The sequence below is a fragment of the Rhinolophus ferrumequinum genome, chromosome 15, assembly GCF_004115265.2.
Source record: "Rhinolophus ferrumequinum isolate MPI-CBG mRhiFer1 chromosome 15, mRhiFer1_v1.p, whole genome shotgun sequence".
Lineage (NCBI taxonomy): Eukaryota > Metazoa > Chordata > Mammalia > Chiroptera > Rhinolophidae > Rhinolophus > Rhinolophus ferrumequinum.
Window position 1 is genome coordinate 43,502,378 of NC_046298.1, and position 236,175 is coordinate 43,738,552.

At 47.9% G+C, this 236,175-nt stretch overlaps 9 protein-coding genes, 1 long non-coding RNA gene and 1 other non-coding gene across 22 annotated transcripts; 6 read left to right on the top strand and 5 right to left on the bottom strand.

Moving 5' to 3' along the window:
• Positions 1-11,809: 11,809 nt before the first annotated feature.
• BICRA (BRD4 interacting chromatin remodeling complex associated protein) lies at positions 11,810-85,264 on the top strand. Of its 8 annotated transcripts, XM_033128175.1 has the most exons (16): positions 12,858-13,031; positions 46,510-46,586; positions 61,234-61,334; positions 63,376-63,421; positions 63,512-63,554; positions 65,538-65,603; positions 67,334-69,289; positions 69,945-70,121; positions 78,602-79,234; positions 79,399-79,579; positions 79,866-79,975; positions 80,950-81,011; positions 82,088-82,236; positions 82,358-82,452; positions 82,620-82,722; positions 83,282-85,264. In XM_033128175.1, the coding sequence occupies exons 4-16, from the start codon at positions 63,381-63,383 to the stop codon at positions 84,385-84,387; spliced, it is 4,722 nt and encodes a 1,573-aa protein (XP_032984066.1). In that variant the 5' UTR covers positions 12,858-13,031; positions 46,510-46,586; positions 61,234-61,334; positions 63,376-63,380; the 3' UTR covers positions 84,388-85,264. The 8 variants fall into 8 exon arrangements, with proteins under 8 accessions (XP_032984067.1, XP_032984066.1, XP_032984065.1 ...); XM_033128176.1 differs by lacking the exons at positions 12,858-13,031; positions 46,510-46,586 and adding an exon at positions 11,810-12,202; XM_033128174.1 differs by lacking the exon at positions 46,510-46,586.
• On the bottom strand, positions 81,090-84,845 carry LOC117034827 (uncharacterized). 2 transcript variants are annotated; one of them, XR_004425142.1, is made up of 3 exons: positions 84,763-84,845; positions 82,300-82,437; positions 81,090-81,874 (listed from the first exon to the last, which is right to left on the bottom strand). It is a non-coding gene; the product is annotated as an uncharacterized LOC117034827 (long non-coding RNA). The 2 variants fall into 2 exon arrangements; XR_004425141.1 differs by having other exon boundaries at positions 82,271-82,437.
• A 4,569-nt stretch (positions 85,265-89,833) lies between the features above and the next one.
• EHD2 (EH domain containing 2) lies at positions 89,834-107,724 on the top strand. 2 transcript variants are annotated; one of them, XM_033128868.1, is made up of 6 exons: positions 89,834-89,966; positions 91,977-92,439; positions 92,953-93,050; positions 97,320-97,732; positions 103,030-103,194; positions 105,870-107,724. In XM_033128868.1, exons 2-6 carry the CDS (start codon positions 92,036-92,038, stop codon positions 106,419-106,421), a joined length of 1,632 nt encoding a protein of 543 aa, XP_032984759.1. In that variant the 5' UTR covers positions 89,834-89,966; positions 91,977-92,035; the 3' UTR covers positions 106,422-107,724. The 2 variants fall into 2 exon arrangements, with proteins under 2 accessions (XP_032984759.1, XP_032984760.1); XM_033128869.1 differs by having other exon boundaries at positions 89,845-89,966; positions 91,981-92,439.
• Positions 107,725-109,246: 1,522 nt separating this feature from the next.
• On the top strand, positions 109,247-117,688 carry NOP53 (NOP53 ribosome biogenesis factor). Of its 2 annotated transcripts, XM_033129166.1 has the most exons (13): positions 109,247-109,500; positions 109,951-110,015; positions 111,356-111,464; positions 112,131-112,330; positions 112,734-112,804; positions 113,827-113,922; positions 115,214-115,318; positions 115,396-115,599; positions 115,994-116,169; positions 116,391-116,457; positions 117,181-117,257; positions 117,339-117,395; positions 117,627-117,688. In XM_033129166.1, the coding sequence occupies exons 1-13, from the start codon at positions 109,277-109,279 to the stop codon at positions 117,631-117,633; spliced, it is 1,458 nt and encodes a 485-aa protein (XP_032985057.1). In that variant the 5' UTR covers positions 109,247-109,276; the 3' UTR covers positions 117,634-117,688. The 2 variants fall into 2 exon arrangements, with proteins under 2 accessions (XP_032985057.1, XP_032985058.1); XM_033129167.1 differs by lacking the exon at positions 117,627-117,688 and having other exon boundaries at positions 117,339-117,399.
• On the top strand, positions 116,503-116,613 carry LOC117035683 (small nucleolar RNA SNORD23). Its single transcript, XR_004425252.1, has one exon. It is a non-coding gene; the product is annotated as a small nucleolar RNA SNORD23 (small nucleolar RNA).
• An 11,054-nt stretch (positions 117,689-128,742) lies between the features above and the next one.
• On the top strand, positions 128,743-133,148 carry SELENOW (selenoprotein W). The gene is made up of 6 exons (XM_033129351.1): positions 128,743-128,895; positions 130,271-130,295; positions 130,402-130,455; positions 130,640-130,714; positions 130,821-130,919; positions 132,764-133,148. The coding sequence occupies exons 1-5, from the start codon at positions 128,849-128,851 to the stop codon at positions 130,899-130,901; spliced, it is 282 nt and encodes a 93-aa protein (XP_032985242.1). The 5' UTR covers positions 128,743-128,848; the 3' UTR covers positions 130,902-130,919; positions 132,764-133,148.
• A 2,367-nt stretch (positions 133,149-135,515) lies between these two features.
• On the top strand, positions 135,516-136,231 carry LOC117035038 (39S ribosomal protein L13, mitochondrial-like). The gene is given in 1 exon segment (XM_033128640.1): positions 135,516-136,231. A coding segment is annotated over 1 exon segment (537 nt). The 5' UTR covers positions 135,516-135,539; the 3' UTR covers positions 136,077-136,231.
• Positions 136,232-146,332: 10,101 nt separating this feature from the next.
• LOC117035393 (tetra-peptide repeat homeobox protein 1-like) lies at positions 146,333-147,926 on the bottom strand. Its single transcript, XM_033129267.1, has 3 exons — positions 147,890-147,926; positions 147,431-147,600; positions 146,333-146,863 (listed from the first exon to the last, which is right to left on the bottom strand). Exons 1-3 carry the CDS (start codon positions 147,924-147,926, stop codon positions 146,333-146,335), a joined length of 738 nt encoding a protein of 245 aa, XP_032985158.1.
• Positions 147,927-159,998: 12,072 nt separating this feature from the next.
• On the bottom strand, positions 159,999-162,846 carry CRX (cone-rod homeobox). The gene is made up of 3 exons (XM_033128220.1): positions 162,747-162,846; positions 161,678-161,829; positions 159,999-160,625 (listed from the first exon to the last, which is right to left on the bottom strand). The coding sequence occupies exons 1-3, from the start codon at positions 162,844-162,846 to the stop codon at positions 159,999-160,001; spliced, it is 879 nt and encodes a 292-aa protein (XP_032984111.1).
• Positions 162,847-189,460: 26,614 nt separating this feature from the next.
• SULT2A1 (sulfotransferase family 2A member 1) lies at positions 189,461-205,175 on the bottom strand. Of its 2 annotated transcripts, none has more exons than XM_033127103.1 (6): positions 204,994-205,175; positions 203,494-203,702; positions 201,363-201,489; positions 195,165-195,259; positions 193,520-193,700; positions 189,461-190,357 (listed from the first exon to the last, which is right to left on the bottom strand). In XM_033127103.1, the coding sequence occupies exons 1-6, from the start codon at positions 205,127-205,129 to the stop codon at positions 190,245-190,247; spliced, it is 861 nt and encodes a 286-aa protein (XP_032982994.1). In that variant the 5' UTR covers positions 205,130-205,175; the 3' UTR covers positions 189,461-190,244. The 2 variants fall into 2 exon arrangements, with proteins under 2 accessions (XP_032982994.1, XP_032982993.1); XM_033127102.1 differs by having other exon boundaries at positions 195,165-195,400.
• A 10,538-nt stretch (positions 205,176-215,713) lies between these two features.
• On the bottom strand, positions 215,714-221,162 carry LOC117035394 (binder of sperm protein homolog 2-like). The gene is made up of 4 exons (XM_033129269.1): positions 221,153-221,162; positions 220,870-220,929; positions 216,106-216,246; positions 215,714-215,865 (listed from the first exon to the last, which is right to left on the bottom strand). The coding sequence occupies exons 1-4, from the start codon at positions 221,160-221,162 to the stop codon at positions 215,714-215,716; spliced, it is 363 nt and encodes a 120-aa protein (XP_032985160.1).
• Between the last annotated feature and the right edge of the window lie 15,013 nt (positions 221,163-236,175).

Sequence of the window (236,175 nt, forward strand, 5' to 3'; positions counted from 1 at the left end):
GCCTCAATAAATATCTATTGAATGAGATAATGTTGTAGGGTGGGGGAGGTATGATGTGTTCCAGGTCATTTCAGTTCCCTCTACTTAAAATCCTTTGGCAGGGGGCGGAACTTTGTTTTCTGTTCTGTTCCGTGATGGTGAATGTTCAGCCCTCGCGCCGTGGGTTTTTTGAGCACGAGCAGCATCAGCCTGGCCTGGCAGATGGGCCCGTGCTCTGAGCCGTCCTGTCTGTGTAGGGCACAAGGCTCAGATTCCAAAATACCAGTTCTTCCCTTGAAATCCAAGTGTGTCCTGTGTCTGAGGACACCCAGGACATTCATTTCCCTAACGGAAGCATCTAGCTTCACAGATCCCCTACCTTCCTTAACCAGGGTCTCGTGGTTTCCCTACGTGCGGTCCAGAAGAGAAATGGCACAATGAAAGTAATGTGGGTCAAAGCCATCTCGGTGCAGGTGACATGGGTGGTTGAGGTTGACATTTCTCTCACTTCCACCAGTACCTAATCACCCCGTTTCCTGCAATTCAGCAAGATCATCATTCCCTCTGAAATGACGACACTTGTTCCTTTGCTTAAATGATAAAAATAGCTCTCAGCTAATATATGGCAAAAGAAACAGCTCCAAAGCTGTTATTCTTCGACTGTACCATCCTCTCTTTTGTCATTTGTCATTGTATTATTAGCAGCAACCTGAGATTTGGATATTGGAATCAGAGTTCAAGGGGAAGTTGGTGAAAGAAAGGTAAGAGAGAATTTTGGATTTCCTTTGTCATTCGGTAAGCATTAGGTGGTGGGGGATGCCCACATGTTTATATTAGCTCTTAATCTCTCCTTTGTATCAGTTAGCTACAGCTGCGTAACAAACCATCTTGAAATGTAGTGGCTTAAAACAATAACTGTGTACTTTTTCTCATTTGTATTTGGGTCATCTGCACAGCTCTGCTGATCTGGGTAAGGCTCAGCTGACTTTGGCTGGGCTCATTCATGAATCTGGCATCCTCTGGTGGGTTAGTGAACTGCAGCTGGGATGACTCAATTCTTCTCTACCTTTCACTCACATCACTCCAGAAAGCTAGCCCAGGCATGTTCTCATGACAAGGGCAGAGGAGCAAGAGAGAGAAGAGAGATACCCAGAACCTTTCAAGGCCTAGTCTTAGAAGGTATACATTGTCACTTCTGCTGTATCCTACTGACCAAAGCAAGCTGTGAGTTCCAATTTAGGGGATGGGGAAATAGACTCCATCTCTTGATGGGAGGAGCTGCAAAGTCACAAGCCAAGGGTCTGCATACAGCGAGAGGTGGAGAATGGCGGGCTTGAGGCAGGTAAGTCACGTGCACTCCATCTGCTGTCTTCCCCATGAGCTGGTGAAAGCATGGGTCCCACTGGCCACCGTTGCCCCATTTGCTCCACGTCCTTGTTTTCTGACTTCAACCTGTTCTTTATTTCTTTCTGTAGGTCCCTTTGGTATATTTTGGGGCTCCCTATCCCATTCCTCACTGCCCAAGCCCCCAGTCCCACATCCACCCATCATCAGAGGCTAACGGCCTCCACCTACTTCGGGATCAGGACTATCCCACTTCCTCTGCCTTTTCTTTATTCCTTCTCTGTCCTGCAATAAAGTGTCTTTTCTCAAGTGCATGTGAGGGGTTCAACCTGGACGTCTCGCACTTTCTCAGCCCCCTTCCCAGTCAGTCACCATTTCATCTCTCTGGGGGTCAGTCCTCTTATTTCCATCCCCATGTCTCCACCGTGGTCCAGGCCCCCCCTAGACATGAATCTCATGCCTAGACTAACAATAACAATAATACATAAGGGTAGGGGGATGGAGACCTAGGTTTTAATCCTGGTTCTGCTCTTGACTAGCTGGGTGGCCTCAGGAGAGTGGATTTACCTCTCTGTGCCTCAGTTTCCTCCTGCTAGCGACTAAATGTTTGTGTCCTCCCCATTCCATGTATTGAAACATAATCTCCAATGTGATAGTATTAGAAGGTGGGGCCTTTGGGAGGTGGTTAGGTCCTTAAGGTGGAGCCTTTGTGAATGGCATTAGTACGCTTATAAAAGAGACGCCAGAGGGTTCCCTCACCCCTCCCATCACATGAGGACACAGCAAGACAGTCATCTAATGAACCTGGGAGCGGGCTCTCACCAGACCCTGAATCTGCCAGCCACTTGATCTTAGACTTCCAATCTCCAGAACTGTGAGAAATAAAGTTTCTGTTGTTTCTAAGCCACCCAGTCTATGGGATCATATTATAGCAGGCTGTATGGACTAAGACAACACCTCTATAAAAGGGGGGTGATAATAATACCTTATAAGGTTGCTTATAAGGTTGTTTGTGCCAGGTCTGTGCTTAGCATGCGACCTTAAGAGTTAGTCCCATTTTTCTGATGAAACAACTGAGGCTCAGAGAAGTTCAATCACTTGCCCAAGGCCACAGTTACTGAATAATTGGGCCACAATTTGAATCAAGATCCATGTGATTCCCAAATTTCTCTTTCTGACTGTGAGCACCAGCTTCTCACTGGTCTCCCTGCTTCCTCTCTTCCCTGCTCCAATCTTTCCTCCCTACATCAGCCAAAGGGATGCAAGGAAGGGGGAAAGCTGATCAAACCTCCCCTTCCTAAGCTCCTTCTGGGACATGACTCAGTACAACACGTGATCCAGGATGGGACCATGGCCTGGGGACAACACTGCTATAAAAAACGTTATTTGGTCGGCCTGGTAGCTCAGGCGGTTGGAGCTCCATGTTCCTAACGCTGAAGGCTGCCGGTTGGATTCCCACATGGGCCAGGGGGCTCTCAACCACAAGGTTGCCAGTTCAATTCCTCAAGTCCCGCAAGGGATGGTGGGCTCCGCCCCCTGCAACTAAGATTGAACACAGCACCTTGAGCTGAGCTGCCGCTGAGCTCCCGGATGGCTCAGTTGGTTGGAGCTCGTCCTCTCAACCACGAGGTTGCAGCAACTGGACCTGGAACTGAGCTGCACCCTCCACAACTAAGATTGTCAGGACAACAACTTGACTTGGAAAAGTCCTGGAAGTGCACACTGTTCCCCAATAAAATCCTGTTCCCCTTCCCCAATAAAAATCTTAAAAAAAAAAACCCAAAACATTATTGAGGCAAATTGAGAGATTTCAATTTGTGGATTAAACAATAGTGTTATTGTATCGGTGTTACATTTCTTGATTTTGATAACTGTTCTGAGGTTTTTGAGAATGTCATTGTTCTGTAGCTTCATGCTAAAGTATTAATAGGGATCAAAGGATACAATGTCTGCAACTTCCCTCTGGAATGTTCAGAAAAGAGTGACATAAAACAAATGTGGGCAAATGTTACATTTTTGACCAGTGAATCTAGGAAAGGGAAATTCTTTTTACCCTTCTTGCTGGTTTGCTATAGATTTGGACTTAGTTCAGGTTTAACAAAACAAAAACACAAAAAGCCCTTCATTCCACTCCTAGATACCTATCCAAGAGAAATGAAAACCTATGTCCACACAAAAACTTGTACACGAACATTCAAAGCAGCGTTATTCATTATAGACAGAGTTGAAGTAACCCCACTGTCCATCACCTCATGAATAGATAAACCAAATACGGTCGATCAAGACAGTAGAATACTATTCAGCCATGAAAAGGATTGAAGCACTCATCCATACTATAACATGGGTGAACTTTGAAACATTAGGCGGAATAAAAGAAGGCAGACACAAGAGGCCATATGTTTCATGAGTCCACTTATATGAAATGTCCAGAATAGGCAAATCCACAGAGATAGAAAGGAGATTTGTGGTTGCCTAGAGTTGGTGAGAAGGGGAAATTGGGTAGTGACTGCTAATGGACACAGAGTTTCTTGTTGGGATCATGAAAATGTTCTAGAATTAGTGGTGATGGTTGCACGGCATTGAGAATATACCGAAAACCATTGAATTGTAAACTTTAAATGCGTTTTACAGTATATGATTTGTATAGCAATTAAAAGTTAAGGATGATGCTGACGACAAACATTTCAATGACAGTATATTGCCTTTGGGATACCCCCAAATCCCTGGTGTACCTGCAAGGCTGCCTCAGCCTCTCTCAGCCAAGCTCCCAACGCTCCAGCAGCCTGGAGTGTTCCCTGCTTCTTTCCCTGCTGACTCCGGACCTTTGCACCTGCTCTTCAGCTCCACCCTTGTCTGACAAACTCTATGCATCTTGCAAGTCTTAGCTTACAAGATAAGATGACTTCCCTCCAGAAGGTTTCCCTGAATTCCCAGTCAGCATTTGAGATAATTTCCAGAGGATTTCTTTTAATGGTCATGCATGTATTTTTTTAAAACAATTTTTTAAAAAAATTTTTATTGCGGAATATTGAGGAACAGTGTGTTTTTCCAGGACCCATCAGCTCCATGTCAAGTCGTTGTTTTCAATATAGTTGTGAAGAACGCAGCTCACTGGCCCATATGGGAATGGAAACGGTGACCTTGGTGTTATGAGCTCTGCACCCTAACCACTGAACCAACCATCCACCCCGTTCATGCATGTATTTTAATGCTTGTTAGGAGAAAAAAAGTAACCTGCCTATCACACACATGTAACTTCATGACTATTGTTACTTAGGGTGAGCCTAAGGGAGCCCATTTAAGGAAAGAGAAAAAAAAGTTGATCGGAAGAACAATTTACAGGTACAAACAATAGAGGAGCAAACATTGTGAAATAATCCTTTAGGAACCACAAAAGTTGGGAAGCCCTCCCCCGCACCCCCACCCCCGCCCCTGGAGCTGGGTTAACTCCGCCTGACCTCCCACAGCTGCCACCAGGCTAATATCTATCACACCACAGGAAATGCTTTGTTTTACATCTGTCTCCACCACTGGGGCGTGAGCCCCATGAGGGCAGGGCTGGGCCAGTCTCGTCACCCTTGTGTCCCCAGCGTTGCCGGCACAGGGTGAGGCACAGAGCAGGTGCTCAGGGAGTGTGTGTAGAAGGAACTGCCAAGCTATGGAATGTGGACTTTCCCCTAAGGGCACTAGGGAGCCACAGGAGGGTTTCAATCTGGGGAGTGTCAAGGTTGATCTGTGTTTTAGAAACTCCAGGCTGCCTCTCTAGGCCCAGAAAAATCAACCCTGCTTTCCACAAGCTTTTCCTAACAAACTCTTTTTTATCCTTCTCTTCCTCCTCCAGGAAACCTTCCTGAACCCCAGGCTGGGTCAGGAGCCTGCTCTGGGCTCCCACAGCCCCCTGCCTCCCCCATCCCAGCCCTGTCTACCCTGGGGAGTAGGCTGGGTCTGTATCCCCTACAGATCTCAGTAACGCGTCCAGAGCAGGGGCCTTGACTGGACCTCACTCAACTGCCATCGCCCCAGACCTCCACGTTCTTTTTCTCCATCAGCTCCTCCCCAGCTGTCTTTGGCTCCTCTCCTTGTGTACACTGCCATATGTATTATTTTCGGAAGTTGTGTGTAATCGACACCTCTACTTTCTTACCACCTCTTTTAAAATTAAAAAAAATTTTAAATTAAAAAACTTTTATATCACAAAATTTACCATTTTAACTATTTAAAAGTGTATGACTCAGTGGCATTAAGCACATTCACAATGTTACACCACTATCTAATTCCAGAACTTTTCCATCACTCTAAAAAGAAATCCTGTGCCCGTTTAGCAGCCACTCCCCATTCTTTCTTCCTACCCCGGCCCTAGGCAACCACTAATCTGCTTTGTCTTTATGGATTTGCCTATTCTGTATGTTTCATGTAAATGGACTCCTGCAATATGTGACCTTTTGTATCTGTTTCTTACACTTAGCATGATGTTTTCAAGGTTCGTGTAGCATGGATCAGGACTTCTTTTTATGACTGAATAATATCCCATTGTATGGATGGACCACATTTTGTTTATTCATCCGTTGATGGATATTTTAGCTATTGTAAATACTGCTGCTATGAACCCTCATGTACAAGTTATTGTTTGAATACCTATTTTCAATTCTTTTGGGTATATACCTAGCGGTGGTCATATAGTAATTCTACGTGCAACTCATTGAGGAAACACAAAACTGTTTTCTATATTGGCTGCACCTATTTACCAACCAGCAGTGTATGAGGGTTCTGAGTTTTCTACATCCTCCCAACACTTTTTATTTCCCCCTTTTTTGATTATGGTCTTTCTGGTGAGTGAGAAGTAGTTAGTCATTGTGGTTTTGATTTGCATTTCCCTAATGACTAATGAGCTGACCTCAGCTCCCCGCCTTTGCCCTCTCCCCCACTAAAATCATTTTCTCACGTTCACCAGCCCAATGGTTTAATTCCCATCCTTTTTTCTCTCTCTCACAACTTTGGACACTTTCCTCCCTCTCCCGCTATGACCTGTCCATTCCTAGTCTTCCTCTTCTTTTTGGAGAGAGATGTGGGAACTTGGGCTAGTTATTTAACTTCTATGTGCCTCAGTTTCTTCACCTGTGAATGAGAATGATAACAATTCTGACTTCAGGGTTGTTGTAAGGATTGCATATAAATGCATATAAAAGGCTGAGACGTGTGCCTGGCACACAGTAAGTATCAGATAAGTGTTTAATGGTGAGAAGGGTAGGAGGGCCAAGGGCAAAACTTTTCCTCTGCAAAAGGTACTTCAAAAAATAAAAATTGCCCTGGTATAGAATTTTAGGAAAACCATCAGAAATTCTTTTATTGGGGGAAAAAAAAAAACACTCGGCTGCAGAAAGTAGATATTAAATTGTTCACCATCAAGAATTTGCATTAAGCTTTATATAGATTTTTAAAACAATGCAACAAAAGACAAACTTTTTAGGGGCAAGTGTAATAAGTGGTTAAAAGTGTGACCCTTGGAGCAGGGCTGCTTGGATTGAAATCCCTGTGGCCCTGAGTTTTGCAATTCTGTGACCTCTCTGTGACTCAGTTTCCACATCTGTAAACTGGGGATGATACTAGAACCTCCTACCTGCTAGGATAATTGGGGCATTCATTGAGTTGATCTATGTACCTTGGTGGGCAGCGCCAGTTCAGTTAAGTGTTACTTATAACTCCATCATCTTGTAGCCTGGCAAATTTTCATTCTAGGCGGGGGTGACTTTCACAGTCATCTAAACAAGGTTTCACAAACCCTGTAGTGCACTTATACAGAGGAAGTCTTCACAAATAAGATCCGTTAACAGGACAAAACTCATTAGCTGTAGGAAGTCCCGTTCTCCAGCTCTCCCTGAACAGAGAGTAATAATAAAGGTCAAAACCAGACAGCGCTCCACTCTGCCCATCAACTCCTCCAGCCTCCTGTGGTTTTCCCTGAGGAGGCCAGCTTCCGTTCTTAAAGGGGCCTCTCCTAAGTTTTAACTTTTCCTTCTTTTTCCCAAGAGGATCTGGCTGGGTCTCTTCCTCCTGCTCCCCCAAGCATAGCCCAGGATTTGGCCCCTCCCTCGTAGCTGGGATGTTAAATCCACAGGTGATTATTACATCGCTTAAAGCAATAAATAAATAAAACCACTCTCTGGCTCTGGATCTGTATATCTGGTGGTGGTACAAGAACAGGTGAAGGAATTCATTCCCAGCGTGTTCCCACCCCCCAATGCCATTGCAGGGTGCAGGGGGTGCAGGTCAGTGACCTCCATAACCAAGTCAAGAGTTTTCCTAGGGGCAGTAGTGAGGAGGTAGGTGGATGCAAAGGGAGAGTTCAGAACTTCATATTTTTACTTACATTATCATGTATTTCTTCGAATGGGTGATACAACGTTCAAACTTTATAAAAGTACAAAAAGAGCTATCTTCCACCCACCCCGTCTCCCTCCCAGAGAGCTGCTGTTACTAGTTTTGTTCTGCTTTACGAAGATACTCTGGGCATTTAATAAGCAAAAGCTTGTATTTTTCAACAACTCCTCCCCCGGACCTTTTAAATTTTTATACACGCTGCTCCTATCTTTGCTGTTTTTCCCCTTTACTGAATACATAGCTCATTCCGTGTCGGTTCAAATATTACTTCCTCATATTACGGTTACTTCGTGTCCCATTGTGGGCCGGACAACAGCTTATTTAATGAGTCCCCCAACGATGGACAACTACGTTTTTTCCGGGTTTGTTTTTCCTTATGCATCTTTATGGGGGAAAAAAAAAAGTTCCCCACCCCTTGGTTAGCGTTTATCAAGAAACGGGAGGAAGCCTCAGCCTGTCGGCCCCAACTGCCCTCATCCGCCGAGGGTACCCCATCTCCAGGGTCCCAGAGCTCCGGCCGCTCGTCCCTCGCGGGCCAGGCCTCCCTGAAGCTGTCAGGCGCGAGCCGCAGCCTCCTGAAGTCCCGCCCATCAGCCGGCCCGCAGTCGGGCCAATTCAAATCCAGCCAATGACAGAGTGTAAACAAACCCACGCCCCACCCCCCGATGAATAATACCTCCGGCCGGCGCGAGGCGTATTTAACTCTGTAGTGGTTGGGGGCGGGTCGGAGCAGTGGATCCACCCCCAAGCTTGGGCCAATGGGCTATCAGACCCCGCCCCCAGCACTTGCTGCGCGGAGGACCCGAGGCCGGGCTGGGCTCGCAGCTGCCTGATTTGGTCGCAGCTCACGGTCTCAGCTCTCCTGGTAGGTCCGCAGGGCTGGGAGCTGGGCAGCGCACTACTGCTGTACGAACCATATTTATTGGGGCGGAGGGGTGTCAGAGGGCGGAGGTCGCCCAGGAATCAGTGCCCTCTGATTCTCCGTTCCTTCCCCCGCCTGGCGCTAAAACCTGGATCCTCTAAAAGTCTTTGATGGAAACTTTCTCTCCGTACACCCCATTGAAAAAAATCTGGAGAGGTGGCAGGAGTGTTTTAGGACTTCTTGTTTTGTTCTCCCTTGTTATTGAAATGTTACATACATAAAAAAAGCAAAAAACAAAAACGCACAGATCTCAAGTGTGCTGCTGGATAAAAAGCTAAAAACACCCGTGGCGCCAGCATCCTCCCACATCAAAAAACAGAACTTGGGTTGGCAAAGTTTTCAAGAACTTGGTAGCTGCCAGTGCGAGGGAGGAGCCACGATGGGCGTTGTTTAGACTTTCAGAGGCACAAACTATTTTAAAGAAAAACCACTCCTCTGTACAGAGGGAGATCAGGCTGGACATTGATCAGGGTCCTGCAGTGTAGGAGTTGTTTTGCTGGGCGGGGAAGAGGTGCAAGTCTCCGTTAGAAGTAAAAGGGATCTTGTTGGGACAGCTGGAAATGGGGTGCAGGACTAGAAATGAGAGATGATGGGACAGAAAATGCTGTGGTCTTGCGGGGAGGGAAGCGTTCCTGGCTGAAGCATTAGGAAGGGAAGGGGGACTTGAAGCCAGTGCCCAGGATTTGGAAAAAGGCCTTAGGCCCCTGGGAAAGAGCAGGTTAGTTCTCCAATGTACTGGTGCCTTCCACAGCAAATAGGGGTTTTCCTGACATAACTTTTTAGCTGCACAGTTATAGTTAAAACAATTCATTAGAGGTTGAGATGAGGGGCCCAGAAAAAGGTGATGCTGAGATCATAAGCCCAGGTCCAATGTCTAGGACCATGCTAGTTAAGTGGCTGCAAGGGCCTGTAGAAGAAGCCATTAGCTTCACAGCAAACTTTTTTCAAATCTTTTATTCTATCAGCAAACGTGTGAGGTGTCCATCACCTGCCCAGCCCTATGTTAGGAAATATTGTGACTCATATGGGGTTAAGTCCCAAATCGGCAGGCAAGGACCCTGTACTAGGAATCTAGCTGAACCCAGGGGGCAGCGTAATTGCTGGTTAATATATCACCTCTGTATGCTGCTTTGTCCTTGTCCCAAGAGCTTCCATGTCCATTGTCCCATTTCATCCTCTCTGTGGTCCTCAAAGCCTGGACTCTGAGGGCTGACAGAGCTGGGTCTGGATCCCCAGCTATGTGATCTTGATATGGTTTCTTACCATTTCTGAACCTCTTTCTCTTTCACAAAAAAAGGATAGAATTAAGATTTATAATAAATAAGAGTCAGCACCTGGCCCAGGGGGTTATTACAGTCCTCAAGTGTTTATCCGAGTTGGAGGTTAGTAACCTGGTTATTAATATGTTCAGGGGGAGGTAAACAGTTGTCTATAACATACTTTGAAAGGCATCAAAAAATAAGATGGTTTTGATGGGTGAATAGATGCACAGAAATAAAACAAGCAGAGTAACATGCAAACTAGATGGTGGGTATTTGTTCACTATATTTCCTCCACTTTTTCATGTTTAAAACTGTTCATAATAAAATGTTCGCGGGGGTGGTTTTGATGTCTGACTGTATAGTCCCACTGTAGAGATGAGGAAATGGGGGAGTTAAAGTGACCTGCCCCAGATGAAGGAGATAAAGTGACCTTCATCTGGTGACTCAGACACAAAGTTGGTGTGAGAACACCTAGGTGTACTTGATTAGTCCCTACCCTGGCTGGGCAGCCCTGGGGCAAGTTGCTTAACCTGTGAGTCTCACTGCCAACTCAGTTAACCCACAACTTGCATCTGATTCTCAAAGGAAAGGAGCGTCACCTCAAAAGGACAGCAAGTCTCTACTTGGGCCCCTACTGACCTTACACTGGCCTTGAACATTTAATCTCCCAGGGCTTTGCCAGCCAAGGTTTGGGGCTGGCTATTTTATTGGCTTCAGGCCCGTTCCAAGTGGTATGGCCTCAAGATAAATCTCCCCGAGACCAGCTGTGCTTGTGGGAGGGTGGCTATTGTTTATCTCTTTGTTCAGTGGACCTGACCTTTCTTGAGCACAAAGTGCTAGGCACCATTCTAGGGGTGAGGGATACCATAACGCACCAAGAAACCTGGGACCTGCTGTGGAAGGTGGGGAGAAACCAAGGCTAAGTGACTTATTTGCTCACTAGCTTATTGTTGGTGTCCCCTAACAGACTGTGTATGTGATGGGGACAGGGGGGCGGGGACAGGAACCAGGCTGCTCTTGGTCACTACTATATCTTTGACACACACTAGATACTCAAACAATATTTCCTGTATGAATGAATAAACTTGGACAGTCACCCTCTCCCCAATGCTTCAAGTTTGCCAACTTTAAGCCAGCCAGTCCTCAACTTCTGAGTACCCCAGGGGCTGGCAGCTATGACAGAGACACAAGTGCCACCCAGCTCAGATCAGGTCCCACTTCCTGGCTGGGTGACCTTGGGCAAAACACTTCCCCTCTCAGAGCCAATTTAGTTTTGCACATTGTAAGATGTAAATAACTAAAGGTCTCCAGATAGGGGATTATCAGAGGTCTCTTCCGGGTGGGCGGTATTGAGGATTGGAAACTGTTTCGCACTAGTTAATGAATACTCAAGGTGTAGTTCAATCATAACCAATGGAAGGGCAAGCTACACAAAAAGTCTAAGTGTGTCTATTGCTGTTCCCCCAAGGGTCACATACCACCAGTGCATGACCACTGTTACAGATTTACCACTGTCTTATATTTGGGGCGACCCTTCATGTGCTCACTTCTGGAAAGGATAAAGTTTCCTTTTTATGTAATAATAATAACAGCCAGAACTTATCTGGCACTTCCTGACAGATGCTGCTCTCTCCATAGTTCATTTCCTTCTAACGACCGAACGAAGTGAGGACTATTATTTAGAGATGAGGAAATGGAGGCACAGAGAGGTGAAGTAATTTGCTCAAGGTCACACTGTAAGGAAGTGGCAGAGGCAGGATGTGAAACGGACTCACTGGTTTGAGTCAGGGCCCTTAACCACTGTGGTCTAACAAATTAAAAAAAAGGAAAAAATGTTTAAATAATATTAGTACCACCAAAATACTAGGATAAATGCTAAAGCTTAAAAAATACAGATGTTTCAATCACTCATCTATTCAACACACATTTATTGGGCAGCTTCTGTGTGCATGGAGCTTTTCTCAGCACTGCGGAGAAAGAAGTACTAAGAGACCAGAATATGGGTTCCCCCGGCCTGTGCGCCCCAGGAGGTCAGGCCTCGACTGTCCTGAGCCCCCGCTGGGCCCTCAGCATGGCAAGGGCACACAGTAGGCGCTCACCACGCGTTTCCTGAATGAACGCGTGAATCTCTGTCCCGCCCGCGAGGCTTTCACGGCCAGGTGGGGCGGAAACAGACCCAGCACCGCCGCGGCGTCCTGGGACTTCTGGGAATCCACCAGCGGCGCCGGAGAGGCCTCTAGGAGGCTCTGCGGCAGGACGGACCCGCGTCCCCGGCACCTTCCGCGGGGCTGGCGCAGCTCGGCAAAGACCGACTGGGGTGAGTGATCAAGCCAAACCGGGGAGTCCCGGCCGGTCGCCCCAAAGCACCACCGCCTTCCACCCTTTTGGTTCTGACTCCCGGCTCCTTCACGGTTCCACCTGCGGGGCCTCCCCTCTTTCTCCAGCCTCATCTCCCGCTACCTTTTCGAACCATCGCGTCCTCCCGCTGGGCAACCGTCCCCCGAATCGGGGGCACGTCCAAGGCGCACGACGACCCCTCCCCAGCCTGGCCAGGAGTCTGGGAGCGGGAATTCCTTTTAACCTTCCCCCCAACCCGGAGCGTCGTTCGAGGCAATCGCAGGACTCCACCGGAGCCTGGCAAGGCGCACCCCCAAAACCCCCGCGACTGGGGCTGGGGAGGGGGCGGTGCTGGAACGGAGGGTCCCCTCCCCGGCTGTCCGCAGCCTCCTATTTGCTGACCTGCCCGCCACTCTGCGCCGGGAGCCGGGGCTGGTTTGCCCAGCGCGGGGCGTGGCTCCCCCAAGCCCCTCCCCCGGCGAGGGCGGAGGGAGGAGGAGGAAGAGGAGGAGGAGAAGGGGGGGCGGAACACAAAACCTGCAAAGGTTTTTTTTTTTTTCTTTTGCATTTAATTAAAAAATTTTTTTTTTTTGCAAACCCGAGGGGTCCTTCCCGGAGCGGGCGTAGGGCCGGGGTGCCCGGGCCGCACGGGGCGGCGGCGGGAGCCCGGCGGAGGCTGCCGGGCGGCCGCCATGCGATCAGGCAGTGCGCTGACCGGCCCGGCCGGTCGGCCCCTTCTGGGTCCTCCCTGTGCAGCCCGTGCGGGGCCGTCTCGGAGACCCCGCGCCGACGGCTGCTCAAACATCAGGGTGAGTTTCTCACAATGTAGCAATTTCTCTTTAAATCTCTTAACTCTCTCTACCTGCGAGTCGGGGCTGTGACAGGGCGCAAAAGCGAGGGGGGAGTGGGGGTTGGCGGCGAGGGTGTGTGTGGGGGGAGCCGGAGCCGGGGCCGAACCCACCCCCCCGACACTCACACACTCAGCCCCCCAACTGGGGCGCAGCGCCCGCTACCTCTTTTTTTGCTCGGCGCCCACCGCCCCCGGCAGCTCCCCCACCCCCCGCGTCTCTCCCACCATCACCGCCGCCCCGATCCTACGGGGACCCCCCCCCACCCCCGGCTCCCCTGACCAAACCCAGCTCCCGGTGCTTCCCCGGCCCTCCCGCCGGCTGCCGGGGATACAATGGAGCGGCGGAAAAACGAGACCTAACGTTCCACTGGGGGAGGGGCGGGGAGACCCCCCTCTCCCGGCCCCTGGACCCCCTCCCCTCGCCCTGCTCCCCGCCTTTCGGGGAAGAAGAGGGCAGTGGGGCAGCGGATGGTGATTTCCCGGCCGGAGGTGGCGAGCCTTCATCTCCCCCTCTCGCTCGTGCCCTGCGCCCCCTCCCCAAATGCCTCTTGGGGATGCCGGGGAGAAACGGGGCCTCTGGCAAGCTGGGGAGGGATGGATGCGGAAGGAGGCCACCCGGTCTCCCCCTCCCCACCGCCCCTAAACAATGAAAAGAGTTGACTTGGTCCCCCACCCCCTAGCAGTGAAAGGAGTTGACCCCCTCCTCCGTGTGCTGGCTGGTCCCGGAGGGGGTCCGTTACGGGGGGGGGGGTTGAGGATGGAGGTGAGCCTTACCCCTGTCACCTCCCGGGGTTTGGGGCGGCCCCCCCATCTCCACCCCCTCGGCATGGGAATGGGAGGCACCAGGCCCAGCCCGGGCACCGCGCTCGGGTGGTGACCTTTAGACAAAGGCAACCCTTTCCCTGGGGTGAGCCCGGGCGAGTCGGGCCCCTGCGGAGGGCGGCCAGGCCCCGGGCACCCGGAGGGAGGGATGGAGGAGGAGGGAGGAGGAATGGAGCCATCTGGTTTTCCCATCCCTGGCTGCCCCTTGGGCTGCCTCCCCGGCTGCTGTCACAGGCGGCCGCGGGGAGACAAGGGACCAGGGGCTGCCCAGGCCTTGGTCCGCGGCCAGAGGAGAAGCGGGCGAGGAGCCGTGGGAGGGCTCTGGTTGGGGCGAGGGCGCCAGCGGTGATTGGAAGGCACCGTGGTGGCTCCTTCCTCTCCGCGCCCCTTTGTTTTGCTTTGTGGTTCTGAGCAGCTGAACTTCCCGGGAGGTGGGGTCAGAGGCCGCCTTGTCAGCTCTCCCGGGGAGGCCGGGGTGACAGGTCCCAGCTCTATGGCGTTCCCAGACGGGGGTGGGGGGCTGCAGTCTTTGCTCAGCCTCCAGTCGGGGCAGTCAGCCCCTTTTGTCACACAGCCCTCCAATAGTCTAACAAGGATGTACTGAGCGTCTGCACTTCCTTCACACCTCCTTTTCCAGGGCGCTTGTCCGGGGAAACAATTTGTAGAAACACCCAAAACCCCAAGGCCTGAGATTTATGATAAGTTCTGGGTGCTTTCACCTGGGATGGGGGGTAGGGATGGGGGCTGATTCAACTCTGACCTCAGGGGTGGTGGGAGAACCCGGGAGGTGACAGCTCAGGAACTATCCTCTTGTGCTGATGTCAGGTGGGACTTAAGGGTCTGTGAACCTCCCCCACCCTCCTGCAGAGCTCCCCCACTCCTAGGAGCCGGAAATAGCATCTCCCTACCCAGGAAGCCTTATGGATTGGCTGATGCTAAGTGCATTACACACTGGCCACAACTGGAGTAGGAAGTTGGGACTATTATTAGTCCCATTTTACAGACAGGCTAATGGAGGCTCAGAGAGGTTAAATGGCTTGCCCAGGGTCACACCGTCCCAATTTGTAACCCTCTCAGTTTTCTCCAACTCAGCTCAAAACTGTTACCTAGATTCTCCTGTATCCCTCTTTGGCATTTGGTCCCTTTTATTTCGGTTGACCTGGGTCTCAAATATAGTTAATACCTGGACAGAGCTGTCAGAACACCACTACCCCCCATCCCGGCCCGCCCCTGCCTCCCCTCCCTTCCCCACACCTGGAAGCTGGGGAAAGTAAGGAGCACCTGGAAGCTGGGCTGAGGGCAGGATCATTTCACCTGTGACTGAAGCAGAGCTTTTGCCTGCCAGAGCTGAGAGTTGGAAGTGTGTGAGTCAGGGAATGGGGGGCCCCAGACCTGGCTAGGAGGCACCAGGGAGCTGGCCCCACTGTCATCTTTCTTCTTCACCTGAGCTGGGATTTGCCTTGGCTTGCTCAGCCCCTGTGGGAAGGGAAGCTGAGCTATTGGGGACCTTCCTTGTACTCTCCCCCTGTGACCTCCGTGAGACCCTGATGCAGCTGGCAGAGAAGTTTCTTGCCCATTTCTCTGCTTGGCCTGGGTGTCAGACTCCCGGTTCTAGTCTGTGACCTCAGGCAGCTTATTTAACTTCCTCGTCCTCGGTTTCCTCATCTGTAAATGTGGATAATCACAGTTCCCTTAGCTGACCTTGAGGTGGGTGAAAGTATTATCCAAACATGTTCTTTTTCTTTATTATTCAGCAGACAGGATGTCTGCAGGAGGACCATCAGGTGCTGGGCATTTCAGGGTGATGGCAAAAAGGCGTCCACCCTGGGCGATTTCCCTGTGGTGGGAGAGGGAATTATACATAATTCCACTTCGTTGACACTTGCCCTTCCCACTCTCTGACCTCGGACCCTACTCCTTCAGCCCTCACTGGTGCTGAGTAAACCTTTGGGGCTTGGGCTGAGGCAGACTTGCTGGGGAGGGCCCAGCTCAGTCAGTGAGGGAGGTGACACAGGTGGTCTTGCAATTTTACAGATGAAGAAACTGAGTCTATGGGGAAACCTGTGTTGTGGCTGGGGGTAGATGGGAGAGGGGCTCCATACTTGTCAGCAGAGCTGGGGAGACAACGTTTTTGAGGGAGCCCCTGCCCCCAACTGCTGTCCTTTCCTTAATGTGCAAATATCTTCCTTCGTGAGATGATAGGCATAAGTAATAATAATTCCTGGGTGGGTAAGAGAAGAGGGAGGCTGTAGGTCTCTCTAGGCTGAATGTTTCCTGAAGTAGGAACTCTTTTTTTTTTTTTAAGGGGGGGAAGCATGAGTAAGGCCCAAGAGGGACAGGCCTGTGCACCGCCCCCCTCCCTGCGGACTTCCTTCCCAGAGGCCTCTGGGACCTTCCTCAGCCTTCCCTCAGGATGTGGGGTCTTCTTCTCCCCTTCTTGAGTCTGTGGCAGGGCCAGAGGTTCAGTGCCAAGCCCTGGGGCCTGGTGGGAGGGGTCCTGGGGTGTGGGGAGGGTTCCCCAGGTCCAGCCACCAGCTGAGTTCCCGCCAGCCATCCCAGCTCTCCCCTGTGGCTGTCTTGACTCCTGGTCTCAAGAATGCAGAGGGCTGCTGGTGGGGGAAGTTAATTGGAAACAGGAAAACATGGCATTCCTTTCCAGCCGGCCTGGGCTTGGAAAGCAATCGAGGGGCTGCCTTTTTCCCTCTCCCGCCCCACAGGGGAAAGGGGTGGGGGCATGATTATCTTGCCCTGCTCTCTTTTGGGTCTTCCCCCCACCAGGCACCCTCACTCTTAGTAGCAACAGTAGGATACCTGAACTACATAACTGCTGCCGCCATCAGAATGCGTTGCTCCCCGCTGATTTACTGTTTATATCTGAGTTTGTCCCCTCTCTTTGAGGGCAGAGGGCCTGCTTGAAAGTTGGCTCCCCAGTGTAGGGTGGGGCACACTAGAGACACACGGGAAATGTTTCGTTGAATTCTCCCTAAGGAATCCCTCCTCATTCCTTCTCTAGAATTCTCCCCAGCCTGGAGTATCACCATTAGAGTTCCGTCCCCATTGACTGAAGCCTTTGTGTCGGTGACATGCAAGTTCCCCCAGCTGGGAGAGAGAGAATGTTTTCTGAGACATTTCTAGTTTGGTGACAATTAGTTTTGTGTAGAGTTTGTGTATTTTTGGTGGCAGGGGAATGTGCTGGCAGGAGAAGCAGGAGAGAGTGCCTTTGTTTCTTTAATTGTTCCCAGTGAGGGCCTACTGTGTGTCAGGGCCCTGGGGCTCAGTTATGAAATTGGGGCCCAGTCCAGGAGGAGGTTAGAGGTAAGTGTTGTTTCCAAGGCTGGACTAGCTGCTGTGGGATTTGATGAACTCTGTCTGGGTGGTCTGAAGGCTCTAAGGAAGAAGCATCTCTCTCTCTCTCTCTCTCTCTCTCTCTCTCTCTCTCTCTCTCTCTCTCTCTCTCTCTCTCTCTCTCTCTCTCTCTCAGTCATATGTGTACATGGGACAAATTCAGAATAGTAAGTCTCCCTCTCCACCCTCCCTGGCATTGGTGGGCCCCCATCTTGCCTCTCCGAGGCAACTCCTCAACCCTGATGTTCTGTACACACACATTTATACCTGTGTTTATAGCATTCGAAGTATTTATTGTGCACAGAGGGTAGTCTGCTCTTCCCGTTGTTCTGCACGTGCCTTTTTTCACTTCGTCTTCCTGGAAGGCCCTACTGCACAGTACATGGAGTGTTTCCTCTTGGCTGCATGGTATTCCACGGTGTGGGTGAATCCTTGCTGGCATACGCAGACGTGGAGGGGTTCGCAAAAGTTTCTGTGCACAGAGCTGGAAGGCACACGTCCACATGTCTTATTGGGGAATGAGTATGCTTGGGATAAACCGGAAGTGGGGTTGCTGGGTCCAGAGCCCGTGCTTTCTCATTTGGTCACTCTGAGGAGGTTCCTTTGCAGTCGCATCTTGAGAGAAATCATCTCCCTTTTTGTTCAGTTCATCCTACCTGTCTGCTCTGGGGTCTTTGCCTCTTGTGACCTCCTTGCCTCTTCCTCCTGCCCGTGGCCTGCATCATGTTCTTGCCTTCATCGTGGAGAAGAGTGAAGCTCAGGAAGCCAGCTGTCTGTTGGTTTGAATCCGGGCTCTGCCACTTGCTGGCTGAATGGCTGCAGGCAAGAGGCTTGCTCGCCCTGGGCCTCCATTTTCCCCTCTACTAAATGGGTTCATTTCAGTACTTACTTTTGAAAGGTTGTTGGGAGGATTAGCTAATACCCGTAGCCTGCCAGTCTATGGTGGTGTTGTCTGTCATTCTTTGTAGTTCTTTTTTCCTGGGGCTGTGAACCCCCTAAAATGGCAGGCATGGAGGGAATGCTGGCTCTTCTACTTAATTGCAGCATGACCCTGAGCAAGTAATCCCTTTTCTGGGTCTCAGTTTTCTTGTCTGTAAAATGGGCCCATGCTGGCTCCCTCACAGGGTCTGCTGGGAGGGCCCAAGGAGGCAGTGCTCTTCCAAGCCAGGCATGCGGTGGGCTTTCAGGAACTAGCAGCTGGTGTCGCTGTTTAAATCTACACTGTGATTACTGTTCTCCCATGGGACCCAGGCTGACTTCTCCACTCTGAAAGGTCCCCATTGTCTTCCCGAAAGGCACATAGGAACAGTGTCGGCATTCTAAACAGGAAGGCACATAGCCTGCTCTGGCATCAGGCACGGCAGTGTGACCCTGGAAACAGACAGGGCTTCCCTGCCCTGTGCCTCAGTTTCCTCAACTGTAAGAATGAGAATGACAGGAGACCCACTTCAGGTGTGTTCCCAGATGTTCAATGCCTGGCAGGTACTCGAAAAATGTTAGTGACTGTGATGATGATGATGAAGAAGAGAATTAGCAAAGTCTCCCATGAGATCAGATAGCCAAGTCCTTACTGCCTTCTCCCAAACCCTAGGCAATCAATGTTGGCATTTTAAATGGAGGGCAAGGACCCAGGCAATCAAATACCATTTGGATCTCAGTTTCCTTATCTGTAACAGAACTTACCTCCTGGGGTCGTTATGAGGCTTAAATGAGTGAATATGCGGAAAGGTTTTTTAAGACAGGGCCTGGCTTGAAGGGGTGGGTGCATGGCAAACATTCACTTTGCTTATTTGTTATGTATTCTTTATTAATATGTATAAAATTATTATGATTTTAACTTTTTATCGTGGAATTTTTAAAGTAACCACCGAGAGTTGAGAGAATAGCATAATCAACCCACACATGCCTATTGCCAAGTTCAGTAATTTTCTGGTCCATTACGCCACCCCCAAGCCCTCCGACCCAGCACCTTTTTTTTTTTTTTTTTTTTTTTTGCTGAAATACTTTTAAGCAGATTCCATCTTATCATTTCAACTGTATTTTTAGTCTTACTAAGGATATTATTACTTCTAGGGTCCAGAATCTGTTTTACCACCTCCAGGATCTGTCCTGTTCAGTAAAGGAGGAGACAGTAAGCCCATTTCACAGATTAGGGAAACTGAGGCAGCAGGGAGTTGACTTTGGCCAGGTTTTCCTATCTCTGTGTTCCCTTCGTTGGGACCTCAGTGAGGTCCCTGTCTTGGCCACCACAGGCCTCACACCCTGGGGGCTGTTGCTGATTACACGGGTTTAGGGATTCATACCTCAATGAACTGGAAGTACAGGAGTGATAATAGATGTTTCGTTTGAGAGCCTTTGCACCAATTAAATAAGGTCCTGTGTGGAAAAGTGTTTCGCAAGTGCCTGGCTCAGAGTATGCCCTCAGCAGAAGGTAGCCAACAGCGAAGGTATTGTCATTGTTGTTACTACTTCTGTGTATGCTCCGAGGAGGGCGTCACCAAATGCTCTTTCTGGGATTAAGAGGATCAGAGGAAGGGTTGATGCTCCTGGAACCCACAGCCAGGCTTGGCTTCCTTCATCCACTCCTCTTGCTCACGCCATACTTTAGTAGTTCCCCTGCAAAGTGCTTCTCGAGCTTGGAGGGACTGGAGGGGGCTGCTGACTTGTAGGTGACCCTCCTCCCAGCCTCCGAAGTCCCCTGTGTCCTAGGCTGGCACCTTGGGAGGGCGGAATGTCTTTGGCTATGGGACCCTTATTAATTACCCCGGGGGCCCTGGAGGGAGCCCCTGGTGATCTCAGCAGCTTGGAGGCAAAGAGTGGCCCATTCCCCCAGGACGTCCACAAGTAGAAGCTCCCCAGAGCCCCTTTTCCAGGGGGTGGGTATTACCTGTTGTCCACTGTGCAGTGCTGTCAGGCAGAGGCCCACGGCTTCTGCCTCACGGGGCGGTTGTGACAGTTTGCTAGACTGTCACCTGCCTCCTGCTCTTCATGACACCTCACCCATCCTCGAACACTGAGCCCTGCAGGCTAGGTGAGGGGGGAACCTCCTGGAAGAGCTCTTAGCTCTTTACCCTCTCATGCCAGGCTCCCTTCGGCTTAGCGAGCTCTTGCCACAGATGCCTTGACTTCTATCCCCAGATTGTGCCAATGACTTCCCCCTTTTGTGTATACACTCGCCCTTTCACAGAAAGTTTTCTAGGGATTCCCCCCCGCCCCATCCTCTCATGGAAGTACAATTTACACACAGTAAAACGTGCAGAGTTTAAGCGTGCATCTCTATGAGTCTAGACAAACATGACCATCTCTGTAACCCATACGTCAAGATCCAGAATGTTCACATATATACTTGTATATATTTCTGTGTGTATAAAATTCCCTTATATTTCCGTTCCCTTCCCTTGCCTCTCCAGGTAACCTCCTCACATTTTTAAGGTGTATCTCCTTATTCTCCTGTGCCCCGACGAATTGTTTGCTTTGTGTGGTGGATTTTGACTTTAGGGGATCCTGCTTTATTTCTCCTTCTGGGTCTCTATCGGCCGTCTCCTGGCTTTTAGGTTCCATGTTGCTAGTTGTCTGTCGTGTCTGTTGCTTCACCCACCTGTGTTGCTCCATGGGGCAGGGTCATCATGGTTTGCTTAAAATTCTTCCCAGGGTCAGATCCCCAGGTTGCCACCATCTCTCTGTTTTAGAGGCAGTGAGAGGAGAAGTGACTTGTCCAACGTCACACAGCTAGCTGCTCGCAGAGCGGGGGATTTAAATACAGACACGTCCTACTGATTAAATTCAGACCCACATAGCAGGCCTCCTGTGCGCCTGTCGTCAGAGCTCTGCCCTCAGGGACAGGGGAGGGAGGTAAGCCAAGAACACACCCATCCTCCTGCGAGGGGAGATCAGTATCTTAGTCTGCTGGGCTGGTGGAGGCTGGTGGAGGCTGGGAGGAGACAAGACTTCTGGGGTATGTTGGGGCATCAGGGCAAGCTTCCTGGAGGAGGGGGCTTCTCGGGACAGGCTTTGGGCTCCAGGCCATTCCCAGTAGAGAGAAGCTTGAGATTCTTTGTACAAAGGCCAGTTGAAGCTTCATGGGGGACGGAGGGCCCGGGACATTGGGGCTGGGGTCTGGGGTGCTGTGGTTTTGTTGATGGGAGGTAAGAGAAAGAGAACTCCAGGATGATTCAAGGTCACTGGCCTGAGCAACTGGGTGGTTGTAGCTGCTTTTCTTGAGAAGTGGTAGAGGTGCCTGTGCTTTGGGGAACACAGATCCCGGGGAGTGGAGCTCTAACACCCTCTTGGCTGGTGGAAGGATGCAGAGAGGGAGAAATGGAGAATGAATGAATGAACTGTAGGGGTCACAAGTGAGAGTTGGCGACACCAAGTGATGACTGAAGCCCCAGGGATGGAGCGATCTCCCAGGGAGAGGACAGGAGAGGGTTGAGAACCAACCTGGGTGGCTGCCCACATGTAGGGCAGAAGCTTCTTTGGCCGAAACAGAGGAAGTGGGGGAGGAAGGGCAGGAACACGGTCAGCGTCTCGGGAACAAAGTGGGGGAGTTTCTAGAAAGGTCTTAGCTTATATGGACTTGAGGTCGCACTTCTTGGGTTGGATGCAGCTGTTTTGGAAGCAGAGATGTCCTGGGTTTAATGGGTAGGTAGGGGCGGGAGCCAGACGGGAATGGATGTGGTGAAGAGCCACGAGAAGCGAAAGAATGGTTTCATGGACGGATGGATGGAAGGCAGGAAGGAGGGAAGACAGATTAAAAAATATGTGTCTTGCTACCCTCCAAGGCTCCCTGGTTCGCTCAGGTACAAGTCTAACCCTCACCTGCCCTGACAGAGCCCCTCTAATCTGGCCTGGGCTTATCTCCTTGACCTCACCTCCTACTTTTCACCTTGCCTTCTTCACAGCACCCAGCTTGCTCCTCCCTCCTCACCTTTGTACTTGCTGTGCCCTCTGCTACAGTGATCTCCCCCACCTCCTCCCTGTGGTGCAGGCCTCTGCTTAAATACCTCCTCCTCAGGGAAGCCTTCCGGGCTGAAGCTGTGCTACTTCCTTCACGTTACTCAGTTGATTCCCGTGTTAGGATTCATCCCTAGGACCTGACTTGGAATAAGCCCATCATCCGTGTTTATTGCACAAATGAGGGGCCGGGTGACCTTTACTCAGGTTGGGAGGAGAGGAGCACAGGGATTGGTGTTTTAGGATCTAAGTAGGCTTAGAGGCGCGGGAAAGAAAAAGAAAGGAGCAAAGGGAAGTTCTAGAAGAGGTAGGAGGGGGAGGTACCAGGTTAGCCCCAAGAGTGTTTACTCACAGGTCAGGAGGCAAGGAGGAGAGGGGTGTGGAGGCAGAAGAAAGGCGTTTGTGCAGTTGGGAAGGAGTTCTGGAGATCAGCATGGACCTGCATGGGGACGAGGAAGGGGAGGCCTGTGGGGGCCTGTGGGGTGCCACGGTATTGCCAGCCGGTGGGGGAGGAGGAGCTTTGGCAGTCCTGGCCCACCTGGCCCACGCTCTTTCTGGGGGGCTGAGGTCTGAAGAGCATGGTGGTTCTTAATTTGGGGGAAAGAGGTCTCAGGTCCTTTTGGAGATCTGCTCAGAGGCCACAGACCTTTGCCCCAGAGAAATGCACACTTGGTTCTCCCAAAATTTGGTGAAGGATTTCAGGGTTGTTGTGGATCTGGTTAAGAGCTTTACCCGGATTGTGACCAGAGCAACAGCCGACACTGCCCCGGCCCCTGGCCTGGGCCCTTCACAGGCACTGACTCTTACTCACAGAAGGACCCTAGGAGGTAGGTGTGGTGAGCATCCCCATTTTACAGATGATAAAAGGGAGGCACAGAGTAGTTAAGTGACTTGCCCAGCGTCACATAGCTGCTAAATGATGGTCTGGCCCCAGAGCCCAGGCTTTTAGCCTTAAAGCCTCGATGCTTCCTTGGTACTGGGGTCAAAATGAAAATGCTCCCAGTCCAGGAAGCTGCCCTCATCCCCTACCCGCCACCTTTGCCCCCGGATCCTGCTTGGGGCTCAGCGAGGTGCTGTCCCTTCCCCCTCTCCCTGTTTACTCTCCCTCGTTGTCTTCATTACCATAACCGTGGCTGCCCCAGCTTCCTCCAGACAGCCGATATGTTTGGGAGTTTGTGAGCAAGCCCAGGTGGGTGACAAGCCGGTCTGAGTCAGGGAGACCTGCCAGTAGTGGAGGAGTCAGATTGTGAAGGCACTTCTGGTTTGGGGCCAGCTGCGGGACTTGGAGCACGGGCCCCCACCTCTCTCAGCCTCAGTTTCCTCATCAGTTAGAGGGGTCTCATGTCTTCCTCTTGGAGGTTAAACAGATGGCGTCACATGTCTACAGATGTGCTGCATTTACGGCACTCGCTGGCATCGTAGGTGTTTGAAAATTTAGAATATTTTGGACCGGAGCACACACTGGATGGCGGGGGACACCCCAGCAAGGCGGGCCGCTTCCCGTCGCCAAATGGACTTAAGATTTCTGCAGCCGATAATATTTCTGCTGCTGGTAGATTTGTGGCTGTTGACGCTAAGGGCAATACATGAGAATAGTCATTGCAGGCCAGGTTTGCCCCCGGTAAGTCAGGAAAGAAAAGAAAAAGATGGATATTAGAGATTTTTGGAGGCTGGGATGGCAGATATGGGTCATAGATCTAAAGTATCTACCGGTGGGATTGTCTTGGCGTTTCATTGAGCCAATGTGTGGTCACCTTGTAAATGCTCGTTGATTACTCTCACGGTTGTGGCTGTTAGTCTCATGAGCCAGCCTTGAGTCTCCTACTGGTGCAGATGTGTTGGGCTGGCCTGTCGATCAACGATCAACGGTTTCTCAAACTTGAATGTGCCCAGGGATTCCTTGGGGCACTTGTTAAAAATGCGGGTTCTGATTCAGTAAGTCTGAGGCTCTGCATTTTTGCAGGTGAGGCCACACATTTGAGTTGCAAATGTGCTAGAGAGTAGGGTGGTTTCCCCATGGTTTCTCAGACTTGCTTCAAGCGTTCTGGGAATCTAACAGACATGGGATGCTCAGGCTAAAATAAAATTCCTTGCCGCTTAGCTTTTGGGTTTGCCAATTTGAGGGTAGGTCTGTAGTAATTATTACACACGGGAAAAAAGCCACATACACTGTGAAAGTCTTCACTTCTCTCTCCCCTTCCTCTGGAGAGGAGACCTCAGTGGGGAGTTTGGGGTATATTCTTTCAGCCCTCCTTGTCTATGCATGCATTTTTTCCTTTGATCATATATACTGTATGAATTCTTCTACCCCTTTCTTTTTAACTTGAACAAATGTCTTAGAATTGTTTCCATGTCAGCAATCTAGAACCCCGCCCATTCTTTTAGCAGTTTAGGAGTAGTCCATTATTTATTTAACCTCGGCCTTATGAGTGGGGTTTTTTTCCGTTTTGTTTTTAGTTTAGTTCTGATTTTTGCTGTGAGCCGGTATGTGTCTTTATATTTAAAGTGTCTCTTGCAGACAGCATATATATAGTCTGACAATCTCCATCTGACGATTAGATATTAAGATCAGGGCTGTCTGATAGAAATAAATGCAAACCATTTATATATTATTTTAAATTTTCTAGTAGCCACAGTAGAAACAGGGAAAATTAATGCGGATATATTTTATGTAATCTAATATATCCAAAACACTGTTATTTTGACCTGTGAGCAATATAAAAATCATTCATGAGATATTTTTAGTCTTTTTTTGTGGTTAAATACACATAACATAAAATTTACCAGTTTAACCGTTTTTAAGTGTACAATTCAGTGACAAGTATATTTGCAACGTTGTGTAATCAGCACCACTATCCATTTCCAGAACTTCTTCGTCATTCCAAACAGAAACTACCCTTTATATACACTCTCTCCCTCCCCTGCCTGTAACCTCTATTCTGCTTTCTGACTCTATGAATTTGCCTACTCTAGGTACCTCATATAAGTGGAATCATACAGTATTCATCCTTCTGTGTCTGGCTTATTTCACTAAGCATAATGTCTTTAAGGTTCATCCATGTTGTAGCGTGGATCCGTGCTTCATGCCTTTTCACAGCCAAATAACACTCCGTTGTATGTGTAGACCACAGTTTGTTTCTCCATTCATCCATTGATGGACACTTGGGTTGTTTCCACCTTTTGACTGTCGTGACTAGTGCTGCTGTGAACACTGGCCCACACGGATCTGTCTGAATCCCTGCTTTCAGTTCTTATGGATGTAACCTAAGCGTGGAATTCCTGGGTCATATGGTAATTCTGTGTTTAACTCTTTGAAGAACCACTGTTTTTCCCAGTGTTGTACGATTTCACATTCCCACCAGCAGTGCACAAGGGTTCCCATTTCTTTACACCCTCGCCAACGCTTAATGTATAGTCTGTACTTTGTTTCTTCCTACGTCAAGTTTTCGAAATCCGGTGTGTATTTGATACTCAAAGTACATCTCAGTTGGGGCCAGCTGTATAGACAGACAGGTTTAGACTATTTTCGGTTCAAGGTCAGTATTGATGCTGCTGGATTTCGATCTTCCATCTTGCCATTTGTTTGCTGTTTATCGCCTATGTTCTTTGTTCCTTTTTTCTTGTTTCCTGCCTCCTTTAGATGAATTGAGTAATTTCGTGTTCCCTCTTATCTCCACTGTTAGCTGATTCATACTACCTCTTTGTTGCTCTAGAGTTTCCATTCTGTGTCTTGGACTAAAACTTGGGCTTCGAGTCTCAGTGAGATGGGAGCCACAAGGGGCTTTTGAGCCAGGGAGTGACCCGACCTGACATTCTTGTATCCACACCTTCAGTCGCTTGTGCAAGAGTGTTTCTACCAGCCAGATTCCTGGAAGAGGACTTGCTAAGGCAAAGGGCAGCATGCATTTAGATGTGGGTAGGCCCTGCCAAATTGCATTCCACAAAGACTTAGCCATTCTCACCCCTTGCAAACAGCAGCCAGGATCTAGTGAGTGACGGCTCTGTGCCAGGCCTGTGCCGGACTCTGGGGACACGGGAGAGAATCATCCCAGGCCCCGCTGCTTAAAAAAACTCCATCTTCGAGGCCCAGCGCAGCCTCAGGAACTGCCTCTGAGCTCAAAGGAAGGCGAAGGTTGCAGAGGAACTGAAAAAGGAGAGGCGAGAGGATATTCTTGGTGGTGGAAGGAGGCTTGGTACATCCCGGGTGGCGTGAGAGCTGGCAGGTAGACTGTATTGGTCCAGAGACCATCAGTGCAGGACGTGTCAGGGTACAGTGGAGTAAAATAACTACCTTCCTCTGGGGCGTGTTTGGGGTTAGTTCCACAAGAAGGAAGACAGTTCACGGGTTGTTGTGTGACTAAATTATCACCGTGTGTGTGGGAGGCTCAGTGACAGGGATGGGTCCACCTGACCTAGGGGCAGGCTTGACTCAAGTTTTGGACCTGTGTCGGATAAACTTGGGCTTGGAGCCCCAGCTCGCTCCTTCCCAGGCAAGCTACTCCAGGCCGCTGGTGAAAGAGGACAAGTAGCAGCAGAAGCTGCCTCCCAGGGGTGTGATAAGGCTTCAGCCAATGACACGATGGCAGCACGGAGCTAACTGGCCTCCTGAACTATATAGTAAGGCTCAATAAAGGTTAGCTGCTACTACTATGATGGCCCCTGTTGCATTGTCATTATTATTCATTTCAGACGGATAGGCAACAGCCAGATACTTCCTTATGCCCAGAACTGACACCCCAGAGAAATGAAGTCAATAGCTCAGGGTCAGAACAGCGCAGAGCTGGGATCGGAAGCTGCGTTTGTCTGATCAGAGCTCATGGACATCGTCCTTCCACGCCTTCACACACAAAAACTCTTCCCCTCTTAGAACAGCCAGCAAGACACACTATCAAAATAACACCACCAACATCAGTAATGGTACCCGCAGTGACTTGGGCAACAAGACCTGACCTGAAGCCAGGTTATTTATAGTCTGTCTTTGTCACGCTCCAAGTGACTATTCATATGTTTGGCTGCAGAAATACTAGCGTTTGATTACGGGGTGCCCCCTTGGAGCCTGCCGTGGGTGTTCTGTAGTAGACACGTGTAGTAGACACCCCATCACCTTGCAAAGTCTAGAAAAAAATCTGCATTTCAGCCCATCTCAGCGTGAGGGATTTGAATAAAGGATCGGGGACCCACACGCATATAAGTTCTGTGTCCCCCTTCCCCACACACCAAGTTGCATATTACACATCTCTTGGCATCTTCTAGCACTCTCTTGAATTGTGTGTACTACTCAGATTCTCCACTCCCTCCCTGCTAGACGGTTCCAAATGAGCAGTGGTGTCAAGCCTTGATGGGATTGGCGGCCAGGGAGGAGGGTGGGCGGTAGGAGTGGGCAGTGAGGCTTCTGGAAAGCTGTTCTCCGAAGCTGGAACCTGGAGTCTGTGCTGGGCCATAGCTGGCGATGAGGGAAGAAGGGGGATGTGATGCTGGGCCAGGCGCAGTGTCATGGGAACTGAGAGGGAGGCCAGGCCCTGTGAACGGTCAGGTAGAGGAATTCAGGTCGAGTGGGCTTGGAGATTTTACGCACTTTGCCCCCTGGTTACTGGCATGTTGTCTCCAGCCTGGATCACTTTGCCGAACGCTGCACTGGGTTGTCAGGCACCCCAAACTTCACGTGTCCAACACAGAGCTCCCCCAAAGCCAAACCAAAGTAAAGACAAGTCTGCTCCTCCCCAGTTTGTCACTATCTCTGTTAACGGCAGCTCCATCCTTCTAGGACCAGGGCTGGAGAGATACTTTGACATCATCCTTGACTTCTCTCTCTTTCTCTCTTAATTTAACTTAAAATTGTTCTTGTTGTGGTAAACAGCACGTAACATAAAATTAGCCATCTTAACCCCTTTGAAGCGTGCAGTTCAGTAGTGCACGGTAGACTCAGGTTCTTCTGCTGGCTGCCTCTTTTTCTCTCCCGTGTACCTATCAGCTCTGCCTGGTCTCCAGAACCTGGCCTCGTGTCCCCGCCTGCACTGCCCCCACCCTGGGTCAACTTTGTCACCCCCCACCTGCACCACTGCAGTCTCCTCCTCCTGGTACACAGCCTGTTCCCCTCACGAAGCCAGAGGGACCCTGCTGTCCTTGGAGTCCGCTCGCCTCCCTCCTCTGCCCAGAGCTCTCCCACAGCCCCTGTCACTCAGAGCACAGAGTCCTTACAGTGGCCCAGAACTCCGCTGTCCAGTGCGGTAGCCGCTGGCCACATGTGGCCCTTGAGCACGTGAGTGTACACCACACACTGGGTTTCAAAGACTTAGAATGAAGGGGGAAGGAAAATAAATTAATCTCTAATATTTTTATATTGATTGCGTGTTGAAATGATTGTGTATACCAGGTTCCATAAATTATGTTATCAAAATTAATATATATGTAATGCCGCCTATTGTCTCCACTAGAAGAGTTAAAATAACATACGGGGCTTACACCGTATTTCTGTTGGGCAGCACTGGTTTAGAAGGCACCTCCCTCGTAGCGCCAATGAAGGAGCAAATGAATTCATGTAGGGAAAGCTTGGAGAACGGTGCCTGATACATCACACGCAACATAACTGTTAGCTGATTTTTTTAAATTGTGGTAAAATATGCATAACATAAAATTGACCATTCTCACCATGTTTCAGTGTACAATTCAGTGGCACTAAGTATGTGCACAGTGTTGTGTAACCATCACCTCTGTCCATTGCCAGAAGTTTTTCAAAACTCCAAGCAGAAACTCAGTATTAAATAATAAGTCCCCTCTCTCTCCTGCCAGTCCCTGGTAGCCTCTAATCTACTTTTTTTTTTTTAATCTACTTTCTGTTTCTATGAATTTGCCTATTGTAGGTACCTCGTATAAGTGGAGTCATACAATATTTGTTCTTTTGTGTCTGGATTTTCTCACTGAACATAATGTTTTTCAAGGTTCATCAATACTGTAGCGTGTGTCAGAATTTCATTCCTGTCTAAGGCGGGATGATACTCTATTGTATGGGTGGACCACATTTTGTTTATCCATTCATCAGCTGATGGACAGTTGGGTTGTTTCTATAATACTTTTGAGCTGTTGTTATTAATTTACTTTTTTTTATTTTGGTGGGGGGGAAGGGGAACAGGACTTTTTTTATTGGGGAACAGTGTGTACTTCCAGGACTTTTTCCAAGTCAAGTTGTTGTCCTTTCAGTCTCAGTTGTGGAGGGCGCAGCTCAGCTCCAGGTCCAGTTGCTGTTGCTAGTTGCAGGGGGCGGAGCCCACCATCCCTTGCGGGAGTCGAACCGGCAACTTTGTGGTTGAGAGGACAGGCTCCAACCATCTAAGCCATCCGGGAGGCAGCTAAGCTCAAGGTGCCGTGTTCAATCTTAGTTGCAGGGGGCAGAGCCCACCATCCCTTATGGGAGTCGAGGAATCGAACTGGCAACCTTGTGGTTGAGAGCCCAGTGGCCCATGTGGGAATCGAACCGGCAGCCTTCGGCGTTAGGACCACGGAGCTCCAACCGCCTGAGCCACTGGGCCGGCCCGCTGTTGTTCTTTTTAACTCACAATCTGGACCCTGACTTTTTCACTGTCCTTATCTCCCACTAACTACTCTCCCCCTTATTCACTCTGCTTCAGCCACGTTGGCCTCCTTCCTCAACTCAGACAGACACGCACCCAGGGCCTTTGCACTTGCTGTTCCCCTGCCCCATGACACCCTCCCTACCTTCCTCCCTCCCCTCTTCAACCAGGCCTGCCCTATATCACTCTATTTAAAATTGCAGAGCCCATCCCTTTCTCTTTCATGCTTTGCCTTCATAGCATTTAACATCTTCCAACATACCATTTACATTGATTATATATATATATATCAACATTTTATAATATTGTATATATTGTAAATATTTTTAATATTAATAAATTTTATACATAGAATGGCATTCCTGTTTCAACATTTATAAATATAATTTATAATGCATATTAAAATTTTATTCAATAGCTATAAATCAAGTACATGTAAATTAAATATTTGTAAATACTTAGTATAATATATTGTTATTCTATTTTGTCTCCAGCCTCACCTTCCTCAAAAATACAAGCTCAAAGTGAACAGGGATCTTTGTTTTGTTCACAGCCGTCCCCCCAGCTTCTAGAACAGAGCCACATGTCTCAGTCCTTACCTGCTGAATGGGTGACTAGTGAATAAGGGACGGAAGAATGCGAATGGGCCAAAAGAAAGTGTATTGGGGGTGGAATGGAGAGGAAGTTAGGAAGAATAGAAAAAAGGCCCCAAGTTGTAAAAGCTGGTGTGATCACGCCCTGGGGGGGGGGGTGTGAGGGACACTAGGAACAGACTGGCCGAGTAGGCAGGGTGGTGCTTGAGGGTCCGATCTTGACTTGAAACCTGGTTTCCTCACTCATTTGCTGGGTGACCTTGAGTCAGTGACCTAGAGAGTCAATGCCCTTTCTAAGCCTCATTGCCTCATCTGTGAAAAAGGGAAAAAAGGGCGGCCGGATGGCTCGGTTGGTTAGAGCGCGCTCTCAACAACAAGGTCGCTGGTTCAATTCCCGCATGGGATGGTGGGCTGTGCCCCCTGCAACTAAAGATTGAAAACGGCAACTGGGCTTGGAGCTGAGCTGCGCCCTCCACAACTAGATTGAAGGACAACGACTTGAAGCTGATGGACCCTGGAGAAACACACTGTCCCCCAATATTCCCCTATAAAATTTGCTAAAATGAAAAGGAGGGGGGAAGAGCAGCTGTTCATTTATTCAGCAAATATGTCCTGCATTTCTCTCACGTGCCAGGCACTGTGGTAGGTGAGGTAGACAATGCCCGTGCCCTCATTGGGCTTCTCTTCTCGGTCCCCACCTTCGGGGCCGATGTGTGAATTAAGCACTTAAACACCTGGCAGGCCTGTGGTGAACCACAGTTCCTGTTGTCAGCTTAGGTGTAGATTTCAGCTTTCCCCATCTGTCAGGTGGGGATAAAGGTACCTACTGGGCAGGGTTGTCATGAAAGCCCAGTACCTTGTTTATGGTGACGGTGATTTATAAATGGGGGCTCTTGTCATTGATGTGGTGTTGGGCTGGAGGTGCAGGTGGCCCCTGATTGTGGAGCTTAAGTTTCTTTTCAAAACACAGACTTGATATGGCTTAGAACATTTTGTGGACACTAAATCTCTAGTCTTGGACGTGGCCCTGATGCTTTGCGGTAGGCGCTTGTGAGTTGGGCACACCTCTTGTACCCTGAGGCTTACAGAGACTCAGTTCCTATCCTCTCTTCTCTTTCCGAAACTTCTGCAAAAGCTTCTTCTTTCATCAGGCTACTGAGTTGACCAGCCTTCATTTGGTGGGGATGTGAGTTAGCATGGGTCATACTAGCCACTGTAACAAATAAGCCCTTTATTGTCATTGGCTTACCACGATAAAAGAGTTTTTCTTGCACATGTCATAGACCAGCGAGGGTGTTCCTGACTGGGCGGCCTCATGTGAACTCACTGAGGAAACCAGACTCCTTCCCTCTTGTGGCTCTGCCCTCCCCTGAGTCTGGAATCCGCTGTAGAAATGGAAGAGCAGAGGAATGTTTTATGTGCCAGGCCTGGAAAGTGAGTGTGAGTTCCACCTACATTCGGTCATGTGGCTACACCCGGCTACAAGGGATGCTGGGAAATGTAGTCCAGCAGTGTGTCTAAGAGGAAAAGAAAATTGGGGAGCCATACACAACAGTTTCTGGCATAGTAGATGTGCATTTTTAGATCTGACGTGGCTGGTGGAGTGGGTGGGAAGGACTTGGTTCTGGGAGGAGGGGTCATCTGGGTTCGCTGTTTTCTTGACTTTTGACTTGCAATCCCCGATAAGACATACACGAGCATTTTACACCATGGTCCAGGATGGACGGACACATGCACACATCTGAAACAAAAGTTTTGTGGGACACTTAGCTTGACCACCTTTGAGTCATTCAGCAACATGCTTTAATTATTTTATGCTCTTTTTTTTTGTTGTTGTTGTTAAATTTTTATTCTCCTCTGTTTGCTTCATTTGTTTAAGGGATCTTGAGACACGACATTGATTTCATTCCTGTTCAAATATTGCAACCCACAATTTGAAAAACACTGAAAATGACAATGGAAATGTGAGAAAATTTGAACTGTAATGGACAACTTCTGGACTCCTGACAGTACTACCTCGGTTTTTCATGTGTCCAAACCCATTTTCAGAAGCATGATAGAGGCATGGAAGGTTAGAACACTTAGAACAAAATCTGCTCGACTCGCATGCCCTCCACAGCTACCCCTCTGATGTCATTCCCCAAGTTCTCCACCCACCTCACGACAATCTAGTTCTTGGGGCTAACCAAACACATTCCTGCCTCAGGGCCTTTGCACTTACTATTCCCACACCCTGGGATGCTTTACCCCCCACATATTTGCTTGGCCCTCTCCTCGTTTCATCTCGGTCTCTGCTTCAATATCACCTCTATTGACCACCCTATTTTAAAATTGAAACCTTCCCTTCCCCATCATTCCTTATCCTGCATTATGATCTCCTTGCCACTTAGAACTATCCAGTAGGTTAATTTATTTACCAGTCATGGTATGCTCATTCTGTGAGAATTTAGCTCCATGAGGGGTGTCCCAAGGCCTGGGGCAGAGTAGGTACGCACTAAATATGTTGAGTGAATGAATTAAAGTTTTTCAGTTTGATTTTTTCCCCCCTCCCCAGCGGGAAAATGGCTTCCTCAGATCAAGGACAGAATGTTTTATTGGAGGGCAAGGTGGGGGTCAGGTAGGAGGGAGAGAAACTAGAGCCTGGAAAGCCATTCCCAGGAATTCTATGGAATCAGTAACTTGGTTGCTTGAAGCGAGACCATATGTCTGTAGATTATTTTTACCAAAAATTTGCTTAAAACAGTGTGGGTTTTCCCTCCTTTCTGCTTCATACCAGTCCTAAATGTCACCTCTTAATCAACTGAACCTTCTGAGGCACCACAAGGCATGGGGCGTTCCCCTCCGGTCTTTTCCCTCAAGTCCCTCAGGTCTGGTTTTCTTTTTTAATTTTTATTGAAGTATAAAAGTTTCTATGTTTTTTGTTTTATTAAATTTATTGGGCTGGGTAACATTGGTTAATAACATTATATAAATTTCAGGTGTACAACTTTTGCGACATCTGTCTACTCCATTGTGTGCTTACCACCAGAAGTCTAGTCTCCTTCCGTCACCATATATTTGACCCCTTTGACCCTCTTCGTTTCCCCCCGCCCAAAGATTTCTAGGTTTTGTTTTGCTTTGTTTTGTTTGAAGTCTTAAAGTATTGATGCTTCTGAAATCAGCACCGCACACACTTAGGAAATTTGACAGACCCGGCACATTTCACATTCCTTTGTGGTTTCTGTGTCTTGCCTATTTTGGGGAGGGTGAATGGTAGATGGAAGGTGAAGCCAAAGCCTCGTGCCCACCCTCATGGCACCCCTGCCCCTGGCCAGTGGTGGGTACAGAAGGGAGGCAACCTGGGATGACCTGGGAACCCACTCAGAAGTACGTGTAGGGGACCCAGAAAGTATTGTACGGCCACGACTGGAGGCGGGGACCCTGGTTTTGCTAGTCTTGATCAGGCCTCTGTGTGTTCGGGGCATGGGGGCCGTGCTGAGGGGAGATGCTGTGAGAATGTGCAGCCTGGGAAGTGAAGCTGGGTTAAGAGTCAGGGCGGGGGTGCTGGGGTGGGCTGCATGACCAGTTTCTTTCCTTTTATTCCTCTTAAAATTTTAAACAGCTTTGAGATACAATTCACATATCATCAAATTCACCCATTTAAAGTGTACGATTCAGTGGGTTTTAGTAGATTCAAGAGAGTTATGCAACCATCAACTCTATCTAGTTCTAGAACATTTTCATCATCTCAAATGGAAACCCCATACCTGCTAAGCTGTCACACACACACACACCCGCCCTCCAGCCCCTGGCAACCACTGATCTGCTTTCCTGTCTTTGACGGAGTTGACTATTCTGGACATTTCATATAAAAGACACCTTTTGTGTCTGTCTCCTTTCACTCAGCATCACATTTTCAAGGTTTATCGATGTGGTAGCATCTATCACTACTTTATTCTTTTTTTTCCTTCTTTTTTCATTTTCTTTTTAAAAATTAAGATAATTTACATACCATAAATTTATCCCTTTTAAAGTGTACAATTCAGTGGTTTTTAATATATTCACAAGATTGTGCAGCCGTCACTTCAATCTAATTCTAGAGCATTTTCATCACCCCAAAAGAAACCCTGTACCTATTTTCCCCCAGCCCTGGGCAACTATTAATATACCTTCTTTATCTGTGGATTTGCCTATTCTGTACATTTTATATAAATGGACTCACATGATATGTGGTCTTTTGTGCCTGGCTTCTTTCACTTATTATAATGTTTTCAAGCTTTATGCACGTCGTAGCATAAACCAGAGCTTCATTCCTTTTATTGGCTGAATAATATTCCTTTGTATGTGTACATCACATTTTGTTCATCCATTCTTCAGTTGATGGACATTTGGGTTCTTTACACGTTTTGTTAATGACGAATAAAGCTATTTGGCCATTTCTTAAGCCAAGGGGGCATTTTCTGCCACTCCGTGCCCAGGCCCATTCTTCCTTTCTTCCTACAGACACACACGCCTCCTCCCTTCCTCCTCCTCCTCCTCCTCCTCCCCTTTCTTTTCTGCTTTCTCTTCCTCCTTCCAGTTCTTTCTGTGGTGTTTCTCCCCCTCCCCCAGCCTCAGCCAAGGAGGAAGAGTCTGGAAATCATTTCCAGGGAACCCTGGGCAGGCCCACTGGGCACTTCTGTTCTCCCTGCAGGGCCTGGGAAGGGAGCAGAAGGGACAACCTGATCCTTCTAACCCAGCCCCAGGGGAGATGTGTGGGGACAGGGCCTTGCTTAGGAAACAGCTTTTCTTTGAGGCTTTACAATTTTTCTGTATTTTATTTCTTATTTTTTGGAATAGAGAACACGTGCCCAAAATTTCGAGTGAAAAATCTGCGTCCTTCTCCTGACTCCCAGCCATCCAAACCCATCTACTCTTCCTAGAGATTAAATGGTTAGTTTTGGAGCCTCTTTCCAAAGAGGTGTTCTGTGCCTATGTAAGCATCTCTCTCTCTCTCTCTCTCTCACACACACACAAAGTTTATAAGGCACTAATGACAGGATAGTCTAACATGCCATTCTGCCCTTTGCCTTTCTTTTCCTTTTAATAATATATCCAGGAGGTTCTACTTATCAAGTTCAGTGTGTTTCACAGCTGCATGGTATTCCACTGGAGGGCCCTGACTTATTGAACCCGTCCCCTTTTGCTGGACACTTAGGTTAGCTCCAGGCTATTACAAACGAGGTACAACGAGTAATCATGTACAACTGCTGATTTGCATGAATGTGAGTAGAGCTGTAACTTAAAATCCCGGAGATGGAAATGCTGGGACAAAGGGTGTGTGTGTTAAAAAAAAAAAATTATGAAAATTCCGAAATGTACACAAAAGTAGAACAGCCAAATGACCCCTGTTATCCCCAGGTTCCACATAGACGAAGACTTGGCCACACTTGTCTTACTGATCTCTTTTTTGTTGTCATTGAAATATTTTAAAGCAAATCCCAGATCTCCTGTCATTTTAATTCTGCATACCATGTTTCCCCAAAAACAAGACCTAGCCGGACAATCAGCTCTAATGCATCTTTTGGAGCAAAAATTAATATAAGACCGGGTCTCATATTATATGAGACCCGGTCTTATATTATATGAGACCCGGTCTTACATTAATTTTTGCTCCAAAAGACGCATTAGAGCTGATTGTCCGGCTAGGTCTTGTTTTTGGAGAAACATGGTACTTACAGGTGTACTTAAAAACAAAAATAAGCATTTTCTTATACGAGTATAAAAGCAATGACATTATCAAACCTAATAAAAAGTTACAGCTGTTTGGTATCATCTACAGATGTGCTTTTTTATTACTTTTTTTTTTTTAATTTTATTGGGGAGTATTGGAGGACAGTGTGTTTCTCCAGGGCCCATCAGCTCCAAGTCATTGTCCTTCAATCTAGTTGTGGAGGGCGCAGCTCAGCTCCAAGTCCAGTTGCCGTTTTTTTACAATCTTTAGTTGCAGGGGGCACAGCCCACCATCCCATGCGGGAATTGAACTGGCAACCTTGTTGAGAGCTCATGCTCTAACTAACTGAGCCATCTGGCTGCCCTGTATTACATTTTTGTATTGATGTAATTCACATACTGTAAAATTTGCCCTCTTCACAGCGGTGGTTTTTAGTATATTCACAGGGTTGTGCAACCATCACCACAGTCTGGTTCCAGATGCTTGTCATCACCCCACAAAGAACTCCCATACCCTTTAGCAGTCCCGTCATTTCTCCCAGCCCTCCTTCCCCACTACAAACCCCTGGCAGCCGCTGTATTTTTATCTCTATGCATTTGCCTGCTCTGGACATTTCATATAAATGGAATGATACCATAGGTGGTCCTTTGTGTCTGGCTTCTTTCTCGCAGCATTATGTTCTCAGGGGTCACACAGGTTGTAGCAGGGTTCAGAACTTCATGCCTTTTTATGGCTGAATAATATTCCATTGTCTGAATATAGCACATTTTATTTATCCAGTCATCAGCTATTGGACATTTGGGTTGTTTCCACCTTTTGACAGTGGGGGATAATGCTGCTATGAACATTCATATACGGGTATTTGTGAGAGCATGTTTTTGATTCTTTTGGCTATATGCCTGAGTGGAAACGCTGGGTCCCATGGTACCATGATGTTACCCACCAGAAATGCATGAGGACTCCAGTTTCTCTTTTTCATTGTAACCATCCTAGTGGGTGTAAAGTGGTACTCATTATGGTTTTGATTTGCATTTTCCTGATGGCTAATGATACTGAACATCTCCTGGGGGAGGTGCGTTTGAAATTCAGATCCATCTTTCCACATGGGGGCCAGGACCACTGTGTTTGACCACCTTGTCTTTAATTTGTCCCCCAACACTCCTTCCCTGATTGTTTTCTCTGGCCCTGGTTTGTGAGTCTCATGGTTCTCAGTCTCTACCTCGTCATGTTCCTATACAGAGACCTCTAGTCCCTCTTCCCTTCTATTCAAGGGATAAAATCTAGGTTTCCTGGTGGTCCATGGCCCATGCCCTTCCCTGGGGCAGTGTGGCTGATGATATCAGACTATCTGGTGGAACGCCAGCTCTGCTCCTGACCTGCTGTGTGAACGGGGCCAACACCTTCATGTCTCTGTGCCTTGGTTTCTTCACAGGGTGGTCGTGAAGCCCATTTCATTCCATCTTCCCTTGGGCTTTCTCCTGTTCTTTATTAGACACTTAGTGAGGGTCTTTGTAATCCACATCCCCAAATGGGAGTGACGTGTATCCCTTTGTTCACTTATTCAGTAGTTATTTACTGTCTATTATGTGTCAGGAGGGGGAATATGGCATGAACAAGACAAAAATCTCTGCCCTTGGGAAGCTGATCGGTTAGTGGGGGGAGACCCAGGATAGGACTGAGTGCTGCATGCCGTGAAGAAAAGAAAGAGGGAAAGTGGGTGCTGAGCCCTCTTGGTGCGAGTGGGAATTTTAACTAGCCCTCGCTAAAAAGATGACATTTGAGCAAAGGCCTGAAGAAGGTGAGGGGCAAGCCCGGTTGCCATTGTAGAAGGATGTTCCTGGAAGAAAGACCAGCAAATGCAAAGGCCCTGAGGCAGGAAAGCAGAGATACTTGCCCCAAGGCGTAGCCAGTAAGCCCTGGAACCACCATTGGAACTGGGCAGTCTGGAGTCAGAGTCTGGTTTTGTTTTGTTGTTGTTTTTCATAATGAATTTTATTGAGGTATAATTTATGTACAGTGCAATCTACTTTAAGAGTACTGTTTGGGTGCATTTTGACAAATGTATATTTACCATTGTGTAACCACCACCCCATGCAAGATACATTTCCATCACCCAAAAAAGGGTCCCTCCGTGCCCTTTTGCAGTTAGTCCTCCCTCCGTCCTGGCCTCAGGCAATGACATCTGCTTTCTATAACTATAAGTTCGATGAGTGTTTTCTAGAGTTGGATATAAATAGAGTCGCACAGCATGTTGTAGTCTTTTTGTGTCTGGCTTCGGCCACTCAGCGTAACGATTTTGAGATTCATCTACATTTTGAGATTCATCACCGTTGCATGTATCAGTGGTTCGTTTCTTTTTGTTGCTGGGCTGTATTCCACTGGGTGGATATATTACAACTTGCTTATCCAGTTACCTGCTGGTGGACCTTTGGGTTGTCCCAGTGTTTCCTTTACAAATGGAGCTGCTGTGAACATTCTTTGCATGGACATACATGATCGTTTCTCTTGGAGTGGAATGGCAGGGTCTGGCAAGGACATGTTTAATGTTACCAGAAACTGCCTAACCATTTTTCAAAGTGGCTGTAACGTTTTGCATTACCGCCAGCAATATGTAAGAGTTCCAGTTGCTCCACGTCCTCACCACCACTTGCTGTTGTCAGGCTTTTTAATTTTAGCCCTTCGAATGCGTCTGTATGGGTATGTCATTCTGGTCTTAAATTTCCCTGATGACGAAAGGTGTTGAACATCTCATTGGCTTATGGGCCATTTGTAGATCTGCTTTTACTTGTTTTTAAATTGGGTTGTTTGTCTTATTGCTGAGTTGTAGGATTTCTTTATATATTCTGGACCCCTGTCCTTTGTCTGATACGTGTATGTACTGTGAACATTATCTCCCAATCGGTGATTTGCCAATTTAAGTGAATTCTTGTTATTCACAGAAGGTATGTTCTAGAAAGTTGGTGAAGGCCCCACGCGAGGGACTTTGCAGAGCTCCTGCTGACTTCCCAAGTGGCGGGCAGCAGTAAGTCCCCAGCCAAGGTGACGTGGTGACACTCCTTCCGCCAGCCTGCATCCCAGCCCAGACATCTCTTCTGGAAGCACCCTGAATTCCCTGTTCGCACTTTTTCTTCCATGCATTTCCTAAAATGATATATGATGTATGAGATCATTCACAAACCATACAATTCACCCATTTAAAGAGTGCGACTCAGTGGTACATTCAGAGTTGTACAATATCACCACAGACCATTGTAGAACATTTTTCATCTCCCCAAAAAGAAACCCTACACTTCTTAGTCATCACACCTCAATCCTCACCTCCAGCCCCCCAGTCACTGACAACTTCTAGTCTACTTTCTGTCTCTATGGATTTGCCTGTTCTGGGTATTTCATATCAATGGAATCCTACAATATGCGGCCTCTCGTGTTTGGCTTCTTTCCCTCAGTGTAATATTTTCAAGGTTCATCCATGTAGCGGCATGAATCAGGACTTCATTCCTCTTTATTGCCGAATAATATTTTGTTGCATGAATAGACCACATTTGGTTTATCCATTCATTTGGTTGGGCTGCAATCTCATACAGCGATGTAAGAGCCTTGGCCCCTTTTGTCTTTCTAGAAATAACTAGACTTCATCACAGTAGGTGGGGACTAGGGTTGACAGGAGCCACCTCCTTACCAACTGTTTCCCATGATGGTCTGGTTTTATCCTCACATCAACCCTGCATGTGTTCAGGTGCAACTGGCCCATTTCCCAGATGAGGAAACTGAGGCTCTCAGATGGAAAACCATTGGCTCCAGGTCCGACAACTGAGCAGAAAGTCGAGGCTGCTGACCCAGATGTCTCCAGAGACCTGGACCCAAATTCTAGGTGTAGTGTGAGCACTTAGGCTCCGGGGCAGGGGCGTGCGGGGAGGGGGGGGGGATGGAGATGTGCCAAGGGCAGCTGAGGAGCCCCCCCGACCCCCCGTCAAAAGGGGTCTGTTGCTGCTCAATTCTTATTGTAGGTCAGATAGTCCAGTGTTTCAAGAAAAGCTGGAAATCTAGATTCTTTTTAAAAAACAGTTTTTCCAGTTTCTAAAATTTGGCCCACAGAGTAACTATGTAAACCAATCTAAATGTATCTGGAGCTTCGGTTTGCTGCCTCTAACTGTTAAAGGGACAGATTTGAATGTGGCTCTTGCTGTACCACAGGGGCTCAGTGCAGGCCCTGGTCAGGCACCTGCTTCCTGGGACGTCAAACCCTGTCTCAGTGTTGTCTCATTGTCCTCGGGCCACTCACTGCTGTCACCAAGGTCCCTGGCACCAGACAGGCTGTGACAAAGGACTAGGGACCAGCCCCCTACTAAGTGGCCCTGGACAGACAGGCTTTGCGCAGTCTGTACATTAGCTGGGAAAACGGGGCACAAATTTTCATGGTTTTGGTTTCCTCATGTTGATAGTAACAGTTAACATTGATTGAGCATTTGATGTGTTAGGCATGTGGACTCAACAAATCTTGATACAGCCCTGCAAGCAGGAATGAAGTGAAGAATATTTAAGCCCCATCAGAACCCAGGTCCGCTGTGAAACACCCGCATGCAGGCAGAACACTACTGGCCTGCAAAGTGGTTATTCCAATGTCTGTTTTGTAGACACAGAAACTGAGGCACAGAGAGGGGAAGTAACTTGTTCCAGGTTGCACAGCCAGGAGGGGACTGAGCTAGGTTCAAATCCAGGCAATGTGGCCCCAGAACCGGCCGAACTTGATATTTTGAAAAATTTTCAAGTTTCTAAAAAAGTGGCAAAAGTAATATAGACAACCCTACATCTAGATTCACCAACTTTTAGCATTTTACCATGTTTCCCTTTTTTGTTCTCATTTTCTCTTTTTAAGGGCCGGCAGAGCAAAAAGTTTTCTGTGTGGGAGCCTCAGTTTCCTCACCTGGAAAATGGGCCAGTTACAGAACATGGTCCAGTTACATCTGAACTCTACACTATTTATTTTTTCTGCACCATTTGAGAGTAGGAACCATATACCACTCGCTTTTTTTGGCCTTTGACACTTTGGTGTGTATTTCTGAAGAACAAGGCTAATGTTATGAAATCCCAGGATCGTTATCAAACGCACCTCGTTGAACATTGCTGCAATACTTTTATCTGGTGTATTCTTCATATTCCGATTTTGTCAGTTCTAATAAGGTTCTTTATAGCTAGATCTCCCCACCCCAATATAGGAACTGGTTTGGGATTATGCGTGACATTTATTTGTCGTGTCTCTCGTTTCCTTCAGTCTGGAGTGTTTTTACTCAGCTTTTCTTTTGTGTTTTGTGACATTGGCCTTTTGGAAGGGTCCAGACCAGTTATTCTGTTAGAGCACCCCTCCATTTGGGTTTGACTGCTGTTTCCTCTCAGTAAGAGTCAGATATTCAGGTGACACATCCCTGCGGGAATTTTCAGAACCCTCGCTCTTGACCTGGCCAAGGTTCTTCCTTTCAAAGGTGCACTCCAGTGGGCTGGTCGTCTTCTTGTTTCTGTTCCGGCAGCTGCCGTATTGTTTGTGACAGTCCATTGTACTTGTAATATGTGCATTTGGGGGGCATGCGATTTTAATACAAAGTTAAAGAAAAACACAGTCTCTTAACTGGAGGGAACAAAAGAGAAGCGTGGGGATGAAAGTGTGGACTATACAAAGGTCCAGAAATGCTGTGAACACACAAGTGACTCATAATTCTGTCATCCTGGATAGTCAGCCTTATTCGCATCTGGGCACATGCTCTCCCAGTCGATTTGCTTTTCCCCTTGCCCACGGCGGGTGCATCATGAGTGGGGAATGCCCCCTGAGGGCTTGTGCCCTGGAGCTGGGGTTTCTGCCCCACTGTGTGTGTGAATACCAGTGTCCCCCACGGCCCCTAAGAGGGACTCGGAGTTTCGGTCCTCAGGGTGACCAGGGCTGGGTCTAGATCTGCAGAGCTCCAAACCCAAAGCCGGGGGTCGGCTCAGCCCAACACGCGAGGCTGAAGTGCATTGTGCTAAAAAACAGTTTTCTCTGGTGGTGGATTTTTTTGAAGCCTGAGCCTGGGGATTTGGGAACAGTAGCTACTCCTGATAATGGTGCACCCTTTTCTAGCATATCCCGTGAGCCGCAGCTCTTGTACTTTACATGTATTCATTCATTTAATCCTCGCACCAACACCGTGCAGGTGTTGGGGCTCCTGTCAGAAGTGGAAACTGAGGCACAGAGAGGCGTGACTTGCCCAGGTTCAGACAACGGCTTAGTGTCAGAGCAGGATCTGAACCCAGGACGTCTGGGTGTATGTGGCAGACTTTCTGGCTGCATCTGATGAAACACTTTGCCTGTTTATTTAACCGTGGCGTCCACGATCTGTTTTTTGTTGTGGAACAAAAAACAGATGTCCCTTTCTCAGGACCCTTTACTTCCATCTGCCAGAAAATTGTGATCATGTGTATACACAAATCTACAGTGTCGTAAGATGGGAATGGCGTCCCCCTAGGGCGGTGCAGTGTACAACCTGCACAGCTGTACTCGGTTACCCAATGTTTAGTAAATATTTCTCAAGCATCTACTTCAGAGGCAGATAATAAACAAGATAAGTCAGTAAAATATTTACTGTGTCAGATGATGGTAAGTGTTCCTAACAAAGATAAAGCAGGATAAAGGGGAATCAGGTGCAGGAAGCTGGGGCTGCCCTTTTGGAGGTGACGTTTGAATAGAGACCTGAAGGAGGTGAGGGATTAGGCCATGTGGGTATTTAGGGAGGAGCGGTCCAGACAGCGGGAACAGCCAGTGCAAAAGCCCTGAGGCAGGACCATGCCTGGTGGGTTTGAAGACTGTTTAGGAGACCTGTGTAGCTAGAGCTGAATGAGCAAAGCGGAGAGGGTGCAGGCTGAGCGTCAGATTTTGTGGGGCCTTGTGGGTCACAGTAAGGACTTGACTTTCACTCTGAGTGAGACGGGAACCTGGCTAGGGTTCTGAGCAGAGGGCGACATGAACTGACTCAGGTTCTAACCAGATCCATGTGAAGACTAGGCCGGGGTGGGGACAGGAAGACCCTGAGGAGGCTGCTGAAGAGATTCAGGCATAATGTGGGTTCAGGTAATGTTTCTTAATTTTGAGGCATGAACGAATGATTGCAGCGAAGCCGAAGGAAGCATTTGCTGAAAGAGAGTGCAGGGTAAGGGCTGGAAGGTCTGCTCCAGCCACCCCCCAGCCCGGTCCCTCCCAGAACAAAGCAGGCTCTTGGGAGGACCCAGCCACAGAACAGCTGAGAGCCGGGCTGCGGAGCACACCTGCTCAGTGACGCAGGGTGTGCTCAGGGGGTGTTGCCTCCGTTTTGACTCTGTAAAATGGGGATAATCACATGTCTTGGTGTGGTCAGTACCTATTTGCTACTTTTCCTTTTTTATAATTCTGAAATAGAAGATTCGTACAGAAAACTATAAAACATGTATGTTCCATCTGGCAATTACAAAGTAACACTCTTTTGCATAGTTAGTCTTTTTAAAACAGCTTTATTGAGATACAATTCACATATCATACAATCTACCCGTTTAAAGTGTACAATTTCATGATTTATAGGACATTCTCAGAGATGTGGAACCATCATCATCGTCAGTTTTAGAACATTTTCATCACCCCGAGAAGAAACCCTGTGCTCCTTAGCCATCACTCCCCATTCGTCCCATTCATCGCAGCCCTGGCAACCAGTGCTCTACTTTCTTTGTCTATAGATTTGTCTGTTCTGGATGTTTCGTAGAAACGAAATCATATAATAGGTGGTCTTTCACTCACCGTGTTTTCAAGGTTCATCCATGTCATAGCATGGATCAGAGCTTCATTCCTTTTCACAGCTGACTAATATTCCATTATGTGGATGGAACACATTTTGTTTCTGCATTCGTCAGTTGATGGGCATTTGGACAGTTTGTACCTTTTGGCTAGTGTGAATAATGCTGCTGGAACATTCGTGTACAAGTTTTTAATGTGGACACGCGTTTTCGTTTCTCTTGGGTATCATAGAGTAACTCTGTTTTACCTTTTGATGAACTACCAGTCTGCTTCCCACACGGTTACACCATTTTCCATTCTAGGAACAATAGATGAGAGGGACAGTTATTGTTTTTTTTCTTCCCCTTGTTGATAACTTATCGTTGAATGACAACACACAGAAAAGTGCACACATCATAAGCGTCCAGCGGGATGAATTTTCATACCCTGGACACACCCATCTAATCAGCTCCTGAAACAGAATATTACCGCCCTCCCAAGAGATGCCTCGCGCCCTTTCCTATTCCCCAATCTCTTGCCCTCCCCCAGGGAGCCACCATCCTGATTCTAACTCCATAGGTTAGCGTTGCCTGGGTTTGTACTTTACGTGTGAAATCCTGCAGCATTGTTTTCTTTCCATCGACGTCATGTTTTTGAGGCTCTTCTATGCTGTGTATACCCACACTTGGTTTGTTCCTTTTTCATTGCTGTGTAGTATTTCATTGTGTGGATGTACCTTGACGTATTCATGCATTCTCCTGTTGGTGGGCATTTGGATTGTTTCCAATTCAAGGTTACAATGAACTTTCTAGAAGGTGTCCTTTGGTTCACATCTGCCCTGTTATTCATAAGGGTAGGATTATAGAGAAAGCAACCCCAGGCTCTGTATGATGCCAGATAGAAATTGACAGAAATATGCCCCACATCACATATTCTAGAATCTTTCTTCCTGGGTGAAGATTCAAAGGCATTGCTGCAGCCCTACTGCATGTTTCAGCTCTTTAACTCTTGCTCTGGGGTCTTGGCGAAATGTTCTTTTGCGCTGCGCCTGTGAACCAGAAATCCACGTTGTCAGTGCCGGTGTGGAGGCAGCTGCCTTGGGATCCTGTCCCGTGTCGGGGTGTCACGGGGTGCTGTCACCCCCCCTAGAGGGCATTCTGCTCTTTTGCCTAGAGATTTTGTTGTCTTATTATTGGAGTGGCTCCTGGCATTGAGTGGGCAGGGACCACAGGTGTAGACTGACTGGATTAATTTGCCTCCTGGGTTTATGTGCAAGGCGGGAGAGGGAGGCGAAGTCCTGTGAAGATGCACTCACTTTCTCTCTGTCCCTCTTCCTCTTGCTCTCTCCCTGTCTCTCTGTGAACTGCTCTTTCCCACATGGCATCTGCCCCGTCAGCACTTCTCAGCTTCCCCTTCTCTGACCAGCTTTCTGTGCCGAGGCCCAGTTTCACTCCCCACCTCTGTGACCTCCCACCTCCTGTCCCACCTCCCACCGACAGGTTCCCTCTGGTCTCTGGGCCTCACTCCCATTCTAGCATCTGGTCCCCCATTTTGAGCCCAGCCCCATGGATCTCTGGTCAGCCTGTGGAGGTGTCCCCCCCACGCAAGCCCTCCCCCAACTCGCTTCGGTCTTGGGACAGGCATGTACACTGTTCAGCATTAGCTGTGGGTCACAGAGAACTGTCCCCCTCAGTCATTCAGTCAATGTTTGCACAAAGTGAACCAAATAGACAGAAGCCTGGGATCACCCCCTCCTGGCGGACACAGGCAGCAGATAAGATTAATCACTTTTACAGCATGTCAGATGGTAATCAGCACTTTGAAGAAAAGTAAAACAAGAGAAGGAGGTGGAAGTGCTGGGGCGGGGATAGGGATTGCAATTGTAGAAAGAATTGGTTGAGTCTCACTGACCTGGTGACAATGGAGAATGGGTGGTAAAAGGCAAAAGCTTGCCAGACAGAGGGAGTGGCTTATGCAAAGGTCCTGAGGCAGGTGTCTGCCTGGTATGTTAGAGGAATATTGAGGAGGCTGGAGGGGTTGAATGAGGGAGAGAGGGTGGGAGATGAGAACAAAAAAGGAATGGGGACAGATGGTGTGGGGCCTGGTGGCCTGTGGTGAGGACTTGAGCTTTCACTCCTGAGTGAGGCGGAAATCAAGGGAAGGCTCCAAGCAGAGGAGGGACGTGAGCTGACTTGAATTCTAACAGGATCCCTTTGGCTGCCATGAGGGGATGAGATTGTAAGAGAACAAGGGCAGAATGGGGACATGTTTTGGAGCTGTGAGGGACACACAGGCAGGTCCTTGAGATGCGTCTGCTCCATCAGGCTGAGCCCTAGAGGGCCAGCGGGGCCTCTTGGGAAGCAGGTCAGAGCTGCAGTTCCAACATTTTTTTTTTTTTTTTTAAAGTTCATTGAAGACTGTTGAGGTTTTTTTATATATGTTTAAACTTTTTCTTTTGGAATAATTTTAGATTTACAGAAAAATTGCAAAAAATAGCCCAAAGTTCTTTCATACCCCGCACCCAGTTTTCCCTAATGTTAACATTTTACATTACTGTGGTCTATTGTTCACACCAAGAAACCAACATGCTGCGTTTACTATTAGCGCTCCCATTATTCTGATTTCCTTAGTTTTTCCCTGTTTCTCCAGGATCCCATCTAGGGTACCACCTTTCAGTTAATGTTATGTCTCCTTAGGCTCCTCTTGGCTGTAACAATTTCCCAGACTTCCTTTATTTTCAATGACCTTGACCGTTCTGCGGAGTCCTGCTCAGGTATTTTGGAGAATTACCCTCACTTGGGATCTGGCTGGGGTTGTTCTCGTGACTAGACAGAGGTTAGGGGTTTGGCAGGAAGACCACAGAGGTAAAGTGCCCTTCTCATCATGTCACATCAAAGGTCCATACTGTCAACATGACTTGTTACCAGTGGTGTTAGCCTTGATCACCTGGCCGAGGGCACAATTCTTATATCTCCTTCACCCTCTTTTTAAGCAGATGGTAATGTTTTGTACACACTGTTCTGCATTTCACTTGTTCATGGAGCAAATAGTTTGGGAGATCTTTCCCTATCAGTATATAGAAAACATCCTCATTTAAAAAAAATAATATCTGTATTGATACACAGTTTTGTGCCGCTTAATGGCACAACACTGGATACATTCTGAGAAACGTGTCGTTAGGCGATTCCGTCACTGTGCAAACATCATAGAGTGTATGAACAGTAAGTCCTTTAACGCCATCAATAGGTTCAGGAACTTGAAGCAAAACAACGTATAGCGAAACTAGTTTTACCGTAGACTAATTGATACAAACAAGAATTGAGTTCCTATGGCGTCTCATCCATGTAATAACAGAACAGCGTTAGTTGAGGACCTGCAAGCAAACCTAAATGGTACACATAGCCTGCTATACTGTAATTGTATGCTGTACTTTTGTATGACTGGCAGTGCAGTGGGTGTGTTTACACCAGCGTCACCACACACACATGAGCAATGCATTGTGCTATGACCTTACGATGTCTTTGTCTCTAGGCAATAGGAGTTTTTCAGCTCTGTTATAATCTATGGGACCCCCGTCATATATGTGGTCTGTAGTTGATCGAAACATCGTTACGCAGCCCATAAGTGTAATTCACATACCATAAAACTCATCCCTCTGAAGTGTACGCTCCAGTGGTATTTAGCATATTCACAGAGTTGTGCAATCATTACCATACTTAGTTATAGAACATTTCCATCATCCCGACAAGAAACTGTACCCACGAACAGCCACTTCAAATTCCTCCCTCCCCACCAATGCTAGGCACCACGAATCTGCTCTCTGTCTCTATGGATTGGTCTATTCTGGACATTTCATATGAATGGAATCCTACAATAGATGGCCCTTCGTGTCTGGCTTCTTTCACTCGGCATGATGTTTTCAAGGCTTGTCCAGGTTGTACCATGAAGCCTTCGTACTTCATTCCTGTTCACGACTGAAGGATACCTCACTGTGGCTGTACCACATTTGAGTATCCATTCTCCCGCTGAATTGGGGTACTTTGAATAGTGCTGTTGCCGTGGACATTTGTGTCCAAGTTTTTGTGTGAACGAATGTTTTCATTTCTCTTGGGTGTATATGTAACAGTGAAATTGTTGGGTGACGTGGTAACTCTATTTTTAACTGTTTGAGGAACTGCCCAGGCTGTTGCCCACAGCAACCACACCCTTTTACATTCCTACCTACAATGTCTGAGGGATGATTTCTCCTCATCCTCACCAACACTTGTCATTGTCTGTCTTTTTGATTAATAACCATGCTAGTGGCTGTGAAGTGGTATCTCACTGTGGTTTGCATGCATTTCCCTGTAACTAACGTTGTATAGCATCTCTTCGCGTACTTATTGGCTATTTGTGTACCTCATTCTTTGTTTACAGCTGCATAGAATTCCCCTCGTTTAGGTGGACCGTAGTTTATGTAACCCGGTTTCTACTGATATCCAGTGGATTGATTCCCATATGTTGCTGTTACACGCGATGCCATAAAACCTAAACATGTAATCCTGGCTGTGTCACGTTGTCCCTATAGGATTCATTCCCCTTAGTGAAATCACTTAGGTTAAAGGTAAAGGGTAAAGGTAAGCACTTACCTTGATAGGGATAGCTCTATGCAGTCGATTCTCGTTATCGGCACTGGCCGCTTTTCCCAGCCATTTGCAGGTGAAAAGTTTGAGTGGCCCTCTGGGCCCGTCTCCAGCCGAGCTCAGACGCAAATGCTCTGCCGTCCCATTTCAGCGCTCAGGCTGTCAGTGAGTATCATTTTCTTGGGCTATTTAGCGCCATGTTTTTCACAGTTTTGTGATTTTCTTTGGTGAGTTAGATGTTTGAAATGCCCCCAAGCGTAGCGCTGAAGTGCTGGCTGGCCTTCCTAAACTCAAGAAGGCTGGGCTGTGCCTCACAGCGAAAACACGGACGTTCGAGAAGCTTTCTTCAGGCATGAATTTTTGTGCTGTTGGCCGTGTTCTCAGTGTGAACAAATCAGCAACATATATTAAATAAGATGTCTTTCAACAGAAACACACATAAAACAAGGTGACGTATTGATCAGTTGACCACCAGAGGCTCCCAGGACCCTGTATTTCCCCGGGGAGCAGTATAGTTCATTAGTGCCTAATTCAGCGTCCGTGGCCACTTTGTAGAACACAACTGTCACAAATAACAAGAATTGATTGTGTAGGCTTTTTGAAAATCACACTAGCTGTGTTTTACTGAGATAAAATGCACAGGTCTTAAGTGCATAGCTTGATGAATTTTGACACATGTTGTCTATGTAACCATCATCCAGATCTAGACACAGAGCATTTCCATCGTCCCAGAAGATTCTTCATGGACCTTCCTAGGCAGTACTTACCCCTCTCTTTTGTCCCCCCTCCCGACCCCTTGAGGCAACCTCCCTGTGATTTTTTTGCCCCCATCCGATTCGCTGGAACTTTACATAAAGGGGACCACAGAGTGCGTAGTCTTTTGTGTCTGGCTGCCTTTGCTCAGCATGATTCATTTGAAATTCATCCATGTCTTTGCATGTGTTGGTTTATTCCCTTTTATTGTTAAGCTGTATTCCACTGTATGGACAGAACACCATTTCTTTATCCATTTACCCATCGATGGACACCTGTGCTGTTTCCAGTCTAAGGCTTTTGTGAATAAGGCTGCTATGGAAATTTTTGTACAAATGATTTTGTGGACATACTTTTCACTTCTATTAAGTGAAATGGAATTGCTGGGTCACACAGTTAGGTGTATGTTTAATCTTAGTTAATCCAGGCTTTTAATTCTCTCCTGAACAAGATGTCTACTAGAAGCCATTCCGGGAATATTTGTGTTGCCAGGCCACTAGGTCTGTCTCATATTGTCTTGACCTGACCCTCAGAAGTGCAAAATGGCTGCTGTAGCACCAGCCATTGTCATCAGGCTTCCCATCAGTCTTTCAAGCAGGAAGAAGGAGCAAGAAGCACTAGACACTGGCTGGGAACTGGTGGCTTGTGTTCAATATGAGAGCAAGAGTCCCAGAAGGAAAACTAAAGCGACAGAAACTTCTAGAGCAGCAGTTCTCCAAGTGTGGTTCCTGGACCAGCTGCATCTGCACCACTTGGGAACTTGTTAGAAATGCATGTTCTCAGGCCCCACCCCAGACCTGCTGCTTCTGAAACCCAGTCTTTATTTTAAAAGCCTTCTGGCTCAAATTTAGGAACAAGTGGTTGGAGGCACGTGTGGGATGCTGTCTGGGCTTTTGTTTCCTCTGCTTCTCATAGCTCCATTTTTTCCTGCACTTGAAGCTTTCTCTTGCCTGATGCCGTGGAGGCCCTGTGTCCAGTCAATGTAATCGCTCCTTTTGTTCCCTTCATCTTACCCCATTGCCTGTTTCAGTCCTTCTCAGAGTTTCCCGTTCTTTCAAATTTAATTTTAATTAATTTATTTTTTAACTAGTACTAAGAAAAAAGTCTAAAGTCTTTTGAGATACCTGATTTTCTTGGCAAGGCTGTAGCTTTATAGCTGGGTTTAGAACAGTGGTGAATGGCAAAAAGGGAAAAAAGAAAGAACACACAAAACATTTCTAGGGTGTAACTAACTACCTGTATAAACTGGGCTTTTAGGAGTTAGGCATCAGTCCCTTTTTGAGCAATCCAAGTTTTATAGGGCATGCTGTCCCGTTGTTATGCTAACACAATGATTTTAGAACTCTGTAGGTCACTCAAAATGAAGATGGCGCAGCTTTAAATTGCTCTTCAAATTGCTCTTTCTCTCTCCCTAAACGGGTGGGAGTGGGCGAGGAACCAACATTTGTTTCCTTGTCTTCCTTTTCTAGCTTTGAAATAGACACAGCATGCTAGCGGCCACATATCCAGGGCCCAGCTACCTCTTATGAGTTTTTGCACGGAATTATGAAAGATACCTCTTCTGGGAGGGCACAGCCCCAGAGTCTCCTTTGTGTGAATTAGGAGAAGGGAGTCCTTTCTCCAGGTGGATGTTACGCTTATCTGGGTCTCACTGGTGCCGGCAGAACCTCGGCTGGATTTGAGGCCCCACTTGTCCCTATAACTGGATTCCTTTGTGCAGTGAACAACCTGGGCCACTGTACATGGTGGTTGACATATAGTATATAATATTATATACAGAGGGTGCCAAAAAAACTGTATACACATTTTAAGAAAGGAAAAAACATATTAAAATTGTAATAATATATACAGATAGCAAAAGATGACTACAAGTCACGTTTGACTTCTACAATTACAAGAGTTGCTCAAAGTAGTTACTATCAGCGTAATTTTAATACGGTTTTTTCCTTTCTTAAAATGTGTATACTTTTTTTGGCACCCTCTGTATATAGTAATATAATACTATTATATACCCAGTACAGGTTACATATGTGTGTCTTACAAATTTACGTCCCGCATTAGTTTCCTGTGGCTGCCCTAACAAGTACAACAAACGTGGTATTCTTAAAATAACAGAAATTTATTCTCTCACAGTTCTGGAGGCCAGAAGTCCACAATTAAGGTGATGGCAGGGTCACCAGAGCAGTCAGAGTCTTGCTCTCCCTGAGGGCCCTAGGGAAGGATCCTCCTTTGCCTTTTCCAGCTTCTGGGGGCTCCAGGTGATCCTGGGCGTGTGGCAGCATCACTCCAATCTCTGCCTCCGTCTTCACGTGGCCTTCTCTATGTCTTCCCTTCTATCTGTTCAAAGGCCACTGGTCATTGGACTTAGGGCTCACCCAGATAATTCAGGATGATCTCCTCTCGAGATCCTTAAACTTCATTGCACCTGCAAAGATCCTTTTTTCCAAATAAGGAAGGCCATATTCACAGATTCTGGGTTGTGGACATAGCTTTCTGGGAGGCCACTATTCAATGCCCTGCAGGTGTCTTAGAAATAAATACATTCTAAGAGCGTAACTTCTCGGCATTGTGGTATGTGGAGTCCACTCCACAGGGCATCACCCGATTTGCCTGTCTGCCGAGCTGTGTGGGAAATGAACTGACTTCTCTATGGCATTTCAGGACCCCGTAAGGGGAAGAGGACCTGAGTGGGTTACTGGAGGATGGGGGGACCCGTAAGGGCATTGGGGTGCGGGCACTAGCCAGCCTGGCACCACCATGGAGTTCCCATGAGCCTGGGAGCCTGTCGGCCTAGGTTCAAATCCTGGCTCTGCCATTCTGCTAACTGTTGACCTTGGGCAAGTTACCTAACCCTTTTCTCTGCCTCCGTTTCCTCAGCTGTGAAATAGGTATGAGGGTAATGGCACCTGCCACATTAGGACTATTGTGAGAATGAAATGAAATAAGATGAAGCACTTACAACAGCATCTAGCACTAGTACGCTCAGCAAACCTTGGCTATGATGACGAAGAAGACGACGAAGCCAGAATTGGTGACAGCCAAGGGCATAGGGCACAGACTTAGACCACCTCAAATGCCTGGACTTCCAAACTCCAGCCATCCTGGGGGCCTCTTAGGCAGGGGTCGGCCTGTGGCTGGGCAGGTCTGGGTGGTGGCCAGTAAGGAAGGGGTGGGCGTGGAGGAGCAGAGGCCAAAGCGATGCTGGCCAGTAGGAGGTGGGCTTTATACTGTCGTTTGTGCGTGGTTTGATTGATGTTTTTACTGGTAGACTTGAGCTCTGGGAAGGTATATCCATTTGCCCACCACCGTTTCTCGGCACCCAGCATAGGGCGGGAATATAGGAGGTGTTGAGTGACACTTGCGAATCAGTGGGTGAATGGATATGTGTGGTGGAGGCAATATTTAAACTTTGTAACGTGCGGTGGAGGCAATATTTAAACTTTGTAACAAGCAGCAGAGCATGGGCACCAATCCAGTATGCGTGGCATGGTGTGGAAGGAGGGTCCTGCGGGCTCCCTGCTGTGCCACGTGGTCCCTTCAGGTGCTGGGTCGTGGGGGAGGGTGCGTCTCAGGTGGTCCTGAGCAGGTAGGCGGAGTGTTGGAGGCTTGGAGCAACATTTATTTACCAGTCAGTGAGGAAGTGCTTGAGTATTTTAACAACCAGTTGTGAATAAGCTGAATGTTAACACAGACTGGGTGGATGGATAGGTGAAAAGAGAAATGGTGATGCCTGGATTTGGGCAGGAATGGTGGTCATGGAGAGGAGAGGATAGAGTGGACAGATTTGGGAGATGGAATGGATAAGACTTGGGGGAGCCAGAGACGTGAGGTCAAGGTTGGTCCTTAGTCTCCAGAGAGGGCTGTAGCTGCTACATAACAAACAACCCCCCAATAGAGAGGCTGTTCTGGTTATTGCCGTTTAACAAGTTACCCCAAATGGAGCAGTTTAAAGCAACAGTTGTATTTTGCTCATGGGTTTAATGGGTCAAGAACGTGACATGGAATTTGTCGGCATCTGGGCTGGGGTGACTTGAATATATGACCATGAACCAGAGCGCCGCTCGTGGTCTCTCCATGTGACGAGCTTGGGCGTTCCCCTAGCATGTCTCCGACTGTTCTCAGAGCAGTCAGTCTTCCATCTCATGGTTTCCATGGTAATTGTCCCCATGGCCAAGGCAGAAACTGAATTGCCTTTTGTGACCCAGCCTCAGAAGTCACATAGCGGCACTTCTGTTGCACTGTCCTGGTTCAGAAAGTAGTCACAAACTTTCCTCAATTCAAGGGAGTAGCAAGATCACTTTGGGAAAGATCGGGGGTGGGGGGGATCAGAAACATTGCTGCAGCCATCTTTGGCAAACACCATACGCCACAGTGGCTTAAAACCATGATCCTAATGGTTAGCATTCGGACGGGGTACTTCTGATGGTACCTGGGTATCTGTGGTTAGCTGTCGGTCAGCTAGGTGGCTCTGCTTCTAGGGCTTGGCTGGCTGTGAGCTGGGATGATGAAGGTGACGAGCACATGTCTCTTGTCCTCTAACAGGCTAGCCTGGGCTTCTTCACATGGCAGCTGGGCAAAGCATGCCAGGTCTCTTTAGGTGTAGGCTCAGAAATGCACACCACCACTTCTACCACATTGTCGGCTAAGACAAGTCCAGAGGCCAGTCCAAGTTCAAGGGTTGAGTAATAGATTCCACCTTTTGATAGAAGGAGCTGCAAAGAGTGTGGGACTAGGGAGGAGAAGAGTTTCTGGCCGTTTATGGAATCCCACGGTGATTTTTTTTCACATCCCCTTACCATCAGCCCTCTCCCGTTTGGCTGGACCTCTCTTCCCAGTTAGTGTATTCAGAGTTCTTGACCCATGGAAGGCCGTGAGAGTCCCTGTGATGGGTTGCAAAGCTATCTAGAAATGCAAGCTCATTTATGTCAGGTTGTGTTTGACTACAAATAATGGAAAACCTAATAGGGGCTTAGACTGTAAGAAGTCTGGAGGGAGGCAGTGCATGAAGAATTGTTAAGAACCCAGTCTTTTTCTGTCCTCTCAATAGTCGTCCTCTGCCTGGGGCCTTATCAACCTCAGGTTTGTTGCCTCCTGGTTGCAACATCACTGCCACAGCTCCAGTCAGCACAACTGTATTCAAAGCTGGAAGCGGGTAGCAAAAGACTTTCTTCCTAGAGAAGTTCTGTCTTTATATTCTGGAAGAAAAACTTTCCCAAAGTCTCCCACAGTCTTCCCTGAAAGTCTCATTGAGCAGAACTCATCTCTATACACTTTGACTTTTACTACTTGCAGAACTATGGCTACCTTAGCTGCAAGGAAGCCTGGGAAAATGAATGTCTGATAAAGGGAATAGGTGTGCCACTGGCTTAGTCTAATTATTTTAAAACTATTTTGACTACAACCCACAGTAGGAAATATGTACCCAGACAGACACCACACTTGAAACCGGTGTCACAAACTCTTATAGTTAGGCTTACCGTGTGTGGTGCCTTTTTAATATTTTCTATTCTATCCTATTCCATTTTACTCTATATCATTTAATTAAAAAAAAAATTCCTGGTCACGGCCTGCTAATTTGATTTCACAACGCTCAAAGGGATGCCCCACAGTTCGAAAAAGACTGACTGAGAACAGTCTTTGTTTACACCTTGGAATTGGCAAGTGTTATCCTGAGTGACATCAGGCTTCTGTGAGCAAGGCGAGGAGGGCTGGGAAGTGGTGTTTGGAAACGCAGCAGCTAGACTTTGCCACAGATCTTCTCGTCCAGCCATTTGCCATCAGCCAATGATACAGTTCTGTCGACTTTCATTTTGACCCAAAGGTAACTAAAATCCATACTGGGGAAATTAACAGTCTCCTGTTTCTGGAGCTAATGGGGCCTTTTAATTCCGTATCCTGCTAGGCAGTCTGGCTTCTGCATGGCTCCCAATGACAACGCAAAACTCCGATCGCATTACAAGTGCCGGAGGAATTCACACGAGTTTCTGGAAGGACACTTTGTCATTGTTGCGTCACGGCTGTTCTCTCGAGCTGGTTGTGGAGTTGAGGCCCATCTTTTCCTGCTTTTTATAGCAGGTGGTGAGAAATGAGATTCATCAGAGTCACAGGGTCTGTCTGAGTTCAAATTCTGGTCCCGTAGTATTGTTTGAGGCAGGTGTTCTGACCCCTCTGAGTCTCTGTTTCCTGAGCTGTGAGACGTGAGTCAGCCTTCTTCACACCTCACTGCGGCCGGGCCGGTCAGGAGTTAGCCCCAGGACCCAGACTGAGGGAGCATTGAACCTGTGCAGGCTTTTCAAGGTGCATCAGTCAGCTTCAGCTTACGGTAGCCAAGTCTCATCCCCCCTCCTGTGTGTGCCCTTTGTGGGTTGACTGTGGCTCTGTCCACGTGTCCACTCCATTCTGGGACTCAGGTGGAGCCATGGGATAGTTCTTAAAGCTTCTGCACCCATGTGAGCAATTTTGGGTTGGCAACTTCGCACACTAATTATGGCCCCCTGGAATCACTTTTTCAAAAGCTTTGGATTATGTGTGTGTCCAGGAGAGGGGCGTCCGGTGCCACCCTTGGTTGAGAACCGCTGTGCGTGCATGCTCCCCAAGGTCAAGGACTGCATCTGCTTTTGCTCATTATGGTATTCCCAGCTTTGCCCATGCTGGACACGTGATAGGTGCTTTTTTCACCAGGCTGCTCCTTGAATGAATGAATGAGTTTATTTAATTTCCTCTGCAAATTCATTTCATAAATATTTATTGAGCTCCTAGTGTGAGCCATGCACTGTGCAGGTACTGGGTGTCCCACAGGGAACAAAACAGGCAAAAATCCCTGTCCTTGGGGCAGGTTGACACTTTGGTTGGGGGCAGGACAGACAGTAAACAACCAATCAGAGAGACATGTGACATTTGGTATTAAAGTGTTTTTGTAATTAAGAAATTCTCATTATGGGACATTTCAAATGTGCATAAAGCAGGGAGAATAGTAAAACATGGATCCCTCCCACCACCCCAATCAAGCAACTTCACCAATTTTCAGTTTTCTGCCGCTCTTATCGACCATCATGGTTCAATAGCCCTGTCTCCTTTCTGTCACGATCCAAGTGTTTTATATCTGTGCTACCCCATATGCTAGCCACCAGCCACATGTGGTTATTGACCACTTGAAGTGTGGCTAGCGTGACTGAGAATGAATATTTAATGTCATTTAGTTTCTTAGTATGAATATATTTTATTTGACATTCCTGATTGTCCTTTTTCCCTCCAATTTTTTAATCGTGATAAAATACACATAACATAAAAATTACCATCTTAGCCATTGTTAAGGGGACAGCTCAGTGACATTAAGTACAGCCACACTGTTGTGCAATCGTCACTACGGTTCATCCCCAGAACTCTTTTCATCTTGCAGAACTGAAACTCTGCACCCGTAAACACTAACGCCCCGTTCCTCTCCCCCACCCACCCCCCAAACCCCTGGCAACCACCATTCTGCTTTCTATCTGTATGCGTGTCATACGTGGAATCATACAGTGTTTGTCGTTTTTTGTAACTGGCTCCTTTCACTTAGCCTAGTGTCTTCAGGGGTCACCCATGTTATAAACTCCGTCAGCATTTCCTGCCTGAATACTATTTCATTGTAGACACCACATTTTGTTTCTCTGTTCATCTGTTGATGGACACTGGGGTTGTTTCTGAGTTTTGACTATTGGGAATAGGCCTGCTATGAACATGGGTGTAGAAATAGCTCTTTGAGACCCTGCTTTCAATTCTTTTGGATGTATACCCAGAAGTGCAATTGCTGGATCATGTGCTAGTTCTATTTTTAATTTTTTGAGGAACCGCCAAACTGTTCTCTAAGCAGCTGCATCGTTTTACACTCCCACCAACAGTGCACAAGGGTTCCAATTTCTCCTCATCCTCGCCAACACTTGTGATTTTCTGGGTTTTGCTAGTCGCCATCCCAACGGGTGTGAGGTGGTGTCTGCTGTTTAGATTGCATTTCCCTAGTGATTAGTGATGCTGATCAACTTTTCATATGCGTACGGCCATGTGGTATCTTCTTTGGAGAAATATCTATTCAAGTCCTTTGCCCGCATTTCATTTAATTAACTTAAACTTAAGTGTGCATAGCTGCATATGGCTGGTGGCTACCAGATTGGACAGTGTACCCACAACAGGATTATTTTGCAGTAAATCACAGACATTCTATCATTTTGCCTCTAAATATTTCGGGATGTATTTCTGAAGGCCAAGGTCTCTAAAGAAAAAAAAAAAACGAAGCCATTATTACACCTAGAATCTTGATCCTAATTTCGTAGCATCGTCAGATACCCAGGCAGAGTTCAAATTCTATCTTTTTCAACAGTTGGTGTTCATTTGTGTCCTTAAAGTCTCCTCTGCCTGCCGGTTGAGAGCTGTGGGATACCTGCTTATCCGAGAGCGTGCGGGCGGGCACATTTCATCCCTCTGTGTGACCCCTAGGTCCCCCATAACTGCTCTATTTAGCCTCGTTGATCTCACCTAAGAAGTGGGGGTAACAACAGGGTTGGAAAGGATTCAAGGAGACCTGGTGCCCTGCAGTTTAAGTTGCACCCTGTGCATAACCCACAGCTGAAGCAGATGACATAGAAACCCTTCCAAACGTGCTCAAGGGTGACACACAGCAAAGGGTACCACGTGGGAAAGCTGGGGCCTGGGATTTTTGTCCCCCCTGCCTGGGCTGTGGCCAGAAAGCTTTGGGAGTGGCCACACTGCATAATATTCGCAATGGCAGTTACATGATTTACAGGCATACCTCGTTTTGTTGCACTTCACTTTACTGCGCTTCACAATGTTGCATTTTTTACAAATTGAAGGCGAGACCCTCCACCAGCAAAAAGAGTACAACTCATTCGCTTTATTGGGACCCTTGCCTCATTGCGGTGGTCTGGAACCAAACCTGCAATATCTCCGAGGTCTGCCTGTGTAACTAGTATGTATTGCTTACAAAATCTGTGAGGATTAAAGGTGTTCATATGAAATAGACCTGTGGAAAAATGTAGTTATCCCCATTTTTAAGATGGGGAAACCGAGGCACAGAGGGCCTAAGTAACTTGTAGGGTACATGGCTATACTTGGATGGGAACCCAGGCCTCCTCTTACCTCCCCCCCACCTCCCCATACCTGCTTCTCCAGCAGAGCTCTTTACTTCTCAAGGTGCATTCAATTCCCACCCTAAGGACTGGGCCAGCAGAGCACACACAGCAGCTTTGTAGATGTCAGCTGCTCAGAATCTGGGGTGTTTGTTAAAAATGGAGCAATTCTGGCCCATCTTGTGATTTCTGACCTTCTCGATCCAGGGTAGGTCCTGAGAATCAGTGGAGAGGAGACTAAGGGACAGAGAGCAGAAGCTGGAGGCCTCTGTACCTCTGACCTGTCCTCATTAGCCAGTGACGTTTAGTAGAACTCAAAAAATAATAATATAGAGACCAATAATGTCGATATTGGCACCTGGTCTCTGCATACCACAAGCCACCATCACATGAGAGGTAGGGACTAGGATTGTGCCCATTTTACAGATGAGGATCCTGAGGCCCAGATAGGCAAAGTCACTTGCCCCAGGTCACCCAGCCCGTGTGTGGGGGAGCAGAGATTTGAACCCCTGACTCCAGCCTCAGGGCTGTCACCCTACATGGGACCTCCTGGCAGTCACCTACTGGGGGACAGGTGCCAACCCCAGCCACTGAATGGGGCAGCCAGTCTCCCAGGAGCCCAGGCCTGTTTATCATGCCATATTCTTCTCTCTTTATTATGGAAACTTTCAAAAATATACAGAGTAATTAGAATGGTATGATAAAGTAAAGCCCCCAGATGCTTGTCATCCAGCTTTCACAGTTACCAACGTTTTGTCATTCATGTCTCACCTCTCACCCCACCCACTGCCACTCCATGATGATGATTTAGTTTTTAGTTTTTAAAGGTGAAATTTACGTGTGTTGAAGTGCACGAGTCTGAGCTGTTAAAATTTTAAGCCCTCATAACCAAAACCCAATCACCATGTAGAATGCTTCCCCCGCCCCATTCGTTTCTCTGATGTTACCATTGGAATGAAAAAACAGATAAAAAATTGTCGCGGAGAAGTCTGGAGTCTCCCGCTGGACATTCACCTGTGGACCCATTTGGAGAAGCCTGCTCAGGAAACACCCCCTCCTGGCTCTGATTCTGCAGTTAGAAGGTTTACAGAGCTTGGCCTGTCCCCAAAACCTGAGGCAGGGTGGAGGGAAGAACTCGGGAAACTTGGGCCCTTGTGAACACCTCTGGACCAGGCCAGTGCACCTGGAATCTAGGGGGGACAGGACCCCATGCTCCAGGGTCTTGTGACAGATGCTTTCTAGATCTCTCTGGGGCCTGGGCCTCTGGAGGAGGAGGAGAAGGCACTGTATGCTCCGGTTCCTCCTCTCTCTTCCAAGCCACTCTCTTTTATCGCGTCTACAAATCTGAACTATCCCAGGCATTCCTAAAATGATAACAAAAGCCTGCACGTCACCCAGCTGTCTTATCTTGACATTTTTGCCATATTTGCTTCAGATTTTAAAAGAAAAACAACACTATGAGCATCCTCTGTGGGATTGTGGTTAAGGGCGGGGACTCGAGTCAGCCTGCTTTGGCTCAAGCCCCAGCCGGCCACTCCAGGTGAGGAACCTTGGGCGTATTGCTGACTGTTCTGAGCCTCCGTTTTCTCATACGGAACGGTGCCGATAAACGCACCTGCCTTACAGGGACTTAGAGAAGGTGAAATGGGTTAATACGTGCAGAGTGCTTAAAACCTGTGCACAGTGGGCCCTGATTCAGAGACTCACCATCGTCATTACAGTGGAACCTCATTATTCACGGATTCTGTATTTGTGAGTTTGCCTACTTGCTAACATTTGTCATCCCCAACTCTCCATACTCATAGTGCTCTCCCCCCGTCACTTGCAGGCATGTGCAGAGCCTTGAAAAACACACATGGGTCCAGCTGAGGTCACTGCTGTGGCCTCCCAGCGCAGTGCTGAAGCCCTGTCTAGTGTTCCTAAGGTCAGGAAGGCTGGGTTTTCCCCATGGAGAAAATAAACTTCGCTCAGGCACGAGTTATAGTGCTGTCAACTATGTGTTGAATGTTCATGAGTCAACAGTTTCTATTAAATAAGGTGTCCTTAAACAGAAACACAAATAAACCAAGGTTATGCATTGATTGGTTGATGAAAATGTGATGAGAGGCTTGTAGGAACCTGACCCCTTGTGTTTCCCCCAGGAGCGGTGACTCAGTGTTCATTAATTCAGTGTTCACGGCGACTAGAGAACCTCAGTACCACGAATAACCAGAATCGACTGTATTTTGATAGATTGAACTGCCAATAAATTATATTGTATAATGTTATATACTATTGTATAGTGTATGTATATATACACATGTGTACCTGTAGTACGGTATATATAGAGAGGGTGCCAAAAAATGTATTCACATTTTAAGAAAGGAAAAAACTATTAAAATTATAATACTCAATATATAACAAAAGATGAATACAAGTCATGTTTGACTTCTGCAGTTACAAGAGGTGCTCAGAGTGGTTCCCATCAGTGTCCAGACACTTCTGATTACGGGGAACTACTGCTTGAGCAACTTGACCAAAGTGTCCACTTGTATACATTGTTTTTTTTGGCACCCCCTGTAAATACATATTTACATATTGTATGTATGACAATGTATAGTGTTGTTTTATGTGGTTTTAAACTTGTATTTGACCTCTCCTTTCTGACTTCCCTTTTAACATTGTCTCTTCAACCCTTCCCCTCTCCTGTCCTTCCCTTCCCCTTAGTCCTTCTCCATCCCTCCCCCACTCTTCTTTTCCCTCCCCCTCCCCTCTCCCTCCTCCCCTTTGCCCTCCCCCTCCTCTTCCTCCTCCCTCCTCCTCCTCCTTCTTCTTTCTCTCTCTCTCTCTCTCTCTCTCTCTCTCTCTCTCTCTCTGTGGCTACATCTTTCTCCTTTTCACTGACTGGCTCACTCACAGCCTCTTTCTCCTTCTCTCTCCACAGCTGGCCCCTGAAAGGACGTTCCCCAAGTCCCCAGCTGGGGGCCCCGCGTAGACCTGGAGTGGACACCCCCTCCTTCCCTTCATGATTCCTTTGTAGCACAGGTAACCAGTGGAGGATCCCAGTGCCTCCCCAAAGGGGTAGTTGTCCCTCCTCCCACTTCTCTGGGCCCACCTGGGCCCCTGGACGAGGAAGGAACTTCCTTCTTGGCAGAGCCTGCTTAGCAACATCTGCAGCCCCTGCTTCTCCAGCGTGGGCCCCCTGGCTCATTTGGGCCATCCCCCTGTGTCCATGCCAGCAACAGGCAGGATCTTTCTCCCTCCTTTCCCCCTCTCTCCAGATTCTTTGCAGATCTTGACTTTCGGTCTCCTGGCTGGGTCTGTGTCCCCACTGTGGGCTGGTTGGGCAGAGCAGGGGCTTGTAGGCCATGGACCTAGTGACACAGGAAGAAAGAAGCATAGCCAGGGGCTGGGATACGGAGTCAGAGAGAACATGTTGCCACCATTGCCTAATGCAGCAAGAGCTGAGAAAAGGCCTGTCTGAGGACAGTGCCATGGCTCGCTCTGGGTGGGAGAGTGAGTGGTGTGTGAGCCTCTGGGGATATGTGTCTCTTGTCTGCATTGTCTGCCCTGCTGTAGACCCAGGCTATTACCCGGGGCCCATAAAGTGTGTGCGTGTGTGTACGTGTGCGTGTCCCATGAACCCTGGGAAGGTACGTGTAACATTTTTGGCCGCATTCATGTCTCTGACAAGGGGGTCTTTTGCTTTCATCAGCTTTTCCTACGTACTGTTCGGAGAAAAGCCTCACCCCGCTATGAGAGGTCCCCACCTGGCTCTTCTTTGTATCACAGAGCGGTTGAGGTTCCTGGGAGCTGGGGTGGCGATTAGGAGGTCTAGGTTAGGGGAGTTCAGAGAATGCTGTTGGAGTGAAGGGTTGTGAATCAGCTGAGCGCACATGTGAGACTGTATGTGTGTGGTGTCAGGGGAGGGACTCCACAGCAGTCACTGCGTCTTCTGTGAGGTTCAGGAACACCCCTCCACACCAAAAAGAGAAAAGAGGGTAAGAACGCCATGGCCCTGGGCTGCAAACTTGCACCAGTGAGGGACTGGGTATGATTTCTCATGTCATCCACGCATCACTGGGAGGAAAGGATGAACGGTTAGAGGGATGGGTCGCTTGTGTGTTGGGAAGAAAGGAAAGATGGATATTTGAATGGCAGTTTGGAAAGATGGGCGGATGGGAGCTTGGAGGGAAGGAGGAGTGTTTGGAAATACAGAAGGTTAGGTGGGTGGGGGGGTGGATGGACAAATGCAGACTCAGTTCCCGCATCTGTAGAATGGGCCCATTGGCCTCCCTCCCTCTTCACGGGAGTGCTTGGGACAGTGCCTAGTGCACTGTACACACTCGACAAGACAAACGTTAGCCATCCCCATCCTCATGCTGATGGGCTCGGCCTGGCCTGGGCAGCTCCTCCGACTTGGAGCAACCATCCTCCTGGCCCCGCTCCCTCTCTCTGCCCTCCCTTGGGAACCACAGTACATATGTCTTCGGGGGGTGGGGGGGACCCAGAACCTGGGCCGAGAAGTCCTTCTTGCCTCCTCCACCCAAACATCTGCAGGACAGACCCCTACCTCACCCCGCTCAGGAAAGCATGGTGGTGAAAATCACAGGCCCAGGGGTCAGACTTCCTGGGTTCAAGACCTGGCTCTGCCAGCTGGGAGGTGGCGAATGATGGTCCCTGTGCCTCTGTTTACTCATCTGCAAAGTGGGGTGGCAGGACCCACCTCCTTGTGGGATGCCCTGAGGATCAAGTGAGTTAAGCGTGTGTGAAGCACTTACCTCGGGGCCTGCGCGTGGCCAAGGCTCGCTTAGTCGTGGGTGACGTCATCATCATCGTTATCAGATGTGGGGGAGAGAGAGAGGAGAGGAGGAAAAGGCAGCTGTGCCTGGTCCCGAGGCTCTGCAGGAAGGGCACCCAAGGGATGCTCCCCACCCCCACCCATGGCCATAGATTCAAGGGAACAGAAACCCTGACCCCTCCAGGGGCCTTGGACCCAGGGAGTGGTCCTTAAAGGGAGGGTCCTGGCATGCTGCCGAAATCTAACCTCGTCTCCCTTACCCTCTTCCTACCCTGCCCCACCTAGTGGCGATGGATGATGAGGATGGGAGATGCTTACTAGACGTGATTTGGTGAGTAAGGGCTCCTTCCTACCCTCTTTGCCCCTCCCCTCCCCCACCCACCTCTCACCTCTTCAGTGCCTCTTCCCTTCTCTCTTTCAGTGACCCTCAGGCGCTCAATGACTTCTTACATGGATCCGAGAAGGTGAGTGCAGGGAAGGGAGGCATTCCCAGGGTATGGGGCTGTGGAACTGGGAGTTGACATGTTTTTCCGACTCGGTATACACCTGCTCCCTGCCTTCTGTAAGCCAGCCACCGGGGTTATGGCAAAGAGCAAACGAAACGGCAGACCCCTGTCCTCAGGCCATACACATTTCCTTGGTCAGCAAAGTAACCAGTAGCCAATAACGGTGACTGGAAAGCACCATGCAGAGTAGGGTTAGAAATAATAGTGTCACGTGCACAACCAAAGTGGTTTAAAAGAAAATGAATGGCAGGTGGGGGCAGGGGCTTCTTTAGCTAGTGTGGTCAAGCAGACTCACTCTAAGGTGACACTGAAGGTGCACCTGAAGGATCAGAATGAGGTGGCCACGGTGCTCCAGGCAGGGAAAGAGCAGGTGCAAAGTGGGAAAGTTTGGTGTGTTCAAGGAATAGAAAGAAGGCTTGTGGGGCCGCACTGAAGGAGAAACTAGTAGGAGGTAAGACTGGAGTGGACAAAAGTCACTTAGGACATACAGGACCTGGAAGACCTGGATTGAGGAGTTTAGATTTTATTCTGAACATGACAGGCAGCTCTGGTGGGTTATTAAGCAGGAGAATGCCATATTTCATTTGCAACCCAGGGAGTGGAAGAGTGTGGAAGAGTGGAAGTCTGTTGAGCCACGAGGAGTTGTATCAGTCATCTCGGTCGCGTAACAAATTATGCCAACACTTAGTGACTTAAAACAGCATTTATTAGAGCTCTCACAGTTTGTGAGGGTCAGGAATCGGTGAGTGGCTTAGCTGGGTGGTCTGGCTCAGGGTCTCTCCTGGGGTTGCAGTCAGATGTCGGCTGGGGCTGGAAGACAAGCTTCCATGACTCATTCCCACGGCTGTTGGCTGGAGGCCTCAGCCCCTCACCACGAGGCCATCTCCTTAGGTCTGCTTGAGTGTCCTCACAACCCGGCAGCTGGTTCCCCCAGAGCGAGTGACCCAAGGAAGAGAACCAGGCAGAATCTCAATGCCTTTTATGACTTGGTCTTGGAAGTCACACACTGTCGCTTCCGTCAGATTATATTCACTAGAAGCAAATCACTAAGCTGACCCACACTCATAGGGAGAGGAAAGGAGCTCCACTTCTTGAAACGAGAAGTATTGATTTGTGGAGCAGAGGCAAGTGCAATGGGATGACGGTGACCTGGGCAAACGGCATGACAGTGGAGGAGGGGCCAGGCGCTGCCTTTGTTTTGGGGTCTGTCTGGGAGGCAGAGTCAAGTCAATTTGCTGGTGGACTAGGTGTTAAGGAAGAGAGTGTCTGGATTGCCTCCTGGATTTTGTTTGGCCTGAGCAACTAAGTGGGTTGTGGTACCGATTTCTGTGATTGGGAGTTTGCGTTGGATTCCAGAAATCCATGGGGGGCTGTTGTATATTCCAGCCTGGGGTTCTGGAAGGACATCCAGCTGGAGAGAGAAGTGGGGGGGAGAGGCCTCTCACCTTGGCCATGGACAGACGCTCGCTGGGCTTACGCGGATGCAGGCCCTGTCCGAGGTGCTGAAGGTGCTCCTGGCAATCAGCCAGGGCCTGGCCCCTTCAGAGACCTGTGCAGCTCCGCACGTTAGGTCCGGGCCAGTGGGGAGTGCCAGACGCTTGGAGTGACTTAGTGAGAAGGGACGGACAGTTGTTGGAAGGAGACGGAGGTGGCATACCTGACAGGCCCTGAAGGATGTGTTCCCAAAGAGATGAAGGGCAAAAGGCAGGGCCACAGCCTGGGCAAAGGCAGGGAGGCAGGATTCTCAAGTTCAAGGCAGGCACGAGGTCAGAAGAATTTTGGAAGCCAGGCTAAGGGACTCAGTGTTGGGGACACCTTGCCTCCCACCTCGTGTTTGTCTTTTTGTCCCGTGTAACCCTAAATTGTTTTTTGTTCTAGAGCATGGGCTGGCCTACTGCCCAGCTGACCTTTGACCTTGGGTGGGGGCGGGTCTTGTTGCAGCTCGACAGTGATGACCTCCTGGATAATCCCGGGGAGGCCCAAAGTGCCTTCTATGAAGGTCCTGGGGTAAGTGGCCCCGCAGGCTCCTTCCCAGTCATCGCCCAACTTGCCCACAATGGCAGCCAACGGGAGGGAGGCCCCGAAGGCAAGAGGGAAGGGGTTACACTCAGCCCTAGAGGCACTTTGTGGGGAGGAGGGCAGGGACAGTCACTGAGAGCTGTGTTGGTAGAGGTAGGACTGGCTGCTGGACAACTCTGGCCCTGCCTGCAGGCCACTCGGAGAAGGAGGGGAGGGTCTTGGGCCCTAGCCTTGGTGCCTTGGGGCTCAGCTGGTGCAGAGTGGTTCTGGGAGCTGAGCTAGATGCCAGCTCTGAGCTGCACAGAGGGACACTTCTCTGGGGAGCAGGAGGTGTGGAGGCCTGGGGACCTGTCCCTGCTCAGCCATGTGGGGTGTTGTGATCTAGGGAAAGGGGATCAGCTGATGCAGTCCTCAGTCTCCATCTGGAAAATGAAGGAGGGGTGCTGAGCACAGCTCAGAGTGAGGACTGCAGTGGATATTTATTGAGCATCTACTGTGTGCATGACTGTGCCGGACCCATCAGGAAATGCCACTTGTCCTTTCTTCTTGCTCTCCTGCTGCTTCTGCCTCCTTCCTCCTCTCCTCTCCCTCCCCCTCCTTTTTCCTCCTTCCCCTCTTCTCTCTCCCTCCCCTTCTTCCCCCTTCTCTTTTTCCCCTTCTCCCTCTTCATCACCGTAACTATCATTTACTGAACACTTACTATCCACCAGGCCCTTTAGAGAAATTTTCATTCAGTTCTCACAACTATTATAATATATTCTGAATAATTTAGCTTTTGCAATATAAGTTATTACATCCAGAACCCAGCAAATAAACATCATTTCATGCTATTACATTTATAGACTGAGTAACGATGATGAGCCTTTATTCTTACTTTGTGATCACCATTCTCATCACTGCTGTCATTTTTTAATACCCGTAAGATTGGGTTCTAAGCACCTCCGGTGTGTGATGTCAGTGAATGTCACGACTGTCCTAGGAGGCTATCTGGTCAAGTATCAGTGGGGATTCCATGCCATAAGCGTAATTATTGTTCGTGGATATTTGCACAAATACGCATACACATATTTACACATATGTGTCCTGCATGGGAAGCATTTTTGAGAAACGTCAGACTCACAGCACACTTGGCACAAAGTAAGGTTCAGCAGCAGTAGTGGCCCCGGCTGCTGCTGTGTTTAACAACCAGGAACTTTTATCAAAATAAAACCTTTGGGGCCAGGCATATTTCAGAATTCATGGTGTTTCAGATTCTGGAAGGGTGATGCTGAACGTGTGTGTGCTCCGCGTAACAACACGCTCATTCACCTTTCCGTGGTCAGACTTACGAAGGGTCATGCTATGTGGGTGAATGGTGCCTTTCCCCAAGAGCGCCACATCGGTTCTGGTCAGGTTTTGCTGCCAAAGAGTTATAAAAACATTCGTGGTTTTCAGGGCCTTTGGGGTTTGGGAATTTCAGATAAGAATTCAGGGGCTGTATGACTATTCAAAAAATGGTTTTATTACATTCTACGGATATGTACAGACGGGGAAAGGGGCCGGATTCTACAAGCTAAGCCCTGGTGGAGCTGGATTTGAACCCAGATCCAGCCACTTCCAGATGGAATGTTCTTTCTGACTATGCGACCCTGACACCGAGTGTCCTCTGTTTCAGCTGTGCCCTGAGCCTGGCCCTTTGCTAATCTCAGATCTTTCCTTCCCACCTTATTTGGCCCCAGCTCCATGTTCAAGAAGCTTCTGGCAACCACTTGAACCCAGAGCCCAGCCAGCCGGCCCCCAGTGTGGACCTCGACTTCCTGGAAGATGATATCCTGGGCTCACCCGCAGCAGGGGGCGGCAGCGGGGGCAGCGGGGGCGCGGACCAGCCCTGCGACATCCTCCAGCAGAGCCTCCAAGAGGCCAACATCACCGAGCAGACGCTCGAAGCGGAGGCTGAGCTGGACCTGGGCCCCTTCCAGCTGCCCACCCTGCAGCCTGCGGATGGTGGGGCAGTCCCGCCAGGTGCTGGAGGGGCTGCCGCGGTGGCCACGGGGCCCCAGGCCCTCTTCCCAGGTGGCACAGATCTTCTGGGACTCCAGGCCCCGCCCACCGTGCTGACCCACCAGGCCCTGGTGCCACCTCAGGATGTGGTCAACAAAGCCCTGAGCGTCCAGCCCTTCCTGCAGCCCGTGGGCCTAGGCAATGTGACCCTGCAGCCCATCCCGGGCCTCCAGGGCCTGCCCAATGGCAGCCCTGGAGGTGCCACGGCGGCCACACTGGGCCTGGCACCCATCCAGGTGGTGGGCCAGCCCGTCATGGCACTTAACCCGCCCACGTCCCAGCTCCTGGCCAAGCAGGTGCCTGTCAGCGGCTATCTGGCCTCCGCGGCCGGCCCCTCAGAGCCAGTGACCTTGGCGTCCGCGGGGGTCTCGCCCCAGGGGGCCGGCCTGGTCATCCAGAAGAACCTCCCAGCTGCGGTGGCCACCACGCTCAATGGGAACTCAGTGTTTGGAGGAGCAGGAGCTGCCACAGCAGCAGCCACCGGGGCGCCCTCAGGGCAGCCGCTGGCGGTGGCCCCGGGCCTCGGCACGTCACCGCTGGTTCCGGCACCCAATGTGATCCTGCACCGCACACCCACGCCCATCCAGCCCAAGCCTGCCGGTGTGCTGCCCCCCAAGCTCTACCAGCTGACACCCAAGCCATTCGCCCCCGCAGGCACCACGCTTACCATCCAGGGCGAGGCGGGGGGCCTCCCGCAGCAGCCCAAGGCCCCCCAGAACCTGACTTTCATGGCAGCGGGCAAGGCCGGCCAGAACGTGGTGCTGTCGGGCTTCCCAGCGCCTGCCCTGCAGGCGAATGTCTTCAAGCAGCCTCCTGCCACCACCACAGGGGCAGCGCCGCCTCAGCCCCCCGGGGCCCTGAGCAAGCCCATGAGTGTCCACCTCCTGAATCAAGGCAGCAGCATCGTCATCCCTGCTCAGCACATGCTGCCGGGCCAGAACCAGTTCCTGCTGCCCGGTGCATCCGCGGTCCAGCTCCCCCAGTCGCTCTCGGCCCTACCGGCCAACGTGGGTGGGCAGATCCTGGCAGCCGCAGCCCCCCATGCCGGTGGACAGCTCATCGCAAACCCCATCCTCACCAACCAGAACCTGGCAGGCCCACTGAGCCTGGGGCCCGTGCTGGCCCCCCACTCTGGGGCCCACAGTGCCGCCCACATCCTCTCGGCTGCCCCCATCCAGGTGGGCCAGCCTGCCCTCTTCCAGATGCCTGTGTCCCTGGCCGCGGGCAGCCTGCCCACACAGAGCCAGCCGGCACCCACCGGCCCCGCTGCCACCACCGTCCTCCAGGGGGTCACTCTGCCCCCCAGTGCCGTGGCCATGCTGAACACCCCTGATGGCCTGGTGCAGCCGGCCACCCCTGCTGCCACTGGCGAGGCGGCACCTGTCCTCACAGTGCAGACAGCTCCCCAGGCACCCCCCACAGTCAGCACCCCACTGCCTTTGGGCCTCCAGCAGCCTCAGGCACAGCAGCCCCCCACACAGGCCCCCACCCCTCAGGCTGCTGCCCCACCTCAGGCCACCACCCCCCAGCCCAGTCCAGGCCTGGCGTCCAGCCCAGAAAAGATCGTGCTGCCGCCCTCTGCCACCACCACGGCCATCCTCACTCAGGATTCCCTGCAGATGTTCCTGCCCCAGGTAACCAGGGCTGCGCTGGGCTGGAGAGGAGGGATGGGGACGGGGGTAGGGGACAGGGTCTGCGGTGGAGAAGGGCCAAGAGTAGCAAGGCAGCGGCTGGGTTAGAGAGAGCATCTCAGAGATGGCACCCCTACTCTGGGTACCAGTGTCCCCTAGGGGGAGGCCTGAGGGTGACAGGGAACGACTGTGTGACAGGAAACAGAAGACGAGGGAAGTTGACACAGCAGAAGGACAGACAGATAAGGAGAGGGATTTGGCTGGCTGACAGATTGAGAGACAGACGCGGAGAGTGAATGGCTGGCTGACTGACAAGGAGAGTCTGACTGGCTGACTGAGACAGACAGACTGCCCTCCTGTTGGAGATTGGGCAAAAAGACATGGAGAGACAGGGCAGGAGAGGTGGAGGGTGAGGTGGAGCTGGAAGGTGGCTGACCTCCAGGGACTGAGTGAAAGGTGCTGCTCAGGCTTCAGCCTCCCTGGCACCTGGACCACGGGGCTGCCAGCCCCCTGGCTTCTGTGCCCAGCTTGGTGCCCCTCACACCCAGTTCCCATCACCCCCTTGTCTGGAGCATCAGTGCGGGTGGGGGTCTCGGGGTGGGGAGGCAGCAGGTCTGTGGGGGCAGCTTGATGACCCTGTGTGGGCTGCCCATTTCAGGAGAGGAGCCAGCAGCCCCTCTCCGCCGAGGGCCCCCACCTCTCCGTGCCTGCCTCGGTCATAGTCAGCGCCCCGGCTCCCGCCCAAGACCCAGCCCCGACCACCCCTGTCGCCAAAGGAGCTGGCCTCGGCCCTCAGGCCCCCGACGGCCAGGCTTCCCCGGTGCCAGCCCCCCAGGTAGATAACCGCAGCAGCCTGTGTCCTAGCTCAGACCAGGCTTGCCCCCGCATCCCTCTCCCGCTCCCCACCCTGGCTGCCCCGCCTGTCTCTCTGTCTCGCTGGCTTGGGAAATGGTGCTCTCCTTTGCTCCCCAGATATTTCCTGAGGGTCTCCTGTCAGTCATGGACGCTTGAGACCACGGTCAGCCCCGGGGGAGCCCACATTCTAGGCAGGAAATTGATACACACAACAGGAAATCGATGATTTCCTAAAATTCTCGTTTTCATATCTGGATAAGTAAAACGTTCAGATATTTCACTTTTCAAAGGATGTAGATGAAAAGCCCCCTCTCCTGAACCTTAGCTTCCTGCTTTCTCTCCCCAAGGTGGTTCCTTACTTTTTCCATGTACAGACAAGCAAAATGACATCTAGGAATCTTCTTCCATTTTTACGAAAATGGTAGCATAGTCTGCATACAGGTTTGCACCTTGCTTTTATCATTTAAAAATTCATCTTAGAGACTCCTTTGTTCTTTATATGACTGCATAGTGTTCCATTGTGTGGGTGTACTGTTATTTATTTAACCAGTCCTTGTTCTTGGGCATTTTGGTCACTTCCGTTCTTTAGCTGTTGTGAGCACGGCTGCAAAGAATGACTAATATGTCACTTTGTAGGGTAAGTTCTTAAAAAGGAAATTGCTGGGTCCAAGAGCACGTGTGTTTGTAGTTTTGACAGATATTGCCACATTGCTCTCCGTGGAGGGTAAATCGGTCTAACCTCGATCGGCAATATATCATCTGTGCCTGTTTTCCCACAACCTCCACGGTGTATTGAATTTGGCCAGTCTGGCAGGCGAAAAATAGTGTCTTGTTTTGTTTTCATTTGCATTTCTTTTACTCTGAACGAGGCTGGGCAGATTTTCATGGACTTAGAGCTATTTGTGTTTTCTACGGAATTGTCTGTTCATACCTTTTGCCATTTTAAAATTTGAGATACTGGTCATTTTCTTATTGATTTGTAGAAATTCTTTACGTATTAAGCAAATCAGCTTTTGTCTCGTGGGTCATAAGCACATGAGAGGTTAGGGAGAGCCAGCCTCCTTTTATTCTAGAGGGGAGGATGCTGTATTCATTCAAAAAGGACTAGTGGATAGGTAGGAAGGGAAGGAATAGCACCAGCGAGGTCCAGGATGGCAGAAATCAGGCTGGGCCTTGGCTGAAACCAGCCATGATTTCACTCTCATGTGATTTCAGAGCCGTGTGACTTGGAGCAACCAGTTTCTTCATTCCATCAACAGATGTTTGGGAAGGGAGGGGGCCGCTTAGTATGTGTCTCAGGCCTTGTGTTGACCCGAGCACAAGGAACTGCTGAGCCTTGATTTCCTCGTCTGGAAAAAGGGAATAATAGCTTCTTATAGGTCTATTAGGAGGAGTACATGAGTTAATCCATGCTTCGCACAGAGTAAGCACTTGATAAGTAGTTGTTATTATCATTATTACTATTATAATCATTATTATTATCGTAGCTATTGTTACAGGTGGAGCATGGGTCCATTCCTGAGGGACAGGGGCTACGATGGCATCAGGTCATCTCTACACAGGGAAGCACAACAGGCAGAAGGAGCAGGGGAGGGACGAGGGGCGCCGGGCCTGTGAGAAACCCACATTGGCAGTACTGTTTCTAGAGTGGCTCACATGCAGGCCTGGGTCCCTTCGGCAAGTGGCTGCCCCTCTCTGATCCTCCGTTCTCAGCTGGCACCTGGGGCTGGTAGTGTCCCTTCTTCTGAGCACTGTGGTGGAGAGCAGTCCAGAGCACATTTGTCCTGTGCCATTTCAACGTGTACACTTGGCAGGCACCTGCTGTGCGCCAGGTGTTTGTCTACACTCTGTCCTCGGGTGCCAAACCATCCCAGGTGACCCAGTACTGAGGAGGTTCTTGGGATACAGGGCTTTCTGTTTTAAGATGGAGACAGTGCAAACACGCGAACAGAAGGTTTTGTCTGTTGTGTCCCTGCTGTAGCCCAGTGCCCAGAACAGTACCCGGCACACAGCAGACAGCAGTGAGCACTGACTAAGTAAATGCCTCAGGGAGGGAGTCTAACCACACATACAGGCACCTGCTCTGTTCTGGGTACGCCACCGTGAAATCAAAGGGAGTGCCAGGACTAATGGGCACCAGATGTGGTGTGAAAACCACTGTCTGGGAGGATTGTGGGGCAGTAGTCAGGAACAGGGACCCTGGAACCCCGGCTCTGCCACTTACAGGCTCTATGACCTTTTTGGGCAAGTCACTTGCTTCTCTGTGCCTCAGTTTCCTTGCCTGTAAAATGAGGATGATGATAATAGAATCTACTCCACAGGGTTAAATTAATTGTGAGGGATAAATTAATATATGGAAAGTGCTTGAACAGGGTTGGCAAGTTGAAAGTCCTGAAAAGTGAAAGAAGCCAGGCAAACGTCCTCTCAAGAGCCAAGTGTAAACATTTCAGGCTTGACGGGTCTCTGTCATTACAGCAGTCACCCCTTATCCACAGCAGATACGCTCCAAGACCCCCAGTGGATGCCTGAAACCACAGACGGTACCTAACGTTATATATACTATGTTTCTTTCCTATACATACGTACCTATGATAAAGTTTAATTTATAAGTTAGGCTCAGTAGGAAATTAACACTAACTAATAATCAAGTGGAACAGTTATAAAAATATGTGTACACTGTAATAAAAGTTACATCAATGGCGTTGGGGCTTTAGTAAGTAAAATCAGGGTGACTTGAACACAAGCACAGCGGTACCATGACAGTCAGTCTGGTAACCGTGATGGCTGCTAAGTAAGTGACTAGCAGGCAGAGAGTATGTACAGCGTGGAGACGCTGGACAGAGGGATAATTCACATCCCTGGTGGGATGGAGCAGGATGGCACAAGATTTCATCACATTCCTCAGAATGGTACACAATTTAAAACTTCAGAATTGTTTTTCTGGACTTTTCCATTTAATATTTTTGGACTGCCTTTGACCTCAGGTAACTGAAACCCCAGAAAATGAAAACTCAGATAAGGGGGGGACTACTGTATAGTGCAAAAGCAGCTATATAGCATCCATAAAAGAATGAGCATGGGCGTGTTCCAATAAAACTTTATTGATGGACACGGAAGCTTGAATTGCATATCATTTTCACAAGTCACAAAATATTCTTGATTTTTTTTTTTTAAGCATTTAAAAATGTGAAAACTATTCTTAGCTTGTGGACCATATAAAATGATAGGCCAAGCGGGGTGGCAGATTTGACCTAGGGGCCATGTTTTGCTGACCCTTTTGATATCTTCATTTTATTAGATGGACACACATGATTTATTTATTCAGTCCCCTGTTCATGACTACTTAAGGTGGTTGCCTGTGTAATTGTTAACAAACAACACTCATAAATATTCTTGTACCCACATTTTGCACACATGAAAACACGATCAAAAATACAGTAAATGTTTAAATAAAAAAATTATTACAGTAAAAGACACATTGCCATCAATCCCCCTCAAAATACTCCCCCTTACTTCAAACACGCTTGTCCCATCGTTCTTGCCACTTTTCTAAAGCAGTTCTGGAAGTCTCTTTTGTGCGTATCTTTAGTTGTGCTGTCATGAATTGAATCAAAACATTTACCTTTCATAGCCATTTTGACTTTGGGGAAGCACCAGAAGTCTCCCAGTGCCAGATCCGGTGAATAAGGTAGATGATGTTAATGTTTTTATTTGACATAAATTGCCGTATATCAGAAGTGATGTGTGACAAGGAGTGTTGTCATGATGGACGATGAAGTAAAGATACTCATGAAAGAGGACTTCCAGAACTGCTTCAGAACGTGGCAGGAAAGTGGTATAAGAGAGTTCGAAGCGAGGGGGAGTATTTTGAGGGGGATTAATGGCAATGTGTCTTTTACTGTAATAATTCTTTTTTAATTGGGGAACAAAGTGTTTTTCCAGGACCCATCAGCTCCATGTCAAGTCATTGTTTTTCAATCTAGTTATGGGGGGGGCGCAGCTCACTGGTCCATGTGGGAATCAAACCAACGACCTTGGTGTTACCAGAGCTGTGCTCTAACCGCTAAGCTAATTGGCCGGCTGCCCATTAGGGCTCAGCTCCAAGCTCAAGAATTTGTTTCTCACTGGCCCATGTGGAAATCAACCGGCGACCTTGGTGTTATGAGTGCCGCGCTCCAACTACTGAGCCAAACGGCCGCCCAAATTTTTCTTAATTTAAGCATTCACTGTATTTTTTTATCACGGCTAAAAACTGTAGGGTACATTTCTAGAAACAGAATTTGGATTAGAGGGTATCTGTGCTTTCCAAACATTTTAGAAAAAGCACTAACCTGGTTGGTTGCTCCTCCATGAGGTTCGTGCCTGGGGAGGCTTCTGGAAGCTTCATCAACCCCAGATCAGCAGGCGATTTGCTCCCCGCCAGGCTGGAAAATGCCACCCCTCCTGCACGTTTCTCTGATTCTTCATGAAGTTGAGCGTCTTGCCATCTACACGTGGGCAGTTGGAATCTTGGTAAACAGTCCACTCGTGTGGTAGTTTAAAAAAAATGGTTATAAAAATAATTTCATGCTCATTTAGAGAATTTAGAAAATACACAACAGCACAGAGAAGGAAAATGAATTGCCTGTGATCCCACCATGCAGGAGCCACTGGTGACATTTTTTGGCATGAAGCTTTTTTTTTTTTTTAGCCTTTTTTTTTTCTTTTCCCATCCATTTAAAATGTTTTTCATTTTTTAAATTAGGTATTATATTCACATGGTTCAGTCATCAAAGAGCATTTTTTAAAGTACAGAGGGAAAGTGTCCCACCCCATGCGGACGTGCTCAGCCACGTGCCCCTCCACTATCCACAGTACCTCATTTTTCGTCTGTCCTTCCAGTTCTTTGTGCATATATAGCCTAGTGCACATATGGGTTTACATTTCTCTCTGCCCGGAAGCTAGCACATCACAATCGCGCCCCCCCCACCCCCCGCCACACACACATATCTGCGGATCTCGCACCCACAGATTCAACCAACTGCAAATCAAAAATATTCAGGGAAAATAAATTCCAGAAAGTTGATCCCTAAACAATACAGTATCCCAACTATTTATATAGTGTTCACATTGTAGGAGGTATCGTAGGTAATTTAGAGATGATTTAAAGTATACGGGAGGATGTATGTAGGTGATATGCAAATACAACAACATTTTATATAAAGGATTTGAGCATCTGTGGATTTTGGTATCCGTGGGGGGTCCTGCAACCAATACCCATTTCCCCAGTAAAAAATATATTGATGCACCTTAGATCATGTTTAGTGTCGGCCTTGGCCTTCCACACAGAGCTGCAGTAAACAACTTGGTCACATGTTACTTGCCACGCGAGCAGGGTTATCTGTCTGGTCACTTCCTGGAAGCCTATGTTCCGGATCAAAGCAAATGTGCACTTATAATTTAGATATAATTTGCTGAATTGCATTATTTTGGAGTTGTAGCCAATTGTGCCAGGTTAGAGCCCCACAGGCAATATACAAGAGTGTCTTTATGGGGCGTATGCCTTATTCCTAGTGTGATGAGTGAAAGTGGTTCCATAGGGTGCTTTCAGTTTGCATTTCTTTTATTACAAGTGCAGTTGAGCATCTCTTAAAATATTTAAGTCTTTTGTGTTTCCTTTTCTGTGCATTGTCTGGTCATATCCTTTGCCCCCCATTTCTCACTGATTGTTATTCTTAGGGATTTTTAAAGGCTCTTTATATATGAGAGAGATGAACTTTGTGCTGTGAATTATTAGAAGTATATCCCCCAGTATGTCATTTGTTTTTTGACTTGGTTTGGGTGTATATGTGTGTCTGCATGCACGTGTGTGTTGTTTGTCTCTGCATTTTTAATGGATAGAGTAAAATTGGGGGGGGGGGCTATTTTTAAACTTCATTTTAAAATCATTTCAAACATACAGCAAAGTTGGAAGAATAGTACAAAGAATTAATGGGCATTCTTTACTCTTTAATAAGTTGTATTAGTTATGTATTGCTGTGTAACAGATTACCGCAAAACATAGCCGCGTAAAACAACAAACATTAACTTATCTCAGACGGTTTCTAAGGATCAGGAATCTGGAAGTAGATTAGCTGGAGTGTTCTGGCTCACCATCTCTCATGGAGTCAAGATGTCAACCAGGGCTGCAGTCATCTGAAGGCTTGACTGGGCTGGAGAGTCTGCTTCCAAGGTGGTGCACTCATGTGGCTCTTGGCAGGGGGCCTCAGCGCCTCCCTATGTGGGCCTCTGCAAAGGGTAGCTCATAGCACACTTCACAGCACCTTCCTTAGAGTGAGTGATCCAGCGGAGAGAGAGGGTGCCCAGGATGGAAGCCACAGTCTTTTTTATAACCTAACCTTGGAGGTAGCATATGATCACTTCTTCCAAATTCTATTGGTCACAGAGCCCAACACTGGTGCAGTGTCAGAGGAGATTGCTCACTGGGGGTCGTCTTAGAAACTGGCTGCCACACCAGACTTAGCCATTGTAACTACTTTGCTACAATCCCTTTATCCTTTGCTCTCTCAATAGCATACATTTTTCTTCTGAATCATTTGAGAATAAATTGTAGATATCAGGCTCCTTTACTCTTTAATATTTTAGTAAAATATCTCAGCCATTAAGAACAAGAACATTCTCTTACTTGACCACAGTAGATAATGTTCAAATTTAGCAAATTTAGCATGGAAACAATGCTGTTATCTAATCCACTGTCCATAATGCAATTTAGCCAGTTGTCCAGCAATCGTGCAATCTATTATTCTCCTTACTTCACTCAGCATTCTAGCACTCTGTGCTGGCCACTTTACTCAGACCTCAGAAGCATGTGTTTAGGGTGTTGTGTAGTGGGTCAGCTCTCTTTGTCCTAACTCACTGCCATGGGCCATCTGGGTTGTTTTTCTACTTTCTCTCTTGTACATACTCCCAGGCTGGATAGCCCTGTGAACCTGAATGCTCCTTATCACAGGTGCCTGGAGGGGGACTACTTCTTCATAAGTTGGGTCCCTTTCAAAGTCACCAAACCAAATTGCCTCCTAGAGGAGTTATGCAGGTGACAATCTCACCAGCCCCTTGTGAGAGCCAAGGGCTGGCCCTCTGATCTCTCCTTAGGGGTGGCAAGCCTTTGAGTATGTATGGATTGAGTGAGTGGTTGGTTGGTTTTGAATTGCCAGAAGTTATTCTAAGCCAAGCTTGGAAAGGATGCTGGAAGGGTCCAGGGGCTTGGAGGCTTAAAGCAAGTCATGACTCTGAAATCATGAGTCGGCCCACTTTGAGGGCTCGAAGCAGAGTCCCAGCTTTGGAGCCTAGCAGCACTGGGTGGCCTCGGGCTAGTCCCCTGAGCCCTCTGAGTCAGCCTTGAAGTCCTGGATGGCAGTAAGGCAGGGGGTAAGGCATTCATTTCCACTCTTGGCCTCAGTGTCTCATCTATGAAATGGGTCCAATATGATCACAGCTCTCAGGGCTGTGGAAGACCACATGAGTGGACTCAGGTGGCCAGCTGTACTTGCTGGATCAGAGTGGGCTGTCATGAGGTGCACGTATTCTGTGACAGTGCTAGTGTCAGGTACACAGCTGGCACTCACTGCTTAAACAGCGGCTGCCAAGGTTATGATTCTTGAGGAGGTGACCCTTGTGGGGGGAGAGTGCAGGGGGTCTCTGGCTGAGGCGTGTTATAGGGTCACTGTGCCCAGGTAACAGAACTAGTGCCCAGATCTTATACACCCACACTCGCAGGTACACACACGTGCCCATACCTCCAGGCTCCCGAGGCACGCAGGTGGGCCTGCAGCCCTGGTCATGCAGGTCCTGGACACTTAGAAGGGGGCCCAGGATTTACAGGCTGGTGTCCAGAGGGGCCCAGCCCTGCCCCTCAGTTGCCATCCTTATCCTTGGCTCCCTGGATCCCCCACACTCCACTGTGTCCTCCACGACCAGCAGCCCCACACTCCAGTGCCCAGCTGCGTTGGTGTTTTCCTTGGTTAGCTAGGCAGTCAGGCTGGGGCTGGCTGCTGGGACACCGCCCCACAGCCGCCTTCTCCCCCTCGCTGCTTGTGCTGTGCTCGTGCTCCCGGCCCCTTGCCTCCCTGCTGGGCAGCTGGTGTGGTGTCGCCTGCTGCTTCCTCCGCTGCTGCCCCCAAAACCCTGCAGAGCTCGCCTTCATCTGGGGGGATTGGGGAGATGGGGCACAAGGGGAGGGGGTGAGGTCAGAGGGCCGAGGTATGGAGGGGATGAGGTGGGGGACATATGCAGGGGTGCGGTGGGGAGTTGAGAAATGAGAGGCGGGAAGAATAACCATGGTGGGGTCCTTTCAGGACAAAGGGTGGCTAAGAAGGGGGGTTTCTGGTGGGAGTGGCCCGGGTCCCCAGTGTCTTGGGGCAGTGGGAGCCAAGGTTGGTTCTGACCCCTGCCCCCTCCCCTCTACCTCCCTCCCCTGCCCAGATCCCAGCAGCAGCTCCACTGAAGGGCCCAGGCCCCTCGTCATCCCCATCACTACCTCACCAGGCCCCTCTGGGGGACAGCCCCCACTTGCCCTCCCCACACCCGGCCCGGCCCCCTTCCCGTCCACCCTCCCGACCCCACTCCCGTCCTCCCTCCCAGCCCCAGAGCTTGTCCCGCCCACCCTCAGAGCCCGCCCTGCACCCTTGCCCCCCACCCCAGGTCCCGCCCACTCTGCCTGGCATTTTTGTCATCCAGAACCAGCTGGGCGTACCCCCACCAGCCAGCACCCCTGCCCCCATTGCCCCCGGCCCACCCCAGCCCCCTCTTCGCCCCTCCTCCCAGCCCCCTGAGGGGCCACTGCCCCCAGCCCCCCACCTCCCTCCGTCTTCCACCTCCTCGGTTGTGGCCTCCTCGGAGACATCCACCAGACTGCCAGCCCCTACGCCGCCTGACTTCCAGCTCCAGTTCCCGCCTAGCCAGGGACCCCACAAGTCCCCCACGCCCCCTCCAACCCTTCATCTGGTCCCTGAGCCCGCAGCGCCCCCCCCACTGCCTCCTCGGACCTTCCAGATGGTGACCGCCCCCTTCCCGGCGCTGCCCCAGCCGAAGGCTCTTCTGGAAAGATTTCACCAGGTAATTGAGGCAGGGACCAGCCCCAGCGCACGTTCCACAAGCTCCCCAGCCCTCCTCCTGTAGTCTAATCGGAGCCCTCCCACTCCACCCCCAGCCCTGGTGCCCGGCCACCCCACTCCTAGCGTGTGCCTCCCTACCCCTCAGCCGCCTGTCCCCCTCCTCAGGTGCCGTCCGGAATCCTTCTCCAGAGCAAGGCCGGGGGACCCCCCGCCGCCCCACAGACCTCCGCCAGCCTGGGGCCCCTCACCAGCCCCACTGCCTCTGTGCTGGTCAGCGGGCAGGCCCCATCCGGGACCCCCACCGCGCCCAACCATCCCTCTGCCCCAGCACCCATGGCCACCGCAGGTAAGGGCGAGGTAGCTCATGGAATAGAGATGGGGCCTGAAAGTGGGTGGGGGGCTAATCTGGGGGTGTGTGAACCCAAGGGGTCACTCAACCCTCCCGGGCCAGGGAATGTAGAGGAGGAAGGGCTGTCCCCCCGGCCCCAGGGGACACTCGTTCCGGGGCTGGCGGGGCTGCCAAGGCCAAAGAACCAGAGGAAAGTGGGGTGCAGGCTTGGGGGTCATGTTTGAGGAGGTGGCCTCCATGCTGGTGACCTCTGAGCCCTGTCTGCCCCCACCCCTGCCCTCAGGCCTCCCTCCTCTGCTTCCTGCCGAGAGCAAAGCTTTTGCCAGCAACCTCCCAACTCTGGGTGTAGCCAAGGCCACAGCATCCGGGCCGGGGAAGTCCTCCGGGCTGCAGGTAAGGGGCCGCCAGATTGGAGGGCTAGGACCAGAGCGACATTGCCGGGGAACTAGGGAAGGGGCTGGTGGGGCAGGAAGGGGCAGGAGAGGCTGACGGACAGGTGGTCAGGGATGGGCAGCTGAGACAAATCCAGACGGTGGGGGAAACAGCAGGACAGTCTGGGCAGGGGCATGCAAGAGACCCGCAGACACCAAGACAACAGGGTGACAATAGGCAAGATGGCCTGAAGGAGACCCCAAGATGGTCACTGGGGACAGAAACAGGTGACTGTCAGGTGTCAGCTCAGGACAGGTGTGGTGAGACAGGTGGATGAGAGATGCCAGAGGAAAGAGCAGGTGAGACCCTAGACAGAGGGGCAGGGGTGGGTTGGGGGAGACTGAGGCAGAGACCACCTGTCGGAAATGGGGGGGGGGTGGGTTGTGAAGACAAGAACATGTCAGCAGAGATGAGACAAGTGGGTGGAGGGACCAGCACCCAAGAGGTTGGGGGAGACTTAGAGACAAGCTTCACAGGAGGCCGAGAGGAAGACGGCACGAGAGAGAAATCAAAGTGATGAGATCTGAGGAGCCGTTTGTGCAAATCAAGACGCCAGAAAACGGCAGGCGAGACAGAGGCCTAATGATGAGCAGGGAGGGAGACACCAGAAGTTTGTCTGGTGTCTAGACCCAAAGGCAGGCAGAGGCCGAGAGACTTGCACATGAGAAGGGGCTGAGGGGACCCTGGCTGAGGCTCCAAGGCTCATGCCTGTCACCCTCTCCTCGCCACGCCCCCCACCTGAGCACAGCCCAGGTCTTCCCCACAGGTTGAGTGTGATGGGCAGGGTGCCAGGACCCCATCGGGGCGACAGCAGCTCCCTCCTGTCTGTGCCAGGCTGGGGATGAAGGGAGTCAGGGCACAGAGGGAGGGAAGGCTTCACCGTGCCAAGGCTTCTCCTCACTCACCTCTTCTCACCGACCCCCCCACCCCTGCAGTATGAGAGCAAGTTGAGTGGCCTGAAGAAACCACCCGCACTTCAGCCCAGCAAAGAAGCCTGGTGAGTGACAGCACCCTGTCCTTGTGTACCTTCCCTCCACCCCCACCCCTGCCTTCCGGGAGGCCTGGGAGCGGGTGTGGGGACCACTCTTTAGGAGAGGGTTTAGGCAGGCCCTAGTGCAAATCCCCACTCTACCTCCTGTTAGCCCTGTGGCTTCAGGCAGTGCTGTTTCCCTCCCGTACCCTCAGTTTCCCCCTCCGGAAAGTGGGTTGTAATAGTGATAATAGGCTGACGGGTGAGGATTCGAAGAGACTGTTAAGAGCATTCATGTGGCACCGCTGGGCTGCCAGCTTCAAGCCGGAGGGATTGGTGTGGCTTGGTCACTGCTGCGTCCTCAGCACCTCAGAAAGGGCTGGGCAGTCAGCCCTTGGTGGCATGGGTGGGAGGGGGATGGGTAAATGTTGGATGCTTGCATGCGTTCTCTCCCTCTCTTCTGCCATCCTTCCACCAAGAGTGTTGATTAGTGCTGGGTTCTGGAAATACAAGACAGACCAAGTCCTACCCCTGTCGTGTGTGGGGTCCTCTGATCTTCAGCATAGGTGGGGACCAGCATGTCTGGTGGGGGTGACCGTCACACAGTAAAGAGGCATAATTCACTGTAATATGCGCTAGGGTACAAAGCCTGGTGACAGAACAGGATTTTACCTCCCAGCCAATCAACCCACCAACCTCCCTCCACCCCTCCCCAAGGTTGCTGTCGGGTCCCAGGCAGCGCGGGGCCATGCTGACCCCCGGTGGCCGGCGACAGTATAGCATGGAGGATGAGTTTCAGGCTCTGGCATCTGACTCTCAGCTCTGCCTCTTCCTCACTGTGTGTGCTTTGGGTCAGGGCACTGCACCTCTCCAGGCCTCGGCTTTCTCATCTGTGAAACGGGCATAATGTTAGCACCTACTTCGTTTGGTTGTCGCAAGAGATGCAGTGAGAGCAAGCATGGTCAGCACACAGCACCTGCTTTGGAAACATGAGTTTGCCCCTAATGTCTGTGTTGGGGCCTGGGGCTCAGGGTCCAGGATCTGGTTTCGCCTGGCCTCACCACCCGCTCTACGTGTGTGTGGTCTCTCCCCACCCACCCCAGTTTCCTGGAGCATTTGCACAAACATCAGGGCTCCGTCCTGCACCCGGACTACAAGACAGCCTTCCCCTCCTTCGAGGACGCCCTACATCGCCTCCTGCCCTACCACGTCTACCAGGGCGCTCTCCCCTCCCCCAACGACTACCACAGAGGTGAGGCCTCCCTCGGACTACCCCCATCCTGTACCTGCTGTGTGGAGGGGGGCGGTGAGGTACCTCGCTTTGCCTGTCCGCCCCCAACCTCTGCCTCTGGACCTCTTCTCTTCCTCCGCAGTGGACGAGGAGTTCGAGACGGTCTCCACGCAGCTGCTGAAACGCACCCAGGCCATGCTCAACAAATACCGCCTCTTGCTCCTGGAAGAGTCCCGGGTAGGGTAGCCGTCACCTTCCCGCTCACGCAGAGGGAAGGAGGCAGGGAGGATGGTGGTCAGGTCACAGGAAGGACAGTTTGGAATCCACTCGCATCCGTGCCGGTTCCTCGCATCCCCTCCCTCCCTCCTGGCTTCTTCACTTGCCTATTTTGTCTCCCCCTTTAGAGGGTGAGCCCCTCGGCAGAGATGGTGATGATCGACCGAATGTTCATTCAGGAGGAGAAGACCACCCTTGCCTTGGACAAACAGCTGGCCAAGGAGAAGCCGGGTGAGAGGGGAAGGGAAGGAGAGGTGTCCCCCACTCTCACCGGGGCCCCAGAGTTAGACTTGGGGGTGGAGGGAGTGGGCGTGGCCTCACCTTACTCCGCCACTAGGCGGCGCCCGAGCCCCACCTTCCTGCAGTAGCAGGTCTCCCCTGACCTACGGGAGCTGAGCTCCTCTTCTGTCATCACTCTGCCCCTTTCACCCCCTCAATCCTGGCATGGAGGGAACATTCTGCTACTCCTAGGGGAAGAGAAAAGCAGGGGAGCAGCGCCAGGGCTAGGGTGAAGCAAGCAAGGTGCCCAGGTTGCAAAGTTTAACGTGGCATCTACTCTCAGGTGCCATCCCCCCGCCCCCAATTGCACATTACAGGGCTTTGGGAATTGCTGAGAAGGGTTGCACCCAGCAGTGTGTCCCCAGCCCCTGAGGAGTCAGGGGCTTAGCACAGGGCCTGGTGGATAGTAGGTGCTCGGTGCACACCAGCTTCTCTTAGCTCTGTTTTGAGCAAGCGCCCCATTATTCATTCCCTAACCCCAATGGGTTTTCTTGGCCCCTTGGTCCTACAGATGAGTACGTGTCTTCCTCGCGCTCTCTCGGCCTCCCTGTCACAGCCTCTTCTGAGGGACATCGGCTTCCTGGCCATGTCCCAGCATCGTCCTCAGCATCCGGGACACCCGCCCAGCCCCCTCTGCACCTGCCCACCAAGCTCGTGATCCGGCACGGCGGGGCGGGCGGGTCCCCTTCCGTGACCTGGGCCCGGGCGTCTTCCTCCCTTTCTTCCTCGTCCTCCTCGTCCTCCGCTGCCTCCTCCCTGGACGCCGATGAGGATGGCCCAATGCCCTCCCGCAACCGCCCGCCCATCAAGACCTACGAGGCCCGAAGCCGCATCGGCCTCAAGCTCAAGATCAAGCAGGAAGCTGGGCTCAGCAAGGTCGTCCACAACACGGCCCTGGACCCCGTGCACCAGCCCCCGCCGCCGCCCCCCGCTGCCCTCAAGGCAGCCGAGCCCCCACCCCGGCCCCCACCACCACCCCAGACCACCAGCCAGATGAACGGCACCGTGGACCACCCACCACCGGCCACCACAGACCGCAAACCGCTAGCCCCAGCCCCACACTGCCCCCGCCTGCCCCTACGGAAGACATACCGGGAGAACGTGGAGGCTCTGGGCAGTGGGGCGGCTGAGGGGGCGGTGACAGGCAGGGCCCGGGGCAGCAGTCCAGCGCCACTGCCCACCAAAGTGGACGAAGCCACCAGCGGGCTGATCCGGGAGCTGGCTGCCGTGGAGGATGAGCTCTACCAGCGCATGCTGAAGGGAGCCCCTCCAGAGGCCACTGCCAGTGCGGGGCAGGGCAGTGGCAGCAGGGACCCCAGCTGGGAGGCACCCTCAGTGCCCCCCGCCAAAAGGCGCAAGTCTGAGTCCCCTGACGTGGACCAGGCTAGCTTCTCCAGCGACAGCCCGCAGGATGACACGCTCACGGAGCACCTCCAGAGCGCCATCGACAGCATCCTCAACCTCCAGCAGGCCCCCGGCCGGACAGCCGCACCCTCGTACCCACACGCGCCCCAGGCGGCGGGCACACCCGCCTCCCCATCACCCCTGCACAGGCCAGAGGCCTATCCCCCCTCCAGTCACAATGGCGGCCTTGGTGCCAGGACGTTGAACAGATAACACCGGGCTGTACTTCCCTTCCCTGTCCCCTCGCTCCGTGTGGACACCAGGGGCAGCTGGGCATCTGACCTCAGCCTCCTGGGGGACATGAGCTGGGGATCCCCTGAGTTTTTCTTGCCTAAGTTATTTGAGTCACAAAGGCCTCCTCCCCCACCTCCTGCTTCAGCTGGGTTGTTGGGTGGGGGTCATGGGTTTAGGGGAGGGGGCTGTAACGTAAAATGTCCCCCTGCCAAAGGAGGGGGTAATCCTGGTGTGTCATTTCCCATTTCTTCCCACTTCCTGCCACACTCCACCCCTCCATCCTGGGGACACGCGTGTGTTTGCCAGGGATGGGGGCACTCTGGTTATTCCCACTGCTCACGCGTGTCCGGGTACCTCTCGTTGATGTGGTTTCACGGATCCATGCCTGGAAGGCGCTCAGAGCTGGGAGGGTCCTTGCAGGCCTCGCTCAGCCTTTCCCCACAGGCCATAAAAGGAAACGCAGGGAAGCGGCAGCTTGAGCCAGCATGTTAGAGCCCGGTGTGGGGGCGTGCCTCCGGGCATCGGTCACATCCTTGTGTGTGCGTCCAGCTCTGTGTCCTGTGTCCCTGTGTGTGTGCTCGAGTGAGAGAGATTTAGACCCTTCCCGCCCCTCGACTGAAATCCGAGCACCTCCAAAACAGGAAACCGGGGTCTTCCACCCCCCTCCCCCCAACCAGTCTTCCCCTCTGTTCTTCCTGCCCCCAGCCACCTGCGCCAGATTTTGAAATCTCGGAGACAAAACGTACTGTAAGATAAACTTTTTTGTACTGTATTTATTGTGTATAACGATTTTTTTAAAGAATTCTGTACATTTAGAACTCTTGTAAATTAAAAACCGATCCTTTTTTTAAAACTATTGACGCCCCCTCAAGCACCATTGCTTTTGGGTCTTTTGGGAGTTTGGAGTCTGAGGTTGGGCCCAGACGGGGGTGGGGAGTGGGGTGGGAGGGCTTATTCCACATACATTTGTTGAGCACCTACTTGGTGGCAGGCCCTGTTCCAGGCACAGGGGTGCAGTATGAACCAGGCAGACGGGAGCCCCTGCCCCGGAGGGTGGGCCGGGCTTACGAGTGGAGGGGGCAGACAGTGAACAGCTCAACCAGAGGCGATTTTTTTTTTTAAATTTCCATCTCCCCACCCCCTCCCCTTTGGCAATCGTCAGTTTGTTTTCTGTATCTATGGTTCCGTTTCTGTTTTGTTTTGTTTATTCATTTACTTTGTTTTCACCGCCATTCTTGTTTCCGCTATTGCCGATACTGAAAGGGGGAGAGGTGGGTTACAGAGTTAGCTTCTGTCCAGCCTCTGGTGACATTTTTGCCAACTGATGAATATATCACCCTGTTTTATGTGTGTTTCTGTTTAAAGACACCTTATTGTTGATTCATTCACATTGAGCTCACCTCCAACAGCATTTGGAATTCACACCTGAAGGAAGCTCGTCCAACACACGTGTTCTGTAAGGCACGTCACAGCCTTGTTGTGCATAGGAACACTAGACAGCATTAAGCACCACGCCTGGGGACCAGGGGTGTGGGGTCAGAGGCAAGGTCAGCGGGAGCAAGGGGGGGCCTGTCGAGTAGGCCCTTGTGCTCCACGGTGATGACCTGGCAGTTACCGTGAGTGAGGCGGGAGCCGCGCTGGAAGATTCTGAGCAGCGTGGGCTGAGCCGACAGGTTTCCCAGGTGCCCTCTGGTGGCCGCGTGGGGAACACGGCTGAGTCGGAGCCCAGCGAGTGGACCCCAGGTGGGAGGTGGCGGGCAGACCCCAGCGATGGGCCCTTTCTCTGTAGGACCTTGGGGGTGTTTGTGGTGGAGAAGCTGATACATGGGGTCTCTTGGAGATGGACCACTCCCCTGCCTTGCTCTACACCTACTTCCCCCATGTGCAAAATAAAACGCTGAAAGAGAGCACAGTTCTTAACATTCTTGGATCTCCATCCTTTCGGGGAAGACCCCACGTGGCCCCGCAAAAAAAATTGACAGTGATTTGTACGGGCCGGGCCTCATTTCTGGAAGGCTGGCTGCACGCAGCCGGAGCAGAGGAACATGAAGACTATCGTTTGGGGAGTAGTCACCGTGGGCGCTGCTCCAAGCCCTTCAGCTGTATATCTTACCAGGTTCTCCCAGCAGCCCGTGTGGGAAAGGATAGCCCCATCCTGCAGGTAAGGAAACCAAGGCCCGGGGGAATGCAGTAAGTGGCAGACTTGGCTACAAGCTGGGTGGTCTGGCTGGGAGCCCACCTTCTTCACGTCTGCACACCCAGTTTCCAGTGCAGTGAGCCCCCGGGGGACAACAGCAAGGATTTTGCAAGTGGGCTGCACAGGAGCCAGAGACCCTCCCTCCTTCCACTGCCCCTGGAGAGGGGATCCAAACTGATCTCAGCTCCTACAAAGTAAGCCTTGCAGACCAAACTTCTTAGCTACTGCTCCCAGGTCCTGGAAGCAGCTCGGTGGGCATCTATAGGGTCCCCTTTTCCACAGCTGAGCTATCTGGAAAAAGAGAGAGGCTCCGAAGATTACTTCAGGGCCCAAGTCACCTGGGCATAGAGCAGGATTGGAACCCAAGACTGACGGAGTCCAAAGTTCATCACGTAACTACCAAGCTCACTGCCTGCCTTCTCCATCTTCCCCCCCACACACTTATGGTAAAATATACATAATATAAAATGTACCATTTTAGCCATTTTTCAGTATACAGTTCAGTAGCATGAAGCACATTCACATTGTGTAATGATCACCGCCATCCATCAGAACTTGTTTCATCTTGCAAAACTGTAACTCTGTCCCATCAAAAAATACCTTCCATCCCTCCTCCCGTCAGTCCCTGGCAACCACTACTCTACTTTCTGTCTCTATGGATCTGACGGCTCTAAACACCTCATATGAGTGAAATCATATAATGTTTGTTATGGAGCTGGCTTATTGCACTTGGCATAATAGCCCCAAGTTTCATCCATGTTGTAGAATGTGCCAGAATTTCTCCATCCAGTTTTGATAAATGGAGAAGGAGGAAGCTAGGGGGAAAAAAAATCAACTGTAACAGAAAAAAATTAAAAATTTAAAAACTTTTTTAAAAAGGGAAAAAAATCTGAGCTTGTGCCTTGAGGAGGGGGCTCCAGAGGCTGCAGGGGCATCAGGGAAGCTGGACGACACTGGGGACAGATCTCAGAGAGTCCCTGATTCAGAGAGGAGGGAGACAGCGAGATGAGACAGTAGCCTCAGTTAGTAAGGGCTCAAAGCATATTTAACGAGGCAGCGTCGAATCGACTCTCAGAGACATTTCACTCCACTGACCGCTTCCTAGAATATCTTTAAATGTATAAAATAAAACCCACAGGTATGCAAAGGAACCAATTATACTGAAATACAGTTATCCATTTATTTCAAAACCCACAATTTGGTGACGTGGTAATCGGGGCTGCTATTAATTACACACTAATTAGAAAGAGCTAGCGGTGGGTCTGATTGTACTGAGTAAACAGTTACTGAAAATCTTTGAAACACCCAAAATGTGATGAAAACATCGGCGATTCCTCTTAGTGACAGTGACACGGGTCCTGCTGATGCTATTGTGTTTTGTGGCTCACATTCATGGGTGAAAGAAAACCTGAATTTCTGTGTAAAGTCCAGATGTCATTCCCCCCCAAGTCCAAGTTTATGGACCCTCCTGAATTTCATCTGAGGACACAGCAGGATGAGAGGCCCCAGGGAAGACATGAAAGCAAGGCTCTGCCTTCAGACAACCTGGTTGGACTCCTGTCCTTCCACTCCTTGGGCCAGAGAGACTGCTTCCTTGTACCTCAACTTCCCCACCTGAGAAATGGGATTATTAACGATAATAATATAACCGGACCGCACTTCCTAGGCGGGAGGGAGATGGTCCACGTCAAGCTTCTAGAATAGAGCCTGTCTCCTAGCAATTATAACCTTAGTTATCACTAAGTTCCAGGCCTTTTATTTACATGTTTATCACCCCAATTATTACATTATTGCATTTAACCAATTAAACATTTACTGAGTGCCTGCTGTGTGCCAGCAGACACCGGGGTGACAATAGTGAACACAACAGACCCAAGTCCCGTTCCTCAGGGAGCTGACATTCTTATAGGGAGGAGATTAAAAATAAGTAACATTAACAATAAATAAATACAATCAATTTTTTTTAAAAAAGGAAATAAGTAACAGATACATTCTGACCGTAGTGATAAGAGCTAAAAAGGAAAATGACGTCCGGGCTGGGGAGAGGAATGGTGGGGGCAGGACCCAAGGAAAGTGGTCCTGTGAAGTAAGACAGATGGGGAAACTGAGGCTTGGAGAGGCAAAGTCACTTCCCTGTGGTTTTCTAGCAAGCAAGTAGCCGGGCTAGGATTGGACTCAGACCTTGTATGCTCTGAGTCCCACGCTGGGAGGAAAACCCAGCTCTGGACCTGGATTATTAGGGCTGATTTTTCTTAAGCACCTACCATGGGCCAGGTGTGGCACTTAGCCCTGAACAACCTCTCTGGGTTTTCTGAATTCACTTTTCAAGATTCAGTTGTCTCACTTGTAAAATGAGGGTAATAATACTTCTCTCGGATATTCTGAGAATTCGAAGAGTTTAGAGTGGTTCTTGCACATAGGAAGCCCTCAGGAAACATTAGGGATTCATTCAACTTACTGAGCCCCTTCAGTGTGTCAGGCACTGTGCTAGGCTGGGGACACAGCAGGGAACCATCCAGTTGGAAATCCTTGCCCTCACGGGGCTCCTGTTGCTGTGAGAGAAACAGTCACTTAAGCAGAAAAATGTGGAGTATGTAGAATGATAAGACCTGTGGAGAAAAAAGAACCATATGGCTAAATGGTGGGTGCTGCATCAAACAGAGAAATCAGGGACGGCTTCTCTGAGGAGGTGGCACTTGAGTAGACACCGAGACCTGAAGGAGAGGTGGGAGCAAGCCAGTCCTTCCAGGTGGAGGGAACAGCAAGTGCAAAGGCCCTGAGGTGTGTTGGTGGAACAGCCAGGAGGCCAGAGTGACTGCAGTGGAGTGAGCCAGGGGGAGAGGAAAGGAGGTGGGGGCAGGGGGAACAGGGAGATAGTGCAGGACCTTGTGGGCCACCTGGTTTGGCTTTTACTTTGAGTGAGAGAGGAGCTAGGGAGGTTTGTGAGCTGAGGAGTTTCATGAACTCTCTTAAGTTTTAAAATTATTGTTATTATTGCTACTGTTGTTATTGTTATTTTTATTCCCATGTTAAGAAGGGAAACAGAGATCAGGGAGTGGCCCAGTGCCTGAGGTGGAGGTAGAACTTGAACCCCGAATGGAAAGCCCCTCCTCATCCACCTCGCGAAGGAGCCCTTCCACTCCCCACCAGGGGGCGCCAGAGGCCGGGTGCCCGGTTGAGGGGGGGGCGCCTCGTCCCGCCCCCCCCCCGCCCCTCCCTTCCCTCCTCCCTCTCCAGGCCCCACCCGGCTCAGACGGCTCCGGACGGGACCGCGAGCACAGGCCGCTCCGCGGCGCCTCAGATTCCCGCGGGACCCCTGCCCAGCCCGCCCGTCCTGTCCAGCCGCCTGCGCGCCCCATCGGTGAGTGGCCCCGACCACAGCTGTCGCCTCCCAACCCCTGCCCGCGGAGCTCCGGAACCTGCCTTTGCTCCCGATTAGTCTCCTGCTCGCAAAGACCCTCAGTCCCCACCCCGCGGTGTCTAAAGTTCTCCCAGGTGTCCCCAGGCCCTCCCGAAACCTGTCTCCCTGGCTCCCCCCAGCCCCTTCCAGTCTGTAACAGTGTCCCCCACTCTCCACGTTCCTCCCAGTCTTGCCAAGTCTCCCCCACGCCCCCCGGTCTCCACTAGTCGCGCTCAACTCTCCTCCCCATCCTCTCAGCTAGAGATCCCTCTTTGGGGTCTCCCAACACCACCCTCTTCCATCTCTGCCCTACTTGGTCCTTTTCCCACCCACGAGCTCCTCTCTTACCTCACCAATCCCATCGCCTGTCCAGCCACCCCAAACCTCCTTCCAGTGATGTCCCCCAGACCTCTCCCTGACTAGGACACCGGCCAAAGCCCCCTTCCTTTGCCAACATCCCAGGTTCCAGCTCCCATCTCTTCTCTACCTCTCCCACACTCCTGCCGCGACTCCTTTACCTTTTTTTTTTTTTTGAGAATCATTATGGCTTTATGGATTTTTAACATATTTGATTTTCAGTTATTTTTGATGCTCAAATTGTTGCATCTTTGGGCAGTGGAAGTCCCATCAATCTGGGTCCTGGGTCCCTGTGACTTGCCCCACCTTTCTTTGAGTACTTCCCCACTATCTAATCCAGGCTCACTTGTTCTTTCTCTGTTGCAGTCCTAGAATCAGCCATTTCTCTAAGGAGCTCCGGTATCTTTTAGTGGAAAATGATATTTAGAGACTCCAGTCTGACCAAAAGCTGGTTCTGTGAAAAGAGCAGTAAAATTATATGCATCCAGTTAGACTGATCAAGGAAAAATAAACAAAGAGATAAACGACTGATATCAGGAAAGAAAGAGGGGACATCACTACAGATCCTACAGAGAATGAAAGGCTAGTAAGGCAATATAGAGAACACATCTGTGTGCTGGGGGTGCTCAATGCTGCTGGGTTGGTAGTTCTTTCTTCCCCTAACTCCTTAGACCTATGATAGGAGCATAGTCTCTGAGGTTAGGTTGCCTGAAGTCCCAGCATGAGCACTTTCTAGCGCTTTTGGCAAGTTATTGCTATCTTCCTGAGCCTCCATTCCCTGGTCCGAAAAGTGGGGATAATAATAGCCCTATCTTACAACGTTGTTAGGAAGATTAAATGAGGTAGAGCAGTGTCTGGCATGCAGTGATCATATATGTTGAGTGATTATTCTTATGAATGCCCAAGCCCCTCACGACCTGGGTGCACCTGGGCAATTTCTCAGCTTTGTTTCTCACCACTCCTCCTCGTGCCCCTGTGTTCAGCCACTCCGTCCAGACATTTCACAGCTCCAGGAGTTTGCACGCACTATCCTCTCAGCCTAAATGCCCTTGTCATGCCCACTCTACAGGGAACACCTCAAAAGTCAGCCCATCCAGAACTTTGCTGATCCTGTGGTCCGTTCATCATATCCACTTCTGGTGCCCACAGTCCACTGCCTCGCATTTCCCAGACATCACTGTCTGCTTGTGCCCAGGTCCTCTCCTCACTGGGGGCTCTGAGTGGGTGGGGGCTGGTGTCCGGCCTATTTCTGGGTCTACAGCTCCTGATACATGGCGAGATTTCAGTGACAACGTGTGAAATGATGGAAGGGGAGAAGGGAGGCAGACCAGAATGAAGGAATGAAGAAATACATTTCTTCCAGGCAGTTTCTGCATCCTTCCCTTTGTCTATCCCTTGGTCTTCCACCATAGCTCCCCTTCTTCAGTCATTTCACCATTAATCTCTTTCTTTCTCCAGTTGGAATAATCACCTTCTTCCTATTTTAGCCATCACCTCCTGCCGTCCACCATTAGTGCTCTATACTCCTCTTTCTCTACCCATTCCACCTTGAGCTCCCTTCCTTCTTCTCCTCCTCCACCAGTTCCCCATCAACACCCTCTCCTTCTCCCGCAGGCAGCTCTCTCCCTACACATCTCCTTGGGCAAGCCCAGCGAGGGTAGCTTGCAGCCACCATGTTCAGCTGGCTGAAGCGAAGCGGGGCGCGGAACCAGCAGCCTGAGGCCATCCGCACAGTGACCTCCGCCCTCAAGGAGCTGTACCGCACCAAGCTGCTGCCTCTGGAGGAGCACTACCGCTTCGGGGACTTCCACTCGCCGGCACTGGAGGATGCCGACTTTGACGGCAAGCCCATGGTGCTGGTGGCCGGCCAGTACAGCACGGGCAAGACCAGCTTCATCCAGTACCTGCTGGAGCAGGAGGTGCCAGGCTCCCGTGTGGGGCCCGAGCCCACCACCGACTGCTTTGTGGCCGTCATGCACGGTGACACCGAGGGCACCGTACCGGGCAATGCCCTCGTCGTTGACCCGGACAAGCCCTTCCGAAAACTCAACCCCTTTGGAAACACCTTCCTCAACAGGTGTGTAGCTGGGAGCCAGGGAGGCATCTTCCTGTCCCTGGCCCCCATCTCTGTCCCTTCCCCACCTGTGTTTTTCTCCTTTTCAGCCCCAATTTCCTTCTCTCTACCTGATCCTCCCCCTTCCTGCCTCTGCTCCCCTGCCTTCTCTAGAGGAACAGTGGAGCCAGTGGAGCCAGCCTTCCTGGGTTCCACTCCTGTCTCCTGAGTGGCGTTGGGCAAATGATTTAACTTCTCTGTCTCTCTTATCCTGGTCTGGAAAAAGGGGATAACTACAGGGTTGTTGTGAGAACTAAATGAACTAATACCTACAAAGTGCTTAGAACAGCACCTGGCACAAAGTATGCGTAAATGCTCGGTAAACATCAGCTCTGATTTTTGGTACAGTTATTCTCTGTCCTGATCTTCCTTTTCTCTTTAAGTCTTCTGTTCTCTGTACCTGATGCACCCTCTGTGCAGACCTGGTTTGCCTTCCTCCTGCATCTCCATGGACCCCTGCCCTTCCCTCTGCCCCAGGTTCATGTGCGCGCAGCTCCCCAATCAAGTCCTGGAGAGCATCAGCATCATTGACACCCCAGGCATCCTGTCAGGTGCCAAACAGAGAGTGAGCCGCGGTAAGTGAGACTGGGCTCCCGGGTCTGGGGGAGGAGGGCCGGGGCCTGGGCTCCTGGGTCTGAGGGTGGAGGGGCCGGGGGCCTGGGCTCCTGGGTCTGAGGGAGGAGGGGCTGGGGGCCTGGACCCTGGGTCTGAGGGAGGAGGGGGCTGGGGGCCTGGACCCTGGGTCTGAAGGAGGAGGGGGCTGGGGGCCTGGGCTCCTGGGTCTGAGGGAGGAGGGCCAGGGGCCTGGGCTCCTGGGTCTGGGGGAGGAGGGGCTGGGGGCCTGGACCCTGGGTCTGAGGGAGGAGGGGGCTGGGGGCCTGGGCTCCTGGGTCTGAGGGAGGAGGGCCCCGGTCTCTGCTAGGACTTGCTCCTGTGTCAGCTGGCCCTGAGCTGGCTGGGAAGGGAAGGGAGCTGGTTGAAGAAAGGCTGTGATTCCCCCATGTTGGTGCACGTTGCTGGTGGGGGAGGTGGTGGGTGAACACGTGTGAACAGGCCACAGCTGCATGTCTGGGCATCCCGAAGGACAGAGAGGGAGACAGAGACAGAGAGACAGAGATACACAAAGTCATCGACAGAGAGACAGAGAAACTCTGTCCAGAGGCCCAGAGAGGAGACAGCTTAGCAGGGAGGCCCTGGGCACTGTGAGCTCCTGGCGAGTCTGGGCCACAGATGGGGCTGAGAAGGAGCTGGGAGGGGGGATCTGGGCAGGGGCCAAGGCCTGGCGTGGAATTTATAAACAGCTGTGCAGGGGGAGCGGCAGGAGGCGAATTCCAGCGGGGCCTCCAGAACCTGGCCCCCACCGCTGCCCAGCATGGCTCAGCATCTGCACCCCACACCCCCACCCCAGCCTTTCAGTCCCCTGCTCCGCGCCCTAGAGGCCAGGAACTGGGGCAAAAGAGGCTGCAGTGTGGGTCAGAGGGGACCGGGAGGCTGGGCCTCCGGGTAGGGCGAGGGCGCAGAGGGTTACGGTGTTCCTGGCTGCAGGCCCAGCCCCAGCGTTCGTGCGTCCCTGGAGAGAAAGGCAGGGGGCAGCTGCAGAAGCGATTGGGAGGGCGCGCTGCCAGCCGGAGGGGGGAGGCAGAAGGGCTGCAGGGAGTTCCTGGGAGAGCTAGAGGGAACGGGTCTCCAAGCCAGCGCAGGGGTGCCAGGTGGGGGGCCCAAACGCAGTGGGAAGGGGGGAGAGTTGAGAACTGGTCTCCTTCCCTGGCAGGAGGCAGAGGAGGAGAGTCTGTCTGACTCTCTGTGTGGATGTGCCTGTGTGTGTCTGAGAATCTGTGCCTGTGGCTGTGACTTTTTGTGCCCCTGAAGAACTGTGGGGGACTTTGTGTGATTGTGTCTCTGTATGCCGTTGTATTGTGAAGTGTTGGGTGAGTGTGTGTGTGTGTGTAAGGGAATCTTTTGTGTAACTGTGGATAATTTAGCGTGTGTCTGGGAAAGTGTGTAATTGTGGGTGTGACTGAGATTATGAAAGCTTCTGGGTGTGTCTGTGCATCTGTGTGTGTCAGGGCTGGGCTTGTGGTTGTACCTGTGTGTGACTGTGTGGCCGTGTAGGACTGTATAAGCCTGAGGGTCTTTGTTGGATTGTGTGTGACTGCATATGATGGTATCTCTGTGTACAGTCGTGTGCTCGTGTGTGCGTGCTAGTGTCTGTTACTTTCTGTGAGTCACACAGTGTCTTTGTGATTGTGTGACCACACATATCTGTGTCCATCCTAGATTGTGAGCAAGGGTGTCTCTGAGAGTCCGCAACTTATAGCGTGTGACCAGGTGTGTGCTACTGGGTGTTCATGTGTGTGTGCATTCATGTGTGTGTGCATGGTGGGGTGTGTGGCTGCCTCTGTGTGTAATATCTGTGAACACGCGTGTATGTGACTGTGGCAGAATGGAGCCTTTGGCGGGGTTCAAATCTGGGCTCTGCTCTTTTTAATCTGTGGGACCTTGGTCAAGCTGCTATAAATTGGGAGTAATAATAGTGTCAGCCTCACAGGTTACAGCGAGGGTTAACATTAAATGTTAAAACATGGGAAGCACTGAAAACAGTGTGCGGCACACAGTAGGTGCTATGGAAGTGCTAATGTGACTGTTTTTCCTGTGTGAGTGCGTGTGTGCCCTGGGTTTCTCTCTGCCACGTCTCCCATTCCCACTGACTCAACCTCCTTCCCTCCTTCCCTCCCGCATGAGACACACTTTCCAAATTTGGGCTGGTGTGTGTGTTTGTGTAGGCACTGGGGAAGGAGAGGGCCTCAGCTGCAGTCCCTCTAGTGACCTGGCCCTTCCTGCCCCCAGTGTCCCCCACCCGTCCAGTCCATTCCATTCCCCAGCGGCCATAAGGAGCCTGCTTCCTCCTTGGCAGGATGGGCCTGGCACCAGCTCCCCTATGAGGGCTCCTGCTCTGGTGACTCCTACCTGTGTGCCTTGATTCCTCATCTGGAAAATGGGGGTCATGAAAGTGTCTGTCTTCCTGGGGTTGTTTTGAGGATTCAGTGAGTTGAATCAGGGAGAGCGTGAAGTGATGTCAGGTGAACCAGTTCCCCTGTCCGGCCATTTAACACCTCATCCTCCAGACCCCTCTGTAGTCACTTCTCCGAGAAGCCCTTCCTGACCCCCCCCCCGCTGGGTCAGGCACCCCCTCTGTGCTCCCGCAGCATTCTGGGCTTCCCAGATCCCAGCCTGATCCCTCTGGGGATGGGTCTGTGTCCCAAGTGGACTGTGACTGCCTGAGCAAGTCATGTCCCCAGCACAGAGCAGGCGGCTGTGGGGATGGCTCCCGAAGGACTCCCCCATTGTGTCTGGCAGGCATCGTGACTAATACCTACCTATTCAAGCACTTACCATGCGCTCAGCAGTGGGGTTTTCTTTTCTTCTTTTTTCCCCCCTACTTCCGCCTCCCCCCTTCCACTCCGGTTCCAGCCGTTGTTTCTCAGTCTAGCTGTGTAGGACCCAGCTCCCTGGCCCACGCTGGTGTTATGAGCCTTGTGCTCCCCCGGCTGAGGCAGTCGGTCACCGGTCGTCGGTCAGCCGCTCACAGCAGCTCCCGGCAGCTCTCGCCGACTGCTGGCTGCTCACGATGGCTGCTGGCCACTCACGCTGGCCACCAGCCACTCATGGTACCCTATGGCAGCACACGGCAGCACACCGCAGCCCACGGCAGCCCACGGCAGCCCACCCCCAGAGAGAGCCGTTGTTCACAGTCTTAGCTGCAGAGGGCGCAGCTCACTGGCCCATGTGGGAATCGAACTGGCGACCTCCGCATTAGGAGCACAGCGCTCCAACCACCTGAGCCACCAGGCCAGCCCTGTTTTTTGTTTTTGTTGTTGTTGTTGTTGTTGAACAGTTTTATTGGGGTATAATTTACATGCTTAAAACTCACCCATTTTAAGTGTACAGTTCAGTGCCAGGCGCTGGTTTAAGCTCTTTATATATGCTAGCTCATTTATATTCTTCTAATGTTCACACCAGTCCTATGAGGTTGGTTCTGTTACGAGTTTCATGTCATAGAAGAGGAAACAGGTTCAGAGAGGATTCCTACTTAAGGTCACACAGCTGATGGGGGCAGAGCCAGCATTCAAACCCCGTTCTTGCTGACTGACCGCTCTGCTCTCCCAAGCCTCCCTCGGGAGTGAATAGTGTGAATGAGGAAATGAGTGGTGAAAGAATGAATGAATGGACCCAGGAGCCAGTTGTTGGAATGGGTGCCCCACGAGGGCAAAGGACTTGTATGTGTGTCCTCTGTGGTATCACCAGTGCCCAGGACGGGGCCTGGCACACGGAAGACTCTCAGTCAATATTGGTAAATACATGAAAGATATTAACATCTGTTATGACAAGAGCATTGTCAGGGCCAACGTGAGCTCTCTAGTTGCTGGGTTGTGGGGAGATCAGACAGGTCTGGGGAGGGGCCGGGGTGATGGAGACACTTGGGGGTTGGGGGGCCCATAGAAGCACACAGGGTGTCTGTTAGGAACCAGTTCAGTATTTTACCCACTTGTACATCTGGACCAATGTACACCACTAGTCTGCAGAATGAATGAATGAAAAAGGGGAGGGGGTGGTTGTCCCCTATAATCAGATGGCTCGAGAGACTGGGGCCCGATCGATAGGAGTCTTTCTGGGGGCTGGGGGGCAGAGTAGTGGGCTACACAGAGGCCTTGGCTATTTTGCATAGACAAGGATTTTGATAGTTAACAACCTGGACATCCGTGCAGTCCGATATCAACCCAAATAGATGCCTCCGTATGGCTGGAGGGTGGGGGGCTGATCTTTGTCCCACGCCCTTCCCCCAGGCTATGACTTCCCAGCCGTGCTGCGCTGGTTCGCCGAGCGTGTGGACCTCATCATCCTGCTGTTTGACGCCCACAAGCTGGAGATCTCCGACGAGTTCTCCGAGGCCATCGGCGCCCTGCGAGGCCACGAAGACAAGATCCGTGTGGTGCTCAATAAGGCCGACATGGTGGAGACGCAGCAGTTGATGCGGGTCTACGGGGCGCTCATGTGGGCTCTGGGCAAGGTGGTGGGCACGCCCGAGGTGCTGCGCGTCTACATCGGCTCCTTCTGGTCCCAGCCCCTCCTGGTGCCTGACAACCGGCACCTATTCGAGCTGGAGGAGCAGGACCTCTTCCGCGACATCCAGGGCCTGCCGCGCCACGCAGCCCTGCGCAAGCTCAATGACCTCGTGAAGAGGGCCCGGCTGGTGCGGGTGAGTAGTGATGGGGGCAGGGGGAAGGGCAGTACTGAGAGGCAGTCTGGCCTTTCCTTTGATTCTCCTTGGTCAGAGGCTGCTAGTCACGGATGTATCAGCTCTCTGATTAGTTAGTTGTCTAATCTAAGAGAGTTCTCTAAACGGGATTATTCTGGTGCAGAGTGGACTGGGGGAAGCAGAATTGCATGGAGAATTGTTCTTCTACCATTGCGTTTCTGTCTTTGTCTTTTCTGTCCTATTTTTCCTTCATTCATCACCTACCACTGATCAGATTGCACCATGTCCAGTCCAGGACTCCCATGTCACTCAGCAAAAACCAGGCCTTCCCTGTGGTCCACCCCCACAACCTGCCTTTCCTCTCTGTCTTCATCGTCCAACTCCTTTCCCATCATTCATTGCACTTCACACTGGCCTCAGTCCTACCTCAGGGCCTTTGCACTTGCTATTGTCTTTTCCTGGAGACCTCCCCCTTCTCCTTCCCCTCCCACCTGGCTAGCCACATGGCTCACTTGTCACCTAGTTCAAGTCTTTACTCAAATGTCCTCTCTGGAAGGCTTCCCTGCCGGCCCTCCCTTTTTTATGACTCTAACTATCTCCCTTGCGAGTCCTGCTTTATCCCTGTTGTAGTTTTCTTCATAGTAGTCATTACTACTTGGCCTTATGTTATCCATTCATTGGGTTTCTATGTTTACTGCCTGTCTGCTCCACTCACATTTAAGCTCCACAAAAGCAGGGATCTTTCTTTGGATTTGTTCCCTGTATCCCCAGTGCCTGGAACAGAGTTGGTGCTCAGTAAATATTTATTGAATGAATGACATTGAACAAACGCTCACATTCAACAAAAACTCTTCTGTGCCTGGCCCTGTTCCAGATGGTGTAGGGGACACAACGGTGACCAAGGCAGTCCAGGGGAGGAGAAAGACCCATCCCCAGACAAGGACAACCCAGCATGGTCAGGGCTGGAACTGGGGAGGCTGGGGGTAATCAGAGAGGGCTTCTTGGAGGAGAGGGCACCTGAGCTGTGAACTAGAGGATGAGGAGGTCAAGGAGTGGAAGGGATTCTAGACAGTGGGAGCAGCAAACACATGGACTGGAAGTAGAACGTGGCAGGTTCAAGGAACAGGGAAAATGTCAGGTGAGCCTAGTGTGGGCAGTGCAAGTAACTGAACCTGAGGCTGTGGAGGTGGATGGCAGTCAGACCACCCAGGGCGGGAGCCAGGAACCCGCACTTTGTGCTGAGAGAGCTGGGGAGCCGTGGAAAGGGTCAATGCAGGGGAGGGACAACGTTAGACTCCAGCTGCTTCTGGAAGGTGGATTCAAGGGCTGTGAGACAGGGGCTGCAGACCAGGGAGGACGTTGGGGACCGATGAACGATGAACGGGGAGGAGGCTGGATCAGGACAGGGCCTTGGGGAAGGGGAGGAGAGCACTGGTTTCAGAGTGATTTTGGAGGCTGAATGGAACATTCATGGGGGAGGCTGCCAGGGTGGAGGAGGGGCAGGAAGCTGGGCAGGCAGGGAGGCCCAGAAGGTTATGGGGGGTGGAGGGGCCTGAGGTGTTGATTTAAGGAGCAGTGGAGAAGGGGGTGAGTCAGAGCCCCCACCCCCACCCCCACCCCAGGAATCCTCCTTGGGAGGGAGCGGCCCAGTGTGGACTGGAGGCTTCAGAGTCCACCTTTCTCTCCTTCCAGGCTCTGAACTCTCTCTCTCTCTCTCTCTCTCTCTCTCTCTCTCTCTCTCTCTCCTTAGTTCTACCTCTTTCTCAGTTTCTTTCTCTCTCTTACTCTTTCTCTCAGTCTCTTCTCTTCCTCTCTCCTTTCCTCATTCTCTCTCCCCTCTTTCTCTCTCCTGAGTTCCCTTCCTCTGCCTTTACCTCTCTGCCTTCCTATCTTTCTCAATCTCCCCATGGTTCGCCCTAATCCCCGTCTCCCCCCCCCCCACCACGGACCCCTGTTCCCCAGGCCCCTTGGGGAAACAGACAGCGTCAGGAGCTGGAGCCCAGGGCCGCGGAATGGTGGGGCGAGGTCGGGCCCGACACCTGGTGCCCCCGCGGCGGCTGCGGAAACCCGGACAAACCCCGGAGTCCGGGACCCGCGTCCCGGCCCACCCCGCCCTCCCACCTTATCTCTTCCTGGCACCTTCCCCCGTTTCCTCTCTGGAAAAGCCATCAGCGCCCTCTCGCCTCCCCTCTCTGGGCCCCGGAGTAGCCGCCCTTAGGCCCCGCCCCTCACCTTATTGGCCCAGCCTCACAGGCCACGCCCACCAGCCTGGCCACACCCCTGTCCTGATTGGCCCCTCACACCTACGGACCATTCCGTCCCCTTCCTCCTGAAGATTCGACCATGGCTCCCCAGTGCCGCTCAAGATACAGTGTTCACTGTGCCCAAGACTCGCTGCCCCTCCCCGCCCCATGTCACCTGCTCATGCCCCACGTATGATTCTGCAACAATTGGTCCAGCCATCAAACAACCGTTTACCTTTCCCTGTGTTCTCCTCCAAGGGTACAAGGCCTTTCTGGACGCTTGGTAGTGACCCCTCTGTACGATGTAGGGTTTGTCCTCAGGTTCTGCCCTTCGGTGATAAGTGCTAGAAGGGGCGATTTTACTGTCCTGTGATACTTGAGGCCAAGGTCTTGGGAGAGTCTGAGTCTAAAGAGGCCAAATGCACTGAACCTCATACCGAGCTTCTCTGAGCAGCCCAGTGGCATTCATTCAACAGTTACCAAGCACCTACCACGTGTCTCTCCCCTCCCCCCATACACACTGTTCTAGATCCTGGGGATACAGCAGGGAGCAAACCAGACAAAGTTTCTTTTCTTGTAGAATGACTTTGTAATGGAGAAGTGGGTATTAAATTAATCTATTATATTATATTGTATGTGATAAGGATTATAAAGAAAAATGAAGCAGAGGAGAGACTGGTGGGGGCTATTTTAGGGACATCAGGGAGGGTTTCCCAGAAGAGGTGATACTGGAGCAGAGACCTGAAGAAGAGGAAGAGGGGAGCTGAGTGGAGATCTAGGGGAGACCATACCAGGCAGAGGGAACAGCAAGTACAGAGGCCCTGAGGCAGGAACATGTTTGAATAAGGAGCCCAGAGTGGCTGCAGGAGACAGGGTCGTGGGAAGTGGGAGGAGATGAGGACTCAGAAGCAGCCAGAGTCACTAAAATTTTTAGCATTCTAAACTTATGATTCATTAAACAAGTGTTTTTAATTGAACATTTAAGAACATTAAAGCATTCGTGCTCTGTCAAACATGCTTCGTCCCACCACCTCTCAGGGTCTCTTCCCTAGAGGTGTAGGTAGTTTCTTGTGTCTTTTTCCAGACATATTCTGTTTTTATTTAAGCATATACATTTAAATATTGAGCTTCCTATTAAAAAAAAAAGGACATACTGTGCCCATTATTCTGCCCTGTTTGTTTATTTTTTGATAACTTATGAGATTGTGGCTCAAAGGTTCCCAAGTTCATTGGTTTATTCTACAAATATTTCTTGAGTGCTTTATGTGCACATTTTGCCGGTGCTGAGGACAGAGGGAACAAATGAGGTCCCAGCCCTCCAATGGAAGGAGACAGAATAAGTAAAACAAAAGACAAATAAAATAATGATGAATTGTGGTAAATGTTGTGAACAAAACGATGAAGGTGAAAATGATGAAGATAAAAAATAATTGGATGGTGATGGCTGGGGCACCTACTTCTCATAGAATGGCCTCTGTGAGGAGGCAACATTAAAAGGAAGCTGAGGGAGCCAGCTGTGGGGAGAGCAGTGCAGAGTGCTAAGCAGTGTGGCATGTGCAAAGGCCCTGAGGTAGGAAAAGGGCTGGCATGCTGGTAAAACAATTAAGGCAGGTGAGGAAGCTGGAGTAATGAGTGAAGGGAGATAATGTTGGATGAAGTGGCAGGAGCCAAATCATGTAAAGCATTGCTGCTCAAACCTTTCAGTCTCAGGACCTCTTCGCACTCTTAAAAATAATTGAGAACCCCAAAGAGTTTGCATATACATGGACGAAATCTGTCTATATTAATCATATTAGAGGTTAAAAAATGAGAGAATGTTTATTTATCTCATAATTAACCAACAACTAATAATTATATAATTATTAATAAGTAGTAATTTATTATAAATGTTATCAGTAGGTTATTTATGTTAATTTATATTGACAAATATCAATATTATAAGATCACTTAAAATAACAATAAACCTAAGTTAACCTAAGTAACAGATGTTTTATGAAAATTAACTATTTTTTCCTAACAGAAAAAATTAGGAAGGACAGTGAGCCCATTTTACACTTTGCACATTTCTTTAATGTCTAACTTTCCACGTGTTGTAACCTTCAAAAAACTCCACTGACCACTCGAGAAAATGAGAGTGAAAAAGAGAATGAGTGTCTTAATACTATTATTTTTGATTACTTTTGATTGTGTAAACCCTTATGGGTCTCTCTGGACCCCTGGGGTTCCCCAGACCATACTTTGAGAATTACTTCTGTAGGGCCTTATCAGCTGTGGTAGGAATTTTGAACTTGGATAACAAGCAAATCAAGATTTTGGAGCAGTGTCTAGTGGTCTGGTGTTTGTTCCTTGGGAAAAGAAAAAAGAAAAAACCCTCCAGCTGCTGCTGCATGGAGAAGGGATTGTAGGGGCAAGAGGAGAAGCCCGGAGACCAGTGGGGTAACCAATGTGTCTCCTCAGGCAAAGGATGGTGATGGCTGGGACTGGGGGTGGTGGCCACTGAGGTGGAGAAAAATGAAAAAGAGAGTTAGGAGGCAGCAAGGAAAGGACTCGCTGCGGGGTTGGAAGTGGCCAGTGAGGAGTGAGAAGAATGAAATCAGGAGTGATTTCTCGATTTCTGGCCTCCACTGGGGAGGGAGAACTGGGGTGCTGTTTGTTCCCTGAGATGGGCACAGCTGAGAGGGCCACAGCTCTGGGGGCTGCACCCGAATTCCACTGAGGGCGTCCTAAGATGGAGCAGTCCAGGAATGTTGACGAGCCAATCATCTCTGAGCCTTGAGCTCCAGGGAGAGGCTTCCACTGGTATGTAGACCGGGCAGTGGGCGGGGCTGAGGAGTGTTTAAGCCACGGGAGGGGCTGGGATTGCTTAGAAGAGAGGCGGAACCCTTCCACCTGTGGTGGCAGCAGCTCACCTGTAACTGTTTGACATGCAAATTCTCAGGCCCGGCCCCAGACCACGTGTATCAGCTACTCGGGGCCGGAGGCCCCGGGAACCTGTGTTTTAATGAGCCCCACGGGTGACTGAGGCAAGCTCAGGTGACAACTCTCCTCCCACAGGTTCACACGTACATCATCAGCTACCTGAAGAAGGAGATGCCCTCCGTGTTTGGCAAGGAGAACAAGAAGAAGCAGCTGATCCTCAAGCTGCCCGTCATCTTCGCTAAGATCCAGCTGGAGCATCACATATCTCCAGGCGACTTTCCCGACTGCCAGAAGATGCAGGTGGGAGGCCTCCCAGGAGGGAGGCGCAAGGAGTGCTGGGAAGGTGGCTTCTGTGGGCTCCCGGATGGGGCCTCGAAAATGAAAACAGGAGAGATGGATGGCAGATTCTGGAAAGAACCTCCCACAAATGGTTCCCTGGGAGCATGGTTTTATGGGTTAGGATAAGGGAGCGAAGAGAAAACCCCAAATGACTGTGGCTTAATTCGGATGGAAGTTCTTTCTCTCCTTCGTGAAAGTCCTGGGAGATGGTCCAGGGCTGGTTTGGTACTTTACAGAACCGGGGATCCAGTCCCCTTCTGTTTTAGCTCTCCTCCAGGCCTGGCCTCCAGTCCCAAGAACCCCACATAGTACAAAATGGCTGTGGAAACTCCAACCCTTGTGTCTGCATTCCAGCCAGAAAGAAAAGCAGGAATGGGATGGGGAAGCTAATGGGATAGTCACTCTCATTAAGGACATTTTCTAGAACAATACTGTCCAATAGCACTTTCTACGATGATGAAAGGATTCTGTTGTGCTGTGCAATATGGTAACCACATTAGAACTGAAATTTCAGGTTTTATTTAATTTTAACTCATTTAAATTTAAATAAGCATGTGTGGCTACTGTATTGAACAGGGCAATTCTGTTGTAGAGTTGCACATGCAACCAACTTGTATTGACATGTAGTTGGCTAGAACTTAGTCACATGGCCACTGCTGGCTGCAAGGGTAGCTGGGAAGTGTAGTCTTTCTTCTAGGTGGACAGTTAGTCCAGGTAACGTTCAGGGATTCCAGGACTGAGGAAGAAGGGACAAATGGATCTTGGGGGACCATTGGGAGGCTCCTCGCAGGTCCAGGCCTAGGATTAACCCGTGTTGGGGAAAGCGTTGGGTCTGGGTGTGGTTGCATGAGGTAAATGAAGAGTTTTTGGGGGTGGGCAGGGCAAGAGTAACCTAATGAATACAGAGAGAGGTCCAGGCTCTGGCGTGGAGGTGGGGATTAGCCCCTGACCCAGGCGGAGGGCTGATACTCAAAGCATGTGACTTTTGGGGCTGAGATGTTTCCAGCTCAAGACTCTGAGGAATTATAGTAGAGTGAATTTCACCTTGGCCACTTACGAGCTCCATGAACTTGGGCAAATTACTTCCTTTTCTGAGCCTGTTTCTTCAATTGGAAAATGGGCATCTTCATAGTATGTACCTACTGTGTTTCCCTGAAAATAAGACCTAACCGGAAAATAAGCACTAGCTTGATTTTTCAGGATGCTCGTAATATAAAATAAGCCCTAATGCATCTTTTGGAACGAAAATTAATATAAGACCCGGTCTTATTTTCAGGGAAATATGGTAGGGCTTATTTTATATTACAAGCAACCTGAAAAATCATACTAAGGCTTATTTTCCTGTTAGGTCTTATTTTCGGGGAAACACGGTATTGCCATGAGTGCTGAATCAGCTAATGTTTGCAACCCCCTTAGAACAGTGTCTGGCACAGAGTTTGGACTAGATCAAGGTTTCTCAACCTTAGCACCACTGACATTTCGGGCCAGAGAATTCTTCACTGTAGGGGGCTGTCCTGTGCATTGCAGAATGTTTAGCGGCATTCCTGGCCTCTGCTCGCTGGATGCCAGTAGCAGCCCCCAGCTGTGACAATCAAAAATGTCTCTAGATCTTCCCAACTGTCCCCTGGGGGGGTACCGTCACCCCTGATTGAGAACTGCTGCACTAAATAGCAGCTGTTAATATTACTTTGACATTTATTGAGTACTTTATCCAGACAAATTCATTTAGCCTTTCCCACGCCGCAAACGAGGGGAGTGTTAGTTAGCAATCTGTTTTACAAATGTGGCAACTGAGGCCCAGAGAGGTGAAGTCACTTGCCTAAGGATACACAGCTCCTAGGTGGCAGAGCTGGGTGGGAACCCTGGCAACCTGGCCTTGGAGTCCTGTCCCCCATTTCACCACCACACCCCCATCTCTTTATGGTCACGATCAGCGCACCTCTCTGTCTTGGCTCTGGACATTAATGTGGTGCCATAATATGGATCCGTCTTTGTGGCGACTTTCCCAGTGCAGGTGACTTAGGGCTGCCTGTGTCAGAAGTGGTGTGACCACAAACCCAGCCCCACAGCTGCGCTAGCACAGGGTGACTTGGGGGGGGGGGGTTGTCCCAGGATCTCCTAATGATCTGTCCATCCCAAAGTGAACCTCCCCATTGGGCAGCAAGCCCCTTAGCCCTTTTTGGGTGGTGGGGTAACGGCTAATAGAGTGGCAGGAATTGAATTTTCTAAAACTTACATTACAGAGGGGGAGCTAGCTGGGCAGCTGGGGTGCCCGGGGGATGGGCATGGCTGAGGGCTGACTGTGTAGGAGTCTGGTAAAGCTGGAGCTAATGTCAAAATGTTGAACTCCTTCTGTACCAGCTGACAAACGGCGGCTGCTCTGAGTCATTGGAGGTCCCCTGAGCTCCCTACTATCCAGTGGTTCTGGGGTGTGCCCGGCACAAGGGGAGGACCCATGGGATCCTGTTGCCCAAATCTCTTCTGAGTGGTGGGTGCCCAAGCAGATATTCAAATACATCTGCCCCTCTCAGTAAAGAGCTGCTACCTGAGCTGCCCAAGAGTCCTGGTGCCACCAATGGACTGGGCCTCGGGGATGGCGCCCCCTGACATTTAGATGCCCCCTTCCCTCCCCACAGGACCTGCTGATGGCTCATGACTTCACCAAATTCCACTCGTTGAAGCCAAAGCTGCTGGAGGCGCTTGACGACATGCTGACACACGACATTGCGAAGCTCATGCCCCTGCTGCGGCAGGAGGAGCTGGAGAGCACAGAGGTGGGCGTGCAGGGCGGCGCTTTTGAGGGCACCCACATGGGCCCATTCGTAGAGCGGGGGCCTGACGAAGCCCTGGAGGACGGTGAGGAGGGCTCGGACGACGAGGCCGAGTGGGTGGTGACCAAAGACAAGTCCAAGTACGACGAGATCTTCTACAACCTGGCACCAGCAGACGGCAAGCTGAGTGGCACCAAAGCCAAGACCTGGATGGTGGGCACTAAGCTCCCCAACTCGGTGCTGGGGCGCATCTGGAAGCTCAGCGATGTCGACCGGGATGGCATGCTGGATGACGAGGAGTTCGCCCTGGCCAGCCACCTCATCGAGGCTAAGCTCGAGGGCCACGGGCTGCCCAACAACCTGCCCCGCCGCCTTGTGCCACCCTCCAAGCGGCGCCACAAGGGCTCCGCTGAGTGAGCCTGCCGCTGCTTGCCGGCCCTCCCTCCACTTGCCCTGCTGTGGCCCCCAGCTTTGGTCAGCTGCACATACATCCCCACCCTGGCCCACACGCACCCTGCCTGCTCACCTTCCCAGCTGTAAGGATGGGGGTCTCTCCCCCCACTTCCCGACAGAGGGGACCAGGAGAGGGGCAAGTCTTCTCTGCCCACCCTTCTCACGTCTACCCTCACATACACTTAGGTACATCAATCACACCGACACTAACACCACACTCAGAGCCATCCATCCATTCATCAGTCAATCAAGTATTTATTGAGCACCTACTACGTTCGATGTTTGGGGCTTGTTCTAGGCACTGGGGATTCCAGCAGGGAGCAAAATAGACACATATCTGCCCTCATGGAGCCGACATTCTCAGGAGACAACACCTACATAGTCACTCAAACACACACAGACACACAACTGGCCCTAACCAGTCTGATCCCTGATTCTGGACAGGACCCCTCGCCTCTCCCCATAAATGAGTGGCCACTTGGTTGAAATGACTTAACAGACAGGCCCCCTGTTGCACTTCCTCTTGCCCACCCAGGCAAGGACCCCCACCCTATCATGTCCTCAGGCCTTGGGACCACTGGGGACTCAGAGGGGAGACACAACCTCCTACTTCCTCAGATGGACCCCTCTTAGCCCCTCCCTGAGCTCTGGTCATACCCCTTTCTTTAATAAGGATCTTTAGGGGACAGAAAAGACCTTCCCATCCTTGCTCCTCCCCGACAGTGCCGACCTTAGGTATTTCTGTCCTTTGCCCACCGGCCCTGGATTGAAAGCCCAGCCTGCCTCCCCCCATCGCCCTCCCATCGCTCCCTCCGACCCCCCCCCCCCCCCCGCCCCCACAGCTGGTGGTCCGGATTTTAGACTGCTGGGACCCAGCCTCGCTGTCCACTATCAGTCCATATTTAAGTGGAGCCCCTACCAGATATAAAAGACTCCAGGGCTTTATTTTAGTCCCCTTTTCAGGGATGTCGTGGGTGGGGGGGAGGGGGGAGGGACGGGCTCTTGGTGCTACAGCCCTCCCTCCCTATAGGGACCTCGAAACCCCCCACCGTTCCTGCCATCACCGCATATTAGTGCTTGACGCTAGTGGGGACTCCACGTAAAAAATGGGGAAGAGGAAAACAGGTGGGGACGATGCCCCCTCCCCTCCAGGGTGCTGGCTGGGATTCCCACGCTCACCATCACCTCCGCCCCATGCCTGGGAGGGGCCTGTGAACAGAATAGCGGCTCCACAGAGTGAATAAAACTAAAGCTTCTTTCCATGTGGGAGTCAGGCTGTTTTGGGATGGGATGGGGGTGGGGGGGTGGCTCTGCCTCTGACCCCCAGGGAAGGAAAGCCCCGGGCAGGACTTGAGGAGGGGTCCCCTCCTAGCTCTCAAGGGTAGGGGTGGAGGCCATGACTCAATGCCGCGGAGCCTAATGACTCAGACCTGGGCTGGGGGCCAGACCGACATATTTTCCGAAGAAAAGTTACTCTGGGGCCCTCCCTTCGGGACATCCCTTCCTCCCACCGCTCGCCGTGGGGGCCTGGGAACCGAGCCCTGGGGCGTGGAGTTGTGTACGCTCGAACTGGGGCACAACGTGTCTCCCTCCTTGTCCGCCATCGTACACCCATACACTGGGGTACACAATTCCTGACACGTCACGGACGAACGGGCTCCTGGAGGGGTGGAGGTGGTGCTGCCCGCGAGCGCGCGGGCCCACGCCCAGGGGACTCGGCCTTCGCTATGCAACGGACACACACCCAAGACCACACCCACAGCACCCCGGGACACGGTGGCCCCGCGCTCCCCTACGCCGCGGCTTCCAGCGCCCTCTGGCGGACACTCGGGAGCCGTTGGTAAATCCCCTGTCCGAGGTGGTCGGTGCTCAGGTCTCCACGGCCACGATCCAGGGTCTGTCACCTTCCCAATACTCTGCGCAAGGATCCAGCTGGGTTCCCTGTGTGGCGCTTTTCTTCGTGCCCTTTTTGAGTCCTTTTTGAGTCCAAAGCGGCCTTCTTGAGGCCCTGGATCCCTATGGGTGGTTGCCAGGGCCCAAGGGCCTCTGAGCTTCCTTTCTTATTCATAAACAGTTAAGATTTACTTGATTCAAGAATGAAGTCTCCGGGGCGAGGCAGTAATAATAGCTAACATTTAGATATCAGGCACGATTATTAAACGCTTTATGTAAATGTATTATTTCGTTTAATCTTCAGAATAAGCTGTGAAGCAGATGTACCGTTATCTCCCTAACTCACAGACGAAGAAATTGAGGTAGAACTAGTAAGTAGCTTGCCCAAGATTATTGATTCTGAGTCTGCTCTTCTCGGGTTCTAATAGTGTATGTTTCTCACATTCCTGGCATAGAAATTTCTGTGCTTCCAACCTCGACAGTCCGAAAGCTCTTTGATTTTCAGGATTCTAGGATTGGAACATTGAGAAGCCAAATGTTCTTTGAAATTGGAACGTGTCTTGTGCCGAATCAGCCACTGACGGTTCAGATTTTTCTTTTTTAAGAAAACCAGGTTAAAAATAATAATCACCAAGTAAAAAATTAAAAATAATACTCAGATTTAAAAAATATCCCTGAGCGGCTGGGAAAGTTTGGATTGGGCCTGAGCCAAGAACTTAAAACCCGCCGCCAATAGGAATCTGCAAAGGAGGGAGGAACCACTTACCCTTTATCAAGATGGTTGACTCCCCGCCCCTTTAACGCTCCAGCCACTTTACCAAGATGGCAGACACCGGAAGTGGGTCTCGGGAGTGGGCGGGATATCTGCGCGCGCATGCCCCGAACCGGGTTTTCGCCGCCACTGTCTGGATTCTTCCTTTAACAAGATGGCGGCAGGAAGCAGTGGCGGTGGCGGCAAGCTCCGCTCGAAAAGTGAGGCCGATTCCGGCTTCCTGGGGCTGCGGCCCACTTCGGTGGACCCGGCGCTGAGGCGGCGGCGGCGAGGCCCAAGAAATAAGAAGCGTGGCTGGCGGCGCCTCGCTCAAGAGCCCCTGGGGCTGGAGGTTGATCAGTTCCTGGAGGACGTGCGGCTGCAGGAGCGCACGAGCGGGTGCGTGGGGCGGGACTTCAGGCGTTTGGGCCACCTGTTGCGAGGCCGCGCGTGCTTCCTGAAGACTTCTGGGGGCCTGGGAGCACCTGTCCCTGCTATACTTGGGGAAGCCGAGAGCATAAGTTGGGGACACTGGGTGGGTAGCTTGGGAGCTTGGTAGGGTTACCAGATACAGAGCGTCCAGTTAAGTTAGAATTCAGGTACACGAGTACTGGGATATTTTAGTGCGTGTATGTCCCATGTACCCACTGTAGTGGGGTGCGTTTTAAGTATTAAGTTACGTAAGTTGAAGGGAGAGGCTTTAGCCTGGAGGGGTCCCAGGCTGGCGAGAGGATGCTTGAATGAGCGTAAGAGGAAAGCTGGGCCCAGAGAGGTTAAAGCTAGTCCTTCCGTAGCATCTTGCTCCCTCCCCAATATCTATGGCTGACGTTCTATATTTCCATCTCCCAGTGGCTTGGTATCAGAGGCCCCCGATGAAAAACTCTTCTTCGTGGACACCGGCTCCAAGGATAGAGGTGAGGAAAGGCTTTTGTGGTGTTGGAAGGCGATGACTGGTGGTGATCTAATCCCCTTCAGCCTCTGAGAGGATCTGTGTTAATGAAATGGCTTGTGTGGCGAACACCTGCCAGAAAGGGGCTTTACTATAAACAAGAGGATCTGGAATGAACAGAAAGGAGGCTAGAAACTAAAAACAGTCAGATTTTCTTTTTGAGGTATCAGAGATCTTAATGCACAGAAAAGCCAGCAGGGGTCTGCCTTGATGAGTAGATTAGACAAAATATCAGGTCTCATTAATTTGCAGAAAAGCAAGTCAGGGACCTGCTGTAAGGAATTAAACCAGTTTTAGTTAATAAGATATGCTTTAATAAGATGTAGAGGATCTGTTTCAGTGATTGCTTGAGAACCTTGTCTTAACCTGCTTGCCACAAATTGCCAAAATGCAGGGTTGGCACGTGCAGAAACAAGCGGAGAAGTGAGCGATTGTTAGGGTTTATGCCAGTACCTGGAAAAACAGACTAAGAATAGGCAGTCTGCTTTAACGTGGGGATAGAAAACAAGGGCACAGCTTTAATGGGAAGACCAGTAGCTTTAATGAGCAAAAGGCAGGCCGCTTTTTAACAGCAGGACTTCCCTAATGTTCAATATGAGATCGGTCAAGGGGCCGGTTCCAGTGAACAGAAGTAGAGTAAAAGGACCTCCTATCAGACATAGACTTTGAGCGAGCAGGTAAAAGTTTATTAATGAGGTTGGTTTTCACAGAAATGAGTTGATCTGGGCGATAGATACAAAGGTAAGTCAGGGACCTGCCCTAGTGAACAGGTAAGGAAGTAGTGAAGACCTGCTTTGGCCAATAGGAAGTCCCTTTGGGGAACAGAAGAGAGTCAGTTTATAGATTCTGCTTTAGGGTTTGTTTTTTGTTTTGTTTTGTTTTTAAAGGGCATAACAGGTGATTGTATGCTTTAAGTAAAAGGCAGCAAACCCTGTTGTGCTGAGAATCGCCCAGTTTGGGGCCCAAGTCCAGCTCCCTGGGCCTCAGTGTCGCCACCAGCTTTCTTCCTCGTTAGTGTTACTGGTTCTGGAGTGGCTTCCCGAATGTCTGGAAGCCCCTCGTGTGCAGGGCTGTGGGTCTGACTCTGTCCCCAGCACAGGGCTGCATCCAGCTGGCCCAGGGAATGGGTGTGGTGGGGGTCAGAGCTTGGACCCGTTGGGCCTCTGTCCTCAGGTGGGAGCCCGGGTCAGCCTGGGGCTTCCAGGTCTCCACTGGGATGCAGGTGTGATGGCTGCAATGGAGGTGTACTGAGGTGGGGGCGGAGTCTTGGGGTGTAAGGAGGCCTCTTCTTTCTCTCACTCTCAGAGCTGAACAAGAAAAGGACCAAAGGCCAGAAGAGGTCACTGCTTCTTAAGAAACCCCTTCGGATCGACCTAATCCTTGAGAACACATCTAAGATCCCTGCCCCCAAAGAGTGAGTGTCCTGTCAGTTCCACAGCCGCCTTTTCCGCTGGACTCGGGCCTCATGCCCTTTTGTGCAACAGCCCCCACTTACTTCCTGGTCCTAAAGGAATTGCCAGGGGGCTAGGGATCGGGTCAGATTTGGGTTTTGGAGGATAGATTGGAGGGAGTGAGGCAGGGGGCTGAGGCAGGCGAGAATGGGGCCTGGGGATGGAGAGGAGGAGATGGACGGGAACCGCCATCAGGAGGCGGGTCAGACAGGGCTTAGTGACTGACCCCTGAAGGCGGGGAAGGGTGGCTCGGTGATGGCAGGGCTGTCCCTGAGATGAGGGTGTGGGAGGAGGAGTGGCTTTGGGGGCAGTGCCGAGTCGGTGATAACGTGGTGTACGAGGTGCCTGGGCGACATCTGTTGTGTTGTTGGGTCTGGGGTTTAGGAGAGAGGCCTGAGCTGGAGAGAGATCTGGGGAGATGCTCTCGGAAGCTGCTGGATAGAGTGAAGAGTAGAAGGAGCCGGGAGAAAGTTCACCCTGTGGAGGGCTCTTGGGACAGGAGGTGCTGGAGGAGGAGCTGCCCCAGTGGTGGGGGCAAGCAGAGGTGGGGGGCTCAACTGGGAGGAGCTGGGCCCTTTCTCAGGCCTCTGCCTTACCCACTTCACCTTTGCGGCATCTCCCCGCCCCAGCATCCTTGCCCATCAGGTCCCCAACGCCAAGAAGCTCAAGCGGAAGGACCAGCTATGGGAGAAGCTGGTAAAGCAGGGTGAGGTGCCCCGGGATGTGCGCAGGGCGCAGGCTCGACTTGTCAACCCTCCTGTGGCCAAAGCCAAGCCTGGGCCCCAAGACACGGTGGAGCGGCCCTTCTACGATCTCTGGGCCAAAGATAGTAAGTGTCTCTGCTGTGACCTGTGGGTGGGGACACGGCTGCCATACACGGTTGTGCACTGCACAAGAGCTCCGTGTTTAAGGGGGGGATGCCCTGTGGCTGTTGCTTTGACGACCTTCAGCAGAGTCAGGCAACTCAAAGTGATGCCCTTTTCCCATGTGTGCTCCACGTTCTCGAGTGGGCTTTCCCGAGGGTCGGCTCCTGCCCCTTAGCCATCGGTCTCCTGCCTCCTGGACCGTGTCCAGATGCTCTCGTGCCTGGCTTTGGAAGCCCCTTTGGGTCTGAGAATCAGTCCTTCCCTTGCCTGGGCTTATGAAAGGGGGAGGGATCAGAGGGAGCCCCTTAGGCCAGGGTGTTTCCCACACTGGAAAGCCCCCAGCAGCCACCCTCACTGCCTCTACAGACCCTCTGGAGCGGCCCTTGGCCGGCCAGGACACGTTTTTCCTGGAGCAGACCAAGAAGAAAGGAGTGAAGGTGAGAATGTGTCCAGATGGTGTCCCGGCCGATAGAGGTTGGAGGAGGAGGCCGGGAGCAGCGGGGATGACCCTGCCTTCAGGTGGTGGAGCCTCGGTTTCGCAGCCCGTCCGTACACGTGCTGGAGCCGGCTGGCCAGTGGTCCCTTCAAGGGCACGAGCTCCGTGCTTTAGGGAAGGTGATACTGACTGATGGGTTAGGGACCAGGGAACCTCCAGGCCGGGGAACTGCGGAGCCAGTGAGGAGGCAGCCAGTGGGAGAGGACGTGGGAGGAGGAGTCCGCAGGGAGCACAGTTCCGGTTTCAGGGTTTTATTCCAGTGGTGTTTTCCACAGGAGAGCGATGGAATTGCTGACTGCTCTGAGGAGTTGGGCCTGAGGTGGGAGGAAGGACCACCCCAAACAGGCCTCAGGCAGAAGCACCAGAGCTAGAGGGCAGTGGGTGTGGGGAGAGGACAAGGGCAGGGCCATCAGGATGACCCCCAGGCTTCTGCTGGAGACTAAGGGCCTTTGCTGGGGTGGAGGCCAGACGGGCGGGGACCCAGGGAAGCCTGTCGAGCAGCTGATCAGCAGGGTCCGGGTGAACCCAGGATTTTGTTCCTTACGAGCTCCCTGGGGGATCAAGGGCTGCACTGTGTCTTGATCGGCTGTGACCCGCTCTGACAGACACTGCTGCAGATTTCAGTGACTGGCCACAATGGCCAAATCAGGACACACTGAACCACGTTTTTGCCAGTGGCATCCACCCCTGCCCACCATGGGGGTCACAGGGACTCTTCCTAGGAAAGGCAGGCAGAGCCCCTGCCTGCAGGGAGCTTGCTCGTCCTGGGGACACCTCTGCCGGGGGTCCCAGGTGTCCATTGCTCCAGACAATGGATCCCCCGGCACCTCCCAGCTTGGAGGCTGTGGGCTGCACCCAGGCCTCTGCTGCCTCCCAAGCCTGGAGTCCCAGCCTGAGAGCTGGTGAGAATTTGAGTCCTGGGGTCCCCGGGCCTTACCCTGCCTTGTTCTGCTCCTTCTTCAGCGGCCGCCGCATCTCCACACCAAGCCCTCCCAGGCGCCTGCTGTGGAGGTGACGCCCGCCGGAGCCTCCTACAACCCATCCTTTGAGGACCACCAGGTACACAGCCTTGCTGGGCCTTTCCTTAGTCAGCACCAGGCCCGCGGGTTGGCATGCCCTTGCCAGGCACTTTTCCTGTGCCCACTTAGAGCTGGGGACTCATCAGGACCAAGAGAGCCCCGAGCCTGCCCTCCTGGGGCTCATGGTCCAGTGGGGGAGACAGACAGTGACAACCCAGAGTGGACAGGGCTGGGATGGGGGGTCAGAGAGGGCTTCCTGGAGGAGGGAGCAACAGAGCTGAGACTGAGGAGTTTGCTGTGGAGAGAGGGGAGTAGGAGTCCAGGCAGGGGAACAGCGTGTGCAGAGGCCCCGAGGTGACTGAGACTGTGGCATCTTTAGGGAACTTCACAGGCCGTAGGTGCAAAAGGACTTACCTGGTTAGCAGACCAGCCGTGGAACCAGTGAGGCTTATCTGAGGCCAAGGTAGTTTAGCAGTGAGGAAACCCGGCTGAGAGTCACTGTTCATTTTATAGACGTCTGTTGAGCACAGATGTCATGAACGGGGGGGGGACAAACCCCTGCCCTCAGGGAGCACAGGTTCCCGGAGAGAAATCGCGATCTTTGAGTAGATGCAGGACACACGTGAACGCTGCAGCGTCGTCCGTGTAAGAGGGACCTTAGCCCACCAGGAGTAGAGGCAGTGGGCCTTACCTGGTTACGTGTCTGCAGAAACAAACCCTGTTGAAATGATGAGCTTGCCCATGTGGGAGGAGGCCGCTAAGTGCAGTCTGTTCCGCACAGGGCTGACGTGGGCGGCGTGGATGCTGGGGAGAAGGAAGAAAGATCAGGCTGGGGGTGTTTTTTTTTTTAAATGTATAATTGCTTTGCCAGAGGTATTTTCCATGCCATAGGTTTCACCCACTTACTGGGCATATTTCGGTGGTTTTTGGTATATTCGTAGAGCTGTGCAGCCATCACCACAATTTTAGAACCTTTTTATCACCCCAGAACACCCATGGGCTGTCACCCCCAAGTCCCCGCCGCTCCCAGTCTTTGGCAGGCGCCACTCTCCTTCCTGTCGCTATGGATTTGCTAGTTCTGGGTGTTTCATGTAAATGAAACTACAGCGTGTGGAGACCAGATTGTCCTTTAGGGAACCCGTAGGGCAGCCAGGAGGTTAAGGGTTACCAAGCCCCTCTGGCCACTGTGTGGAGGGCTGGTGAGGCTGTAGTTGGGGGACCAGGGAGAGGAGGGGCCGGGGCAGTGGGGTGGGAGGCAGTTCTGTGAATCCCAGGAGAGGGCCCCCCCCCCCCCCGGGGCCTCCGTCCTCACCGACCCTGCCCCCTCCCAGAACCTGCTCTGGGAAGCTCACGAAGTCGAGCTGCAGCGGCAGAAGGAGGCTGAGAAGCTGGAGCGGCAGCTGGCCCTGCCCCCTGCGGAGCAGGTCGCCACCCAGGTGAGCCTGCCCTGCCCATCCTCCCCTCCTTCCCAGGCCGCCCTTCGCCCACCTCTGACACCCTCCCTGTCCCACAGGAGTCGACGTTCCAGGAGATGTGCCAGGGGTTGCTGGAGGAGTCGGATGAGGAAGGGGGGCTGGGCGAGGGCCAGGGCAAGGGGCCGGAGGCTGGAGCCGACGACACCGGAGGGGCCAAGGCCTCCGCCATGCCTGCCCGCCTGGCCGCTGTGGAGAAGAAGACGGAGCGGCAGCGGCAGCGGGAGAAGGCTGCCCGGATGCTGGTGAGCACTGGGGGCTCGGGTCTGCTCCTGCAGCCTGATTTCTTTTGTCTTCAGCCTGCTTTCTGTCATCCCTGCAGCCTGCTTTTCTGTGCTGTTTGGGATCCTCGCAGCTGCTTTGCCAGCTGAGACCTATTTCTCAGTTCCCTCCAGGCGCCACTTTGGGTTTAGGGGATACAGTGAGGAACATGCTAGACCAAGATACTGCTGCCCTGGTGCTTGGGGGGGGGGGGGCAGGATTTATGGACCACGGACAGAAACAAATGGATAAGAAAGGTTGTTTCAGAAAATCTCTCCCGTGAAGAAACTAGAGCAGGTGGCCTATTGTGACCTGGGAGAGGTGGCCCCACGGGGCTGGCTGGCATGGCTGAGCCCCTGACTCCACCTGTTTGTGCAGCGGGTTCAGCAGGCCGCAGTGCGGGCCGCCCGGCTGCGGCACCAGGAGCTCTTCAGGCTGCGCGGGATCAAGATCCAGGTGGCACAGCGGCTGGCAGAACTGGCACGGCGGCGGGAACGACGACGAGCACAGCGGCTGGCCGAGGCCGACAGACCCCGCAGGCTGGGGCGGCTCAAGTGAGGGTTGGGGGTTTGGGGTGGCGTGCGGGAGGGCTCCTGATCCCTCGTCCTGGTGCCTTCCTTCTTTGCTCGGCCTGGCCCCCTCCTGCAGGACCATGTTCCCCAGAGCTCCGTGCTCTCGAAGGCCCACTGCCCAGCCCAGCCTTCCCCAAGAGAGCCTTTGGACTCTGTGCCCTGGGCCAGGCCGGCCTCCTGAACGCCCTGCCCCTGTTCTCCAGGTATCAGCCCCCCGACATCGACGTGCAGCTCAGCTCAGAGCTCTCTGGCTCGCTCAGGACCCTGAAGGTACTTGCCCATCTGGGGTGATGTGGTGCTGTAGGGGGAGCCCTGTGCCCAGTGATGACACCCATCCTTGCTCCCCGTGCCCCCCCGGGGCTGTGGGCGACACCATGGCTGCTCCCAGGCTGGGCCGGTTGGGCTGATGCCTGGGAGCTGAGGGCACGGGGTCCTGAGGTGGGGGCCCTGGGGGCGAGGGGCCGGGCGATGTGATGATTTGAGCCTGTGACCCTCAGAAGGCCTTTCCTCCCAACCAGGTCCCATTATAGCCCCTGCCCTTTTCGGTCCCAGAGGGGTGGCCCTAAAAGTCGAAATGGACCCTGTCCCTCCCCGTCTTGGAACTTTCCACAGCTCCCCATTGCCCAGGTCCTCACTCGGCCGTGGGCCCTGCGTGGTCTGGCCTGCCTCGGGGCTCCAGCCAACCATGCCCCCCTCTCCACTGACCCCTGGCCTGTGCCTTGCTGTTCCCTCTGCCTGCACACTTTTTCCCACTTCTTCACCAACTTCCTTCTTGTGGATTCCTCCAAATTCAGCTCAGAGGCAGCCCACCGTCGGCACCCGTCACCCCATGAGCTCAGGCCAGGCTGAGCCTCTGGTGCGTGAGGCCAGCTAGGGGTCTTTGCTGAGGGCGAGTCTGCAGGGGCCGAGCCCTGGCCGGATCCCACAGAGAGGCCAGAGGCCCTCGGGTTTCTGCAGGGCGCACACTGACGCCTCCCTCTCTGTGTCCCACAGCCCGAGGGCAACATCCTCCGTGACCGTTTCAAGAGCTTCCAGAGGAGAAACATGATTGAGCCCCGGGAGCGAGCCAAGTGAGGGCCGGGCTACCGCCGGGGGAGGCATCGGAGCCACCGGTGGGCTGGCCGATCTCTAACCACTCTTCCCTTCTCCAGGTTCAAGCGCAAGTACAAAGTGAAGCTTGTGGAGAAGCGGGCATTCCGAGAGATCCAGTGAGTGGCACCCCCTTCTCCCCAGTTGTCCGCTGGGTCCCTGGGCCTGTCCCAAACCTGGTAACTGGCGAGTGGTTAAGTGTCAGCCTACCGATGCACTGGAACCCAGAGTCAGGGCGGGAGGGTCCCCAAGGGGAAACAGAAGGGCCCAAACCAGAGTAGGGTGTAAAGTGGGCGAGAACATGGGGCCCCCACTCCCCTCGTTCACCCTCAGCCTCCCTCTGTCCCCAGGTTGTAGCCGCCGCTGGATGCTGGAGTCCCCACCCTTCAATAAAGCATCTTCTGACCAACGCCCTGGGCCTCGTGTGTGACTTGTCCCCTGCTGTGGGCAGCTTTCTGTCCATCCCCCTCTAGTGCACAAGGGGATAGGTTCCAGAACCTTCATCTCCACCAAAGCTTGGTGAGAACCCATGGTGTGGCAGAGGGCCCGTACCGCAGGGGCAAGGTGGGCAGCCAGCCCTGTAGAGGAAGGTCTTAAAACTGGCAGAGGGGCCAGGCTGGCGGGCTGGTTGGGTGGGGAGGGAGGTCGGGTCCACACTTGGGTTTCTGACTGGAGGGATAGCCCACCGCTCTTGGCCCCAGGTGACTGAGAGGCAGGTCTTGATGACAGCACTGTCACATTGGTGGTGGCAGCAGCTAAATGTGTGCCGAGTGCCTGCGGTTCTTATGAGCAGATGGAGTCACTCATTAAGCCCTCGCGCAGTCCCGTTAGGGCCGGCTAGACTTACGCCCTTTTAAAGGTGAGGAAGTGGAAACACATCAAAGGGGGTAATTTTCCTCCTCCCTCCCCTTTTAATATTTTTGAAACCTTGATTCTACAAGTAATAAAGGACTGTTCTCACTGGAAGTCATTGATACGATGCATAAAGATACCCAAAAACCACGAGTCACCCTTCATCCTTTGCTGTCCATTCAAACCCACTTCTCTGCAGAGGTGGCTGTCACTGCAGTGTGGGATGAGGGATACTGTTATGTTCCGTGTGGTGGTGTTTACTTGTCAATGTGAAAATAGAATTGTTTTTTATTTTTCTCTGTCTTGGCAGGAATAGTATCATACGTGGTTTCTAACTTCCATTTCAGTTCATCTTAGAGAACTTTCGGTATCTTGCACATGGGGCGTCCTCATTCTTTTTCACAGCTACATAGACTTCTATACAAGTGTCAGTTTCACACCACCAGGCCCATATTGCCCCTCCTGGTGACACTGGAATAACATGTGCCATTTCACTTGTGTTCGTAGGACAAGAGCCTGGGAGTGAATCTGGGCTAAAGAGAAAAGTCTACCTAAGGGATCATTGAATGGATCTAGCCAAGTTCTCTGTAGGCCACCACGCGTTTTATCCTCCGGCGGCGTAGGAGCCCGCTTGTTTCCTCAACTTCCTTGCTGTCTGATCTCACCGTGTTTTTTGCCTGCTCACCGGTGCGGTCAAGCATCTCTTCATATGATCCCTGGCAGTTTCTTCTCTGCAGGGTCAAACCTTTTGACCATTGTCCTGGGCTATTTGGCATTTTCTTGTTTACTTGTAGTCACTCTTTATTTATTAAGGATCTGAAGTCGGTCATACATGATAACATTTCTCCCATTGTATAGGGTATCTTTCATCATAAGTGTTCAGTGTTTCTAGTTTTCTGTTAGTCTCTCTGAATTTTTTATTGTGGCCTTGGGGAAGGTTTCTCCAGGAAAAGATGTTTATAAAAATAGAGGAAGTAACTTATAAAAGGAACGGATGAAGGGAGAGAATAACGTCAGAGCCTCTCCACCACCTATAAAACATCGTGACTTAAGGAACTATTCCTCCCCGTCTCCCATCTTAAAAATAAAAAGGAATGTTGTGCAGACAAGAAAACAGCTCGGAGGGGAGGGTGCGCTGGGTAGGGGATGGTAGGTTGAGGTGAAAAGAAAAGCCACTCCGTGTCTGCTCCAGAGCTAGAGCCTTGGCCTCTCTGACCCATTAAGTTCATCCTGGGGAGTGAGTCTGAGAGAACATGCTGGAAGAGAGGAGGAAACTCTTAATGCCCAGAGGTGGCCATCAGAGCATCCAGCAAATACGTGGATGGGGTGGGGTGGTCACCGCTACTCGGCATATTTTGCAGCCTGGACGTTAGGCAGAGGCCTCAGGAAATTCACGCTGTTTTATTGCCTGGGGAAATGCGTCTGTTCCCATGTGTGCAAAAAACGGTTCTGTGGCAAAGGCACGTGTGTTTTATTGCAGAACAATTACATTTCACGTCTTGAGTTTTACAAAAAAAGACTTAAATGCTGAACTTTAGTTAAATGATCTGCAAGCTGAACTGCCGCCTGCAACTTCCTTTGACACGCAGAAAACAATAGGGATTACTGGGCGGATGGAGGGGTGGACAGGTGCCCAGATGCACCAGAAAACAAGTACAGTGAAATGTGAAGAGTAGAATCTGGGTGGTGGGGTACGTGGAAACCTCTAGTGTTTAAAGGTTTTCCTCATAATTCCTGGAAAATGGCACATGGAGATCTAGTGATGCTAACGGACCTTAAGTTTCGGCCACTTGTGCTTGTTCCTTTTAAGGCCCTACACCTCCTTTTGAATTTTTCCTAAAGCTGTTCCCCCAAATTGTACAGCTCCAGGCACCACAAAATGTGGATCTGCCTCTGATGGTGATGTAAAATTAGAAGAGGCTGCCCACCAGTTGGGTAATGACTGAATAAACGGTGACACGTATGCTGCAGAATGAGCATGACTTGGCTGTTAAAAAGATGGAGGCCATCTCTGGGCAGCAGCCCAGAATTGTTAAGAGCACGAACCTGGGAGCCAGCGTCCTGATTTCAAATCCCAACTCATTCACATACTAGCTGTGTGACCTTGTGAAAGTTACCCGCTCTGTGCTTCAGGGTCCCCATCTGCAAAAGGGACATAATGACAGTGCCTACTCACCGTGGGTTATCATAAGGATTAGTTAGTCTGCACATAAAAGCACATGGAGCAGGGCCTGGCACAGAGTAAGCACTAGAGTGTTTGCATTTAAAACAATGTTAGGAAAGAACCGAAAATGGCTTTAAAAAAAAAAGCGTGGAAACTTGAAATCTGTGCCAAAGACACCCCTTACAAAGACTTTTACCTTTTGGCCCACTGATTGCTCTCTCGGGAATATGCCCTAAGGAAGTGGCCGGAAATGTGGGGAAAAGCATAATGCATAGGCAGCTCCGGGAGAAGGCTGTGTAGAATGGAAGGAAACGTGGTGCTGGACGGGGGCAGGCCTGGCCACTTGGGGAAGGAAGGCCTCTGCGGCCACTAACCCAGGGGTGGGATGCACGTGTAAGAAGCGGGAAGTGTTTATGCTCTGATGCTCCGTGGAAAAAAGGCAAACAGGATCTGGGGTTCATCAAACTGACCCCACACCCAAGGTCTTGGTTGGGGGGATTTCTTCCACCTTCTCCAACTTCTCTATAATGGAGAAAACTTTTTTTAAAAGTTATGGAAAAAAAATTATGGACAGATTCCTTGATGTATGGAAAGATGTCTGCCGCTGTTCTATTTGGAAGATCAGAAACAGAACCGTAAGAGATGGACATTTACAAGTGGGGTGTCTGCACTTGGGATATTTCACTACCATTTTTAAAAAGTCAGCTTTTGGAAACTATTTTAATGGTCTGGGGAAATAGTTACGCTCTGTGTCAGGGAACTGTTCAATGGGGGAAATGCCATACAGTAGAACCCTGACTAGTTTAAAAGTGTGTATAAACACACAGGCGGAGAAGGCACCTTGGGAGGGTTACACTGGAGTTAAGAGGGACCGCGCTCAGACAGTGAATGATGGTGGATTGTTAACCTTTTCCTTACATCCGCTTTTCTGTCTCCTCCCCATTTCTCTCCCGGCCACTAGGTGGGCCTGGCTAACCTCCACCCACCCTCCTCGCAGCAGAGGCTGGAGCAGCCACTGCATTTCCCAGATGCCCTTGCGGCTGGATTCTGGACACAGAACAGGTTTCAGCAGTTAGACTCCCTCCAGGAACGTGGATGACAGAAGTGGTCCAGGGTCACAGCCAGGACTGGGTATTGAACTCAGAGGTGCCAGTGGCAGCTGAGTGGATGGGTTCTGTGTTTGTCCTGAGTCTCATTCCTGAGGACCCACCCCAGAGTCCACTGCGCATGATTTTGTAAGCACCCATTTTCCATATTAAATCCTTTCCTGTTCAAAACACCTGGAGTGGTTTCTATTTAAGTTCCAATCCTTCCCCTCGACTACCATGCCCTGCTTTTACATTCAGGAAAAACATTTTTAAATCTAAGAGCTTTCCGAGGTCGGAATGAAACTAAACCACTGTGAAAAGTTGACATTTTGGCAGTGTTTGTCTGCCAGCAGAAGCGATGGTGGCTCAGAGAAGACAAGGGATTTAGCTAAGACCACACAGACTTGCCTAGAGTCAGGGTCCAGCCAGAACTTCCTCTGTTTCACTTAGAGAGCCCAGCCTTTCATGAACAAGATAGGAGCCTCCACCCCTTTGTGCTTTACTTGCCCCACATGTTTGGGGGGTGGGGTTGACTGATGACCTAAAATCCTTTGACCAAACTCTGGCACGACACTCACATAAGTCCGCCAGGCCAGAAACCTGGCAACATCATGGATTCCTCCCTTTCCTTTAATGACAATGTCATTTAAATCATTAACATTTATTCCATTGGTAGAAAGCGGTCGCTGTCTCTGTCCCAGGTCCTTGTTCTGATGCCAGTGAGATAACTGCTATTGTAATCCCCTTTTTACCAGCTGACGAACCTGAAGCAAAGAGAAGGGGAGTGACTTGCCCAGACTTGAGATTCCACCCACGTCATGTTCATTCTCCCTTTGAAATAGTCCTTCAGTTTGTCCCCATGCCCCCTCACCCACCCAGGTACTAAACCAAACTATGGAGTCCCCTCCTGGCAGTTGACATTTAAGCAGAGACTGGAATAAAATGAGGGAGGCAGCCATGTGGCTATCACAGGGAAAACATTTTCAGGTGGACAGAATAGCCAGTGCAAAGTCCCTGGGGTTGGGAAGCACTCGCCTGCAGCCAAGGGAACCAAGAAGAGAGTATGGGAGGTGAGGCCCATGACAAACTGGGACCAGAATGGTGCAGTGTCATGGGGACCATGTGAGGAGAGAGTCCCTCTGGCCGTGGATGAGGAACAGACAATAGGGGGCAGGAGATTAAGTGAGGAGCCCAGCAAGAAAGCAGCTGCCATAGCCCAGGCAGGAGATGATGGAGCTGGACCAAGGGTGGAATCAGTGGAGGTGAGAAATGACCAGATTCTGGACAGTTTTGAAGGTGGAATGCACAGACTGGCTGAGAGGCTGTGTGTGGGTGTGAGAGGGCGGTCGGGGGAGGGTCAGAGATGACACCAGGGAGGTTTCTGGGCAGAACACTTGGATGGATGGAGATTCCCGATACCGAGATGGGGCATAGATGGTTTTGGGAACACAAGTTCCAGAAAGTAAAGTTCTTACACCTTCCTGGCTGGTGGGGAGATGAAGAGGGAGACAGAGAATGAATGGAAACTGAGTGAGTGAATGAGGCATGAGTTAAAAACAGGTCAACTGAGATGGGGACAACTCAAGTGAGAGCGGGTTTGGGGCAGAGAAATTCGGATTGGACTTTGGCAGGATTAAGCCTGAGCTGCCTATGAGGCTTGCAAATGGTGAGGTAAGGGAAGTGGCTGGACACAGGGGTTGGAGATCAGGGGACTGGCCAGGGAGAGACTGGGGTGGTCAGCGTGTGGTTATGGGGCAGCTGAAGCAGTGGGAGTGGCTACTAGGAGCTGAGTGTAGACAAAAGACAGGGATATGAGAGGGAGGGTTGAGGCAAGGGGGGGGCAGCAAAGGGGATACAGCAGAAGCACCCAGAAGGAGGTGGGGCACAGCAGGGAGGCGGATGAACCACTCCAGCCACCCCCAACCCCCCAACCCCACCCCCCGCAACCCACAAGGTTGGAGTTACCCCCAGGAGAGAGGAAGGGTGGGCAGGAGATCGGGTCAGGGGATGGATTGCTGATAACTACCCCGGGAATCCGGGGGGTACCCTCTGATGACCGTGTGGAGAGCGGTCTCGTGGCGCCGCCTGGCATCCTGCATGAACATTAATGTTCCGGATGTAGACAGTCAAATGGAGCGTCTCCCAAGTTCAAGGGGAAGCGAATACATATGCGAGAGAGACAGTGGCCGCCAGGGGGCGCGCGACCAGGAAGCCGCCGGCCTGGGAGGTTCCTGCGCCACCGTAACTCCCAGCTCACCTCCGCTCAGGACCCATCAAAGGGCCACACTGCAGCAGGCCGGATAAAAGCTAGACCGGGTGGAGAGAGATCCGAGGAGACGCCTCCCTAGGCCGGCCCAGAGGGGCTTCTGAGGGCCTGGGGGCTGCGGGTTAAGGTGTGAAGATCTGACGCAGAGGATGGGACTTGATGTAATACGCCCACACTGATTACAACGCCCCTCCGTTCGGGCCTGGACCAGGACCTCTGCCTGGTGGAGGGGGAGTGCGGACGGGCAGGGGGGTCCGGATCTGACAGGAGGGGGAGAATCGAAGGGTTAGGGCCAGCGGGAGGGTACAAGGGACAGGGGTCCTTGCCCGTGAGGGGCATGTGTAGGGCACAGTGGGGGTAAGGCCAGTAGGTGCGAAGACAGCTGCACTACAGGTCCTTGTCACTTTGCTGGGGGCAAGGGGTGTCAGGCCTCACCCCTGATTCCCCCACTGCCCCACCCTACCACCCTGTGCCTTCCTTCATTGCCAGGCTGAGGCCTTACCCAGAACCCCTAAGAGCTGGCAGGCATCATTCCACCCCATTTATCCATCACGGCTCCATCCATCCATCCACTTATGCACGCACGCATCCACCCATCCATCCATCCAGACATAAAGAGTGCATGTTTGTGATTCTGTGTCTACGAAGTCGTAGAACAGGCCAAGCTAATGGATGGTGCTATAGGTCAGGATAGTGGTGCCCCTTGTGCGGGAATTGAGAGGGAGGATGAAATGATCTATATTTTGACCTGGGAGGTGTTTAAATGGTATTACACATATGAAAAACTCACCGAGTTGTACACCTAAGATTTGTGAGCTTTACTGTGTAAGAAAAAGTAAATAAAAAAAACAAAAGGGGACAGTCAGGGAAGGTCTCACTGAGGAGGTGAAATCTGAGTAAATACTCCTGTCACCAGCACCACTGAATGCTCCAAGGCTCCTGCAGGTGACGTATTCCTCAGTGTAGCCTAATACTTGCCCTAGTTCCTTCAGATACCATATTCACCAGAATAGGTCCCGCCAGATTCCTGCCACCTACACACGCATGCACCTGTGTCAGTAGCACAGTATGCCCCGTGTACACGGAAGAGGCCTGATGGGAACTTGGGTGGTCTTTGAACAAATCTGTCGCCAGTGGAAGAAGAGCCTATATGCCCTACTTTAAAATCAGAAATATGCCTTTCCCCTTTAAGGATGCAGATCGGCTTCTTATCAGCCAAGGGCTAGTCTGGAAGGAAATGACACCCCCTCACCCCACCCCAACTTGCCTGAATTCTTAGCGCCTGGGACTTGTCTGGAAAGAGATAAGCAGTGAGAAGAAGATAAGAATTCTCCTGGCGCTGACGAATGACCGCTTTCCCGTTTCTCATAGGGCTTTTACAAGATTCAATTGTTTTGAATGTTTGTGAACGTTCTAATAAATGGTATGTTATTTTAAAGATGGTTTTTGTGAAAATTAGTGATGTTCACACTGGTAGCCGATGATATAAGTGACTCAACAATAAACCTAATATTTTCTTAAAGGTGCATTTATCTGACAAGTATTCACTGACTGCCTGCCACATGCCACTCACCGCTTTAGATGCTGGGCACATACCAGGAAGGGGGACAAAACAGAAAAACACGGAGTGCACATTCTAGCGGCATCAAAAAATGGTAATAAGTAAGATATGCAGAATGCCAAAGGTGTGTGTGTGTGTGTGTGTGTGTGTGTGTAGCTGCACTGTTGTGTGCCAGCGTCTGCCTCCAAGCATAGCAATGTGGTTGTATAATCTCACTGCGTGTCTTGTCCTTGGCATGACGGTATGTTATATTGTTACTGTATTATTGTGCAGCTGTGTGTCTTGGGGGCAGGTGTATTGCTGTGTGCTGCTGTGGGGGCGTGCTGATGGGCATCAGTGATCACATCTGTGCATGCAGCTGTGCTTTTGTGTATCAACGCCTGTGACGGAGTTCTGCAGTGTGTGCTTTGTAATTGTGTGTCCCTGTAAGCTTGGATCTCCGGGTGAGCTGTCCTGCCCCTGGCTGGGTGTGTGTGTGTGTGTGTTGCACTATTGTTTGCCTGGGGTACAATTGTGTGTCCCACCATGTTGGCCAGATGGAGGTGGCTGACATTGCGTGTTGTGCATTTGCAGGTGTGAATGTTGTGGCTCTGGCTAGGCTGTTGTATATTGAGAGCCTGGTGTGCTTTTGTGTCAGTGTGTGGCAGAATAGAGGTGAGTGTTGTGTTGTTGTGTCTCTGACTGGGTTGTGTTTGTCTGGAAGTGCAATAGTGTAGCCAGGTGGGGGTGAGCACTTGTGTGTAAGCATTGGTCTGTGTGTGTGTGTGGATGTGTGTGTCTATGTGTGTGTGTGTGTGTGTGAAAAAGAGAGAGAGAGAGAGAGGGAGAGAGAGAAAGAGAGAGAGAGAGAGTTCCAGCCCAAAAGTCATTACTAATTCCTCCAGCCTCCCCTACTTCTAGATGACAGAGACCCCTTTGTTCTCAGTGGCAAAACGGGGTGTCTTTCTTCTCTGAGGCTCCTGGCAAATTCTCAGCCCTAAGCTGGTCAACAAAACATCCTTTGAGCTTCTGCCCTGCAACCGGCCACTTGCTGGGTATGCTGGGAACATCTGTGGGGGCACAGACCTGTGTGTGACAACCAGCGTTTGGGGTAATGATGGGGGAGCCCAGAAGGGTCCCTGACCCAGCCTGAGAGGCTTGGGGAAGCCTTCCTTGAGGACGGTATTGTTACAATTTTTGGAACAAAAGGGAAAATCATGACGCATACAGATCTAAAAGCGAATGCGTGTTAAACACTTGACAATCTTTGTGAGGCGTTAACACCAGTTCAAAAAAGATTAAAGGACAGACACATTTATAGATCAGGAGTATTGGAATGAACGTGCAAATGGAGACAAAACATTGGGAGATCCTATGGTCTGAATGTTTGCGTCTCCCCAAATTCATGTGTTGAAATCCTAATCCCCAAAGGTGATGGTATTAGGAGGTGGGGCCTTGGGAGGTGCTTAAATCATGAGGGTGGAGCCCTCATCAATGGGATTAGTGCTGTCATAAACGGAGGCTCAGACTGGTCCCTCATCCCTCCCCCCATGTGAGGACACAGCGAGGTGCCCGGCTGTGAGCCACAAAGAGAGCCCTCACCTGACAAAGCTGGCACCTTGATCTTGGAGTTCCAGCCTCCAGACCTGTGACCAATCAATTTCTGCTGTTCATAAGCCACCCACACTGGCATTTTGTTATAGCAGCTCAAACAGACTACGACAGTGGGAGAGGGTTGTCCCTCTGCCAGACAGAATTTATTTGAGTGTCTGTAGAGAATCATTTTTGCACTGCTATCACTTATCTACAACTTACGGAATTTTAAAATAGATCCCATAGAACTAGATAACTCTGAATGATGTTACAGGTTGAATTGTCCCACCCAAAATTCTTATGTTGAATTTCTAACTCCTAGGACCTCAGAATGTGGCCTTATTCAGAACTAGGGTAATGAGTTAAGGTGAGGTCATACTAGTTATCTGACACGACTGGTGTCCTTTTGAAACGGGGAAATTTGGACACAGACATGCACACAGGGGGAACGCCATGTGAAGATGAAGGCAGCGATTGGGGTGATGCTTCTACACGCCAAGGAACGTGGAAAGTTGCTAGGTAACCACCAGAAGCTAGGAGAGAAGTATGGAACAGATTCTTTCCTAGATGGAACCAACCCTGCTGACACCTTGATCTTGGAGTTCAGCTTTCTAGAACTGTGAGATAAATTTCTGTGGTTTAAGCCACTCAGTTTACAGTAAATATTTTGTGACAACAGCCTAGAAAACAAATACTGATATAATTTAGAGAAGGCAGTTTTCCATTGAAGACAAAGATTTCCCTAGAATATGTTGGAGCTGATTCCTGGAGAAGAGGCAGGAATCAGACAGCAGGACAGCGTAGACACAGCATGTGCAAAGGCCCAGAGGCAGGAAAGTGGATGAGTCCCTCATGAGATTGCAGTGGTTCCGTGTGGCTGGGGCACTAAGGGGCAAGAAGGGACCAGGGAGGGGCAGATGGTGCTAAGGTTTGGGGTTTTGTCCTGAGGGCCCTGGAAACCACTGGAAGATCTCTATTTATTAAGTGTTCTACAGCACAGGCTCATCATATCCTCCCAAGACCACCAGGATCAGAGGTCACACAGCCAGCAACAGAGATGGAGTGGGACTTGTACCTTGTCTGCCACCTGTCCTGAGATGTGGGACAGGAAAACCTCGGACAGAGCTAATCTTTATTGAGCTGTCCCCATGTGCCAGACGCTTTGCCTTCTAGTTCTTTCCATGTGGATGAACTTATTTGACACTCACATTAACCTCAGGAGGGAAGTACTACTTTCATGTTGCCTCCTATAGCTTAGCCCCACCCGCCAAACCATTCCCAGGAGGACAAGAACTTTGTCTATTTTGTTATCTCTGTATCTCCACAGCTGGGACTGCAGGTAGGCAGGCAGTACAGTTCCTGAAGGCCAACACACCCATCTTCCAGACGGGGAAACTGAGGCTCAGAGAGAAAGGTCTGCGCCCTAACTCCTTAACTCAGCGGCCAGCTTCCAGCACCTTCCATGAACCCTTAGCCTTGAGAGAGTTGGAAGGCTCAAAAGAGGAAACTGCAAATGGCGATGAGGCGGCGCAGGATCCAGCTGCTAGGCCTTAATACGGCAGCTGGGGGACCTGGCACGCTCACTGGAACCCTCGAGCCCGTGGGTGCCCCTAATTTTTCCGACCCGGCCCCCCTGCCCGCTCCTCCGGAGGAGAAGGGCCCAAGAGCCGCCCCCTCCCAGCCCACACAGTGAAACAACCAGTCTCCTTAGCAATTTTGTTTCCAGCCTTGAGCAGTGGGCCCTGAACCCCGCCCCACGAGGCTGTACCATTCTGACCCGGAGGGGGGTCTATCGGGAGAGGACTCGCAGGGCTTCTCCCGAGTTCTCTCTCTGTCGGGACGCTCCCTGGCCCACCAAGGGTAGTAGGGGAGCCTTGGGCGGGGGACTCGGGCTGGCGGGCTAGGGAGCTCCTAGTATCCTGCTGTGGACACTTCAGCCTTCCGACCCCCCCCCCGGCGTTGGTTCGCGCCGTCGATCGCCGAGGCCTGGCTTGCATGTGGGCGTTTCCACCCGGGCGCAGACTCCTCGCGTCCGCGGACGGGGTCGTCTTGTGTCCGCGGTGTCGCGGATGCAGCCATCCCGAGTTATGGCTCTCGCGGTGCGGGTCGTTTATTGGTAAGCACGACTCCAGAAGTCCCCGCCCGGACCCGTCCTCCGTACGGAGCTGGGCGGTGGGCGCTGGGGGTGGGGGCATCGGGGGCAGGACCCATGGGGACCCTCCACGAGGACAAGGACTCCCGTGTGGGTGGCGTGGACGTGGGAGAGGGCGAGGAATAGAGAGCGTTGATCCCGCTCCCCAGTTTGTGACCTTCTAGATATCTCAGGTTACAAAAGGTAGGCCTGAGACACGGGTGTGGCCATTTGAAGCCTCCGAACTCCCTGGGAGCGGGTGGGGTCACATTGGTAATGGGAGAGGAGCCTCCGCCAACGCCTGGTGTCCCTTTCCCCAGTATCATGAACAATCGCGGGGTGGGGACCGAGAGTCGAGAAAGTTCGAGAATATTCCGGGGAAAATTTGGAAAGGAATGAATACAGTGGTTGCCCCTCGCTACTAAACGTATTCTTTTTCTGGCCTCAGTTTCCCCATCTGTAGAAGGGGAGAGGGTGATCCTAATAGTTATCGGGGGTGGAGTGCTGTGTGTCCGTGTTTCCCACGTTTGATCCAATGTCCCTGCTAGTGAAAAAGCCCCAGGAAGGCAGGGGACTTTTTCTTGTTGACTGTTTTACTTCCTGGCACCTAGTGCTGTGTTGGCATGTAAATATATGTTCAGTGAATTTTCCCTCCCAGAAATCGCTTGAGGGAAGGGGATCTTAGCTCGGTCTTGAGGTGCAGACTGCAGGTCACGGGTAACTTGAGTCTGGGCCCGCTGGCTGTCATATATGTGAAACGCCCACCGTGGCAGCGGGGGTTTTTTGAAAGGCCCAGATCTGTCTCAGTGTTAGAAATGCCCCCCTGCTAAAGCAGAGGGTAGAGTGACATTTTGCGCACCCCAGAGGCCTGTGCTCCAGACTCCAGTCCCAAATTAGCCTGTAATGGGAGCTGGAGAGGTGTTTGATTTCCTCAGGGGGCCTTGGGAATCAGATTCCCCCACGGCTGTGGGTGGGTGCGTGGGTGCGGGGTGGGCCAGGGGAAGGGATGGGTGCTGTTTCTGCAGTTCTCTTGCTAACCCACTTCTCTGTCTCATACTTGTGGTCTCCTTGTCTCCCCCTTTTTCTGCACCCCACCTCTATCTCTGGTCTCTTGCTCTGTTGTTTTTCCTTGTGTGTCTGTCCTCCTTCCTGTGTCTCTGCCTCCCCATGTCACTGGGCGTATGTCTTTTCTCTCTCGTGAGGATGTCTGTCTGCTCCTTGGTTTTATCATCACTGTCCTTAATTTCTTACTGGCCCCCCTCCTGTTTCCCTCCATCTCTGCCGGGTGCCTGCCTCTCCCTGCGTGCCCACCCTCTCCCTCTCTCCCTGGCCCTACCTTCTTGGACTCGTCTCCCACCAGTGGCGCTTGAGGCTACAAGCCCAAGGTAAGCAGAGCCACCAGCCAAGAGGTGTCCCTGGAAGATGGGGGAGGAGGGCTAGCTGGCTTGGCCTTTCTTGACCCCTGTTGTGCCCTCCCACCCTGCTTTACAGTATCTTCAGCTCAAGAAGAAGTTAGAAGATGAGTTCCCCGGACGCCTGGACATTGTGAGCCTTGGGGACTGGGGACACGGAGGGTGGGAATCACATGCGTCACATTGTTTATCCATGGATGGCAGTGGGGGTGGTGTGGGTCAGCCCCGCCCTCTACCCACATTCTCTGTTCCCTGGGGAAGGGTGAGTGTCCCCATGAAAGCATCTCAGCCCCTTCAGTGTGTCTTCCTCTCCCTAGAGTGGCGAGGGGACTCCCCAGGTTACTGGGTTCTTTGAAGTCATGGTAGCAGGGAAGTTGGTTCACTCCAAGAAGGTATGTCTGTCTATCCATCTCACCTTGGTTTGGGGCTAGCAGGGAGTGGGGTTGGAGCCGGTATCTTGGTCCCAGGTCACTCCTTCCCTGTTTCTCTCATCCCCAGAGAGGCGATGGCTACGTGGACACAGAAAGCAAGTTTCTGAAGCTGGTGGCTGCCATCAAAGCCGCCTTGGCTCAGGACTAATGTGCCCTGAAGGCAGAGGTGAGGAGGGCCCGGCTCCTAAACCCTAGAATTGATTCCTAGTTCGTAATGTACTCCGAACCTAAGTACTCATTTCCAACCCAATTCATTCCAAAACAAGTAGCAATTTCCATATTCATCTCAGGATTGTAGAACTGCTTTTTAGCACCTTCTGAGCCTGATTTCAAGCCATTATGTTCCAGAGGAGCCCCAAACCCTACCTGTTCTAGAACTGGGCACCAAGTTCTAGCTCCTGACCCTCAAGAGCCTAGAAGCACTGTATACCACCCTCCAATCCTGCTGCACAGGGTTCTGGAACTAAATATCTTATCCCCGTATACTGTGCACCCCGATACCAGTCCACAGCATGCTTCGCACCAGAAAACTGGTTCTCAAATGCTTTAAACTCAAGTTCCATTTCTTAGAGTGCTTTGCTAGAACAGAACGAGGTCACGTTCAGTGTGGATTTGGACGTGCAAATTTCAGTTAATGCAATGCAAAAATACAAATGTCTTGCCTCGTGTGTGGGTCTGAAATGAAGTGAGTCTCCCCAAACTAAAGGAAAGGATCAAGAATCGTGTAATTCCAAAGCAGTAGGAGCTGAATAAATTGTGGACAGTGTTGCTGTAAGGAGGGTGGGGGCGGAGGTCCCACCCTCGTGGGACTTGACTTATTAATGACTCAAATGGAACCCATCACTTGCCTAAACACACCATTTGCCTCTGCCAAACTGTCAGTAACTCAGAGGCATTTACTTAAATCAGCACGAGGTTTACTTGGATTCTAAAGAGTTCCATTAGTGGATGATTTCACCCAACAGAAGCGCAAATGGGATTGACGTAAGAGAAGGGAGAGAGAAGAGTGATTCTACTCTGCATGTTTTGTGAGTGCAGTTTCAGAGGTCTCCAAGGTGCAGTTTCAGAGGTCTCCAAGGCCACCCTCGGGTTCGGTGACTCGCTAAGACTTACAGAGCTCGGCACAGCTCTTATACCCAGGGTTATGGTTTATTAGAGTGAAGGGAAGAGGTGCACGGGACAGAGAGACCGGGCGTTAGCTTCCGGTTGTGTCTGCCAGTGAAGTCACGTGGATCACACTTAATCCTCCCGGCAGTGGTATGCAACACCACGCACAGAGTATTGCCAACGCGGGAAGGCCACCGAGCCTTGGTGTCCAGGGTTTTTATTGGGGGTCGGTCCCATAGGCCTGGCTGACTGCCGGTGTGGCTGACCTTGGTCTCCAGCCCCTTTGGAGGTCAGGAGCTGCTACCTCTGAGCCAGGACCCCACCATATGTCACACTGTTAGCATAGGTGAGCGGCTGTGTCCCCAGACCCCAGGTAAACCAAGACATTCTTTCCAGGCAGGATAGTCTAAGGCCTTCGAGGTTACTCCCAATTAGCTAGGGGCAAAGGCAGACCCATCTTTGGGTGAGGTGAGTCCTACCTAATCAGTTGGTAACGAGCTCTAAGTGAAGAGCTCTGAGCTGGAGTGGGCGGACCGGGGGTGTCCAAGAAACCAGTGTCAATTACATGGCTTCTCTGGAAACTGACCTTCCCCGGGGGGCATGTGCGTCAGGCTTTCTGTACACCTGCTGGGGGCCACCGGTCAGTGCTTCCACAGTAGGGGCCTCATTTTCCTCATGAGTTTCTCACGACAGACTCAAGTGAGACTTTACTCTTGACCCACGTTGCTTGCCTTTTGTTGGGTTAGACTTTTTCCCTCGTGGGCATCCCACTTTCTTTGTGCCTCAGTTTCTCCCTGGGATTGCATTTCTCCCACTTCTTTACTGCTCTTCCCTTTATCACAGGCCCCAACCCGGCCTCTCTGCATGCAAGCTGACCCCCTTCCCCACCTCTTCTCTCCACAGTCCAGTGACCTTGGCCCAGCCCCTCTCGGCAGATGCTTCATGACGGGATGGACTAAAATGTCTCATGGAGGCCGGGTCTTTCCCTGATGTTTTTGCAGCCGTCGGCGGGGCAGTGATCAACAACTCTGGTCTTTGCCTTTGTGTGTGTGTGTCTCCCCGTAATCCAGCTGTGCACACTAGACCTGCTCTTTCCTCTCTCTACCTTTCACCATCACCCTCTACTCCCCCATGTCTCCCTGTCTCCCGTCTGAGCTTTGGAGTGATCCTGCTCCAGGCTTCCTTTTCAAGAGGGAACCAAGAGAGGGATCCGGATGAGTGTGTCTCAGATTTCAGCCATGTTTGCAAGTTCACAATTCAATAAATACTGGATGAGTTTAACAAAGTGTGCCTGTGTCTGCGTGTCCATTTTACCCCTGGAAACCGCCCCTCCCCCCAGCTCCAGGAAAGCAGTCACCAGATATTGAGCTCTCATGCCAGGCGCCTGGCTAATTAATAAGCACTTTATAGCAGCTCTGAGGTTATGCATTTGGAAACACACAGTGGTGACATGAATTTAAATGAGACCTAGACTCCCAGATCATTTGTTCAAGTAAATTTTGCTGTGACCGCAAAGTCTCTGACACTTTAGTCTGCTCCGGCTGCCAAAACAAAATATCATAGATCAAGTGGCTCCCACAACAGACATTTACTTTCACACAATTCTGGAGCCTGGAAGTCTGAGATCAAGGTGTCGGCCAGTTTGGTTTCTTGAGGCCTCTGCTTGGCTTATAGATGGTCACCTCACTTGGTCTCTGCATATGCACCCTGGTGACAGGCGTCCAAATTTCTTCCTCTCATGGGACACCAGTCAGATTGGATTAGGGCCCACTTTGATGGCCTCATTTGATTGAATTACCCCTTGAAAGATCGTATCTCCAGTCACATTCTGAGTTTTGGTGGTTGGTGTTTCAATATAAATTTGAAGGAGGGGACTCAATTCATCCCATAGCGACACTGCTGCCATGGAAAGTGGGGGCATCTCTTTGCCTCCAGCTGGGCTGGTGATTCCACCAACAAGAAGGCAGAAGTGGCATCTTGAGAAGCTCCAGGGCTAGAGACGACAAGCCAGGGAGCATCCCGAGGCAATGAGCACTCGCTGTCTGCACGAGGCCTCCTGGGACCACTAGGCTTGTTGGATGTGTTCTTACTGGGATAAAACCAATAGTGGCTCTTAAAACCTTTGTGCACATTACTGCGAGCCTGCTATCTGCTGTTTAAGCAAGTCACATGGCTGAACCCAGTGTCGAGGGGACTTGGATCCTGGAAGAGGCTTTAGCCCTTGACAGCTAAATTAGGGGTTGGTTGGGTTTGATTAGCCCCTTCTCGCAAGATCAAGAAATGTCATCCTGATGAAGTTTAAGGAGGACCTAAGCCATCACATCATGTCACTTGTGGGTCAGCTGCTAGGGCCACCCACGCCGAGGATGGAGTGCTCGGACACCATCTCTGCGGTGGCATCAGCTACTGCAACACCAGCTATCCCAGCGACATTTCAGACTAGAAGTCTCACAGGTCCCTGCCTTAGTATTTCACGTGGGCAAGACTAAGAACGCTGGGATCCGGGCCACTTTTGTCCTGCTTCTGTACAAACAAACCTCAGCCAGTTTATGTTTTTAGAACTGCATTTTGACATTTCACTACCCCAGCTGATTCTGGATGTTGTGGGGCCATGAAGGTGTGGGTGGAGCAAGTGAGCTCGGAAAACTTCCCTGATAATCCATTTTACAAAGAGCAGGTCCTAGTGGCTATTAATATATAAAGGCATTTCAAAGTTAGAAATAGATGTTTCAGAAGTCCTTTCACTGAGGTCCATTTGTATCTTATATGCATCTGCCTAACCTGCAAAAGTCCATTCAAATCATTAAAACGTGAACAAAATTTCATTTGTATAAAATCCTGTGTTCAGGAATGGAAGGAGAGCCCTAGAAATATCTACCACCGTCCTTTTATTTTAATTTTTACCTTAGGCAAGCAGGAGAAAGAGAAAGTGCCATGATCCTATTTTGACTTAATCAAGATAATTCACACTTTCAAGCAAAGGCAATTCAGCAAGAACCTCACGGCCTACCTTGAACCAGGCGACACAGTGACTTCTTTTTCAACAGCGACACCATGTGGCCAAATTTGAGAACTTCATCTTTCCAGATCACCGCGGATCACCAGGAAGCAACATGGGATTCCAGGGCATCCCCATGGAACCACTTCCGGTCACTGAGACTTTTTTAAAAAAATATAATCAAGTGAGTCACCATCTGTAGCTTGGTGACATGACACTTTTCAAAGAAATACGGAAGAAAGAAAAATACGTCTCTTTTCAACTTCTTTCACTCCTTGCTGGTTGTGGGACTTCAGACAAGTGATCTCACCTCTCTGGGTGGAGATTTTGTGTAGAGAGGAAGCAAGGGTTTGAGGATGGAGGATAAAGGCAATGCCAGTCTGGGATTGGGCATGGCCAGTCATGTGCAAAATGGGAGATTTTGCCCTCAATCCCTAGCATTGCAACATCTTTCCTTCTTAACTCAGAAAACTGCTTTTTATGCCTCCCTGCATTTCCTCACTTCTCTCCATACAGGTTGAAAAGATTTGAGTCCTCCTCACCCCTAGCTAACCCCTCAGTGACTCCACTTTGCAGCGCCTCATGACAAACAGCTCCTCCCACCTTAAAAAAATATTCTAGGCTGCGGACTGAACTTAGATACTGGAGAAAGGAGGACGGTCCTGCTGGTAGTGGAGAAACATGTCGAGTTTCTCTAGAGCGCCTCAGCAATGGGCCACTTTTGCTTGAGTTTGGTATCTTTTAGATGGGAAAATGCAGCCCCCCGGTAAACTTGCTGCTATGGCATCAGTCAGACTTCAAGGATTGCATAAACCTGTGTACCATCAACTGAGTGACTGCGGTGACCATGTTGTCATAATGAGCACAAGGCACATTGCGTTTTCTGGAAACAAATGGGAACAAAAAGTATACTCTTCACATACTGGTTACCCAGGTGGATTTAAACAAGTAACAGCTGCTCAACTTCACCAGAAGGATCCAGTGGCAATTGTAAAACTAGCTATTTATGGCATGCTACCCAAAAATCTTCACAGAAGAACTATGATGCAGAGGTTGCATCTTTTCCCAGATGAGGATATACCTGAAGATATTCTTAAGAATTTAGTGGAAGAGCTTCCTCAACCACGAAAAGTACCCAGATGTCTAGATGAGTACACACAAGAAGAACTAGAAGCTTTCCCAAGAGTTTGGTCTCCACCTGAAGATTACCGGCTGTAGAAGAATGAAAATTGCAGAAAATAACTTCTTCCTGATAAATTTCTCCTAACCCACAGGACTGAGTGAAACAACCACTGCATTTTACAGGAAACTTGTTATGGGCGCTGAAAGTTTGTGGAGAAAGGTCAGGAAGGGATCTTCCTTCAATAGGAAATTGCAATAAAATACATCATTTTATAGAAAAAAAAATTCTAAACTTCAAGGACAGCTATTGTTAAGAATCTTCAGGTCGGTAGTCAGCTCAACAGTGTAATCAAAGTTTCAGAATTTTTCTATTTTTTTCATTCTGTTATCTTTCTTTAGGTTGTGTGGATTTTGCCTCATGGTCCAAAATGGCCAGTGCAGCTCCAGGCATTGCATCTGTGTTCAAAGCAGGAGGGAAGAAAGCACCTTGCCAGTACACTCTCCTTTTGTGCCTGTCCTCCTGCCATATTTTTTATAAAGGTAAACTACACATAACATAAAACTTACCATTTGAAATACCTTAAAGTGTATGATTGATCCAGTGACACTTAGTACATTCCCAGTGTTACGCGAATATGACTTTATAGCTCTGGAACATTTCAACACTCCGAAAAGAAACCTTTAATCCATTAAGCTGTCCCTCCCCATTTCCCACTCCCCACTGCCGCTGGTAACCATTAATTTACTTTCTGTCTTTATAGGTTTGCTTATCCTGGAGATTTCATAGACATGGAATCATAAATATGTGGACTTTATCCCTGGCTTCTTTCACTTGGCATGAAGTTTTCAAGGTTTGTCAATGTCGCAACATGTATCAGAACTTCATTCTTTTTTATAATGGAATATGGATGTCCCACCTTTCTTTATCCATCATCAGTTCATGGTCATCTGGCTTGTTTTCACAATTTGGTGATTGTAACTAGGGCTGCTATGAACATTCACACACAAGTTTTTTTTCCATTCTTTTGGGTTAATTTTTATTTTTCTACATAACTACAAGGCCATTGTCATATCTAACAGAATTGATTCCTGAATAATGTAATCCTTAGTCCTTTTTTGAATCCCCCCCCTTGTCACAAAGATGTCTTGTTACAATTTGGTTTATTTGAGTATGATCCCAGACAAGATTGACGCATTGCATTTGGTCCGTATGTTCCTCAAGTGTCTTTTCAGTCTATACCTGTCCTCAGTTTCCTTCTTATTTTATTCTATTATTTAGTAATAACTGTCTTAGAAGGTTGTCACTCTCCCTGGTTATAAACCTCTCCCTATCAGCCCTCCACCTAAATGCAATGATTCTTAATCTTGACTGCACATTACACTCACCTGGAGAAAGATTTAAAAACACTCTGTGCTTGGCTGAGGAGCCAATGGGGCGAAGCTACCATCTGTGGGATTATGACTGAACGCCTCTAAGTCAGAATCCCGCCCAGGCGGAACGATACGGCAGCGCCGCGGAGCCTCGGTTGGCCTCGGATAGCCGGTCTCCTGCTGACCCCGCCAATGGGCCGCCAGGCACGTTCGGTTGGGAGTGAAAAAATAAAATAAACAAACAAACAAATAAATAATAAGTAAGTAAATAAATAAATAAAATAAAAACACTCAATGCTCGGGCCACACCCTGACTAATTAATTCAGAACCAGCATTGATAGTGTCCGTGTCCCTATTTTTTTTAAATAGACCTTTTTTTTTTTTAGAGCGGTTTTAGGTTCACAGCAAAATTGAGCAGAAAATACAGAGCGTTCTCATATGCCACCTACCCCCACAAATGCACAGCCTCCCCCAGGACCAGCACCCCCACAAGAGGGGTGCATCGCTTACAGTCCATGAAGTTACACGGACACCTCATTATCACGCAAAGTCTATAATTTACTTTAGGGCTCACTCTTGGTGCTTTACATTCTTTGGGTTTGGACAAGTACGTAATGATGTATTCACCACTGTAGATCGTACAGAGTCGTTTCACTGCCATAAAAATCCTCTGTGCTCTGCCTATTCACCTCCTCCCGGCAGCCCCCAGCAATCATTGATCTCTACTGTCTCCCTAGTTTTGCTTTTATGAGAATGTCACATAGTTGGAATCATACATTATTTAGTCTTTTCAGAATGACTTCTTTCACTTAGTAATATGCATTTAAGGTTCTTCCATGTCTTTCATGGCTTGGTAGTTCATTTCTTTTTAGCCTTGAATAATATTCCATTGTCTGGATGTACCAGTTTATTTATCCATCACCTACTGAATGGCATCTTGGTTGTTTCCAAGTTTTGGCAACTGTGAATAAAGCTGCTATAAATATCTGTGATCATGTATATTTTTAGCCTTTCCCCTCCACGTTATTCCATTGTGCATCCAGGGCTGAGAACCCCACAGGCCTGACGGTGACCGTCCACCTGCACTGTTCAATATGGTAGCCACCAGCTACATGTGGCTATTTAAATTAATTAAAATGATATAAAATTAAAAATTCAATTCTTTAATCACAATGGGCACATTTTAAGTGCCCCCCGTGGCCAGTGGCTACCATATTGGACAGCCCAGATACAGGATACCATGTTTCCCTGAAAATAAGACCTAGCCAGACAATGAGCTCTAATGCGTCTTTTGGAGCAAAAATTAATATAAGACCCAGTATTATATTATATTATATTATATTATATTATATTATATTATATTATATTATATTATTAGAACCAGTCTTATATTATAGTAAAAAAGAAGACTGGGTCTTATATTAATTTTTGCTCCAAAAGATGCATTAGAGCTGATTGTCTGGCTAGGTCTTATTTTTGGGGAAACACAGTATTTCCATCATTCCAGAAAGTTCTAGTGGGCTGCACTGCACTAGACTTACCCTTATTTCACAGGAGATGCAAAAAGAGATTTTTAAATTCTATATTCCTTCTCTATTTATTGGTTGTAACTCTTCTACAAGAAAGAACCTTCTCCCTTTAGCTGTTTGTTTACACTGAATTACAATTTCCACAGGAAAGACAGGAGAAATACATGATTCTTCTTAATTTAGCAATGTTGGAATATTGAATTAGAGCCTCGATGATTCTCTCTAGTTCTTTTTTCTTCCTTTTTTGAGGGCCATTGTGAACCTACGGGTTGCAGACATTCCTCTTTCGAAGCTCAAAAGTTTCTCCCTTTGATTTCTTCACGTTGGCCCCTGAGACCTCAGACATAACCCCAGTAATCTCTGAGAGTTTCGTGTTTTCAGTGTGACAAGATGTTCCAGGCTCATCTTGGTATTTCTTGCCTCAGACCTGGAGTCAGCCTTTTTGCCAAAATATTTGGGTTACTTTGAGAGGGAAATGATATTTACTGACAATTGTCTGCGTCCCTAGAAATCTAGATGAGAGACAACAAAACCTCCAGGCCTTCATCCGTCTGGGCACCCAACACTGTCCACACTCTGTGGGTGGGAGAGACTCATTTTAACCCTTTCAGTGCCTCTGCCCCACCGTCTCCTTTCTCTGTCCTCAGTGTGTCTCTGTGTCCATCCCTACCAGGGTCTGTCAGATAAGCAGGGGGACTTCTGTTATATCCTGGCAGCCCCCAGGGCTATCCACACTGTTATATCTGTCTGCCCTCCCCTTCCTTCATAACCTGTCACGTGTCCCCCTTTCCCTCCCCCAGTCTGATCTAATTTTCTCTCTGCTCTCCTGAGGTTGGCCTGGCTAAGAGGATTGGAGCATTTGCTAAATGGGACAGGACAGGGTCAGAGAACCGGATGTGGGGAGACCCAGGACCCAGGATAGCCACAAGGGGGCAGCAGAGGAAGCGGGAGATGAAGACAGAGGGGCAGCGAGAAAGGGTGAGGGATGCTCCCACCTGAAAGAGGGAGAAAGAGAGGGAGGAGGCAGGTAATGAAAGAGAGGACGTGCTACTTGGCTGCAATGGTTAACATGGTATTTACATGGTCACCAGATGTACATTTGAAAAATAGGGGCGGCCCCTTAGCTCAGTTGGTTAGAGCACGATGCTCCTAACACCAGGGTTGCTGGTTTGATACCCTCATGGGCCAGCGTGAGCTGTGCGCTCCACAACTAGATTGAAACAACCACTTGACTTGGAGCTGATGGATCCTGGAAAACACACTTAAAATAAATAAAAGTTAAAAAAAGAAGGTAAAATATATTGAAGAGGTGTGAGAAATACAAATGAGTATAAATGAGGAGGGTGTGAGAAAGAGAGGGATGGAGTATCTGAGAGACAGAAGAAAAAACGTTGTGGAGTTTTAAGCAGTACGTGCTGGTCATCATTATGCAAAGAGCTGTACATGCAGGATTCCACTGACACCTCACAAAAACTATATGCACTAGGAGTTGAAAGAAAAACACATAATTCTCCCATACAACTTTTTGTATTTCCATTTAATCACTTTGATTTCTTTTTTCTTTCTTTCCTTTTTTTTTTTTTTTTTTTTTTTTTTTTTTTTTTTTTAAGAGAGGGCACAGCTCATAGTGGCCCATGCGGGGATGGAACCGGCAATCTTGGTGTTATTAGCACCATGTTCTAACCAACTGAGCTAACTGGCCACGCCCTCACTTTGATTTTTTTAAAAGTAGATTGAATATTTTAGAAAGATTTCAGATTGACAGAAAAATGGAACAGGTAGTACAGAGAATTCCCATATATCCAGCACCCAGTTTCTTCTGTTATTAGCATCTTACATTAGTATGGTCCATTGGTTACAATTAATGAACCAATCTGGATACACTAATTATGAGCTAATGTGCTTATTTAGTCAGATTTCCTTAGTTTGTACCTAATGTCCATTTTCTGTTCCAGGTACCCAGCCAGGATACCATATTACATTTTGTCATCATGTCTTCTTATGATCGCCTGGCTGTAGCAGTCTCTCAGACTTTCCTTTTATATATATATATATATATATATATATATATATATATATATATATATATATATATATATATTTAAATGACTTTGATGATTTTGAGTAGTACCAGTCAGGCATTTGTAGGATGTCCCGCTACTGAAATTTGTCTGATGTTTTTCTCATGATTAGCCTGGGGTTATGGGTTTTTGGGAGGAAGACCACAGAAGTAAAGTGCCATTTTCATCCCATCCCATCAAGGATATGTACTTGATCACCTGGCTGCGTAGTATTTGTTGGGTTTCTCTACGATAAAGTCGCTCTTTTCTCCTCCTTTCCATGCTGTACTCTTTGGAAGGAAGTCACTACGTGCAGCCTGTATGTGTTTTAATCCCAACTTCACTGCTCAGACTGCTGAGACTCAGAAAGGTGTAGTGTTCTGCCCCAGGTCACACAGCGGACACCCGGTGCTTCTGAGATCTTGTCCATCTCTGCATTACTCTACACTACCGAGACTCAGGGTGAGAGGGATACAGAGAGCAAGACATGAGAGTCCAAGCTGGAGGGAGGAAAACAGGAGGCAGAGTGTCGGGAAACAGATGAAGAAGAAGATGGGGATGTGGAAGGGGATGAGAGACAGATGGAGACTAAGAACCCAAACAAGAAGGCAATGAAGGGATGCAACAGGCAGAGGGACAGAAAAGGAGAGAGGCGAGAAACAGACCAACAAAATTCTTTACTATGGATAATCTATAGATGCTTATAGAAATTTCCTGGTTCTAGCTTTTCCTTTGGAATGAAGTGGGGATCGAGGTTAATTTTGTTCCCACATATATGCACCCCCCACATTGAATTAACTTGATGCTGTGTTCAAAACAAGTTGATTACATATGAAGAAGATTTATTTCTGGATATTCTCTTTTGTTCTGTTGACTTACTGGCTGATCCTTATGTCTATAACACACTTTGTTGATTGCTGTAGCTTTTTTTTTTTTTAATTGGGGAAGGGTAACAGGACTTTATGGGGGAACAGTGAGTACTTCCAGGACTTTTTTTTTTTTCCAAGTCAAGTTGTTGTCCTTTCAATCTTAGTTGTGCAGGGTGCTGTTCAGCTTCAAGTTGTTGTCCTTTCAGTCTTAGTTGTGGAAGGCGCAGCTCAGCTCCAGGTCCAGTTGCCCTTGCTAGTTGCAGGGGGCACAGCCCACCATCCCTTGCAGGAGTCGAACCAGCAACCTTGTGGTTGAGAGGACGCGCTCCCACCAACTGAGCCATCTGGGAGCTCATCTGTAGCTCAGCTCAAGGTGCCGTGTTCAATCTTAGTTGCAGGGGGCGCTGCCCACCATCCCTTGCGGGACTCGAGGAGTTGAACTCTCAGCCTTGTGGTTGAGAGCCCACTGGCCCATGTGGGAATCGAACCGGCAGCCTTTGGAGTTAGGAGCTCCAACCGCCTGAGCCACCGGCCGGCCCCGATTGCTGTAGCTTTATAATAAATCTTGAAATTAAGTAGCATAAGTTCTTCAATTTTCTTGAGCTTGTTTTGGTTATTCTAGATCTTCTGCATTTTACCTAATTTTAGGGTCATCTTGTCAATTTCTTTGAAAAAGCTTGCTGAGATTTTTATTGGGATTGAATTGAATAGACAGACAGATTTGGGGAGAATATCTATGAACATGGGATGTCTTCCTATTTATATAGGTTTTCTTTAATGTCTTTCAGCAGCGTTTTGATAATTGTACATCTTACATTAGACTTCTTCCCAGGTAGTTTTTGTTTTTTTAATGCTATTGTAAATAGTATTACTTTTTAAATATTCTTTTCCAATTTTTCATTGCTATTACATAGAAATGCAATTAATATTTGTTGATTGATATTGCATTTTGGGACGTTGCAAATTTCATGTTACTTTCAGTTGTTTGTGTGTGTGTGTGTGTGTGTATTCTATCATTTTTTTTCCCATGTCAACTACAAGTATTACAGCTTTACCTTATCTACAATAGTTTTTTTTTTTTTTTTTTTAAATTGGTGAATATTGGAGAACAGTGTGTTTCTCCAGGGCCCATCATCTCCAAGTCGTTGTCCTTCAATCTATTTGTGGAGGGCGCAGCTCAGCTCCAAGTCCAGTCACCGTTTTCAATCTTAGTTGCAGGGGGCGCAGTCCACCATCCCATGCGGGAATTGAACCGGCAACCCTGTTGTTGAGAGCTCATGCTCTAACCAACTGAGCCATCCGGCCGCCCTTCTGGCAGCTCAGCGGCAGCTCATTGTCTTCAGTCTAGATGTGGAGGGCGCAGCTCACTGGCCCATGTGGGAATCGAACCAGCAACCCTGTTGTTAAGAGCTCGTGCTCTAACCAACTGAGCAATCTTGCTGCCCAGTACAGTTTTCTAAAGATAAAATAAACTCCACTTCTATGGCAAGAAATCCCAAATATACAAAAGAAAATGAATACAACACAAAACATAAATTTCCATCCCATTCCCCTCCCCAAAGAGGGGGTCTAGGTGGAGAGCTGAGTACAGCCAAAGGAGAAGAAAAAATGGAGGGTTTAAAAAAGTTTTTGGAAGTAAAACACTGTTTAAGGTAATGGCAACCTGGAAAAAAATAAAAGCCTAATAAATAACCAAGTGAGGCTGGCTTAAGCACTTTAAAGCCAGTGTCTGTGATGAGCAATAAAGACATTAACTGCTTCTCCATGAAAATAAAGAAAATAAAAAAATAAATAAAAACGAGAAAATAAAAATGAATAAAAAGTGCTTCACCATAAATGAGTTCAGTTCAGACTGATGTATTGCAGCTGAGCCAGCAATCGAATGGCATGCTTTTTTTAAAACCATTTTATTGATGTATGATGTACACATGAAAAGCTGTGTATACATTTAATGGCTACAACTTGATGGGTTTGGAGATAAATAGACTTCAACTTTTGACTAAAAATGCAAATGCAACCAAGATGTCTGTGAACATCTACGGCGGGTTCCATCCACTTCCCAAGTCACAGCGGATAAATCTCGGAGAGGGAGATACCGCAGCTGCCCCTTCTCTCCCTGGGCCTTACGTGGGTCAGGGTGTCCCAGAGACCCTGACAGCACCTACTGCTCTAGCGGAAGTCTCACAGCCAGCAAGGAGGCATGCGATGTGAGCAGGGGCTTGAGAAGGGTTTTTCCATCATCTGCCCACATGTCTCCTGTCCCCTTCAGCTCTTCTTCTCTTACCGGGCTGAGATTCTGCAGATGCTGGCCTGGCCTAAGATGGTGAGTCAGACTAGGTCAAGGCCAAGGAAACCCGCTGGGACTGAGGGGGTGGGAGAGAGACCAGGGAAGGAGAGGGAAGGGGAAGCATGGGTCTACACAACACAGAGAGGTGGAGATGGTGAGTCAGAGGAGGGAAGAGATATGTGTGTGGGGGGGCAGGCGGGGGAGTTGTCTAAGTGGCAGAATTGTAAGACGGCCCACTTACTCTGCACTTCCTGTAAATCAGGCTCTGTGCTGAGAGTGTAAATGGCAACTCCATGTAATTCACACCCACGTGTGTGGAGGAGGTGCGGTTGTTACCAAAGTCTCATGGATGTCCAGCTATTCTCCAAGAAGAGGATGGGCTTTGCACAATTTCCCGGGGTGGAGCGGCGAAGGGCTGTGCTGTCCCGCTGGGCGGCCTAGGTCCTGCTCAGCTCAGATGCTTGCTGTCTTCTCAGACACTTGAACACTCTGATCATGGTGTGACCTCTTGGAGGCAAGGGATTAGGCTGCCAGACGTAAAGGTCCTTTTGTAAGGATATTAGAGGACATAGGACCACTGCTGTCACATGGGGAATGACCCAGGCTAGGGGCAACCTGCCTGTTCAAGAAATTCTGATGCCTCAGTTTCCCCTTCTTCCTACCTCCCCATTTCTCCCCTCTCTGCCCGTTTCCCCTTCTATGTCCCCTCTTTGCCCCTCAGTCTCCTTGTGGGGCCTCAGTGTGTTTTTCTGTGTACATTCTTACCAGGGTCACTTCGATATAAGCAGGAGGGGTCTCCTGGCAGTTGTGCCCTGCCCCTTCCACCCACAACTTGTCACATATCCTTCCTAATTCTAAATCCCTGCTAATTCTCCCTATGTTTTGCTGAGGCTGGCCTGGCCTAAGAGGATTGGAGCATTTGCTAAATGAGACCAGGACAGGGTCAGAGAACCGGCTGCGGGGAGACCCAGGGACCAGGACAGCTGCAGAAGGAAGCAGAGAAAGCTGGAGACAGGAGACAGAGGGAGCAGGCACTTGGTGAAAAGATAGAGACCACAAACCCAAAATATAGACGTTGTAGACACCAATCCATGTTAATGGACCTTTGATTGATGACAAATTACCAGCCTCTCTATAAATTGACAGTTGGAAATTCATGAGAAAAAAACAAGAAACAAAAACCCCAGATCCCTACCTCATGCTGTATACAGTTAAAGACCTAAATATCAAAGATAAAACTATAAAGATTTTAGACAATAAAAAGGAATGCTTTAGAAGTGATAATAAAAGATTTCTTAAGCAAACAAACAAACAAGCATTAACGTTACAGAGGAAAAGAAAAATAAAACCCAAAACTGAGCTATATGCAAAGCAGGGGGCTGGGGACCTCTGACGCCATCTGTGAGCTTTTTGCAGTTTGCAACAAAGCAAGTAGACATGTTGAGCACCGGCTTTTGTAAGCTTTTATGTCAATCTGAAAATGAGGTTTATCTTGTGAAAGTCATTTTTATTAAGTTTAATTTGTTTTACAACATAGCAGTTTGCCACTGATGGATGGAAATGAAAAAACAAAAAACGAAAAAAAAAAAACAAAACCCAAAAAACTGGTCCATAAAAACAGATAATGAGAAGCACTGAAATAAAATCAAGACATTCTATGTGCTTATAAAAAATACAAACGGGAAAAATGCAACACATGAACTGCAAAGAGAATATAATAAATTCAAATAAATTAAGAAAAATGAATTTTAAAAAATGAATACATTATGAGTATTCAAATGTCCGATTAACATGTGAGAAGGGTTTGATTTCTCCATCACAAGGTCTCACAATTCTAAATGTCTGCGAGGATGCAGACAGGGCGACCTCTGGGTAAACCAAGTTGGTCAAGGCCCCTTAGAAGTTGCCAGCAGCACCACTCCAGCAGAAACTCTGACGGGAACCCCAATTCCACTCCCAGACTTAGGAACTCACAGAAATGCTCACGTGGTCCTAATAACGGGGCGGGGACAGAGCAGCGCGACATGTGATGACCGCACAGTAAACACAGCAAATGCCACCTCCCCAGGTCGGAGAAGTGGAGGAGCAGTTCACACTGCAGAAGAGCACCCGCTGTGCAGACCCAACGGCCACCAGTTCCCGCGCCCACGTGGGCGCCCCGCGCTGGCCAAAGACACCTCGTCCCCTCTGGCCCCTGGAAATCTGATCCGCAGGACTTTGCGGGGACAGGAGCCTTTATAAGTCCAGTAATGTCCTGGGGTCCCATTCGTTGTCATCTCCCTCTTGGTACCCAGACGTGGAGGAGGACGAGGGTCCCTCCAAAAGGTCTTGGAGTGAGGGCAGCTCTGTGAAACCGTGGATCATAACAGGGTCGAGCGAGAAATCCGAGGCGTAGGGGCCCTGAGGCCAGACTGAAGCCGGGGCTGGCGCTGGGGCTGGGGCTGGCGCTGGAGCTGGAGCATCCGGGACCATCTTCTGGGCGCCCTGCGCAGGGTCCCACCAGGCCTGGCTGTGGCTGAAGACGTTGGGTTCTGCTGCGGGGAAGACTCCGAAGGGGCTGGGCGGAGGGGGGTTGCAGAAACCTGGGCCCTCGGGGAACACCGGGCCCCCGGGGAACACAGGGCCCCCGGGGAACACAGGGCTGACTGGGGCAGGCGCAGGGGCGCGGGCTCTGGGGCCCTGGGGCGCAGCGCGGGCTTCGGGGCCTTGACACCTGGAGACTCCCAGCAGCCTGGAGTGTTTGGCCCGCCGGTTCTTGAACCACACCTGGGAAGAGAGGGGACAGGCGGGAAGTGTAAGAGCGGAGGAGCTTGGAGCAGCCCCCTCTGCCCAGGTGTGAGGCTGCTCAGGTGTGACGAGCCGCAAGCCTCACACTTCTCCTCCCCCCTCCCAGACTCAATTAGAGGCCCGGGATTCCGGAGGTCTCCGGGCAGGTGCAGACGGCAGGAAGGGCAGGGCATGGACACCCAGGGCCAGGAATGGGGCTGCCAGAGAGGGTCGCCGGGTTCACAGAGGCCCTGAGGTCTGGGCATGGGGAGAGCCCAGGGACGCCCTGCTGGGCTGGGTCGTGTTGGCTGGTTTGTACCGCACAGGGTTGACGTAGACTCCAGGCCCGGTCCTGTGTCCGCACTGGGGGACCCATTGTTAGCGGTGTGACCCAGGGCAGCTCTCGGCCCCACTCACCGTGGCGTCCCCACCCGCAAAGCAGGAGAGGGGGAGAGTGGGGAGGTGGCCCAATGACCCGGTCGTAGGTAGTGTCGCTGTGGGAGCGGGTCTGGTGAGTACTGGGGGTGTTGGGCGGGGGGGGGGGGGGTTCGGGGGGTGGGGTTAGACCTGCACTTGGTGCTCCTGAAGGTTAAGTCTAGCCGCCAGGGTCTCGCGCTCCTGGTACGTCGGGTACTGGTTCCTCTCGAAGAATTGCTCCAGCTCCTGCTGCTGTTCCGCACTGTACTTCGTGCGCTTCTGTCGCCGCCGCCCCCGAGGAATTGCAGACACAGGGGGGCCTGGCCAAAGGGGAAAACAGGGTCAGACTAGCCCCACGGACAGTCCTCGGACCACCAGGCCCTCGTGAGCCGGTGGGGGGCTCAGGCCTGAGGGCGGCTGCCAGCGCTGTGCATAGGAGTGTAGCATCTGGACCAACCGCCCTGGCCCTCACCTGCCAGCCCTGGCCCCTGTACCTGTCTAGGCCTCGGTGTCCACATCTTTAAAATGGGCCTGACAACAGTGCTCTATTATTATTATTACAGGGCCCAGTGCCAGTGAAGGCAGGCAGGGTGGGTGCCTCAGGCTCACCCAGGCTGGGGCCCCAGGTCGGCTCCCTCCTCCGCATCCCGGCTTCCCTTTCCCCCTCCATCCAATGGCTGAAGCCACCCTGAAACTTGCAGGGGGGCACTGTGTGCCTGGCCCTCTGCTCATCTCAGTCCCAAAATATAATTCCATGCCCACATTTACGAAGTTTCCAGACAATCGGGCCCTTCTCTCCATGCCCAGAAGCCTGCTGGCCTCACTACAGGATCTATCCGCACAGCCCCACCGGCTGGCTCCTGCCCCTCTCTGTGGGCCCAGACTCACCCATGGGACACTCAGGTTCTTGCATCCTGGCTCCTGCTCTGCCCACTGCGTTTGAGGCTCTGTCTGCAAGGTCTGGTGCTTAAATACCACCTCCACTCTGAGCCCACCAGGCGTGCCCTGAGGGTCCTGGGACCCACCCTCCCTGGGCCCACCCTAAGCCCCGCCCTCTGCAGGGGACCTAATCATTGATTAATCCTTTCACTGAGCAGCTACTGCACTTGTGCCCTGTCCTGGGGGCTGGGGAACCGCAATGGCAAGACAGCTTGGTCCTGCCCTATGGGGGCTCTAGCTCAAGGGGACCCGACATTGCCTCGATGTGGGGTCCGCATCTCATGAAACAATCCCTCTGGCCCCCCAGTGCCAGGGGTCATCCTATTCCCTCCCAGTCCTGGGAGCCCCACGTCTCCCACCTCCCTGTCCAGCCACCATGTTCTCCTGCCACAACCATCCTGCAGCCTCCTTCCTCCCGGTCCTCAGGGGCCACTCTCACTTCTCCAACTGTCTCCCCAGGCCCTGGACATGGGGAGAGTTCCACACCCTGGCCCTGACCGTGGTTTGGTGTCCGGGCTGGTTTTCCTCTGCAATAAAGGTGGGACGGGTTGCAGGTGGACAGCTGCAGATTTCCCTTGGGAACGGATGAACTGGGTCTGTTCTGTGTGTCTCTGGTCCCTGAGACCAGCCCTCGGAGCTGCATAGACCCGCGACTAAACATCAGACTGCACTCCTCACTTGTCCAGGGGCTGCTGGGGGCTTGAGTCAGGACAGTACAACTTCCGATGCTCACCCCCAGGGGACTTTTATTTTAATCAATGGAAGTGACAGTTAGTTCGGTGACCGAATACAAAAAGAAACAAAACAAAGTGCTCTCATGATTAGATTTACCTCACACTCTGAACTGTCACTTCCTATCTTATGGTGGCATTCTACCATATAGGACATTTTTTTCTGCTTCTTGGGCAGCTGGGAACACATTGGTCATCACAAAAGTCAATGGCCCTGCTGTCAACAAGGGATAATCTAGCAATTTTGTTGGTCTCTAAGATGTGACTAGAGGCCACCTTCTCTCTGATTTTGAAATGAATTTAAGTGTAACATTTTGCTGATTAGATTGACAAAGATGAGAAGAGGGACCAGGCCTTCGATTGATGGGTGAGGGGATAGGGAACCTGGCCTTTCAACCTTTTGGATGTAGGTTGATTTTTGAGACAGACTTGGTGATATCTGTCAGTGTCCCTCAGCCAAGGACTATTAAGAAGACCAGTAATTGAGAATATTTGGGTTTATTGCAACGAGGGATCACACACATGGAAACCCTAAGGGTGTCTCAGAACAAGGGTCTTTGAAAGGACTTATATAGGATTTGGACATGTATGAGATGATTTTGGGGAAGTTTCAAAGAGTAACTTTTAAGCCCAACAGGATGTGGGTGTACGAGTATCAGGAACACAAACAGATACTCGTACACCCGTATTCCTGGCAGCACTGTTCACAATAGACGAAATGTGGAAACCATGCAAGTGTCCACTGACAGAAATGAAGAAGCAGAACATGGCTGATGAACACAGTGGAATATTATTCAGCATTGTCAAGGAAGGAAGTGCTGATACATGCTGAAACATTCATGAACCTGGAAAGTATTATGCTAAACGAAATAAGACAAAGAAGGATAAATAGTGCATATTTCCACTTCTATAGAGATAGATGCAAATTCATAGAGACAGCAGATTACCAGGGGCTGGGAGAGGAGGGAATGGGCCCTAGCGTTTAATGGGGACAGAGTTTCAGTTTGGGAAGATGGAAAACATCCTGAGTATGTGTGGTGGGGATGGTTGCACAACAGTATGAATGTACTTAATGCCACTGAACTGTACACTTAAAAATGGTCAACATGGTAAATTTTATGTTCTGTATATTTTACCACAATTTAAGAAATTAGAGTGGCTTTTCTCCGGTGTGGATGTAGTCAGGAAATAGTGGTGATACCATGCTTGGGTATCTTATCTAGAAGGTGAGGAGGATAGAATGTGGCTGGAGTGTGGTTTGTATAGAAAGTGTCCCTTGTGATAATCTGATCGAAGCCTGCCCTTGTTTGTTTGTGTTTTGTGAAATCATTTATATTCAGCAGGAGGGCGCCAAGGTTTGGTGGTCAGTTCCAGGCCAGTTCCCAGTCACCGACTGCTTTTCTCTTTCTTGTAGACTATTTAGCAAACTCCCTTGAACTCCTTGCGCCAAGTGAGGTGTTGGACAGTTGGGAATCCCTGCAGGTCCTTATCATTGTCAGCTGCCTGACGTGGGGCAAAGCCATCCTCCCTAGCCAGGCCCCGTTTTCCCCACCCAGACAATGGGATTAAGTCAACGGCTGCCCCACACCCGCCTGGGAACTGGCTTCTGCTCAGGAGAGAAACTGTCACAGGGAGAGCCCATCCTTGTTCTCTAAGGTGTTTCCCTGGGGCAAAGTGACTGGCCTCTACCATGCAGATCAAACATAAACATTCCTGGGAAACCAGCCTTTCACAGCCAGCAATTTTCAAATTCTAGTGGGCATCAGAATGCTCTGGAGGGCTTGTTAATACCAGATTACCAGGTCTCACCCCCCGGAGTTTCTGATTCAGTAGGTGCAGAGGCGGGGCCCAAAATTCGAATTTCTAACTCGTTCCCAGGTGATGCTGATACAACTGGCCTGAATCGGGGAGTAGTATCTGATTCAGATACTACTGACTCAGGTACTGAGCAGAGGGCCAGGCACACAGAGCCTCCCTGCAAGTTTCCGGGTGGCTTCAGTCATTGGATGGAGGGGGAAGGGGAAGGGGGGATGCGGAGGAGGGAGCCGACCTGGGGCACCAGCCTGGGTGAGCCTGAGGCACCCACCCTGCCTGCCTTCACTGGGCCCTGACAGAAGTAAGAACCACTTACTTCTGTTGTAAGTGGTTCTTACCACAGAACCACTGCTGTAAGGGACAGCCTACCTTGCCCGCCTTGGGCCCCTACCCCTGGCCTTAGCCCCTGAGCTTGCTTGGTTTTAGGGGCAGGAAGAGGCCAGCAAGACAGAGGTGGGGCAGAGGGCCAGATCGGGAAGGGCCTGGAGGAGCTCTGATGTTATTCGCAGGAGAGAGAGAGAGAGAGAGAGAGAAAGAGAGAGAGAGAGAGAGAGAGAGAGATTCAAATATTTTTCTTATGTGCTACACACTATTCTAAGTGCTTTATTTTATTCGAAGTGCTTTATAATTATTAACTGAGCTCTCAGCTGGCTGCACCCCCCTACCCTTAGTTCCTCCCTCTGCCATGACAAACTTTATGTTGCACCCCCCGCCTCAGTGATGACAAGCTGAGTGGACAGGACACTCTCCTCTATCCCTCAGATCCTTGGAGCCCTATCACTGCATTCTATATAAATTTTCTTTCTACTTTTGTGTCCTCCAAAATTTTTCCTGCCTCCCCAATTATTCAATGTCCAAGTTCCAATATTGTTTTTCAGATTATGTATCCTTCTGTCCATCTGTCCATCTACATATCCTTGTATTAGCTACCCATCTGTCTCTATCCCAGCTGAACGATCCTGAGAACAGTTCTGAGAACAAAGATTTATTTTTTTATTTTTTATTATTTTTTTAATTGGGGAATATTGGGGAACAGTGTGTTTCTCCAGGGCCCATCAGCTTCAAGTCGTTGTCCTTCAATCTAGTTGTGGAGGGCACAGCTCAGCTCCAGGTCCAGTTGCTGTTGCTAGTTGCAGGGGGCGCAGCCCACCATCCCTTGCAGGAGTCGAACCGGCAACCTTGTGGTTGAGAGGACGCACTCCAACCAACTGAGCCATCCGGGAGCTCAGCGGCAGCTCAGCTCAAGGTGCCGTGTTCAATCTTAGTTGCAGGGGGTGGAGCCCACCATCCCTTGTGGGACTCCAGGAATCAAACTGGCAACCTTGTGGTTGAGAGCCCACTGGCCCATGTGGGAATTGAACCGGCAGCCTTCGGAGTTAGGAGCACGGGAGCTCCAACCGCCTGAGCCACCGGGACGGCCCTTTTTTCATTTTTTAAAAATTAGTTTTATTACAAAACAATGTAATAGTTAGACATTTACACCCCTCAAAAAGTGATAACCCCTCTCCCCAATCTACTACCCCTCTGATATCATATATAGCTGTTATCGTTCCACTGATACTATTCCCTATGCTGTACTCCACATCCCGTGACCACATATATATATATAATTATAGTCGACATTCCATATTATTCAGCTTCAGCTTCAGGTGTACAGCGCAGTGGTCAGGCATCTACACAGTCCATGAAGTGATCTCCCTAATAAGACATGTGCCCATCTGACCCCCTACAAAATCTTTACTACATTATAGATTATATTCCCCAAATTGTCTTTCATAGCCCTGTGGCTATATTGTGATTACTAATTTGTACTTTCTAATCCCTTTACCTTCTCCCCCATCCCCACCTAGCAACCCTCAGGGTTTTTTGTTGTTGTTGTTTTTAATCTCGGCCTCTTTTTGTTCTCCCTGGGAAATGGCCTTCAGCTTCATCAGCAGCAAAACATAGAAAAAACAAAACAAAAAACAAAGAAATGTTTCACTGAAGTATACCACTGGTTGAGAAAAATGCACAAATCAATAAGTCATCACAAAGTGAACACGCCTATGTCCACCTCCCAGAGTGAGAAGCAGAATATCTCTAGCAATGCTGAAGCTCCCTCATGGCAGCTCCCAGTCTCAACCAAAGGTAATCACTATCCTGCCTTCCAATACTACAGGTTAGTTTTGCCTGGTTTTGAACTTCAGATGCATAGAATCATGGAATGTGTCTTCTTTTGTGTTTGCTTTCTTTTGTTCATCATTGTTTGTAAGAGTCATCCCTGTTGCCTTAGCAATGGTCTGTCTGCATTCTGATGTCTGTGTAGTTTGCCATTGTATGATATAGCACCGTTAATTTATCCAATCTCTCCTCAGTAGCTATTTGGGCTGGTTCCAGTTTGGGGTTTTTCAAACAATGACGCTATGAACATTTTTGTGCATGTCTTCTGACAAAATAGGAGTGGAATTTCTGGGCCATAGAGGAGGCATTTCTCAAATTTAGTAGATAATGCTTAATAGATCTTCAAAATGGTTTTACTCTGTATCCTCACCAAAACGTCTGCCTTTTAATTTTAGCCATATTGATGGGTGTGCAGCAGAAAATCATTGTAGCTTTATTTTGTATTTTCCTGATGACCAATGAAGTTGAACAACTTTTCCATTCATTTTACTTTAAATGTTTTTTTCTGTTATAGTGTAGAGTTTTCTGTGTAATGATCATACACAGATTTTGTTAGATTTTTTCCCCCAAAGTATTTAATATTATCGTAAATTCTATCAGTTTTTTTTTTCAAAGTTGTTTCTTATTTATTTGTGGCTGGAGTGCAGAAAAATAACCTGTTTTTGTTCTATTGACTTTTATCCAGGGACCTTGTGAAATTCTCATATTAATTCTAAATGATTATCTATAGATTCTTTTGGGTTTTCTACCTACACAATCATGTCATCTATAAATGATGGTTTTCTTCCTCCCTCCCTTCCTTTCTCCCTCTCCCTCTCCCTCTCTCTCTCTCTCTCTCTCTCTCTCTCTCTCTCTCTCTCTCTCTCTAAGCCATACCCTTTATTTCCTTTTCTTTCTTGATTGCACCTTTATTTCCTTATTGCATGGACCTTCAGTAGTGTTGAAGAGAAGTGCTGAGCACTAGATGGCTCTGTCTCATTCCCAGTAACTGAAGGAAAGCTTTCAACATTTCAACATCAAACAAAATATTTTCTATAGGATTATTCTGCAGATACCTTCATCAAATTAAGGAATCCACTTCTCTTCCTCATTTCTAAGAGTTTCTTATTTTTAATCAAAAATGAATTTTGAGTTTTATCAAATGCCTCCATCGTATGGCGATGATATGATTTTCTCTTTAGTATATTAATATGGCAAATTCCTTGGTTTTTGAATATTAAACCATTCTCGCATTCCTGAGATATTATTCCTAAAATAAACTCAACTTGGTCAGGATGGCTTATCCTCCCATGATGCATGCTGGATTCCATTTGATAATATTTTGTCTAGGACTTTGGTTCATGAGTTCATGTTTTTGGTATTGAAGTTTGTGCAGGCCTCATGAAGTGAAATGAAAAATGTTTTCTCTCTTTCAAGTCCCTGGAAGTTTGCATCAGATCAATGTAATTTCTTTCTTAATTGTTATGTGGAGTTTGTGGATGAAGCCAAATGGGCATAGAGTGTTCTTTGTGTGAAGAATTTCAATTCTGGGGATTACTCTTCTTTAATAGGACTATTCAGATTTTCTATTTTGTGTGTGTGTGCTTGCTTTGGTAAGTTACATTTTGCTAGGAATTTGTCATTTAAATTTTCAAATTTCTTAGTGTAAATTTGTTCATAATATCCTGTTAGGATCATAAATGTCTTTAACGTAGAATCTTTAGTAATGCCCTCTTTTTCATTCTTGACCTTGGTAATTTCTCTCTTTTTCTCTTTGTTAGTGTGTTTGGAAGCTATCGATTTTATTAGTTTTTAACAAAATATGTCTGATTTTATTTATTGCTGTTCTCATATTTATTATTTCTTCCCTCTGTCCTATTTCTTCCCTCTGTCTTAACTTCTTGAGATGATGGTTAAAATGGTTGATTTTAGTCTTTCTTTTTATCTGATATCCGATATATCATTTAATGCTATAGATAAATGAGATGAAAACTGTAATATTTTAAACAAATGAATGCCAATAAATTTGACAACTTAGAGGAGGTGCACAAATTCCTTAAGAACTACAACTTTCTGAAGAAAGTTTAAAAGATGAACACTTATGTATCTGGTAAATAAATTAAATACATAATTAACTCTCTTACAAACTGGTGAATTCTATCACATACTTCAGGAAGAAATAATACCTTGCACAATACCTGGCATCTGTCTTATCTTTTTTTTCCCTGCCTAATCTCCTCCTTGGCCCTGCTTTCTGTTCCTCCTTCTTGGAATGTATTTCCCCCTCTGTTTCCCTCCCCTCTTGGTTTCCCTCTCGGTCTGTCATCTCTTCCATATTTTGAGGGGGATGAAACTATCCTTTTGAAGTTACCAAACATGAGTTGCTCTGGAAATCTGTGTGGCCCCAGGGCCATTCCATCCTCACCTCCCAGCCTCTGTCTCTTCCTCTTTAACCTAAGGCTCATCAGAAGATGGGTTGGATCCTGTTTGTCTTGGGAAACTTATTAACCCCTTCTGATCCATAAAATAGGGGAGGAGGGATGGCTCTTACCTCATGATGGTAGTGAGGGATTCAGTGAGGGAGAATTACGAAGACAGTGCCTAACAGTGCTCCTGGTAAGTGCTCGATAGAGAGTTTAGCCGTGATTTTATTATTATTGTGTGTCCCAGGCATGATTTCCTATGGAGGGGATAGGAGTGGGGAGGGCATCACTTCGTTAAAACTCGGTTGTCTCCACGAAGTCCCCTCCCGATGGGCCAGGCATCGGAACCTAATCCTCGCTAATTCTCCTGCCTTTCTGCTGAGGCTGGACCCTGGGTAAGAGGATTGGGGCTTTGCTAAATTAGTCCTGGAAACAGCTAGGGAGGGGCTCAGAGAACAGGAGGAGCAGGAGGGAAGACAAAGACAAGGGGGTGAGGGGAGAGATGGAGAGAGGAAAAGAGAGCAGAGAAATAATCAGGCCTGTATGAGAGGGGGAAGGAAGAAACAGGGAGGAGAGAAGCAGGAGTGAAAGGCGGGACCAACAATGGGGGGAGGGGAGAAATGCCAAGAGGGTCCCGAGGAGCTACATCCCACCAAGATAAATAGAAATGCCAGTTTTACGGCTTCCTACCTGTGGGACTTTGGGCAGGTTACCTGACCTCCCTCTGCCTCAGTTTCCCCAGCTGTGCATTGGAGATAGTAATAGCATCTATCTGATAGGTTGTTCTGAGAATTAGAAGAGTTAGAATTGGCTTTTTCCAGGGTCTGGCAAATAGTCCCTGCTCAGTAAATTTTTCTTTTTTCTTTTCCATCGACTTATTGAGGTGTAATATCTATACTATAACATCCACCCATTTTAAGTGTACAGTTTGGTGAATTTGGGCAATTGTACATGGTCATAGAACCCCTACCCTAATCAATATATGGAACATTTCTAGCACTCCAAAAAGATATTGTTGTGTTCCTTTGTAGTGTATCCTGTCTGTTGATCCCAAGCCCCTGGCAACAACAGTTGGCTTCCTGCCACTCTAACGTTAACTTTCTAGAATTTCATATAAGTGGAATCGTACAGCATGTACTGCTTTGAGCCTGATTCCTTTCTCGGATTATTGTGCTATTCACCCATGTTGTTACGTATGCCCGGCGCTCAGTGCTTTTTATTGCTGAGGAATTGATGCATCCCAGTTTGTTTATCTATTCGTCTGTTGACAGACGTTTGGATGGTTCCCAATCTGGGGCCATTATGAATAAAGATGCCATGAATGGCACAAGTACAAGTTCAATTTAAAAAAAAAAAATAGGTTAAGATAAATATATAGCACAACGTCTTCAAAGGGTGTCCATGTCATTGCAAGTGTCAGGACTTCATTTGTTTTTGTGGTTGAATAATATTCCATTGTATGGACGGACGACATTTTGTTTATACATTGTCAGGCGATAGGCATTTGGGTTGTTTCCATCTTTTGGCTACTGTGAATAGGACTGCCATGAACATGAGTGTACAAGTTTTTGTTTGAATACCTGTTTTCAATTCTTTAGGGGTATATACTTAGAAGTGGAATTGCTGGGTCCCTATGTAGTTCCAGAACATTTTTATCACCCCAGATAGAAACCCTGGGGTTAGTAGTCACTCCCCATTTCCCTTCCTCCCAGCCCCTGGCAACCACTAATCTGCTTTCCATCTCCATGGATTTGCTAATTCTGAACATTTCATATAAATAGAATCATACAATAGTGGCCTTTTTGTGTCTGATTTCTTCTGTGAATGTACTTAATACCACTGAGTGGCATATTTTACAATGGTAAAAATGGTAAATTTTATGGGATGTGTATTTTACCACACACACACACACACACACACACACAAACGTATATTGGGCTGTTAGCACGGACCAGTCTTCAGGACCACCTACTTAATATAATAATCTCATTTATTTCTCTCAAAGTAGGTTTTCTCGATGATGCCCCATGTGGGGAAACTAAGGCTAGGATAAATGAGTTGCCCAGAAGTGGCTGGGTCAGGTTCGGACAGCAAGTCTGCTTGACCCCATCAATCTTGTGTTCAACTCCCCCACCCCCCAACACACACACACAAATTTTCACCTAGGATTCAGTGATTGAAAGGAACAGAAACAGAGAAAGATGACTTAGAGTTGAAGAAACAGAAAGTCAGAGGCAAAGGAAATACGAAGAAAGGGAAAAGAGAAAGAAGGAAAATGACAAAAATCCAGGGACCTGGGCGTCTGAGAGACAGTCTGGAGGAAGAGAGAGAGAGAAAATAAGAGATTGGAGAGAACTGGTGGGAAACTGAAAGTGACCCAGGGACAGAGATGGAAGAAGGGACAGGTGCAGGATGTAGCTGCAGAGGGTTGGAGGCTGATGGGGAGGGCTTTTATCCTCACAGGAGCCACTGAGGCAGGAAGTGTAATTACCACCCTCTTGCCGAAAGGGAGCCTGGGAGGTCATGTGGGTAGAAGCTGGCCGTCTAGAGCCCACGTCTCTGCTGAAATGGCTTTAGGGCGCTATCAAGAAAAAGATGGTGACCAAGCACGTGGATGGGTCCATGCCCCCTGAGACAGAGGTGAGAGGAGAGGGAAGGGACAGAGCAATTCCTGTTTCTACCTTTCCAGTCGTTCCTAGAAAACAACAATAACAAAAACACCCAGACTTAAGCAGAATTCAATATTTTAATCATTTTTCACTCTGAGGGGGGCCGGGGAAGGGGCCGAGTTCCAGGAAATGGACAAGGGGAGAACAGAGGGCCTGATACAGAATGAGGGAGGCCCCTGGCCCTTTCCTTCTGTCCTCACTTCCCTCGTCACTTCTCCTGGCTTTGGGAAGTAGACCCTTTGACATCCCAATGGACAGCTGGAGACCCAGAGTTTAGGACCTGGACCAGATAAAGGAACCTGGAACTTCCCGAACAGGTTTGATTCCTCACTCCGTCCAGCAACCAGAGAAGTCTCGGATGACCCCAGTCTTTTGAAGTCAAACTGTCCTCTATTACCTTCCAACCGCCTTCAAATCCTCCCTGACCCCTTATCAAGCTGCCTTTGAATTGTTTGCACAAGACATTCCCTCCTCTGTGAATGGCGAACTCCGTGGGGCAGGACGGAATCTTGTTTATATCTGAGAACCAGCCTCCAGCACCGAGTGTGGGAGTGTCTGCAAAATAAGTACCTGACCCGCATTCTGGTCTCAGATCCAGAGCACAATGTCATCTCTTCCCTGTCCCTCCGTTGTGAATTTTCTCTGGATCCCCCATCCTGCACCCCAACATGTGCCATCCTCCTGTCTATCCTTTGTGTCCCACACTGGACTCCAAGTCACTCCTGGGTTTAATGTCACAGAGCCCAGCATGACTCAGGCCCACGAGAGATGACCAAGTGGTGCATAGAGCCCAAACCCTTTCTGTGGGCTCTAATGGTCGCAGTGTACCCCTTGGGGGTCCAGACAGTGGGGACCTCTCCTGGACTGAACCCAGAAAAATCATCTGATGCCTCCCAGCCTCTCTTCACAGTGTGCCTTCCTCCTGACATGCCTGCCTGTGCTGGAGACCTGGAGTCAGCTTGTACCAGCTCACAAGCACAGATGGCACACGTCTCTTCCCAACTCCGAGTCTGGTGACTTCAGACTGGTGCCTTGAACTCAGCCATAGTGGGAATATTTACACCATGGAAATTGGCAAACACTCCAAATCAGGGTGTCCAATCCCACCATCGAAACTGAAAACAAAAAATCTAAAACAGGGATTGTTTATTTGAAATGTGGGCCTGCCTCCAAATCTGTTTCTCCCACACCCCTTATCCTTTGTATATTTACAGATGTCCACCTACTCTCGTCTTTGAAATACCCTCAACTATAGCTGGCGTGTCACATGCAACTACCACAATCTCTCCAAAATCTGGGTGAAATTCACCCTAAAACAAAAGGAAAAAAAAAAAGACATGGAACAGGCAACTTGCCTTCCGTTCTCCTATGAAATGTGTCCATTTTCAATGTCCGAATGAATGAATAGTTGAATGATGAAATGTCTTTAAGAAGAAATAGCTATATAGCAAACAGCCCCCTAAACCTACCGTGTAAACCTGATATTTGTGAAGTCTGTAAAATTGCCCAATATATATTCTTAATTTAACTGTCTAATTGGCCTAAGGTTCAGTGATGGAGCCTCTGAAAGTCTGGTTTTGGAAGTTCTAGAAGGATCTCTAGCTATATGCTAAGGAAGTGTCCCAACGGAAAGTTAAAGACTTGAGCCTCCCTACTTGTTTGTTCAAGGGCATCTGGATTCTGACCTAAACATCAGCCCCAAATCAACCATAAAGTTTAATGTCATTTCCTCTTGGGGCAAGTTCTCATCACCAGTTTCTGGAGTCTGGGGCTCAGGTTAGAATGGGTGTGAGACGGAGCTGGGTTGAGAGAATGACTAAGCCCCCCTGAGCTGTCCCAGGAAAGGGAGGAAAGGGGTGGGTTGTGTTGAGCTACGCTGCTCATGCAGTCAAAGCGTCCACAAGCCTTGGAAGGATGACTGGCTCCTGCTGCTCTCTCAGAGGTGCTGGCCAAATATCTAAGCTGTGGGCAGGCGGGTGTAGAGCAGAGATGGAGGGAGAGGCTACAAGACCTGAAACTTCCAGGCACTGTGATCCTTGTAGTCCAGAGGATCCATGGGGTTGTAGGCGAATTTCCAGGTGCCTGTGGGGTCCTTGAATTCCAAGCTGTCCACAGGGCTGTAGGCGCTGTAGCTCTGGCCTGACAAAGATGTGGGGGACTGGGCCAGGGAGGGTCCCACGGAGGGGCCCGAAAGGGGGCTGAGAGCCGGGCCCCCCAACTGGGGCACCATGGGAGAAAGGTAGGGATCCAGGCCACTGAAGTAGGAGCTGGGAGACCCATAGGCTGAGGGGGAAGAGCAGAAAGCAGAGGCTGGGGCGTAGGTCATGGTGTAGGGGGCTGAGGGGAGAGAAGGCCCTGAGGCCACGGGCAAAGGGGACTCTGAGGCCGGACTCCAAATGGACACAGTGGCCACTGCTGCGGTGGGAGAGCCTGAGGGGCCAGCTAGAGGGGGGCTGTAGGAATCTGAGATGCCCAGGGGGTCTGGACAGACATCCGTGGGGGCTCTTGGGGACGTGCCTGCCTTCCTCTTGGCAGGACGAGCCTTGGCCTGTGTCCCTGGAGGCTGCTGCTGCTGTTTCTGCTGCTGCCGCTGCTGCCTACATTTAGCTCTGCGGTTCTTGAACCAAACCTGGGGGGTAAGAGGGGAACGCCGGTGGGTGAGTGGGGAGGAGACCCAGGAGAGCCCCCATGGTGCCCAGAAATGATGTTGTTTATGGGTGAGACACACCAGAGTCACACCGCTCCACTTTGCAATCAGTTATAGGTCACTCCATCCATCCACTTATCCACTAATCCATCCATCTATCTATCCACCCACCTTACTGTCTGTCCACCCATCCACCCACTCATTCATACATACAACCATACATACATACATTCATACAAACACACGTGTCCATATCCATTCATCTAATCATTCACATATACATAAATACATTCATTTATCTAATACATACGTAAATCATATATAAATATACACATACAGTTGTACACACACACAGACACACACACACATATTTAACCATCCAGTCATGAGTACATATATGCAATCATACAAGCAAACACATACACATTGGTACATGAATCATACATACATCCAGTCATACAAATATCTAATCATACAAATACACACACATATACACATTCATCCATTCAATCAGTTAATAAACATGCATTAACCGTCTTCTACTGCTCTGGGGATATACATCAGTGGAGCTGACATTCTACTTGAGAGAGACAGATTATAAACAGTAAGTAAAGCACATAATATTTTAGAAGGTGATAAATACTACGGAAGAACCGATTGAGCAGGAAAGAGGGAGCAGTAGAGTTGGGGGATGTGGGGAAAGATTGCAACTTTAAATTCGACTGCCGGTGGAGGCCTCAATGACTTGATTGGTGGGTAAAGACTTGAACAAGGTGATGGGGAATAAACGTTCCAGGCAGAGAGAACAGAGAGTGCAAAGGTCCTGAGGCAGGAGTGTGCTTGGTGGGCATGTTAGAGGAAAACCGAGGGGCCAGTTGGCTGGAGTGGAGCGAGAAGGGTAGGAACACTGAGATGAGGCCAGTGAAATAATGGGGGTAAAGGATTATTCTGGCCTTTCATGACTGTGGCTGCTACTCTGTGGCTTCTTTCTCCTCCCATCACTCTGGGCCCCAAGAAGGGCCGGAACATCCCACCTGAACCCTGGACTCAGGCAGGTTAATCTTCAGGGCCACCTCCTCACGGGCATACACATCCGGGTACTGGGTCTTGGCAAACAGAGCCTCCAGTTCCTCTAGCTGGCTCCGGGTGAAGGTGGTCCGCTCCCGCCGCTGCTTTCTCGGGGCGCCTGGGTGGGGAAAAGGAAAACGGGACCCTTAGGTGACCTGGCTCCATTCTCTTCATCTGCTGGTGTGAGGCCCTGAGGGTGTGTGGGACGCTCAGAAACCCCTTCTGTGTGTTCATGTGCCCTACCCTTCTGGACCTTACTCCGCCTCCCTGGGTATGGGGTCCCTTTTTGCCTGTCATTTTGGGGCTCATGCCTCACCCCGAGGACACCTGGCTTTAGCCATGTAAGGAGGTGTATGAATTTGTTTTTTGGTCCCTTTCTAATTTCTTAGACACTAAAACATGACACTGGATATTCAACCATTTCTAGCCTATACAACTGGCAGATGCATAATGTTCAACTTAATGAAAAAACAAAACAAACACCAAACAGCTAAATAATAATGCCACCAAAAATACAAAGAGAGCTCACTTCTCTTAGAAATAAAGCATTTCTGGGCCGGATGGCTCAGTTTGTTAGAGCATGAGCTCTCAACAACAAGGTTGCTGGCCTGCAACTAAAGATTGAAAACGGCGCCTGGACTTGGAGCTGAGCTGCGTCCTCCACAACTAGATTGAAGGGCACCGACTTGGAGCTGATGGGCCCTGGAGAAACAAACTGTTCCCAATATTGCCCAATAAAATTTATTTTTAAAAAAAGAAATAAAGCATTTCTAACAGATGGAAATTCCTCTGGTTCCTCTTCCAGATCACTTCCCTCTCCTTCACTCCTGATGGAAACACTATCCTAAATTTCTTTGAATGTCTGTATACTTTCCTGAATCCCTAAGTAGTGTTTTGCATGGAGTAGTGTTTTGCATTTGCATATGACCCTGATGTCACCTCTGTAAGTGCCCGTCTTTTTCCTGAGGGCAAGGGACTCCAGAAGCCCCCAGTAGATGGGGGCCAGTCTGGGATGGCAGGGACGACTGTACTCACTGGGGTAGGAAACAGCTTGGTGCATCAAATCCACACTGGAGCCACTCAGAGCCAAGGCATTGACGGAATAGTGGGGCCCCGGGTTCATATACGCCATCATGGTCTTCCTGGACGCTGGTGCCCAGGTCAGTGGGCCTGCAAGAGAAGGGGTGCGGGGCTCAAACACTCCCAGTTACCGGATGGTGACAGGCAGGCTTAGGATCAAATCCTGCCTCAGTCTCTTCTTAGCTATGGGACCTTGGGCAATTTCTCTCTCCGCTTCGTGCCTCAGTTTCCCCACCTATAATAAATGGCCCGCTGCTTAGGGTCCTCAAAGCTTCACTGAGACGCTGTCCGTTAAGCAGAGCTGAGGCTGTAATGGACATCTTAAATAGAAGCTCTACTTCCTGCTCTGTCCTTTAAAAAATCTGATCCTGCCATTTCCCTCTCCAAAATCTTTTCTTTCTGTGACCCGGGAAAAGATGTTCAACCTCACGCAGAATCACAGAGAGTAGAGTGAGCAGCGGTCCCCGGTCTGACTGAAACAGAAGCTGTTTTAAAGATGTGGGGCTTCCGGGTGAAACCTGGGAGAGTCCCTGACAAACCAGGCTGGTGGCTCACCCTAATTGTATTAAAACGTCAGCAAGCGATGATCTGCCACGACCATTTTTGACCCATCGGGTTGTATGTATGTACTAGACGGATGGATACGGTTATGTGTGTATAAATGATTAGATGAATGGATGTAGGGATGGATACATGTGTGTTTGTAATGACTATGTGTATGAACAATTAATGGGGAAATAACTGTATTTCTGTTCCTTGAATTCATCTCTGAAATAGCTGGTTTCCAATAACTTAAATCAATCTTTGACCTGTTTATTACGTATGTGTCTTAGAGTCAGGATTTAAAATATTTTAAAATTACACTTTGACAATAAGGGTGTGTGTGAGGGTGTATGTGTGTAGTAGAGGTCATATACTACCAAATTATATGTAATAGTAACTATATAACATATACGTGTACAATATATATTATATATAGTCAAAGAAAAAATATGGTGCTGAGCAGTATGTATAGCATGTTACCATTTGTGATTTTTAAAACAAGGCAACGACAATAATAATATTATTATTATTATAGATGCATGTCTATGCATTGAAAATTTCCAGGAAGGACACAAGATAGGGTAAAAGTGGCTGCCTTGGGAGGTGTGCTATATCCATACATTATTTTTGCAGTTTGGGTTACTTTTTAACCATATATATGTGTCACCTTTTCAAAAACAAAATATAAACTCTAAAAAGAAAAGAAAAAGACATGAGAACATTTCCATGGCCCCTATCCGCTATTGCCCTCTTTAAGATGTCTCAGAAAACCTTGCAGCCTCTCTGGACACACACAAGCTGTTCCCTGGGCCAGAAATGCCTCTCCCCAGTTCAAAACCCCCTCTCACCAGCTAACCCCTTTCCTCACCCACGATTTCAGCTCAAACATCACTTCCCAAGGAAGCTGTCCCACACTCTCAGCTGGATCTCTCTCTCTCTCTCTCTCTCTCACACACACACACACACACATTTTCTCTCTCCTGTTCTTCAAGACCTTGCATGTATTAAATATGACACATTTTAACTTTGTTTACCTGTCTCCCCCAGCTCTGTCAGAGGAGTGCAAGGACTAGGTGTATTTCCATCCCTGCTCTGTCCCCAGCACCAATAAATATTTGAAAAGTAAGTAAATGAATAAAAAGTAGACGATATGTATTTCAGCTCCTACTCCTTTCTTCTCCCACTGCCCCATCCTTCTCATCTCTCACCTGAGAGACTTCTATTTATTATAAATTAAGGACCTACTGTCCATTCTGTAAATATTTTTCAAAGGTCCACCATGCTCTAGGAACTAGGGATGTGGCAAGAAATAAGACACGCAGCATCACTGCTCTCATGAGAGTGAACTTCCAGATTTGAGTCAGAAAAACAGACAGTGAACAAAGAAGTAGATGTTTTAGAAAATCAAAATGCTTTCAGAGAATTTCAAGAATTCCGGGAAAAATTAAATGGAAGAATATAATGACGAGGTTTGGAGTGAGGGTGACACATCTAATTCCGATAAAAGAACAGGGAAGAGCTCTCAGTAAGGAGGTGACCCTGGAGCTGCCAAGTTTCCTAGGCGTGGGAAGATCTCAAGGTCGAGGCTTTTCCAGGCAAAGGGAACAGCAGGTGCAAAGGCCTGGAGACTGGAATAGATTTTTCTTGTTGGAGGAGAAACAAGGTGTCCAGTGTGACTGGAGCAGAATGATCAAGGGGGAAAGTGGACTAAGATTATGCAGGACCTGATGGGAAGGTCACTGGGGGTCTCAGTGCTGATAATAATAAAAACAAAAACAACATTAAGTCCTAAGAATCTATTGGTGTCCTAAGCAGGACCCAATAATCTTCACCCTGGTCGTCACACCCTTGACTTGTCCTTCGCACTGAGCAGGGCTGACGTGTGCAACCAATAGGATATCGCAGAAATGACCCCATGACTTCCGATTCTGGCTCTCCTTCTGGAAGATGCTCGAGCAGTCCTATGGAGAAGTCTATGTGGTGAGACACTGAGGTCTCCTGCCAACAGCCATGGAGATGAGCCCCCCAGTCAAGCCTGCAAACGACTGCAGCTCTGGGCGACCTCTGAATCCAGCAGCAGACTCTGAGCCAGAATCACGCAGCGAGGCTACTCCTGGATTCCTGTCCCTCAGAAATCGTATGACATCGTACATGTTTACTGTTTCACATTTACCGTGAGGTTTGGGGACGACTTGTTACACAGCCATAGATAACTCATACACAAGCCTTTTCTATGCAGGATACCACTGAGTCCTCAGCACAACCAAGGGAGGTAGAGACTGCATTGCTATGATGCAGATGGGAACATCTTCAGGCTCAAGTGCCATGACTTGCCCAGGGTCACACACAGGCTGTGGTTGGGGACCCAGGATTCCTACCCTGGAGAATTCCTGAAGGCCCTGTCCTCCCAGTCCCCATCCTGGATTCCCTCTGTCCTCTCCCTCTTCTCCAGTTCCATCACAACTGCTAGACAGAGTAGAAACAAGCAGAACTGTGAACCTGTCCTGCTAGGGGCAATTTGCAGGACTTGGAGCAAAAGCATCGACTTCTGATGTCTTCACCATCGAATCCACACCAGGTTATCCCACTAAGTGGCTGGCCTTTGGGAAAGCCTAAATTTCTCTCACTGGGTGATCCCATCCTACAGGTAGGGAATCTGAGCCTCTGGGGGAGGCAGGTATTCACTCAAGATCAAGCAGCCGATAATGATAATGACCTCTAGGACGGAGGGTTTGCCAACTCCTCAGACACCTGATAAGAGCTTCATGGACAAGATGTCAGCAAAGAATAATAACAACAAAAATAAGATCAGACACCTGGTGGAAAGCTTTCTCTGGGTTTGGCAGCAAGCTGAGGACCTCAGGATTTCTTCCCTCGACAGACACTCAGCCGAAGGCTTTGTGTGTCTGATCTCAGGAGCACAGACAACACCTATTGTTGTTGACCTACTATATTGACCTTCTGTTGGTTCACTCGGCAGCCCTATTATCCTGCTGAGTGAATGTCGAGGCAATGGTGCTTCATGATCCCAAAGAGTGGGACGAGGGAGACCACTGTCCCTGCCTTGGGAATCAACCTGTGGGGCCATAGGCTGGTGCTCGGGGCTCTTGGGGTTCAGCAGCCGCTGGGTCCAGGTTCCCACCTGAGCAGGTGCTCTGACAGGTGAGCCTGAAGGCTGGCGCACACCTTGTGGATACTCATGGAGATCATCCATCCTACAGGTGGGGAAACTGAGCCTGAGGGGAGGGGAGGAAGTTACCTGCCCCAGGTCAGGCAGCTGATAATCCAGTGAAAACTTCCTACAAGGTAGGTCCTGTTATCATCCCACTTCACAGAGGAGGAAACGAAGGCTCCGAGAAGTAGAGTCCCCCGTCCTGTACACGTGTCAGCAGCAGAGCCAGAGCTGAGCCAACACCTGTCCCTGAGCCTGTGCCCTTCTGACCGCCAAGCTACACGGCTTCTTAGGAGGCTCACCACAGCCCCACGGAGCTCAGATGTCCATTTCTCAGATGAGGAAACTGAGGCTGAGTGAGGTTCTCTCAATTCTCGAGGTGCCACAATTCTCCAGGGGTGTGTGGCACAGCCGGGAATAGAACCTAGATATCTCAGGCTCCAGAGCCCTGCTCTTGATCCCCAAAACAACCTGCGATACCCCCAGAGCAGAATGAGGCCAACCCCCTCCCATGCCTGCGACAGGGGCTTCCCATCGCTCGTCTGACTGGATCATCGTGGCTTCTTATCATTGTCCCCGCTTTGCAGATAAAGAAACTGAGGCCCGGAGAGGTCACATGAAGGGCTCAAGATACAGTGAGAAAGGGCAGTCTTTAAACCCACCCTCACGTGGCTCCACACCAGGCCTTGGTGAGACACCCCCAGCCTTGTTCAACGTCAGATGTTTGTGGTCCCCATGGGCTCCACCATCAGTGAGACAAGGAACTGAGATGCACATATCACCACCCAAGACGGGACATGGGGAAAGCTGGAGCCTGCGGGAGCAGTGAAGTCCCCAAGTAATCAATTCACCAGCATTGTGATCCCCAACTCATCACGTCCTCGCCCCTTGGGGAGTCTCAGTCGACCCTGCCTCTCTCCTGATGCAGCCACAAAACCTTGGCCCTCTGTGTGTCACTTCAATTCTTTTTGTGTCATCCACTCATCTATTCAACAAAAGGCATCCCGATCCCAGGCACGGGAGGAAATCAAGTGGGGAGATGGGCAATTAATGGATAAATACACAAATAAAGAGAAAGTTTCAGGCAGTGATAAGGTTTATGAACAATGCCACAGGGAGGTGTGCGAGGTGCCTTCAAATGGCTGAGGGGCCCCCGGCACCGGAAGCTGGCAGAGTTTGGTCGCATCACCGCACCAACAAGCCATCCGTGAATCCTCCAGTGTCCCTATGCCATGGGCCAGCTCCCCCTGTGTACCCTCACTCTCTCCTGCTGCAGTCACAAGCCCTCCCCAAACATCATGACGGAACCTCTTTTCCACGTGACATTGTTCTGGAAACATCATACACTCCTCACCAGCCCTTGTGCGGGACACGGGGAATAATCGTGACTAAAACAAACACAACTTCTGCCTGCTCCTGTCCCCTCTCTTGCTCCCCCTCCCTCCGTCCCCTCTGCTGTTCCTGCAGACGCTCACCTTCAGGAAGGAGGGACAGCGCCCACGTCCAGGGCAGAGTTGTCAGATGGTAGAGGCTGAAGGAAATGGGTCCTCTCACATGCGGAGATTTTAAGCCCAGTCTGGGAGTGATGTCATTTGCTGTGGCCTGGATCTCGGAGGGTAATCCTGGCCCGGGTGGGGGACTCGACTCGGTGCCAGGAGGTGACATTGGTTGGGAGGGGGAGGGGCACCCGTCTGCCTAATCCCCTCCTCTCTCCACCATGACTCCTTGGCAATTAGGCTGATGGGGAAGGGAGGGCCCAGCTCCTGCCTGTGAGCAGGAGACCCTACTCCTCAGAGAAGTGCTCCCTGAGGTCTAACTGGTGTCCCTCCAGCTTTGGCTACTGTCCCATCAAAGAGGAAGGAGAGACATGCTGGGTGTTCCTGAGGAAGCACTTGAAAAATGAGGGCACAGGGCTTTCTGGATCCCTCTACTAAGTCACCCTTTCTCTCCCCAACAGTCTGTCTACCAATTAATTCATCTCTGCTCTGCCCCATTGTTCTCTTGTTCTGCCTCAGTTTCCTTTCTCTCTCTCTCTCTCTCTCTCTCTTTCTCTCTCTCTCTCTCTCTCTCTCTCTCTCTCTCTCTCTCTCTCTCGACCTTAGCCTCTATCACTCTCATCTCTGACCTTTCTGTCGCTTCATCTTCGGACATCAGCTTCTTGCTCTTCCTCGTCCCCTCTGTTCTCTCTCTCTCTCCCCATGTCATTGGACTTTTTTAGGGTCTCTGTGCCTCAGTTTCCCTTTTTTTGGGTCCTCAGGCTATGCCACCTCTGCCAGTTTGTCTGTGTGCCCCTGTCTCATTCTCCATCTCTGTTTCTCTCTGTCCCTGTCTTCATTGTTTTACCTGTATTTCTGTCTTGGTCTCTCTTATTTTCTGTCTCTCATTCTCTGTCTCTCTGTCTCTGTTTTGGTTTTAGCATCCATGTCTTTCTGTCTCTCTCAGCTTCTAATTCTCTCTGTCCTGTCTCCCTCTCTCTGTAACTCCAGCCTATGCTCAGTACCTTTATCCTTTATCCAACCTCTTAAGCTCCAATCTATTCCTGTTTCTTTCTCTTTTTCCTTGCTTCTTCTTCCTCTGATTCTTTCTTTCTAACTTTTCCTTCATTTCTTTCTCCCTGTCTTGGTACCTCTCTTGTTCTGTACTTCTAACGGTGCTTGCTTCTATCGCTTTCTGTGTTTTCTTCTCTCTGTCCCTCTCTCTGTCTGTCTCTCTCTGAGCTCCTCATCCCCACATGGGTCTGTTCTGCTTCCCCGTATCCCCAAACATGCATGCACCCACAGGTGCACACGCACACACGTGCATAAGATCATGGTGATCCCACCTTGTGGCTGGGTCCCTGTGTTTCACCACAAGGGTCCCTTTCCTTCTGGGCCTCTCCCCAAGAAGAGAGATTAAGGCCAGCAGCCTGGCTGGGGAATCAGGGCAGATTTTATTAGCTTGAAGAGACAGGAGTGACAGGGAGAGAGGGAGGGGCCATCTGACCCTCAGTGACCAGTCAGGAGGCTACTTGATGGGAGAATCCAATCCTATGACAGACCCTCCTGGCCCACTGGAGCAGGGAAGGAAAGCTGTCCATGCAGGAAGAGGGAAGAGCCAAGAGGTCTTTGCAGGTTCTTTGGAGACATTATCAGCTACTCTACGTCATCTCCTCCTGGAATTTTGGTACTAATTGGTTCTGGGGCTCAGAGTCCCCCCCAGGGTGGAAGGGTGTGGAGAGGAGGTGTGGAGAAGGTCATGCACATGGTCCTGGGGTCAATTAAACTGAGTCCAAATCCATGGTGGATCCCTTGGGGCAAGTTGCTTTCTTTTTCATCTACACCCAGTGACTCAAGAGGAAACCATGCATTTTGCCTTTCCCTCCCCATTTTTCCTCACCTCCTACATCCCATCCATCCATAAGTCCTGTATCTCTTCTTTCAGAGAACTGTCCTGCTGAAAACTACAAAGCACTGCAGGGAGAAATTAAAGAACACCCAAGTCAATATGAAATATACCATGTTCATGGATTGGAAGACTCAATATTGTTAAGATGTCCATCCTTCTCAGACTAATCTCTTGATTCACTGCAATCCCAATCAAAGTCCCAGAGGGATGTTTTTATAGAAATTGACAAGCTGATTCAAAAGTCTATATGGAAATTCAAAGGATCTAGAATAGTTAAAACAATCTTTAAGAAAAAAGCAGTTGGAGAACTTATACTACTTGACTTCAAGACTTATTGTAATGCTACAGTAATCAGGACAGTATGGTATTGCATAGGGGTAAATAAACAGACCAACAGGGCAGAATAGATGGTTCAGAAATTGACCACAACTTCATGACCCACTGGTTTTTGACAAAAATGTCAAAGCAAGTCAACAGGGAAATCTTTTCAATAAATTGTGCTTGAACAACTTAAACTCTCTCTCACACAATACACAAAAATAAATTTGAGGTAGATTTTAGTCCTAAACATGCAAAAGCAAAAGTATAAAGCTCCTAGGGAAAAAAAAAAAAGAGACACATATTTTTGTTACTGGAGAGTGGGGCCCTTCTCAGGGTTGGCCCTCACACCGGGGGTCAAACCTGGTGGAGCCTGGGCAGAGTGTGGACTAGTTTCCCACAGGCCTCCTGGGTGAGAGGCGGGAATCCCAACTGCTACGTTTCTGGAGGTGGAGCCCTTCTCGATGTGGTGTCCAGGTTCTTGGCCTCTGGAGCAAAGAATTGAATGAGACACAGAGGTAAAGTGGTGAAAAAAGTTTATTAGAAGAGATAGTGCACTTCAAAGAATTAATTGCTGGCCGAGCACTAAGAAGAGCGGCTGGAGGCCCTTTCTTAGCGAGGGACTGGCGGTTTTATTTCTTTTCTCTGGGCTGGGCTCTTCCCCTCCAAATGCGCGACCCCTTGATTGACACCCTGATTGATGAGTGGTTATTACCTCATCCTCTCAGACTGCGCATGTCCCTTCCCAGAGTTCAGTCTGTTATAACATTAATGAACTCCTGGGCATATGTGTGGTATTATAATGATGGTATAATGAGACTAGGGTGAGATGGAGGTCATTGTAGCCCTCTACTGCGCAGGACCGGTCTAATTTATGGTCTTTTCATCTCCTCACAGTGGTAATGGTTAGGGCAGATAAGGGAAGAATTCGGGAGGTCTCCAGGAGGTGCTCTCCATAGATTGTGTTGGCCGTGCAGGAATGCAGAGACCCCATTACCTGTTCTAACTGCCTGCCTTATTTCTCCTGAGAGATGTGATCTCCATAAATCTCTGTGGGAAGTTGAAGGATGGGAGGTCTCTTCTTCTGTATCTGCTTCAAGCTGAGAAGCGGGTAGAGCTGTCCCTACCTACTGGGGATTCATGAAACTCTCGCCCTATCTGATCTTAAATAAAAAGAGGGGTCTCATATCTGCCGTGGTCAAGGTGCCCTGGAAGCCTCACTGGGACATAACTCATATCCTGATGGTCCCTACATGAGGAGAGACAGAGGTTAGTTAATAAAGTAAAAGCGCTGGCTCCAGGAGTAGGACTCGAAGCCCAATTATCTTCACTTTACCCAGCGGTTAGGTCTGGACTGGCCTGGAGGAGTATTAAGACCCATTTGGTCTCTGGGATGGTGTTTATTTATCCAAGAGTTAGGTCTGGAATGGCCTGGGGGAATGTTGGGAGAATGTTGATTATAGCTCACAGGCTTTTAAGCAGTTATTAGGCAGGGGTGAGAGCCATTCTGTGATTTAGGCTAGGAGCAATCTTTAGTTTAGGATTCAGAAACTGATTAGAAGAGCGATCAAGACCAGGGGGCTAAGGAGCTAAGAAACTAGGGAAAAGGTGACTTAAAATTTCTATAGTGAGGGAAGCTTAAAACTTTTATAGTGAGGGAGCTCTCCCATATCATTTTCTTTACCTGGGAGTAGGCAAAGTTTTCTTAGGACACAGAAAGCAATAACCGTGAAATAGAAAATTGATAAATTAGATTTGATCAAAACTAAAAAATTCTACTGTTCAAGAAACATCATTAAGTTAAGGAAAATGTTAGCCACAGTATTTTAGAAAGTATTTGCAAAACATACAGCTGGTAAAGACCTTATATCCAGAATACACAAGACTCCTTCAACTCGGTAATGAAATAGTGGCAAGACACACATTACAAAAGATATACAAATGGCCAAATGCTCACACACGCACAACAGCACTGAACATTACTTGTCATCAGGGAAATACAAATTAAGACCTCAATGAAATACCACTACATGCCCACCAAAACGGTTAAGACGAAAATGGCTGATATCACAAATGTTGGTGAGGGTGTGGAGAAACTGAAATTCTCATACCCTGCTGGGGGGAATGTGATGGTACGGTCACTTTGGCTGTTTTCTATAAAGCTTAACTATTTTAATCCTATAAATTAATAAAACTATTCCACCCCTAGGTGCAGTCATGGGCTGCATAATGACGTTTTGGTTAACAACAGACCCGCATATAACGGTGGTCCCATAAGATTATAATGGAGCTGAAAAATTCCTACTGTCTAGTGACTTCGTAGCCATGTTAACGTGTTTGTGGTGACGCTGGTGTCAACAAACCTACTGTACTGCCAGTCACAATTATGTCCAGTAGATAATTATGTCCAATAGATATACAATTATGTCCAGTACATAAGACTTGGTAATGACACTAATAAATGACGGTGTCACTGGTTTATGCATGTGCTATACTATTAATCGTTCTTTTAGAGTGTACTCTTTTTACTTACATAAAAAAAATGTGCTGTAAAACAGTGTGCCGTGTTTTGCCAACAGCAGCCTCATGCATCTTGTGTTTACAGCAGCTGCTCTTGATGGCATCATTTTCTCTTGTGCTTGATTTAATCTCATGTTGTTTTGTATAGTAACCTGCTCTGCAGGCTTGTAGCCTAGAAGCTATCAGCTAACCATGTATTCTAGGTGTGTAGTAGCTAGACCATCTAGGTTTGTGTGTGTGCACTCTGTGATGTTCACACAATGACTAAATTGCCTAATGACACATTTCTCAGAATGTAGCCCTGTCTGTTGTTCAGTGGTACATGACTATATTTATCCAAGACAAAAAAATATATGTCCACAATAAGACTTGGACAGAAATGTTCATAGCTGCTTTTTTTTTTTCCCATGCTGGTCTCACATGGGAAACCACTCAAATGTCTATTGAGCTGTAAAAGAATAAACTATGACACAGCCCTAAAATGGAATGCTACTCAGCAAATAAAGGGGAACAGTCTACTGTATGTACAACATCATAGATGGTCCCCAAAACAGGGTGCTGTGGGAAGCCAGACACAAAGAGTGCATCACAATTGTGATTTATAATAAGAAATATATCTTTGGCCTTGGTCCCAGTCCTGTCACAGAGATCTTAAAACCCTTGGAATTTCCTGTAATGAGAGTGATAAAGGTGTCTTTTTTTATGTTAAACAGGTGACTTTTGGAAAGCCCCTAGGTGACTTGTTGACGGGCTGGTTGCCAGGGGAACCAATGCAGGATTAGAGAGTGGGAATTTCAGCCCCGCCCCACGCCTCCCACTCCCTGCCTCCTGAGATGTGAGACGGCCTGTATGTAGATTGAGCTCAATGGCCAATGGACAGTGATTTAATCGATCATGCTTATGTAACGAATCCTCCATAAAACTCCAAAAGGCTGGGGTTCTGAGAGCTTCTAGGTTGATGAACCAGAACACATCCACATACTGGGGGTGTGGGAGTATGTCACGTCCTAAACTGCCCAGGGACAGAAGCTCCTACGTTTGGGACCCTTTTGGACCTTGCCAAATATACCCCTTCAATTAGCTGTTAGTTCGTACCCTTTAATATCCTTTTATAATAAACTGGTAATCTCATAAGTAAATATTTTCCTGAATTCTGTGAATTGCTCCAGCAAATTAATCGAACCTGTGAAAGGTGAAATAAAATGGAGTCACTTATGTCAAGGGTTTTTAAATGGAACTGGGAGACCTTTAAGGAAGTGAACCTTATGCACACGTCCTTACCAGGTGGAACCATGAACTTCTGAACTGAGCCAAACCAGATATTTCAAGGACTCTACAAAGAACACCTGCAACTTGCTACAGTAATGGACTTTTCCTTAGTGACCACTCATGTTTAGTCAAGACTAGCTTTTTGCCTTCAATGTCAATCAAAACTCTTTCTAAACAACGTATGCAAACATTTTTTCCCCTTTTTCTTTAAAAACTTCTGACTATTGCTACCCAAATCTGCATACAGAATTGCAATTTTTTGACCCCAAATAAACACTTTTACTTGCTTGTCGACTGGCAAAAATAACTCTCCAGAAAAATCCATAAGAAAAATGGTTTATTACACAATGGAATACTATTTGGCGGTAAGAAAAGATGATATAGGAACATTTGTGACAACATGGATGGATCTTGAGAGTATGATGCTAAGCGAAATAAGTCGACAGAAAAAGCAGAGAACTATATGATTTCACTGACATGTGGTATATAAACCAAAACCAACAAAAGAACAAGACAAACAAATGAGAAACAAAACTCATAGACACAGACAATAGTTTAGTGGTTACCAAAGGGTAAGGGGGATGGGGGGTGGGAGATGAGGGTAAGGGGGATCAAATATATGGTGATGGAAGGAGAACTGACTCTGGGTGGTGAACACACAATGGGATTTATAGATGATGTAATGCAGAATTGTACACCTGAAATCTATGTAATTTACTAACAATTGTCACCCCAATAAATTTAAAAAAGAAAAGAAAAGAAAAGAAAAGAAAAGAAAAGAAAAATCGTTTATTCGGGGAAAAGGAAAAAGAAACAAAAACCACCACCTTAGTGCGGGAACGCACACCTCCAACCTGGGGATCCAACTGGCTGCCCACGTGAAGAAGAAAAATAATGACCCTGGTTCCAAGATGGCTATTCTATTTGTTAGCATCCCTCCCCTGGAAGTTACCTCAAAGTTTAACAGGAAGTCGGGACTAAAGAGTTAACAAGGGGCCCAGCTCCACCCATAGTCCTCCCAGCTCTATGGTTAAGCATTTTAAGATGCCAGTTCACTTTTATTAGATCATTGCTTCCTAATAATTTTCGGTTGACAAACTCAATGACAGGGTCATGGGAACCTCCAATTTATAGCAGGTTGGTCAGGACTTGCCAGGGGGTCGGAAGGGGACAGGGGAGTCTTGTAAGACCGAGCCCTTAACCTGTGGGACCTGACGCTGTCGTAAACAGTAATATAAATGGAGCCCCTTTAAAATGGAGCCGAAGCTGCCATCGGACTGTTGAATTGCAAAATTCAAGAACACACAAAAAATTTTAAATCAGAAAATGGTTGCCAGGAGCTGTGGGGGAATAGAGAATGGAGAATGACTATTAATGGGTATGGGATTTCTTTTGGGGGCAAGGAAAATGTTCTGGAACTAGGTAGTAGTGATGGTTGCACATGAACAATCTCATGAACGTGCTAAACACCACTGAATTGTACTGTTTGAAATGGTGAGTTTTATGGCATATGAATTCGATCTCAATATTTTAAAAGGGTCAGAAAAGTAACTGCCTGGAGATGAGCAGGGATATTGACTGCAAAGTGGCATTAGGGAATTTTTGGGTGGTGTAAATGTTTTATATCTTGATAGGTTACATGAGAATACGCATTTGTCAAAAACCCCTTTGAGAACAGCTCCTTTTCCGCAATAAAAAGAAATGAATAATGAGACAGACAAAACACAAATGGATCTCACAAACCTAATGTTGAACAAAATAAGCCAGGCATCAGAGAGTATGCAGGGGCCAAGAGAGGGGAGAGAGGGAAAGAGGGTGTGGTATGACCCCATTTATAAAAATGACAACATCTGGCACCCAGAGCTATGGTGTTAGAAGTCAACATAATGGCTGCCATTGGTGGGGGGAGAGGGAGCAAGTGAGGGGAGCATGAGACTGGCTTCTGGGGGGCTAGCATGTTCATTTCTTGTTGTGGGTGTTCGTTAGTGAGTGTGCTTACTCTGTGAAGATTTATCAAGATGTGCTTTTCTTCAGACATAAAAGAGATACAGATAGATATGTAGAGATACACACACATATGCATGTTATTATATTATACATTTATTATTATATTTTACACATTATATATAATACTCCCTGGGCTCTAATGGGGTTTGCAGAGCCTGTGATACTGGCCCAGGTCCTGGGGGCATTAACCCTGTAGTGACCGGACGATCGGGACACACAGGATTCCCGCAAGACGGGGCCCTTGAAGTACATAGGGATTAGGTGACCAAACAATCCCGCGTTCTTGGAACTGTCCTGGTTTATCATTGAGAGTCCCACTTCCCAGGAACCCCTGAACCCAGGCAAACTGGGAGAGTTGCTCTCCTGCTTTGGGGCAGGGATATTGGAGGAACTCAGGAGCACGTTTCAATCTAACAACTGTTACCTCCATACTGGTGTGTATAGTGGGCAAATCGTCAGCTCCCAAGGTGAGGATTATCAGCTCCGGTCTTGATTTGTTTTAATTTATCGTAACCTAAATCCTGATTTCCTACTGTCATGCGGGGTGTCAGGCGGGGTCTGTGGGTCTCTGCTCCCGCTCCCCACATAAGAACGCAGGACATGGGAGGCCAAACAGGAACACCCACGGAGCCATAAGTAGGGGAGTAACACCACTATACTCTCGCTGGCGGCTGGGTTGGAGACACAGGAACCAGGAGCCACACAATTCTCAACCCTCACTGCGCCGCTTGCAGCCACCCACCTTCTTGCTAGCCCCCATTCTCTGCTAGCCTAGCCACGGCAGTTATATTCGTGGCCAATGGCTCACTGGTTACAGCTGACGGCCAACTAGCCACAGCTGATGGCCATTTGATCACAGTTGATGGCCATTTACTACCTGAGCCAGCACTTTTCTATGTGAGGCTGAGAGCCTGGAACCTGCTTTTTGGGGCTCTGTCCCCACACCTACCCACTCTCCCCTCTCTCTCCTTTTGAGGGTCGGAGGGGATTCTGGAGACTGGGAAAGTGGGTACATATGTAAGGGCCTGGGGATGTCTGACCAAGGCCCTCAGAGATGACCTGGGGGTTCCTAGCCTGGCAAAGCTCTGGAAGTGTCTGACCTGCCAGGAATCCATGCAGAGCCCTAGGGTCTCTGACATGAGGTATCTTGCAGTTTGGGGGTGCAAGTAAAGCATTAAAAACATTTAATACAGAATTTTAATCCAGTTAAATATATATTTTTAAATTCCTGTTTTAATTTCTAATACAGGAAACAGTGAGTGATATAACCAACATCAACAAAAGTTCTCTGCATCCTCAGCAACTTTCAAGAGCTGGAGAGGACCTGGGGTGTGTTCCTCTGGATGGAAGTGCCCTTCAGACTCTGGGCCATGTGTAGCAGGGCCATGGAGGACACAGTTTTGATGGACAGACAAGCATAGGCCCAAATGGTTAATTGTTTCAATTAATCATTGGCTGTGTGTCTCTGGACAAGGCACTTATTTCTCCGAGTCTCAATTCTCCTCCTCTGAAGACCAGAGTTGATAATTCTCACCTCAGGAGCTGATGATTTGCCCACTATACACACCAGTATGGACGTTACAGTTGTTACATTGGGGGTTAACCCTTTAAATGTGTCCTGCACAGCCAAGGGGTGTGTCCCTGTTCCCTCACCCCTTCTCTCTGCCCCGATTCCATCTCCCACTTCCTCTGCCGCCTCCCTGTGGCCGTCCTGGCCCCTGGGTCTCCCCACAGCCGGTTCTCTGATCCTGTGCTGGTTCCACTTAGCAGATGCTCCAATCCTCTTAGGCCAGGCCAGCCTCGGCAGAGCTGAGAGAGAATTAGATCAGATTTGGGGGAGGGACACGTCACAGGCCACAGGCTGTGGAGGAGGGGAGAGGACAGACTGCTGTGGTAGAATGGAAACTCTTTCTGGTTATCGGAACCCCACAAGGAGGTCTGAGACTTCTCACACACTGAGACCCCAGCAGGACACAGGGGCAGCAAGAGGGGAGTCCAGGGTCAAAGAGAAGAAGACTGAGGAGAGGAGGAGACCCAGGGGGAGAGAGGGCACCTGGAAGCCGAGATGGCTTGCTCCCCATGCCTGGAAGTTTTCCTTCACTTTGGCTGTCACCTTCATGGTCACTGGAGAGCCTCACACTTCTGCCTAAATTTTCACAACATCTCTCCTTTCTATAGGGGCGCCATTTTGTCCTCCAGAATTATTACTTCTTGGCATGTGTGGTTTTATGGGCCAGATGTTAGCAGCTCCACCTTTCCCCAAGGCTCACAGAGGCTGTGGTGAGGACACCCTAGGGCTGCCCTGAGGAGCACCCCCAGACTCCCTTCTTGTACAGAAGATGGACACTGGCTAGACTAGAAGTTTCCATAGGAGAGGAGTGTGGAGCCCTGAGGGCAGTCAGTTTTTCCTTTAGCATTTGATGAAAACTCAGGGCCCCTCCCCAAGGACACTGTTCTGCAGAGAGCCCCAAACCTGAGTTTGTGGAACTCAGGTTCCACAAACAATTTTTCCAGAACCTTCTGAATAGGGCACGGGTGAGACTCCAAGAGGAGCTCATGGAGGCAGAAAGCTGTTTGGTCAGGGAACCAGCATTATGTTTAACTCTTCCCACATACCTGGCACTTAGCTGGGCAATTTCGGAACTCCCCCACCAGAGTAGAAGCCAGACTTTGTAACACCTTTGCACAGCCTCTCCCTTACAATTCTGAGTTGACTTTTGACATCCTCCTGTGATTCTTTGAGTAGTTATAAAGTCACCTTGAATACCAAATCAGCAAGTTCGTTTCTGCTCCTACATTCCTGTCAGCCCTTGGTCACATTTTCATCAACCAATCAACACATCATCTTGTCTTATATGTGTTTCTATTTAAAGACACCTTATTTAATGCATATTGTTAATTCTTTTGCGTTGAACTCACGGCCCACAGCACTATAAGTCATACCTGAAGGAAGCTTATCTGACACTTTTCTTCTCCGTAAGGCACATCACAGCCTCCTTGCACTTAGGGACAATGACAGCACTTCAGCAGCATGTTTGGGGCCCATTGGAAGCAGCAATATCACCAACAAAAAGCATGAAAATACCATACGACCCAGCAATTCCTCTCCTAGGTTATATCCAAAAAAACTGAAAGCAGGGGTGCAAACAGATATTTGTACACCTATGTTCATCGCAGCATTATTCACAACAGACAGAGAAGGTGGAAACAAGCCAAGTGTCCATCAACGGATGAATGGAGAAACAACATAGAGTATATATATACATATATATATGTATATACATATACATATACACACATACACAATGGAATATTATTCAGCTATGAAAAAGAATGAAATTTTTATATATGCTACAACATGGATGAAACTTGAAGACATGCTCAGTGAAATAAACCAGACACAGAAGGACAAATATTGTATATTCCACTTACATGAGGTACTCAGTCAAGTTCATAGAGACAGAAAGTGGAATAGAGGTTACCAGGGGCTGGGGGGAGGCTGGAAGGGGGAGTTTGTGTTTAACGGGTACAGAGTTTCTGATGGAGATGATGAAAAATGTTTAGGTATAGATAGTGGTGATGGTCAAACGATATTGTGAGTACATGTGATGCCACTCAATTGTACGCTTATGAATGGTTATAGTGATAAATATTATGTTATATATATTTTACTGCAATTTGTAAAAGCACAAACATACAAAAATTGTGGCACCGAATATACCTTGAAAAGGACACCTGTCTACACGGTAGGAGCTGAAACAAGAAGACAGAGTGTTACCTCGCTCGAGGTCAGCAGGGAACACCCAGATATGGAGTCTGCAAATTATGAAGATTGACTATACTTCTGAATGAAAGAGGAGGCAGAGAGTGATGTCTAGAGACACAGAGAGGACCTTCAATGAAGAAGGACCGTTAGGCCAGAAGGTTCTAGAAGGCAGAGACCAACTCCGCCAATCCTCTCTCTCCAGATGCCTAGTATTGTCTTTAGAGCCCAGCTTGCTATTCCTTGCCCCTCCACCCCCAAGGAACCCCTCCCCCACACAGAATGATGCCTCTCATTGCAGGGAGGGCGGGAGGTGTCTGGATGTCTGTGGGCATTTGGGGGGCAGGAAACAGAGATGGGTCAACTACACTGGGAGGCTCAGAATCAGGGCTTGCCAGGGTGGAGGTTGCAGAGGGGATCGAGGAATTGATGGGTGGGGAGAGAGAGTCAGTGCTTCTCTTCTGATTGAATCAAAAACCAGTGGATGGATTCCTTCCTCTTAGCACACATTTCTACCGACTTCCTTCCCGTCGACTCTCTTCTGCTGAAGCGGATTCTGGGCCACAGATGACCTCCTGGGAGTTGAACAGCAGTCTGGGAAGCCCAAGGAGGACCCCTCAGGAACTCCTGCTCCCCCAACTGGCCCTGAGTGGGCTCTGCGCCTCTGGATTTCCATCCAGCCCTGGAAGGAGTCAGGTCAGAAGAATGGAGGGCAAGTAAATCACATGTCCCCAGAGGTAGAAGTTGTCCTTGTTTGCAAATTAATAATAATAATAATAATAATAATAATGTAGTAATAGTAAATAGAGACAACGAACATTCAGCATTCATTATAATCCCCGGGTAATTAACTTCTGCTGGGTATTTTGTTGTTGTTATATATTTTGTATGTATATATGTATGCGTGTATGTGTTTTTCGCATGTGCTAATTAAATGTGTACCTTCTCAGAAATGAAGTACCTGCTTGAGATCGTACTCCACGTCAAAAACTGCAGACTGATTCACCCATTAGTCATCAGCTTTGAGCTTTTCTCGTTCTAGACAAAGGGATTAGGGAGGAAAAGAAAGTCTAACAAGGACTCTGTGTTCAGGACACATTTATTTCAGCAGAAGAAAGACAGACTTCCACCAGGCAAACAAACAAACAAATATGTTGAAAATCTTCAGTTACTAAAAGTCCTACCCCTCATACCTCTTAATGGTGAATTAGGATTCCACAGTCTGAAGTTGCCAAGAATTATTGAAGTTTTTGTTTACTCATGGCCATGAATTAATTCAATGAACTCAGTTCATTGATAGTTCAAAAATATGTTTTTCTGCTTGTTCACAGTGGACAAGTATTCTCCCAGGATAAATCTCTTATGATAAAGCCATTGAGTCAAAGTACTGTGCACATGTGATCCTTAATCAAAAGTTAACAACTCAGGGTCCAAAATCTCCAATTTTAATTTTTTTTACCAGTCTATAGTCCATCAATGGCAAGAGAACGTCTCCATCCAACAACCCACCAGGTCTAGATGCAATCTATTTCTTTATCTTGATCAACCCAGTGGCAATAAAATGACCATTGCATTCATTTATTATATTTTTTATTGATATATAGCCATGTAACATAAAATGCACCCAACTGAAGTATAAAATTTAATATTTTTTAGTTTATTCACAGAGCTGTGTATCCATCACCCTACTAGTTTGGGAACATTTTCATCACCCCAAATAGAAACTCCATATTTATCACCAGTGAGTCCCAGTTTTCCTCTCCCCCCAGTTCCTGGCAACCATTAATCTGCTTTCTGTCTCTATGGATTTGTTCATAGATGTTTTGCATAAATGGAATCCTACAATATAAATGGAATCCTGACCTTTTGTGTCTGGCTTCTGTCACTTGCAGTAATGTTTTCAAAGCTCACCCATGTTGCAGCATGGATCAGTATTTGATCCCTTTTTATGGTTAAATAATATTTCATTGTATGAATACATGCTGCTTTGAGCTTTTATACAGGCAATACAGGCATGTATTTATGCCTGTATTGGCCAAATAAATTGCTATACTTCAAAATCTTTAAAGGCAGAGACAGTGCTTTCCTGGTCACCACTGTCTTCCCGGCATGTTTATAAGGTGTGTCACCTGTTAGATGAGAAGAGTTGATGGATGTTAGTGTTTCCCACGATAGAATATTAGTAGCAGTTCAGTATTATGAGCTAGATCTATAATAAAAATTTCTGCGTGTTTTATTTAACTTTGAATTTGATCTCCTAGGTAATTTCCAGTTCCCTGGACTGTGAGACTTGTCAGCCATTCCTACCTTAACCCCTGACCCCTGAGGGTCCTGCCGTGAGGAGATGAGGTCACCTAGGAGTACGGACAGAACAGGTTCCTCTCCAGTGTCCTCCTGATGGTCTGTGGCGGAGGGACATTAACAGATATAACCACATCTGCCTCAAAAACCAACCTACACTCTAAAAGATTGAAAGGCCAGCAAAATGTTACACTTAAATTCATTTCAAAATCAGAGAGAAGGTGGCCTCTAGTCACATCTTAGAGACCAACGAAATTGCTAGATTATCCCTTGCTGATAGCAGGGCCATTGACTGTTGTGATGACCAATGTGTTCCCAGCTGCCCAAGAAGCAGAAAAAAATGTCCTATATGGTAGAATGCCACCATAAGATAAGAAGTGACAGTTCAGAGTGTGAGGTAAATCTAATCATGAGAGCACTTTGTTTTGTTTCTTTTTGTATTCGGTCACCGAGCTAACTGTCACTTCCATTGATTAAAATAAAAGTCCCCTGGGGGTGAGCATCGGAAGTTGTACTGTCCTTGACTCAAGCCCCCAGCAGCCCCTGGACAAGTGAGGAGTGCAGTCTGATGTTTAGTGGCGGGTCTATGCAGCTCCGAGGGGCTGGTCTCAGGGACCAGAGACACACAGAACAGACCCAGTTCATCCATTCCCAAGGGAAATCTGCAGCTGCCCACCTGCAACCCGTCCCACCTTTATTGCAGAGGAAAACCAGCCCGGATACCAAACCATGGTCAGGGCCAGGGTGTGGAACTCTCCCCATGTCCAGGGCCTGGAGAGACAGTTGGAGAAGTGAGAGTGGCCCCTGAGGGCCGGGAGGAAGGAGGCTGCAGGATGGTTGGGGCAGGAGAACATGGTGGCTGGACAGGGAGGTGGGAGACGTGGGGCTCCCAGGACTGGGAGGGAATAGGATGACCCCTGGCACTGGGGGGCCAGAGGGATTGTTTCATGAGATGCGGACCCCACATCGAGGCAATGTCGGGTCCCCTTGAGCTAGAGCCCCCATAGGGCAGGACCAAGCTGTCTTGCCATTGCGGTTCCCCAGCCCCCAGGACAGGGCACAAGTGCAGTAGCTGCTCAGTGAAAGGATTAATCAATGATTAGGTCCCCTGCAGAGGGCGGGGCTTAGGGTGGGCCCAGGGAGGGTGGGTCCCAGGACCCTCAGGGCACGCCTGGTGGGCTCAGAGTGGAGGTGGTATTTAAGCACCAGACCTTGCAGACAGAGCCTCAAACGCAGTGGGCAGAGCAGGAGCCAGGATGCAAGAACCTGAGCATCCCATGGGTGAGTCTGGGCCCACAGAGAGGGGCAGGAGCCAGCCGGTGGGGGTGTGCGGATGAGATCCTGTAGTGAGGCCAGCAGGCTTCTGGGCATGGAGAGAAGGGCCCGATTGTCTGGAAACTTCGTAAATGTGGGCATGGAATTATATTTTGGGACTGAGATGAGCAGAGGGCCAGGCACACAGTGCCTCCCTGCAAGTTTCAGGGTGGCTTCAGCCATTGGATGGAGGGGGAAAGGGAAGCCGGGATGCGGAGGAGGGAGCCGACCTGGGCCCCAGCCTGGGTGAGCCTGAGGCACCCACTCTGCCTGCCTTCACTGGCAGTGGGCCCTGTACTACTACTAATAATAGAGCACTGTTGTCAGGCCCATTTTAAAGATGTGGACACCGAGGCCTAGACAGGTACAGGGGCCAGGGCTGGCAGGTGAGGGCCAGGGCGGTTGGTCCAGATGCTACACTCCTATGCACAGCGCTGGCAGCCGCCCTCAGGCCTGAGCCCCCCACCGGCTCACGAGGGCCTGGTGGTCCGAGGACTGTCCGTGGGGCTAGTCTGACCCTGTTTTCCCCTTCGGCCAGGACCCCCACCGTCCACAATCCCCCCAAAGAGGCGGCGGCAGGAGCGCACGGCGTACAGTGCGGAACAGCGGCAAGAGCTGGAGCAATTCTTCGAGAGGAACCAGTACCCGACGTACCAGGAGCGCGAGACCCTGGCGGCTAGACTTAACCTTCAGGAGCACCAAGTGCAGGTCTAACCTCCCCCCCCCCCAACCCCGCCCAACACCCCCAGTACTCACCAGACCCGCTCCCACAGCGACACTACCTAGGGCCGGGTCATTGGGCCACCTCCCCACTCTCCCCCTCTCCTGCTTTGCGGGTGGGGACGCCACGGTGAGTGGGGTGAGAGCTGCCCTGGGTCACACCGCTAACAATGGGTCCCCCAGTGCGGACACAGGACCGGGCCTGGAGTCTACGTCAACCCTGTGCGGTACAAACCAGCCAACACGACCCAGCCCAGCAGGGCGTCCCTGGGCTCTCCCCATGCCCAGACCTCAGGGCCTCTGTGAACCCGGCGACCCTCTCTGGCAGCCCCATTCCTGGCCCTGGGTGTCCATGCCCTGCCCTTCCTGCCGTCTGCACCTGCCTGGAGGCCTCCGGAATCCCGGGCCTCTAATTGAGTCTGGGAGGGGGGAGGAGAAGTGTGAGGCTTGCGGCTCCTCACACCTGAGCAGCCTCACACCTGGGCAGAGGTGGCTGCTCGAAGTTCCTCCCCTCTTACTCTTCCCGCCTGTCCCCTCTCTTCCCAGGTGTGGTTCAAGAACCGGCGGGCCAAACACTCCAGGCTGCTGGGAGTCTCCAGGTGTCAAGGCCCCGAAGCCCGCGCTGCGCCCCAGGGCCCCAGAGCCCGCGCCCCTGCGCCTGCCCCAGTCAGCCCTGTGTTCCCCGGGGGCCCTGTGTTCCCCGGGGGCCCTGTGTTCCCCGAGGGCCCAGGTTTCTGCAACCCCCCTCCGCCCAGCCCCTTCGGAGTCTTCCCCGCAGCAGAACCCAACGTCTCCAGCCACAGCCAGGCCTGGTGGGACCCTGTGCAGGGTGCCCAGAAGATGGTCCCGGATGCTCCAACCCCAGCTCCAGCTCCAGCCCCAGCCCCGGCTCCAGTCTGGCCTCAGGGCCTCTACGCCTCGGATTTCTCGCTCGACCCTGTTATGATCCACGGTGTCACAGAGCTGCCCTCCCTCCAAGACCCTTTGGAGGGACCCTCGTCCTCCTCCACGTCTGGGTGCCAAGAGGGAGATGACAACGACTGGGACCCCAGGACATTACTGGACTTATAAAGGCTCCTGTCCCCGCAAAGTCCTGCGGATCAGATTTCCGGGGCCAGAGGGGACGAGGTGTCTTTGGCCAGCGCGGGGCGCCCACGTGGGCGCGGGAACTGGTGGCTGGTGGGTCTGCACAGCGGGTGCTCTTCTGCCGTGTGAACTGCTCCTCCACTTCTCCGACCTGGGGAGGTGGCATTTGCTGTGTTTACTGTGCGGTCATCACATGTCGCGCTGCTCTGTCCCCGCCCCGTTATTAGGACACACGTGAGCATTTCTGTGGGTTCCTAAGTCTGGGAGTGGAACTGGGGCTCCTGCCGGTGTTTCCGATGTACTGGTGCTGCCGTCAACTTCTAAGACCAGACTCGTTGGTTATTTAATTGAAAATGCATTAAATCCATAAAAATGTTTGGGAGTTATTGACATCTTTACACTACTGAACTTTTCAATCTAAGTAATATTACTTATTTATTCCTTCATTTGGTTAACAACGACTCTCCACAAGTTATTATTTAACCATAGAAATCTTAAGTACATATTTCTGTAGGTTTATTTCTAGTACTTGATTATAGCCTGACATTTTAGATGGTATTTTAAAATTTGTTTTAATATTTGTTCTGTCTGTAGGATTCAATTGACATTATTTTGTATCAGGTGATTCTATTATTTTGAGCCAGGAACCTGCAGCACTGCAGCACTGCAGGAGCACCCCTCACCCCTTCTCTCGCCCCACTGACTCCATCTGCCACTTCCTCTGCCGCCCCCCTGTGGCTGTCCTGGCTCCTGACTCTGCCCACCGCCTGTTCTCTGACCCTGTGCTGGTCCCACTTAGCAAATGCTCCAATCCTCTTAGGCCAGGCCAGCCTCTGCAGAGTTGCGAGAGAATTAGATCAGATTTGGGAGGGGGAGCACTCATGTGACAGGCTCTGGAGGGGACATAGACGGCCAGGATATAATGAAAGGCCTTCCTGCTTATCCGACTGACCCTGGTAGGGATGGACACATAAAAATCACTGAATCCACAACCTCAGTTAGACCCTTACGTTGTAGGAGAGGGCAGTGAGGGTAGAATTTTCGACATATCCTAGGAGAGCGAGCAAAGGTGGGGGAGTCCCTGTGGGCGTCCTGGAGGCCAGGAACTGAGATAAGATTCAGACTCACACCCTGTGCAGAGGGGGCGGGAGGGTGGTGCCCCTGGGGACCTCCAGGCACCCAAGGATTACCAATGAATGGAAAACAGATTAATTTTTTATTGAATGGAGACAAAGTTTGCATTAGCCCTGGCTGCCTGAATAGAAAGTGAATGGATCAAGTGGGGCAGGATCCCTCCCTTCCTCATCTCCTCAATTCCATTTCACCTCTGCCCCAGCAGTCCCAGCACCTCCCCCATCTCCTTCTGAAGCCAGGAATCTTTGTCACCCCCTACGAAGCTCTACTTCACCTCTCCTCACAAGCCCGGGCTGTGTCCTGACCATCCCCAATGGAAGCATCTGGACTTCCTGCTCAGCTCAGGAAGCAGGGAGACAGTGACTTCCTGAAGGCAGGTCTTAGAACTTCCCCATATCAGTGTCCCCCAGGGTACTGCTAGAGCAAGAATTTCTCTTTGTTTGCCTTCCTGTAGAAAAAAAAAATTGCACCATCAATCATATGGTTATAGGCAGCACCACTGATCTATTGGGACCTACGGTGAGCCCTAGGATCCATAGTGATCCATCTTCGGTGTTTTCCATGGTGATCCTTGTATATCTATTGTTCTCCATGGCATCAACGGTAGACGTGAATCTACTGTGGATTTTGCTGTGGAGAAGGTGAAGCTTTTAGACTCAGCCACAGGGTATGTAGGAAAAGGACTTAGGGTGCAGATGAAGAGAGGTCATTGGACCTTCAACAAATGGGTAAAGTTCAAGCTTAATTCCATTCTGGGTGCTCTGGGGTGGAGATGGTGGTGGTTTGGGTATAAGTGTCTTTGCTTTGTGAGGATTAGAGAGAGGGGAGAGGGAGGTCAAATGGAAATCTGGAAAGACCAGCAATGAGGGGGCCAGAAGGGACCAGAAGGATCTCTGAATTCAACAGGTCTCTGAATCACAGGAAACCCATTTTGAGATATCCAGGCAACAGCGTGGGATGTATTCAGATGCAGAGACACAGGATGTCCCAATGTCCAGGAGGAACAAGTGTGGAAAGGACACAAAGACCCCAACCATAGTTCAGGAAGCTGGAGTAAGAGGCAGGTAGATAACCAGTTTCTTCCTTTCTTATTTTTTAAATTGGGCAACAGTGTTTTTTTTCCAGGACCCATCAGCTCCAAATCAAGTCGTTGTACTTCAATCTAGTTGTGGAGGGCGCAGCTCAGCTCCAAGTCCAGTCAGTCACCGTTTTCAATCTAGTCGTGGGGGCGCAGCCCACCATCCCATGCGGGAATTGAACTGGTAGCCTTGTTGTTAAGAGCTCGTGCTCTAACCAACTGAGCCATCCGGCCGCCCAGATGATCAGTTTCTATGGATCTCTGTTTCTGGGATGAAAAGACAGGAATTGGAGAATAGAAACCCATATTCTATCAGCGACAAATGGAGTCTGAGTGGTGCAGAGAAAGGAGCTCTGTTTGAGTCAGACAGAATTACCACCTGAGACCCAGGTGTGCTGGCTCCTTGGCCTGGCTAGAGGGACGGTGGGGCATGTGACACCACATCTGTCTTAACATGATGTCTGTTCGTGGGAGCCCACCACCCAACCAGACAAGTTACCTGGCTCCCCCAGAATCCAAGTCAGCCAGGGCCTGTCAGGTCCCTGTAGGTTGTGCATCTCAGGGGTCCTCTCCGTCTCAACACCTGCTTTGCCCCAGATCCTTGGTTTCAGATTCAGGACATCTGGGTGGGGCCTGGGACTGCACATATGTCAGTGCCCAAGTGATGCTGACACTGGTGGTCCAAGTACCGCACTTTGAGAACCACTACTCCAAATCATGGTCCTCAAACCTTGCCACATAGGAGTTTTAGCATTCTTACACCCCAGGCCAGTTAAAGAGCATCTCTGGGGGTGGGACCCAGGCGCCAGTATCTTTTAAAGCTCCCAGGGGGATTCCAACGTGTAAAGCTGAGAACTGCCCTCAGTCAAATCTCTGCTGACAAGTAGATGGACTCAGAGTTGATAAATTGCTGTCATTAAGACCATACCAAGACTTTATTTTATGAAAAGGGAAATTAAGAATTGCTACACATCTGAATGTCCCTTTTGCAGAAATCAATCTTAAAAAAAAATCAAGTGCCATAAAAAGAAAGATTTTTAATGATTGTCGTTTTTTATAGTAAATAAATACAGTATCTGCCAGTAATTTTGCTTGTAGAAAAAATTAAGACCATCTTATTTGTCTCTTTACTTGAAATTCCTTCGAATAAAATGCCCAGAAGGAAATAAGCCTAAACTAGAGTTGTTTTAAAATTGTTGTTACAGTAAATGATGTGCCTAGAGGCACAGTTGTGTTAGATCAAAGATCTGGTACATTCAGGGGTACCCACAGGACTGGGAGAGACAGAGCGTCCATATACCTGTTATGATGCCTCATGGTCACCAGGGGGCATTAATACACCACCGCTCGAGTTGGGTACCGTGGGTAGGGTGAGGAGAAAGGCAGGAAAAAAGACACAGAGGTAACATTATATTTGTTTCCATTAGTATAATTTAAAGCTGAAACCAAACAGAAAATTTTAATTTGGCAAGAATTTGGAACCATGGCCGGTGGAAATTTAACCTGGAACTCCCCCCATAGGAAAAGAGTTCATCTACTAAAGCTTAATGCACACACATCTTATGATCCGGCGGTTCCAGTCCTGGCCGTATGTCCACCAGAAACGTTCACCAAGAGACATATGAAAAGACACATTCAAAGGTGCGTGAGGATTATAAGCCCAAGCTAGAAAATTCCCAAGAGCCCATCAACGATGTAATAGGTAAAAACACATGTTGGTGCAATCACGCAATGAAACACTGTACATAAGCACAATCACTTAACACAATATCTACCATATTAAATTTGAAGTACACAATACAGTATTATTAACTATGGGTACAATATTGTATAGCTGGTCTCCAGAACTTACTCATCTTGTATAACAGGAACTTTGTTCCCACTGAATGGGGACTCCCCATTTCCCCTTCCCCCCAGCCCTTGGCAATAACCATTCTACTCTCTTTCAAAGAGTTTGACTGTTTTAAATTCCTCATATAAGTGGAACCATACACTATTTTTCTTTTGGTCTGGCTTATTTCACGTAGCATAATATCCTCCAGGTTCATCCATGTTGTTGCAAATGGCAGAATTTCCTTCTTTAAGGCTCAGTAATTTTCCATTGTTTGTAAATACCACATTTCCCTTATCCACTCATCTGTGGAACATTTTCCAGGGTAGATCACATGTTAGGCCGAAGCAGTGTTTTAGGGAAAAACCAGTAAGGAAGAAACCCAAATCCATCCACAGGGGAATGGGTAACTAAAATATGGTATGAGCTCCAATACTAAATACTGAACTAGCTATATAATCAACATGGATGAAACCCACATATAAAATACATGAGTGGATGTGTTAGTTGAAGAGTGCATTATACAGAATGCCATTTATCTAAGTTTTAAAAGCCTCCATAAATACCATATATTGTTTATGAGTATAGTCAGACACCACATAGTAAGGGAATAATGCTAGGTTGGAAATTATGTACTGCAAGGTCAGAATAATCATATTGTGAAGATACAGGCAATGGAAAGAAAAGGAACCTTAACTGCTTTTGTACTTTTATTTCTCATTTTTGTAAAAAAGAAATTTGACATAGACATAGCCTTGGGTAATATTTATATTGTTTCTGTATCATTCTGTACATATGAAATGTTACAAATATTTTTTAAAATTTGGGATGCCATGAAGTGAATTAGAGGTGCCCTGGTAATTTTCAAAAAGCAAGTCATCAAAGATGCAAAGATTTGATAATTCAAGGCTCCAAAATGAAATAACAGGTTTTATACAATTACCACCCATCGTTTACATAAACACGGACAGGAGAACAAATATTCGTCTCTGAGACCTAGAAGTTTTTGAACATTATTCCCATGGGAACAGCTCTTGAGGAAGATCTGCCGTCTTCTCCTGGAATATTTTATCAAAGACTTCAGCTTGGGCCACCGTGAAGTAATTTTTCCAGTCTCCAGAAATGCCTGACAAACATAAAATAGAGACACACATCAGGTCTAGAGGTAGGTCTCAAGACCCCAACACATCTCCTCCTGGATGTGTTCCTTCTGTCCACTTGACTGGAAATTGTAGCTAGTATAGCAAGACGACCAACGGCTCATCGGTGAGCCTTGGTACCCATTTACACTTCCATCTGCCTGGAAATGATTTCCTATATTCTCTTCTTTCCCAACCCATCGTGGATACAATCTGTTAGCAATAATGCAGCTCTATGTTCTGTTACATCCAGAATCTGTCCACTTCTTACCACATCTGTCTCTATCACCTTGGCCCAAGCCAACGTCATTTCTCACGTAGACTATTGTATTAGACTTCTAATTAGTCTCTCTGGTTTTTTTTTTTTTATATCTTTCTCCATTGTAAGTTATTCTGAGCATGTCAGCCATCTTGATTCCTTAAGAAACTAAGCCAGATCATGTCACTTCCTGCTCAAATTCTCCAAGGACTTCTGGTTTCACTCCTGAAAGTTCTTATGGCTTCTACAAGACTCCAGGTGATTTGGTCCCCTGTCTTTTCTCTGATCCCATCTCCTATGACCATGCATTTGTTCACTCAACTCCATTTCATTGAGTCTTTTGATTCTGCCTCAAACATGCTTCTCAGACTATTTTTACTTCACATCCCTTCTTGCTTTGTGCTGTTCTCTCAGATATATCCATTTTGTTCGTTGGCCACTTTCAAGCCTTTGTTCCAATGCAGTCTTTTCAGTGAGGTTCTCTCCCACCCACCATCTAATTTAGAACTGTAAATCCCCATCCTTGCTGTACTTTACTTATCACATATGATATGCTATATGTCTTGTCCTTTGTGTGTGTGTATGTCTGTATGGCATGTATCTCCAATATATGTTTCAGAAAGTCACAAAGTTTTCCTTTTAAATTGCCAAAGATTTCGTGTTTCAGAGTCATAGACACATAGTATGTACTGAAATGTCTATTGAAAGGATGACTAAAAGAATGAGGGATGTGCTATCATTATCTCCATTTTACAGAAGAGGAAAAAGAGACTGGAGAAATTACACAGTTAGAAAGTGAAAGATGTAGATTTGAAGCCAAAGATGCTGATACCAGAAAACATAGTCTGAATTATACAGTTATGTTATTATTTTATATATCATATAAATTAATACTTAAGTATTATACTAACTAAATCAATATATAAATTAATATGTAACTGCATAATACATAATTACATATAAATTTATATGCTTAACTTACATGCATAGAAATAATGTAACAGAACGTCTAATAAATAATTGATGCCCTATAAACACCCATGTTACTCTCATGCTTATCATTGTCTTCATTATTAGAACAATTTTCATAATTGATTTCTTTTTTTTTATTAAAGTTTATTGGGGTGACAATTGTTAGTAAAGTTACATAGATTTCAGGTGTACAATTCTGTAATACATCATCTATAAATTCCATTGTGTTCACCACCCCGAGTCAGTTCTCCTTCCATCACCATATATTTGATCCCCTTTACCCTCATCTCCCACCCCCCTCCCCATAATTTATTTCTTATGCTCATGTATCCTCCATAACACACCTGACTTTTATTTATTACTTACTTATTTTTATTAGTTATTATTATTATATAATATAATATATATTTATATATATAATTATAACAAATATTATTTGGCCTAACATATGATCTACCCTGAGAATTGTTTGGCAGATGAGTGGATAAAGGAAATGTGGTATATACAAACAATGGAAAATTAAAACAACATAGTGATCGGACATTTATACACCTCACAAAGTAATAACCCCAATAAGTTACTCCTGTCCCAATAAGTCTATTACCTATGTGACACTGTACATACTTATTAGATTGTTATTGACTACATTCCCTATGCTATACTATATATCCCCATGACTATTGTTTTAAATTATAGTTGACATTCAATATTATTTTATATTAGTTTCAGGTGTACAACACACCTGACTTTTAGTAAGCCAGTGTGAGGTCTTGAGGTACCAGAATCTCTGTGAATTCAACAGGCTGCCCCCTATTAAACATCAGGTGAGAGAATGTTTCTGTGCAGGCAAGCCTGTGAAACCAAACAAGCCACAAAATGGATTGATCTGTTTCCAAAATACAATGGTATGAAAGGCATAGGGCAGATACTCTCACTACAAAAGGAAGAAATCAGAAAGAAAGAGATCATGGGTCCCAAGCAAATCCAAAACCTAGCAGGATTAGATTAAAATGTCTTATATTAAAATATGGTTGGCATATGTTATATTTCAGGTACACAACACAATGATTTGACTTTTATATACCTTACTAGGTGATCATGATAAGTCTAGTAACCCACCTAGGTTTAAAGGATCAAGAATTAACCTCTTTGTCTTGATGCTCTGACCTCCTGGAACATGGGGGTGGTGGCCCTCAGCCCCTCTGTGCTGGGTGGCAGCCCTCACTCAAGGTCTTTTGAATTATTTAATTCCTTTCTTCCATGGGTTTTTCTTCCACTCTGGATATACTTGAACTATAGGGTTCCGGGAAAATGCACTCCTGCTATTCCATGCATCCCATTCTTCATTCATCTTGAGCCCAAGGATATGGACACGATTCCTCTTTCATCACGGGGCCCTTACAATGTCTGATAGCAAGACAGTTTCTCAGCTAAGTGCAAAGTCTCCCCTCTTTCCCTTTTGAGTCATTGTTTATATATTTCTTTGTTCAGGATAGTTGTTTATGCTAAATCACCAGTGGGATAGCACCAACATGACCACCCCAACTCCTGTCCTCACTTCCCAGGTAAATCATAGCTGGCAGGTTGGCAGGGGTAGTGAATTCACCTGGTTACTGCTTATAGAGTGGGTGTCCCCCATGCCAAACTTGGAGGAGAGAGAATCTGAATGACCTCGTATTAAGTCAGATGACCATTCCAGGTCTAATCTAGTTTCTCCAAGTGCCTGTAGCCCACATCAGGGCTATGAAAATGGACTCTCTGGAGGGCATGCCATAAATTCTCAAAGGGGTGATGAGGAAGTTGAAAATGAAGTTGATAAGTTCAAACACTCCCTGGTTCCAATTGCTAGAGGCTTACTGTAAGCACAAGAATGCCCTCATATTCTGATATATTCTGAAGCTGGATCATTTTCTTTTACCTTTTCTCAAAAATGATCCATTATTTTGATCTAAAAGCCAACCACGCAATAGGGTATAATTGGACATCTTGTTTTCTTTCATGACCTGGAAGGAGCTGTTCTTGAGGACTGAGTTCAGTTCTTCTGGTTCTAATTTCTTGCCTAGGAATTGGCAGAGCTTCTGCACAGCACTTCTTGTATCCTAGAAGAAGAAAAAGCAAGGAAGAAGATATGAAAGAAAGTATATAGAAAAGGAAGAGGATCACCTCAATAAATTAAAAAAAAAAAGTCAATGTTTTCATCATCATCAAAAAAAAAAAAAAAGGAAGAGGAAATGGCAAAATGAGGAGAAGGAGGAGCGGGGAGAGAAAGAGAGGCCCAGTGCTGAAACAAGATGCATTGAGCTCAACGTGACTAGGAGGAAGAAAGGGAAGTAAGTAAAGAAGAAAGAGCACAAATACGAGTATGTCAAAGATGCAAGGACCAACATAGATTTCCCGGGGTGGCTGAATTCAGAGGACCTTAATAGTAGAATACTATTTTCTAAAGAGACTTTTTAGAAGGCTTTTAGGCAGTTATGATGAGGATTAAGCAAGGAGAGGTTCAGGGAGAATGTGACAAAGATTTAAGGGATTTATTTCAAATCCTGGTTGTGCCATCCAATAGTAATACTGTTTTTCATAACTAACATTTGAATCACACGTTGAGTTTTACAATATCTTTTTATATATATTATCTCAGTAGTTAGTACTTGGCGTATGACCCTGGGAGATTATTATAAGGAAATGGATATTATAACCAGAAACACTTTGCTTTGAACTGTAGAATCTTTCTTTTATAGGTACCATGCTTTAAAATTTTTCTTTATTCTATACTCTAACAAGATAACACATGACAGTTGAAATTACTACAATAAATCCATTTTGTGGCTTGAAAGCATAATTACAGCAAAGTATGGGAACATGTACCTGAATGCAGCTAAACACGTTGCAAAAGACGTCTGGGTAAAAATGAAATTCAAGTGGAGCCACAGAGGATTGGACCAAAGTAGCCAGAGGAAGATCGTAGGAAGTAATATTTCTGAGATAGAAGCAAAAGCCTGTTTATGTTCTTTTCTCTTTTCTCCAAGATACCACTAATAGGTAAAGTCTTTCTTTCAATGGCTTCATTGCCCTTAGTGGTTTTGAGTATCTTCTGACAACTTTTCTTGTCCATCACTGGTCAGTCCAGTCCTTGGCCTGAATAATTACACAGATTGATTTCACGACTTCTTTTTCCTTTTGTTAATCAATTACTCGGTCCCATCTTCTTCCTCAGTCCCCTCCCACCATGAGGTTATCACCAGCATCCTATCCCTAGACATGTTAAAGTCAGTTGCCAATGTGAGTATAAGCCATTGTGCCTGTTTCAGTGCATGAAAAAGCTCTTAAGATGTCGTAAAATGAAAGAAAGAAGAACATATGAAGAGGAAAAAGAAAAGCATGGAGCTTGGGAGTGCCAACCAGAAGCAGGACAGTGAAGATCAAGTTGCTGTTTTCACTCCTAATGACCCCTCACAAGGCTAAACTTTGATTGAGAAGGTGGAATAGAGACTCAGAGGAATGGAGGGAAGTTAGAGGGGTGAAGATGGTGGTGAGAGGGTGTGTGCTAACCGTAAGAACAATACCTGTTTTAGTTCTTCATAACTCAGTATCAGGAAGTTCTCCTTCCCTTTCATGGACGTCCAGCCACGAATGTGGTCAAACCACGATCCGAATGCCACTGCATGGGTGGGGGTGGAGGGCAGAAAGAGTGGGTGGATTACAAACTCTGTGAAAGCAGGAACCCCTCTATTATGTTCACTCTTGTGGGCACAATTGCTAGCACAATGTCTGGCACACTTAGAACTGTCATAACTCTTTGCTGAATGAATGAGAGTAGAGATTGAAAATTATTATCCAACATCATGCATTTACCTTGTAATGAGCCTAGTTTATTTATAGCAGGCCGTGTACCCAGTTCTCAAAGGTCTCTAAGGGGTTCCTATCAGAGAGCCATGTGGCTTAAGGAATGATATATATATATATATATATATATATATATATACATATATACATATATATATATATATATATACATACATACACACACACACACACACACATATATATATATTTGCTTATTATTTATTTACTTATTAGTTTCAGGTGAGGAATGATATTCTTGCTGCCCCCAGTCTGTTCAGCATTTATAATTTTTCATTGATAGGTCACTCCCATATCCCGTGAAGATATTTTTCTGTCTTCTTGCCTTCATTGTTGCTATTGTAATTATTGTTCCTTTAGAAATTATCTGCCTCTTTTTCTGGTTTAAGATTTTCTTTCCTTTTTTCTACTATAGTTTTCCTAGAGACTAGGTGAAGATTTATTTGTAATAATTCTTTATGAGGCTAGGTGTGGTTCTTCAAACTGAGATACCATCAATGCAGGAAATTCTCAGGCATGTTTCCTTGAAAATAGATTTACCTTATATTTTATATTATCTTCATGGGAGGTAAATATTCTCACTCCATCTTCCACATCTTAACTATTTTATGCTTTTTAATATCTGTCTACCATGACCAAGCCCTTCTTAACTCCAAAATATAATGGGAAATTATCAACTAAGAATTCTATCCAGTTAAATTATCATTCAAGAATGAGCATAAAATGAAGATGTTTTCAAGTAAAATACCAAGAGAATTTACCACTTTTGTTATAAGAAAACTATTTTAAGCTATACTTCATGAATAAATAAAGCGAATCCAGGAGAAAGCAACAACCAGTGGGCCAAAGAAGAAATCAAAAGGGAACTTTTAAAAAATCTTGGAACAAACAAAAAATGGAAGCACAACATATCAAAACTTGTGGGATGCAGCAAAAGCAGTTCTAAGAGGCAAGTTTATAGTGATAAATGCCTACATTAAGAAAAAGAAGATCTCAAATTAATAACCCAACTTTACACCTCAAGGAACTAGAAAGAGAAGAACAAACAAAGCTCAAAGTTAGAAGGGAGGAAATAACAAAGACCAGAGCAGACCAAAAAAAGAGAGAGAGAAGAGAAAACATTAGAATAGATTAATAAAAATAAGAGGTATTTTTTTAAAAAAAGATAAACAAAACTGACAAATGTTTAGCTAGATTAAGGAAAAAACAAAGCAGACTTAAATAAATAAATGAAAGAGGAGACATTACAACAGATGCCACAGAAATACAAAGGATCATAAGAACCTACGATGAACAATCACACATCTAGAGGAAATGGATACATTCCTAGAAATGTAAAACCTACCAAGACTGAATCAGGAAGAAATAGAAAATCTGAATAGTCCAATAACAAGTAAGAAGACTGAATCAGTAATCAAAAATCTTCCAACAAAGAAAAGCCCAGGACCACATGGTTTCCTGTTGAAATCTACGAAACATTAAAAGAAGAATTATACCAATCCTTCTCAAACTTCAAAAAAAATTGAAGAGGCAGAAACCCTCCTAAAATGATTTTATGAGGCCAGCATAACACTGATACCAATGCCAGATAAGAACACTGTAAATGAAGAAAACTACAGACCAATATCCCTGGTGGATACAGACACAAAGATCTTTAACAAAACATTAGCAATCTGAATATAAGAGCACATGAAAAGATTTTATACCATGGGGTGCACTTCTATTCAATAATGTCCCAGACTCCTGGCCAATGAGATGAAAAAAATAAAGACAACATACACATATTAAAAATTAAGATAATAGTCATTAACTTGAAGGTTATACTTCAAAGAAAATCAAAGAGAACCTATAAGGAAACAATTACAATTAAGAAAAGAGTTCATTCAGATTGGTGATTCCCTAATCAACATTCAAAATCAGTTACATTCCTCCAAATCAGGCACAAACAACTGGAAAATGTAATTTAAAGATGTCATGAAATGAAATGCAGCTACAAACAGTAGTAAGCTTTTCATTTAAAAAAACCCCACAAAACATAAAAGACCAAGTAAGGCATTTAAAAAGCTTTAGATAAGGAAAGGGATAAACAAAGAGACATATCTATAAATGAAGAGATAAACTAAATAAAATATGCCATTTCTCCACTAATTATTCTGTAAAATTACTATAATGATAATCCTAAAAATACCGACAATAACAAGTGTTACTGAGGATATGGAGTAACAGGTGCTCTCATATGCTATTTGTGGGAATATAAATTGATGCAATCACTTTGGAAAACAGTTTACTATCTTTTAAAATTGAAAATTCATATTTACTATGCCTTAGCAGTTCTACACTCAGGTTTATAAGCCAGAAAGAAAGTCATGCGCACATGTACCAGAGAAGCATTGTCCCCAATAGCCCTAAACTTGAACCACCTCATTTAATTTCTAACTTTGGACTTACAAAATGTTGGCAGCAGCATCTGACTGAAAAACTAATGACTTCAGTGATGCTTGCAAACAACAATTACAGTTCATTCCTTTGATTCTCCCTCTGGCCAAACCTAACCCAGCAGTGCTCATGCTGCTGGTGTGATCTGCCTTGGGAGGTGGGACATGGCCATCAAAGCGTGCCTGGGGTCTTCTGCATAGAGAATTCTAGGGTTCAAGTTTCCCAGAGCATGGGTGATGAAACAGGTGCAAGCTCCAGGAGTCCTGTAGACTCCTTTCTTTGCTCGGGAGGAAATGTATTCAGAACAGGGGACCCCCTAAGGATTTTTCATCATGTATGATTCAGAGTTTTGCTCTAAGACGCAGGGTCCAGAGCAGGGACAATATTCCCTGGGACTTAAATTCTGAAGGTTTCTTCATTTGTGTGGGGGAACAGGTTTGGATCAACCTTCTGCAGGGCGGCAGAGAACTCAGGAGATTGATACTAGTTGAAAAAAATAAAGATTTTGATTCTCAACTGGAAAGAGAGACTGGTGTGTGAGTTTTAAGGTGGAGATAAGCAAGATTTTGGGATAGTCGTGAGGTTTCCAGGATATGTCTTCATCACCCACCACTATCGATTGGGCTTTCTTGACAGCTGACACACAATTCAGACTACTTTCTATACCAATTGGCAAGCTCAAATACATAGCATTGATGAGGGGTTATTCTCTTCACATCTGGGCTCCCACCATAGGGTTCTCACTGTTGCCTTTTTTTTTTTTTTCTGAAAGAGTAAACTGAAGCAAAGCGGGAGATAGGACTGATGAGTTCAGCCAGGATCAGCTCAATAAGAAATGTGACTGTAGGCTTTGAAGATTGAACTTTACGCTGAGGGCAAACAATCCAAGGGAATGTGTACTTGTGCACATATAACAGATGATTGCAGCATAGCCTGGAAGGGCCAAAAAACATGCAGGTGAGGACACCAACAAGTGTATTACGTTCATCTAGGTGGGAAGTAACAGTGACTCTGGTTGATAAAGCACCAATGGGAGGGGAGCCACATAAATATCCATTATTATTATCTTTTCCCCCTTACCCAATACTCTGGTGGGGCAGCTCACACCGAGCTCCGGCTGCTCATGGCACCTGAGCCATCGGCGCTCCAACCACCTGAGCCACCAGGCCTGCCCTAAGTATTTATTAACAAAGGTGTATTAGCTGATCACTACGTGGCAAGCGCCACATTACGACCTGGGGTCAACAATGAACAACTCAGAGCTTACATTTTAGTGGGGAGACACACGGAATAAACAAATAATTACAATACATGCTCATTGGTGATAAGTACTAAGGGAAAAAAAAATGATAGGACTAGAGAGATGCGGAGAGGTGGTATTTTATATGGTGTGGAAAAGGAAGACTTCCCTACATGCAGAGTCATTTTAACAGAGACAATAACAAAGATATTAATCAAGGTTGTAGAATTTACACTTCAGATCGAAAGACACAGGCTGAAAGTAAAGGGATGGAAAAAGATATTTCACGCAAATGGGAAAAAAAAAAGCTGGGATAGAAATACTTCTATCAGACAAAATAGACTTTAAAACAAAGGCTGTATGGGGTGGCCGATTAGCTCAGTTGGTTAGAGCGTAGTGGTGATAACATCAAGGTTGCTGGTTCGATCCCTGCATGGACCACTGTGAGCTGTGCCCTCCTTAAAAAAACCAAACAAACAAACCAAAAAACAAAAGCAAAAGCTGGAACAAATGACAAAGAGGGACCCAGCAATTCCATTTCTGGTTCATGTATCTGAAGAAACCCAACACACTAATTGAAATGACATGTGCATGTCTGTTGTCAATGCAGCATTATTTACAATAGTCAAATAGGGATGCAACCTAAGTCCCCGTCAATAGACGAATGGGAAAAGAAGATGTGGTCCGTATAAACAATGCCATGAAACTTACTCGGCCATAAAAAGAGTGAAATTTTGCCATTTGCGACAACATGGTTGGCCCTAGAGGGTATGATGTGAAGTGAAATAAGTCAGACAGAGAAAGACAAATGCTCTATGATTTCAATTGTATGTGGAATCTAAAAAACAAAAGAAATGAACAAACAAAACAAATTCATAGGCACAGAGAACATTTTGATGGCTGCCAGATGGGAGGGCAGTTGGGGGGATGGGTGAAAAAGGGAACGGGACTAAGAGGTGCAAATTTCCAGTTATAAAAGCAGTCACAGAGATGTAAAGCACAGCCTAGGGAACATAGTCAATGATACGGTAATAACTATGCCTGGTGTCAGAGGGGTACTAGACTTACCGGCTGAACACTTTGTAAGTTGTATAAATGTCTTGTCACTAGGTTGTACCCTTGAAACTATCATAATATTGTATGTCAACTGTAACTGAAAAAAATTATTTTAAATAAATGTGGGATTTAGATAAAGGAAAGTGGTGAGGGGCTTGGGGAAATGGGTTGGGGAAAAGACAACAAGTGTGAAACGTCAGAATCATGCTTGCACTTCGATGAGGAGGTGGTTCTATTTATTTAATAAAATAGATACGGGACAGTTTAGGTTATGGGGGGCAAGATGTTCAATTTTGCACATACTGAAATGTCTAACTACTATTACATTATCTATGGTTTTCTCTGCAGTGCTGGTGTCCATAGATTTAAAGAAGCAGGTTTGAGGTAAGAGAGACATCACAGCTGAAATATGGGACTCAGCATACAGTTTTGGGAAAAATTGTGAAATTTCAAGTATCTGAGAAAGCCTAGAAATTCTACATAATTAAAAGTATAGAGGGGAGAGGGGGTTGGGGGACAGGGTGAAAAAGGTGAAGGGATTAAGAAGTACAAATTGGTAGTTACAAAATAGTCACGGGGATAGAAAGCATAGGGAAAATAGTCGATGATATGGTAATAAGTATGTACAGTGCCAGGTGGGTACTAGACTAGTCAGGGGATCACTTCTTAAATTGTATAAATGTCTGACCACTATGCCGTACACCGGATTAATATAAAATAATATTTAAAAAATTTTAAAAAGTATAGAGATCCTAGGGTAATGCATGCATTTTTGAGACAGATGGGACAAGAGGATAAAGGGAGTCTTAGAAGGACGCATGCAAATAATAGTGGAAAGTCAAGATTGTGTTGTCCAAGAGTCCAATGAAATTCTGACTTTCAAAAAGCCACAAAGCAGGAGAGTAGATGAGAAGAGTACGAGTTTTCTGTGTTAGGCCCTGGAGACGCCAAGCACAGCTGGGATGGTTTATGATGGGACAAACTGAAAGGTTGGCTGGGATCCTGCTGCTCTGTGAGACAGTGTGTGGAATTAGAAAGTTAGGGTTCCCGTGGTGATTGAACCTTACACCGACAGGTTAGTGAGACGTAGCGATGTCAGGTTGGGCGTCAGATGAAGTCTGGGAAAGGACTCTGACACTCCCAGCTGCCATAGGTGCCATTCACTCACCATTTCCTTGGATGAACCATTCAAAATATTGTTCCAGTGACTCTGGTTTCTTAACAAAATTTGAAATAATCCAGAAAAAATAACCAGACACGAGAATATCTCTGGGATTTCTGATGAGATAAATCACCTTAAAGAGAAAAATGGGATAGTGAAAAACCAGTACAGTTTCCCATGCTTCCTGATCTTTATACAAATGGAGAAAAAAGCCAATTCCTAGAAAAATACCGATTAAATTTGAATGAATTCTTTTAATTAATAAGTTAGTTATTGCATTCATTAATCAAATATATATGTTTTGAAGTTCCTAGGAGGCAGTCATAGGGGGTAATACTAAGAACGTAATAATGGAAGAGGAAAGCATTGTCCCTTCCCTCTGGAATATTATAGTCTCCTCACGATGGGAAGCAACCAGAAGATTTCAAAAGGTGAGTGGTATTATATTTATGTTCTATCATTTACAGATTAATACTAGGAGAAGGGATTAATAAATCGTGCTATATTCATAGATACGCAGCAGACGTTTGGATGGCATGAGTCTATTCACACGATGTTTAAGAACAAGCAAAACTAATCTATAGAGTTGGAAGGCAGCGCAATGGTCACCTCCGTGGGTGGACATTGACTGGGGAGGCCCACGAGGGTATTTTCTGGGGGAGTGGAAATGTTCTCAATCTGGGTCTGGAAGGTAGCTACCCAGTCATGTACATATGTAAAGGTTCGACAAGCTAATAGTCCGGATTAGTGCACACACACAGACACACATGTGTGAAAACACTTGGCATTTGATGCGAGGGGAGCGGGGATGAGGAAGAAGGGGAAAGGATTAGACAGCATAAATTGGTAACGACAGGATTGCCACGGGGATAGGAAAGACAGTTTGGGGAATATAACCAATAATGTTGTAAAGATTTTGTAGGGGGTCAGCTGGGCACTTGTCTTATTAGGGAGAACGCTTCACGGACGGTGTAGATGCCTGACCACTGCGCTGTACACCTGAAGCTGAAGCTGAATAATATTGTATGTCATCTATAATTTAATATATATATACAGTCACAGGATGTGGAGTACAGCATAGGAAATAGAATCAATGGAATTGTAATAGATATATATGATGTCAGAGGGGCAATAGATTGGGGGAGGGTGGTTATCACTTTGTGAGGGGTGAAATGTCTAACTACTATTACATTATTTTATACACCGGAAACTGAAGAAAAAAAAAAGAAGAACATTCGGCATTTGAACATCTGAATTATATTCTAGATTCTGCACCAACTGGTTTTTTTTTTGTGACGTGATCCCTGGCCACGCCTCTCTCTAGGCCTCAATTTTTCCATGCGAAGATTTAACACCGAGCAGACACATGTAAATACATATATCATAACTAAGCTTTGGGAAGTGATGGGTTAAAAAAAAAAGACTTCATGTGCCATGACACCTTGTGAAATTTCCCAGAGAGGAGAATATTATTCCAAGCTTTACAATCTAATTTAAGCCAAAAACATTAAAAAAAAATTCACAAACCAATCAGCACCTTCCAGAACAGTGTGTTTCTAGAAACGATCTGAGATACGCTAGGTCCTGGATATCCATGGTCCGTTCTGGTGATTATCTGTCAGCCCCATGAGGGATTCATGTGGCTGCTAAGCTCAACAGACAGCTATACAGAGAAAGACATAGTGGTTAGTAAAACCAGCCATGCTGCCAGAGCAATCGCTCTGAATTCAGGCATAGATTTATGAATTTGCTGCTTCCCAAACAGCTAACTTTATGTCTGGTGCTTCTACCTAAGTGGAAAGAGGCATTCATTTCATTAAGATTGGCTAATTATTTTTTAGAGCAACAAAAGGGGGTTACCTAGTATGTAACACAGTTATAATTTCTGCTTGGGTTTAAAACGTGGTTTTCGAAGATGCTGGCATTACCTCTGGTGTACATCTGGGTCGCATAACCTGTGCAGTGGTCTACACCCTTATACTCCAGTGTGGACTGGGGCATCACCAAATGCAGAATGTCAGGCCCCACCCCAGATCTGCTGAATGACACTGCTTCTCAACCAGGTCTCCAGGTCATTCCTGGCACATGAATGTGTGAAAAGCATTGATCAAACATATCTTGACCATCATGCACTGACCTTGGCCTTGCTCTTGAAGACAGACTTGGGGAAGAGGTGGATGGGGACGTGGGAGGTGATGAAGCGTGGCCCTTCCTTATCCTTTAGGGATTTATATCCATACATAGTCTCCAACCAGGGTGAGCGTTCCCAAATGGGGACAGATTGGACCCACTTGGGATCTCCCTTGGAGAAAATCAGGGAGAGAATTTCAATCAACCAGTTCGTTCCTGGATAAAGAAGAAAAAGGGCTGTTCATTTTTCAATCTGACTTTTTAAAATATTGTGATACAATATAACATAAAATATACCTTCTTAACCATTTTCAAGTGTACAGTTCAGCAGCGTTACGTGTATTCACATTGTCATGCAATCAACCTCCAGAACTTTTTCATTTCGCAACACTGAAACTCTGTACCCGTTAAACAACAACTCTCCATTTTCCCCTTCTTCCAGTCCTCGGCAACCACCACTCCACTTTCTGTTTTACAGTTTGGTTATTCTAGACACCTCATTTAGGTGGAATCATACAGTATTTGTCCTTCTGTAAGTGGCTTATTTCACTGAGCATGACGTCTTCACAGTTTATCCATGAGGTAGCGTGTGTCAGACCTTCATTCCTTTTTAAGGCTGAATAATATTGCATTATATGTGTAGACTACATTTTAGTTATCCATTCATCTGTCAGTGGACGTCTGGATCGCTTCCATCGTTTGGCTATTTGCCTACATCCTTGTGACGTTCCCATCATCCTTGCATTTTTCACTACCACACCACCTCCAATGCCTTCAGCCTTAGTTGTTGCCCAATTTGCAGCCCCTCTACTTCTCCTTCCCTCACAGAAATATTACCCACATCCCATCATAAAATCCCTTGAATTTTCCAGGCTTCTTCCAGTTCCTGCCCATTGTCCATGTTAATACCTTATCTGAAAATATTCCTTTTGCACTAAAGAATTTCACATTCATTCTTTTCACCTCAGTTTAGATGCTATTTTTTTCTACTGTTTTTTTTTTTTTGGCTGTGATAGTTGTGTTTTGTTTTGTTCATCGGCCCCAGTTTCATTGAGATACAACTAACAAATCAAAATTGTACATATTTAAGGCGTCCAATGCGAAGATTTGATATATGTATATATTGTGAAATGATTACCACAATCAAACTAATTAACAGATCCATCATCTTGCATAATTGCCTGGGTGTTTTTTTTTCCTATATCTGTTTCTTCTATAAGGACTTCACTAGTCATCGTCCTCCACTTTCCCATACAAGCACCTGAATCTGCCTTAGGATTCGCTCCTATGGGTTCCCCAATATCTTCAACTACCCCCTCTGAACATTCATTTTATTGTGTAACTAACTAGCTGAATCTTTTCCTCTGAAAGTACATGGTATTACGGCACAGCTCTATTCCCCAAAGCATTGCACGTTGTCTGGCATATAGAAAGCACTTCGTTTGTCTACTGAATGGATAAGGGACATAGCTGAAGTGTGTCTCAGTATTTGATCCTGCTCCCTTACCTGATTTGGGGAAAGACAGTGTTAAGACATCTTCATCCTTAAACACAAAATTCTCCTGCACTTCTCTCATGTGTTCAGGTGTGAAATCCACAACAGGAAAAGGTATCCCTTCAAACCACACAAACCCATCTGACATTATGGTGAGCTCTTTGTTAGAGCTGGTGGTAGAATTTCAGCTGTAGTCCCTGTGGCAGGCTGTGGCTGCTGCCAGCAGATAAGCTTTTATAGTAAAGATAAAACAATCATTAATCTCCTGCAGTTTGTGGAAGAGTTTGCCTGCTGATAAAGAGAAGTAGATATTGTAACTAACACATGATCACAAGGTTGACAATATTGAGCAACCTCATGGTCATTCAGAGAACATTTTGGGGTAATCTGAGTTCGAATTCATGGGAGGGAACCAGGAATTCAATGACAAGTCAACAATGTAGAAATGTGGGTGAATTAAAAAATATTTTTTGTAAGCTTGACTTTTTTTAGAACAGTTTTAGATGTGTAGAAAAATTGCGAAGATAGTATAACGAGTTCCCGTAGTTCCTACTCTATTCAGATTTCCCTATATACCTAATGTCGCTTTTCTGTTCCACATCCCATCCAGGAGATCACACACATTGCGACGTTATGTCTCCTCTTGGCTGTGACAGTGTCTCAGACTTTCCTGGTTTTTTACGACATCGACAGGTTTCAGGAGTCCTGGTCAGGTATTTCGGAGAAGTCCCTCTGTTGGGGTTTGTCAGATGTTTTCTTTATCGTGGTTAGACTGGGTTTATGGCTTTTGGGAGGGGAGAAGATTACAGGGGTAAAATATCATTATCATCAGAATATTTCAAGGGTCCTTATTATCAACATGACATATCACTGTTGATGTTGACCTTGATCGCCTGGCTGAGATAATGTTGTCAGACTTCTCTGCTGTAAATTTATTCTCCTCCCTCCCCCTTTCTATGTGGGCATATTTAAAACATGAACTCTAGACCTCAATGTATTAATAAGAACACACTGGATAAATATCCCTCAACTGGATTGAGGGATATTCTACAAAATAATTCTCTAGTACTATTCAAATTGTCATGAAAAAAGAAAAAACAAACAAACAAAAAATGTTGAGGGTATGTTCCAGATTAAAGGAACGTGTAAACTAAATTCTAGATTAGATCTTAGACCACAAAAAAGTGCTATCATATTATTGGGACAATTGGCCACATTAAATATGCAATGTCTATTAGGTAACGGTATTGCATCAATGCTAAATTCCCCTATTTTTATAATTTTACTGTGGATATATAGGAAATATCTTTGTTTTTAGAGAATATATACTGAAGTTTTGAATATATACTGCAACTTACTCTCAAGTGGTTAAGAAAAAAGTTAATATTAGATAGGGAGAGAAAATGATTTAGCAGATATTGCAAAATGTTACCATTGGTGAATCTGTGTAAATTGTATATAAGAATTCTTTGTGGATTTCTTGCAAGATTTCTCTAACTCTGAAGACAATTCAAAAGAAAAGTTAAAACTAAATAGACACAGTGACGATAACAAGCTGAAAGGAAATTGAGAAAGCATGGAATGCAATCTCTCTTTTTGAGTGCAAAGGTCAAGAACTTGTTTTATACTCACAGATGTGGGGTTGAATTTACATTAAACTATAACTGGACGATAGGATCCGGTTCTCGTGTGCCATTTAAATATTAACATACTAAGAATTTATTAAATGCTTTCAGGTTTTAGGGCCTGGGCTAAAACACTTCTCATACCCACTATATTGAAAACCTATAATACGATTGTTATTTCATTGTTCCTGCCCTTGTATTTTCCAGGGGAGAACTCTAAGGGTCAGTGGCTTCACATGTTTATGTAACAAGCAAAAGGGAGAATGCTCACCGAATGCGTGAAATATTGACTCTGGGAGGACTCACAGAAACATCTGGGTTCCTAGCATTTCCCTCTGGGCTTCAGTCAGCTAAAATTAAGACCATCTAACGAATGCTCTAAAACCCAAATATGAGGGCAACAATGTTTAAATTTGAATATTTGATAATCAAGAGGAGGATCATTATCTCTCTTTCTCTTTGAGTACGCAGATTTCTATTATCAGTCCACGGGATGGAAAGAATTTGGCCAGGGTCCACATTTATCTCCGCTCCTCATCTCCGAGTTGAGGATCTTGAGATGGTTATCCTGAACTTCCTCAGGTGGGCCCTGAATCCAATGACAGGTACCTTCATAAAAGACAGAAAGGAGAAGACACAGACACACAGAGGATATGGTGACGTGAAGGTGGAGGCAGAGATTGGACTGATGCAGCCACAAGCCGAGGAAGGGCTGCAGCCACTAGAAGCTGAAAGAGGCAAGGAAGCATCCTTCGCGAGAGCCTTCAGAGGGAGCACGTACTTGCCAACACCTTGATTTCAGACTTCTGGCCTTCAGAAATGTAAGAGAATACATTTCTGTTATTTAAGCCACCAAGTTTGTGGCCATGTACTATGGCAGTCTTGGAAACCAACACGGTGCTCTTTGATCTCATGCCACATGCTCCTTCCAGAGCTCCCTTTCATTGGTACCCAACAGTCTCATTGTGCAAAGCGGCAGCCGTCTCACACCACACTGAAGCTCACACGTCCCAGGTGGAGGTCTAGGGTTCTAGGCTGTGTAAGGTGCCAGGAGGGAAGGACAGCCTCCAAAAACAATATGTTTTTAACACAGAATCGAGAACTTCTCTCCTATTCTGTATGATCCTCTAACCACATATACAAAAACGAACACACGGTTAACATAAAACTAAAAGGGCTTTCAAAGTAAGAGGCCACAGCATTTATTTGAGCTCAAAAAAGGAAAAAGAATAGCTATTCGGGAAGCATTGATTCGTGAAGAAGCCCCCAAAGTGTTATGAAGAGGAGACAAAAGACAAGTGGTGTTTATGAGAAAGGGAAGAGGAACAATTACATCAGTAGAAGGAAGGCATTTCTGTGGGTGCAGATAAGCAAACAGTGATGCTAAATTCTAAGCAATGTTCTTAATTTTCAGTCTGGTAGTCGGTCATTGGTCCCGTAGTCATAATATCTGCTTTCTTGTGATCTTTGCCAACAGTTCTTTGGGACACAACGTTCCTTTAGCTCCCACCCAAGGTTATCTTGTCCTGTGTTAACATTTCAAAGATTTGAGGCATAAGACTTGCAAAGCAGTTCCTCTGGATGGCAGCTCTGACTCCATTTTAAAGTGGCTCCCTTGATATTATTATTATTATTTTTTACAACACCAAACTTGCATCTGAAAGAAATCCAGATATTTTTGTATAGCTTTTCATGCCAACAGCCTCGTCCCAGAATCGACAGAATATACAGATATTCCTACTGGAGAAGAGGAGGAGAAACATTTAAGCAGGGAGTGGGTGGAACACAGAGAAGGCCTCAGGCTGTCCTTTGTCCCCAGGGCATCAGTGATGGGCCATTAAATGGTACTTGCAGAGTCTCATCTCTACCTTGAACAGAATGGTCAGGCATCTGAGAGAACATAACGTACCAAACCCCACCTCATTAATCTTAACGACATTCATAACCGTTCTCATCAATACCCAGAGTACTATAGATTTTTGAGACCCAAAAGAATATTTTGTTATTGTTTTAGCAACTTTACAGAGATCCCATCTGCAGCACTGAGTAGCAGCTGTGTGAATCCTCCAGGAATCAAGGACTCCTGCTTTCTCACAAGGATTTTCCCACAATCCTCTGCTGCCTGCGACAGCCACATCCTGTGCCCCCATCCCATCCTGCAAATTCTCAGCTTGCCCTCTGATGGAGTCCCTGTTGCAGTTAGTGGGATCTGTGTCCCCTTGGTATGTTCTGGTCGGCGTCCTGGCTGCTGTTCTCCCAGCTGTTCACCACCCTCAGTCTCGTAGGTCAGGATTCAGGGCTCTGGATGGGGTGAGAGAGAATGGGCCTGTTTGACAGTGTCCCATGTAGCTGAGGAAGCCGGGAGCTCACTGACATGCTCTCACTTTCCCGGTGGGGAGAAATCACTGGCCTGAGAAGGTCACTCTTGGCACTCAGCTGTGCCACCTTGGGGCAGGGGTGATGCGGATAAAGTCACACTGTTTGTCTTACCTTCTCCATGAATCCAAACTCATATTTTTCTTGCTCTAGTGGTGTGCTGGAACTTTCCTGCTTGGCCTTTGGATTCCCACAAAGGATCTCTTGTCAGGGGGAGGGTGACTGTCTAATTCAGTGCTCTCCAGGGATCCCTGAACCCAACCCCAACAAGGCTGCAGCCAGGACCCAGGTCTATATGCCTGTTACTCAACAAATGGGTGGGCAAGACTCCTTCTGGGTCCCTTTGTGTGTGCTGCTTGTGACCACAGAACCACAGTCAGACGGGGTTGTAGCCGTGTACTCGGGTCCCGGTCCTTAGACGAGGCCACAGTGGCTGAGTCAGCCACATGGGTGTGAGCCCGTCTTCTCAAAATGGCTCTCCTCGACCTTGGACTGAGAGGGCTGGGGGCGGGACTTCTTGGACTTATAGAATGAACTTCAACAAAATAGGGAGACTTTATTGGCTCCAGTAACCAAACCAAGGAAAAGGCAGAAGTATAACTGCAGATAACTGGAGGAAGAACTGTCCGCTTAATTCTCTCCTACTGCATGTGAGCTTAGCCTCACGGCAGGGAACAAGCCTTACGCATCTCTCTTTGACCTCCCGACAGGTTAGCTATCACAGACAAAAGTCTTCCCGCATCTCTGCCACCAGTTGGAAGAATCATGACTCGGATTGGGTTATGAGTCCATGCCCAGGGGACAGGACAGAGTGCGCTAAATCCTGAGCCAGCTTCCTGGCTCCACAGTCTGAGGGTCTAGCAGTCATTAGTGATGTTGAACGTACTTATGCCTTCTGACCCAGCAATTCTCAACTTAGTATATACACTCACCAAAGACATGTAACGGGATGTTCGTAGCGGTGCTGCCCATAATGTTCCCTTATGAAGACCACCCTAAGGATTATCAGGAGTAACATGGATGAATGAACTGTGCTGCATTCACACAGTGGGAAATTATACACCAATGAAAATGAAAGGTCTGCACCGATACGCAATATGGCCGAATCTCACTCACATAACAGTGAATGAAAGAAGCCAGACACAAAAGTATGGTCCAATTTATATGAAATGCAAAAAGAGACAAAACTAATCGATGCTGTCAGAAATGAGGCTAGTGGTTACCCTTGGTGAGTAGTACCTGGAGGGGGCACGGAGCAGGGCTAGCAATGATCTTTCTTAATATGATTGCCACTCACATGGAGTGTTTAGTTTGTGAAAATGCACCTAGCTCTGCACAATGGAATATTACTCAGCCATAAAAAGGAATGAAGCACTGACACATGTTACAACACGGATGAACCTCAAAAACATGCTGAGTGAAAGAAGCCAGATATGAAAGGTCACATATCGTAGGAGTCCATCTATATGAAATGTCAGAATAGGTCAGTCCATGGAGACAGAAAGATTACTGGTTGCCAGGAACTGGGATGATAAGGGATTGGGGAATAACCATATAGTGGGTACAGGGTTTCCTTTTCGGGTGATGAAAATGTTTTGGAATTAGATAGAGGTGATGTTTGTACAACATTGTGACTGTACCAAATGCTACTATGTTGTTATCTTTAAAGTGGTAAATTGTATGTCATGAATTTTATCTCAAAAAAAAAAAGTGTACACTATACTTTAAAAATTTAAAAATTGTATTAGGGAAAGCTTGAGTTTCTCTGAGAATTTAGTTAACTTCCTAAAGATTGCTGTCAGCAATTCATCAGGATCTTGATTTGCATGAAAATTCTTCCCCACAAATGCCCTACTCATTCCCCACCACAGCCAGCATTGCATCGATCACCATTGAGCTTTGGCTGTGCCTTGTTTCAAGAAAAGGAGTCATCCACATGGAAAAGAGATCAAGTCTTTATTGGTCAGAATGATCCGAGAAAGAATATATTTTGAAAGGCAGCTGATGAATCCTGTAACGTCTGTCCCTTTAAGAACACCAAGACTTAGTTAAATGCTGTGGAAGAGAAATGGCAGTGAGAATCAGTATCACAGTCTGTCACCCTCCAGAATGATCTTTTCTCCTTCCTATTGGGAGACCTGGTCTACCCCCAACTAAACAACATGAGTATGTGGAACAGGAGAATGACAGAGGAACATTAGAGATCAGTGCCCTAAAGAGGGTGTATTTCTCTCTCACCCTCAAATACAATGTGCATTACTGATTATTTTATTACTTGATTATTTTAACATAAGTTATGTGGTACTGTTGGAACAAATTTAGTAAATTGATAATATTTAGTGTTAAGAAAGTTGCTAAAAGTGGACAGTCTCATATGTTGACTGAGGCTAGTTTGGAACAACTTAAAATTTAACACACACACACACACACACCCTTTATATATATATATATATATATATATACCTTTTAACCAAGTGATTTCATTCAGTTAATCTAATAATAATTTAAAAACCCTCACACACTTATTCAAAAATTCAATGTAGAGGGTAAAGGGGATCAAATATATGGTGAGGGAAAGATAACTGACTCTGAGTGGTGAACATACAATGTGATATACAGATGATGTATTACAGAATTGTACACCTGAAACCTATGTAACTTTACTAACAATTATCACCCCAATAAACTTTAATAAAAAATAAAAATGAAAACTAAAAATAAAGTGCTGCACATCACTGCAAAAAATAATTCAATGTAGAAGGTACACATTCGGTCATAGTCATATCAAATATTAAAAACCATCAAATTATGCTTTAATAGGGGAGTAGTATATCCACATTTTGAAATTTGGTGAAAGCATGAAGAAAGGTGAGGTAGCTTTATGCATTTACATGGGAAAATCACCGTAATGTATATATTTAAATGAAGATCAAGACGCAGGACAAAGAAGATAGTATAATTCATTCATGCATAAAAAGACCTTAAGAAAAGTTTATATTTGTGTAAATGCATAGGATAAACCTGGAAGAATACATCCCGAACTGGTAGCTGTGTTTTCTGTGAAACAGAGTAGAAAGGGAGTAGGGAAGGTGAGAAGGAATAGTAACATTTTACTCCCTCTATTCATGTGTTGCTTCAATGTTTGAATGAACACTCATTCACATATTACTTGTGTAAATCAAAGTAAATATTTAAAAAATAAAAGTGATACATGCATATAATTGCAAATATTGGACAGCATGTAAAGATACACCAATGGGACTCGACCACAGTCCAATGCAAATGTGACCATTACTAAGATTTCCTCATATTTATCTGTCTGGGGCCCTTTTTCTATATTTATAATATGAACTATTTGCTAGTTTTCTAAAAAACATTTTTGTGTTTCTTAAAGTTGTCTACCTTGAAAATGTAAAAAACAATATAAATGATTCCACTTTAAAATGGAGTCAGAGCTGCCATCCAGAGGACCTGCCTTGTGTGCCTTAAACCTCAAACCTTTGGAATGTTAAAACAGGGCAAGATAATCTTGGACGGGGCCTGAAGCAACATCGTGTCCCAAAGAACTGTTTGCAAAGAAAAAAGAAAGCAGTTATGACTATTGGACTGATGACTACTGGACTGAAAATTAAAAACGTTGTTTAGAATTAGTGTCACTGTGTCCGCTTATCTGCGCCAATAGAAATGCCTTCCTTCCGTTGATGGAACTGTCCTCTTTCCCTTCCTCAGAAATACCCCTCGCCCTCACCTCCTTGTTGGAATACTGTTTGGGCTTCTGCCTAAATCAGTGCTTCCCAAATCACTATTTTTTAAAATCTCAAATAAATGCTTGTTGTCTCTCACTTTGACGTTTTATTTCTAGGCTAACATAAAATAACATTGTATCTTGAACATTTTTCCTGTCACTGAATGCCACCCTGTGCGTCTGTTTTTAGTACTCTATGCGGTTGTGCTCACCCTCATTCAATGATAACGGCTGGATATATTATTAAGTGTTTTGGGGCACTGTCATCACAGTGACCATTGCCTTACATACATATTTGTACAGCTATCCAGGGTTTTCTTTAGGACATATCCATAGAATAGAAGTTGTTGAGTCAAAGGGCATGGCTATTTATGGATGAGGAGAGTCAAAGATCACCCAAATCCTGGCCCACCTGCAGCAGGTACAAAGACTCTGTTCTGTTTTAATTTGTTAGTCTCAGGGAAGGCTCTATTCTACATCCCATCCATCCTTTCATATTTTTCCTCTACTTCTAATTACTATTATGTTGCATTTTATATGGCTATGCACTCCATCTTACATCTCTTTTTATCAAAAGAATTGGGAAAGTAAGGGCGGAAGGGAAAAAGAAAGAGGGAGAGGAAAGGGGAAAATGCAAGGGTGAAGAGGAAATGCAAACACAACATTACACTTACTCTGTATTCGGCATTCTTCTGAATGCTTTATAAAATCTGACTGATTTGGTACCCTATGAGGTAAATCCAGTTAATATGTCTCTCTTCATAACCACCATAAATAGTAACGAATGGTTATGTAGCAAATGCCCATTTTATACACAAGAGAACAGACTCAGAGTGGTATTTTTTAACCACTGCCCAGTATGGCCTCTCAAAGCAGAAAGGATTTGGAAGATGGGTGGAGGAAAGTTATTTCATTCATAAAATTGATTATCTCTTGTGGAGAGTGATAAACCCCCTGAAAGTCTTCTCTAGAAAGTAGGATTTCGACACTATAGATGACATAATTAATAGGACTAAACATGTATTCCTATTTACTTGGCTGCTAGAAAGCTCAGCTCCAATTGTATAATCTCACCATACAGCCTGTATAGCGCTAACTACCTCTTGCCGTACGACTCTGAATTTTCCTCGATTTTTAATCTATTTTATTATTGCAAAGCTGGTTATTTTTATTAGCTGTCTTAAACTTTCTGGAGCAAGGCAGTAAAAAAGAAAGGAAAGCGGGAGGAAAGAAGGGAGAGAGAAATGAAGCATCTATTTCTGAGAAGCCGATATGTGACAATTCTGAGAGTGGTCTAGGACAGCAGGCATATGATAGGGATTTGGAGCTGGATCACCCCCCAACCTCTGATGCCCTGGAGACCCCATCACTGGTGGTAAGTGAAGAACACACAGCCCCTGGTGCAAGGTGGTGGTCCAACTGTTAAAACTCCCAGTGCAGTTGAACTGGGATGGCATCCCAGTGGAGAGGCATATGCTGGCTGGTTAAATGTTTCAGGAATTTGAGAAGTCCTAGGAAACAGTAACTATACAAACAATGGGATTGAATGGCTAGAGCTGAGCACCACTGATACCCTATCCTAAGGTAATGAAAAGCTGCAGGTGAGTAACAGGCCATTGAATACCACGTGTGGAAACCACGGAGACTTCCAGGCGTCTTACCAAGGAGCGAACCTGCAGACCAGCCTAGGACTTAACTATTGGCAGAGTTCCAGAGAAGGTTCAAGTATCAACAAACTCATTTGGGGGAAAACATGGGACCCCTTGCCAATATGAAAAAACATGCTTGCTGTGTCTGGGTCCCAAATAGGTCTGACGTTTCTGGAAGCCCCAAAAGAAAGGTCAACTCAATCACTGACTAGTTACAATGTGGATAAGGAAAAAGCAGTCATTCCTCCTAGATTAGACTGAAATGCCCCACGTGGGTCTTTATCTGTGTGGCACTGATATAGACAATGACCCCAGAGGCATCCCCTAACTAACGGCTGTGTGAGTTTTGACAAATACATAGAGCCATGGGGTAGAAATGAATACTGACTTTAATCACCACTGAATCCAGGCTCGGCTTGGAGCTTCATCTCTTACTAGCTGATTGGCTAAGATGACCAGGCCCTCAATGTCTGTTTCCACATCCGTAAAATGGCAATTTTAATGGGGAGAGAGATAATGAATGGAAAGCTCATAAAAGAGCATACCGTAGGGGCTCATTGAATGGAACTGGTTAGTAAGTGGTCTCTGCGCAAAGCTTCTTTACGATAATGGAATTTGGCACTGAGTTACGGTATAGCCGAGCATCTTAAGCTTTAATTTCCTTATTTCTCTCTGGGTATAATGACACCTATAATCACTTCCTGGGGTCATCGTGAAGGTTAAATGAGACACGATTGTGCTCAATAAAACCCTCACGGTAATAATTCAAGCATGGAGATGGATGAATTCTCCAATGTCTCTTGACTATGGTTTTCTCCTTCCCATGTCTTCTTTTCAGTGGAAACTAACCTCATTTCTTTATCTGCATGGGACAGATTGTTCAAGCCAGGGACCAGCAAACTAGAGCCCAGAGGCCAAATCCAACCTGCTATCTCTTTTTGTGTGGCCTATGAACTAATAGTTTTCTCATTTTTAAGTGGTCGACAAAAACAATAATCAAAAGACAAGTAATATTTTGTGACACCTGAAAATTACATGAGATTCAAATTTCAGGGTGTATGGATACAGTTTTATTGTAACATAGTTATGTTCATTGTTTTTTATTTATTATTATTATTGCTGCTTTCGTACTACAAGACAGAGCTGAGTGTGCGAGAAACCATATGGCCTGCAAAGCCTAAAATATTTGGTATTGGGCCCTTTACAGGAAATGTTTCCTGACCTCTGATCTAAGCCACCATCAGATAATCTAGACCCCAACTTCCTTTTCCATTAATCCAGAGGGTTCCCCACTTTAAGGTCTGTAAGACCCCCCACTGCGTCCTTCCCCAGCCAACTTACTGGTAAGGAGAGCACTGCTTCCATTTTCTGTCGTCGTTGTAATTTTTTGTCAGTGAACACCAACTCCGATTCAATATATAGCCTTCCTTGGTGCATCTGTGAAAGAGTTTTTTTCTGAAGAAGAAAGGGAAGACACACACGGGGGGATCTGCAGAGAAAAAGAGGAGCAGGAGAAACAGGAATATAAAGAGTCTGATGATTAACCATTACTAAATTAACGGCACGTGTTTTTCTACCACAGCAGACTGTTTTCAAAGTGTTACTTAAAATGTAGAAAAGTCAGGATTTGGATTCAGGTTTAGCCAACACCGAAAACCATGTAAGCAGCTGCTGTCAATTGCTCCTTGGATCCAAGGCATCCGAGATGGCCCATCAGAGGGACACTCACCCTTTCCAGTGCAATACCGCCACCTGCCTTGGAATTTCTTGTCAAGAGAACACCAATCATAACTGCTGTGGACAGAGATGCACTGGTGGTAGACCACATCGCCGTACATAAATGGAAAGACACAGGTACTGTTCACAAACGCTGGAAAAGAGAAAACACACCAAATGGCGGGCGAGTTTACAAAGGGAAGTGACTTTCTAATCTCCGTTGCGATTGTCAGCACCACGCTTGCTCACCTACCACCCCCAAACCAGCATGTGGCTGGTCTCGCTAACTGCCTTCCCTGTGTGTGGCACCAAACATCAGTGAACATCAAAGGAAGCCTTATTTTAACCCTGAGCTGGAAGCGGACTGCAGTAGCTGGCTTCCTTTCCATGTGAGTCCTTTAGCGACGGTACACCCAAACTCCTAACCTGACATTCGGGCCTTTCTTAGAGTCCCTTTCCTCCCTCTCTCCTAGAAAAATAAATCTCTTAGCTTGCCAATGGTAGCTCCTAAGTATTTCTTAAGGTTATCCACTTCCCTCCACACCCTTGGTCACCACCTAGCGTAGTGCCTTGCTTTGACTACGGCAAGAACAGATTTCTGGATACTGCCCACCTGTTTGTCCCATCATTCTTCACACTGCAGGGAGAATGTTCTTTCTTCAATACTAACCTGACCCTGCCACTACACTATTAATGTCACATTGCTGTTAGGATGAGAAATAGCATTGAAATGGCTTGTGATGCCCTACGGCCCGACTTGATCTGGTTCCCTAAAACACCTCCAACCTCATCTTGGGCCACTTTTCCTTGTGTTCTCTTTGCTCACACCTTGTAAGGTGTCCCGAGAGTGCTGCCATCTTTCTTGCCTAAGGGGTTTACAGGCGTGATCTTCTCTGGTTGGCAGGAATGTGTCTCTGTTTTGCCTGTGTAGCCTCCTCTTACCGTGTTTTCCTGAAAATAAGACCTAACTGGAAAATAAGCCCTAGCATGATTTTTCAGGATGACATCCCCTGAACATAAGCCCTAATGCGTCTTTTGGAGCAAAAATTAATATAAGACCTGGTCTTATTTTCAGGGAAACGTGGTATGTTCAGTCTAAATGTGAATCTCCATGGAACTTCCTTGAAGGAAATTTTGGAGGGCTGACTGAACTTGATCTTGAAATACAGGATTGGGTTGCCATGACCGGGGAGGGCCTTTTGTGCCAGAAGAACAGCAAAGGAAAGAGTAAAACAGCAGGAAAACTCAAGGAATTTTCAGGAATATAATATTGTTTCATGGTTGTGGGCTAACATTTGAAATGTTGAAAAAGGAAGAGATATATCCTCACCTGGAATCACGGGGTGTAAATAGGCAACAAATTCTGAAAGAGAAAAAAAAATGGGTAAAATTTAGACCACCTCTTAAAATACTCCATTCCTAGATAAATGGCTGTTAGAAGGATCTTGAAGTGCATGTAGCAGGAAACCCTCTGCTCTCACCATTTGGATGACTTATGATTACCTCCAGTTGGTGGTGGTGGTGGTGGTGAGGGGTGTCTCACCTCTACGCAAGACATAGCCCATTAATTCAGGTAAGAGCTCTGAGTATTCCAAAGGGCTTTCTTTGAGTAAGTTAGAGTAAATTCATTGGCACTCAACATCCATCCATTAGTTGACATTCCACAAGCCTGGGAGTTGGAGGGACCATCCTAGCTCTTGCCCACATGTCAACATTGCAGGAAAACAATCCGTTCAGTGCGAGAGCACTGAATATTCCCAGCAGCCTTGGTGATTCTGTTTTGTTTTGATTCCTAGAAAATATTGCTTTTTTTTATCATCCCCGAGCCTGTTTCAGGGAGTAAGTGTCTTGGTAGCATCACCACCATAAAGCCCAGTGAGACCTGATTAAAGACTAGAAAGGAACTATTATGAAGAACTGTTTTATCCAGTGACATCAGCTGATCTTTAATGAGCCATTCCTATCTTCCTGTCATTGTCCTCAGTGGGCCTTCACCACACCCCTTTGAAGGAGAGAATATAACTTAGAACTCTCTTCTCCTCCCCATCCCCCCAAAGGGTTACACACCAGAGGACACAGGCAACAGAGAGAGACTGGAAATGATGTGACCGCTGACTGGTGGGAAGTGGGTTCATACTTACGGAGTCTGACTTTGGAGACTGATTTGAACGGTCGCTTACCTGCGCAAGGGACTCAATGCAGGTGCCTCGCTTTCCTTATCTTTGATGTAACAACGCTAATTTATAGGTTTGCATCCGACTCTAACTCAGGAGTCTGATATGGTGAGTACAGCATCAGCAGTAGCTGATAGGGGCCCTGATCTTCAGAAAATAGCTAACGAGATGTGAGTGTTTTTGAAGTTGTGGTTAAATAATTGATTATTATGGATGGTTTCCTAGGTGCCCGCCTCTCTCCTTAGGGCCTTATTCTGACTACCTTAAGGAAAATGAATCTTGCCACATGCCTGTAAAATTGGCACTATTGTATTTTTATAGGTTATGCATTGTTAACGATGATCTCCATTTTGTAGATACAGACGTGGAGGCTTAGAGAGAGAAATCACTTGCTCAAAGCCACAGAATGAAGAAATCATTCAGGTCCCCTGTCTCCAGAAACGAAGCCTCTAAAATAACCATGCCTGTTGTGGGGCTCTGTGTCTGGCCCCAAAACTCTCTTAGGAGGGGCTGCCGCAAAGCTGAATCTCCTCCCCGTGCAGGCTGGGGTCATTTTAGGACAAAACCACGGGTACTTACATTGTGTTATAAACCCTAGCAGTCACTGGGTGCATTTTCCGCTTTGTCCAGTCACTGTGGCTAATCTTTAAAACCTTTCATCCCTACTCTCTTTAATCCCCACAGCCTTTTCCTCATTTTACAGATGAAAGAGCAGAGAGATACTTGCATTTAAACATTGTCCACACAGTTAAGAATGGGTACAGCCCAGACTCACGTCCTGCTCTGTCTGCTTCCAGGCAATAAGCTATTTCTTTCAGACCCTGGGACCCCCAGAAATGGTCTTTGGTCATTTCATTTACTAATATTGCCAAACATGACCAAAGCCTCACAGCTCTTCTATCCTTGCGTGTTGGTATCACATGTGTCTCTGGCCAAACATTACCATTTTGCCTCCTCCCTCCTCCAGCAAATAATGATGAAGAAACACCACCCCCAATATCAACTGAAGACAGTGTACCCAATGCGTTCGGAGAAAGAAAAGACAAACGGCCACCCCCAATATCCCAAAGCCAACCTGACACATTTAGGCGTGTCATTCTCCTGCTGGACATAAACGAGCTCATAGATCTCAGACAAGCTTACACTGAGATCATGAGAAAATAAGATAAGGCAAGTCCACTTCAGAATTTTGCCTGAACACAGTCAAAAACGAGGTCACCGTGTCACAAATTACCAAACACCTCCTGTCCTTTGGCTGAAATGAGTGACCGCTGCTTCTTGAACGACACCTTTTTCCTCCTTCTAGTCTGCCTTCTCTGTAGAGATTTACTGAGATACCCAGGCACTGAGTTGTCCCCGCCTTCTGACACCAACCATGTTAACCTAATCCCCTCTACTCTCCCAACCAGAACCCAAACCCTAGAATAGGTTCTAACACCCTCTGGCTTAGAATCCCAAGGTGCCCTAGGGAACCCCAAGGTGTGTGGTCCTCTTGGCTCCAATGAGTGAAACATCCAGCTTGTTTAACTTCTGTGTGTTTATGGTGGCCTTGGGCTGCAGACGTCAACAGTGCCAGGGGACTTCCTGACCTTTTCCACCTTAATCCTTACAAGGACTAGGAGAGATAAAGATCACTTTCTCTCTGTTGAATTGCTTTGTTTTCTGGGGAGGCAATTCACATGGCTCAAACTTCAAGAGTTATAAAAGAGGAATCAGTCCTCCCAGTGCTCTCTGACCCCAGCCTCCCTGTCACCCTCCCCACAGAAAACGGATGTAATTCTTGTGAAACCTACAGGGATCGCTTGTGAACATTTGAGGGCATATTAACAACAGTTGCGCTCCTTTTTCACACAGAGGATAGGAGCCTACATACTGTTTCTTTGTTTCTTTTGAACATTGCTCCCTTGACAAAAGATATTGGAGAACATTCCAAAACGATACACAATAAGCCTCCACTTTCTCTTCTTTTTTATTGTGGGAAGAATACTTAACATGCGATGTACCCTGTTAAGAAATGTTTAAGTGTGCAGTGCAGTGTTGTCAACCACAGGGCACTAAGCTCCATGGCAGGTTTCTGGAACTGACTCGTCTTGCGCGACTGAAACTTTATACCCACTGAACAGCAACTCCCCGTGTCCCCTGCTCCGCAACCCCTGGCAATAACCATTCCACTCTCTGTTTCTATGAGTGTGACTAGTTTATATACTTCGTATAAATGGAATCACACAGCATTTGGCCTTCTGTGCCTGGCTTACTTCACATGGCATGACGCCCCCAGGCTCATCTGTGTTGTCGCAGATGGCAGGATTTCCAAGCTTCCTCTTTCTTAAGGACTATTATTACCATTCTGTAGATGAGAAGGCTGAGGCTGAAAGACAGGCAGCGTTACTTGCACACGATCACCCAACCAGCGAGTGGAAGAACAAGGATTTGAACCCACGACTCTCCAGATTCTCATCTTCAGCACCAATAATTATGCCGTAGTTCAAAGTATTATGGGCAGTGGATAGAATCTGTTTCCTGCCCATCTCACCCCAAACCACTGCCTCCTAGATTCCCCCTTCCTCCTGCGTCCTCTTCTCCTCCCCGTTCCGTCATCTCACCTGCTTTCAGTCCATATACACAGAGAACCAGGGACACCCAGCCTGCCAGCTTCTCCATCACTTCCCGTTACCTGCAGAGGGCCTGCACTGTAGCAGAGGTTGCCTCTGACTTTATACGCTCCAATGTCTGCCCCTCCTACTCTAGCTGCTCCTACAGCACACAGACTTACTCCAGAGCATTTTCTCCCATGACCTAAATTTCAGGGTGCACAGAAAAATTAGGAACACCCATCTTGGAAGCATTCTGAAAGTGTGGCCCCTGGACCAGCTCCATCACCCTCACCTGCAAACATGTTAGAAATGCAAATCCTTAGGCCGCACCCCAGACCTGCTGAAACTGGGGGTGGGACCAGCCACCTGTGTTGTAACAAGCCCTCCAGGCGAGTCGATGTTCACTAAAGTTTGAGAACCACTGCGTTATATCTTGCTTAATACTTCCATATCCATGAAATAATACTTTCATATCATTTACTCCCTTGATTATTATTATTTTTTAAGTAAAAGTCCAGCAAGAAAGGCAAAGCCAATTTTAGCCTCCTGGATAAGTAAGGCTCAGAAAGGCCACACATTGTGTCTGTGCTCAGCCAGTAGTGGAAAGACAGAGTTTAATCCTAGTTCTTATACATGGGCTTGGGCCACTTAGAATTCCTTTCCCAGCCACCATCTCTGGGGGGATGTGGGGAGAGCAGAAGAGGCAAGAGCACTTTATAAGAGAGAGAAGGGATTGGAACGGTGAGTACCAGTAAAGAGAAGGGTGTCCTAGTGGAGCCCCAGGGTGATCTAAGATGGGGAACAGACCGTCGGTCCTGGAGACCAAACATCATGACGGCGTCGGGAAGGGAGGGGATTAACACTCATCCTTTAGCATCTATCTGAGCTGACATCTTTTCAGACATTCTGTCAGTTATGCCCCATTTATAAACATGTAGGGACCAGGTATTGGTTACAAATACATTTGCCTTTTCCAAATAGAGACGAGAAAATGGAATACGGGAGACGTGGAAAAACTTTGATAAGGGTACAGAGCCTGGAGAGGCCGAGTTTCTCCTGTCCGACATGTACGTTTTTGCTTTTTGCTATTTTGCTGAACTAATGGATCTTCACACAGCACCTGGCCTCTCGGCAGGTAGTGAGGTCACCTGTCAATCACGAGTAAGCAAAACGGGTTGGCAAAAGTGCTTCGCCCATGGGAGCTGAGAGAAGTCTCACACCACTTCATGGCGTGGGAATTGTATCCCCCAGTTCGACATTTGGGGAAACTGAGGCTCAAAGAGGCAAAATCATCTGTCAAGGTTACATGGCTCATGCCAAAGCGGAAGACCACAGGTGCAATCCAGGCTGTCTGACATCAGGCCTTCTTGTTTCTGCTCACCCCACTGTGATCGAGGTCTTACAGGCAAACGCCTTCATAGGAAGTCGGTCTCTTCAGAGCCACAGGTTCAACTCTTACTCGGTACTGGTCCCCAAGACCTTGTTTCTGACTCACTTGCTAGCTGAGTGACTCTAGAAAGTTTTGCTGTCTATGTCTGCATGCCAGGTCTGTAAAATGTTTGGGCTACGTGCATCCGATCTGAGAGCCCAGAAAATCTTTTCTTTCTTTCTTTCTTTTTTTCTTTCTTTGTTTCTTTCTTTCTTTTCTTCTTTCTTTCTTTCTTTCTTTCTTTCTTCTTTCTCTTTTTTCTTTCTTTCTTCTTTCTTTCTTTCTTCTTTCTTTTCTTTTCTTCTTTTCTTTTCTCTTTCTTTCTTTCTTCTTTCTCTTCTTCTTTTTTCTTTTTCTTTTTTCTTTCTTCTTTCTTTTCTTCTTTCTTTTCTTTCCTTTTTCTTTCTTTCGTTTTCTTTTCTTTCTTTCTTTTTCTTTTTCTTTTTTCTTTCTTTTCTTTCTTCTTTCTTTCTTTCTTTTCTTTCTTTCTTTCTTTCTCTCGTCTCTCTATCTCATTCTCGCTCTCTTCTCTCTCTCTCTCTCTCCTCTCTCTCTCCTCTCTCCTCTCTCTCTCTCTCTCTCTCTCCCCCTTCTTTCCTCCCTCCTTCTTCCTCCCTCCCTCCCTCCCTCTTTCTTCTTTCTTTTTTTCTTTCGAGTTAATTCCAATTAATTATCCCATCACATCACAGTGTCCAGTCCTCAACCATCACTATCCAGGATACATACAAAGTCAGTGGGAATGTGAGACCAGATTCCTATATCTCTTATTTAATAAGCTAAAATTAGTGGCAGACATTTGACCTTTTGTTATTTATTAGGGAAACATCTTTGCATCTTTGACTTTGATTTCTCTCTCTCTTTGTGGTGAATTTTACAAAATGTGCTTAATTCTAATTGTAACTTCTCTCAAAGATAATGGGAAGTTATATTCCCAAATATTCATGATTTGCAGAGGTGGTGATAAATATGTGCAGAGTTGCTGAGGCACGTTGTAGAGATTCACCCCCACCCCACCCCCTAAAGGCATGGCCAGGACACTCTGAGCAGGACCCAGGACACCCTACCTACTGGAAGGGCTGAAGTGGACATCAGGGAGAACCAATTATTCCTTTCTTACTCAACTGAATAGTCATTATGCCCCAAGGCACTCAACCAACTGTGATAAAATATTTTTTCAGAACCAAAGTTGGTATCTAGCCAATGGTATTGAGAGGGCTGGATGAGGATGAAAGAAAAAAATCTATCAAAGTCATCAACCTACCAAGTGGAAGAGCTGGACTTGGACGTTAGAGGTTCCCTATGAATAGCATTAATCACGGGGAACTAGAGAGAAATGATCAATGATTCCAGCAGAGAGGGGATTATGTGGGGCCCAGTTTTATCTTTGGCAATAGTGAAAAGATAGATAGCACTGGGTTTGGATGCAGAACGTCAACTTGCAATGTCAGTCCTGGAACCAGTAGAAAATATGTGAGCATTAATATCAGATAGACTAACTTTCAAATACTGGATTTCCCACTTATTAGTTAGGGATGTTAGCTAAATAACTCACCCACTATCTTTTTTTTTTTTTAAAGAACTCTCTCTTCCTTCCTTTCTTTTCTTTTTTTTTTTTTTTGAGGGCGGGGTGGAATGGGAACAGGACTTTATTGGGGAACAGTGTGGTGTACTTCCAGGACTTTTTTCCAAGTCAATCTTTCAAACTAAGATTGTCCTTTCAATCTTAGTTGTGGAAGGTGCCGTTCAGCTTCAAGTTGTTGTCCTTTCAGTTTTAGTTGCAGGGGGGCGTAGCCCACCATCCCTTGCGGGAGTCGAGGAATCGAACTGGCAACCTTGTGGTTGAGAGGATGCGCTCCAACCAACTGAGCCATCCGGGAGGCAGCTCAGCTCAAGGTGCCGTGTTCAATCTTAGTTGGAGGGGGCGGAGCCCACCATCCCTTGGATGGTGGGCTCGAGGAATTGAACTGGCAACCTTGTGGTTGAGAGCCCACTGGCCCATGTGGGAATCGAACCGGCAGCCTTCGGGTTAGGAGCATGGAGCTGCAACCGCCTGAGCCACTGGGCAGCCCCACTATCTTTTCCAGGGGTGGTTTAATATCTATGTTTCATAGATGCACAGCACAAGATGAAGAGCAGGCATTCGACCTTCACTAGTATTTCTTGCTTTTAAGAGATGAGTAATTGTAACTAAGATACATACATCTTCCTGAAACCCTGTATATTTGTCTGCTAGGCCTGCCGTAACAGAATGCCACCGACTGGATGGCTTAAACAACACGCATTATCTTCTCACAGTTCTGGAGGCTAGACGTCTGTGATCAAGGTGCCAGCAAGTTTCTGGTGAAGGCTCTTTTCCTGGCTTGTAGACGACCACCTTCTTGCTGTGCCCTCACATCGCCTTCCCTCTGTGCTCATATGGAGAGAAAGAGAGATCTCTGGTGTCTCTTTGGGTATCAACATATGAATTTTGGCGGGGGAAGGGACACAATTCAATCCATAACACCCTGATTCATCTCTTTAAAATGAGATTGTTGGTCGCAGCTTCATTTATACTACGGGAAAATGAGATCATGGGCACTAATTGAGAGTCAACATAAAAGCCAAGATGTCTTGATGCTTGGAAAGTTAAACCATATCCACATGTAGGCACCTAGTTCTTTTAATCTAAAGCTCCCACAGAGCTGAGAGTTTCATGAGACAACTAGAGATGTGGGAATTCACTGGAACACAGAAAAGTATTGAAGGTAAAGTGGAGGAGCATTTGGTTAAGGGTCAGAAACCCCCAGGTTGGAATTCAATGTCGGCCTCTTTCTTGCTGTGAGGTTAATTGGGCTAACCTCTTTCAATCTTGTTTTCCTCATCCATAAAATTGAGGACGTCAAAATACTTTTTATTTCCCCCACCAAACCTGCTCATCCTGCCATCCCATCTCAATAAGTGACATAACCATTCACCTGCATGTAAAGACCACACTAGAGTCCTCCTTGAGTCCTCTTTTTCACTTTATATCCAAATCCACCGCCAATCCTGTGGACTTTACCTTGGACATATCTCCTGAATCCAGCCACATCCCACTTCTGCCAGCGCTATCCCTCTAATCTAACCACCATCATTCTCCCCATGGACCATGACAGCTGCCTAGCCAGTCCCCCAGCGTGTCACCTTTGCCTCCCCTTCATTCTCTCCACATGGTAGCTAGAGCTAGATTGTGTTGCTGCTGTGACGAGAATCCCAGCTAGGCTTCCAAGACACTTAGAGAAAACGCCATAACCTGGACTTGACCGGACCGCTGACGTTCCCCATCCCTCACTCAACCCAAGTGCTGCCCCCCACCCCCCGCCACTATTCCTCAGACACCCCAAACACAATGCTGTTTCAGGGTATTTACATTTGTATGTCTGTCTGACAGAAACTTTATTCCTCCCACAACTCTCTCTTTGTCCCTCTTATTCTGACTTAATATTTTACATGGCGATTATCTCTACCTGACCTAATTCTCCACATTCACACCCATGTCTAAATCCATATCCATATCTATGAATGTGTGTGTTTATTTGCTTGCTATCTTTCTCCGCTACTAGATTACAGACTCTGGAGGCAAGGCCTTTCTCCCCTTATATACTTTAACTCCAGTTAAATAAAACAGTGCCTGACAAATAGTAATGCTCAATAGCCATTGTTGAATGAATAGGCCATCCCTCCCTCAGAGGCTTTGTGTGAGGGTTTTATGAGGTAACACAGTTAAGTAACCCGGCCAAAACATGGCACCAGCTAAGCAGTCATACGGTGGTTACCATGACCGTCAATCAGTCTGGTGACTAGACTTGCTTTGTGATCATTAGAAAGTCATTGCTGATGTTCAGGCGGGCAGAGAGTAGATGGGAATGACTTTCAAAGTCTTTTCCATGGCTCGTCATAGTAGCTCCCTGTTTTCATGAGAAAGTGGTATTTCTGGTTCCGAAGAGCCAGTTTTAGACATTGTTGATGGTAATGCTAAAATTGTCCAGTTAACCTCGCTGGTACATTGCTAAAGGCAAGGAAGACGACATGTGGGGCCAAATGGGCATATTTGTTAGCATGCTTAAGTGTCCTCATGTTTGGTATGTGCGTGGATCACTGCATGAAAAAATATATATGAGAGGAGGTCCAAGATGGCAGATTAGCTTTAAAAAAATACACACATACATATATATATATATTTTTACTGATAGAGACTGTTTAGTTTGATGGAAAACACGGTAAATCCTCAAGTCTGATAGATCTGTGTTTGATTCTCATGCCTGCCTCTGAACAAACCATCATCATAACTGATTATTAATGTTAAGGATGTTATTGCTTTCGTCAAACTGCCCTAATTCAACTCCTGCTCTTCCACTTACTGGTTCTGTGATCCAGACTGCTTTGTGCCTCACTTTCCCGACACAGAAGATGGATATAACAACAGCACCCAAGTCTTCAGATTGCTAAATTATATGGATGGGTGTGTGCAAAACCGTGAAAGCCCTCCTGAGCACAAAGTAAGTGCTGTACACGTGTTTCTTTTAGTCATCGTGACTGCTGCCACAACTATTACTGCAACTAGTAATAACAACAATATTTTAAAATTGTCATTATATTACATTAGCCAGACAAAACCTCTACAAAGTAAGCAAAAGTATGACCCTAATTGGTGGGTGGGGAAACCAAAGCTTAAAAAAGTAAAGCAACTTGTCTAATATTCCCATTGGCTATTTGTGTGTCTTCTTTGGAAAAATGTCTATGCAGGTCTTTTGCCCATTGGTACAACCATTGTGGAAAACAGTATGGAAGGTCCCTTCCCCAAATTAAAAATAGAACTACCATATGATCCAGAAATTCCACTTCTGAGTATTTATCCAAAAGAAATGAAATCACTATCCTGAAGAGATATCTGCACTGCCATGTTCCTTGCAGTGTTGTTCACAACAGTCAAGATATAGAAAAAAACAAGTGTTCATTAATGAATGAATGGATATATATATATATATATATATATATATATATAATGTCATATATAACATTTTATGTATTATAGATATATTATAGATAACATATGTACATATATAGTGAAATATTATTCAGCCTTTAAAAAGAAGGAAATCCTGCCATTTGTGACAACATGGTTGAACCAGAAGGACATTATGCTAAGTGAAATAAGTCACACACAGGAAACAAAGTGTATGATCTCACTTATATGAGGAATCTAAAAAAGCTGAACTCATAGAAACAGAGAGTATAAAGGTGGTTACCAGGGGACCGGGGGTGGGGACATGGGGAGATGTTGGCCAAAGGGTACAAGACTTCAGTTATAAGACGAGTAAGTTCTGGGGATCTAATGCACAGCATGGTGACTATAGTTAACAATGCTGTATTATATAGTTGAAACTTGCTAAGAGTAGATATTAAGTGTTCTCACCACACACACACACTCACACACAATGGTAACTATGTGAGGTGTTGGTCAAAGGGTACAAACTTAGTTGAAAATTCCTATGGAGTTTGGAGGAATACGGTCTAGGGATCTCACCAGGCTTCAGGCTTCAAAGACTCTCCTCTGTTGCTAATGTAAGAAACCTAAAACAAGACCCCTGGGTAGCCCTGCCATAGGCGCTCAAAGCCCAACCTGGTCTAGAAAGTCTTCTACTTCAGACTTGTGTTTCCCAGAATTCTCCCTGCCTTGGCTTTCAAAACGATGTGTCCATATTCATTTGGAAGATGTTGTTTTCTGCCTCTTTCTGAGATGAGCTGCTGTTACCTCTGGACCCGTCTTCCTCTGTGGGTTTCTTCCAGAGAAACTGATCTGTTTCTTCTGAGTCCGTCCCTCTTGATGGAGACTTCTGAGATATTTCTTGCCTTTTGTCCTTGTGGTAGGCAGAATTCTAAGATAGCCCCCATCCCCACCCCAATTCCGGTCACCCTTTCATGTACTATCCTCCCCTTGAGTATAGGTGGGACATGTGAAGATGAGGGGAGAGTTACTCTCGTGATTCGGTTATGCTGTATGGTACAACAGACTTGAAGAAAGGGAAATTATCCTGGATAGGCCTGACCTTATCAGGCGAACTTTTAAACGGGGCTGAGCTAGTTCTAGCAAGAAAGGATTCAAGATGAAGGAACTTCTCCATTTGAAGATGGAGAGAGCTGTGTGGCAAGGACCTGAGACCAATGTAGGGGTGTTGAGAGCAATGCCCAGGCAAAAAAATGGGATCCTCAGTCCTACAGCCACAAATAACTGAACTCTGCTCAGAACCTGAATAAGCCTGGAAGCAATTTGTGCCTTAGCTGAGTCTACAGATGAGAACACAGATGGCTGACACCTTGGTTTTAAAATCTGTGAAGCAAATACTGGTAGACCTGGAAGGAGATAGAGACAAATACACAATTATCATCAGAGATCTCAACACCCCTCTCTCAATATTTGATAGAACAAGTAGGCAGGAAATCAGTTAAGATACAGAGGCCTCGAAAGACACTAGCAACCAATTTGACCTAATTGACATTTATAGAACATTCCACCCAATAACAGCAGAATAGACATTTCTTCTCAAGTGCACATAAAACATTTCCCATGATAAATATTGTTTAGGCCGTAGAGCAAGTCTCAATAAATTTAAAAGGACGGAATTCATACAAAGTAGTTTCTCTGAGGACAAAGGAATCTAATGAGAAATCAAAACCAGAAAGGAAATTAGCTATTGAACCACAAAAAGACATGGGGGAAGCTTAAATGCATATTGATAAGAAAAAAAAATGAAAATGCTGAGTAAGTCAGCCCTCTGTATCCACGGGTTCCACATCCATAGATTCAACAAACCAAGGATCAAAAATATTTGGAAAAATAGCTTGTTACGTTATTGCTGACGTGTACTATGTAGTTAGGCCTGCGATGGTTGCATCTGTTCTGAACATGTACAGACTTTTTTTTCTTGTCATTATTCCCTAAACAATGTAGTATAACCACTATGTACATAGCATTTACATTGTATCAGGTATTCTAAGTAATCTAGAGGTGATTTAAAGTCCATGGAGAATGTGCATAGGTTATATGCAAACACTGTGCCATTTTATGAGCATCTGTGGACTTTGGTATTGGCAGGGGTCCTGGAACCAAGCCTCTGTGGATACCCAAGGATGACTGTACTGTATGATTCAAACTATATGACACTCTGGAAAAGCGATGAATACAATCACCACCATGAGGAGAAATTCTGCCCTAAGTGAGAAAACACTGAAAAGAAATCCTGGTAAATCAGACAAGGGACTTAGAAGTACATGGATTTGAGGTGGCTGACTTGGAAAGCATCACTTCTGTGGGAGAAAAGGGATAGGTCTCCTTTGGAGGCTGGCTGGTGATGATAAATACGAGGGGGACACGTTAGGATACTACAAAATAAAATACATTAAAAAAAATTGAAGAAAATAAACCTTCCCGCCTTAATGAACCCTTCTTCCCAACAAAAAGCCATCCTTGAAAGAAACTGCCCTTCACTCCATAAACGGCAGAGGGCGCACTTGAGCTATGAATCTTAACAACTCCTCCAAACCATCAACCCCTGCTGTGAAATTCAGACCTGGGCAGAGCAACGAAAAATTTGAGTTGCTCAGTGCCTATGTTCCCAGTTGAGATAGAACAAGGCACTGCTCTGCCTTCTTGTTTCAGCTCTCATACTGTAAGTAAGTTTCCCTTTTTGTAGTCCAGTTAGTGCTACATTTTTGGCTTTTTTGTGCTTTTTGTTGGTGACTTTGTTGTTTAAAGTGCCCCCAAATGAGGTGCTGAAGTGCTACCTGGTGTTTCAAAATGCAAGAAGGCAGTGATGTATTGTCATGCAGGGTGTCAGGCGGGGTCTCTGGTCCCGCTCCCCACATAAGAATGCAGGACATGGTGAGGCCAAAAAGGAACACCCACGGAGCCATAGGTAGGGGAGTCATACCACTATAGTCTCGCTGGCAGCATCCGTCTCTCTGCAATCCACAATCCACAATCCGCCCTTGCTAGCCCCCATTCTCTGCTAGCGTAGCCACGGCAGTTATATTAGTGGCCAATGGCTCACTGGTTATAGCTGACGGACAGCTAGCCACAGCTGATGGCCATCCAATCACAGTTGATGGCCATTTACTATCCGAGAGAGCACCTTTCCACAAGAGGGCGAGAGCCTGGAAACTGCACTCCTGGCTCTGTCCCTACATGTGTCACACAGAGAAAACACGTGTGTGAGAGAAGCTTCGTTTAGGCACAAGTCAGAGTGTGTTGGCCGTGAGTTCAGGATTAATTAATCAACAGTCTATTAAATAAGGTGCTTTGAGACAGAAACACACATAAAACCTGGTTCATATTGATCAGTTGGTACAAATGTTGGAAAACGTTGCTTGCAGGAACCTAATCCTGTATTTCCCCTACGAGCAATGGCCCAGTAGTCACTAATTCAGTGTTCGCAACAACTTTATAGAACAGAACTACCACAGATAATAAGAATTGAATGTGTTTTTTTAGAGGCACAAAGAGCCACGTGATGTCTGTTATCCTTATTTTATACATGAGGGAAGTGAGGAATAGAGAGGTCATGGAAACTGCCCATCATAAGTCACACAGCTGGATTAAAAACATACCCCTCTGATACATGCTCATTGCAAATATGTTATTTGACCTATTGTTCAATGAGTACTTAAGGGAGCTTACAGGTGTTTAGGAAACAAATGTCTTCTGCCATGTTAAAAAAAAAATCCTGGGGGCGGCCAGATGGCTCAGTTGGTTAAAGCACGAGCTCTTAACAACAAGATTGCCGGTTCAATTCCCGCATGGGATGGTGGGCTGCGCCTCCTGCAACTAAGATTGAAAACGTCGACTGGACTTGGAGCTGAGCTGCGCCCTCCACAACTAGATTGAAGGACAACGACTAGGAGCTGATGGGCCCTGGAAAAACACACTGTCCCCCAATAAAAAATTAAAAAAAAAAATGCTGGGCTGGGAGACTTGCTGCAGAGGAATCACCCGAGTGTATTTTTATCTTCTTGAGATGATATGGAAATAAAATGGGTCGGAGTCTCAAACCTGGATGTATATTGAAATCATCTGAGGAGCTTTAAAAAGTACGGAAGTTGGTTGGCTCTGGAAGGAGTTCATTACAAATGTTCAACAAATGATTATTTGTTATTATTATTATTAATAGTCTTCAAGTCCATAAACCATGGGGCAGATTTTCCACCTTTTCTCAGAGACAAAACCACTCTCTGATCAGTGTCCCCTTTTAGGACCTGAACTTTTTCTAGTTGCCTTGCTTATTGGTTATTGTGATGGTTAATTTTATGGGTCATCTTGACTGGGCCATGTTGCCCAGATGTTTGGTAAAATGTTGTTCTGGATGTTTCTGGGTGTTTTTTTTTTTTTTTTTTTTTTTGGCGGGGGGTGATTTGATGATTTGATACACGTGTTGTGAAATTATTATGACAATAAAGTTAATTAACCCTTGATCACCTCACATAGTTACCTTTTTTTGTGTGTGGTAAGAACATTTAAAATCTACTCTCTTAGCACTTTCAAGTATTGTTAACTGTGGTCATTAGATCCCCAGAACTTATTCCTTTTATAACTGGAAGTTTCTATGAGTTTAGCTTTTTTTAGATTCCACACACAAGTGAAATCATACAGTATTTGTGTTTGTCTGGCTTAAAACTACAAAGAATTATTTTTTCATAGGGCTTTGTTTATCTAGCTATATCTCTACGTCTGTCTCTATCTCTATCTCTTTAATAAATTTTTCTCACCACAATGCTGTAGGGTAGAACTCTAACACAGAGACTTAGAGAAAGTAAGTAATAGAGAAGGTAAGTAAATACCTTCTCTACCTGGGTTTTCCACAGTGATCGGTGGACACTAGATTCCACCCATTTTAGCTCTGCGGGGAAGCACCACTATCCACTGTGCTCTGATTTGCTGCATCTCTAGATGACTTGGTGTGAATAGGGGGCTAAAAACCAATCAGTCGGCATCTTTGATAAGTCAGGGATCTTGATTACAAACAACAAAAATGGGCCTTGGTTAACTGCAACACAATAGCAACTTATCGGAAGGTATATTAGGAGAGGCTTATGGCTCCTGCCAAATATGTGAAAACCTAAGAGCTTAAGAAAACAAAAGTTTGGTTCTTGACAAGTGCAGGTCAGGGAGAGGATCTCTGTTCCCTGCAGTGACTCAGGGTTCCAGGTCCTTCCATGTGGTGGGTCTTCTCTCTCTTAACTTTAGTGTCCTCTACCATTTCCTCTACATCCAGCATGCAGATGCAGTGGGGGGATGGGGCAGGGGACTTACACAGAGGTTCTAGGCAGCAGGTCTCGAAGCAGCTTACATCACCTCCACCATACTCCGTGTCTATCAGAATTGCCCTAAACTGCTTCCAGCTGTGTGGCATTTGCTCTCAGATGGGAGTAACAGCCAGTCATATTCCTGAACATGGCATTCAGGAGTCCCAGCTGCTAGGATTCTGAGATATTGATCCACAAATATTCATTATGCATCCTCTATGTGCCAGAGTCTGTTTCTTGGTGCTGAGGATACAGCAATGAATAAGACAGACAAAGGCCCCTGCAGTTGCTATTTGTAGCTTATTTGTCAAATGCAAAATGATTCTTATTTTTTTCACAATTAACCTGGTGTTAGATCCAAAAACTGTGTTTGAAATGTACATTTTAAAAAATTGTTACTTTTTATTTTTTTCTCTTCAAGACTTTAAATTCTTTAAAACCTGCAAAAACAAGAATTCAAACAATTATTATATGGTACTTGGCAATTTAATGTTTCAACAGGACTTATGGCATTTCCCATCCTGTTAATGTCTGAAATTCTATATTTTATTAAGTTCAGTATAAACTAAAGGCAGAGGAAAAGCTAACTTGTTGGGGATTCAGTATTATTTGTGTCATACAGAAACAGATTTGAAAGCATATGTCACAACTTTGATGGCTAGTTTTTGTTGGACCCTTGGAGGCAAATTTTATTTATGGAAGAATTTTGTTCTTTTCTTAGGATCATGAATTCTTATATAGGAATGGATAAAACCAACACCAAAACCAAAAAAAACCTCCATAGGCTTATCTCAAAAATGTCTCCTAAAAACTTGCCAAAAGTTAACAGACCTATTATAAGAAAATGTCAGAATAGCTGATGATCTGAAAATTAATCAAGTGCTGTTGTTTTTCATTTTAAACTATCTATTTTCTCTATGAGGGGCCATAATAGGGAATGAGAAAGCAGGTGAAGTGAGCAGGGACCTCCCCTCTGAACACCCTGGAAAAGTTGATAAAGAAAATGGAGAAGTTCACATTGGACCCTGGTCTGGTCTTTCCCTTTCAGGGCCTTGGACTAGTTTACTTAATTTGATTTATTCTGAGCCTTGATTTCTTCTTCCATAAAAGGGGGATAGTAAACCAAATTTGCAAGCTTGCTATGAGGATTCAATGAGACCATGTACGTACTGCAGCAGTTACACTGCCTAGCATATAGCAGATTTTCAATAAACTGTCTTTTCTTTCATGCAAGCTGCTTGTGCAGGTGTGGGCTGGAACGGGAAGGTGAAAATTCTATGGATTGTCAACCTCAGGAGAGTAGCCCCAAGTGAAATGTCAGTCATTGCCAAGGACCATTTCACGGAAATCAGAACATCAGCTAAGAAGTTATTGATTTCTCAATGCCCAGGTGAGGCATTTTGTGTTTTCAGAGAGAGAAGACCACGAACAGAAACAGTAAGTGATATGAAAGAATGGCCTGGGAGGAATAAGAGAATCTGTCAAGATCTAGTTTTGCTTTGCTGTAGCCAATGGGAAGCCACAGCATGTTAACATCTGTGCCCGGTAATGGAAAACTATAGCAAACAAGACTTGTGCTGGTGGAGGGTGATTAATCAATGTATGAGCACTTGACCACGATTGAGATACACCAGTTTCTGATCGGTATACTTTCTGTGTCCCAAGATGGAATTCAATTTTATAACTCTTAGTACTTTTTTTACATTATTAGTTTTTTAAATTATGGATCTATATATACATAATTATGGATATATATGTATATATAAAGCACTGATGACACACACACACACATGCACCCACACACACGAAGTGAGACAATTAAGTTCGCGAACTCATTCTAGAAAAAGTGCTACATACCTCATTGCCGAATATCACTACAGTCACCTTCGAAGTACTCCCCTTGGGAAGCTATGCACCGATGCCAGCGCCTAGTCCACCCTTCAAAGCAATTTTGGAACTCTTTCTGGAATGGCCATCAGAGCTGTCATTGTATTACCTTTGATGTCCTGAGTGTCATCAAAATGTCTTCCTTTCAATACTTCCTTTATCTTTGGGTAAAGAAAGAAGTCATTGGGGGCCAGATCAGGTGAGTAGGGAGGGTGTTCTAATACAGTTATTTGTTTACTGGCTAAAAACTTTCTCACAGACAGTGCTGTGTGAGTTAGTGCTTTGTCGTGATGCAAGAGCCATGAATTGTTGATGTCTAACTTTTTCACGCAGCCTTTTCAGCATTTCCAAATAATAAACTCGGTTAACTGTTTGTCCAGTTGGTACAAGTTCATCATGAATAATCCCTCTGATATCAAAAAATGGTTAGCAACATCATTGCAACAAGTTTGCGAACTTAATTGTCAGACCTTGTGTGTGTGTGTGTGTGTGTGTGTGTAATAAAATTTGCCATTTTAATACTTTTTCAATATACATTTCAGTGGCATTACTTACATTCACAATGTTGTGCAACCATCACCACTATCTATTACTCAAAGTTTTAAATCACCCCGAAGAAACTCTGTCCCCATTAAGTAATAACTAACTCCCCATTCTCCCCTTCTTCCCGGCCCCTGGTAACTTCTAATCTACTTTCTGGCTCTATGGATTTGCCTACTTTACATATTTCATGTAAATAGGATCATACAATATTTGTTCCTTGGTCGCTGGCTTGTGTCACTTAGTATAATGTTTTCAAGATTCATCCATGTGGTAGAATGTAGCAACTTCATTGCTTTTTATGGCTGAGTAATATTCCACTGTATGAATGGGCCATGTTTTGTTCATCCACTCATCTGTGGATGGATGGATACGTGGTTGTTTCCTCCTTTGGCTACTGTGAATCATGCTGAAAAGGACATTGATGTACAAGTATTTGTTCAAGTTTCTGCTTTCCATTCATTTGGGTTTGTGCCTCGGGGTAGAATTTCGGGGTCATGTCAGAACTCTATGTTTAGCTTTTTGTTCTTATTTCCTTTTTATATCATAAAAGTCTTATAGGCATGTAATTCTTCGCAAACTAGTTAATCCACTAGACTCATAGTTTCTGAAAATGGTGACAATAATATTTACTTCATGGGGTTGTCATAAAGATTAATCACAATGTGTCTAAAGCACATCAATATATAATTGTGAAGACATAAAATTTGCTTATTTCCTGAACGGCTCCAGAAAACTATGACCCACCATGAGGTAAACTGCCACATACGCTGCTGCCTTCAGCCTCACTCTAACACTTCACCTCAGCAACACCTCTATTCCTACCTCAAGTTCCAACTCAGTTATCACTAATTTTTTTTCTGTTTAAAAAAAAATTCTCAATTAATGTAATGCATTTTTAATAGACTTTATTTTTTAGAGCAGTTTAGGTTCACAACAAAATTGAGCAGAAGACAGAGTTCCTATACCTCCTGCCCCACTCCCACAACACATGCGCAGTCTCTCCTATGACCAACGTCCCCGACCAGACTGGGACATTTGTTACAATCGATGAACCTACATTGACACCTCATTATCATCCAAAGTCCATACACTCCTTAAAAAGGGCCTAATTTTACACAGCTAGCAAGTAAAAGTGCTGA

Coding starts and splice junctions, on each gene's coding strand:
- BICRA (XM_033128176.1), top strand. CDS start 63,381: ATGGATGATGAGGATGGGAGATGCTTACTAGACGTGATTTG. Junction 63,422..63,511: donor TGCTTACTAGACGTGATTTG/GTGAGTAAGGGC, acceptor TCTCTCTTTCAG/TGACCCTCAGGCGCTCAATG. Junction 79,235..79,398: donor TTCTGGAAAGATTTCACCAG/GTAATTGAGGCA, acceptor CCCCCTCCTCAG/GTGCCGTCCGGAATCCTTCT.
- EHD2 (XM_033128868.1), top strand. CDS start 92,036: ATGTTCAGCTGGCTGAAGCGAAGCGGGGCGCGGAACCAGCAGCCTGAG. Junction 92,440..92,952: donor GGAAACACCTTCCTCAACAG/GTGTGTAGCTGG, acceptor CCTCTGCCCCAG/GTTCATGTGCGCGCAGCTCC. Junction 97,733..103,029: donor AGAGGGCCCGGCTGGTGCGG/GTGAGTAGTGAT, acceptor CTCCTCCCACAG/GTTCACACGTACATCATCAG.
- NOP53 (XM_033129166.1), top strand. CDS start 109,277: ATGGCGGCAGGAAGCAGTGGCGGTGGCGGCAAGCTCCGCTCGAAAAGT. Junction 115,319..115,395: donor CGGAGCAGGTCGCCACCCAG/GTGAGCCTGCCC, acceptor CCTGTCCCACAG/GAGTCGACGTTCCAGGAGAT. Junction 116,170..116,390: donor CGCAGGCTGGGGCGGCTCAA/GTGAGGGTTGGG, acceptor CCTGTTCTCCAG/GTATCAGCCCCCCGACATCG.
- LOC117035393 (XM_033129267.1), bottom strand. CDS start 147,926: ATGCGGAGGAGGGAGCCGACCTGGGGCCCCAGCCTGG. Junction 147,601..147,889: donor GACCTGGGGCCCCAGCCTGG/GTGAGCCTGAGG, acceptor CCCTTTGGCCAG/GCCCCCCTGTGTCTGCAATT. Junction 146,864..147,430: donor TTCAGGAGCACCAAGTGCAG/GTCTAACCCCAC, acceptor CTCTCTTCCCAG/GTGTGGTTCAAGAACCGGCG.
- CRX (XM_033128220.1), bottom strand. CDS start 162,846: ATGATGGCGTATATGAACCCGGGGCCCCACTATTCCGTCAATGCCTTG. Junction 161,830..162,746: donor CCAAGCTGTTTCCTACCCCA/GTGAGTACAGTC, acceptor TTCCCCACCCAG/GCGCCCCGAGAAAGCAGCGG. Junction 160,626..161,677: donor TGCCTGAGTCCAGGGTTCAG/GTGGGATGTTCC, acceptor CTTACCCCCCAG/GTTTGGTTCAAGAACCGCAG.
- SULT2A1 (XM_033127102.1), bottom strand. CDS start 205,129: ATGTCAGATGGGTTTGTGTGGTTTGAAGGGATACCTTTTCCTGTTGTG. Junction 203,703..204,993: donor ACTGTCTTTCCCCAAATCAG/GTAAGGGAGCAG, acceptor TTCTTTATCCAG/GAACGAACTGGTTGATTGAA. Junction 195,401..201,362: donor ATGGTTCATCCAAGGAAATG/GTGAGTGAATGG, acceptor TCATTCATTCAG/CAAAGAGTTATGACAGTTCT.
- LOC117035394 (XM_033129269.1), bottom strand. Junction 216,247..220,869: donor TGTATATGGACTGAAAGCAG/GTGAGATGACGG, acceptor TCTCTTTTCCAG/CGTTTGTGAACAGTACCTGT. Junction 215,866..216,105: donor GCGGTATTGCACTGGAAAGG/GTGAGTGTCCCT, acceptor TTTTCTCTGCAG/ATCCCCCCGTGTGTGTCTTC.